General features: G+C 38.9%; 8 protein-coding genes across 16 annotated transcripts; 5 read left to right on the forward strand and 3 right to left on the reverse strand.

Moving 5' to 3' along the window:
• Positions 1 to 40,387: 40,387 nt before the first annotated feature.
• Positions 40,388 to 42,538, reverse strand: LOC149921936 (zinc finger MYM-type protein 1-like). The gene has a single exon (XM_090162191.1). The coding sequence runs from the start codon at positions 42,536 to 42,538 to the stop codon at positions 40,388 to 40,390; it is 2,151 nt and encodes a 716-aa protein (XP_090018317.1).
• Positions 42,539 to 57,976: 15,438 nt separating this feature from the next.
• Positions 57,977 to 166,023, forward strand: LOC149921937 (ras-specific guanine nucleotide-releasing factor 2-like). 4 transcript variants are annotated; one of them, XM_090164067.1, is made up of 30 exons: positions 57,977 to 58,306; positions 59,383 to 59,648; positions 122,681 to 122,787; positions 124,929 to 125,076; positions 125,170 to 125,256; positions 128,309 to 128,562; positions 130,271 to 130,350; positions 132,718 to 132,911; positions 133,763 to 133,873; positions 137,525 to 137,642; positions 141,366 to 141,526; positions 141,747 to 141,852; positions 141,970 to 142,178; positions 144,275 to 144,357; positions 144,431 to 144,506; positions 145,793 to 145,992; positions 147,208 to 147,452; positions 148,087 to 148,504; positions 149,920 to 150,146; positions 151,543 to 151,726; positions 153,570 to 153,685; positions 154,011 to 154,129; positions 154,198 to 154,374; positions 154,445 to 154,542; positions 154,610 to 154,694; positions 155,605 to 155,802; positions 157,946 to 158,025; positions 158,191 to 158,308; positions 159,167 to 159,235; positions 161,296 to 166,023. In XM_090164067.1, exons 2-30 carry the CDS (start codon positions 59,385 to 59,387, stop codon positions 161,443 to 161,445), a joined length of 4,482 nt encoding a protein of 1,493 aa, XP_090020193.1. In that variant the 5' UTR covers positions 57,977 to 58,306; positions 59,383 to 59,384; the 3' UTR covers positions 161,446 to 166,023. The 4 variants fall into 4 exon arrangements, with proteins under 4 accessions (XP_090020193.1, XP_090020195.1, XP_090020194.1 ...); XM_090164069.1 differs by having other exon boundaries at positions 141,771 to 141,852; XM_090164068.1 differs by having other exon boundaries at positions 132,721 to 132,911.
• A 48,195-nt stretch (positions 166,024 to 214,218) lies between these two features.
• Positions 214,219 to 215,343, forward strand: LOC149921938 (uncharacterized). The gene has a single exon (XM_090162192.1). The coding sequence runs from the start codon at positions 214,219 to 214,221 to the stop codon at positions 215,341 to 215,343; it is 1,125 nt and encodes a 374-aa protein (XP_090018318.1).
• A 5,518-nt stretch (positions 215,344 to 220,861) lies between these two features.
• Positions 220,862 to 225,167, forward strand: LOC149921939 (uncharacterized). Of its 3 annotated transcripts, none has more exons than XM_090162602.1 (5): positions 220,862 to 220,963; positions 221,638 to 221,806; positions 221,870 to 222,109; positions 222,218 to 222,349; positions 222,432 to 225,167. In XM_090162602.1, exons 2-5 carry the CDS (start codon positions 221,695 to 221,697, stop codon positions 224,423 to 224,425), a joined length of 2,478 nt encoding a protein of 825 aa, XP_090018728.1. In that variant the 5' UTR covers positions 220,862 to 220,963; positions 221,638 to 221,694; the 3' UTR covers positions 224,426 to 225,167. The 3 variants fall into 3 exon arrangements, with proteins under 3 accessions (XP_090018728.1, XP_090018730.1, XP_090018729.1); XM_090162604.1 differs by having other exon boundaries at positions 222,444 to 225,167; XM_090162603.1 differs by having other exon boundaries at positions 222,221 to 222,349.
• Positions 225,100 to 230,621, reverse strand: LOC149921940 (calpain-A-like). Its single transcript, XM_090162605.1, has 13 exons — positions 230,590 to 230,621; positions 228,866 to 229,156; positions 228,663 to 228,803; positions 227,508 to 227,639; positions 227,259 to 227,452; positions 227,035 to 227,203; positions 226,896 to 226,976; positions 226,713 to 226,804; positions 226,574 to 226,654; positions 226,287 to 226,513; positions 226,109 to 226,230; positions 225,839 to 226,047; positions 225,100 to 225,600 (listed from the first exon to the last, which is right to left on the reverse strand). The coding sequence occupies exons 2-13, from the start codon at positions 229,109 to 229,111 to the stop codon at positions 225,588 to 225,590; spliced, it is 1,707 nt and encodes a 568-aa protein (XP_090018731.1). The 5' UTR covers positions 229,112 to 229,156; positions 230,590 to 230,621; the 3' UTR covers positions 225,100 to 225,587.
• A 9,537-nt stretch (positions 230,622 to 240,158) lies between these two features.
• LOC149921941 (INO80 complex subunit B) lies at positions 240,159 to 242,152 on the reverse strand. The gene is made up of 9 exons (XM_090162960.1): positions 242,039 to 242,152; positions 241,812 to 241,905; positions 241,569 to 241,749; positions 241,468 to 241,517; positions 241,286 to 241,407; positions 241,171 to 241,228; positions 240,687 to 240,793; positions 240,463 to 240,635; positions 240,159 to 240,403 (listed from the first exon to the last, which is right to left on the reverse strand). Exons 2-9 carry the CDS (start codon positions 241,888 to 241,890, stop codon positions 240,256 to 240,258), a joined length of 918 nt encoding a protein of 305 aa, XP_090019086.1. The 5' UTR covers positions 241,891 to 241,905; positions 242,039 to 242,152; the 3' UTR covers positions 240,159 to 240,255.
• Positions 242,153 to 263,610: 21,458 nt separating this feature from the next.
• LOC149921942 (uncharacterized) lies at positions 263,611 to 269,093 on the forward strand. 4 transcript variants are annotated; one of them, XM_090163812.1, is made up of 8 exons: positions 263,611 to 264,002; positions 265,951 to 266,039; positions 266,591 to 266,783; positions 267,029 to 267,269; positions 267,378 to 267,647; positions 267,713 to 268,237; positions 268,361 to 268,819; positions 268,928 to 269,093. In XM_090163812.1, the coding sequence occupies exons 1-8, from the start codon at positions 263,826 to 263,828 to the stop codon at positions 268,975 to 268,977; spliced, it is 2,004 nt and encodes a 667-aa protein (XP_090019938.1). In that variant the 5' UTR covers positions 263,611 to 263,825; the 3' UTR covers positions 268,978 to 269,093. The 4 variants fall into 4 exon arrangements, with proteins under 4 accessions (XP_090019938.1, XP_090019940.1, XP_090019939.1 ...); XM_090163813.1 differs by having other exon boundaries at positions 263,934 to 264,002; positions 265,938 to 266,039; XM_090163814.1 differs by lacking the exon at positions 265,951 to 266,039 and having other exon boundaries at positions 263,913 to 264,002.
• Positions 269,094 to 270,242: 1,149 nt separating this feature from the next.
• Positions 270,243 to 274,868, forward strand: LOC149921943 (uncharacterized). The gene is made up of 8 exons (XM_090162927.1): positions 270,243 to 270,268; positions 270,339 to 270,443; positions 270,997 to 271,075; positions 272,521 to 272,725; positions 272,881 to 273,079; positions 273,288 to 273,548; positions 274,069 to 274,403; positions 274,469 to 274,868. Exons 4-8 carry the CDS (start codon positions 272,534 to 272,536, stop codon positions 274,622 to 274,624), a joined length of 1,143 nt encoding a protein of 380 aa, XP_090019053.1. The 5' UTR covers positions 270,243 to 270,268; positions 270,339 to 270,443; positions 270,997 to 271,075; positions 272,521 to 272,533; the 3' UTR covers positions 274,625 to 274,868.
• Positions 274,869 to 288,358: the final 13,490 nt, after the last annotated feature.

Raw genomic sequence — 288,358 nt, forward strand, 5'->3', positions numbered from 1 at the left:
AGCAAGGGCTTAACAAAACTCCTTCCCTTTGCCAGGGTAACCCGAATCAGGGCAACGCGATATTTGCTTCTCCGCGTATTAAGGCCCTAAGGGTTCGTTCTCGGCATTTGTCAGAATATTAGCTGGATATTTCTAATGAGGAACCAAGGAAGCCGCAGAGGGACTACTCATAAAATTTGATCGCGTGTTTGTACGGAAACAACGTAGACCACGGGATATTTTAGTTACTTTCGTTCCAACTTGGTGTCGTGGCTGTCGTCCCCATTACATCAAAACAGTGGTAAATGCTTCTAGCTTCTAATTTTATGCTATGTCGACCGCGTCAAAATAACGATATTTTGTCCCTTTAAGACTAGATTCGTCCATTATTCGATAGAAATCAACGAAATTTAATTATCTTTGTAACAGTAGAGTGTTCTTTGTGAAAAAAGTTAAGGAATTTTCTCCATTAAGTAGCGAATAGCAATTAACACTTTTGTGGGATGGACGCGTTTTTAAATGAAACCAATATCGAAAAGACAATTACTACTGACCACGGATCGTTTTGTTTTCTATGCATTAAGCGAAAAATAAGAATTTCACGCTTCAATTATGGGGAAACAATTTAAGGCAGTCGGGAGCGCCGCCCAGCGGGAATAATAGGCGGGCCTGGGTATAATGGAAGCCCCCACCCTCTCGCGTGTTAAAAATTTAATTTAACCGGAGGGGTAAAACGCAAACTTTTAAGCCTTGGCACGAAACGAGGCTTAGAGTGGCCACAAATGAAATTTTCAATCCGCTTTCCAAAAAGACGCAACCTCAAACCATGCCAAGGGATAATGAGTGATACACCCGCCGGTTTTGCCAAGACACTATCATCTCGTTAAACAGAGTGTTGACTGCCACGTAAGTACCTAGAAAAAGTAGGGTTATACAGAAAATATTCAGCTGTCTTTTTCACGGGTTGTCGAGAGGTTACAAGGAGACATCCCGATGTGTATCTCCAAGATTTTGTTCAAATTCGGGGGGTTAAGTAGACCTTCATGTACCTTGAAAGCTTCTAAAGGGAAAAGTTTCAATGGCTATTCGTTTTGCCATGGCAACCAAAAATGTTTTCACATCTTAGGTTTAAACTTTCTATACGTAAAATAGGGTAAAATTGATAAAATTGAGTAAAATCGATAAAAATGGGTAAAATCAATAAAATTTCTGTAAAATCGCAAGGGTCTACAATCCGTGATTTTTCTATGCTATTTTACGTAGAAAAAGTTTAAATTTGAGTTGTGAAAAACATTTTTGGTTGCCATGGCAAAACGAATGGCCATTGAATTTTTTCATTTTAGGAACTTTCAAGGTACATGAAGGTCTACTTAACAACCAAGTTGGGAAAAAAATCGGGGAGAAACACCTCGGGATGTCTCCTTGTTAGTTTAATATCTGTAGCGTATAAATAAAAATACTGAATATTACAAGTTTCAACAAATCGAGAGGTAATTATGGCAGGTTGTTCCTGGTCTTGCAACGTGCGATTTAGCAACCGCAAATACCGGTTTAAGCATTGATAATATACGCTTTGTCGGTTTCAAACGAAAATGACACGCGGCGCCTCTCGTGGTGAGATCACGCGTAACTTGGTTAAAAGTTTTTACCCGCCCCCATTGAAATTAATGTAAAGTTGGTGATAATTAAACGTTAATTAACCTACCAAATGGTATATGAAATATTCCACTGACAATTTTTTCCGTTTATATGAACTTAAATGTAATATAAAATCGTCTTGAAAAATCGTTTATCGCTTTATAACGTTCAAAAATAATATTTTTAAAGCGCCATGTAGATAATCGAACATCTTCTCGTTTAGGTAAAGTTTGCGTTGTCAACGCGAGTATTAGAAAGCAAATGAGATTTTAGAAAGTAGGTTGTAATTCGGAACGATATTAATACTTTTCGCGAATTTTGTCATCAGTGAATTATAAATATGACTTGAAATAAGTTTCCAGGTTTATTTAAAAGCTAGTTTCATAACTTTTCATCCATTGGTTCGTTCACAATGTATCTTTAAAGTAAACGAAAATTTTAAGGCGGTGACTCTTGCCCAGCCTTAAGCCTCGGTTTAATCTACCGCGTATTTTGAAACTCAAAAACCCGAGTACTATCTTTAAATGATGGCGAACGCTAATTGTAATACGAAACAAATAACGAAAAACGCGGGATTTTTGGCGTTTAATGGACTTAGAACGTATTTCGTTATTTATTTGTTATTACAAGGAGCGTTTGGGTTTTTCCGTTTGAAAATACGCGGCAGATTAAACCATGGGCCAAATAATGATAAATCCAGGACATGACTCTATGCGAAAAACCCGTCCGACAGCGCTAACACCCGATCACTATTGCCCCCTATTGGGAAAAACGCGCGATCGCGGACCTACGTCATTTTGGGGGCAAATTTTTTAGGGACAGTTTTCAAAAATAATACACGTGGTCGTCGTAGTAAATATCCTGGAATATTTATTCACAGTTATCATATATAGTGTGGTTATTAAAGTAAGTACTTATTTTTATACGTACTAAGTTCATAATTAGTATAATATATATAATTATTTAATATTAAACATATACTTTCCTAGAACCGTTAAAATTTTTCAAAAAATGAGGGGCCAAATATGGCAAGATTTTCGAATTACAACCGCCACTTATTTCCGAATTCCGACTCAGTCATCACTAGATGGCGTTCGGGAAACCGGAAACTTGCTTGATTTTGCCCCCAATTTTTTTTTATTTTTCCTCCTTTTCCCCCATACTAAAATGGCCGCCTGTGTCTTTTAGTGGACGGCCGATTTAGTACGCGGGAAGGTACCAGAGTCATGTCCTGGATTTATCATTATTTGGCCCATGATTAAACCGAGGCTTAGTACTGGGCAAGAATCACTGCCTTTCATTTGCTTTCTAATACGCGGGTTGACCACGCAAACTTTACCTAGACGAGCAGATGTTCGATTATCTACATGATGCGGGAAAAATAATATTTTTGAATGTTATAAAGACGATTTTATATTACATTTAGGTTCATATTAACGGGAAAAATTGTCAGTGGAATATTTCTGATATCATTTGTTAGGTTAATTAACGTTTAATTATCGCCAACTTTACATTAATTTCAATGGGGGCGGAGAAAAACTTTTAACCAAGTTACGCGCGAGCTCGTCACGAGAGGCGCTGCAAGTCAATCGCTCGCTCCCTATAGTCGAAATCGGATAAACATTTACAGTAAAGTAGGATACACGAAAACAAATGTTTGCGTTCAGGCAAGGCTCACAGCCATACATAAGGCGCGTTTTTAGTATGGGTTAAACGCGTTTCTATTTTCGACATTTACCCGGGTTAGCTAATATTTCTAAATGTGTTAAAATTCTATCGTAACTGTAAATGTTTTCTATAAAAGATACTCCGGACGTTGTCATACAAACTTCTAGAACCAATGAAATTCAGTAGCACAGTCTTAAACTTGAAGGCCTACCAGCCGAAGTACCTCGTATCGCTTTTAATTAGATAAAAATATATTATAGTTTATCTAAACGTTGCTGGTCTCTTTTACCTCTTCGGTGTTGTTGAATGTTATCTTTACATATAGACATAGGTGGTTCTCGTTTTTCTTGCAGATACCTGATAGGTAGCTGCAATTTAAAAGAAATCTAGCTGCAATTTAAATGAAACCTAGCTGCAATTTAAAAGAAATCTAGCTGCAATTTAAATGAAACCTAGCTGCAATTTAAAAGAAATCTAGCTGCAATTTAAAAGAAATCTAGCTGCAATTTAAATGAAACCTAGCTGCAATTTAAAAGAAATCTAGCTGCAATTTAAAAGAAATCTAGCTGCAATTTAAAAAAAATCTAGCTGCAATTTAAAAGAAACCTAGCTGCAATTTAAATGAAACCTAGCTGCAATTTAAAATAAATCTATCTGCAATTTAAAAGAAATCTAGCTGCAATTTAAAAGAAACCTAACTGCAATTTAAAAGAAACCTAGCTGCAATTTAAAAGAAATCTAGCTGCAATTTAAAAGAAATCTAGCTGCAATTTAAAAGAAATCTAGCTGCAATTTAAAAGAAATCTAGCTACACTTTAAAAAAAGCTAGTTACATTTACAAAAAATATATAGCTGCATTTAAAACAAATATAGCTGTATTATTTAAAAGGTGATAATTTTTCTCTTGAATTTTATGGACTTCAGGATTTTCTTTCTGCGGATTTGGCACAACGACAGGTTTTTAAGCGTAACTAGCGCCACTTGCCCCTCCTGGTGGCTGAAATGTGAAATTAGCTGATCCACCTCCTCACATTGAACTTCGCATTCCCATTTAATGAAAAGTCGAAGTTTTATTAAAATGATCTTTGAATCTTTCCACTAGGTGGCAGTACGTCAGTTTTTTTATAGGCTCTTCAATAAGACCATCCACGTTTGCCTGGCGCCTAGGAGCTACAAACACGGCACCCCACACAAGGAGAACGCTACCTGTCACAAGTCGTGCATTTTCTTGAGTACAGTTTTCATTGGTTAGACGGTTTAGCGCCTGCTGCCGTCGGATGGGGTAAGTTCGGAAATTGTCTTCCCCCATGCCCGTAAAACGTGCAGCGTAAAGGTTCGTTCAATGAAATTTGTACACAACAGTGCGTTAGCGTGTTTAAAGGCTAGCTGCATTCTCCTTGTGTTTGTTGCTCCTAGCTGGCACCACCCAAACAAGAAAATACTGCCAAATTCGGCAGTCAAAAGACAAACTGGTTGTAGCACAAACTCTATTTTCGACTTTGAAGAGTCTATTACTCGTAAGTAAGTCCTTTGCTCACGCATTTGAATAATTTGTCTAGAACTTAAAATAATTACGCAAGGAAATATTTTTATACACAGCAGAAAAATCGAGATTAGTCACAATTAGAGACTTTTGTTTCTGATCAACATTTAGAAATTTGGCCATTCTGGATTTTGGCCTCGATACTATAGCCGGTTCCATTTAGAAAATGTTAATTAAGGTTTTGTGTTGCCGTATATTCAAACGTTTGGCTCTGTTCCTCCTAGGAGCCACAAACACAAGGAGAACGCAGCTAGCCTTTAAACACGCTAACGCAGTGTTGTGTACCAATTTCATTGGATGAGCCTTTACGCTGAGCGTTTTACGGAAAGGGGGAAGACAATTTCAGTATTTTCCCCTTCCGACGGCAGCAGGCGATAAAGCGCCTAACCAATGAAAGCTGTACGCAAGAAAATCCACGACCTTTGACGGGCTGCGTTCTCCTTGTGTGTTTGTTGCTCCTAGGTATTCGTCATAGATCGATTCCTAAAGTCAGTGAGTTAAAAAAAAATTTCCCCCATCTTGTGAAGATTTACCTCCCCTACGTCATAACGTCGTCTGGTTCTTCGTCGAAGAGTCACGAATTTCACGTTTTTGCCACTAGGAACGCTGTTAATTGACCACCCTCATACGCATTGTAACCCGGCCACCTGAATTAATGGCTTCAAAAGTCGTTTGATGACTTAGGCCTAAGGTGGTGCCTTGGGTATTAGCCTAGCTGATTAAAAAAAATGCCCGTAGGAGCTTTATTTCTACAGCCTTAGGTAAAATTCGCGGGCTAAAACGACTAACAGTACAAACTTAGCGGGAAAACTCCTATCTTAGAGTACCCGAAATGCAGATTTGGTTGACTGTGAAATGGGCATTTGAAATTAAGTCACTATACACCGTTACTTCTCGCAACTTTCAATATTTTCAATGCTTTATACTCCCTTTAATTTGCGACGGAAGGCTATCGCTACGTTCTCTTTTGGCTGCCGTCGCAAACTAAATAGGTAGCGTATCCTCTTTTTGGTGACCAGGTAGGATATGGATTTACACGTATTAATAGATAGATGAATTAGAGGTTTTAAGAGTTAATATTTGCATTTTATGATCATTTGACACTGTTTCCCAAATGGTAACACGGAGCAGTTATGGCGCTCATATTTAGGAAATTTTCTTTATTTTGACAATAGCAGACGCTGCATCATAGGCGCTAATTCGGAAGAGGCACAGCGCCACCTAGACTCGTGTCGTTCAAATGAAACGTAACGATAATCGAAAGATGGTTGTTAGGTACAAAATGCAACGCGCGGTAATTAGAAAATTTCCTGCTTTTTGGGGGATGTAAGAGTTCGATTTTCCGAAGGGTAGATACATGTAGAGTGAGAGAAAAACATCTCCTTTGAAGGTTATTAGGTAAACTGTGGAAATCGCAACCGTGGCAGATAAGTCGCTTCGTCGTAAGATGTTATTCCTTCGCTTAGCCTTGACGCATCCACCCTTCCCAAAGGTTTTAATTAAAGTATTTGGAGATTCTCTTATCTACGTTCCATTCTACTGATTAGGCAACTTAGAATCCGGTTTTATAAAGTTCAAATCTCAGAAATTAAATTAGGAGTTTTACCCATTTGCGTAAGTAAATCAGATTCTACCGTAAGTATGGCCTTTCTAATTTTAAACATTTTACTGAGAGCCAGTGCCGGTGCTAGGATTTTTGAGCCCCTGGTAAGCGTTCTAAAGCCCTGACCCCCCCCAATTTATTTACTACAAAATTTGATTTTTTGGGAAAAGTCAGAAAAATTTTAGTTAAGTACCCGGGCCGGTGGGTTCCATTCGGTGACCCGGGCCCGGGGTACTTTGCCCCCCCCCCCTAACGCTGGCTCTGCTGAGAGTTATTCGCAACACATACTCTACAGCCGATTTCGTCGCCGTTTTCAGTTCCCTAGTGCTTCTAACGTCCAACTGCGCGTTTTATTTATATTATTATTATTTATTTTATATTCCCCACTCAGAAATCTGATCACAAATTCAAAATTCCTAATAACCGATCTGAACTGTTCTGCTCAGGGCCATTTTATTCAATGGACGCGATGGGCACTTTTCCCAGGGGCTATACGAAGGTTCGAAGGGGCCTACAAAAGCTTACGAGCCAGGGTCGGACATTCAAAGAAATCCCGTACACTTTTGAAGTAATCCCAAGTCCAGCCTGGATTTCTTCAAAATAAATCAAGGCATCGGACGGGAAATCGAGAAATTGCAAAATCGTTAAATCCCACGAGAAATCCCGAAATCTGTCGTGAAATGTTTAAATCCAGCGACAAAGTTAGAAATCCAGCGAAAAATATCTAAATCCGGAAATTTAACGAGAATTCGAGAAATTCGGGACGAAAGTTAAGAAATCCGAAATCCAACGAGAAATCTTTAAATCCAGAGTTAAATCCCGGGGAATAGTTTTTAACAAGCTTTTTGAAAAATCAGCGGGAGCCGGCGATGGTACAACTTTCAAGCGAATACCATTAACAGTACATGCAGATGGATACTTAGATATCTTTCTGTTATACATTAGCAGTACGAAAATTACGCTTAGCTATGAAATAAATGTATTCTTCGAATGTCCCCGGCAGAAATAAGAAAAGAGTCCCAGAACGAAACGACGTCTTCGCGGACTGGTATCTCTGGCGTCGCATCAAGACTCAATGGATTATTAATAATCCCGTTTTGTCGGCTCATATTTTATGGATTTAGCGAAGCGAGGCGCACGATGCCCCCTGGGGAAGAAACAGAGCGCCTTCTTCAGTTCCCGAACACCGCCGCCGAAAAACTCTCGGATTCGAGTCAAAAGCAATTAGCGGCTTTCGCCATTAGGCACACTGTTTGACTATCCCTCCCCACGACCAGGGTACTTTTTGAAGCTTCTCGGCGTTGCCGCTTGGAGTCGCCTCGATTTGTACAGAGTAGTAGGTGAATGAATTCGTGGGACGCTTTTCGAGAGGGTGTACGCGAAGAATGGCTTCGACTAATTCTCGATAAGCCGTATTAATCCGCTTTAAAAAAAACCCCGTTTTCATTCGGAGAGTTTTTCACATCCATTGAAAAGATTCAGCGACTTGGTAAGAATGTACTCCCGTATCACAACGTATCTAAAATAGAAATGTTTTTTTTTCATTTATACTTATCGTCTGACAAATGGGGAGAGAAACTACAATAGGGTGTATCCAGCCTTTGACGCGCGTAAACATTGTCGTAGCGCTACCTGGTTGTCGAAGTGTAATTTAAAGGTTGAGCATTGAACTAGAGCTGGAAACAAACAATTAGCCCCCGGATGGATGTAGTAAGCAAGGTCAAATAAGGATATGAAATCCTTTTATTTCGCTCAATAGCATACTGCATACTCATTGATGTTTTCCTGAGGATATTTGAAGTGTATGAGCCCACGAGAAGAGCAAATAAAAACCACGTAACGACGCAACTGGATTTTGAAGTATTAACTTATTAAGCAGTGTTGATTTAAGGCGAGTGGGAATGTGGCCGTGTTGCCGAAAAATCTTTAATTTATTAAAAATACCGGGTACGTTCAGTAACGCTCATCAGAAACATCGGTGAGTAACCCATGTCAACATTACATTTTAAACCAGCGCCCAAAATCGTGTAGGGGAAACTTTTAGAAGTGCCCAGCCTGCACCTTCTACAAATGCCCAGTCTGCACCTCCTACAAGTGCCCAACCCGCACCTCCTACAAATGCTCAACATGCACCTCCTACAAGTGTCCAATCCGCACCTCCTACAAATGCCCAACACGCACCTCCTACAAGTGTCCAACACGCACCTCCTACAAGTGTCCAACCCGCACCTCCTACAAGTGTCCAACCCGCACCTCCTACAAGTGCCCAACCCGCACCTCCTACAAATGCCCAACATGCACCTCCTACAAATGCCCAACAAGCACCTCCTACAATATTTAGACCAAATACAATATTTTTGCTTCGATGCAAAAATCCCCATTAGACCAAATACAATATTTTTGCTTTGATGCCAAAATCCCCATTAGACCAAATACAATATTTTTGCTTCGATGCCAAAATCGCCATTAGACCAAATACAATATTTTTGCGTCGATGCCAAAATCGCCATTAGACCAAATACAATATTTTTGCTTTGATGCCAAAATCCCCATTAGACCAAATACAATATTTTTGCTTTGATGCCAAAATCCCCATTAGACCAAATACAATATTTTTGCTTCGATGCCAAAATCCCCATTAGACCAAATACAATATTTTTGCTTCGATGCCAAAATTCCCATTAGACCAAATACAATATTTTTGCTTCGATGCCAAAATCCCCATTAGACCAAATACAATATTTTTGCTTCGATGCCAAAATCCCCATTAGACCAAATACAATATTTTGGCTTTGATGCCAAAATCCCCATTAGACCAAATACAATATTTTTGCTTCGATGCCAAAATCCCCATTAGACCAAATACAATATTTTGGCTTTGATGCCAAAATCCCCATTAGACCAAATACAATATTTTTGCTTCGATGCCAAAATCCCCATTAGACCAAATACAATATTTTTGCTTCGATGCCAAAATCCCCATTAGAACAAATACAATATTTTTGCTTTGATGCCAAAATCCCCATTAGACCAAATACAATATTTTTGCTTTGATGCCAAAATCCCCATTAGACCAAATACAATATTTTTGCTTTGATGCCAAAATCCCCATTAGACCAAATACAATATTTTTGCTTTGATGCCAAAATCCCCATTAGACCAAATACAATATTTTTGCTTTGATGCCAAAATCCCCATTAGACCAAATACAATATTTTTGCTTTGATGCCAAAATCCCCATTAGACCAAATACAATATTTTTGCTTCGATGCCCAAATCCCCATTAGACCAAATACAATATTTTTGCTTTGATGCCAAAATCCCCATTAGACCAAATACAATATTTTTGCTTTGATGCCAAAATCCCCATTAGACCAAATACAATATTTTTGCTTCGATGCCCAAATCCCCATTACACCAAATACAATATTTTTGCTTCGATGCCAAAATCCCCATTAGACCAAATACAATATTTTTGCTTTGATGCCAAAATCCCCATTAGACCAAATACAATATTTTGGCTTTGATGCCAAAATCCCCATTAGACCAAATACAATATTTTTGCTTCGATGCCAAAATCCCCATTAGACCAAATACAATATTTTTGCTTTGATGCCAAAATCCCCATTAGACCAAATACAATATTTTTGCTTCGATGCCAAAATCCCCATTAGACCAAATACAATATTTTTGCTTCGATGCCAAAATCCCCATTAGACCAAATACAATATTTTTGCTTCGATGCCAAAATCCCCATTAGACCAAATACAATATTTTTGCTTCGATGCCAAAATCCCCATTAGACCAAATACAATATTTTTGCTTTGATGCCAAAATCCCCATTAGACCAAATACAATATTTTTGCTTCGATGCCAAAATCCCCATTAGACCAAATACAATATTTTGGCTTTGATGCCAAAATCCCCATTAGACCAAATACAATATTTTTGCTTCGATGCCAAAATCCCCATTAGACCAAATACAATATTTTTGCTTCGATGCCAAAATCCCCATTAGAACAAATACAATATTTTTGCTTTGATGCCAAAATCCCCATTAGACCAAATACAATATTTTTGCTTTGATGCCAAAATCCCCATTAGACCAAATACAATATTTTTGCTTTGATGCCAAAATCCCCATTAGACCAAATACAATATTTTTGCTTCGATGCCAAAATCCCCATTAGACCAAATACAATATTTTTGCTTTGATGCCAAAATCCCCATTAGACCAAATACAATATTTTTGCTTTGATGCCAAAATCCCCATTAGACCAAATACAATATTTTTGCTTCGATGCCCAAATCCCCATTAGACCAAATACAATATTTTTGATTCGATGCCAAAATCCCCATTAGACCAAATACAATATTTTTGCTTTGATGCCAAAATCCCCATTAGACCAAATACAATATTTTGGCTTTGATGCCAAAATCCCCATTAGACCAAATATAATATTTTTGCTTCGATGCCAAAATCCCCATTAGACCAAATACAATATTTTTGCTTTGATGCCAAAATCCCCATTAGACCAAATACAATATTTTTGCTTCGATGCCAAAATCCCCATTAGACCAAATACAATATTTTTGCTTCGATGCCAAAATCCCCATTAGACCAAATACAATATTTTTGCTTCGATGCCAAAATCCCCATTAGACCAAATACAACATTTTTGCTTTGATGCCAAAATCCCCATTAGACCAAATACAATATTTTGGCTTTGATGCCAAAATCCCCATTAGACCAAATACAATATTTTTGCTTCGATGCCAAAATCCCCATTAGACCAAATACAATATTTTTGCTTCGATGCCAAAATCCCCATTAGACCAAATACAATATTTTTGCTTTGATGCCAAAATCCCCATTAGACCAAATACAATATTTTTGCTTTGATGCCAAAATCCCCATTAGACCAAATACAATATTTTTGCTTTGATGCCAAAATCCCCATTAGACCAACTACAATATTTTTGCTTTGATGCCAAAATCCCCATTAGACCAAATACAATATTTTTGCTTTGATGCCAAAATCCCCATTAGACCAAATACAATATTTTTGCTTTGATGCCAAAATCCCCATTAGACCAAATACAATATTTTTGCTTCGATGCCAAAATCCCCATTAGACCAAATACAATATTTTTGCTTTGATGCCAAAATCCCCATTAGACCAAATACAATATTTTTGCTTTGATGCCAAAATCCCCATTAGACCAAATACAATATTTTTGATTCGATGCCAAAATCCCCATTAGACCAAATACAATATTTTTGCTTTGATGCCAAAATCCCCATTAGACCAAATACAATATTTTGGCTTTGATGCCAAAATCCCCATTAGACCAAATACAATATTTTTGCTTCGATGCCAAAATCCCCATTAGACCAAATACAATATTTTTGCTTTGATGCCAAAATCCCCATTAGACCAAATACAATATTTTTGCTTCGATGCCAAAATCCCCATTAGACCAAATACAATATTTTTGCTTCGATGCCAAAATCCCCATTAGACCAAATACAATATTTTTGCTTCGATGCCAAAATCCCCATTAGACCAAATACAATATTTTTGCTTTGATGCCAAAATCCCCATTAGACCAAATACAATATTTTTGCTTTGATGCCAAAATCCCCATTAGACCAAATACAATATTTTTGCTTCGATGCCAAAATCCCCATTAGACCAAATACAATATTTTTGCTTCGATGCCAAAATCCCCATTAGACCAAATACAATATTTTTGCTTTGATGCCAAAATCCCCATTAGACCAAATACAATATTTTTGCTTCGATGCCCAAATCCCCATTTGACCAAATACAATATTTTTGCTTCGATGCCAAAATCCCCATTAGACCAAATACAATATTTTTGCTTTGATGCCAAAATCCCCATTAGACCAAATACAATATTTTTGCTTTGATGCCAAAATCCCCATTAGACCAAATACAATATTTTTGCTTCGATGCCAAAATCCCCATTAGACCAAATACAATATTTTTGCTTTGATGCCAAAATCCCCATTAGACCAAATACAATATTTTTGCTTTGATGCCAAAATCCCCATTAGACCAAATACAATATTTTTGCTTTGATGCCAAAATCCCCATTAGACCAAATACAATATTTTTGCTTTGATGCCAAAATCCCCATTAGACCAAATACAATATTTTTGCTTTGATGCCAAAATCCCCATTAGACCAAATACAATATTTTTGCTTCGATGCCAAAATCCCCATTAGACCAAATACAATATTTTTGCTTTGATGCCAAAATCCCCATTAGACCAAATACAATATTTTTGCTTTGATGCCAAAATCCCCATTAGACCAAATACAATATTTTTGCTTTGATGCCAAAATCCCCATTAGACCAAATACAATATTTTTGCTTTGATGCCAAAATCCCCATTAGACCAAATACAATATTTTTGCTTCGATGCCAAAATCCCCATTAGACCAAATACAATATTTTTGCTTTGATGCCAAAATCCCCATTAGACCAAATACAATATTTTTGCTTTGATGCCAAAATCCCCATTAGACCAAATACAATATTTTTGCTTTGATGCCAAAATCCCCATTAGACCAAATACAATATTTTTGCTTTGATGCCAAAATCCCCATTAGACCAAATACCATATTTTTGCTTTGATGCCAAAATCCCCATTAGACCAAATACAATATTTTTGCTTCGATGCCCAAATCCCCATTTGACCAAATACAATATTTTTGCTTCGATGCCAAAATCCCCATTAGACCAAATACAATATTTTTGCTTCGATGCCAAAATCCCCATTAGACCAAATACAATATTTTTGCTTTGATGCCAAAAACCCCATTAGACCAAATACAATATTTTTGCTTCGATGCCAAAATCCCCATTAGACCAAATACAATATTTTTGCTTTGATGCCAAAATCCCCATTAGACCAAATACAATATTTTTGCTTCGATGCCAAAATCGCCATTAGACCAAATACAATATTTTTGCGTCGTCTAGTTTTTGCAAAAGTGAAAACCAGCCTTAATCCTTAGTTTAAATTTTGAAAGCGTTTTAAATATCGCTATTCCTAGACCCCAAAGCCATTTGGATGGATTGGTCGTGGGCGTCATCTACATAGGAAAATTTTTTAATTATGCTTTGGTTAAAGTAGAAGCTACACTGTAGGTGAATTTAAAACGTTCAATAACAATTCCATCGCATGCTCAGGGATTGCGTGTAAAACGCAATTTGAAAGCGGAGCTATCAAAAAGCCATTGTTTCGGTGAGAGGCGACGGAGGGCATCGATCGAGGGATCCGCCTCTCAGCGCCGAAGTCGAAAACGCAAATATTTATACCACTTTGGGGATATATTTACAATGCCGTATTTTGGCAGAAGGAATAACATTCCATTCGTCCAATTCGCGACCAATCTCGACTACTTTCGCTATAGCCTTTCTAAAGCCAGTAACCTTGTTACGTATTTCCAGGTGACGGTGTAATCGAGGCTTCAATAACAAGTTTGCCGAATGGCTAAATATAATACGGCGCTTGAAATCGGGCTTGTGGTAATTACGTAATACTATAATATTATTAAATGAGTATTCTCTACGTGCAAATATTTTACTCAGACCTGTTCATAATACAGACTAAAACGGGCTTCTCCGGCGTTTTGTATCCTATCGCTAGAGGGCGATTTTGTTTCTGTGATGACGTCACCCCGCGGATTGCTCCTAAGTAAAATTTTCAAATATATTATAGGTTGATGGTTAATTATAATTAAGTATCGGGTTTAAAGACCCGTGACTAAACAAAGAAACGATTCCTAATTTTAATTTATCAAAATTCACTCGCCACTCACAATAACGACGAAATTTTTAAATACGATTATGCTGAAGATGGCGCTACACGACACAAGGTGGATTTCCCGTTTCTATTTAATATTAGCGCACTTCGCACTCTCGGTAGCACGTTTCAATTAACACGTGACACCGAGCGTTCATAGTCCCTTTAAGGGTCGTACTAGAAACCGATGCGACTTTTGTCCCTCGTTTGACTGTCTTTCTCTACTCCTCAATCAGCTATTGTGAAATTTAGAAGTATAATGGGTAGACTGAGCTCGAATAATACTTACGTCAGCGAAGTCAGGTACGCATTGAAATCGTCCTATGATCAAACTCCGCTTAGATGGCGTCGGACTTTCAAATCAACACTTGCATTTGCGCTTTCCATAATATACAGGGTGTTTCAAAAGGTTATGCAAAAATTTTAAGGAGTTGTAGGGGGTGAGTTGAGAGGTATGGCTGTTTCTTTCCCATTTTCCTAGGATGAGTTAAAAGAGCGCCAGAGAGCTTCAAAGTGTGGCCTACTAGCCCCTGGAATTAGGGTGCAACCAGAGCAAAACCACGCAGCAGGGAAATGCGAACATTAAGGTTTGGGTTCGTGTGAAAGGTAAAAAAGGACTTTATAAACAAATCGAGGTAACCAGCGTTAAAAGGTAATTTAAACAGTATTTAAAGTCCCTGCTGCTTGGTTTTGCGCTTGCTGCAGCCTACTTCCAGGGGCTAGTAAGCCACACTTTGAAGCTCTCTGGCGCTCTTTTAACTCATCGTAGGAAAATGGGACAAAACAGGCATACTTCTCCCTAAAAATTTTTGCATAACCTTTTGAAACACCCTGTATATTATTGACAAATACTATACTTTTTTCTGGGCGTTTTAGTAAAATAAAAACACGTGCTCCTACAAGTCCCGTGTAGTATTTATTTCTATTTGAGGATAATAACAATGTTGAGAGGATTTTCGACGTTGCTTCCAATCCCTCCAGCCGAAAGCCCCTGAAAAATCAAATCAGCCCGGATTCTCATTGCTTCTCTAAAACGGACGCCATTGAAGCGAACGACTTGTTTCTTTTGCTTCTGATTTTCGAAAGATGGCTCTCTGATCCGATAAAGGACTTTAGAAATGTTAGGCTTAACCTTTTCTATTGGGACAAAACACCAATTTATTTTAAAACCATTTAAATATATGAAATATGTCCTTGTCAAGATTTCATTTTCTTAAATTCTGGAAATTACAACGCCATATTATTTTGTGAATCTTGGCTATAGAAAGTTAAAACCTTTCGGTTGCCTAGACAACGGGATCCAGATACGAGAGACCCTAGTGGCTCAAATTATCGAACTAATGAAATAAATTGGTTAAATTTCCCGGGCCCCTGTAATAATTGTCCCATCTCTCGTATGACCGAGGTTTAGCTTCAAATTTCATTTCGTAAATTGTTATAAACATAAAAATAATAAATTCCGCACCTTTCTTGCGAAAATCAATATTTTTGTTGTTCTTTAAAGGGGAACGGTCAAGCTTTTCCAATTATCGCCTTATTTGCATAACAAAATAGTTTTTGGCCTAAAAAGTTGAAACGCAAAATAACGCCAAGTATTTGGGTTTTAATTTTCGACGCTATCTTAAGGTGTATCGTCAGCGCCAGCAGCACCTTAGTGAGAGATTTGCGAACTATCCTAACTTTGAAAATCGCGCCATTTAGGCTTAGGCCTCGGATAACTGGAACGCGCCGCGTCTTCAGCAGCGCGCGCTTTTATGTTGTTTTACTGTCTCACCGATTTCTCACCAAGTGTCGTAGCGGACGCGCCCTTTTCAATTTCCTGAAATTTCTTTATTTTATTAAAAATGAACCACTTAATATTTTTAATGTGGTTTTCGCCATAAATTTTAGTTTTTAACGGGCTATAGGACTATCTAACTGGTTAAAGCTTGACCGTTCCCCTTTAAACATCTTTAAAGACAATATCATTTCCAAAAGCTCTATGACAGAAATGTCGAAACCCAATTTACGGTTATTACATTAAATTTTTAGGTTGTTAGCATTTTGTGTCAGCGCTATAACCTGCAGAGAGACTTTACTTTAAAATTTAAACCACGCAAAAACAACAATTTCCGGATAAATAAAATCTTAATGGTCAAACCTCGACAAATAGTAATAGCATAAGATACATATTAGTAATAAGTATGGCACTAAAGGACTTACGTCAGTCGTAACCGAAAACTACCTACAGAGCAGCCAATTTCATGTTCAAATTTATCAATTCATAATTACAATCAGGGCCTCGCAGATACATTTCGGACCAACTGGGAAAATTACGTCGTCGAGCGCCGGGCCTCTAAAAAGCACGCTTTCGGGCCCGGGGATTTGGCACCCTGCCCACCTCTGCACGGCCCTGATTACATTTCCAAAGTCATTTTCCTTTTAAAGGCAGTGGGCAGTTCCAAAGACTGGTAACAAGCCGAGGATAATTATCCTTAGTCAGTCACGGTATGATTTATGTTGTTATTTGCGAAACAGACTCTCTTTAAAAAACAAATATTTAGAAGAATGGGAAGTGTCATACTTACTCGTATCAAGTAACTTACGGTAATAGCAGGTAAGCCTGGCGAAGCGCTGCTAGAAGTTTGAGAAACGGTGTGGTTGTATTTCAGCGCTTTAGCGATGGATTGCTTCGGCTTTGGTGCGGAAATGGAGATAAGGAGTCAAAGGCGCTTCAGCGGGAATAAATCGACCCTTTAAAAGACGCTTGGTGCCCCGCAGCTTTGACCCGCGTTCAAGCCTCTGTTCGAGCCACCAGTTAAGCCTCGGTTTGGCGTTTAAATTAGGCCCGAAATTGATCCCGCATCCTTTCTAAGTCGCGGATTGCCTTTCAAATCGATTCGCGACTTTGGGTAAAACGTAATATCAGATAGGTTTCCAATTACTACCTGACGTAAAAATCGACATTTCGACATAAATTAGATAGGTTAAGTCGTACAGATACGGGTATCATTCGGCGCTTTTTCACAACACCGTTTCGTCATAGACGTGTCATGCATGACTTATTCGCACCAGCGGGAAACCTTAAGTTGGCCAGCTGAGTGAGGACGTTTAAAACAACAGTTAGGGGAGAGTTAAATAGGCCTACTTCACCCCCAATAATTTCTTGTTGAAGTGTATTTGTAAAATTCTGCTACATTTGTTGATTGTGTGTATTTCGTCCATTTTTAAAATTTGGCCCACGAGGCATTTGGACGCATTTTTAAAATTTGGCCAATGAGGCATTTGGACAAATTTTTAAAATTTGGCCCATGAGGAATTTGGGCGCATTTTGAAAATTTGGACTGTGGCGCATTTGAACGCATTTTTTAAAATTTGGACTGTGGCTAATTTGGACGCATTTTGCAAATTTGTGCTGTGGCGCATTTGGACGCATTTTTAAAATTTGTGCTGTGGCGCATTTGGACGTATTTTGAAAATTTGTGCTGTTTCGCATTTAGACGCATTTTTAAAATTTGAACTGTGGCGCATTAGGACGCATTTTGAAAATTTGGACTGTGGCGCATTTGGACGCATTTTTAAAATTTGTACTGTGGCACATTTGGACGCATTTTGAAAATTTGGACTGTGGCGCATTTGAACCCATTTTTAAAATTTGGACTGTGGCTAATTTGGACGCATTTTTAAAATTTGTGCTGTGGCGCATTTGGACGCATTTTAAAAATTTGTGCTGTGGCGCATTTGGACGTATTTTGAAAATTTGTGCTGTGGCGCATTTGGATGCATTTTGAAAATTTGTACTGTGGCACATTTGGACGCATTTTGAAAATTTGGACTGTGGCGCATTTGAACGCATTTTTTAAAATTTGGACTGTGGCTAATTTGGACGCATTTTGCAAATTTGTGCTGTGGCGCATTTGGACGCATTTTTAAAATTTGTGCTGTGGCGCATTTGGATGCATTTTGAAAATTTGTACTGTGGCACATTTGGACGCATTTTGAAAATTTGGACTGTAGCGCATTTGGACGCATTTTGAAAATTTGGACTGTGGCGCATTTGGATGCATTTTTAAAATTTGTACTGTGGCACATTTGGACGCATTTTGCAAATTTGTGCTGTGGCGCATTTGGACGCATTTTTAAAATTTGTGCTGTGGCGCATTTGGACGTATTTTTAAAATTTGTGCTGTTTCGCATTTGGACGCATTTTTTAAATTTGAACTGTGGCGCATTTGGACGCATTTTGAAAATTTGGACTGTGGCGCATTTGGATGCATTTTTAAAATTTGTACTGTGGCACATTTGGACGCATTTTGAAAATTTGGACTGTGGCGCATTTGAACGCATTTTTAAAATTTGGACTGTGGCTAATTTGGACGCATTTTTAAAATTTGTGCTGTGGCGCATTTGGACGCATTTTTAAAATTTGTGCTGTGGCGCATTTGGACGTATTTTGAAAATTTGTGCTGTGGCGCATTTGGATGCATTTTGAAAATTTGTACTGTGGCACATTTGGACGCATTTTGAAAATTTGGACTGTGGCGCATTTGAACGCATTTTTTAAAATTTGGACTGTGGCTAATTTGGACGCATTTTGCAAATTTGTGCTGTGGCGCATTTGGACGCATTTTTAAAATTTGTGCTGTGGCGCATTTGGACGTATTTGGAAAATTTGGACTGTGGCTAATTTGGACGCATTTTGCAAATTTGTGCTGTGGCGCATTTGGACGCATTTTGAAAATTTGTACTGTGGCACATTTGGACGCATTTTGAAAATTTGGACTGTGGCGCATTTGAACGCATTTTTTAAAATTTGGACTGTGGCTAATTTGGACGCATTTTGCAAATTTGTGCTGTGGCGCATTTGGACGCATTTTTAAAATTTGTGCTGTGGCGCATTTGGACGTATTTTGAAAATTTGTGCTGTTTCGCATTTGGACGCATTTTTAAAATTTGAACTGTGGCTAATTTGGACGCATTTTTAAAATTTGTGCTGTGGCGCATTTGGACGCATTTTTAAAATTTGTGCTGTGGCGCATTTGGACGTATTTTGAAAATTTGTGCTGTGGCGCATTTGGATGCATTTTGAAAATTTGTACTGTGGCACATTTGGACGCATTTTGAAAATTTGGACTGTGGCGCATTTGAACGCATTTTTTAAAATTTGGACTGTGGCTAATTTGGACGCATTTTGCAAATTTGTGCTGTGGCGCATTTGGACGCATTTTTAAAATTTGTGCTGTGGCGCATTTGGACGTATTTGGAAAATTTGGACTGTGGCTAATTTGGACGCATTTTGCAAATTTGTGCTGTGGCGCATTTGGACGCATTTTGAAAATTTGTACTGTGGCACATTTGGACGCATTTTGAAAATTTGGACTGTGGCGCATTTGAACGCATTTTTTAAAATTTGGACTGTGGCTAATTTGGACGCATTTTGCAAATTTGTGCTGTGGCGCATTTGGACGCATTTTTAAAATTTGTGCTGTGGCGCATTTGGACGTATTTTGAAAATTTGTGCTGTTTCGCATTTGGACGCATTTTTAAAATTTGAACTGTGGCGCATTTGAACGCATTTTGAAAATTTGGACTGTGGCTAATTTGGACGCATTTTTAATATTTGTGCTGTGGCGCATTTGGACGCATTTTTAAAATTTGTGCTGTGGCGCATTTGGACGCATTTTTAAAATATGTGCTGTGGCGCATTTGGACGTATTTTGAAAATTTGGACTGTGGCTAATTTGGACGCATTTTGCAAATTTGTGCTGTGGCGCATTTGGACGTATTTTTAAAATTTGAACTGTGGCGCATTTGGACGCATTTTTAAAATTTGTGCTGTGGCGCATTTGGATGCATTTTGAAAATTTGTACTGTGGCACATTTGGACGCATTTTGAAAATTTGGACTGTGGCGCATTTGAACGCATTTTTTTAAATTTGGACTGTGGCTAATTTGGACGCAATTTGCAAATTTGGACTGTGGCGCATTTGGCAAATTTGGTCCATGAAGCATTTGGGCGAATGTTGAAAATTTGGTCCATGAAGCATCGGATGCATTCGGAGAATTTGCCGCGTGAGACATTTGGATGCATTAAGCAAATTTCGTCTATGACACATTTTTTTATCTGACGTATAATGCACTTTTTTCAACGAGGCATTTGAATGCATTTTTACCGTATTGATCTTGTTGCCAAGAACTTTGGGCAAAAATGTTGGCTACTACGAGCTAGAATGAAAAGGTTCAGAAAGATCTAGGAAAGCTTTAACGATGGTCTTCTTCAATATTAATACAGAATGGCACCGGAAATTAAAGTTCGTTTCAGTCGCTATTTTCCATAAGCGCGAACCTACGACGAAGGGCTTTACAACGTATTTTCTCATTGCCAAAAAAGTAGTGCTACGTAAAACGCGTCTGAAAAAGAGGATAATAGTAACAAGGTTTCGCTTTTACGATACGACAAGAAAATTCTCAATTCAATTAGGCTTCCTATTTGAAATAGCGCCATCTAGCAGCCTACCTAGTAATTCAATAGAGACAGATGACGTAACAGATTAAATATACATCGGTTTTCCGTCCGTCACGAAAGCCTTTTCTTTAAAGTGTTGGTTGCACGAAAAGTCGATAGTAATAAAATCGAACAATTGTGGGCTTGTTTTGAAGCCCTGGAAGTTCTCTTTCCAAAAATGTCACTGCCGAAACAAATTTCCAAGCCTAAGTGTACTAATTTTCGGTCCGAAACTGACCTTTTTCGCTCCCCAAAATCCATAAATTTTGCGCTAACTTTTCTCCTACGTAGCACGAGCAAATCGAAGCTGTAGTTTTATTAATAAAGTAGAAGGAACTGAATCGAAGTGATTCTGTTTACGAGCGTAACGAGCCTTTACGATGAACGTTTTACGGGCGGGAAGACAATTTCCGAATTTTCCCCTTCCGACGGCAGCAGGCGCTAAAGCGTTTAACCAATGAAAACTGTACGCAAGAAATTGCACGACTTTTGACGGGTAGCGTTCTCCTTGTGTGGGGTGCTCCTAGGTTTACTTGTAGAAGTTTTCAAACCTGAGAATCATAATTTTAGGCTTATTATCGAATTCAAAAATATTTTTTTTTACCTGGGTGTTAAATCAAGCTGCTTTTAATCCCAGATGTAAAGAAATGTATTACAGACAATTAGCCAATGATACGCTTCACATTTTCTGACGTCACGGGTGCCGAAACTAATTTTAGAAGTCTGGAAATTCGTCGAAAAACTAGATTTCCACCATTTTGACTTCTTTTTATAACAATTCAAAGACCACTTAACCGATTTTGATGAAATTTTCTGTACGTGCTATAAAATGTTTGATCTTTCTAATGAATTATTAATTATCCATAACTAAAATTTCATGCAACCAACACTTTAAGTTACTTGCAGCTCAGCGACGGAAATCGCGTCATCAACTTTATTGATTGGAAACGGAAGTTAGGGAAGAGTTCTCTATAGTTAAGCTCGTGCCTCGGGATCACGTGATTTCGTTTCAATGGTAGCCTTTTCAATAGCGCCAGAATTGTAAGAATTTTGGTATTTTTAGGTCCTCCTATAGGCTTCGAGCTTAGAAAATATAGCGCCATCTGCCTTATATCAACTAAATATGTGAAGAAATAGCAGACAACCGTTGAATTTTGGTTGAACTTTCAGCTGTTGCGCAGAGAGAATTTGGAACGAGCAGACAGCTTTCATATTTTCAATTTAAAAAAAAAATACTTATGAACAGAATTTAAACTACGCACGAAGCCTATTGTAGGTTCCGCGTGATTCAAGGTCTCATGGAAATGTTTTCTATGGAAGAGTTATACTCATGGTCGTCGCGAGGCGTTTTTCCACCCGAGGCAAAATATTTATTATTTGATTTCGCATCGTGATCACCACGATGAAGAAAGTTCTCGGAGAATAGTAAGTGCCCTGAGCACACATTATACACAGACCATGTTAAGGCTTTTTGCCCCCCATCATATTTAAAAACTAATGTTAGGTTTCAGGTGAGGGTTTGAACCTTAACACCCCTTAGGTAAAATAAAATAAAATAAAATAAAATAATAATAATTTCGATAAAATAATAATATGAATAATATTTTTTATAAATTAATCGATTGTAAAGTTTAATTTTAGCAGTCGACATATTATTATAAATATAACTCACATTAGGCCCAAAACGTTCAAGTTTCGAACTGACAGAATTAAAAGATAAAATTCGACGGTAGCGCCGCCAAGTGGCGCGCTCGAGGGAGAGAAGGGATAAAAAATGAAATTAGCTGATGTCTGCCTTGTATCACATTCCGTTATCGTATCTGGCTAGTAATTAGGAAGAAACCACTCAGGTCCATGATCTCGATGGATACGATTTTCTCTAAATTAATTCGTTATAGTGGCTCTGGGAAATAATTGAAGCGAAGTAAACTTACAACTTAAAAATTCGTATTAACAGAAGTATATAGTACACCTCTTAAGAGATAAGTAGTCTTTGATTTTTCAAAAAACCATTACGGTTGAATATAAGGTTTATAAATAAGTATTTATGAGTTTTATTTTTAGTCTGGAGCATCATAGAATTATACTTCGATTAAGGGATAAATTTCATAAATTTAATTTTGGTTGACACCATTGAGTTGGGAATAAATAGAGGTACAACCAAATCTGGCTGGCGCGGGACCAATTTCGTCCCATAAGGAGACTTTATATACTTTATCGTTCTACCGGGGCGGCATCTGTCTTTACTGGTGGCAACTATATGGCAATTGAATTTTTTCGCGAAATTGAAATGTATGATTTCTCGTAACAAACAAACCTTTGAAGTTGTTTAAAAATAATTTTATTCTGTCAAAACGATCCTTTTTAACTCAAGTTACGGTGAGTTAGCTCATAATTATTTATTTTTAGCCATATAAATTTACAAAATATAGATGGCGCTACCACCTAATTATAAAGATGAATTTCGCACAGTCTTATCAGAACAGGTCCCGCGTAACCATGGCAACCGATATCGTAATTGTAATTCTAGCAGTATTATTCCCAATTCAATGGTTGACACCATTGCCAAAGGTAGAACGGTCCTTGGATATCTGCCAACTGACTCCCACGCTGTCTGTTCCAGGAATATGGAGCGCCATCTTGTTATCTCGTGTTGAAAATAATTTTAATAAAGCACTTCTTATGAAATAGGCTACCTTGGCTCTCCAATTCTTTCCTCCACTGGTAAAACATTTGGTAAATTTTTCAGCCGCGCTGCGGTGCATACAGTGATGGGCACAGCTCAGCTCGTTTTAGCCTTTTTTCCCCATCTTGAGTGAAAATTGATCGGTAAGCTATCGTTATAAAAAAGAGCGAATCGTAATTGCAAGGCGCCCGGATTTCGCAGCTCAAAAATGAGCGAAAAGAGAGGAACCCCAATGGATCCGCTCAAAAAACGGCCCAAAAGAGAAAAATCTGTGTTTGGCCACTCAAAACAAAGCCCAAAGGAGAACAGCCCCAATTTATCGTCTCAAAACAACGGCCGAAATGAGAAAAATCTGTGTTTGGCCACTCAAAACAGAGCCCAAAGGAAAACAGCCCCAATTTATCGTCTCAAAACAACGGCCGAAATGAGAAAAATCTGTGTTTGGCCACTCAAAACAGAGCCCAAAAGAGAACAGCCCTGATTTCGCGTCTCAGCGTGAGCTGAGTGGCTTTTATGCAAAGTGAACATCACCGGATGTATGCTTCTTCACTTTGTCCAGAAAATCGCGTCAAATGGACATTGCCTCAGTTTAGAGTCCTAGAAGAATCTCAGAAGCTTCTGGTATAAAGAACGAAGGGAATATTTTCCAAAGATGAGACTAGTGCAGTAAATAGCAAAGACACCTCATTGGGAAATCGGCCGCGACGTTTGGCAATTTTGAAACGGGAACCAATTGTATTTATCGATTGGAATGAAGGTTTAATAACGCTCTGCAATAGTAGGCGCGAAATCAAACGACACCCACCTCCCCTTAATGAATTTGATCAATTGCTAATGAATCGAATTTGTTTTCACTACTCGCAACCGCAAGCGCCACTGCAGAATAAACAGACATTGTTAACGGGCTTGGGCCGAGGCTTAGCACAGGCGTCGTCCAAACCAGTATCGAGATTGATTTTGAGTTCGAGGCGGCTTAATTAACACCTTGAAAACGAACCGGCTCCGTTACCAGCGTGTCAGGTTTCGGGAAGTGCTAAATTTATCCGCCAGAGGTTGATGCCGAAATGAAACGAGCTCCGGATTAAGTTGTCATAAAAGGGTCGCTGGGTTCACTGAGATGTCCGCGTACGTAACGGCGAATGCGAGGGTGCTCTAACAAAGGCTTATTGGATGGTTCGTTACTAATAGAGCAATATCGATAATTAACATTTGTCGCCTCATTTGGTGCTTCGTTCCAATGATGCACGCGAAATTGGACACCGTGTTTTCGACTAATACATCATTTATTTCACGGCAGAAACTTTAACGCCTTGGATGGATGCTTTTCTCGTAATGGATTTATTACGAAGGTCTGTTAATATTAGAAGGATCAAAGGTATCTATTAAGACAGATGTATCCATCAGGGTCTCTTAAATACGGACACGGAGCGGAAGTAAATGGAAAGCAAAACGCCGGTGCCAAGGTTTTCAGTGGCGCTCCTTCATCAAACACAGTTCATCAAGACGAGAAAACTCTTATAATTAAATTTCGCGTAAGTGTATCATTTCTCTGGTTTTCATGTATAATGTTTCACCAAAAGTGACATAATTACCAAAAGTGTGACAATCCCTGTACTTTCGTATTCTAAAGATTTAATGAATGCACGACTCGAGATCGACTACATAAAAGACTATTTATTGTCGCCTTTCTGGATCTTTTTTTAGTCTATGGTATTAAATCGTAGGTAGATGGCGATAGAATCTCCACAGAACGACGAAAAATCAAAAAATACACTACCTTTGACCAGTGCTACTTAGTTCCTCCGTTCCTTACAACGAGGCGTTATTTGTTGGTTTTAACTTCCTTCCCTCCCCAAGGCATACTTTCCCTTCTCCCCTCCCAACTTGTATTTCGCTCGTAACATTCATTCAGAAATAGGTCAGATTGACACACTTTTGGTAATTATGCACTTTTGGTTTTACTGAGAGCCATTTCTAGAAATGACCACATTCTCTTTGAGTCATAGCGAGCCCGTAAGGAAAACCTTATCGATGGGTAGAACCCGGTGTGTGATAATTGGTTTTTAAGTGACGTGTTTTTCCTTGCTAGAGGCGCTGATCTTTCTGCGTATGATTCCAATTTTACCTCATTACACACTAATAAATTAACACTTTATAGAACTTCATTATCGACTTATGGTAAACGACCAGCGGCAATTCTGGGTTCGTGAAATGACCTTCGAATCTTCTGATCCACCGCTTAAGAGTGGTGCATTCTTTTAAAGATACCCTATTCCTCAAGACGCGGTGAATACAGGAGAGGGACTGTTAGGGCTGGGTGGATTGTTGCCTATCTGGAAATTTATCCCGGGTGTTTCAAAAGGTTATGCAAAAATTTGAAGTAGTTGTAGGGGGTGAGTTGAGAATTATTCCTATTTTTTCCCATTTTCTTACGATGAGTGAAAAGAGCGCCACAGAGCTTCAAAGTGTGGCCTACTAGCCCCTGGAAGTAGGCTGTAACAAGCGCAAAACTAAGCAGCAGGGAAACGCGAACATTAAGATTTGGGTTCGTGTGATAGTTAAAAAAGGACTTAGTAAATAAATCGAGGTAACCAGCGTTAAAAGGTAACTTAAACAGTATTTAAAGTCCCTTCTGCTTGGCGCTCTTTTAACTCATCGTAGGAAAATGGGAAAAAACAGGCATACTTCTTAACTCACAACCTACAACTCCTTGGAATTTTTGCATAACCTTCGAAACACCCTGTATAATAGAGGCCAATATTGTTAAGTTAATTTCGACCCCACTCCGTAGAATTTCAATTTATCTTAATACCAATCCCGGTCTCAATTTAAAAAGTCAGTTCATTTTGGAGAAAGGGTTATTGTTATTAAAGTGAGTGGAAACTGAATCAAAATTTCGTCTGTTAACGTCACTAATTCGAATCACTCACCTGGTAGAGACAATGTTCATAATAATATCAAGAGTGTATTTATTTATACTCAGGGAGAATGATTATGTCGAGACTATCGACGGACACGTTGAGGCCCTAACCCCGTCACGCTAAAGGGGGGGGGGGGGAGGATAAAAGGAGGCGGTCTTTTTTTTGCGTCCTCGCACCAGCGTTAATCGCGTTGAAAAACGTAATTTTTATTAACCAATGAGATCGCAGTATTATTTGCTTTTATTAAAGCGGAGGAGCATACCGGGGCCCCCAACGGGTGGAATTGGAGAAACGCTAAAAATAATCTCGACATATTCATTCTCCCTGAGTATAAATAAATACATTCTTAATAATATTTATAATATTACCATATTATATTCGATTCATATTCCAATCTATCGTACCAAACTGATGGTTAAATAATAAATCGTTATAAAAATTTTAATAAATTAATCAAGCCCCTTGACCTCGGCAGGAATCCATACCTCTACTTGGAATGCTTATCCTGGCGTATCGCGTATGGTAAGATCACGCTGACGGCTTTGGCCCCGCCTACGAGAGAAAAAATCTCCTTTGCGCGCGCTCCCCTCTCACGTTGTTGTTTGTTAAGTTAAAATGGTGACGTCAATAAAACCGTCAGCCTCATCGAGCTGGAAAATCTGCCGTGATAAGCATTCCAAGTAGAGGTATGGATTCCTGACCTCGGTTATAATCTCTTTTTTTAAAGGTGCGTCGGGGGCTAAATTTGAATTTGAGAGAGCCTAACGACGTCATAGGAAAAGCAGAAAAATTTCTTGAAAACTACAGTGGCGTAGCTAGGATAATTGGGCCCCAATGCAGGATAAGAAAATGGGCCCCTGTGACATGTCAATATTTGTGCGTTCCAATGTACGCGATTGGGTGCTAATGGCATCACGGTAATACTCTCTATAAAAATATACGTGTATTTCGTGAGACAGCCGATGGAGCAGTCGATTAAGTAAAAGTTTATGGGTCCCAATGCACCGCATTGGCTGCATTGGCGTATTTACGCCATTGCAACTTTACTTAGATATTCTAACCCAGTTGCTGAACCTTTTCTGAGGATGCAAAAAAAGACTCCGAATGAAATCAGGGTGTCTTTTAAGCGGATTAAACAGGCTTATCGAGAATTAGTTGAAGTCATTCTTCGCTTACTCCCTCTCAAGAATCGAAGCTTCCAACTCCTTCCGCGGGAAAGCATACGTCGCTGTACAAATTGCGGCGCCACCGAGAGGCAACGAAGATAAACATCAACTCATAGTCGAGAATTTTCCTTAGCAGATAACGTCTATAAAAGCGGAGAATTTATTTATTTTCCAACAACAACCTCGTAATTAACGTACTGTTCATTCACGCTCGGGAACACAAAATCACTATGCTAATTTTTATGGAAAAGTGAACCGTCTTAAGTCCAGTTTCCAGAGTCTGTTGCAGTTGAAGAACAAAACTGGTCATATAAATTCTACAGTCTATCAGGGAGCACTAACTTCCCAATCGTTGACGGTTTTATCGTCATCAAAACTAGTTCTGGCGGGGATTGAAGGAAGTTAAAACCAGTTTTACTCGACGTTAGTCCGTATTTTCTTTGGTGGCTGTGAAACAAGGTCTCATTTAAATTTTTAATACAGAGATGTTAAACAGGGGCACACTTATAATAATTATGTTACATATGATTTTTCTAAGTAATTTAAAATGAGCTAGTGATGTGTACGTGGAGGTGTAGTTGTGACGTCACGTTATTTCCAAATATTTCACGGAGTTGCCAATATAAGATATACTTTCTTTTTTTTCAGGTCCGTTTACGTCCTTCTAACCGAGGTTCGTAGAGATATATTTTAAACCGGTTGTGCTATTTCGAGAATTTTAAAAGCGTTAGTATCTTAAAAATACCTTGTTTTGTAAAAAAAAATCTAGGATTACGTTTAAGCTGGGTTTCCAAAGAGGCTTAAAATAGCAAAAAAAAGCTGAGCTGCTGTAGAGAATCTCGAACGCGCAGCCTCTTAGTGCGAAGGTTATATAGGTTGGGTGAGACAATTCCAGACATGTCTAAAGGTCACCCCAAAGGGGATCTGCTAACCAAGTCGTTAGACGCTTTAGCGCTTGCTGCCGACGGAAGGGGAAAATTTGGAAATAGGCGAAACTATAAAATAAATTTGGTCTTAACCAACTTGCTAAAATGGGAAAACAAAATCAAGTGACTACCATATCACAGCCAACTTCGATTCGGTAACTCGTCTTCCTAAAATTGGCCGTGCGACGGTAAATAAAAAATTATTCCTTCCATATGCTGCAGACAGCTAATTAACTTCCACTTTTCTATAACAAAATGTTCTAAACAATAATAATAATTAGATAATTTAGATGAATCGATCAAAATTTAAACCGCAAAATAAAATAAATAATAGTTCGTAATTCGTAGGATAGATGGCGTTTCCGTTCTCCACAAAGTCACGTGACTACCATCTTTTCAGCCCCCCTGGACTTTATAGTTTCGCCTATTGTCTTCCCCACACCCGTAAAACGTTCAGCGTAAAAGTTCGTCCAATGAAATTTGTACACAACACTGCGTTAGCGTGTTTAAAGGCTAGCTGCGTTTTCCTCGTGTTTATTGCTCCTAGGTGTTATTGACACGGGGGTGGGGGATGAAAAGTAAACAAATACAAATTAATATAAAATTTAGAAATTTCACATACATTTCATATTTTTCCTACATCAATAAACTTAGAGGATCCGGGTTCGACCCTAAAGGTCTATTCACACGAGCCAACTTTTTGATCCAACTAGATGAGTCAACTTTGAGTTGAGTAAACTAGTTGGTTCGTGTGAATAAAAGTTCGATGAGTTGATCCACCAAAAAAGTACGCGAGAAAAAAATGGATCACTGATCCATTTTTGCTGACTCAGCATTTTGATTTGAAAAGTTGGCTCGTGTGAAAAGGTCTTTACTTGTGGAACTTGGTGATAAACTCGGAACTACTACTTCTACGTTGAGTTTGTAAGTTATCTCCCGACTGGTATGAAGGGCTTGCCACCACCCTCCTACACATTGTAACCCGGCCACCTGTTTAAAGGCATTATAAGTCGCTTGATGACATGGGCCTAAGGTGGTGCCTTGGGTATTAGCCTAGATGATTATAATTAACAGTTTCATGAGATTACATCGTATGGATAATAATGAACAGCAAATATTTTCATTTATATTTGGAAATTTTCAATACAACGTTCTCGTTTAAATCGGGTGTCCTGATGACCTCCCTTTTGAAAGATGTATTTGAGCGTCCCGGGAGTTCAATGACACCCCTATACAGGGCCGGCGGATAATGTGGGTATGGTGGGTAGCAGTACCCACCCGGAATTGATGTCATCAAAGTTGGTACTGTGGGGATAGAGCCACAGCCATTGTCACAGAATAGCGAGGTTTCCACTCTCCTCGAAAAGGTTTTACAACGAATAATAGAGCCATGCCGCCTACAAAATAATTTGCACAATTTTCCCGGGACTACGTGTTTTTCCTATCCCCTCCTTGATGAAGTTAGTTCATAAACGGGATCGTATTTAATGATCTTCGTTGTACCGGCCACAATTAAAAATTCGTCACTGAGAGAAAAACCACTTTCCCGGTTTTTCTCCACCTTCTTCGCCCGATTGTAGGAGTGAATCCGAGTAACGCGTTGTGCAGTGAAAATTCAGTTCCTGGTAAGTGGTAACTTGTAAGTGGTAAGTGACACTTTTCAGTATAAAAACTGCAGAAGTAAATTTGTAAAATAGTTTATTAAATATTAGTTTTTAATTTTAATGAATAATAAAAGGCAGTCTTCGCAAAAGGGCAAATCACAACTGCAACATAGACCTTTGACAAGTTTTTTTATTTCCTTCGCGTCAATCCCCTTTCTATTTCTGAAAATACGGTAAAGACGGTCAGACGCAAGGTTCCAAGAAATTAATTTACGCTAAGGGTCAGACGGAATTATATTGGGAAGTGATGCGGAAGTTAAATACAACACCATCTTTATCTCATGCTTTAAATATCGGTGCTGTTGAAAACTATGCTTAAAGTAAATCATCAAAATCAAAATTTAAAAATACATAAAATGATGAAAGCATAATTTTCATAGGTGTATTTAAACGTTAATGCTTAACGATTTTTTGCGTTTCCGGTTTTGACGTCAAGTTGCTCAGCGTAGTGATCGGCTGTAAGAGCAGGATATTACGTTGCTCAACTGTCACGTGACGTCACACAAACGTGACATTAATTTAATTGTCGTTTAACATAATTGATTGATAAATATTTTGGTTTATGTATAAAAAATGTAAAATAATAAAAGTCCCCTAGGAGGGGTTATACAACCAGCGTGTCCGTCTGTGGGTGTGTGTGTGTGGCCTGCGAACGCGTTCGCATTTTCGGGGTAAAGGGTAATCACTGCGTACGCAGTCGAACAACCGTTTCAGCAGTTTAAAGGCTGGCAAAACCACCGTGTGACGGTAAGCGTTAACGGATAAATTTGCGATTGCGTTGATTTTTTTTTCGTTAACGCGCACCGTCGCTACGTTTGTTATAGGTACGTATTCTACAACTCCCTCTTATTGACTTTTGGGACAAATCGAGTGCTGAGTGTTAAGGCAACCTGTAAACTTCCGATGGCAGGGTTTCCACCAATTGTTTACGGCAATCGTCTTAGTTTCAATTTGCGATAGCATCGGGCGGGATTCGAACCCGAGCCCTCCTGCATGGCAGGCGAGTGTTCTACCACAGAACCACCGATACATGTTACAGTTCACAGAAAATTATAAGCTCAGCTTAAGTGGAAGCGTTTATTACAAATTAAGAGAGTATTAAATTTCGGTTTTTATTAAAATAGAACGAAATTTCGTGTTCCATTTAAATTATTGTATCGAAGATATTCTAATGTAGCGTCTTCTCTGTTGATTAAAAAGAATGTGCCGCCCAGGTTTTGAGACCGAGCCCGTCTACACGGCAGGAGAATGTTCTACCACAGAACCACCGATACATGTAACATTTATTTGAAAATTATAAACTCAGCTTAGCGGAAGAGTATATTAACGGTTTTTAAAGTCTACATTTTTTACGTATGAAATTTTAAAGGTCAAATCTTGTTTTAGCGCAGTCAGCAGATATAAGAGGGTTAAAGGGTAGAACCTGTGGGTTTTTTGTTAGTTATTTACGAGTTTTATTATTATCTTTAAAAAAGTTGTAATAATGCAAAAGCGTTTATTTAGCGTGTATTGATGTAAGAGCGGTCGTTTCGTCAAGTGGCTCTCTGTGCATTGTTGATGGTAAGGTTTTTGCTTCTTGTTAATACATTTTGTGTGGAAATTTGGATATCTACGATTCCTAATGCTGTCATGGATTTCCTGGGTGAGAAAAATAGAAATAGCTATTTCTATTTTTCTCACCCAGGAAATCCATCCTCTGTAGATATTTCTTTCATTAAAATTTGCTTCGTATTATATTTAACTGATAAACTTGTTCTGTAAATAGGGTTAAATTCAATTGTGCATTGTTTTAGTACGTCTAACTCGCTGTTGTAACTACTTAATTTATATTATTCTGAATAAATTAAACTCGGTTGTTTCGTCTCAATTATTTAAATTAAAATTAAAATTTTATACCGGGCGGGATTGAACCGGGATTACGTTTTTAGTAAATAACTCTGAATTGCGGATATACCTTTAAGGGTCATCTCGAGAGATTAATACCACTAGGGACAATTCTTCCGAGGAGAGGTATATTTTGGCTTGCCAACTTGTTAGAAAATACACCACTTTCAGGGCTACACAATAGGATCCTTTTTTTTAGTAGTCAGCCTGACTAGTGAGCCTCCTATCTTAATTTATTTAAGTAGTCACTGACTAGTGGGGGTAAAATTTAGGGTATAAAAACAATAAGGGCAGCAAACATTTTGCTTTACCCTCCGAATTAAAACATGAATTAATTATCATTTGAGTTACATGACTTTTTACGATCACAATTTTCGATTGATGAATGATGAATTTATGATACGCCATATTCGCCATTATTTATGAATTTTTAGGTAAATTTTTCACTAGTCGATTAATTTTAGTGGTCAGAGCATTTATTTTAGTAGTCAATTGCCGTGACTAGTGACTTATGTCCAACCCTGACCACTTTAATAATATGGTGTAAACAATGACAGTGACTGAGACGCCATCAAGTAACAGAAAATAAAAGTGCCTAGTAAGTAATTTCGTTTTCACCTGTTACTACCAAAATAAAATATTATCTGCTTTCGGAAAACATCAGTAGATGGCCAAACAACAAATACCGATGTGGCGTATTTGGAAGGGTCGCCAGTGTTACGACCCCTCTCAGTCACCTTCATTCCAGATGCCTCCTCACGGCAGATTATTTGTGCAAGGGGGGACCCTGGAGGAAGGTGACTGGAAGGCGGGAACAGGAGAAGATGGCGGCCCCTGCTCGGAGAGCCCGGGAAAGATCTATCGCGGATTCCTTGAAAGTTGGAAACGGCGTGTTATCTCGTCTCCTACAACAACTAAACTGTCTAGGGTCATCCGCCATTCAAATACATTTGAATAAATAAAACGGGCGAAAACTCCTCGTTTTGCCACCGCCCGGCCCCCCTGGTCTCGGTTAGGTAGGTGGGTGCGCGTGAGGGAGATTGAAAGCTTGATCGATATGTAGTCGAAAACGAGCGAGTCAATTTAACTGCAGTCGGTATCCGTTCGCTTCTGTTGCTGACCCGCGCGAGGAGCGACTATTTCGGGAAGAGATAGAGAACAATCGATTGTTTTTCAAATTAGGAGCGCCGTTATAGGACCCTCGCCCCACCCCACCTACCTTTTCCCGGAGTTTGAAACCCCTTCTATCCCCTCTATTATGGATTATCCGTGGAGCCACCTTTAAGTATTTTGGGAAACTACTACACTCGACCCTTCTTTTTCGTAAATACGATCAGGGTTCTTCAACTTTAGGAGCTTCGATTTCGATAGATTTTGGATGGCGCCCATAAGTCAGACTTTCTAGGTTGATTATGTTAAGTAAATTTTAATTAATTTAATTTTAAATAAATATTTCCCGAATACATTTATTATCTAAGTTATAAAAGTAAATAAATTTTATTAAATTATTTTCATAAATAATAGACTGTACCATTGTTTACTTATTTTTTAACTTCTACTTAACTACAATATAGGGCGTTGTCGGTGAGTCAATATAATAATATGTCTAACAGTGGGGTATAGCATCGTAATCCAATCTTCCAAAGGTTGAGATTATCCCTAAAAATCTACAGCCAAAAAGTCATCCGCTAACTACTTAAACAGTCCCGCAAATAATGATATTTTTGCGGGTCTTCCAGACAACACTCCCCCATGTACGTATTATTTGTTAGAGGGGGGGAAATACCATTGGGTGCGTCGTTGGCATACGTCATAAATAAGCCGCCACACCATTAATTTAACGTCACAGATCACGACGCAAAACGCCACACGTTCCTGCCTTGGCCGTCGTAACGACATGGCCGACCTATACGCATTACCATGGCTACGAACACAAGCCACATCCACGAGCAAGCTACGAATATTACGTCTATATTGCGAGAAGTTCTTTTCTTGCCCAGTGACGTTCTTATTTCCGATTTCGACTCAACGATATTTAGAAAGAGAAAAGTCTATTTTGACCTTCGTTTTTTAAGACGCTCCAATTTGCCAATGACTACTGGCCCGGGGGGGGGGGGGGGATAGCGTGCTAGCGTCAAATCTCGGTGTGTTTCCATGGAAATTCGACGTCACGTGAATGAGATAGGAAATGGACTATCGCTTTCTGCGAGACAAAATGCTTCTCAGTTGCCAGCAGATTTTTTTCGTGTAAGCTTCCGGAAATCTGGTGTTTTATTTTCCGTGTAGTCCAGTTGGTCCAGTTGCGTAGGAACCCCAGAGGGCAAGGGGAATTGCCCATCCCAAAAAATTGTATTGGGACCTAGATAACTTAAATTGATTAGTTGAAAGTTATTAAAGGATTAATGAAGCACAACATTATCCACAAACGAGGAAAGTGAACAGTTCCTGTAATTGGTAATCTGAATAACACTCAGGTTCTATATTATTTTGTGTTCATTAACACCTCAAATGCAGCAAAACCTTTCCACAGGAAAAAAATTGATAAACGTGGTTGTTCGAACTTGTTTCTGTTTTTCACAACAAATGTTTCCATTGGTACAGTACTGTTACTATTTCATCCGGGTAATACGCGGGGCATTAGTCACGTTTGCCGTACAGGTGTATTTTTACGAGCTAAATCTAGCATAGTCACTGAAGCGAACCTAACAAACTTCTAAATTGCTTTTTAAAATCATTAAATCAAGTTCCATGCTTGTAAATTGAGTTTGTTATGGCGCTCACGGTTCAAATACATCACAAAAGCGCCGTTTACCCCTCGCGTGTTGCTCTTAATAGAGCGTTCTTCTACCTTTGATTATGGCCATTGCACCCCCTCCCCCTTGCAATGTACTACCACTTTTATTCGTTCCCTTCGAGGGGTAAGACACTCTGCGAACTCGGTGTACACTGCCGAACCTTTGACACTGCTAAATGGAACTCGCGAACTCTTGAAAATATGTACCTTTAACAGTGCTAAATGCACAAACTCGATGTACAGATTATCTGAGACTGTCTTACCCCTCGGCTCTCTTTTGTGGCCAGAGTTTTAGTATTTTCCTTAAAACTTCCCTCGCTTCTCTTTCTAGGAATTGTAGCTCCGTTCTTCATTTTAAGTGAGTAACTCGGTTTTGTTTTGTTTATTTTTGGTAATTAGATCATTTTCGTTAAATTTAAAAGTAATAGTTACATTGATTTTGTTAGATAGTTGGCCTTTGAGTCAAATTAGATGTTCATATTTGAATATTGAGTAGATATTCACATTTTGTCATCGAGTCTAAATAAGCGATACAAGTTTGACATTGAGTCAAATTAGATATTAACATATTGCCATTGAGTCAAATTAGATATTAACATATTGCCATTCAGTCAAATTTGATATTAACATTTTGCCATTCAGTCAAATTAGATTTTAACATTTTGCCATTCAGTCAAATTACATATTCACATTTTGTCATTCAGTCAAATTAGATATTAACAATTTGCCATTCAGTCAAATTAGATATTAACATTTGGCCATTCAGACAAATTAGATATTAACATTTTGCCATTAAGTCAAATTAGATATTAACATTTTGCCATTCAGTCAAATTAGATATTAACATTTTGCCATTCAGTCAAATTAGATATTAACATTTTGCCATTCAGACAAATTAGATATTAATATTTTGCCATTCAGTCAAATTATATATTAACATTTTTCCATTCAGTCAAATTAGATATTAACATTTTTCCATTCAGACAAATTAGATTTTAACATTTTTCCATTCAGACAAATTATATATTAACATTTTTCCATTCAGTCAAATTAGATATTAACATTTTTCCATTCAGACAAATTAGATTTTAACATTTTTCCATTCAGACAAATTAGATATTAACATTTGGCTTTTGAGTTACATCATAAACTAAGAAATGTTTCTCTTGGCAATCCGCTCACTGCTTTTCCCTGTATAATAATAATAATAAAAATCAGCTAGGCTAATACCATAAGCCTATCATCCTTATGATAGGCTTATGGTATTAGCCTAGCTGATAAACAAAGGTCTACCATAGGGGTCCATGTTAACGGCGTTGTCCTGGAGATAAGAAAATTAACGTACGATGATAGGGCAGTAGCGGCATCTTCGTTTGCAAAATTTCTACATCTAAAATATTCTCTTGGTAGAGCTGCCCGAGGGGCTAACCAGTAGCGGCGCTAAGGGTGGGCTGAAGTGGGCTTTAGCCCCTCTGCATTTCTGAGAGGGGCCACATATTTATATTAAAAGGGCCACATATTTGAATTTATGAATTTTCTTTATCTCTAGAAATTTGTTTTATTGCCAAGAAAAATTTTTCTGGAAAAAGATAGTAGACCATAAACAGATAGATTCGGGAGGAAGGGAGCGGAAATTGAGATAAATTTGAATGGACAATAGAAAGAAAAGAAAGGGAATTTAGGGATACAAGGTCATAGGGGGTCCAGTAAACGCCACGAGCGACGCACCAAGAAAACAACCTTGCTCTTCTCGCTTCCTGGAAAAATTATAAGGGGTCACTAAATTTGTAAAATGGAGTGTAGCTACACTCCACGGTTGTTAGGGCCACAAAATTCTTAGGGGCCACAAAATAATTAGCCCACCTATGAAAAAACCTTAGCGCCGCTACTGGGGCTAACCACTTCCCTTAATCGGTGTACACCCTAACTGTAATGATTACGTCATCTTCCGTAATCTTTTGTACTCATTCGTAATCCCATAATTATTTGTAATCTTCGTACTCATCTGTAATCACCCGTAATCATTATGAAATCATGTGTACTCATCGTAATCATGTGTACTCATCGTAACGTAATCATGCGTACTCATCGTAATCATCTGTACTCATTGCGTAATCATGTGTACTCACCGTAATCATCTGTACTCATTGCGTAATCATGTGTACTCATCGTAATCATCTGTACTCATTGCGTAATCATGTGTACTCATCTGTACTCATTAATGATTACGTAATCGGTGTAAAGGCAAATTCTTACTGGTTAGCCCCTCGGAGCAGCCACGCTTGGGTTGATTAATGCCACAAAAAAACGCGTCTAAATATCGAATTTGAAAAATAAATACCTTCAGAAACAAGTTCTCTTATTTCTAAAAAACCAGTTTAAGGTTCTGATGAATCATTTGCAATGATAAGTGTTCATTTCAAGTTTGAAAGCGATAAAATTGCGAATTAAGCCCGAGGGGCTAACCACTCTTAGAAAATCTGTACACCGGATTACGCTTAGATTTGCACTGCCAAAGGCAGGGACTTCAAAGATTACACGTAATCCCATTAGTACAGTCAAAGGTACGGCTCTGTACACCGATTACGCAGAGTGATCAGCCCCCCGATTAAGCCTTGGCTACGGAGCTAAGGGCGGGCGGCGGAGATTTCTCCCGCGTGGTTCTAAGTTTAAAAACGTTCGCGTACGCCTTCTGCGCATTCATCATGCAAGTTGCTACGCCTAGTTGAGAACATAACCACTAGGAGGTGCAGATTTTGAACACCTACCTCTTAATAACGGGTATGTGATGGTAAAAAATTTGGCCTAGACCTTGCTTATGAGGACCTTATGATAGGCTTATGCTAATACCCATCTAGCGACTTTTAAAGTTAAAGTTCGTCCGCAGAGAACGCTTAGACAAAACCTCTACTTGGAATGCTTATCCAGCCGTATCGCGTATGGTTAAAATAACTCTTGACGGCTTTGGCCCCGCCTACGAGAGAAAAAGCGCAAACGAAGCACCAGGGAAATACGAACATTAAGGTTTGGGTTCGTGTGATAGGTAAAAAAGGACTTTGTAAACAAATCGAGGTAACCATCTTAAAAAAGGAATCTTAACAGTATTTAAATGTCCCAGCGCTTATTGCAGCCTACTTCCAGGGGTTAGTAGACCACATTTAGAAGCTCTCTGGCGCACTTTTAACTCATCGTAGGAAAGAAACAGGCATACTTCTCAATTCAGCCCCTACTCCTTAAAATTTTCGCACAAACTTTTGAAACACCCTGAATAGTAGCCGATAATTAACGAATAATAATCTTAGAAAACAGAAGATGTGGAATATTATTTTAGACCGAGCACATCCTACGCATTCCGCTAGAGGTCTCTATCGCATCGCGGACTGGTCTATTAGAAAGCGTTTGTGTACATTTGGCGTATTTGCGGGAACGTTGGAGAACGGAAAAGCAACAAGCTGGAATCGAAAATCTCTTTCAACGGATTTTTTTTCTATGAAAAGGACGAGCTTGGGGGCCCTCAACGCCGGTACGAGCGCCCCCCCCCCCCTTCCCCGCTCGCGGAACAACTCTCTCTCTTGATCCTTTAGATCCAATCTCTCATCTCCCTATAGCCTCCCCCTCCCCTTGTCGCCGGGAGAGCCCTGGCGGAGGCTCGGGGAGACTCGACGCTGAAAGGAGGAAGCGTTGAGGAGCCGAGGCACTTTTCGACACCGTTCCTGGGAACCACGGCCTGGGAGGAGGAATTTGGGGAACGTGGGGGAACGGAAGCCCTCCCTTCCCTCCTCAGTCAAGGGTTAACAGGGGGGGGGGGGGGCGCCAAGGTGACTGCAATAACCGAGTAATTGAGATTTTTCACATTTACAGCTCTTAATGGGAAATAAATAATGTCACTGCTTTAGGGTGGCTAGCAGCGTTGCCAATTCCTGAAACTCAAATTATCGTATCAGAGCCAAAAAAGTATCGATTTCGGAAATAAATTATCGTACGTCTGAAAAGTGGAGATCAATTTGAATTTTGTGTGAAATACTGACGTTAAATTGTTAAATCAAAATTAGAAAAATAAACTTAAAGTTCGACCATTTGAAAACTTATGTTTTAAAGTCACAATCATAGATAAAATAACTTCGTAAATAGATAGGAAACTTCAATGGGGCCAACTGACTTTCACGAGATTGCCCTGACATCTAGTGACTGCGCCAGTTGGCTGTGTTCTCAAGAGCGTAAAACGTATTGAGAAATTTGAGGTCGGAGTTTGGGGAATAAACGTATTTTGCAAGGTAACTGTCTTCAAATATACCAGAAATAGCGTTTAAAACAAACTTGAAATCTTTACTGAATGCTATTTCTTTAGTGCTATTTTTTAAATTTGCTCTCAGTTCAAAAAAAACTACTTTTAATACATATAGCTCGCTTAAGCCTTTGCAATTGGGATTGCGTAACACCAAGGTTCTAGTACGTACTTCGAGTAGTGCTAACTTCACCAAATAATATTATTCGGGTGCCGCCACCAGATGTCGGCCGAAATTCTGGCGTCACTTCTACAACATGAAGTTTCCTATCTATATACGAAGTTATTTTACCTATGGTCACAATATTAACTGGTAAGCTGAATTATCGAAAAATGCGTACTAAACTTACAGGAGACATCCCGAAGTGTAACCCATCGATTTTGTTCAAACTCGGGGGATTGGTAGACGTTCATGTATGATGAAAAATTCTAAAGGGAATTTATTCAAAAACATTTTTCGTTGCCATGGCAAAACGGTTGCCCATTGAATAAATTCCCTTTAGGATTTTTCAGGATACATGAAGGTCTACCAATCCCCCGAGTTTGAACAAAATCGGTGGGTTACACTTCGGGATGTCTCCTTGTTAGTGAACATTTAGTCAGTGGCGGCCCCAGCAAGTTTTTCTGGTGGTGCGAGATCTCATTGTGGCGCCCCCCCCCCCCCATATGCGGTCGTATATTCGTAATTTAGCTGTAGATAGAGACTGAAGATAGATAACATATATTAATAAATCAAACCTCGACAAAATTAGTATAGTTGTAGTATGGATAAGGAACAATAAGTTTAACACTGAAATGGAACAATATTTGTTTATTTAAACGACTATGCCGCAGACAACGCTCTCGTCACGCATACGTTAAATTCACATCGTAAATTCATTTAAATCCGAAAAAATAAAAATATAAAATTTAAAGAAAAGGCCTAGATAATCTAGGCCTTTTCTTTAAATTTTTATATTTTTATTATTTGCAACTTAGCGCCAGATTGCCACCTTTCTCGCTTTTGCGCTTGAAATTTTTTTAATTAAGTCAGAATAACACAAGTCCTGGGCAATACCATTTTCTATGGACAAAATTGCAAGATCTGACAGTCTATCCTGACACATGGTTGAACGTAAATAAGTTTTGATTAGTTTTATTTTACTGAAACTTCTTTCTCCTTTAGCGACAGTTACGGGAATTGTGAGCAAAATTCGAATTGCTGTCCACACATTCGGAAATATATCTTGCCAACCATTTTGCTTAATAAGTTGAAGAACGTTTTTTGGTGCTGCTGAGTCAAGCTCTTTTAACCATGGATTCAGGCTTAAAAGTTCATTAACCAATTCACAACCAATTCTAAATCCGCGCAGGATTTTACCAATTTGGACTTTTCTGGAAGGGTTTTGATGTTATATAAAAAGGACCATGTATCATTAAATTTGGATAGTTGTGTGAATCGAGTAACCAATGCATTCTCAATCATATCGATCATAGGGTAAAATACGTTCATCTTAAACAGTTCTTCTGGATCTGTTGGTGTCTCATCTACGGTCTCGTACTCAAATAATCTCTTCTTTCTTCGGGATCGGACTAGCTTAAAAATAGGATCTATCCCAGCTTGAGAAGCAATTTCCCTAGCTGTTACCAGAGCAGGCTGATAAACCCGGTACTCTTTCACAAATTCCGAGCAGTTCTTCAGCAATTGTGAAGCGTTTGTTAAATCCATATTTTCAGACTGCATAGCCTTACTTACAACGTTTACTTGAAATAATACATCATACCAAGCCACCATTGTAACTATGAATTCAAATTGCTCCATGTTCTGAATCAGGGACAAGGCCTCTGATGCTGCAACTGAGTCGTTCGTTTCTTCATGAAGATCCAGAAGGGCGTCACGAACTGAAGAGTAGTGATAACGAACTACGGCGAGGCTAGAAACTCTACTCTCCCAACGAGTTTCACAAACCTTTTTCAGCGATAGACCTTCTACGTGCTTGGATATCACTTCCCATCGCTTTGTTGAGCCAGAGAATATAACAAACAGTCTTTGAAGAAATCCGAACAAAGAAACCGATTTAACTGATGTTTTGGTGGCATCTGCTATTACCAAATTCAAGCTATGACACCCACCGGGATTAAAAAATGCTCTAGGATATTGGTTCAGAATTCTGCTTTGGACATCTTTGTTTACTCCTACCATATTGGATCCATTGTCATATCCTTGGCCTCGACAATCATTCATATCTAAATCAAACGCTTGCACAATTTCATCAAGAAAGAGGCCAGTGAGACCAGCTCCCGAAGAGTCACTTACCGGCTTGTAAGCAACAAAATACTCACGCACTTGGACTTCATCTTCATTAGTGTCAACAAAACGCAATGTTAAAGATAGTTGTTCGATGTGACTGACATCAGGGGTGCAATCTAGTATTATGGAGAAGTACTTAGATGACTTTAACATAGTCAAAATCTTATTTCGAACTTCACTTCCAAGCAAACCGATTAACTCGTTTTGAATGCGTTTGCCAAAATTGTGGACATTGGTCTCTTTATTAACAATACGGCGAAGGTGCTCCAACATTACAGGGTCAAATTTTCCTAGCAGTTGCACTAAACCCAAGAAGTTACCATTATTAGGAGTATATAGTTTTTCAGATCCAGAGCTTCCTCTGAACGACAAATTATTGCCGGCTAAAAATAATGCTATGGACATCATTCGTTCGAGGATGGCAACCCATCGTGATTTTTCGTCTTCAATTTGTTTTTGCAAATGCTGGTCTATTCCACTGAAGTTCTTCAATCGAATCGACGCTTCTATCCAACTCTGTAGGGCGCGCTGGTGATCTGAGGAAGTTTCGTGAGTTTTGAGACGCACTGATAAGTGTCTCCAGTCGTCAAATCCTTCTTTACCCAAATTAGAGTGGGAATTTCTTATGAATAAACAGCAGCAAAAACAATATACTTTATCAGCAGATATAGAGTAAACAAGCCATCTTCTTTTATAAGTTTCTCCATTTGGCATTACTCTTTGAAAATGCGCATTTGAAAAATGACGTCCATCATTTTTTTTTGGATATTTGTCGTTGGTTATTTCGTTACTTACAGGTCCACGAATAATTATTTCGTCTCTAGTTCCAGAGTCAACAACCGACCATTTTGAAATATCATCATAATTGGCATTTTGAAAAAGCGACGGTGATGGTATGTCTGGTATACCCTCTTTTTGAACTGCAGATGACATTCCAGAAATAACGAAACCTTCTTGGGCATGCAGCTCTTCTTGTACATCATGGGCTTCATCTGAAAATAGACCTCCCGTCGAGTGTTGAACTAATTCTGATGATGACGATTCAGATGACTTCTCAACTCTCAAAAAGGTTGCAAGCAATTTTGCAGACTTCTCAGTTTCGCCTTCATTTTTTCGTTTTCTTTTTAAGTTTTGTGTGCCAGAAGGTTTTTTTGGAGGTAGCGACATGTTTTATCTGTTAAGTACACCGTACGCGTACTTTGTAAATACGATACCAACATACTATTCAAAATGTATTGAAAAGCTTCACATTTTCTACTAAACGTTAGGAACTGTGTCAGTAATAGTCCAGTTCACTTTTTTTATAAACAGGATTACAGGACTATTACTAACATTGTTCCTAACTTTTACCGTTTGTTATATAATTAAACTTATATTTTGGCAAAACTAACGTGAAAAGTTTAGTATTCATTTCATTACTAATTACTAATAAGTTAGATACATCATACTGACACATAATACCTGCAATTGTGTTCTGCTGAATTCTTGACTGCTTCCAGAGATAATTTAGATAGGGAGCGGCAGCTCCTACCTTTAACAGTACAAAAAGGGATGCCGCCCAAACACACGGTCGCGTCGAGATTATCTGGCCAGGTTAACTTCCTGTCACGTGTCAACTCCGTTTTCTCCTAGATTCTTATTGGTTGCTTTTCCTTTGATTTTACGCGTATAACTGCAGCGCCATCTGGCAGCGGTATAGAGAACGTTTGATCATTTTCATCATTCTGCAATCTATCGTGCGAGCGAATTTAAATTTTCTCTGAAATATATTCAGATTTGCTTACGATTTGGAAGGTTTATTTTCTAAAGGTAAATATTCATTGCGTTTAAATATATCAACTTTTTCCAATTTTAATAACATTATTAAATGGTTGTATCTTATAGGCGAGTCAAATATTTATTAAACTATCCAAGGCTTAAATAAAGCCTCAGCGAAATGAGCGAATTGTCTGCAAATATGGGTCTTGTAGTTCCAAACAAAACTCGACTAATAGACAGAGACCTTGGAGTCTTTTTCATATAGTTTCCATCAGCAAAAAGGGAGACCGAAAAATGTCAACGGTGGGTTCAGGCAATGTGGTTGAGAAGACTACTTTATCCGATGTTTCTCTATGAAAATGAAAACAATGAACGTTTGAACTTGAAGGGAAATGAAACCATTTTTTGGATGCTTCAAGAAAATAAATGTCATTCTTTAATTTTAGTGGCTAGAAAAAGACTTCATGAAATATTTAGAAGATTGGGAGAAAGATGTTACCAATTGGCCTGTAGATTTTGCCAACAGCGAAAGGAACAAAATGTTTTTAAGCGCAGCAACAATTGAGGGTCTATGAATGATTGGTACAGCTATAATAAACATTTATTATTTTAGTTATAGTAAGATTCTTTTTTTCTCAATTTCAGCCGTTAAATTCCTTTTTAGTAAAGGTGCAAAATAAGTTTTGATGCAGCACTTATATCAAGATCCTCTTGAGCAATACTTTGGGAGGCAGCAATGCTCGTGTGGTCGAAACAGTAATCCTTTCATTGGGTTGTTTGAAGCCAGCATGGATAAACTTAAAGCCTTATCTTGACTAGTCATAGAAGCGGTTAATGGCAATTCCAGAATTTTCAAAAAAAATGGTTACATAATTTTATTTCAATTCAACTTGAAACATCTCAGTTTTGAAAAATAAAAAAATATAATATTGATCTTTTGTGAAACAAAATAATGCGTTCTTTTTCAGGTCGTTTTACAATACAAATTTGATTATGTAAACAAAATTAGCCTAAATTAATCTATACATAACACAAATTGAAAAAAATTTATATCACTAGAAATATTACTTAATCTTTCCGTTGTAACACTATTCTGATTCTTCACTCATTATGAATAGGAAAATTTATTAGGAATACATATTGTAGTGGGAAATTTCATGATGAACGTAAAAATTGTTGTAAAGTTCCAAATCTGGGTCTCCATTTAAAAAATTATACATTGAATTATCGTCAATTTAAATTGTGCTTTGAGATGAGCTTAAGCTGATATTTGTTTTAATTTCTGGAATGTGAATGGTGGGAATTTCATCCTTAGTTGGAGTCTTTGGAGATCCTTTACTTATTTTGTTTTTCTTCAGAGGAGATTCTAGCTTTTCCTTCTGCGATTTTTCTTTCCAATATTTTCCACAACAGGCTTTTTCTTTAGAGAGATTAGTTTCGTAGACTCTTTGGACTTTTACATGAAACCCTTTCGTAATGCTTAATTAGCTTTGAGGGCTTCTTTGGTTTCATACTGATATGTCCCGGACTAAACATTTTCCTCTAGTATTTACAAATGCATCCATAAATAATTTTGGTTCATTTAGCTTCTTGAAAGTATACTGTAGACAATGGTATACAACACCTAAATAAATAATATTATAAAAATGTATTACGAAATATTTTAAATTAAGAAACAAAATAATTACCTTTTAAGATGAAACACATGTCTGTTCAAGTTTGCTTAGGCCAGAGAGCCGAATTTCAAATTTGGTGCTTCTATCGTCGTACGTTTAACTCCGCCTCTTTAGGGAGGTTACAAAAGCATCATACCGGAAACCGACCTGGCCTGTTATTTCGATCACGTGGTTTTAAGAGCGACAATTCAACCCCCACTTTCCGCTCCCTATCTAAATTCTCTCTGCTGCTTCTGTGAAAGTTCGTTACACAACTAGAAACTTTCATAAGGGCCCTTCTCGTCTAAGCTACGGTCGAAATTGACAATTTTATCTAATTTCACAACAAATACGCAGGGGCGGCGCCAGGAATTTTCGCGAGGGTAGGCACACCAAATAAATGGGCCCCGACCCGGGACCCCCCTTTTCTCAACGAAATGCTTCAATAAAATAAAGCATTGATGTACAGTCTGTTTAAAAAGTCTTCGACAGGTGAAATTTTTGCCCTCTTTTTAATTCTGCTAGAAAACTATTAGATAGATCGATGAAACCAATTGCAACTATTATTTATTTTCCAATATCTTTCGTTATTTATCGGTTTCGTCCACCAAAATTTAATAGTTTTGGCAGCTACCGTCAAAACTCATTTTTGACAACTTTTTAAATATTGGTTCTACGGCACTGACTCGCGCGTTTTTGAATTCACAATGGTCGATTCATATTTAGAAAGTGGAAAAACTTTCCCTCTACAACCAACGGTTGAGAAGTTATCGTGTTTACAAACTTTCGTCGAAATTGGGAAACACCTAAAATGCATCAAGCGATTATTAATAACGCAACTTCAACAGCGATTCAATAACATTGAAAATATATTTAATTAAAGGCCGGTTTAAAAAAAAAACAAATCCCAAGAACAACTTGGCAAGTGGTTTTAGGAATATCCTTTTTTATACGCTAAAGCTTTTAAAAAGCTATTTGCTTTAGAAACTTCGACAGCGATCCAACAACATGTTTAATTAAAGGCTGGTTTAATATTGTGGTAACCATTATTATAAACAATTTCTAACGCAAATATCTTTTTAAAAGCTTTAGCGTATAAAAAAGGATATTCCTAAAACCACTTGCCAAGTTGTTCTTGGGATTTGTTTTTTTTTAAACCGGCCTTTAATTAAATATATTTTCAATGTTATTGAATCGCTGTTGAAGTTGCGTTATTAATAATCGCTTGATGCATTTTAGGTGTTTCCCAATTTCAACGAAAGTTTGTAAACGCGATAACTTCTCAACCGTTGGTTGTAGAGGGAAAGTTTTTCCACTTTCTAAATATGAATCGACCATTGTGAATTCAAAAACGCGCGAGTCAGTGCCGTAGAACCAATATTTAAAAAGTTGTCAAAAATTAGTTTTGACGGTAGCTGCCAAAACTATTAAATTTTGGTGGACGAAACCGATAAATAACAAAAGATATTGGAAAATAAATAATAGTTGCAATTGGTTTCATCGATCTATCTATTATAGTTTTCTAGCAGAATTAAAAAGAGGGCAAACATTTCACCAGTCGAAGACTTTTTAAACAGAGTGTACATGACGAACAAAAAAGTTCTAACAACAGTAAAACGAGTCCAAATATAACAGAACTGGTTTTATTTACTAGAAGATACCTCAACAATTTCTAAATACATTATCGACAATTGTTTCATTGTTATTTATAAATAATTTTATCTCTTGGGACAATTTTGAGACCTTTTCTAGATCAATTTGGGGCCTCTTATAGGGTGATTTTTGGGCGCCTCTAAATTTTAAGGTAGGCAGTGGCCTACCTGGCCTACCCCCTAGCGCCGCCACTGCAAATACGTTGCTTCAAAAACCACGATCTCCGGTCTGTTCTTCTTTACCACGTCGTTGGTTCTGTTCCATCGAGAATTTGATATTATATTCCGATTAATTTCCCAACGTGGAACGTGGAAGGGAACTAATATAGTAAAGCCAAATACACGAATAGAAATAATATAGTTTGTATAGTTGGGCGCGACTAAATTTAATATGTTAATAGCATATATTTTATTTTTTTAGGGTGCACAATGATATTTTTAGGCGGCAGCGCGAGGTCAGGCGTTTCGGTCTTGCGGTCAAAAGTTATTGGTCCCGTCGTCCCGATCCCGTTTCGGCGCCCCCACCTATGACGGCGCACTGTTCGCACCGCCCTAGGGCCGGCGCTGCATTTAGTGTTTGACCAATTAACTTAATACCTTCATCGCATTAAGTTTTTCTCTCCATCTCAGCTAAGGCTTTCTTTCAAGGCGTTCGTGCCTTACTAACTTACTACAGGCCACTAATATTTGGTCTAAATGGATGGATGTTGATATCATTTACTTAGATTTTTCTAAAGCCTTCGATTCCATCCCCCACCCTTATATTCTGGATGCTCAACGCATTGCAGGTATTGACGGTGATGCCTTTAAATGGATTGAAAATTACTTGAAAGATCGCAAACAAATGGTCGGTCTTCAGGGCGAGGCGTCTCCCTCGAGCTCTATAGATAAAGGGGTCCCGCGAGGCTCTGTTCTGGGTCCATTACTCTTTAATGCGCTTCTTAATTCCCTCCCAGTGTTGTCGTTGTTGCTCTTATTTTGCTTTTTGCTAATGATTCGAAGCTTTCCTTTAAAATGAGATCGCGTTCTGATTCCGTCTTGTTGCAGAATGAGTTAGACCAGAAGAAAATAGGGGGAAGTACGCTTCTAGTCAGCTTTGGAAAGGCGTCACTTTTCACGAATTTTCGCGCCAAAACGGTTTGGCGGGAAATCGCGGATGAATACATCGTTTAAAAAGTCATTTTTCTTAAATTGAACAATTGTAACATATTTCCCTTCTCATTCTCTGCTATTTGAGCTAAGGCGTATTTGCTTTCGTCGATTATAGCCGTGTTGAATCAAAACAAAAGTAGGACTACTTTTTCAGTTTGGTTTATTATGCGTAAAAAGGCGTTTTCGTGGGTCACACGACGACTTCTACGGCTCAAAGCTACAGATACGTACTTCCCCTATTTTCTTCTGGTTAGACGCGGTGGTTAGCTGGGCTGTTTGTCACGGACTCGACTCTCCTTCAACACCAATAAATGCTCTGTTCTTCATTTGGGCCGCAATAATCCTACGTTTGTTTACAATATCAATGGTACTCCTATTGTTTCCACGCTCTCCGAGTGCGATCTAGGGGTCATTGTTGACCCTCACCTTAAATTATCGGCTCGCACCAATCAGGTTACAAAACGGGTTCGTTCGTTGGCGGGACTGATTCGTCGTAATTTGAATTTTCGGAACCCCAAACTTAATAAACAGCTTTACAATTATCTCGCTCTCCCCATCATCGATTATTGTTCCCCTGTTTGAACTCCACATTTATCCACTGATCTCTTGAATTTGCAAAAAGCGCAGAATCATTTTACTAAATTGGTTACAAAATTGGAAAAGCTCCCTGCTCCCTCGCGACTAAAAGCTCTCGATATTCATTCTATTCCTATTCGTCACAAAATTAACAATTTAAGTTTTTATACAATAATTTAGAAATACATTTTTCTGGTTATTTTTCTTTAAGTGATGAGTCCAGGACCCGTGGACACTTGCTCAAACTTCGTCAGCCCAAATCTAAAACTTCGGTCCGTTTTAATTTCTTTTCGAGCACTGTCATTAGCGACTGGAATTCGCTTCCTAATGAGATCGTCACTGAAAAAAGTTTATTCCGTTCAAAATTAATGGCCTTCTTGGGGTTAGAGAGTTGATTTTCTTTTTATTTCTTTATAATTTTTCGCTTTGTTTCTCTATGTATTCATATTTTATTATAATCTATCATATTTTACTTTTGAATTCTGTTTTTCTGCGCACCAGTCAGCTTCTTGGATTTGCAGATATTGTTTTTTCAAATAAATAAATAAAAATAAATAAATATAGTACGCCATTAAAAATTTCGTACGTCCCAAAAATAGCTCGGAAATTATTGGCGTGTACGATAATTATCGTACGTCTGGCAGAAATACTAGCCTTTAGAAGGGTACCTCGTTTGTCCCACGGCCAACTTTGATCACACGCTGTTCGCGCTATAGCAGCAAAGTCATTCGCCCAGTGGCGTAGGCAAGGGGGGGGGGGGTTTCCGGGTCCAGACCCCCCCCTGGGGCCTACCTTTGACTGTACAAAATTTCCACCCTCTCTTCGACCCCCTCTTAACATTCACATACTTCGACCCCCCCCCTTGACGAATTTCTTGCTACGCTTCTGCATTCGCCTATTTCTTGGGACCAAAGATTTTCTCGCCAGGGGAATTTTTTTGCTGAATTTATAACATTTTTACATTGGCGGCAATATAAAAAGTATGAAAGTAGAAAAGCTAACACACGTGAGTACATTCCTTGAGTATGTTTTATGAAGGGAAATTCACGTTCATTGAAGGTAGCAATTGTCGAGATGACCAACACAAATTGACGACTGGGCTAGTGAAGGTTTCCTCTGTCTAAATCCTTGATTAAGTCAAGAAGAGGAGAACTACTCAGAATATATCCAGCCACGTAAGCCACACTGGCTAACTTCGAAGTAGAGCGTTGGTTTTCGGGGTAAAATAAAAGGACGTCAAAAATTTCCAGGCAGTCTTCCGAAATCTGTTCGTTGGAGGTATAAAATGGACCTCTGTCAATTCTCGAATACACGCACACATCTCTGCAGGCTTCAATTGCGTCAAAACTGTCATCTGGTACATTTGATGCCTTGACTAATGACATGATGGTTCCCTTTTTAACAATCTTGACCTCTGACATTCGTTGCAAAATACTAAAAAAAAACCTCTCAACATGGTCGCTAGTTATCCTAGTTAACACAAATTCGAACCCAGGCTTCAATAAATATTTTGTGCAGGCTACTGTGGACTGGGTCGTAAGAGCAATTGCTTGGTAGGTTTAATTTTTAATATTTGTTGCTGGTCTTTGCATAAAGCCTTTCACAATCGAGGGAGAAAAATGATTTTTATTGGGATTCCTGGATTGAATACCATAATGCCTATTGCAAACGTTGTGGATGTCGAACCATTTTTGAATTGTTTCCATGCACTCAGTGGTAGGCCCGGCTTTTTTGAAAATACTTGCTTTCGGATGACTAAAATTTTGTTTCTCTAAATACATTAGAGCCGCAATGACTTCTGGCGCCAAAATTACAATCTCTTCTCAAAATTGGTTGGCTCTATGCATTTCCTGGTCAAATTCCTCGCGATTTATGTTCTCATGTTTCTGTCATGAAGTTCGTTTCCTATAAATGTCTTCCGATTCTGTATCTATTAATTTGTTTCTGCAGTTTTTGACTATATGGCTGGCATCAAAGCTGAGGAACAGTGTGCGTTGCTTGTCCACCGGATGGAGAATTTCTAGTTTTAGATCCTTCAATCCATAACTACATTTGAAATGTGATTGTCTATGACAATTCTGATGATATAAAAGCCACAATCTTCTACTTCTTTAATCACGTAAAGAGTTATCAATCCAAGGTTAATTGCTTTGAAAAGAAGAACCTTGCTGGAATAGAGAAAGATGAGAAAGAGAAACTGGTTCTTTTTGCTGCTCAGTTTCAACTTCACCAGAGTTTTCGAAAGTCAAGTTGTCTTCTATGTTTTTTTTTGTGTCCTTTAATCCAAATGTTTGGTCCAATTTTTTATCGTATATAATTTGAGGCTTGCTTGCTTCAGATACTAGCCTTTCTTTTATTGTTTAGTGAAACCAGTTTGACCATCAATTTTACCGACATATCTTTGTAATGTTGATTTAGAAGGTATTTCAGAAATCCAAGTTTTCTAGGCGTTTTATCACCTTTCGGAGACCCGAAGTTCCAAACAGCGCGTAATCTCACGGTAGTGGTATTCCACGAAGGGCGTTTGATTTTTTAGATCTAATAAAACTAACGCTTGATCTTCCTCAGACTGCTCCGCATCTTTAGTTATGTCCGATAATTTCTGGTAGGGCTTAGTTTCGATTTTTCTTATTTCCTCTCTTAAAGGGGAACGGCCAAGCTTTTCCAAATATAGCCTTATTTCCGTATCAAAAGATTAACAAGACGTTCAATATACTAACACGTACCTTTTTTTTTGTCTTGAAAAAATACCTTTTGGCCCCAAAAATTGAAACGAAAAATAACGCCAGGTGTTTGGGTTTGAATTTTCGCCGCCATCTTAGGGGCTGCCGCCAGCGCCCCTAACCCCGTATGAGCGATTGGCGAACTATCCTAATTTTTAAAATCGCGCAATTTAGCCCGCCGCGCGTGAAAAACATATTTTTTGTGTCTTCAGCAGCGCGCGCGTTTACGTTGTTTTTCTGTCTCACCGACTTCTCAGCAGGTGTCGCGGCGGACGCGCGCTTTTCGATTTCCCGAAATTTCTTTATTTTATTAAAAATTAACCACTCAATATTTTTTATGCGGTTTTCGCGCCATAAATTTTAGTTTTTAATGGGCTATACGACTATCTAACTGGTTAAAGCTTGACCGTTCCCCTTTAAGGTGTCAATCTGATCTGGTTGGTCTTGCAATTTTCGTTCTGTGCCATACTTTTGTTTGCAGAGTGTGGATTGTGCGTTTCAGTTTTTGAAGTTGTGAAACTTCCTCGTCCTCTAAATTTGGATCACCCACATTTGGTGAAATGTCAGAATGTAATGATTGGTACTAAGACGACTCTCAGGAGGACCATTATGTTATAAAATAAAACACTAAAGATGATAAAATACTTAATACTTTAATATAGACAAAATATAATATACACTTAAAAATATCAAAACTATAGACAAAAAACAGGCGAGTGAGTTAGACTACTCGGATAGGCATCCTCGATCGAACTGGGGAGAAAAGGTAGAGTAGAATAACAAAAACAAAACAAAATATAAAAGGTTTCCCCGGGACATACTATGACTCAGAGTCCGCGGTGGGGTCGGTAAAATATAATACCGAAATAAGCAATTAGCGGGTTCGTGTGAAAGGAGAGACAAAGACGGTGGACGAGCTTTCAAAGAAGAAAATATATACAAATAAGCTGTTACGGGTTCAAGTCGCGTTCTTTTTAACCGTTACAAGAAGAACTTGGCACTGAGGATACTAAGGTAGGGATTTTTACGTGGGGTTGTTTTATTGTTATTGGGTCTAAGCCTCGATCAATATGTTATCTCTTCTTTGTAATCTTAGGCGTGATATAAGTGGGATATCACGAAAAAATACTTGAAACGCTCTTTTTTATTTCAGTCTCCGTGAAGCAAATTTAAAGCTGTACAATAAAATTTATTATTTCTAAATGGCAGACTATTCGACTATAGATCAACGAACCTTCGCAGTAGTGAGACGGCAAGAAATGCAAGCTGCATACCACATCCGATGCAATTTTATCATTTACTTGAGTCTTTGCTTGAAATGTTCTTTAGCCATAAATTGCGTAGATTTTAATTTGATAGAATATCGTTAATGCTCAATTTTTGCTGTTTCGCGTATTAGATGTGCAATTTGGCACGCAACAAGAATGCATTGTCACTGATTAGTTTCTAAATTTGCAAAAAAGGCACTAAAATTAAACTTACCTAATAAAATTATATTGCGTAAAACCATGGTTTCCACTGTTATAAAATACGTTATTAAAAACCGGAGAATCAATTAAACCACGCGTCGTCCAGAAACATGGTTTGAAAATTCCACCTAGAACTTAGCCTGAAGACCATATCCAACCTAACCCACTTTTAAACAGGGTTGGCAAGAACCAGCCAGAGTGGCTTAAACCACTGTCACGCGCAAAAACATAATTTTGAAATCGGTCAATTTGAGCATTTTTGAAGTAATGAGGGCTAGATATAAGCAATTTGAGCATTTTTTATTAGTGGTTTTTACTAGTTTAAACCACTGGTTACAACTCGATTTAACTATACTGGATTTCTTTTAAAAAGCCGTTTTTTCCCCAACCCTGCTTCTAAATGCGTCTTTCTGCCGTAATTTAAAATATACGACAACCTTTGCATCGAAATTTCAGTTAAATATGTTAATTTAATAATATTTACATTTTACTGTATAGTAGTTTCATATAAATGGAAAAAACAGTTTTTATAAGAATAAGTTTGAATTCCCCGCCTTTAATTTGTGTATGAGTTGAGCGTCCCTAGCGGGATTTCTTAGTCACACTAGTTTACATAGCAGCTTATCAAAATGACGTGGCCGCTGTAGATCAAAGTTGGCCTTGCTTGTCCAAACCCGGGGACATACAGGCTGCAAACTCTCCAAAGGCCCCAGTGTCTCCCCCCTCTATTTTGTCAGGCCTGTGCTCGAGTTTCTTGACGCGATTTAATTTAGTGAGCTTATAATTTGTGGAAAATGAGCTTTTGGAAAAGAAAATATCGCGGTTATGTTCGATTTCAGGCTAACAGCGGGATTTATTCAACGAGACCCGATATCTACTTTAAAAAATCAATGCAAATCAATAATTTATAGGGCCTCACTGTTGATAGAAATGCGAGGATAAATTATAATTTATAGAGTCGCAATCTCCGTTTTAAACGTTTCTTCTCCATTTGTTTCTACGGCTCGTGTCTTAATGGACCGAATTACTTGGCCTTTCTTCAAAACGAGGTAGCGGACGCATTGGATGACCTTTCCCAGGCTCCCAGCACGATTTCATGCGTCTATGGTTTCAGCACGACGGAGCGCCAGCTCACCAGCACCGTGATGTCGTGGAGTGCCTCAACAACGAATTCCCAAATCAATGGATGATAAGGAATGGACCCGTTTGTTGGCCTCCTAGATCCGCGGACAGTTCTGGATTTTTCCTTGGGGCTTAATAAAAGGCCACGTATACCCTTACGCGAGAGAATTGTAGAAGCATGTCGTCTTGTTACTCCAGAAATTATCGAAAACTATTTTCGAAATCTTTTTTTACCGTGCCCAGATGTGTATCGCAGCTGACGGTGGTATATTTGAAGCACATTTGTAAACTAATTTTGTTTTTGGAAATTCCAACATAGAAACATTTTTGCCAATTTTCGATTAAAATAAATGGGAGTAAAAAGCTATTGCCTCCTACGACCAACTCGTTTTATTTCAGCGAAAAATAGGCGGATTTTAAACCAACCAAGTTTATTCTAACCTTTCCGAGTCTGCTATTTGTTTATTTCACTTTATCACTGGAACTTTTGTCTGCGATCTACCGGTTAAAAATAATATCGAATAATATTTTTCCAAAAACATGAAAAATGCCCCGGTTTTCGCACTTTTGGATTAATGCTCTAGTTATAAATTCTACCTCATTGGTTGTAACGGTCACCAAGCCACGCTCACACTAGAGCTTAAAACCCAGTTTAGGACGGTTTGAATGCCAGTTTTGACCACCGACGATAATTCTTGGTTCACACGTGCGAAATCGCTTCACCCCGGTTCGCTTAGAGCCAAGGCTTAACGTCTTATTATGACCACAATTTTGAAAATACTAAAATATTTCCCAAAACAATTAGTTAATCATGTTTACTATACATACAGTAACATTATTTGACATTATTTAGAATTTTATTCCCATTATTTTTGAAAATATGTGCAATTTTACTTCCCCGGTTTGTCGTTTTGAACCAACACGAAGCGATTTCTCACGCTGGTTTTGAAAACTATAGTTATCTAAAACGAAGCTATTTTAGGGGTAAGTGTGAACCTCACTCAAGTGGACTAAAATGTTTCAATACTGGATTCAAAACTAGCTTTTATTCACTCGAGCCTCAGAAAACAACTTTGGTTCTTCAAGATGGCCTTCTAGTATTTTATTGTTACAGCAGTCATTTACAGTTCAGTTATTATTGCAGAGCTTCATAGATTGTGAATGAATTATATTCTGACAATGGGACAAAATTCCATTGTCAAAGGTAGAGTGGCATTTGGAAATCTGCCAATTGGCTTTCAGGGTATTGAGGACGGAGCGAGACTGTATTGGCGAGTGTCAAAGTTGGCCGTGGTCCAACTCAATTCGTGCTGCTTCATGAACCTATTTTGAATGATCCCTGGATTACAGAATTCGGTTACGAACTATGCTAGTTAACTAGTCAACATTTTTCACAAAAAAATATTGAAAAAACCAAGATGCTCCGTGTTATCGGAGAAAACATTTCCATAACGTGTACTCGTGTAGGCTACACGAACGCTTTTAGTTGGCCAAGTTTTGTTGACCGAGGCTCAGGTACAAATATTTATAATTAATAATTTTCGTACGTATCCTTTTGATTATACAAAACTAAAGCATAATATTGATAAAAAATAGCTTTAATATTGTAAATTGACATATTTTTACAGAAATGTTAGCAATATTTTTAAAATTACTAGTAATTTCCTGCGCCGTTTCACACAATAAACCTCAACGATGTTTTTGGAGTGTATGAACAAAATTTTATATTCCGATTTTGACAAAGTTAGCGTCATTTTTAACTTCAAGAGTATTTCCATTTCCTTAGGCCTTTAACGACAAGGGGGGAAAACGGGGGGGAAACGTAGTTTTCCGTTGCCTGCAGGTTATACAGCGAGAAGTTCGATGGTGACGAAATGTTTGACAATTTAATAAGTTCGCGCGTGCCCCAAATACTTCTGGGAAATTTCGAGACCAGGGTTCGTTTCCCGCGAACAAAAGGTGAAAACCCCGCGGAATCTAAAGCAAGACCGCTCATTTCATTTTTCTCAGGGTTGGCAAGAACCAACCAGACCGGTTTTAACCACCAAAAAATTTCCTGGTTAAAACTACTTTTTTTTTTATTAAAAAACAATATTGAGAAATGAATTAGAAGTATTGAAAATTTAAATACTATTTATTTCAAATAAAAATGCAGAATATAATATTCTGCATTTTTTATTCCAAAACGAAACTAAAACTTAAAGGCCTAGGTTTTTTTCTGCCTGTCCCCCTTTAAATTAACTTAGTGGAGCACAAATACCCGGGTGGTAGGCCAACCGCTGAACATGTTGGCCTAATTTAAAGGGGGACAAGCAGAAGAAAAACTAGACCTTTAACCTTTACTTTTGGTCGTCTACTACGTCGTCTCACGAAGTAATGAGGGCTAGATATAAGCAATTGGGGGTCTTAAAATTCATTTTGCACGTGGAAATACGCCACCATGTTAGGGTAAAAAAGCAGGTAAATAACCCTCAATGTAAAGGTACTGTCATGCGCAAAAACGTAATTTTTAAATCGGTCAATTTAAGCATGAGGGCTAGATATAAGCAATTTGAGCATTTAACCGGTATAAACCACCAGTTACAACCGGTTTTAACCATACTGGGTTGTTTAATTTTTAAAAAAGCCGTTATTTCGCCTACCCTGATTTTTCTACTGATTCTACAAGGAAACTCGGAAGTCGGCTTTTGGTTTTTAATTATTAATAGTTAGGATTTATAATACCATTGCAAAAATTTATAAAACCCGCAGCCCGCGGGTGAGCATTTTTATCCCGCAAAGTTGGCAACTGTTCGAGGCACGACCTGATTTACGCACTGCAGTGTTTTGCTTTGGTGTTATGCCCCGCCCCATTTCAGGCTCCATCTTGATTTTAGGTGTATATCGCCATCTCTTGAACGAAACATGAAACATTTTTCATAAGTATTAATATTTGAATTTATTATTATCATAAGCCGATCATAAGATCCCCATAAGCAAAGGTCTACCATAGGGGCCCGTGATTACGGCATTGTCCTGGAGATAAGAAAATTACGTACGACGATAGGGCAGTAGCGCCATCTTCGTTTTCCAAATTTATACATCTAAAATATGCGATGCTCGGGTTGATAAATGCCACACAAAACGCGCCTAAATCTCAAATTTGAAAAACTAATACCTTCAGAAACACAACTCTTATTTCTAAAAGCCAGTTTTAGGTTCTGATGAATCATTTTGCAACGATAAATGTTAATTTTAAGTTTGAAAGTAATACAATTGCGATTTGCGAATAAGCCTTGGTTACGGTGCTAAGGGCTCGCGGCGGAGTTTCTCCCGCATGGTTCTAAGTTTAAAAACGTTCGCGCACGCCTTCTGCGCATTCATAATGCAACGAGCGAAATTAATTTGGGGAAATGCCTAGTTGATAATATAACCACTAGGAGGTGCAGATTTTGAATACCTACCTCTTAATAACGGGTATGTGATCGTCAAAAATTTGGCCTGGACCTTTGCTTATGGTGACCCAGTGGCGTGTCCAACCCCCCCCTCCTGGGTCTACCTTTGACTGTACTAAATTTTGACCCCCTCTTAACATTCACATACTTCGACCTCCCCTTGATAAATTTCTGGCTAGGCCACTGTGGTGACCTTATGTTAGGCTTATGTTATTATAAATATCATATTTTTTATACGTTATATTTTTAATATTAATAAGTCGTATATAAATAAAATTTCATTCCTATTTTATAGTTTTTTTAACTTTTCGCTTGGGGCCAAGACCTATTGGAAATTAAATCTTTTCAAGATAACGCTTACTTTGTCGAAATAATTATAGAATTGGACCATTAAATTTAGAGTAGTTATTTTCGAATTTGCGCTCACATTTCTTTCCATCAACTTACTCTGAAAGAAATGGACTACCAACTTTCACTCAGTAGCGGACGCAGCCTCGTTAAAAAATGGACCAATAAAAAAATTCACCTATTACTCACGAAATCGTTCATGGGCCCATAGTTTAAGGGCCACACCGGCGTTTGAAAAATTCTGAAAACTAGCGCGTGAAACAGATCAAATTCAAACGCCGGTGTAGCCCTTTTAGTATGGTCTATTTCTAAACTTTGACCTCAAACACGTAATGGTAGACCACAAGAATGGTAGACTACAAAGAACCATAATTATTCTATTAAATACCGGTTTTTTCCATAAAAGCGAAATGTGACTTGATGCTTTCTTGCAAGTTCGGGCTTGTTCTGGAACGTCTGGGGAGGGGGGGGGGAGAGGCGGGGGGGTGGCGGTGAAAACGGCCGACGGAGAATCTCCGGAAGACGTCAGCATCAGGTAGTCGTCGGAAACGGGGAAACCGGGCGTTCGCTTCCCCCACCACGGGGCGCCACAGGTAGATCGAGGGGCTTACGGCAAGGGGACTGGAAGGGTGAGGTGGGGGGGGAGAAAGTCGAGGGGCTCTGGCGTTGCGGCGAAGACGTCGTTCGGTAGCTGTCCCGCACAAAGTCGACGGGAGCGCGCATCGTTGGGCCACCGACGAAATGCGGCCCTTCTTCCCGGGAGATACCGCGGCCCACAACCGTGCTTTCTCGGCCGACGACTCACTGCCAGTCGCGAGAACAACCTCGGCGCTCGCAGCCGGCCACCGTCGACGACCATTCGAACCAATAGCTTAGAAACTATATATATATTATATTATTATATAATAATATCTTTGGAAAAGTTTGTTTCTCATCTAGATCATCTCTAACCCACGACGCGTTTTTACGCGATTAATTTTGAATCATCTCTCGGCTCATAATCTTATTCGAAATTGAACTCTTTTAAAAATCTTCTCTCTAGACCGGTATTTCATTTTCACTCTCTATTTCATTTGTATGTTTCATTTGTAATTTAACTGGTGGAAATCGTTCGCTTTAGACACTTTTTGTAAAACAGGGTACGCGACGACAAAACTTTGTTTTTTGGACAATACTACTGAAAGAAATAACCTAACGTAAAAAATATCAGTAGTGTTGTCCAACAAACATACTTGGTCGTCGTATACCCTGCTTTACACGGGGATTGATGTAAAGAGCTGCTTGGCTATTTCTTTTCTTTCTTGCGCTATTTTTTTACGGCATTAAAAATGCCCAATCTAATGTTTTTGTTTTAGAAATTTGCGGAATCATCTAAAAATAGCGCAATGAAAATAGATTAATTAAGTTCGGATGCTAAATAATTTTGCGTCGAGAGCTTTTGTGAAGGATTCAAGGATTATTCCGCGATTTCCACCAATTAGTTTAAAACGTACAAATGGTTGTTGTAATTTAGGTGCATGTGCAGTTTTCCTGTTCAATTAATTAAAATTGTTTAATGGTAAATATTTAATAGTTTTGAAATACTCGAGCGTGTTATAAATGTAAAATGACCGCAACTAAAGTAACTTGGTGATGGCTACTAAAAACGTAATCCGGAGTGACCGGTTTCACGATCAGTCGCTTCAGTGGTCACTCTCATCTACACTGACCAAACACTAAAATGTCACACAGGATTACAAATGAAAAAGCGCCACCCGTGAGATGTTTCTGAATTTCTCGAGGAAACAGAAATCTTTCAGCTAGAAAGTAGGGACTCTAAAATCATCCTGCTATCAAACTTGGCACCAGTTATTTAATGGTTTTTAAAAAAAAAATTCAACTATGGTGGTCACTAGTACCATGGTTTAATTATAATTATCTGGTCCGAGCAATTTCTCAACTGGTAAACCAGTTGACCAGTTCAATCTTGTCCAAAAAGCTGTTGCAATCTGGTCCAAGAGTGATAAAATTTACAGTAAAACAATCTTGACCACTAGAAGCAGCCGCGCGAAATTAAAGCGTTGTTAATTAATTTAATTTTAGTGTTGTTTGAATGAATGATGAACATTCCTTTGTCCCGCAGACATGCAGCGAAGTATTCGACTTCAAGAGGGTCAGTTGTTGTTCTTGGCCGAGAAGGCCATGAACGATACTGGCCTGCGTGGCTACTTGTGCAAAAGGACATCGGACAACAGTAAATGGCAACTGCGCTGGTTCCTGCTCTACCAGAACCTGCTTTTCTACTACGAGAACGACTCGATGCCCAAGCCAACCGGGGTCATCTTTCTGGAAGGCTGCTACTGCGAACGAAACATCACACCCAGCACCGGGAAATGCAACCAGTCTCAAGTAAGTACTTCGTGTTTTCCTCTTTTTCACAGTAGAATCGAAATCTTTTGCTTGTCTGTTTTGTCGTGACGCGGTAACTAACGCCAGATTTTTTCGAAAAGCTTAGAATTTTAGCAACACATCAAATTAATACCTCTCATTGCTGTACAGTATTTGGTGTAATTCTCTAACATAGTTTTTGAGATAGGCATCTCTATAGGGCTGTGGGAGTACTCGAACATCAGCGAGTACCCGACCACGAATAAGTAATTGGAGAATAGTCGACGATTACCGAGTACCAAAAAATTGCATATTTGGGGACCCGATTACTCGAATAAGCTGCTCTTTAAACTCGTCGAGTATTTGTTTTTTTTTTATCCTCGTAGCTTCAAAGTTAAAATGGAGGTTTTTACAACTTTTTGGGGGCAATAAATTGTACCAAAAAAGTTGTGGAAACTGTGGTTCATTTAAATTAAAGGAATATTTTTCAGCATTTATACTCCTTTTAAATTTAATTTCATAATTACTTGAATAAAACCAGCTCCTAATCAAGTACTCGATAACCCGACTCGTTAAAAATATTACGCGAGGTTTTTTTTAGTTACTCGATTCGAATAAGATAAAATTTCCCTTTAATCAAGTACTCGATTACTCGACTCGATACTCGATGAAAAAAAAATTGGAACTCGATAACTAACTCGATTGCCTAAAACCACCACTCGTACAGCCCTGCATCTCTAAAATATTTGGTTTTCTACAAAATAGATGATTTCTCATAAGTTATATATTTTTTAAATTTAATAATAAGCTTCTTCGCCGTTTGACTAAGATCGAAATGTAGTAACAGAATGTCCACCATTAAAATTGTGATCGTTACGTACTCGCTCGAACCAATTGTAGGATCTATGTAAAGGTTAAAAACCATAGAAATACCAGGGTTGAAAAAAACGCTTTTTCTTTGGTTTAAATCAGGTTTTTTAAACAATGCTTTATTTTACTTTTAATCTATTTTTCGTTTTTGTTTAACCGTGCATTACTAATCAACTAAAAATTAATATTAGTAATAAAAATATCCCTAGAATTAAAGGAAAATATGGGAAAAACCATAAGCAAAAATAGGGATTCTTATCGAAAAACAGTAGATACAATAAAGTGAAATATAGGATGAAGAAGGGTACACGACGACGTAATGTTTTCGGGTTATACTACATGAGAAAACCCAAGGAATTTATAGGAAGGTATTGATAATGTGGTCACATTGTAAATGTTTTAGAAATGTAATCATTTCGGTAAGAAAAGGTACAAACATTTTTGAGTAATTTTTAGTTAATTAAATAAAAACAAATTATTGATTTTTTTTTAAGTTAAAAGGAACCACCTATGGACTGCATTGTAAAGGATGGTAAAATTGGCGAATAAGTAGATAAGTCCATAATGAAAAGGGATAATTTAGGGTTTAGCTTTATTATCCCTTTTCATTATGGACTTATCTACTTATTCGCCAATTTTATCATTGTTTTTTTTTAAATCACTTGGTTTAATCCATGATATAAACCATTGTTTAAACCAGTGTGGTTAAACCAGCCAACCCTGAGAAATATTTGAAACTTAAGATGGGATTGGGCAATACTAACTCAAATTTGAGCTACCTAGCTAAATCAACATACGTAGAAACATAAGTGCATAATTATTGTTCAATGTTAAATTCTTACTGATAGCCATTTCTAGAAATATAAGAACTTGTTTGCGAAGAAAGACCCGTGAATAAATGCAATAAAAATATGTGTTAAAATATTTTATTTAGTTCACGTGTGTTTAGATTTTTTTTCAGCTATTCGGCAAATTCAGCCCACGTTAGAAAACGCGTACGGGGAACGTGAAAGAGTGTAGACAATGCTTTATCGCGCGTAGATTGAATAACCTACACGTTTTGCCTGCACATTTTCTAGCGCTTGCAGTCTATTTTAATTAACCTGTATTAACGTTATCCTTTTCTACAACTTTAATTAATTTCGCTAGTTTCACCATAAGTCTCTAATATAAATATAGCACTTCCTATTCTTCGTACGTAGACTCTCTAAAAGGCTTCGTAGCCGTGGCGCATCCGCTCGCTCTCGCGTCTCACGAATCCTTGGGCATTGTTTCCTGTGATGACGTAAGTAATATATTCCGCAATAAGACCTAAGTGTGGTACCATATCATAAACTTATGGATTTAGCTACGAAAATGTGAACGCAATTTGTTCTGAGTGAGAGAGCTAATTTAGCTGTAATTAATTTAGAAAATTTAGCGAAAAGGCATTACGAAAAGAGGAGCTAGTATTAATAACGTGAGGCCCACATTAGAGAGATTAAAGAACGAATGGCGTTGTGACGATTATTTCGTCGATGTGAGCTAATGTCATATTTCAAATGTCGAGAGATTAGGAACACGTACATGCACCTCGTTTACTCATTTTGAATTTAGGAACCCCATAATAAAACTTCTCGATTGTCAACCATTTGATCCCTGCGTCGAACGCCCTTATCACGAAATCTCATTCAAAGCTTTCAAATGTGAAGCCCGACCAACATTTTAGCCAAGGCTTATTGAAAATTCATAATCTTTTAAGTGTGAAGTCTGACCAAAATTTTAACCGTGTCGATATTTACCACTTTTTGTGACATTATTTGACACCTGACCTTTACCACTTCGGAACACTGAACCTAGTACCGATAATAATTCCGCTATTAGTCTATAAAATTGTTCCACTCTCAAAACGTAAACCGAAAGCTACACGCAACACAAACCCAATAAAGTGCTTCGTGTCGTTTAATGCCCGCTCTTCCTCTCTAAGATGAGATTTTCTGTATCTAATGACGTCACTCCGTCAATAGCTCTCATTAAAATATTTACCAAAGGTACGTACTTACGGAAGAATAAATGATATACTCATAACTGAAGTATAGTACGAAGCCCTTTTAAAATCTGGAAAAATATCCGAGAGGAATATTTGAGCTCTTTATTTAAAATAACTCGCGAGTGCCTCTCGAGCTGATCGTGGATTTGTCGGAAATGCCCATCGCCGTATAACTATGGCTGCGATTGAGCATCTTCGCTATCGCGCTCTCCGGAATCCATTAAGTACAAAATGTCTCCATAGTGGGCGAGTATGGCGGAGACCTTCTTTGCGGGGGCTGCGTCTGGAAGATCTCTGTCACAATGGGCCGGCGGTATAACGATCTTGGACGACAATGAGCGCCGAATAAGGCCAAGATGGGATGGACGCGGGTTCTCGGACAGACCCCCCCTTCTTGGTCGATAAGGCTTAATTAAGCGGAGCCTGCCCTGATTGAGAACGACGCGCTAATGATAATAATGGCGACAGAAATCGCCTTTAATCCCGTTCCTAACTGCTCATAGAGTCAAGACGCTCATTGCTGTCTTGAACCCTCCTCCCTACTACGCTTATAGTTACTAATATTTTGGGGCCCGGGATTATGGTTTTACCGGGGCCCGCCTTTGAACCCTTCTCCAAAGGGCTCCAAGAACAGTTATAGTTACTAATATTAGGTAATATCAGCCATTTTTGGGCCCGGAATTATGGTTTTACCGGGGTCCGGGTTTGAACCCTTCTCCCAAGGGCTCCAAGAATTCTTAAAGTTACTAATCTTTGGACCTTTCTGTCAAATTCCTTCGTGAAACCGTATAGTTATTGTTAGTAATACAGACTTTTACGTCGCCCGTGCCGCGTTTGGGGGGGCCCAGGTTTTGAACCCTCTCCCAAGTTTCTCCGAGAAAACGTATAGTTATCTTTAGTAATACCGACTATTAATTATACTACACCCAATGACAAAAAGAGGTCGCTTTTGGAAAAATTAATCGAATGCCGAGCACTAGTAAGGAGTGACGTTGAAACGACGTCATACCCCAAAAAGGTAAGCGACACTAGAGATAAAAAAAAACCTAAATATTTAACACGGGAAATAATATAAATTATATCAAGCTCCTCCCCTTGAGAGCCAATTAAATTCGACCATGATGCCTGCGGAATTCAGCGTTGCCAGACGTACCATAATTATTGTACAATTCAAGAACAGGAATCCATACCTCTACTTGGAATGCTTATCCTGGCGTATCGCGTATGGTAAGATCACTCTGACGGCTTTGGCCCCGCCTACGATAAAAAAAACTCCTTTGCGCGCGATTCCCTCTCACGTAGTTGTTTGTTAAGTTCACATAGTGACGTCAAAAAAACCGTCAGTCGCATCGAGACGAAAATCTGCCGCGATGAGCATTCCAAGTACAGGTCAACAATTATAGCTACGAATTTTGGTCCTATCATAATTTTAACAGACCATACTATATTATTAATAATTATGATAGGACACAGCTTATTTTCAATAATTTGTGAACACACTAACATTTTGCTCGTATTCAGTCCCAAAAGGTTATTAGTGGCCTTTGTTTTAAAATAAATCTTGACGTCGACTACGGCAATTTTTGGTTATTTGATCTTTAATATTAACTTATATTACTCGCTAAATTCTCGAAACAAGTCTACATAATGCTAGTGAAATAATTTAGCGAAAAATGCAATAATTTTTTTATTTCGTATACCCTTATTTCCATTTTTACATCTGGCAACGCTGCCTCGGATCGTCTCAATATAGTCATTATCTCTAAACATAAATATTTTTCGTCATACTCTCGCTCCTTATAATGTTATAAATGTTATTACAAATTTGCATAAGTAATTCAATCAATGTATTAATAAAAAAGCCAATTACGTTGCTTGTGTATCAAAATCCATAGTAGAAATAATACGATATCTCTTTTAACCTGACATTAAATTTTCTCTTCGCTATTGTCGTTGCTCCGACGTAGTATTTTCCTACAATCAAACGGTAGTTAAATACCACGCGTAAGTTGATTAATTCCGTGGCAATTGCTTCCCTAATCGTTATAATAACTTTCAACGGCGACTGTCCCTTCCGCGTTTAACCAGGAGTATCGCGTAAACTGTAGCAAATTGGGGGGATAGAACAGGAACAGTCCCGATAGAGCGAATAAACGCGTCACTCCGAATAAATGCTAAGCCTTTGTCGGTGTCCCGGCGCGCCACGCCATTCTGGCCGGCGCAATCAAGCCCTCGTTCTCGGCGCTGCGTCTTCAATCGTCGGGTTTGACGGCATTCGTCGTTAATTAAGGCCGCCAGGGGAAGAATCGGCGCTGTGTAGTGTAAATAACCGCGACGTCCGGTGTATTTGTCCGGGTGGGCCCCGTTTATTGGCTCCCATTTCGGATAGCCTTATTCAAACATTATGCTAAATACGCCATTGTTCAGTGAGGGCATTTAACCCTTGTCCAATATTTTCAGGGCGCCACTTAATGACGATTTACTTTCTCGCGAATTAGGCCTTAATTGCTGGGTTCCACATTTTTCACCGGTTGAGATATCTTTTAATTGTAATTAGAGATTGTTTGTGCTGGACAGTTTGTTAATTGATTTTTTAAATTAGCCCTCTTTGCATACTATTGGCTATTCATTGACTGTATTTCGCGTCAAAATGTGAACGCAACCATTGCCGCCATTTTACAGTGATTGTGCAGATTAGTACGATTACTCAATTTACTCCTACATTTTAACTGCCGGCTTCTACTACAATGCTTTCCACCTTTTCAGTATGTAAGGAGCGAAGGTTTTTCCATATCTTAATTATGTAGATATGAGTGCGAAACACTATTCTTTAAAGAGGTTAAGCAAAGCGCTCTTGAAGTATGAAAAATTCTTGAGAATTGGCCAACGCATTTGAGATATTTCGACAAATCAGGGTACAAAACCAGGGCCGTCTTTACATGATTGGGGGCCCCTGGGCAAAGCGGTGCGCGGGGGCCCCTAATAAGCCCAACTTCTCGACGTTTTTAATTTTTCTAAATTTGTTAGGGTTTAGCTTCCCCCCCTCCCCTACATACGTAAATGGATTTTTCTACCATTTTTAGTTATTTTTACCAAAAGTCAGTCCATCGGTGGTTCATATTCACTTGTTCTAACCTCCAGTGCGAAGTCTATCGTCAACGAACAGTCTTTGCTTTATATTTACCCTGGTTAGAGAAGGGACTTAATTTAATAACGTAATGGTACAATTTAAATAGAGTCACCTTGTAATGTAACTTTTGAAAGTACATTTTTATTTTACATCAACGTGACATCTGCGAAATTTCTTAGTATAGAATGGCTGTATAATAGGATTAAAGTCAATAGATTTTAAAATTCCACTTTCCATACAAATTAGAGCAAGCCAGTTCAAACGCTGTTGGCCCATAGTAGTTCTTAGCGGAGTCTTCATAAGTTTTAATCTTGAAAACGAGCGTTCCCCAGAACAGTTAGTCTGAGGGCAATTTCAACATTCGGAAAACCTAATTGTAAGTCGTCGAATATTTTTTTCGGTACAAATCACTAATAGTCTTACAATTTTCGTCCGTGTAGTGCTTCAAATGATTGCACTCACTTAAAAGGTCTTTATACTCAATGTCTTCATGATAAACATTAGCCAAATGTTTACACTTTTCCATCAGTTCATTAGAAGTTATAGTTTTCAATTGGCTAAAGAACGAAAACAGATTTCCAATCGTTGAATAAGCTACAGCTCGTTTTTCCAGGTCAGACTTCAGAGAATCCAGAACAGGGACGAAACTTTCCACCTTAAACTTTTCACTTTTGTGTAGAACGGTCTCTTTTTCTGGTCCATCATACGCGGTTATACGTACATTTCGTTTTGGTTCCCTTCGGTTCACGTCACTGTAATCCAAATCTGGCCTTCAGTTCATATTCAATAAATTTATCTCTATTTTATTGAAGATATGATTTCAGAGACTCAAGAAGTTTTGTAGCGGTAAGTATATTCATATCTTCCGACTGCAAGATCTTACTTGTTTTCTTTACTTTTTCGAGAATATCGTTCCAAAGAATTGTCAGAAATATCGTTTCCAAGTTATTCATTTTTTTCTGTAATCCTACGGCTTCTCTCCTCGCGTTTACATCTTGGTCCAGGTCACCTGATAAAGCACCCAATGCGTGTATAATTTTCTCGTAACCTTGAAGCGAGCCATGTACAGCATCAAAGTGAGCGGACCACCTAGTGTCCGACAGACGTTTGACCACAAGATTATTTCCTAAAGATGATACTAGAGTATTCCATCGATGTGTAGATGCCGAGAAAAATGAATATAAACGTTGAACAAAGTCAAAGAACTTTACAGATTGTTGACGACACTCTGCTGCTTTTATTCGTACTAAGTTTAAGCAAGGAACATAGATGGCGTACTCATTTAACTGACGTATTCGTGCTTGTAAACCAGTATATCGCCCAGCCATATTTGGGGCGTTGTCATAGGATTGACCACGGCAGTTAGATAACGGTATATCGTTCTCGACTAAGAAATCCACAACCGTATCTGCTAGATCCTATGATTTATGGGAAAATATAGGTATAAACTTGAGAAAACGCTCCACAGTTGCACTTCCTCGGGTGTACCGAACGATAAAACAAAGTTGATCAATATGGGTTATATCCGGAGTTGAATCTACACTTATAGAATAGTACTTCGATTTTTTTAATTCATCTAGAATAGCACTAAGAACGTTTTGCCCCATAATTTCTAGAAATTCTTCGCAAATATTAGCTGAAAGATATGACGTGTGAGCCTTTCCTGGATTTCCGTAGAATTTTAAATGCTCGTTTAAAAAAGGGTCAAAAGATCTAGAATACCTAAAAAGTTACCATTTTTGGTTGATCCAATTGTTTGGTTATCACAACGAAACGGTAAACCCCTTGAGGCTAGAAAGCGAATGACAGAAACCACACGTGTTAACACTTTATACCAGTATTCTTGTTCTGAAAGATGATGTTTAGTTAATATGGAATCCACAGTTCCGATTTCTTTATGTATTATCAAATAAGCTGTCATGCAGTTGCGATGTTCTTCTGAATTTTCATTTGCCTCTATATAAATGCAGTGTTTCCAGTCATTAAATCTAGATGTTGCAAATGGAGATTCTTTCTTGGACAAAAGACGACACACAAAGCAGTACACACGACCTTGAAAAGGTGAATAAAGTAGCCATTCCCTTTTAACCATCTCGCCATTTCGTAATTCACGATTGAAAACCTTCTGAGATAAATAGCGTGACATAGTTTTCTGTCCTCCGACTTCGACACATAGTCTGCATGAGTTAGAAAAGTCGGAATCAATGTTCTGACATAAAGTTGGTCCTTGATGAATCCAGTATTCCAAGGTGTCGTTATCCTTAATAGACCATAAACCAGGATCTGTGACGTAATTTTTCAAATCCGTCTTCGTTGCCGTTAAAGGATTAGGTGTCGGAAAATCCATTTCCCTTGAATCTGCAGAAACAGGTATATCTGTGACGAGACTCTCTAAGCCTTTTGTATTAAACGACACGTCTATTTCTTGTTGTAGAACTCGTGTTAGTTCCCCAGTATCTGCAGGAACGGGTAAGTCTGGTTCCTTACAATTATCTACAACTGGAGTAAATTCTTGATATTAAGCAGAATCGGATGTACATGGCGATGCTGCGTTTTCAGAAGTACTGGTACTGGTAACTGTCATTATATCTGATTTGAGCCAAGATGTTAGCTTGGGAATTTTGCTCATTTTCTTCTCCTCCGCTGCGGTTTTTTTCCTTTTTTAATATCCACTCATATAAGTCCACTTCATTTTATTTATCCACAAAAAGGTATCTACTATATAAAAATTAATCTTGAAACCCAAAATAAATTGATTAATTTTGGTCATGAGTACTATTTTGTTGGTTTTCAAGTAGTTTCGTCTATAAATAAACGACTTTCTTCGCGACGTCTACTGTACTTAGATTAAGAAGGTTTAAAAAGTTTAGGACTTTCGGACAATAACGTAAATTACGTAATGATGATTCAGATCATTCAGTAATTTAAATTAAAAATAAAAATAATGCTTAATATGATCCAAGCTCGGCAGAATTATGGCGCCGTCTTCAAAATTCCTAAAATTTTGATTTTGTGAATTCTAAATGACATAGAAAAATCTACAGACCGCGGCGACTGACCGTCGGTCATTGGAACATCTAGACAGAGCGTTAAACGTTCTTAAAATCACAGTAATTGCTTAAAGGAAAAGTCCAGGTTCGGTAAAACTTAGGTCTATTTGAAAGATCATGTTTAAATATACTTAAAAATATCAGTCGCAAAATTGTATCTTTTTTTAATGACGAGAAATTAATTTTTAAATGACTGAAATCTACCCGCCAAGCGAGCTGCCATTTTCATCCGTTTTCCCTCAGACAGACCGCACGCGGAGCAAGCGCACGCAGAGAACAGAGCGCTGTTATAGCGCGAACAGCGCGTGATTAAAGTCCTAAAACGTCACCGTGAAAAAAAAATGGCAGATCGCTTGGCGGGTAAATTTGGCTCGTTTAAAAATTAATTTCGTCATTAAAAAAAGATACAATTCTACGACTGATATTTTTGAGTATATTTAAACATGATCTTTCAAATAGACCCAAGTTTTACCCAACCTGGACTTTTTAATTTTAACTGCCTTCTACCATGCTATAGTTCATAAAGTATGTGAAAAATCGTAGGACTTTTCGTCGCGGGACAGTTCGGCCCAGGTCATTTTGTCCCCGGACATTTTGTCTCTTAGAATATTTCGTCCCCGGACTATTTGTCTCTTAGGATATTTCGTCCCCGGACTATTTGTCTCTTAGGATATTTCGTCCCCGGAATAGTTTCGTGCCCATTGAAAAAAAAAACTGAAACGATGAAATAACTTTAAACACTTTATTAAAACTCAAATTCAAGCAATCTTTGTCTTTGTATTTAAAATTTGTACAAGTAGGGGAGACTAATTTCCAAAATTCTAACGGATGTTTTTGTCATAATTTAAAACGGCATTGCGAAGTCTCTCATTTAAATCAATATATTTCGGTTTTTTCGAGAGTTGTTTTCCCCCACGGCTCTTTGTATTATTTTTAATTCGGTAAGTCCCTGTTCTCGTACAATGGAGTTCAAAAGTTTCCAAAGTGTAGGGTGACAACTTTCTACGTTGGATTGAAAGCCACGGTGAAGTCTGGCCTTACATAGTGGTCGATCACGACAAATCCGAATAATTTTACCAGTCAATGCGTTTCTTTTATTTACAGCAGCGGTTCCCAAAAGGTGTTCCGCGGAACCCTAGGGTTCCGTGGAAGGATCACAGGGGTTCCGAGAATTCGCAGCGCGGCCATCTTTGTTTGTGTCAAGAGTCTTTTAAGATAAGTAAAAAAATTAGTTAGGGTTCCACCAGAATTAGGTGGATAATTTAGGGTTCCATAGAAAAATAAAATTGGGAACCGCTGATTTACAATATATGTAAAACCGTCTTTTGAAAAAACGTCGCCACCTCGCTTAGTTACTTTAGAAAGTACGTTACCCGATTAAATGTTATATGCGTTATGCAAGAATGTCTCATTATATACTTGTACCATAGTATTTTTTAAACTATGCTTGTACCGATTTGTATGTCTCATTATATACTTGTACCATAGTATTTTTAAAAGACTATGCTTGTACCGATTTGTAGGTCTCATTATATACTTGTACCATAGTCTTTTTAAAAAGACTATGCTTGTACCGATTTGTATGTCTCATTATATACTTGTACCATAGTATTTTTTAAACTATGCTTGTACCGATTTGTATGTCTCATTATATACTTGTACCGATTCGTTTGTGCAAACATGACCGACCACACTGATATTATGGATATTTACGAGTAGTCATCGTAAATGGTACATTATGAAAAGTACCATTTAGTTTGTCATTTTCTAAATATCTAGCTAGAAGGTCGATATAATAGACTTACCAGAAAATGAATTTCCATGTGTCTAATTTTTAAAATTAAAATATTTAATTTCCTCTTTCGACTAAATAAAATCGTACCGCATAGATGAGTCGAACGTAAACCTTTTATACGATTTCTCCAATTACTAGAATACTACACGGGCCTTTAATACGGTCGTGAAAGGCTGAACAAAAAATGACAGTGCTATAACCTATCAAAGGCTTAGAAAGAAAACTCCGCTTTAATATTGTATTTTGACGACGAGCCCTGTTATCCAATCGGCCATAAAAAGCTAAACACTCAATAAATCGGATCACATTCTCGCACATAAAATATTGGGCTTCTAAAGAATCTTACAGACTGTCAAATACACATATAGACTCGGGAAAAAAACTATCAATCTTGGCCGTTAAAAAGAAACATATACCTTTGCCGGCTCGACGCTGATTCCGTTGGCCGCGAATTTCACGACCAATGGCGGAGGTAACCAGCGTACAAAAGTAAACTTAACAGTATTTAAAGTCCCTCCTGCTTGGTTTTGAGCTTGTTGCAGCCTACTTCCAGGGGCTAGTAGGCCACACTTTGAAGCTCTCTGGCACTCTTTTAATTCATCGTAATAAAATGGGGGAAAACAGGCCAACTTCTCAACTCAGCCCCTACAACTCCTTCAAATTTATACATAACCTTTTGAAACACCTTGTATATTACATACTTATGTTGCGATTAACTCACTTATTTCAATAACAATTAGGATTAAAGGAATTTTTCTCTATAATTATTAAAAAATAATTTGGAAATCTTTAAAATGAATTTAAATCTTGGGTAGTTATTGTGAAATTTCAAATTCCCTTTTCAGACTCGCTCAAATCTACATTTCGGTTTAGAGCTATAGGAATTTTCACCTTATTTTCACGCATTGGGTAATTTAGTAGAATCTTCTAAACTTTCCCGCGGGATAGGCGCATTTTCGAATTTAGAATAAAGACCTATTTACATATTACTTAGCGGAAAATTTTAAGAATCAGTTTAAAACAGATCGAAGGAAGAAAACGAAATTTCTTGAAGCGGATGTGGATTTTTAGTATTTGTTCCCGCTACTAGCGGTCTTGAAAATGGGAGTATGAACTTCCATGTCTATGCTGGATCAACGAATTTCACCTTTCCGGCACTTGGGGTAATTAGCGCTTATTACGTTAAAAACTAGTCGTGGCTTGTGTTAGTAGAAAATGTTTCGCTTTAGTTCAAACTCCCTTTAAGGCGGTAGGAATAGAGGCTACTACGGACTTTTCAACCTAACGTTAATTAACATAAACCACAGCACACGAACTCCATCTAGCGATGTAAAATGTTAAAAGTACCTTAGTAGGAATAATTATTTTCGCAGGGTTTTTACTTTTGTTCCCCTTCCTCCGTCATTGCTTAAAACCTACAGTGAAAGTTGAGGCAAGACCACTAGGGGGTAGAAACGGAACTCTGAGTGAAAGTTGAGGCAAGACCCCTAGGGGGTAGCAGCGGCACCCTGAGTGAAAGTTGGGGCAAGACCACTAGAGGTAGCAGCGGTACAATTTAAGCCGTGATGCAGTGCGAAAATAGCTTCCACTGAAAACCGCTTCGAACTTGCGAATATACATGTTTCATTTTTACATCGTGCATGGGAAATATATATATATATATATACCTAACACCCGATGATATACACTTCTGCTACAATTTAGTTTAGTTTTAGCCATAGACATACTAAAACTCCCCAGAAATATCTTTCCGTGTGACACGCGATAGCGGCTCGCGCTTTATGACGCGAAACAAAATAGCGAAACGGCGGCCAATACTTTTACAACTTTTGAGGAAAATAGTTTCTGATTTCCCGCGGCCGATACGAAAAACCAAATTTTCGGTCGGTTTTCTGTGGGAAAAAGCTTATCAGAATTTTATCTTCTTGTTCAAATGGGAGTAAAGGTTGAATGCTTTTTCCGGGGCTCGAAAGCCGATCCCGTCCAAATAAGAAGCGCCCTCTGGTTTCTCTTCGCAGAATTATCGTAGCTGACATCAAAATCGATAAATGAGGGCTTATGGCCGCCACCGCCAGAATGGAAGAGACGCTTTTTTTGGTTCTTTCAAAATTCGCCTCATCCGCTTAATGGCTTGGAAAGTCAAGCCCGTATTTCGGCGGCCCAAACTATCAGCTTCTAATTAAATTTTCCTCATTTACAGGCGCGATTGTAGTCATCGTTTTTAATTGAATCAGGAATTTGAACGTGTAAAAAATTTAAAGACCAAGCGAATTGATGGCGTTTAAAAACTCATATCTGAAAATAACGAACCATTAAGAGAGATATGTTTATTTCGCCTTCGGGAGACGCAATTATGACATTTTTTCTATCTGGTTTACACTATAAGCAATTTGAGAAAGTCTTAACTCAGATGTAACGTTTTTAACCCAACTTCTGCTTGCAAATTTCGTTAACGTTTGACTTTGACCAGGGCTATTTAAATTTTAAGAGGTTTATTACGGCGTTATGTCAGTAATAGAATCACGTATCTCACAATAAGTCAGACTTTCTTTCCCCCATCCGAGTAAAGGATGGTGATTTTATGTTGGTTTGTGAACAGCGTCCTCTATTGCCGATAAATTGCAACTCGTTAAAAATAATTGTGGGGTCGATTAATTATGAAAATAAAACAATTATTTAAAATAAATATTTTGGGGAAAATCTTAATTCAGTGTAATTAACAATGTTTATAAATTTTACCTAAATCTTTTTATTTTGATTTTCGTGGTAAACCAGGGCACACGAAAAATAATAAGGTGGTTGGACTATACTACAACTCTGGTAAAAAGAAAGTAATTTATGCTTACTACTTCGTTGTTGTGTGTCCTAATAAGAAATTGTGTAATTTTCCATGTTTTTCATTTATGTGGGATAAATGGAAATTTATGTGAAAATGATAGTATTTAAACACATTTTGCTCGAAAACAACAAAAGGGGCGCTTTGGGAATTTTATTTCTAGGTCGTCCCAATTATATGAATAGAGGTCCTTAAAACCGATTTCACTAGCAAACAGAGTTATCAAACTGTATAGAAAATAACGATAGGAATTAAATTTGAAAAAAAAAATTATTTTCCAAAATCCAGAAATTATAGTTTGGGCGGGGTGTGGGAATTCCTTGGCAACACTGTAAACTAACGTTGAAACCGTTTCCAATTGATTCGATTTAGACTGTCGTGTGACCGTAGCTATTGTGACGGGTGTCTAATAAATTGCGAATAGCGACGCCATCTAACAATATAGTAAACATCCGTAATTTACGTTGGCAGAGCGAAGGAAGTTTCGCTTTAGGAAATACAGATCCCGTAAAAATACGAAGCTAAATAGGTTTATCAAATCTGATCAGCCAATCGCGAGTCCCGACTAAAGTTCTTTCAGTAGAACCATCAGCGCCCCGAGTGACAGTCTTCATCGACCTAGCCATCACGGTGCAGTCGATACTGTAGACAGGCGCGACTAAATTCGCCTTAAGGCTCGGACTAAAACCCGTGAAAGGAGAGATTGAGAAGAATCGGGCTTTGGAAAGTTCTGGAAGCCATATTAGTCGCGGGCCTCGGCTCTTTAGCGATTCCGGTCCCTCAGCGGCGGATTCAGTCGCGCCAATCAACCCCTAACTCTTCCCTAATCCGAAATGTCCTATGCAAATTAAACGAAGGATCTCTCTCTACTTGTTGCATTGTTACGCCATGTCATTTTAAGATCATCCCCATTTGGCCGTCTTGACGAAGATATCGATTCACGGTTTTAGGAACGGGAATTTAGGCTGCAAGAATGATTAATTATCGCCAAAGGAAGTGTGGCACTATGATATCTTTATTTTAATACTGCGACTTCAATAAATATCGCCAGCAGGACTGCTTGCCTTTTTCCATTTGAGGCCCAGGAAATTATAAAGTTGTTTCAAAATGGAATTTATAACGTTTACTGTAGAAAAATTATTATGAATTATTGAATCGGGACATAAAATTGATTACTTAAAAGGTATAATATATATATATTACGCAAAAATTTTAAGGAGTTGTAGGGGGTGAGTTGAGAAGTATGCCTGTTATTTTTTCCCATTTTACTACGTTTGGCCCGATTTTCCATGAACCAGGGAGGCTCAAAAAGTATTCTCTGGCAAATCTGCCAACCTAGTTGTCTGGATAAATAGTGGAGATTTGATCAAACTCCTACTCATTTAACGGTTATAGTTTTATGAAAACCATTATAAATAGTTAATTAACTATATCTCATTGATTTTGTAAATAGTTCAGTTATGGACTTACTATATTTTGAAATATACTATCTTCACGTAGGCTACCTTAGCTTTATTAAAGTTTATTTTAAAAATCAACTTAATGGGTGACGCTTCAGAAAATACTATTCAAATAGAAAGAAGCGTAAGCAGGATTTTAAAACCAAAGAATAAATAAACTTGCAAGTCCTACTGAAGTAGCGCTATGTTGTCTTTGTGAAAGTGTTTGGCCTGTTTAGCTAGGAATTTATAGAAAGGTCTATTAACTATTGAATTTAAAATTATCAATTCTCTTTTAAGAAAGTGATCTAATCATACGTTTAATTTAGTAGTTTTATTGGTAGAAAATAAAATCGATGTGAACTTCTAAACGTTTGAAAAAACTCGTTTCACCAGCGACACAGTATGAGCCGTAGAATCTATAAAAACGGGGAATAGAGCTCCGCGAGTAAAGAGGGACTCGCGACGTCGATACGGGAGGTTAACTACTCGGGCTAGATTGAAGGAGCGAGTCTTGTACCGCTATCTTTTAGCATAGTGGGTCAAGCCATAGACACGTTGCTAAAATCGTTACCTCTTTCTAAGTTGGTTAGGCTCCCTGCCAACCTTCATTGTTACTTCCCCCTCCCACTAGGTGGCGCTTTCTTTGTTTCGGTACACTCCGCGCCGTGACGCCCTCTTGTACGGACGAGCAGCGGCGACCCGAACCTTTTGATCAAGTGACTCCTCCGCAGTGGCATTGTTTGGACAAAATTGACAAATAGCTTTTCAACGCACTCTCGTCGTTCGCGCGGCCAAGGCCTACTTGATGATAGCCGAGGCTTAAGTGATTTTTCCCTTTTCCTTTGAATAAGAGCGCTTGATGTCCCTTTTACTCGCGGCCAAGTCGCGTTTTTGCTTCATTAAAGTATATTCAGGTTTGCCAGGCAACCCCACTCGCTCTGTCGCTAACCTTCACTTAACAACCGCCCAATTAAAATTAAAGAAATTATTATTTCTTAAATTTGATGGAGCATTGAAAAAGCCTTGAAGTTTTTGAACCTTAAAAAATATTATTTATCTTGTACGTTAAAAAATATTATTTATCTTGTACGTTAAAAAATATTATTTATCTTGTACGTTAAAAAATATTATTTATCTTGTACGTTAAAAAATATTATTTATCTTGTACGTTAAAAAATATTATTTATCTTGTACGTTAAAAATATTATTTATCTTGTACGTTAAAAAATATTATTTATCTTGTACGTTAAAAAATATTATTTATCTTGTACGTTAAAAAATATTATTTATCTTGTACGTTAAAAATATTATTTATTTTGTACGTTAAAAAATATTAGTATTCTTGTACGTTAAAAAGTCTCATGTCTCTTTTACGTTAAAAAATCTCATTTCTGTTGTACGTTAAAAAATCTCATGTCTCTTTTACGTTAAAAAATCTCATTTCTGTTGTACGTTAAAAATCTCATGTCTCTTTTAATTTTAAAAAATATCATTTCTGTTGTACGTTAAAAATCTCATTTCTGTTGTACGTTAAAAAATCTCATATCTCTTTTTCGTTAAAAATCTCATGTCTCTTTTACGTTAAAAAATTTCATTTCTGTTGTACGTTAAAAAATCTCATTTCTGCTGTACTTCAAAAAATCTCATTTATGTTGTACGTTAAAAAATCTCATATTTCTTTTACGTTAAAAAATATCATATCTCTTTTACGTTAAAAATCTCATGTCTCTTTTACGTTAAAAAATCTCATTTCTGTTGTACGTTAAAAATCTCATGTCTCTTTTAATTTAAAAAAATATCATTTCTGTTGTACGTTAAAAATCTCATTTCTGTTGTACGTTAAAAAATCTCATATCTCTTTTTCGTTAAAAATCTCATGTCTCTTTTACGTTAAAAAATTTCATTTCTGTTGTACGTTAAAAAATCTCATTTCTGCTGTACTTCAAAAAATCTCATTTATGTTGTACGTTAAAAAATCTCATATTTCTTTTACGTTAAAAAATATCATATCTCTTTTACGTTAAAAATCTCATGTCTCTTTTACGTTAAAAAATCTCATTTCTGTTGTACGTTAAAAAATCTCATTTCTGCTGTACTTTACAAAATATCATTTATGTTGTACGTTAAAAAATCTCATATTTCTTTTACGTTAAAAAATCTCATATCTCTTTTACGTTAAAAAATATTATTTCTGTTGTAAGTTAAAAAAAATCATGTTTCACTTGTATGTTGAAAAGTTGGATTTTCTAGACTTTTGAAAATTTTTGGGTGTTCAGATCACAGAAAAGCCATATTACTAGATCGTTGAATAGTATGATTTTCTAGATTTTCCAAATATTTTATTTTCTAGAGCGTTAAAAAGCCTGATTTCTAGTAAATTATCGTATCGCATCTAAACGTTAGAAGCTTCGTAGTTAATTATATCCGCCAAGCAGCCCAATTTGGCGTTGAAATCGGCTAGCTGGCAGCCCCGTGACGAAACTGTCTCGCGCTCGTGGTCGCACTTTCTGGGAATGAGGGTTTTGTCTGGGGCGACGAGACTCCCCCTGTCGGTAAGGGGTTCTTTTTGACGACTTCTCGCCGTTTGAGGTCGCTTTGTCCGAGCTTATTCCGCCCATTCCGCTAATGACATTAATTCCCTTGTTTCGGGCTTTCGCCGAGTCACGGACGCTCTTTCGCGCCTGCAAACGCGCCTACTTAGTCTCCGTCCTCCCCGCCCCTATTAAGAGCTACCGACCAAGGCTTAATGGCTAGAGTTTCTGACGAAACCCTCAACTTTCCCTGCAGACTTCGTAAGCCTTGGCCTTTCATAGGTATTTTACTAAAAACCCATTTCCATCCATCCCGAACACCCATTTTCCATTTTAATCTCGCGCTATGTTTTCGATATCAGCGGAGTAAGGATTTGCTTGGACGTTCACTTTATTAAAGGAAGTATACAGTGTTTTAAAAATTGGGGATCAAATTTTTGTTTAGAAGAATCTTCGTTCGTTATATCAGAAGTATACAATAAATATCTTACGAGATAAGTATCGATTTGCCTATGCTGCTAATTTTATTCGCTTGAAACGTGTATTTTCGCGGGACGTATACATTGGAAAGCGCTTGGAGCCTGCGATGGTACATGTTGTGACACTTTTTGAAATAAATGGGAAGTTAATATTAAATTGAAGTTACGATACGTTGTCTAGGGGAATTAAAGAAGATATTAAGGTTATAGTTAACTGTCAGCAATAATAATGAAATAGTGCGACAGTTAAATTCAGTACGATGTTATTTAAAGGAAAAGTAAAATTGTATCTTTTTTTAATGACGAGAAATTAATTTTTAAACGAGCGAAATTTACCCGCCAAGCGAGCTGCCATTTTCTTTCGCCTTCGCTCCGCAGACCGCACGCGGAGCAAGCGCGCGCACAGAACAGAGCGCTTGATTAAAGCTTCACCGCGAAACAAAATTTCAGATCGCTTGGCGGGTAAATTTGGATCGTTTAAAAATTAATTTATCGTCATTAAAAAAATATACAATTTTATGACTGATATTTTTGAGTTTATTTAAACATGATCTTTCAAATAAATCCAAATCTTACCCAACCTGAACTTTTCCTTTAATAAATGAGAACTAAGGTTTACGAAATATCAAAACAAAACACATATGGCTGGTCAGGCCACAAACTACACATATCTATAAAACAATCGAAGAGTGTCAACAAAAGTCCTAGTCAGGTATAATGATAATAATAATTCTTAAATAGTTACAACAACGGTTTCCATCTGGAAAAGCACTTGGTCCGTTAGCGTCCGGCAACTACACGAAGGGCATTTTGCCCATGCCAACAGGGCGCGCACAAAACACGACGATCACATCTTTACGGTCTCACAGTGAACTCAATTCTTTTCGCTAGTCTCGCGCGCGAAAAGGTTTTAACCCTATCGGGTACAATGGGTCACCACGTGACTATTAAGCGCGCGAAAGTGTCCGCTCTCTCACTTTCGATTGCACCATTGGTAGCAACTCGATGGAAAGTTTTAGGAGCGTCACTAGTAATGCCCTATATATTGACCATTGTTCACATATTTAGAAGGAAACGAAGTATTTTTAAATATTGGGGAGCGAACATAGAGAATATTTACAAAATACGTTACAATTTTTATTTTAATGACCTAATTGGGTACTTCTCTCTCACGAAATATATAATATACTTTTGGTTACATAAATTTACGCTCGTATCCTAAAACTTAGCATTCATATCAAATTATTCACAGTAGACGGGAAATATTTGGTTACGCTGACGTTTAGCAGATTTTCCGAAGAGATTGTCGAAGATGACGTCAGAATTTAACCAAAAGCATTCTTAAATTATATAATCTATAAAGTGGATTAAGTGCATTGACGTTACAAAATTGAGAAAATTGCTTATTTTGGTATTTGAGATGATCTGACCTAATTTCGATCTGCTGGCGCCTGTAGAAGTGTTTCAACCGCAGTACAACAGTGTTCAGGGAGAAGAATACGCAACACTGTTCCGTCTTTTTAACCGAAAAAGTTAGAAATCTTAATAATTAACATAAACGGTGTCAGATTCATCCATTTTTCGTTTTATATGAATCTACAGTTTCTAAATTAAGGAAGTGTTAGCCAAAGAATCTCGAAATTTTAGTTCAATCGATAAAGTTTGCTAAATACAAATTCTTTAAATTTAATATTTTTTTATCCTGGTTACATTTTCTTAAAACATAGAATCCAATTAGAAATCAACAGATTTTGAATGAAAAACGATCATTGGTTGTAATATATTGTGACATCAAGATTCAGGGCAGGTGTTAGGGGGAAGAGGTAAGTGGGGCGAAAGTACCACGGGCCCGAGCTCGGTTGCCCAACTAAATATAAATAAACCGCAACTACTGAGAGTAGCTCAGCCGGCCAAAAAAAAGATTTACGCGGGGCCCGAAATTCCTAGCGCCGGTCCTGTCAAGATTAAATGGAAAAAGATAAAAATATATGTGACGACTCAGAAGAAAGATGTAATTTTAAGCCAATCGTGACCACTAGCGCGTGATAGCCAAAAACGTGGCTCCATCCCTCGATTCATCGCTAAAAATAATAATTCAACAACGAATCTAGAGATGGAGGTAGTGTCATTATTTCGTTTTAAATTTACAACAGGCATAGAATATCCAGTACATTTTTTACCAAACTAGGCAGTGAAATCGCCTTATTATCGTAAACGTTTTTAATATTTGTATGGAAAATCGTAAACGTTTGAAAATGCGTTGATGAAAATTCGGCAATTTCATATCGAAAACGGGGCTTTAGGAGGTGAAGTACGTTAGAAAAAAACTCTTTCTTTTGAAGTAGAATCTCCAATCGATAAATCGAGTATGAAAAATCACCGGGATCTTTTCTTGTAAACCAGCCCGTTAAGCCTCGGCTCGTAGATTTCAATCGAGTGCCGATAAATTTCGGACGAATGATTTCGGGAACGATCGTAATTCCGAAGATTAAAAATGTTTCGACTCTAAAACACACCCAGGTCCCCCCCCCCCCGGCCCTGCGAAAGTACAAAAGGTCCCACTCCAGCGCTCTCCTTCATTTGGGCATTCTGCGAAGCTCCATTTCTGGCGTCACGATCAATCTTAGTTCCTCATCTTTGGCCATTGTGGCGTAGTACTAGGTGGCATCGGGGCACCTTCAATTTGGAGGGAGCGGAGAGGCAACGGGATGGCGGGAAATATCGTCCAATCTGTGGCGGAAAGCGCATCAACCCAGTAACCCGGTTTCGACTCCCCCATTTTGCCCCCCCCCCCCGAGCGTGACGTATCCGACTCGTACTTGTTCGACCAATGCGACTTTCATTTTGAGCGTATCCTGCCCCTGTTCCGGAGAGTTTTTTCGGGAACGACGCTATTAAAAGAACGCGTTTTTTTCCCTCTCTTCCATTCTACGTACTTCGTCCAAATTTTTCCGCCATAAAAGTCGCCATTTCAATGGGATTGACGTCACCCCCCCCCCCCTGAAGGCAATCAAACGCGACTTTAACTAGCGACCTCTGGTGGACTTATGTCGTATTGAGTTTGGCGAGTTTTGTTCGGGATTTTACCCGTTCTTTTCGCTTGTTGTTCTCGTGTTAGTTTGGTTTTTTTACTACTTACCGGAAATCCTGACTCTTTTGGTTTGATATGCATTACCATAAGTGTATAATATTGTTCCATAAGTGTGACACTTCCTATTCTTCACATGCAAAAGTTTTTTTTAGAGATAACGCGTCACACGTAGCCTTTGACAGCGCCACGCTAGGGGGAGATTTTCTTCTTTTGATGACGTCACTCCACTGCTAGCTCTCAGTAAAATAATCCCCAAAGTGACAAACTTAATGGTACTCAGATTTTATTTAAACTTCGTTTGATTAACCACCTTGTACAGGCTTTGCCTCTGTGGTTGCTGCAAACTTTGTGTTGCGAAATAAATATTATTATTGTTATTATTATTATTAAGTCTAATACCATAAATAACATAATAGCGTAATTATTTAGAAAAAATAACACCGAACTAATTTTCAGAGTTATTGCGCAATCAAGGTTTAGTTCACAGAACAGAGCCCCCTACTGTCTAAAAATGCTCTAGGCGAAGCATACTACTACAAAGTACGTTGATGTACTACTACCAAGGAGACTACCCGAGGTGTAACTCACCGATTTTGTTTAAACTCGGGAGTTAAGTAGACTTTCATGTAACGTAAAAAAACCTAAAAGGAAATGTTGCTACGGGCTTTAGTTTTGTCATGGCAACCGAAAAGGTTTTGACAACTGAAATAGAAAATTTCTCTATTTAAATTAACATGAAATATTTGAACTACTTTTCATATAAAAAAAAACAAAAAGTGGTAAAATTTGGGTATGTATAATTAATTTGGGTAAGTTTATGTAAAATTGCTAAAGAATAAATGTGAAAAATTCGCGAAATTTTAAGAAAGTGACGAAATGAATGTGAATTGCTTACATTCCGGATAAAATTGGGCAAATTTACTTGAAATCTCTAACATTGGTAAATTTATATTAAACGTCTAAATTTGGGTACAATTACAGAAAATAAAGGCCAAAAAATTTGGGAAAGCTATATAATCTTATAAAATATTTGAAAAAATTATAGAGATTTGTGGAAAATGTTTAAATTTATGTGAATTTTGTTAAAATTGGATAAATTGTGGAAATTTTTGAAAATTCGATAAATTGTGGAAATTTTTGAAAATTCGATAAATTCGTGTAATTTTGTTCAAACTAGTAAATTTGGTAAATTAATGTAAATTTGATACAATCGTGTAATTTGTCCATTCTTAATATAATTAGCGCTGTCGTGAGTCCCACGTCACATTCTTAATATAATTAGCGCCATCGTGAGTCCCGTGTCACATTCTTAATATAATTAGTGCCATCGTGAGTCCGGCCTCACATTCTTAATATAATTAGCGCTATCGTGAGTCCGGCGTCACATTCTTAATATAATTAGCACCATCGTGAGTCCCGCGTCACATTCTTAATATAATTAGCGCTATCGTGAGTCCCGCGTTACATACTTTTGTCCAATAGCTATACCTCAATCATAGCACTCTTTCTGCTGATTTCGGAAATTCAAGTTAGATGTTAATCCAGTTAACGTGACTCAATGTTTGAAATAAATAGTAGAACACGTTGAAGATAAATATTGAAAAAATTTATGCTTATTAACTAATATGTCGTTATTTTGCCGATGTTAGCCTTAATATTTGACATTTGAATAACGTGAACAAACTGACGTCCAATGACGCGACTGAAGCGCATGCCGGCGACAATTTCCCTTCCCCCCTCCTCTCGTGCCGGGGGGAAACTAGACCCTGATGCTCGAAAATCATCTAAACATGATCCCTAACAAGGAGACTACCCGAGGTGGTTATCACCGATTTTGTTGAAACTCGGGGGTTAGGTAGTATGAAAATTGCCAAAGGGAAAAGTTGCAATGGGCTTTAGTTTTCCCATGGCAACCGAAAATGTTTTGACCTCTCCATTTAAAAAAAAACATGGGATTTTCTCGGTTACCCAAATTTTGTTAAAATTTAACCAAAATTGATCAATCTTACCCAAAATCTTTGATCAATTTTACCCAAAATAGGTCAAATGCATCTTTTTGGGTAAGTTTTGAAAATTTAATTTTTTCAAATTATTTAAGTAATTAAGTACCCTGTGAAACCGAGAAAATCCCATGCTTTTTTAAATGGAGATTTTTTGGTTTTGAGAGATCAAAAACATTTTCGGTTACCATGGGAAAACTAAAGCCCATTGCAACTTTTCCCTTTTCCGAATTCATACTACCATAAGGTAATACCTATAACCCCTGAGTTTCAACAAAATCGGTGATAACCACCTCGGGTAGTCTCCTTGTAAGTATAAATAAATACGTGTTTGGTTAAACTTCTATCGCGTTGTATTTTGACTGTTTTCCCGTCATGCTTAGCGCTGAGTGATGGGAGGGGGTGGAAAGGGGGTCGAACAAAGGTAAATGCATTTCCATTGGTGTTTTCTTTGTTTACTTAAACTGTTGCTTGGATGTTTTTATTATAAATTGTTGCGATTCGTGAGTTCCACTTCATTTTCATTTCGTGTTTAAAAATAAAATAAAGAAGATCAGATATTTATATAAAAGAACATGAACATTTATCGAAACAAGTCGTCGCGTTTGGACCGCGCCCGAAAATTATTTTCTTTTCGATACATTTAGAATTTCCCTTATCAATCGATTCTGGTAGATAGAGAATTTGTACGTTATTGAACGCTGCAGTAATCAATTATTTAGGAATTCACAAGGATTTCCTCGTTACTTAAAGCGAATTTTAATGTGTTCTTACGATTAATCGATTGCAAACTTTTTGCTTTATAAATTATCATACCTTTCTCTAAACATATTGTTTCATTGTTAATTATATTTATAGAATTATCGTTTTTTATATTACATTCAATGTCGTCTGCCCACTGCATTAGCGAAACTCTAGGAGGTATTCTCGTGATGTCATCGAAGGTAAGGTGTAAAGCTCATGTCATTCCCTTTTCCCCTTAATATCTGACCTTCGAGTGATGGCCGCCATCTTGTCTAAATATTTCGTATATACAACATATGGGACACGAGCATAGAATATAAAACGCCATATGTATTCGAAAATTCAGACTGTAGTATTTGCATTCGCAGGGTTGGAGAAAAAAAAACGTTTTTTTTTTAAATAAAAACCCAAAACACCGTTTTTGTTTGTTTAAACCAGGTTTTTTTAACACTGCTTTATTTTACCTTTAATCTATTTTTCGCTTTTGTTTAACCATTCATACATATTACCAATCAAATAAAAATTAATATGAGTAATGAAAAATATTCCTAGATTAAACCATGCACAATTTAATTTTGTATAAATGCAGGTTTACCAGGAAAATGCCTCGAAAAATTTATAGAAAGAATGGGAAATTTTCAAAGGAATTAAAGGAAAAAAATCGGAAAACCATAAGCAAAAATAAGGATTCTTATCGAAAACAGTATATAAAATAAAGTTAAATATAGGATGAAAAAGGGTACAGGACGACGGAATGTTTTCGGGTTATACTACATGAGAAAACCCAAGGAATTTATAGGAAGGTATTGATAATGTGGTCACATTGTAAATGTTTTAGAAATGTAATCATTTTTGTAAGAAAATGTACAAACATTTTAGAATAATTTTTAGTTAATTAAAAAAACCAAATTATTAAAAAAACCATTGGTTTTAACTATGATTTAAACCATGGTTTAAACCAGTGTATATTTTTTGTAGTTCATATTTTTGGTAGTCAATGTACGGACTACAAAAAATAAAACATAGTATTTTTATTTGTTGTAAATTTTTATAGTTAAAATTTTTGTATTCAATGTATGGACTACAAAAAAAATCTAGTATTTTTATGTGTAGTATATTTTTATAGTTAAAATTTAAAAATAAAACCTAGTATTTTTATTTGTTGTATATTTTTGTTAGTCAATGTATGGACTACAAAAAATAAAACCTAGTATTTTTATTTGTAGTATATTTTTGGTAGTCAATGTATGGACTACAAAAAATTAAACCTAGTATTTTTATTTGTAGTATATTTTTTGTAGTTCATATTTTTAGTAGTCAATGTATGGTATGGACTACAAAAAATTAAACCTAGTATTTTTATTTGTAGTATATTTTTTGTAGTTCATATTTTTGGTAGTCAATGTATGGACTACAAAAAATAAAACCTAGTATTTTTATTTGTAGTATATTTTTTGTAGTTAATTTTTTTGGTAGTCAATGTATGCACTACAAAAAATAAAACCTAGTATTTTTATTTGTAGCATATTTTTTGTAGTTCATATTTTTGGTAGTCAATGTATGTACTACAGAAAATAAAACCTAGTATTTTTATTTGAGTATATTTTTTGTAGTTCATATTTTTGGTAGTCAATGTATGTACTACAAAAAATAAAACCTAGTATTTTTATTTGTAGTCTATTTTTTGTAGTTCATATTTTTGGTAGTCAATGTATGGAATACTTGAAAAATAAAACCTAGTATTTTTATTTGTAGTATATTTATGGTAGTCAATGTATGGACTACAAAAAATAAAACCTAGTATTTTTATTTGTAGTATTGTAGTATATTTTTGGTAGTCAATGTACGGACTACAAAAAATTAAACCTAGTACTTTTATTTGTAGTATATTTTTTGTAGTTCATATTTTTGGTAGTCAATGTATGGTATGGACTACAAAAAATTAAACCTAGTATTTTTATTTGTAGTATATTTTTTGTAGTTCATATTTTTGGTAGTCAATGTATGGAATACTTGAAAAATAAAACCTAGTATTTTTATTTGTAGTATATTTATGGTAGTCAATGTATGCACTACAAAAAATAAAACCTAGTATTTTTATTTGAGTATATTTTTGTAGTTCATATTTTTGGTAGTCAATGTATGTACTACAAAAAATAAAACCTAGTATTTTTATTTGTAGTCTATTTTTTGTAGTTCATATTTTTGGTAGTCAATGTATGGAATACTTGAAAAATAGCACACCTAGGGTTTTTATTTGTAGTCACTCGTAAGACCTCGATCGTAGACAAAGGCTCGGAACTCGGCCATTAAACGCAATAATATTGCCATTAGTAAATTGAAGGGGAAAACTGTGCGCAAAGTGGGGTAACAGCTGGGGACAACGTGCGGGCCATCAAGACGAGGCCCCGGGAGAGGCAGACTCGGGTTCCCGCCGCGTCCATTAGACGCAAAAAGTGCCTCGAGACTGGCATAATAAGTTGCCCTTCACCGACAGAGCCCCCGAAGAGAAGACTTTTCAAATCATTTTTGGGGAGTCATGTTTTCTTCAGCAACCTATAAAGCGTATCGCTCTATACCCAGTGCCCAGCTATTGAGCGGCAGATTGCCATATCACTCTCACAGGAGTCATCATCATCGTCCTGTAAAGCTGAACTTATAGTGCAAATACGAATAGTTCTGTGAAGCTAAATTCCTTTATAGTGTCCACGCGAATAGCTCTGTGAAGCTAAATTGCTTTATAGTGTCCACACGAATAGAACTGTGAAGCTAAATTGCTTTATAGTGTCCACACGAATAGAACTGTGAAGCTAAATTGCTTTAGAGTGTCCACATGAATAGAACTGTAAAGCTGAATTGCTTTATAGTGCCCACATAAATAGAACTGTAAAGCTGAATTGCTTTATAGTGTCCACACGAATAGAACTGTAAAGCTGAATTGCTTTATAGTGCCCACATGAATAGAACTGTAAAGCTGAATTGCTTTATAGTGTCCACACGAATAGAACTGTAAAGCTGAATTGCTTTATAGTGCCCAAATGAATAGAACTCTAAAGCCGAATTACTTTATAGTGCGTATAGATTCGCCCTGTAATGCTGAATTGCATTATATTGCCCATTCGGATCACCCCGTAAATCTGAATGGCTTTATACTACCCACACTAATAACCCCGTGAATCTGAATTCCTTTATAGTGCCCACATGAATAGAACTGTAAAACTGAATTGTAGTGCCCATAGAATCGCCCTGTAAATCTGGATTGAATTGTAGTGCCCATAGAATCGCCCTGTAAATCTGTATTGAATTGTAGTGCCCATAGAATCGCCCTGTAAATCTGGATTGAATTTTAATGCCCATAGAATCGCCCTGTAAAGCTTGGTAGCTTTATAATAATCATATAATTAACCAGGAAGTACAAAGACACGAATTATTGTGTAAGTATAAAAAAATTTATTAACATAATATTAAAAACGACCAGTTTCGGCAGTGTTAGTGCCATCATCGTTATTCCTGATGATGGCACTAGCACTGCCGAAACTGGTCGTTTTTAATATTATGTTAATCAAAAATTATATACTTACGCAATAATTCGTGTCTTTGTAATTCCTGGTTATTTAACAGCGTAAGGCTGGAACCACACCAAACGTTAATTTTAATCATATAATGATTCAAACATGTGGATATGTTTTATAAGTGCTTTAAGTTTCGTACCGGGTATTTTAACTTATAATTTTCAATATTATTTTCTTATTTTTAAAACCTAGACTAGCACACAGACGCACAAACAGACAAGCGTGCGATATAATTATCTTCGCGGGGTCGTAGGCTGTCAGCGGGGTCTGATAAAAATTCCGCACGAAGAGCCGCAGCGCCATTCATCAACATAATGGTCTTTGCTCGTGGAACCGAGTTACCCCGCTGTATCTAGTACAGTCCACCCATAACCTACTTATCCATTCAATGCACCCGCGGTCCCGCGTTATCAATAACTTCAGCACCTTCAAGAAAAATATATCGCTGGGGATAAAGCCCTATTTAGGTCTATCCGCTTAGACTCGCTTTCGTCTTGTAGCCGAAAAGCCGCGAAGTATATTTATTGATAGAATAGCCGAAAGTTGCCATTGTTTTGGTTTTTTGGTCGTTTAGGCTTAGCCAAGATGTTGCCTTATACACGGAAAGGTTTATATCCGTAGTGGCTCCATCTAGTTTGATGTATGGCTGTGGGTTTTAATATTTTTAAATCAATAGATTATAATGTGTATAACTATAGTAGTTACTTACTTCTGCTGTGGGATACACGACGACGCAAATTTTGTCTGGACAATACTACATTCCAATTCTAGCTAGTCACGGTGGAAATTGTGATATAGTACTTAATGAAATGGTATATTACATTTCAATGTAGTATTGTCCAGACCATACTAGAATGGCGATGCAATTTCTATAATAAATCTAAGATGGCGTTAAAGTTTTACAGTTAACTTATGTTTATGTTGTATGAGATTAAAATAATTTTATATATAAATTGTAACTCGACACATTTATGGTATAATTCTATTATGGGTAACCGTAACGAATACTGTTAGAAGCACAAAATAAAATAACTCGGTTAAATAGTTTCCAAAAAGCCACACTATCAGTGGTGTATCCAGGATTTTCCAAAATTAAAAAAAACGTAATAATATGTATTTATTAATAATAATAATTGTACATATAACGATACATTTGGGGCTACATGCCCTTGTCTCTCGTGACTACGCCTATGCACACTGGTACATTATTTTAGACATATGGTAATTTTCTAAGTAATTCCGTTAATTTGAATTATGGCTTGTTAAATATATGGGTTAATCGAACCCACCAAAAAATGACTCGAGCTACAGCCGGACTGGCGACGCGTTAGGGCCTTTAACGCTTCGTAGACGAAATAAACTTAAGTTTCAGCCGAGGTTTTCGGGGAATCTGAGATATCTTTTTCATCTCTTTTCTAATGGATGTTTACCTCCCTAAATTTAATTCCTGCCTGAAAAGGGAGGACCCTAGAAGCGTCTAAAGTTCCTTTCAGAGCCTCTTCTCCGAGAAAGAGGGGGCTTTTCAGGCGATCTTTTTTGAAAAGACGAAAAACCACCCGAAGATTTCTTCTAGAGCTCTTTTAAGACACTATATATCAAATGTAATCCCTGGCGCCCTCTACATTCGGGTGGAGAAAGTTGTTTGAAGAGAAGAGCCAATTTCCAAAGGCTTAAGGGGTGGGGTTCCGAACGCGTTTTGGGTGTGTTTTAATTTTACCAATTTCGACCGTTATAATTTTACATTGTTTTAACTCAATACGTTTTGGGAGTGGCATGGGTGGTACTGTTTTTAACATTCTGCAGTTTTAAAGTACCTGTACGGGGATTTTCGGTAACGCCAAAACGCTGGGACGACGCAAAAACATTGCATTAGGCCTAACAAAATTTCTTATTTTCCTCGTAACATATTTTTGATGGGCTGAACATTTTGAACGATTCACAAAGTATTTCCAGGAACCCGACCATTTAGAGCGAAGCTGAAGACGTCTGATTTTACTGCTTTTAATTTAAACATTTTGGGAGGAAATAAGTAATTTCTGTTTTATTGTGAAAACAACATCTAACTTTATTTTAAAGAATGTTTATCTAGGAAAAATTCGGCTGAAAACGAAAATAATTAATATTTTTCACGGTTTTTACACACAATCCTTAGGGATTTGTGTGTATTACGATCACCTACTGTGTAGCCGCCGCCGCCGCCGCCGCCGCCGCTGCCGTTCACACGATTGCTCGCGGTACGTTAGTGGTACAAAGGCGATTGATATCTCAATCGGTAGGCACTATTATAGCCTCGACGGGATTTTCGTAATTTTTGGGATCGGAGCCCGAGAAGTGGGGCATTTGCCACAAGGTAACTCGAAAAACTTGGTTTTTTTAAAATTAATTTACATTAAAGTGTTCGCGTTTCACCACCTTATTTTCAAAACCAGGTAACACGAATAACTCTTTTCCGATAACATTCCTCTTGGGTTTATTAAGTTAATACATCAGTGGGATTGTGTGTACTTAAATGTCCGTGACATCTTGTTTTAAATAAGACTCCCTTGAGAAATGTGTATTGGTATTTTTGTAGAAGCAGCTGAACCCTTTGAAAGTACGTGTTTCAAACAAATATATTATTGATACTTCCGATGACACACTAAAAAATATATACAAATTTTAACCAATCCATAATTCAGGAAGTATAGTAGTCTAATATTGTTTTTCTTTGCGCTGCTCCGATTGCATTCGGAGCTCTCCGAAAATCGTTTCATCTCCCAATCGCGTTTTACATTTTGGGCAGTTGCTCCGTGAGATGGTAACCAATTTCTCGTTCCTTGTTGCTCCGAGCGATGAAATTTGGAGCAAGTTTAAAAAAAAATGTTTTCGAGAGAAAATGCAGGAAGTTTAGTAAGAACAGTTGCAAATTATTTATGTTATTTTAGGCGTAGAATAATTATCGCTGTTCTGACTGTCCTATACGATATTTTAACCGTCACAATTAGCCTTTTAAGAAGCTCATGAACCCAGGGCTAAGCAGTCGATTTGCTGCTTAGAAGGCGCAAGTCCAGCAGTTGGCGAGTTTCCCTCGTTGACCGCTAAGTGACCTTTATGTAAACTGGAAAGGCTAATTGAAATCTGTTGTATTAATTAATCAATTAACTATCTCACTTACGTTAAATTAGGTTATAGTAGACGCAATGGCGGCGCAAAGCGATAGACAAGATATGCTTGAAATAAGAGAAAACACTTCTAATTGGCTTCTTCAAAATTCTTAATTCTTAATTATTAGTGTAATCATATTTTTCAAATTGCGTTTAAAATTTAATTATTTTCATAATTGTTTGTATTTTCCTGGTAATCACCATGTATAAGAAATAAATATTGTTAGGATATACAATAGGAGCCTTAAATCCTAATTAAGGCCTACCTAACGCAAAGATCCAATGAGCAGATGCCCGTGAATCATCAACAGAAATTCCAACGATAGACCCTTTTCATTATGGACTAATCTACTTATTCGCTAATCATCCTTTGCAATGCAGTCCATAGGTGGTTCTTATATTAACTTTAAATAAAAGATAACTCGTAGCCGATTATAGAGTTTCTGCTGCTGCGACTGGACATATAACGGGTTCTTCTATGGTTTCTTTTTATACTTCCAAAGCTGAGAATTTTCCATGCATAGATCTGGCAGCATTTTTCAACAGGGGGGGCAACACAGTCAGACAGGGGTTTATTGAAGCGCCTATTGTTTATATGTAGTTCATACTTTACGCAACTGGTACACGGGTAAGTAATCTCCGCAAATGGCTGGAAATAATGAAAGGGGGTAAAAATGCCCCCCCCCCTTTAGCTTAAATGGGGCGCGTTCGATCCCATCTTTTCCGACCAACAAGTTATTTTTTCGCGCCTTTTTTCCCCTGCCTCAATCCGTCTTTTGGTCCATGACCCATTTTTCCCGCCAGGGGGAGAAAACGTAATGCGAAGAATGAGAAAAAAAACCCTGGATTTCTTTTAAAAGAACTATAACCTTTTTTGGGAATTTGTGGAGAAAGTTCTTAACAACGCGAAAGAGGAAAGAATGTAATAGAAGTTTTTGGGAGGATGTGTAGGATTTTTCTTCCTCGCATATTTCTACTACATTCGGATGGAAAAATCCTAACAAGAACATTCCTTTCCCTAATACACGAAGCTTATTTAAAAATGTTTCTTTCAACTCTTATTATCCCAGGTGTCCAATTCCGACTTGAAACAAAAACTACAGCTAAAATATGTTCGATGACAGACGAATTCACATTGTTAGAATACAAATTGGGAAGGCCTAACGCTGTGATGGGCATTTTGTTGAATTTTTATTCTCAGCGCACAAAGCTGCTCGTGTTCTCAAAAGGAGTTTTAATGGTCGTAAATAATTTGAGTGACAATTTCAATTGTAGAACAACGAAAATAATGTAATAATATAAAAAATACAGTAACAGTATAAGTAAGTAAGTCTAACTTATTGTTATTTAAAATCATCCCCATTTAGATTCAGCTTTTTTCCCATTCCCATTTCCCATTTGGAAGTCAAAATTTCCCTAGATGAGGGAAATTTCGCCTCGATCTGGCATCACCGCGTCAACATCGTTATGACTGGAGTGGCTCGATCTAGGCGACGCCTAAACTCGCAGTTCGCGTGCGTCCGTTAACCCGCGCGAAAATCGAGTTAAAGGGAATATAACCTCAGGTATTTGGTGTGGAACACCAACGCTTGCAGCTTTGGCCGCTCTTGCCTTTGGCATTAGAAATGTTTGGCGCCACTGTGCAGGGAAATTTGGAATATTGAAGGGGTCTTTCATAAAGATGGCTTTGCAGGTTATATTCCCTTTAACTACCGCTTTAACCGGATAATTTTTACTCGTTTGTGCCTTACACGCCATTGATGTATCTCAACTCCACCCACTTCACCCCAAATGAATAAAATGTAATATAGTGTTAGTATAGCAAACCAAATTATATTTTAACTTTACAAGAAGTATATAAAATAAATTTTTCTAGGGAAGTAATAATCAACTAGGCCAAGGCACCACCTTAGGCCCAAGTCATCGAGCGACTTTTAATGCAATTAATTCAGATGTCCGGGTGCAAGTGCGTGGTAAGCCCTTCATGTCACGCCAGCCAACAGATCCCTACGTCCCTAACTATTGCCGTTAACCTCGACAAGTCTTAATAAAAGGCTTTAAAAGTAGTATTAACCTTAGCAGGGAAGGTAAATTTTCCGTCAATACTACCTAGTGGCGCTACAGTCTAGCTCGTGTATGAATTTCCATGTTTATGGTGAATCGAAGAATTTCACATTCCGACCACCAGGTCTAACAGAAACAAGGGATGATTGGCGTTAGTTTCGTTACGTGTTAGCAGACGATTTTTTTTCATTTTGTTCATACTCCCTTTAAACAAGTGGCGTTTGTCGAATGGATTCAAAAATAATTTTACCTAAAATGCTGGTAAACAAAATTTTCAGATTGTTCAATTACATAGACATTGGCGAAATCTCAATTTTTTTAATCTTTAATTTACAATAATCTTACGGTATCTTAACAACTTAAAGTCCTTTTTAAAACGTAAATTATGTCAAAATCATGCCAGTCTTGCAAGATAGTAATCATAATAATAATCGGTTCAACTCACAGGTTCAACTAGTGACTTGTGAAGTGAATTACCGGTATATTATTTAATATTTAAAAAATTTCTTCATCTACTTAATAACTAATACTTATATTACATATAATTTATACTTCTGGTAAAATTTCAAACAATTATTGATTTTTTTTAATATCGGAGGTTTTATAGTGATATGAATTTATTTTTTGAATTATTAGATTTAAATATTTTGAGCTAAGCCTAGGTTATAATTGTCCAACAAAAGCATTATTGTTGGCAACGCGTTGAGCGAAAATGTCCTCTCGTATGAATACCCCTTAAGTTAATTTAAAAAATAAAGGCTTAGCTAAGTATGATGTGGCTTAATTGTTCTCACCGTCAATCGCACAAGTCTTACAAGTATTCTCGAAACGGTTTTTTTAAAGCGAAAAACTAGGAAGATTTGGAATTTTTTGGCCCATTTCATTTACAAGGAGACATCCCGAAGTGTAACCCACCGATTTTGTTCAAACTCGGGGGATTGGTAGACCTTCATGTATCTTGAAAAATGCTAAAGGGAATTTATTCAATGGGCAACCGTTTTGCCATGGCAATGAAAAATGTTATTGACAACAACAAATGGTAATTTTCCCATTGAAAATAACATGGGATTCTGACCGATTCCTAGGACCCCCCTGTGAAAAATTTGAACAAATTTCAAAATTTCAAAAATGCCAAAAATAGAAAAAATAGATAAAAATTGACCAAAAAAAAACCATCAAAATTGATCAACTTTTGATCAATTTGAGGTCAAAATCCCATGTTATTTTCAATGGGAAAATTTAATATTTTGTGTTGTCAAAAACATTTTTCGTTGCCATTTCAAAACGGTTGCCCATTGAATAAATTATCTTTAAGATTTTTCATGATACATGAAGGTCTACCAATCCCCCGAGTTTGAACAAAATCGGTGGGTTACACTTCGGGATGTCTCCTTGTTAGTAACAGAAGTAAATGAACCGAAGTTATCTAAATAGCGCTCAGAATCGGAGGGCGTTTTCCTTATGAAAATGATGAGAAAATCGAGTCAAATGAAAGCTAATTTCCATCCCCGTATTTTTACGCGATAAATTGCACTTGGGAATTGTCGGTTTAGCTATTTCTATGTATAAAAAAATGGTTTCATAAAAGCAAAAAGTTGTTTTTTTGGCCTAGGAGCGCGCAAAATTTCAAATTCGAGGTCAAAATGTAACTTCATAAGGAAAACGCTTCCAACATGGGATGTATAGCAAGTCTGGTAACTGCGGTTCATTTACTTTTGGTAATAGTAGTTCAGAATTGTTTATTGTTTTAATATTTATCTTAATTTTCATTGCCAGCCACAAGTTTTCCCGCTCGTATTTAGTTTTACCGTTCTTCCAACATTTCCCATTCCATTTGGTTTAGTGTAGTCCGTCTCTTAAGGCTAGGCGCCCACTGGCTCTCTGTTTCGTATCCGTCCTGCCTTCCACAAGGCATTGTCTCCGTTACGAAGCAATGGCTTCTGAAAGGTAGGACGGAGACGTTACGAAGAGCAGTGAGCGCCTGGCCTAAGTCTCCATCTACATTTGGCGATAAAAGCAGTTATAATATTTTAATATACATTTAATTTAATGAATTAATGTTAATTATATTCTAAATTTAATTTTTATTAATTAAATTCTTAAACCACGCTTTTAAGTTTAACCCGCACCCCACAAAATAGAGGGCTCCATATTCGTAGAGCAGACAACGACGGAGCTAGTTCTCGGAATTGTTTATTCATTATCCACAAATTTTCCGATTTATTTAAAAAAAGTTGTTAAAAACATTATCATTTTAACTTATTTAAATATGTTTTTTACGCAACCAAGCATTTATTTGAATAAAAGTGGCATTTATTTAAATAATTGTTTGTTTTATTTAAATAATAGGTTTATTCACTTTCGATTATTTAAACATTTTACAATTTTTATTCAACTATTGGTTATTTAAATAAATATTATTTAAATATCGCCGAGCTTATTTTATTCATGGATAAAAATTAATCGAGTGCCGAACACTAGACGGAGCGAAAAGCCTTAAGCCCTAGAAATCAATTTGCAAACGTTCTAGGGTCGCTTCTACTTTAGCCAATGGTGTCAACCAAAACGAAATTTTGGAAATGTATCTCTATCAGAGTTTAATTAACTAAAAACAGTTTCTATATGGTGAAACCAACATTATGAACTTGAAACCAGCTTGTTTTTCTATTTATGAAATATTTTAGCGTCAAGTTTTTTTTATAAAATCCTGCCATTGCCGCCAGGGGTCTTCGTTGTCCATTAATTTTGTCGGAAGACAGTGTAAAAATGTGTTCAGTCTTTTCTTCCGTAATAATCTCCGAAGCCACGGCGACATTTTTTTGGAAATACACGACATATTTCAATTAAATTTCTAACAGGAGTCCGTTGCTGCAGCCACACGGAACTCGCACTTCTTCTTAATTTGATTTTTGCTAGTCAACATCGTGGCCTTTTCTAAATTGCTTTTTCTCCTTTTTCAGACAGATCCAAATAAAGGGAAATTAATTTGACCTTTTTATAAAAAGGGTTTATTTTTTTGGTTTGAGGTTTTATTTAATTGAAGTTGAATACCCATTTGTGGTTTCCCCTAAAACTACATTTAATTCCCTAATTAGTTGAGGATTAACTAATTAATTTAACGATTTTGTTAGCAAATTATTTTAAAACAAATTCGATAGTGTTTAGGAAAATATATATCAAATATTCTAGGTGTGATTGCGTTTTGGTCGATTTTTCTTTATAGTGGATCAACTAATTTCATATTTTTGTCGCCAGGGTTTAACTGGCGCTAGTTACGTTAAAAAAAAGTTGTAGCGCGTGTTTAGCATGTTGTCAGAATTTATAGCCCGGTGTACCGGTAAAGAGAACCACACCACCGGAGGCCTATCATCAGAATGCCCTACGCCAGCGTCCACAAGCCCGGACAGGTGACAAAACCAGCATAGGTAGCAGAACCCCACTACTGATGGTCGCACCCTCGACGCAAGCCGCTCAACCCAGCAGAAGGTGCAACAATGGGACGACCAGCCCGCCACTTCGCACACAGCAGTGGGATAGAGAACGGATGCTCTAGCAACTCCGGCCGACACCCCACCTACAAAGGCAGGGAGCCAAGCCCTTTGGAGAGAGCTCCTAAAGGGGAACGGCGGGCACACAGCAGCCCGCATAACCCGGCACAGCTGGCACCGGAGATCCCGGTGGGAGCCCAAAAGGCCGGGAGATGGGTCCGCCGTGCCCTCATACGGAGGCCCGCAGCCCCACAGCAGGCTACTCAATCCGCCGAGGCGGCCAGTTTGCCCGGCCCCTCTCCATTAGCCTGGGCCGAAGCCCAGTATCCAGCCCACACCTGACCGAAGTCGGAGGTCGGAGATAGGACCCTTTGGACGGAGCTAACATCTCCCAGTGCGCCACCGCCCTTACGGGTTACAAGAGCCGGACCCCGACTCCCCGGTAAAGCCACCAGTTATTGCACACTCCGACCCCTTGAGGGCCGCGCGTGTTTAGCAGACGATTTTTTTTATTCTGAATATGATAGCGTTGTAAGAAAATTTTCCGTATTTTTCTAATTCCATGATTACACTAATATAGTTCGCCAATTTAAATTTCGCGACATTTTCGGCTCATTTTGACCTCTAGACTAGTCTAGAATAAAAATCATTAAAAAGTTATTTATGTTTAAATTTTTTATTTTTCCAATTTGTGGAAAATTTTCCGAAAATTTTTCCGCATTTAATTTTTTCGAAAATTGAACAACTCTAGAATATACTCTCTTTCAAAGGCGTATTCACCAGTGCCAACATTGTTGGTGAACAAATTTGTTTGTTGAATTTTCGAAAAGTTGTTGAAGGAACTTACTGATAATTCTCAAAAAACTACCACTATTACAACATTAACAATGGTAATATAAAGATGTAAGAAAATTATGAGATTTTAAGTTTTTAAGTTAAGCCTCGGTCTCAAAAACCGACCATTCTTTAAAACTTGTCTAACAAATGCGTTTGTTGTGGAAATATTTCTACATCCGCAAGGAGGAACCAACAAGGTTTTTCGAAAATGATGCCTAGAATATTTAGGGTGCCAAATAATATTGCAGTGAAGATGGCCTAATTAAAACTCTTTAACCTTCAACATTTTAAATATTTTGTATTACGGAAAGACATCTTACGCTTTTTATTAATTAAACCCAATGGCAACATATTATGACAACATAATATTGTTGGCCAAGACTTAATTTTCAACGCTATTATGACAACATAATATTGTTGGCCAAGACTTAATTTTCAACGCTATTATGACAACATAATATTGTTGGCCAAGACTTAATTTTCAACGCTATTATGACAACATAATATTGTTGGTCAAGACTTAATTTTCAACGCTAATATGACAACATAATATTGTTGGCCAAGACTTAATTTTCAACGCTATTATGACAACATAATATTGTTGGTCAAGGCTTAATTTCAACGCTATTCCCGTTTTAAGTACTTTGTAAATAATGCTCTTAGAAAACTTCGTTGAAAAATTATCGACCTGATTATGAAGATCGCGCGCACGCCGCCAGCGAAATTGGCGCTGTGTTCCTAACTTCCGGGTAGCAATGGCGAGGAATCTTCGTCGGCGGCTAATTTTAGCTTGGGGCCAAGGCCTACCGAAAATTAAAACACTTAGAAAAGTAAAAATAAAACTTACACATAATCAGAATACGAAATTGACTATCATAAATACACGCCAGGTTTCTGAAGGTACTTTATTTGAAATTTAAATCGCGTTTTCCACCATCAACCAAAAATGAATTATTATTCGCGGTTATAAAACGATATAATATGCAAAAAATAAGTTTATTTTCGGATAATTTTATGTTATGCATAAAAACCAATAATACGGATATTTCATATCTAAACCAATAATTTATTTATAAATGTTTCACAGCTGATAAGCAAAAATACTACTTTGATCATAACTAAAAGACTAATAAAATTTAAAAGTTGTTTTATTCGATGTTTTTTCATTTAAATTGTTCATTTATTTATTTTGTACAGAAATATTTATCTCTTTAATTATTAACATAAATAACATAATTACAATAAGTATGACACAAGTTTTCCTAAAGTTTTAAAGTGAATTTTCTTATCGAACCTTTTATCGACAGTGACACTCTCGGCCTAGCTCCGAATCGAACTCGCCACCGAACTGCCCTTGGTAGTAGTATATTTTAACACTAGGGGGCTCTGTGCTGATAACAAAACATTGATTTTCCAATAACTCTGAAAATCAGTTTGGTGATAATTTTTGCTAATTTTCATACTTATCGTTATTGCGTTACTTATGGTATAAATAAATACATTCTTGACGTCACCCGGTAATCGTTCCTCCTTCACTACTAGCGGAATTATATTTTTGGTTTTACATAGACGAACTTCAAAGCCCCATCTAAGTCTTCGCTGTAAAATAAAAAATTTACTTTTCAAAACAAAATCTTTCTCGCGGTGATAAAAATCTTCGCTCTTAAGCCTTGGCTTTAAAAGAGTCGTTTTGACTTTTCTAACGGCGTAACTATGGAAACGTCATTACGTAACTACCGTCCGCCACTGCTTCCCAAATTTCCGCCTCCGAGAATTAAGAACAGTTGTTAAACGTAAATGTCCATTTGATAGAAAATCCTTATTTATGGGCAACGAGTATTGGTTCTCTTTCTTGAAATAAGTCGCAAGACTCGAACCAGGGAGTACAGAACGGGAGATGAAAAGAGGGGGGTTTTTTGGTTCTGCTGCAATGAGCTACACTTCAGCCGGCGCCTCTGCAAAATACGGGACACCTCGACTATTTAACGCCATCTATTATCAGCGGCCATGCGGTTTTTGTTGAGAAATTAAAATTTAACACACGTGGTGAAAATAAGCATGGACCATTGTTACATAAATCGACTTTCAAAAGTTAAAAGAAAAAACATTGTAATTATTTTAACAGACCTTATAATTATTTTATATCATTTTATACAATTTATTTTTCTATTTTAGGGAATGTGTTTAAAAAGGCCATGTTAAAGGCAAAAATGGGAAATATATTAGCCAATCATTGCAAAGGCTTAAGGTTTGAAATATGATACAAAATTATATTTACATTGATTTAATACTATGATTTCAGTTGTATTAAAAATGATACGCTTCACTCAAGAAACTTAAGATAATTTAAATATTTACAATTAGGATCTACGTTATCTAATGAAAGACGGCAGCATGCACTTCCTCCATAAACAGCAAAGCCACAAAAATTAGGTAGATGGCGCAAAAAGCCGTATCTTGTCCCGTATTTTGCCAACCTTTCCACCCCCTTTCAACCCACCCCACCTCGATTCTCTGGCGTCTTGGTTGAGAACCCTAAAAGATCTGGCAAAACGACTCCCGTTCTGTACTCCCTGCTCGAACGGCCATTGTCGTTTGCCAGAAAGGAAGCGGGAAGAGTTCTTAAGTCCGGACGAATCCTATCTTTATTTAGAGTAAATCGTAAATGATGACTTGGAAAAAAAAACAAGAAGAGAATCGGAGGCAAAAGTTAGGAAAGAAAACTGTGTCTAAATTGGCACTCTTTGCGAGTTCAGCGGCAGCCAGAACCGTTGCGAAAATAGTCGTCACCAGGCAGTCTGCGTCCGCGGAGGCCGGCAGCCGGGTTTCCGGGGCCGCGGGGGGTCACTGCGAACGCGTTACTAGGAATCGATACGAGATACTACCTTCGTTGCCACGGTTACCAACAGAAATAGCGTAAGGTAAAGGATGGAGAAGATGGAGATGATGTTGCTATAGGGATGTCAGCGACAGAAAACAAAATGCGCGCGTCGCTCCCCCCGGCCGCTGCGGGGCGCTGGCCGCGGTATGAAGAAAGGGTGTAATGCTTGCTTTTGCGCCCCCCCGTACCCTCCCCTAAATCGGGGGGGGGGGGGTCCGACTTTCCCCCGCCGTCGGCACCCGCGAGGGGGGGGGGGCAACAGGTACACAATGGGGGTTTTGTACAAATTGTCAATGTTGTCTGAATACATTTTTCCATTTCCGGAGATAAATTTGCGTTTCTGAATTGGATTTCGGGCCTTGCTTTATGATTCTGTTCTCTTTTATTATCTAAGACCTACGGTTGTCGGACGAACTTATATAAACACTATTTAAAGGGACTCGCAGATTTAACTCAAGAAAGCATGCCTCAGAGTTCCCAGACGTACGATAATTATCGTAAACGTCGATAATATCTAACAAAATTTTTGGCTCTACGACAATGTACGATTATTTTCTAATTTGCCGAAATACTTTTTAAAAATATAACTTTTAATATTATTTTATTTGTTTTTTTTTTCGTAATTTTTAGATAGGTCCAACTTGATTTAAAGATTATTAACATTTTTAATTTATCATAAATATATTCCTTCGACAAACAGTAAGTTTAAGGCCATAATAATTTTCGGAAATCGAAAATTTGTTACCCTTGGAACGACAATTTGACATTCAGGACCTGGTAACGTAGGAACTCAACGTAGGGGGGCTTCAGTCGAGTATGATAGCGTTTTTCCCAAACGCAGCTATGACATCTAATCGTTTTAAACTTAAACAATACTGACAAATCAGTAGAAGAATTGGAAATTTAATAGTCTTTGTGGTTTTCTTTTTTGTTAACCATCGATAAATATTTCGCGTAACTACTGTTTTAGGGAGATGTGGCAATTGTCGTTGTAATAATTTGTGTAATTGGCTGAGCCAATTTGGCTCCGCGAAATTGCCCCAAGGAAGGTTTAATTTGGCTGTAGTCTTTTTTTGGGTGGTTTTTTTTTACATTTAGGCCCAAGAAATATAAACACATTTTAACTTTTTGTTATTAGAGTAGTATCACCTCGTAGCTTTGGCCATGGCCGCCATTTTAGTCGCGTTTTTTTCTCTTTAGGAAAAAGCATGGGTGACGTTGCTTCATGTAGCACTGACACTACTCTATAATTTAGCTTGTCGTAGTTTTGGCTAAGATCATAGTGTAGTACCAACAGGTTTTCTTGACGTATTATCATCGCTGTTGTTATCGATAAGGCAATTTCCGTTTCAAATTAGCTCGCGGTTTGAATTGTAGTGGACAGCTTGCTATAATCAATAATTATCTCAATCAGGCTACTAAGCAACGCTTGGATTTTCAATTAAGCTAAGAACATAAGTAATATAATTAACTATAAGTACGCCACAGTGGCTTTTGGATTACAAGATAATTCACAAAACCCACACCCGGATTAGGGATGTATTTATGATATAAATAATAGTATGTTACATAAAATATATAAAAAAAAACTTTTTACTAGGCTGCTAATAGGCGTTAATAGAAAGGATGTATAAATGATAATTGAAGTATATAATGTGTTCTAACAAGGAGACGACCCGAGGTGTTACACACCGATTTTGTTCAAACTCGGGGGATTGGTAGACCTTCATGTAACTTGAAAAATCCTAAAGGGAATTTATTCAATGGGCAACGGTTTTACTATGGCAACGAAAAATGTTTTTGTCAACATAAAATTAAAATTTTCCCATTGAAAATAACATGGGATTTGGACCGATTCCTGTGAAACATTTTACAAAATTTAAAAAAATTAAAATACCAAAATTATAAAAAAAAATTTAAAATTGACGAAAAAAATCAAAATTGATCACATTTAGTTCAATTTGAACCAAATGGGTGAAAATGAACCGATATGGCTTAAATAGGAAAAATTTCAATTTTATGTTGTCAAAAACATTTTTCGTTGCCATGGCAAAACCGTTGCCCATTGAATAAATTCCCTTTAGGATTTTTCAAGTTACATGAAGGTCTACCAATCCCCGGAGTTTGAACGAAATCGGTGTGTAACACCTCTGGTCGTCTCCTTTGTAAGTGTAATACAAAATGTACTTCAGTCAGTTCTTCATAAGTGACATATCCGTACTATCATGAACTGATTTCCAAGGAATTCTCAAAAGCGGTATTGTTTACTGTAAGTACACATTTATTTTCTAGAATGTTTATTTTTTTTTAAAAAGCAGAATACTTGAAGACAACTGCATCCTTTAAACTTACAAAACTATTTATACACACAAACTTTAACTAACTCAACCTAATTAAACCTTCAAAGCTAACTAAACATACAAACCTTAAGTAACGAACTAATTAACTTACAAAATCTACCCTAATTAGTTCTAAAACCTAATTTAATTAAAACTGCGAACCCAACCTAATTAATCGTGCAAACCTACCTAACCCAACCTAATTAAATCTTCAAAACTATATTAACTCAACCTAATAAAACCTCAAAATTTAACTAACTCAATCTAGTTAAACTTTCAAACTTGCCTAACACAACCTAGTTAAACCTTCTAACTTACCTAACCCCACCTAGTTAAATCATCAAACGTACCTAACCACACCTAGTTAAACCATTAAACGTACCTAACCACACCTAGTTAAACCGTCAAACTAACCTTACCCACCTAGTTAAACCCTCAAACTAACCTAACCCACCTAGTTAAACCCTCAAACTTACCTAACTCAACCTAATTAAACATTCAAACTTACCTAACTCAACCTAGTTAATCCTCCAAACTTACCTAACCAAACCTAATAAAACCATCGAACGTACGTAACCCCACCTAGTTAAACCATTAAACGTACCAAACCACACCTAGTTAAACCATCAAACGTACCTAACCCCACCTAGTTAAATCATCAAACGTACCTAACCCCACCTAGTTAAACCATCGAACGTACCTAACCCCACCTAGTTAAACCATTAAACGTACCAAACCACACCTAGTTAAACCATTAAACGTACCAAACCACACCTAGTTAAACCGTCAAACTAACCTAACCCACCTAGTTAAACCCTCAAACTAACCTAACCCACCTAGTTAAACCCTCAAACTTACCTAACTCAACCTAATTAAACATTCAAACTTACCTAACTCAACCTAGTTAATCCTCCAAACTTACCTAACTCAACCTAGTTAATCCTCCAAACTTACCTAACCAAACCTAATAAAACCTCAAAGTTTACCTAACTTCACCTAGTTAAACCTTCAAACTTTAAAAAACCCAACCTAGTTAAACCTTCAAACTTACCTAACGCAACTTAATAAACCTTCACACCTTATCTAATAAAACTAATGAAACACACAAACTACTTTACAATACATAATTAATCCCTCAAATCTAATCTGCTTAAATCTAAAACCCCTACCAAACCTAACCTAACTAAGCCTAAAAGATTAATTAAACCTAAAAACCTAAAAATTAAACATGCATGTATGATATCTAATAATTTACATATTTCAATAGACATCGAGCGCATTATTCAATTTAAAAGAAAACCAGGTTGTTTCGCGGTTGATGAACTCGCTAATTGCAGCCAAGCGATGGACCGAACTGATATTTAGGCCTAATTCCTGAAACGTATCAGTTGCCTTCCAATTATGCTAATTCTAATAATCGAATTTGGGATTAAAAGCAATTATTAAGGCTTAAATATTACGTAACCCATAAATTAACGTTAGTTTAAGCTTGGAATAACAAACACCAGGAGAACGCAGCTAGCCTTTAAACACGCTAACGCAGTGTTGTGTACAAATTTCATTGGACGAGCCTTTACGCTGAACGTTTTACGGGCGGGGGGGAAGACAATTTCCGAATTTTCTCCTTCCAACGGCAGCAGGCGCTATAGCGTCTAACCAATGAAAAATGTACGCAAGAAAATGCACGACTTTTGACGGGTTGCGCTCTCCTTGTGTGGGGTGCTGTATTTGTTGCTCCTAGGTTTAAGCAAGATTAAGTTAAACTTCGTTTTTTAATTAAGCTGTTACAAGATTTGTAAATATTTTAAAAAGAACGGCTACTTCATGGAGTTTTTAAAAATATAATTTATTTAAAATTTGGGAGCTTTCGGACCGCGGTCCTTCGTCAGCCAAGCGTCGAATAATACTAATTTACAATAAGAACATCGTTGTTGAAATATTACACATTTTTTTACCCCTATTATTTTTTAGGTTTATCATTATATTATTACTTTTTTAATTTAAAACCCCCCATCCCATTAGGTTTACGGTCCCTGTATCCAAATTCAATTCCCCCTATCTTTTATATAGGTAGCTTCCTTAAAACAGCGTCTCGTGGGAGTCGTGGCAGACTACTTTTGTTGAATTCCAATCGATCATGTGTTTTTCTTCAGTTTTTACATGTACTGCTAAGCCATTGTTTACGTCATTTTTCTTTACATAATTTTTATGTTCGTTTTCTCGTTTTTTTAATTGTCTTTTACAAGGTTACCTTAAACTAATTTCTTTATCAATCATTTTTGAGCAATCCTAAATAGTATTTTTTTAAATGTTATTTAAGCCTTCTACAAACGTGGATTTTGTTCGATCTAAATAAATATTTAAATACTGATTTCCCACTCCAGCTCGTCAGCAAAAATAATAATTTTAATTTAAAAAGAAAAATCATACGTTTTCCGTCCAATTCTATTGAATAAGAGGATTTCCAATATGCATTCTACATCCTAAATAGATAAAAACACTTTATATATGAACAATTCGAACCAGCCTTAATATAAATTAAATTTTATGCTACTTCCCCCGGCATGTCGAAAACACTAAACTCAATTTCTTATATCTCCAGGGCCGTGCAGAGGGGGGGGGGAATCTACGGGCCCCCGGCGAAAAGGGCCCACGAGGAGGGCCCGTAGCCGTAGGGCCCATCAAAGAAGCTCAAGGGGGGGGGAAGGGGGTGCAAATCAAGATAACTTGGGAAAAGTTTTCAGGGCTCAAGTAAGTTTGACCCCGGGCCCCAGGATACCTCTGCACGGCCCTGTATATCTCCAAGATGAACCAGGTATCGCGTAAACAAAAATAAATAAGGGCCGTTAGCTCTGTGCCTCGCAATAAGAGAGGCCCGGGTTCGAATTCTGGCGCTGCCGTAGTTGGATCCCAATCTAACGTACCTTCAGCACTTCAGCAATTGGATTTGCGCAAACGCAGTGACTGACGCGCCATCTACTATCAGAAATGAGAAATGCTTAGTATGTAATTTATCCTAATGGCGTTTATAAAAATTTATAATAGCATACTATATCTAGTATGTAATTATGTTCGTTTAGTGTATCCGTTAGTTGGAAAATTTCTGACGTCATACCCTAACAAGTACACGCCTCTAGCGAGAAAAATATGCAATTTAAGAACAATTCTAGAAATGGTTCTCCGTAAAAATTGACCACGCGTAAGATAAGTAAAATCAGAAGTGTATAATATCTCTTACGAAGTTTTAACCCAGTGGCGTAGACCAGGGGGGGGGGGTTTCCGGGACCAGACTCCCTCCTTGGGCCTACCTTTGACTGTTCTAAATTTCCACCCCCTTCTTGGCCCCCTCTTAACTTTCACATACTTCGACCCCCCCTTGACGAATTATGGTTACTTCTCTGGCTACTATAAACTTCTGATGATACTTTTCAATAATAACTTTAAAGACTATTCAGTTTTTAGACGATATAGTTTTGTGGTAAGATATCTATTAAAAACATCTGGTGAGACGTAATTAGAAACTTCTGGTGAAACGTAATTAGAAACTTCTGGTGGGATGTAATTATAAACTTCTGGTGGAACGTAATTTGAAAGTTCTTGTGAAACGTAATTAGAAACTTCTGGTTGGATGTAATTATAAACTTCTGGTGGAACGTAATTAGAAAGTTCTGGTGGGACGTAATTAGAAACTTTTGGTATGACGTAATTATAAACTTCTGGTGTTATGTAATTATAAACATCTGGTGAGACGTAATTAGAAACTTCTAGTGAAATGTAATTAGAAACCTCTGGTGGGATGTAATTATAAACTTCTGGTGGAACGTAATTAGAAAGTTCTTGTGAAACGTAATTAGAAACTTCTGGTGGAACGTAATTAGAAAGTTCTGGTGGAACGTAATTAGAAACTTTTGGTATGACGTAATTATAATCTTCTGGTGGGATGTAATTAGAAACTTCTGGTGGGATGTAATTATAAACTTCTGGTGGAACGTAATTAGAAAGTTCTGGTGGGACGTAATTAGAAACTTTTGGTATGACGTAATTATAAACTTCTGGTGTTATGTAATTATAAACATCTGGTGAGACGTAATTAGAAACTTCTAGTGAAATGTAATTAGAAACCTCTGGTGGGATGTAATTATAAACTTCTGGTGGAACGTAATTAGAAAGTTCTTGTGAAACGTAATTAGAAACTTCTGGTTGGATGTAATTATAAACTTCTGGTGGAACGTAATTAGAAAGTTCTGGTGGAACGTAATTAGAAACTTTTGGTATGACGTAATTATAATCTTCTGGTGGGATGTAATTAGAAACTTCTGGTGGGATGTAATTATAAACTTCTGATCTGGTGAGACGTAATTAGAAACTTCTGGTGAGACGTAATTAGAAACTTCTGGTGGGATGTAATTATAATCTTCTGGTGAAACGTAATTAGAAACATCTGGTGAGACGTAATTTTAAACTTTGGGTGAGACGTAATTTTAAACTTTGGGTGAGACGTTTTTATAAACTTCTGGTGGGTTGTAATTATAAACTTCTGGTGAGACGTAATATGTGATTAAATAAATCATTCTCCCAGGAAATCGCCAAGAAGTAATATTTCCGAGAACCAGGACCCGAAAGTTATTGTTTGTATAGTGCTTGTTGAAATAATGGAAACTTTTCACCTGTAAACAGAACGTTGTGTTTTTGCTTTGCCTTAATGCGTCAAAAAAGCTACCGGGTTAAAAGGGAACGCTTGTTGCTGCTGTAAATGTGAAAAATTTCCATTATTTTAAAAAACACTATATTAACAGTGACTTGCAGGTCCAGACTCTCGAAAATATTACTTCTCGGCGATTTCCTGGGAGAATGATTTATTGAAGCGTCTATTAGAAACTTCGTGTTTATGTCGTGAACTGACGAACGAAATGAATTTATTTCGCACGTTCTCAGTGGCGCGAATGAGTTCTTGACCCAACGCGGGGATGATGAATTGGAAAAGGCGCTCACGAAACGAAACAACATAAAGCCATTATTTCCGTTTTTATGAGCGTCGTAATTCACCTCGAAAAGTCAGCCTAGCTTTTTTGCAATTCAAACCGCGTCGTATCTTGGGCTGAAACATAGCCAGAAATTTACGGTTTCCAGATCTATCAGGGGCTATAAAGAATGTTAAAATTGGCGCATTGCGGTAGGGGTGAGCCCGGCTGGCAGGGAAATTAGCTTTCCTCCCATCCCCCCCCCCCCTTTTTTTCCAAAACTGCTCCCCAATTGTTGCGCTCAATTGTCTAGAACCTTCTTCTTTCTGGTCTGAGGCGTAATTCGCCTCTTAGCTTACCTCGTAATTAACTTCTAATAGATACGGATCAACTTTTTACGTTCGAATTTAGCGCTCGGTTCGGCTCCGGTCAATAAACGCGCCGATTTCGATTGATCTTCGTATCGAGATCACACGCGAAGTTTTTTCGTTCCAATGCGCTCGGACCGATCGGAGCAATATGATTCGAGTGTTGATTTTAAGATTGGGAATCAATCGTTCAAATCTTCCAAACATGTTCTGATTCTTTGTCCATCAGAGTAGGAATAATTACGAATTTCGTCGAGTCAAATGAAAAACGCTACGAATTAATGTTGCTCTTAACATATTATATTCAGGGAAATATTACATTCAGGGAAATATTGCATTCAAGGAAATATTATATTCAGGGAAATATTGCATTCAAGGAAATATTATATTCAGTGAAATATTATATTCAGGGAAATATTGCATTCAAGGAAATATTATATTCAGGGAAATATTGCATTCAAGGAAATATTATATTCAGTGAAATATTATATTCGGGGAATTAGTACATTCAGGGAAATATTGCATTTAAGGAAATATTATATTCAGGGAAATATTGCATTCAAGGAAATATTACATTCAGGGAAATATTATATTTAGGGAATTATTACATTCAGGGAAATATTACATTCAGGAAAATATTATATTCAGGGAAATATTGCATTCAAGGAAATATTACATTCAGGGAAATATTATATTTAGGGAAATATTACATTCAGGGAAATTTAACATTCCCGAAATTTTGTGTTCCAGGGAAATTATACGTTCTGGAAAATGGAACATTTCTAAAATTCTATATTTATAGCGACATTCATAGACATTTTACATTCGAAGATATTTTCAGCAAGGGTATGTCGCTAAATTAGTTAATGTTTACGTGTTCTCCCTGGGTATTTTATTGTACGCGCCTTAATCTCCGAATGAATATTGGAGCCATTCCTCGACAACAGAGAGCGGGAGGGGGCTCTACTGGCGCTCATCAAAATCCTCCGAGACTTCTTAATAATCTCAGAATTAAGACCGCGAAACAACTATGGTCTCGCGTGAAATTGAGAAGACGCGAAATCACTCTTGCTAAGAGACAATTGGCGAAAGCAGGCCTGGACAGAAATCGATAATTTAAGCGTCCTCGCTGAGAAGGGAGAGCCAGAGATCGCGCTAAGCCTAATTTGTTATACGGCCGAGAACTTCTCATCCTCGCCGCTCATCGTCGATGGCGCTACGTGATGGATGCTTTAAAATCGTATATAATCGGGGAAGCCTATGAGATGAATTGATGATGGCTGACTTGTCTTCAATACCTTCCCTTTTGTAATCTGCCCGGTTTACCAGCTCGTCAATGGCGATTTAATTAGAGATTGAGCAAACCGCGGCCACTCGTGGAGTGTCACTCGTGACGAGGACGTCTTGTTTGGGTGAACTATTAACGTTGGGACATCTCGTATTTCCTTGTAGTACCAAGAACGTACTTTTACGCCCGTTAACACGATGTCATACCTAAACCCCTCCCTCAAAATATTGTACCAATCTTATCGCGCCATCTATAGTATCATAAGCCTATCATAAGGTCCCCATAAGCAAAGGTCTAAGCCAAATTTTTGACGATTACATACCCGTTATTTAGAGGTAGGTATTCAAAATCGGCACCTCCTAGTGGCTACATCCTCAACTATTCATTTCTTAAATAAATTTCGCGAAATGCTTTATGAATGCGCGCAAGCCGTGCACGAACGTTTTTAAACCTAGAACCACTGGGAGCCCTTAGCCTAGACTTCAGAATCTAGACCATACCTTTTTTTTGACAGGGGGTTACGAGTGTAAACGAATAAAAAACAACGACATTCGATTGGTAATAGAAAATATGTATCACGTAAAATGAAAATATGTATCACGTAAAATGAAAATATGTATCACGTAAAATGAAAATAGACATTCGGATATGCTCTTGTAAACTTTTTTCATTAAAAATAAGAATAAAATGGTATGGCAGTGTACTGAACCGTCTTTTACAATGATTTTATCATATACACTACTGTTATGATAGATAACTTTGTTAATATCGGCTGATATATCGTCCGCAGTGGCGTAAATAGCGCCCCCGCAGCCCCGAGAACTAGGGGGCCCCCAAACGTTTATGATTAAAATCGGTGCTATTTAAAAGGGCTCCGAGTCGTTTTTCGCGGGGGGGGGGGGGGCTTGGAGTTCCTAGTTACGTCACTGATCTCCGACATTACCACCGATATTATCGGCCACGAATATCCGCGGGACCCATATCGATGCGTCCCTAATTATCATTCACTCGCTCATCTCAGGCTGTCGAGAGTTTAAGAGTGCATCAGTCAGCGCCACTCTTCGCTCGGCCAATTTAGTACTCGGTGAAGCGCTCCCCTTCAGACACTCCTCTCTTCCGCTCATGGAAGCAAACGAATACTTGGATATTCGATCATGTCGCTCATTCATCGCTGATTATTTGCAAACTTCGCGTTCATTCTGACTCCACACGCTAAATATGAGTTGAGGGCAGGGTTGCCACAATTTTGCCAAGGCTGGTAAAAACTAGATTTTTCCGCGGTTTTTTCCACCTATTGTGTTCTTGTTAAAAACCGTGTAGAAAATCGAACATCCATGTTTTTTCCACCTATAGTGGCAAAATTCAATAAAAAATAAATAATAAAAGCAGTATATTCTTCTATTCTATTCATTCTTTTTTTCATGTTTCCTATTTGCAATGACCAAATTAGTCACTTAATAGATATATCAATGATTAACTTAGCATGAAAAGAGTTTTTTCCATTTTTTTCGGTTTTGACCAGTTTTTCCCACATGTCCCGGTTGAGGGCGCCCTCCACTGCTCAGCGGAAGACAAAAACTAAACTTATTTATATTAATACCAAAAGTAAATAGGGGGAGAAAGTCTATCACTGTCTTCAGATTTTACCTTCCACCATGCTTGACACCCTTTTTGAAGAGCTAGTGATCACGTGATATTTCTAACCAATAAGGATAGCGCATTACGCGCGAAGTAGTGCATTTGTGGTACTCCGGTCCGCGCTCAAGATGAAAATTTTGAATTTTATTCCCTGGTAACCATGTCACCGCCTCGCGATTTCAAATAGTCTCTCTGTCAAATGCTGACCATTATTTCCTTCGATAACGGTTGATTTTAATTAATAATTACTATATCAATTGTAAAATAAACAAAAAAGCTCGTAGCTATAGCTATCATTTCAGTTAAACTTGCAAATTGTTAGGCCTTAACATCGTACATTTACCAATTAGTCCCGATCTCTGCTCTTAGATGGCGCCACGCTCTCCACGAATTAAGTGGGCGTTATTCTAGCAAAGAGTATAAAAACTACGTAACCTAGAGATATAATGACGGTCGAAAGCAGTAAAGGAAGTTGTAGCAACCGGGGGGGGAAGGCACTCAGTGAATTTGCACTTCAAATTTCGGTACCGCAGCGCCACTACGGCAGTATTTAGTACAATAAATAATAAAACAGGAGAAAAATGGCAGTTACGGTGTTGCGGAGGTGCTAAATTTGGCATTTTGGATATTTAATTGTCTAATATCTGTCAATTCAAAAAAGTGACAGTAATTAGTTACTGTTTCGTGATTTTTTAGTTAGAATTTGTGGATTCGTTGTTTCGGTGTTTATTTTCAAAAAGTGAAGAATAAGGCGTTTGTTCTCTAACGTTGCCAAGTCCTAAAGGTAACCAATTCCTTAAGGAATTTTCAAGAATGTTGAACTAAATCAAAATGATTGCCACTTAAAACTGCCGTAGTGGCGCTGCGGTACCGAAATTTGAAGTGCAAATTCACTGAGTGACTTCCCCCCCGGTTGCTACAACTTCCTTTACTGCTTTCGACCGTCATTATATCTCTAGGTTACGTAGTTTTTATACTCTTTGATTCTAGTTACGGTTTATTACTTTTCAAAAGTCGTGTTATTATTTTTAAAATGTCGCATTTTAGTTTCTATTATATATCTACTTTATTTAGGAACTTAATTAACCAAATTATCGAAAGCAAAAGTTTTATATTCACGTATTTTATAGAGAACTATTTTTCATCGTGGCGGAGTACAACCGATACCTTTGTGTCCCTGTAAAGAGGCGAGGGGGAAGTCATTTCCGAAGCCCAAAAATTTTACCCCTCAAATAAGACGTCGTGCGGTTGGACCCAAGTGCCAGACTTTCTCCCCTTTATTACTTTTGTTAATACTTATATTCACACTGCTGTCGTAAGCGGCCCGTGGTTACGTACGATATTCGAAGGACGCTTTGTCAATATTCGTCAAAATCCCAGAGAAGGGCACTGCTTTAACCAAGCTTTAAAAGTTCATTACGAAACAAACGCTTGATATTTATTCAGGCGATTTCTCTGTAAAATTTAGTTTTTCATCGTTTATATAAAGTTCCAATTTCACATTTCTGTCACCAGGTTTAAGATAAACTTGGGCTGCGTTTCGTAAGTCTCAAAGGAGGAGAAAACGTTTAATGTTTCCGTTGAGACCGTTGCGCAACGTTACGTAGTATCGTGCGGAATGTGTTTTTGGCCATTGCCAATTTGGTAAAATTTAAATTTTTTTCGTAAATACTTCGCATTTTTACACGCCAAACAATACAATTTTCAATCCATCGATTATTATTAAAGATTTAATTTAATATTCGCGTCATTTTCGAAATCAGTACAGTAAGAAACCGTAATCGAACCCTCTTAAAAACATTCCCGCGGTGCAATGTGAATCATCCCATCGCGACTTGCCTAACTTGTTTTTTCGATTAATTACTCGAAGCGAGGATCGTGATTCTGCATAAATCAAGTCTTAATTAGCTCCTTAAACAGATAAGAAAATTACAACGACGGAAATTTGCCTATTAACCCCTTACAAGTCGCCGAACCAGATAAGAAATCGCGAAAAAATAATTGCAAAAACTAATTAGTTAAGCCTTTCACTTTCGCTTAAACCCATTTTACGAAAGAAACATTCCAATCAGAAAGAAAGTTTTCCCTCAGCCCGATGCGCGCTTTTTGGGAGCAAAATCCGCCTCCAGCCATTTCCTCTACCTGCAAGATAAACATTTCTGATTTGAAGTTTACGTAGTCTAGGCAAAAATCTCACCTCTTACAACAACCGCGGGCTTTTCAATCTTTATCTTATTTTCAAAGTTTTCGCAAAAACGTCGTTTTCGTTCGCTTTGACATGATGTAGCTCTGCCGCGAGGTTGTCAAAGTCGGTTTGAGTTTGATCTTTTACGTTCAGAGTCTTACCGCGTCGCGAGTGCCGCTTTACAAAGAGGATACGTGAAAGCGAGTTGACGCGAAACGGCGAAAAAGCGCTTGTCGACGGTAGTTTTCGGTGAAACTTTTGCGTGTGAAGAATAGGATGCGTCATACATATGGAACAGTATTACAGACTTATAAAATATTTAAACGCTTTATGTACTAAAAGGCGAAATTGTATTTATTGTAGCGTGTATATAAATAGCCCATTTGCATCTTAACAGCGTCCAAATTTCAATCTACCCAAATTCGAACGCTATTTCTACCCCAAAAAGTTAAACAAATATTTATATAGTATTTTGTAACGTTATAATTTAATGTTATTGCTTAATGCATCCGGAATATATCTTTGTCCGACCAAAAAGAATAACAGTGGCTAAATCAACATCGAAAGATTTCGGAATAACATAGGTGAAGCGTTATAATATTAGGTTAGCCCTAGGCGCGCCAAATCTTTGCCGAAGACGCGTTTTCATCCGGGGATATTCAAATACGTTGAGTCCAGTCGATTGGACGCGCGTTTTTCTGGCTTTTGCTTCGAGAACTTTCCGGAGGTGGTTTCGCTTTTTTTTTTTGTTGATTTTGCTTTCGTTTGTTCTCTAGTTAGGTCCTTTTGTTTGACGAGAAAAAAAGACAGTACCTTTTTGTCAGCCTGCACTTGTTACGGTTTAATTACACTTTTGTTTAGTTATCGAGATTGATTTCAGCGCAAGAACTACCTGGAGATTATTGAGAACGTACGAGGGGCCATTCACAAATTACGTAATACCAGAAGCGTGTAATATATAACTTACGAAGTATTATTCTACCTATATTGTTAATGTTATTCGCTTGAAACATGTTTCTATGTAGACTTCCGCTGATTTTTCAAAATTCGAATGGGAAGAAAAAATAGTGGCGGAATCCGCGAAAGTACGTGTTTCATTTTAGTGGCCCAGATTTATACTTTTATTTTAAGAGATATATTATAAACTTCTGGTAATTTGGAAACCTAATTTTAAAATTATTTAAGTGACCGTTGAAATGTAATGGATAATTTTTACTTTTTAAAATTATTATTCTTAAGGTTAAACGATTATTATTCTTAAGGTTAATCGATTATTATTCTTAAGGTTAAACGATTATTATTCTTAAGGTTAAACGATTATTATTCTTAAGGTGAAACGATTATTATTCTTAAGGTTAAAGAATTATTAAATAGACTTAATATTATCTGTAATTTCATCATAGTAAGGAATTGAATCATGGTTAAAGAAATTAAGGAAAAGTTGGGCTGTACAATTGCTTTTATTTGTTCGCGTGCGGTAATTTGTGTCGAAAATGTTACCAAATGGTCAAAATATTTGAAAATAGTGGAAATATGGGTAAATATGCAAAAATAGTGGAAATATGGGGACATATGGAAAAATAGTGGATAATACGAAAAAACGGGAAATATTCAAAAATAGTAGAAAATATGAAAAAATAGTGGATAATACGAAAAAATAGCGGGAAATATGGAAAAATAGTAGGAAATATGAAAAAATAGTGGATAATACGGAAAAAACGCGGGAAATACGGAAAAATAGTGGGAAATATGGAAAAATAGTGGATAATACGGAAAAATCGCGGGAAATACGAAAAAAATAGTGGGACATATGGAAAAGTAATAGGAAATATGAAATAATAGTGGATAATACGGAAAAATCGCGGGAAATACGGAAAAATAGTAGGAAATATGGAAAAATAGTGGATAATACGGAAAAATAGTGGATAATACGGAAAAATCGCGGGAAATACGGAAAAATAGTGGATAATATGGAAAAATCGCGGGAAATACGGAAAAATAGTAGGAAATATGGAAAAATAGTGGATAATACGAAAAAATCGCGGGAAATACGGAAAAATAGTGGGAAATATGGAAAAATAGTGGATAATACGGAAAAATCGCGGGAAATACGGAAAAATAGTAGGAAATATGGAAAAATAGTGGATAATACGGAAAAATAGTGGATAATACGGAAAAATAGTGGATAATATGGAAAAATCGCGGGAAATACGGAAAAATAGTGGATAATATGGAAAAATCGCGGGAAATACGGAAAAATAGTAGAAAATATGGAAAAATAGTGGATAATACGAAAAAATCGCGGGAAATACGGAAAAATAGTGGGAAATATGGAAAAATAGTGGATAATACGGAAAAATCACGGGAAATACGGAAAAATAGTGGTAAATATGGAAAAGTAGCGGGAAATACGGAAAAATAGTAGGAAATATGGAAAAGTAGTGGATAATACGGAAAAATCGCGGGAAATACGGAAAAATAGTGGGAAATATGGAAAAATAGTGGTAAATACGGAAAAATAGTGGTAAATATGGAAAAGTAGCGGGAAATACGGAAAAATAGTAAGAAATATGGAAAATTAGTGGATAATACGGAAAAATCGCGGGAAATACGGAAAAATAGTGGGAAATATGGAAAAATAGTGGGTAATACGGAAAAATCACGGGAAATACGGGAAAATAGTGGTAAATATGGAAAAGTCGCGGGAAATACGGGAAGATAGTGGTAAATATGGAAAAGTCGCGGGAAATACGGAAAAATAGTAGGAAATATGGAAAAGTAGTGGATAATACGGAAAAATCACGGGAAATACGGAAAAATAGTGGTAAATATGGAAAAGTAGCGGGAAATACGGAAAAATAGTAGGAAATATGGAAAAGTAGTGGATAATACGGAAAAATCGCGGGAAATACGGAAAAATAGTGGGAAATATGGAAAATAGTGGATAATACGGAAAAATCACGGGAAATACGGAAAAATAGTGGTAAATATGGAAAAGTCGCGGGAAATACGGGAAGATAGTGGGAAATATGGAAAAGTAGTGGATAATACGAAAAAATCGCGGGAAATACGGAAAAATCGCGGGAAATACGGAAAAATAGTGGGAAATATGGAAAAATAGTGGATAATACGGAAAAATCGCGGGAAATACAAAATAATAGTGGGGCATATGGAAAAGTATTGGATAATACGGAAAAATCGCGGGAAATACGGAAAAATAGTGGGAAATATGGAAAAATAGTGGATAATACGGAAAAATTGCGGGAAATACGGAAACATAGTGGGAAATATGGAAAAATAGCGGATAATACGGAAAAGTAGTGGAAAATAAGGAAAAGTCTTGAAAGTCATGACATTAATTGCACGTCACAGATCACGAGGAAAACGCCACACGATCCTGCGAAATAATCACGTGATCGCCGTAGGCTTCTTAATTTCATTCGCGTTACCATGGCAACGAACCCAAGCCACACCCAGAACAAGCTACGAATAAAAACAATATTGCGTGTGCTCGCTAAAAACAAATTGTTTGATTGAAATTTGAAAACTGCTTATTTTCGATTAGTACCATTACACTTAAATTTTGCCATAATTCAATAAAAAATTGTCAAAAAAAGTACAAGTTGAAATGCAATGTCTTTAAACCGAACCAGTGTATCTAATCGTAGCCTACGCTATAATACAGCCTCGTGCACGCCTTCGTAGAAGAAGGGATGACTTGTCTCTTTGCTTCTCAAGTTCTCATTCACGAAAGATGGCGCTCTGATCTGGACCTAATAAGGGATTTTCCAAAAAAATGGGCTTTTCTTTTTCCATTGAGATTATTTTAAAACCATTTAAATTCTGACTATTTATTTTCTTCAATTCTGGGAATTAAACTTCTCTAAAGAAGCTAAATAATGTAAATTACATCTCAAATTTGTTGCATCTCCAAACAGTTTGCTCTTCGAAACGCCATATTGTTTTATGGGTCTTGAACTCTTGAATGTTGAAACCTTGCTGTTGTCTAGGTAACGGGATGCAGATACGAGAGAACCTAGTGGCCAAAATTGTTGATCTAAAATACCAGTAATTTGATGAAATTTCCAGGTGCATGGAACTTTATAAAATATAATTTTTACGATTTCAATAAAATATAAGGTCCACTATTTTCCACACTGACCATTAAACTCCTGAAAAATCCACTATTTTACATATTATTTTCCATTTCGTAACGCTGATCTGGACGGAGATTGTATTTGAGACAGTCTCGCCATCTGTCGGCGAATATTAGAATCGCATTTTAAAACTTTAAAGTTATAAAAATGCCTAATTCAGTTATTCTGTAGACGTTTCAGCATGGACTATTACGGTCGTACTCATAAGTCCGTTAAATTCGAAGTATTTTCTTTACCCGTATCCTTGATTAAGTTTAAAACTTTTAATAATGTTGTCTAACCAAGCCAAAGCTCGCTATCCAAACGATCTTATTTCTGGGAAATCTTATTATTCTTATGTTCAAATAAGCGGGAAAAATAGCCTCCCTAAAGCACTAACGTGCTTATTGAAAAGAAGACGCCTTTATAGTACGGCGCAACTTAGATGGCGCCATTGTTATACTCCGATAAAGGGAAAAATTTCATAAATTTCGTTTTAGTTGACACCATTGGCAAAGGTGGTAGAGCGGTCATTGGATATCTGCAAACCCCTCTTCAAACTGATTACCGGGGTATAGTGGGGTATAGTAAAGAGGGAGAGTATGTAGAGGGCTTCGTCGCTGTCTATTCTAGCAGGAATCCATAACGCTACTTGGAATTAATATCTCCACATATCCCCGGTAGTATTTTGTGGCGGATCATTATGGGTTTGGCCGCCTTAAATGACGTAAAATTCGGTGACGTGAAAGCTCTCGCGTTTGATACGTTATTAAAAATAAACAGGTTATTTGTTAGTCGACTGCTAGTTTTCATCATCGGGAAAAAATGGAATAGTCTATTTACATGTTTTTCCGGTATTAGAATCCGCGATAGATGAGTCTTTAAAACCAATTCATGATTTAGAAAAAATAGTGGTTTGTAACCAAGCTTCAAAGAAAAAGGCGATAATAATGGTCCGTAAAGATGAAGTCTATTTTCCTCCAAACCTGAACAAAGGCCTAACAGCTCAGATTTAGAAGCGTGGAGTGAAGCAAATTTTTATCAAAATACTGTGAGAGTCATCATAACATCCAACAAATTAAAGGCAATCCTATCATGATAGGATTTCAAACATGTATTCCATAGTGTTCGGCACAAACTGTTTAAACCATTTGGTCTTTTCCTTGCATGAACCATGGACTAATTAATTAGTCCATGCATGAACTCAATACAGTCTTTAAACGGGCGCGGAGGGAATATTAAAAATTCCGTTCTCTAAAAATATGTTCATTCCCGAAACCACTGCTTTGTGCTTTCAACCGTTTTTAAGTTATTTTATAACTTTATAACATTATAATCCACTCCACCAAAGACCTTGATTATTATTATTATTATTATCTAATTAGCAAACAGACGACTGAGCAAACGACACATTAGTCACGTGGTTTTATGAGAGGAGGAGCTAACACTCTCGGCTTATAAGCTCCGCCTACTATGTTCCGTCACAATGGCGGGGAAACAAAGCCGTTATTCATTCCAAGTAGCGTTATGGATTCCTGATTCTAGGAATATGGAGCCTCAGTCTCTCTAGTGGGGCTGGAGGTTAAATATAAAAGTCATTCAATTAATGTTAAATTTTAAGTTAGAATTTAATTAATGTTAAAGTTTAAGTAATAATTAAATTAATGTAAAATTTTAATTAAGAATTAAATTAGTGTAAAATTTTATTTATGAATTAAATTAACGTAAAATTTTAATTAATAACTAAATAAACGTTAAATTTTAATTAATAATTAAATTAACGTTAAATTTTAATTAATAATTTAATTAATGATAAATTTTAATTACGAATTAAAATAATGTTAAATTTTAATTATGAATTAAATAAATGTTAAATATTAATAACGAATAAAATTAATGTTAAATTTTAATAACGAATTAAATTAATGTTAAATTTAATTAAGAATTAATTTATTATTAAATTCAAATTAAGAAATAATTTAATATTAACTTCAAATTAAAAAATAATTTAATATTAACTTCAAATTAAAAAAAATAATATTAAATTTAAATTTAAATTAAAAATAATTTAATATTAAATTTAAATTAAGAAATAATTAAATATTAAATTCAAATTAAGAAATAATTAAATATTAAATTCAAATTAAGAACTAAATTAACATATAAATATTATCCTCCCCAAATGGTCGTTTTCACGAAAGTAGGTGGCGACTTAAGCGCGGGACTGTATTTTTCATCTTTAGCAACTTGTTTCGGCTCATGGAATAATTCCGTCACGTTGCGCGACTCATCGATTTATTTCTCGGGCGAAGGTTCTTCTATTTACTAAACAGGACCAAGTTTCTTTTTCGATTTCTCTCTTTCCAGCCTCAACATATTCCTCGCAACTTCCCTTTCGCGTTCTACCAAACTTAGTTTCGTTATAGCTTTCGAGTTGTCTCACTAACGCTTAAAGGGAATATGCACTTCCGTTGATCGATGAATTTCACATTTCTGCCGCCAGGTTTTACAGAAATTGGACGTCAGGGCCGCTATACCGAGAAGGCAATATAAGGTTAGGGCACGCACTTTTGAAGGGACCGGATTCTAGGGAATCTGCTAGTGCGGCCCTACTAGTAGTGTTCGGCACTCGATTAATTTTTATCCATGAATCAAATAAGCTCGGCGATATTTAAATAATATTTATTTAAATAACCAATAGTTGAATAAAAATTGGAAAATGTTTACATAATCGAAAGGGAACAAGCCTATTATTTAAATAAAACAAACAATTATTTAAATAAATGCCACTTTTATTCAAATAAATGCTTGGTTGCGTAAAAAACATAATTAAATAAGTTAAAATGATATTGTTTTTAACAACTTTTTTAAAATAAATCGGAAAATTTGTGGATAATGAATAAACAATTCCGAGCACTAGAGGGGATTGGCGCTAGTTACGTTAAAAGCCAGTAGTAGCGCGTGTTAGCGAACCATTTTTTCATTTAGTTTCTACTAGGTTTAAGTTACGTCGAAGTTGGTTCTTTTTGGCAGTGCACGGCCAACTCGCGCAATAGCGGCCAACCCAATCGCCGGAATTCCGTGAACAAGGATTTTCCCGCTATAAACCATGCTATAAACTATTAGCGTTCAGTGCCACGCTCATTTTTATATTGGCTTCAATGCAAAAACTATACTAAATATAATTTTCCGCGAGGGGCGCCCAGGTTAACGTAGAAACTACAACGAAAGGGTTGGAAGCTATTTAAATAAGAAATTTAAAGTAAAATCAGGCTGGTATCTCATAGGTTCCTTTAAACGGACGTTTTTGTATAAATGTCTATGTTAGTAGTATAAATAAATACATTCTTGCTAGTACTAATAATATAAGTAACATAATATCCCTAATATATTTTTAAACATTTTCAAATTGTCGGTTAGTCCTAATAAAGTTTTTCGCCTTGAAGTACCGCTGAAGTACCGCATATTTTTCCCCAATAAAGCTTAGTTTTCTCCCCCACTTCTTGGTCTCTTTACTTGTTCGCGTTTTTACTCCTCACTCTCTAGACCATTGGTGGTTCTCGTGTTTTTGCTCTAGCTCTTAATATCCCTAAGTATGACACTTGAAGCCTCATGCATTTTTCTTACTACATCCTGTTTTCAACAAAAATTAATCAGTTAAACGACTAGCAACTCTGCAACTAATGTAACCCGGAATTTTAACACTCTTTGTGATTGGTATTTTTTTATTGGTCAATGGTCATCCAAAAGGAGTCAGAGTTCAAATTCAGCCAATCATATAGTACTCCAAAAACATTTCGTCTGTTGCGTAACCATATTGCGGCTAAATACACATTAAGCCAAAAAATGGCGGTATTCAAAATCGCGCGCGAAATTCTCGGAATAACAAGTTACCGGAAGTTGGGTTAGAGTAGTTAAAGGCGCCGCTACCGAGTTTTTTATTGTTATTGTCATTGTGAAGAAAGGATGTAGTAAAAATTTTTCCCAATGTCATACTTAGGGATGTTACGTTAATTATGATAATAATTTATATGTGAATGTTTCACAGCTGATGCGAAAGATACTACACTTTGATCTTAGCCAAATGAAGAATCATAAAATATATTTAAAAAGTTGTTTTATAGAATGTTTTATTTTTTTAAATATTGATATTGTACAAAACCAAAATTTTAATTGGTGCCTATCTAAAGTATTTACAGATAAATAACTTAATTAAGTTTTTCAAAATGAGTGCTGCAGAATTATACCAAATTCTATACAGCGAAGAAGGTATAGTATTGTTTTGCTAAAATTTGATCCTATTCAATCACCAGCAGTCGTCGGTCACCTGAGCTATTAATATAATGAAAGGATGATCTGCTGTTTCAGTTGTATCTACAGATTCAGACGCCATGATCAAATCTACCAATTTGACGTAGACTTTCGCGTTTTTAAATTTTCATGAATTGCTATAATAGTCTATTAAATCCGAAGCCTTCAACCAGAATTATCTATAGAATGCTGATCTCGTGTTTTAAAATGTACAAATAGTAACAAAGGGAATCTCCGAGACTCAGTGAAAATGTTTCGCCGGCGTTGCATTTTGAGTTAACGCTATAGCTAGCTAGATGATCGCGATATCTGATTTCTAGGATTGAACATTAATTTTCGTACTCGGTCAGCGAACTCGATAAGATTGAAATCGAAACACACTTTGCAGCTCTTACCCCTATATTTTGTAATCTGCCAACCTGTCTTTTAAGGTCGAAAACCCATAACCAAGAACGGATTTATTTATACTTTAAGGTGGTTTCAATGCGCGTGTTCTGGTGGGGTGGCGGAGTGGTTAGCACTTTCGCCTCGCAGCAAGAAGAGCCGGGTTCGATCCCAGCTTGTGGCACTCGAAACCACTCCTTCCGCGTTGAGTTCGCGAGTTCTCTCATCACTGATTAAAGGGGTTTTCCCCTGAGTTCTTCGGTTGGCCCTTCCCATAAAATCTTGTAGAGGTTAATAGTGAGTGTAGGGAGCTGTTGGCTCGCGTGGAATGAAATGCTTTCCACCACCCTCCTACAAATTGTAACCGGGTGACCTGAATTAAAGGCATTGGAAGTTGCTCGATGACTTGGGCCTTGGGTATTAGCCTAGCTGATTATTATAAATTATTACTATTGTTATTATTTCGGAGGAGGGTAATGACGTCATTTTACTACGATTCTGAGGTGGCGAATAGTTCGAGTCCCAAAATGGCTGCGGATAAATTCTGGCTAGCAGACGGCAGCCTCCGATTTACTCTCTTTACACTTCCTTTTCGGAAGGAGTAAAAAGAGTAGCCCTAAAGTCCTCAGCCCTGGAACAGGCGAATATTTCGTTTTAGGGTTAAAAGAGTACACCTTTAGTCCGAGAACAAGCTAAAAGAAACCACCATCATGTCTGAAGACGTAAGACGTAGGCTTTAGGGAACCAATGAGGTAACGGGCTCATTTGATTGGCTCATAGTCATTGTTACCAAGTAGATATAATAACATATTATTATTTTTCCCTTATATAAATTTGGCTATCCTAATTTTAACAATTTGTGGTAGAACGCTCACCGGTCGTGCATTAGGGCTCGGGTTCGAATCCCACCCGATACTAAAGCAAATTGAAAAAATTTATATAAAGAGGGCTTTTTTGGAAAAAGTTTTTTCCCTAATTCCAAGAAACTGTGAACGCAGTGATTACACTTTGCCCCGAAAATGCGTACGCGTTCGTAGCCCAGACAGACAGACAGACAGACAGACCTACTGATCCGCAGACAGACAGACAGACAGATCCACAGATAGACAGACGGACACGGTGATTGTAAAAAGTAAAAAGTTTGAGTTAGCGTTGGGGCTGGTTTTCACTTGGGCAAAAACGCCACAGCGGTGAACGTCGACGCAAAAATCTCCGTTAGGCCTAAATTAATTTTTTTCGCGTCGAAGCTCGCCGTCGTGAAAACCAGCCTTAAAGCCGCATTTTCACGCTCGTTATTATTTTTACCCGCTCCTAGCGAGCGAGAAAATGTGGAGTGTAGATTATAGAAAGTGTGATGAAATGAAGTTTTGGTAGTGTATGTTTTTTTGGTGGTACGTGCGTTGAATGTGGTCTTCTTCGGTCGTAGTGAAAGATCGATGAAGGTTGGTTGTCTCTTTGCAGTACACTTTCGCCGTGACGTACCGCAAGGAAAGTATCCGCCAGTACGAGCTCAAGGCGGAGACTGAAGTGGAGTGTTGCAACTGGGTTCAGGCAATCGATACGGCCAGGTACGAAACGACATCTGCCGACAGAATTCTTAACTAAGCGCGTCTCATTTAATCACGATTTAATTTCACCCAATTGAGTATTCAATATATATATACGGAAATTTATCTTTTAATTTTAACGGGTACGTTTAGTTGTTTTAATTTAAATTTGTGGTATCGATTAGGTTATGTGAAACTATGATGCCCTATAAGGGGTTCATACAGACCTGGAATATCTCAAAAACCTGGAAATATCCGGGTATTAGATTGACGACAGAAGTTTCAGGAAAATTCCCAGTTTTTAGTAAAAATCCGGGAAATCGGATAAATTTATTGGGGTCCGGAAGAGTACAAATTTACATCAATCATTTTTTCTTAGTTAAGATTTGCCTTAAATATAGTAATATGGAGCCAATAGGTGTTTCTATAAAATAAATCAATAAAAAAATAAAATGTATGAAATGTTTTTCCCCGCGTCACGAGGTTAAGCTTTTTAGTGCTTTATTGGCACGCGCGTATCGCACGTCGACTTCAAATACCAAAATCTTTATCGACTCAAGCGCACGCTCTCTATCTTCAATAACTATAGCTAGTGACGCAGAAAAAAACATTTACACGTGACCTCCCGTATTTTATAGAAACACCTATTTAGTTGAAATGTCAGTCGTGAATTTAGTAACCCTATCCGTATTAGCTAAATGATTGGTTAAGTTAGCAATGTTATGGAGATAAAACCTTACTTTTTAATTGAGATTATCTTGAAACATTGGGTGCTCTTGTACCTGGAAAAATCAGGGACATATTAGTGGAAAAACCTTGGAAGTATCAGGGAAATCGGTCGGCCAATAAGTGTATGAACCCTGCATAAGTTTATAATTATTCTTCTTGTCATTCTTACAATTCTTATTTCCGGTTTCGAAATGATTCCAGTTGAATAAGAAATCTCGGTATGACAAGGGATATTATCCTTTAACAGGGGTAACGCGAATAAAGAGTGATTTTTAAATGCACCAAGTCTTACCAGATGGCGCCAACAGTCTGAAACTAATATGAACTATTTTCGCGTTCCTATTTATGTTTAATTTTTTCTCAACCAGTGAAAATGATTAAATGGGCGCCATCTAGTGTAAATAGAAGCGTTAAAATCGAACCTAAAATGGCTTCGTTCTCACTGTTGGTTTCCCTGTAAGCCCAACTAACACAATAATAACCAGTATGACAATTAGCCAATATTACCAGTGACCTGATTTACAGATTTAGTTCAGTAAAAAGCCCCCTATTGTCTAAATATGCCCAAGGTCAAAGGTACATAATTACCAAAAGTGTGTCAATCGGACCTATTTTTTAATGAATTTTACGAGCGAAATACAAGTTGGGAGGGGAGAATGGAAATTATGCCATGGGGAGGGAAGGAAGTTAAAACCCACAAATAACGCCTCGTAGTGAGGAACGGGGGAACTAAGTAGCAGTGGTATTTTTTTATTTTTCGTCATTCTGTGGAGATGCTATCGCCATCTACCTACGATATAATACCATAGACTAAAAAAAGATCCAGAAAGGCGACAATAAATAGTCTTTTTTGTGGTCGATCTCGAGTCGAGCATTCATTAAACCTTTAGCATACGAAAGTACAGGGATTGTCACACTTTTGGTAATTATGTCACTTTTGCCAAGGTTAAATCGACTGCTACCAATTAGGGCCACGCTAGCACTTTTCCGGGCCCTAGGCAAAGACTTCTAACCGGGTTCCAATGTAGCAGTTTTTCCGCCCTTAAATAACTGAAAGGAAATCTACCTTTAGAATGCGGGCCCTAGGCAATTGCCTATATTGCCTAATCAGTAACGCCTATAATAAGCGTGCTTGTGACCCTTTGCCCTTGTCCATAGGACCCCGGGGATTCTGCCCCCGCTGCACGGCCCTGATGAAGTGTCATACTTTTTGTTTATTACGTCAGCAATTCTTGATAAGGCCTATTCTCGCCAGAATCGTGATCAACTTGACGCGTGTAGGCGTAAGGCCAAGCGCTCACTGCTCTTCGTAACGTCTACGTACTAGCTTCCACAAGCCTTTGCTTCGTAACGGAGACAATGCCTTGTGGAAGGCAGGACGGATACGAAACGGAGAGCCAGTGGGCGCCTAGCCTAACGCGTTCTCGTTTTAGTTTCAGCAAAACGTTGCTACAGAAGGAAGAACTCGAGCAGCGGCATTTGCACCTGGTTCAGATCGTCGAGAGCGAGAAGACCGCCAGGTGGCAGTACACTCAACAGTGCGAAGAGCTGACCATGGAAATCAAGAAGCTAAGGGCAGAGGTACGTCCAACACTTTATCTCCCGTTTGCGCCTCCGTCGCCAGTTCTACTTCACCGGTCAATTTAACGTCTCATTTTTGTGTCCCAATGCCAGTTGTGTGCCTTAAAACGAGAATGGAGACTCACGCCAAACCGCAGCATCGACGAAGAGGAAAGCGACGAAATTAAGAAGATTAAAAAAGTTTGTGTCACCCAGAACGTATTCGGGTACCTAAGCCCGGGTAAAGGGCCATATTTCACTGGGTGGGGGTGGTTAACACTTTTACCATATGTAACATAAGTATGCCTCTGTATAACATTTTCATTGAAAAAAATTCAATGAGACCTTGTTTCACGCGGAACATACATTAAGCGGACCCAAAAATGCAAAAATGCTTATAATCCTTGAGCGATTGAAAAGGTTACCAAGGAAACAAAATCTCGTGATCACGAGACACGAGCTAAACTTGACATGGGCAAAGCCAGAAACGCGCGAGGAATTCTCACTATCTTCCGTTTCCAATCAGTAAAGTTGATGACGTGAATTTCGTCACGGAATTGTAAGTGACGTAATTTACGTCATATCCCGTGAACAAGGTTTCATTAACGAAAATACTTTTATGGCATACTTATGAGTGATTATGTTACATATGCTTTTACCCATTGAATTGGGAATAGTACCGCTAGAATGGCAATTTCAATCTGCCTTCCGCTAAACAAATTTTTCAAAATTGAGAACCCTATCATTTGTCGGTGGCGCCATCCGCTGTTAGCGGCGCGAACTATATCCTATGAAAATGTCATTTTCCAATATTCTACCTTGAAATTTATAGATGGCGCCACCCGAATAATGATAGAGTTGACGGCTGAGTGCGCCGACTCGAAATTTCAGAATTTGTTTCGCGAGAAGAGCCGGGTTTGATCCTAGCTTGGGTGATAACTTGGAACAACTCCTTCTGCGTAGAGTTTGCAAGTTCTCTCCCCGCTGGTTTAAGGGGTTTTCGCTCGAATTCTTCGTTTTCTCCATTTGCATAAAATCTTGTAAATGATAACGGTAATAGTTGTAACAAATTGTTACAATGTTACGATTCGTAGCCTATCTTGAGTGTACAAAAATTAGCTGTAAAACCACGTTGTAATGCAAGCTCTTAAGCTAAAGATTTTCCTATTTGCACATTTGACTAAACGTAGCAACGGTTCCCATTTGTCATAGGTTCAAGTAATTTTTCAGGCGAAACCTTACCTTAAACTTTAAATTAAACTAACCAAATTATCGAAAACTGGGGGAAAATTAAAATAGTGAATTTCAGAGATTAGCGTTGCTACGTTTCGTCGCGTCTGTCTTCGATATATGTATACATGGTCAGGAATCCATACCTCTACTTGGAATGCTTATCGCGGCAGATTTTCGATGTGGCTGACGGTTTTATTGACGTCACTATGTTAACTTAACAAACAACAACGTGAGAGGGGAGCGCGCGCAGAGGGGACTTTTTCTCTCGTAGGCGGGGCCAAAGCCGTCAGAGTGATCTTACCATACGCGATACGGCCTTTTTTTTTGGTACCTAAATACGTTTTTAGTTTTATTTATTGTATTTCAATTTCAAGCTCACACTGTTGCACTAGTACCAGAAGTATATAATATCTCGTGCGAAAGAAGTATTCACAGTGGCGTATTTAGACGTTTGGCGCCCATAGGTCCCTTTAAACCAATAAAATTACAAAAATGTACCGGTATTAGGCATTGGTGAAATGTATCCGTGTTTGTCACCAATCACTGTAAGGTCATTAACCTAATTAGAAACAAAAATTGACTTAGCTGCGGCCTACACCGCTTTTTTAAAATGAATCATTCTATTAGGCGATCGTGGCGTTCGAGATTTCACCTTCTGCATTTACCCTGGACGTACGCGTACAAAGCTCCACATCAGAAAGAAGGATTGCACCATAAACCAAACTAGTAGCGCCTTTACTGGTGTCTATGTACAACATTATTTTTTAGTCGCGGAAAGAGATGCAAAACGTTACGTTTGTTGAGCCGAAAAATATCGCTTTCTGGCCTAATGTTTTATGACCTTCTCATAATCAGGGCCTCTCGTACTCTTTATATTGAAATGCAAAGCGCCTACTTCGCCTAACAGCTAAATACGCCCCTGAGTATCCATGTAGTATATTTCATTGGGTACGATTTTCCCAACAAACTGGGGAACCACGTACTGCAAACGCGTCTCAAACGTAACCTGCTAATATTTCTCCACATGATAGTCTTAGAAAAATAGTGTGATGTTATTCCCACACATTATTGTTCTTCCAAAACGAATCATTGAGCTTGTTTCATTTAATAGCATTAACAGTATTGGGAGTTGGATATTTATCTCGTAAGATATATATTTATATACTTCTGCTACTAGGTATTCGTTTTTGGTTTAAACGTTTATCCACATTTACCTCGATAGATGGCTCGCTTATTCCGTGATAAATCCTATTATCTAAACCAAGGATGGATTAATTAGCTTCGCTAAACGATGCACCTCAAACAGGTCTCTACAATGAGTTCGCATTTGTTTAACGTTTTTCCTTCCATCCCCATGGTAACACTGTACCTAAAGAAAATAGATTTCGAGCGGTAACCATGGCGATTGTTTTGGTTGGGCCCAGAAAACAACTTATTCCGCTAACAAGGAGACAACCCGAAGTGTAACCCACCGATTTTGTTCAAACTGGGGGGATTGGTAGACCTTCGTGTAACTTGAAAAATCCTAAAGGGATTTTATTCAATGGGCAACCGATTTGCCATGGCAACGAAAAATGTTTATACGTCTATAATATTTTATCATAAGTTTTTCACTTTGGGGGATATTTTACTGAGAGCTAGAAGCGGAGTGACGTCGTCACAAGAAGGAAATCTCCCCCTAGCGAGGCGCTGTCAAAGGTTACCTGTGACGCGTTAGCAAGCGGACGCAAAACGGCGTCGAAGCCCGTAATGCAGTCTGTCTCGCGAATAACTCTCAGTAAAACCTTTGCATGTGAAGAATAATAAGTGTCACACTTACGTAAAATTATTATACACTTATGGTAACACACATCAAACAGTTTTTATGTTGTGGTGCATCCTTTAGTTACTTAATATATGTCTTAACTATCTGGAAAAGTGGATATGTAGGTTATGGATAATGATTGCCCAATAATGAAGAATAATAATAATTTGTTTCGGACGACGGGAATTTAACTGTTTTTGCGTCGTTTCTGCGAAGGTTCAAAGTTTTTTTCGGGGTTGGTTATGTCGGCGAAGATGGAAGCAGATCGTAGCCGAGTACATCAGTTCGCCTCACGCGGAAAACATGAGGAAGCGAAATAGCCTGGTTTTCCGGATGGTCGAAGCGGAAGAAGAATACGTGGAGCAACTCCAGCTCCTAGTCTCTTGTTTCCTGCGCCCATTCAAGATGTCCGCCAGCTCACAGAAACCGCCTTGCACGCACGACGACGTCAACTCCATCTTTCTCAATAGGTACGCTCCGTGTCAACGCTTTTTCTCACTTCACACCTATTTAGCGAAGTCACGAAATGCAATTGCCGACAAGTAGCCTTTTCAGATATCATAGAACCACATAGACAGAGATCCTGCGCTGATAGAGATATGAAACTCACGAAAACGCGTCAAGAAAAATTCAAGCATCAGCGCCGCCGCTCGGCCGGGAGAAAACCCATTTTTTGGTTATGGCATCGCGATAGATTTCTCCCAGAGGTCGAAGGGCACCACCGTCGCCAAAAAATAGAGGGTCCCTTTGGGATATTGGGAGTTTCACATCTCTATAAGCGCAGCGACTAGCAGGATCTCTGCACTTAACTTTAAAACTGCTGAATAAGCGGATAAAACGGGTCAAAGGATGCAATCACTGATGGATATAAGGTCGTCAGGTCCAGCACTCGTAACCCATAAGGCCGGTGGCGCCTGGGGGATGTTACCGTTGATCAAGTGGTTGGAAGCTTAGGTGGCTCGTGTCAAAGTAGCGACTGGAAGTAGTAGGGTTATCTCGCTGCCCATGGCTGTTTCGTCATCCGCCCGGGCTGTGGATGCTTGCTCGGGTCATTATTATGAGATATAGGATGGTATTATTGCTGTACCGGTTTATAAATTCTGACCCAATGCTTAACAGACGAAACTCCAGCAGCTAAGACAGCATTTAAGCCTGGTTCACACGGGCAGTGTTTTCTATATTTTCTAGTTTTACCGCCTTTTAACGTGGTTCTGGCGCACAGGAGCACGACTGTACACACGGACAAAATTTTATCACAGCGAGCGCTGCCGGGGAACGAGGAAACGGCTTACCTTTTTTTGAGGGGCGTTGGGCTCGACCAGTCAGCGAGCGTTATGCCGTCACGTGGTAGACGCAAAAATTCTTGAGCCTACTTTTAAAGACTTTCAAAATCTCTCCTTATATCACGTGACAGCGAAACGCTCGCTGATTAGTCGAACTCAAAGAGCTTCAAAAACCGGGAAAATAAAATAGAGATATTTCAACATTTTTTTCTCCGTTTTCTCGTTTACCGGCAGCGCTGACGGCGGAAAAATCAGTTTAATTTTGTCCGTGTGTACAGTCGTTTTCCCGTGCGCCAGAACAACAGGAAAAGCTGGTAAAACGAGAAAATAGAGAAAATCAGGAAAACACTGCCCATGTGAACCAGCCTTTAGCGTTGGCCGCTTGATGGTTAACTGAAAAGGCTAATTACTCCGTTGGAAACCAATTGTTTTTGCTTTATAATGACGTTCCACAAAACGTGTCAGTTTGTCAAAATAATTACCGATAGTTACGCGTGGAGTGAGTTAAGCAAGTTGCCGAAAATCTGTAAGGGGAAACTTGTAGAAATTAACTCCGACTCTTGAGTGTACAGTCTGCACCTCCTTAAAGTTCCCAAAACAGGTTTTCGGTTCGTTTTGCGGTGCTGGCTTAATCTCTCTAATGACTTAGTACGAAGTCCTCCAAAAATGTGTGGTTATTCAAGAAATTACTCTCGGTAAAAATTCTACATAGCGGAAGATATTCCTAAACTTATGGTTTTATACCTTACTTAGAATGATAACTTTAGCTTTCTTTGTGTTTTCCTTTAACTGTTACACTAAATCCCTTTATTTTCTTATATATCGTAGGCATATGGGTGTAATTTGTCAAATCCTATTTCTAGTTTCTAATGATAAGCTTGTTTCATTAACGCAGCGAAACAGTGATGTTTCTGCACCAGATCTTCCTGAAGGGCTTGACGGCCAGGATGGAGAGCTGGCCGACCCTCGTGCTCGGTAGGCGCTTCGATTCCAAACTAATCCGTCTCGACACATGCCCTGTTCCTACGCCCTATCACATGCCTTGTTTCCTAAGCCTTATAGCATTCCCTGTTTCCTACGCCCTATCACATGCCCTTTTTCATACGCCCTATAACATGCCCTGTTTCCTACGCCCTATCACATGCTCTTAAACCAGAAGTAAATATCACTCTAGTATTAACGATAGCCTATCATCGCGCTGCTATTCCATATTGTCTTAAAGCTGCGGTGGCGTTTCTATAGTGAACCGGGCATTGGTTTATCCCGTGTTTGTCCTGTATTTCCGGCTTAGAATAAGGTGGCGATCAGAATGGGTATTTAATCTTTCCTCCAGCTCGCGTAACATCCGTTATGTTTATTTAAAGGTAGTATAACCCTATCAGGGAAGGTCAAGCTTTCGTCACTACTCACTGGTGGCGCAACAGTCTAGAACGTCGTTAGCAGATGCCGTTGCGAGCTTATATGATATTTCTTTACACCTCGCACCATGATTGGAAATCAGTAGTGCTGGAACTATAACCTTTCGCGCTTGGGTTGAACCATTGAATTGGGAATAATACTGCTAGAATTACAATTACGATTTCGGTTGCCATGGTTACTCGGGACCTGTTCTGATAAGACTGTACGAAATTCATCTTTATAATTAGGCGCCAACTATATTTTGTAAAGTTATATGGCTTAAATAAATAATTATTAGCTAACTCACCGTAACTTGAGTTAAAAAGGATCGTGTTGACAGAATAAAATTACTTTTAAACAATTTCAAAGGTTTGTTTGTTACGAGTAATCATACATTTCAATTTCTTTCTTGCAAGGTCGTTTGTACCACGTGATCTTAAAATTTCAAAATGGCAATCGAATGCGGTTGATTATGTTACGTAATTTTGGTTTTTTAATTCTATAAAAACTATCAACTGATCTTTAGTATATCATATTTAAGCTATAACAAGTTGGCAAGCTTGCCAAAATATACCTCTCCTAGGAAGAGTTTTTAATTTTCAGTGAAGCGTAACTGTATCCATGGTTCTGCGGTAGAATGCTCACCTGACGTGCAGGAGGGCTCGGGTTCGAATCCCGCCCGTTACTAACGCAAATTAAAAATATTTATACTACACCCAATGACAACAAAAAACGGGACCTTTTGGAAAAACCTTCAAATCAAATTCTAAGAAACTGCGTACGCAGCGGTTACCCTTTGCCCCGAAAATGCAAACGCGTTCGCAGGCCTGACAGACAGACCCACAGACAGACACGGTGGTTGTATAACCCCTCCTAGGGTACGAAGTCCCCTCGGAGAGGTAAAAACGTGAAAAAATACCTTTTGGCGTAAAAATGTTCTTCGTGTTTATCTTTTTTCTTTTTTAGAACAGTATCGTCCACTCTTAGCGATACTTAGCGACGACTCCCTTAGAGTGATTGGTTTACGGGTGCTAAAAACCAGGCTTTTTACCGATCCTCTAAAATCTACTATCCATGGTTTAACCGTGCATACATATTAACAATCTACTAAAAATTAATATGATAAATATTAAAAGTCTCACGTGACCAGAAAAAAGTTTTTAAGTTTTGGTTTCGCTTTTTACAAATCTCACCAGAACGAAGTTTTTAGTTTCATTTTTGATTTGGTATAAATGCAGGGTGAACAGGAAAATGCCTCGAAAATTTTATAGAAAAAATTGGAAAACCATAAGCAAAAATAAGGATTCTTATCGAAAAACAGTAGACAAAATAAAGTGAAATATAGGATGAAGAAGGGTACACGACGGCGGAATTTTTTCGGGTTATAAACTACAATAGAAAACCTAAGGGATTTATATGAAGGTATTGAAAATACTGAAAATGTGGTCCCCTTGTAAATGTTTTAGAAATGTAATCATTTCGGTCAGAAAATGTACAAACATTTTGAAATAATTTTTAGTTAGTTTAAAATTCAAATTATTAAAAAACCATTGGTTTTTTTTAATCATTTGGCTTAAACCAGTGTGGTTCATTTACTTCTGGTTTAACCATACTAAACTGCCCAGTGAGATAAAAACCGCGCGTAAGTTAAAGAATAATAGTAACGATAAAGGATGATAAACCATTTTCCGTAACGAAACGTATTCCATTGATATCGTTGCTCAACCAGAATTAGGCTACCTTTGAACCGTTTTTGACCCTGGTCAATTTTATACCGTAACGCCTATTACGTTGAGCAACGTAAAATCATTGTGACGTCAGAACCGGAAACGGGATTCAGCTTTTGCCGTTACTGGAGCGAATGGGGGAAAGTGGGCCCTAGCACCCAGTGGGTTCGTTGGTTGATGGATTCAACAGGAGAGCCGTTCTTGTGTTTTGGCCCAGGAGATCTCTTCGATATGTTGCTGCCCATGTTGTCCATCTATCAGGAATACGTACGCAATCATCACTACAGCCTGCAAGTGCTGGCCGAGTGCAAGCAGCGGGAGAAGTTCGCTTGCATGCTCAGACGACTCGAAGAAAAATCCCTCCTCCAAGGAAGAACCCTCGAAACCTTCCTCACTTATCCTATGCATCAGGTCAGACATCTCACTGTATCTCTTGATGTTCTCCGCTTCCGTATATCCATCCTTTGTAAAAACGTCTGAGAAAGGATGAAGTCCTTTCACGGGGGTAACGCCATTGAAGCAAATGTCGGCTCGACGTAAAGTATATCTTTTTTCAACAGATGTCACTATCGTCGTAATCAAAACAAGGTAGTTAAGCTACATTTTGACCCAAAAGGCGGGTACCCCTCGCGTGGATTGTATCGTTTGTAAATTGGCCAATAACATACATTTCAGAAATTTTTAAACAATTTTCTTCCATGTGATATATAATTTTGGTTAAATTACACTAAATAGAGTATACGTCTAAATATAATACTCTGCAATGGCTCTCTGACGACGTTATCATTTGGCTATTTTGAATTTTAACTTCATTTGCCATAAATAGATGGCACCACGCTCTCCACTTAGGCCGCTATTTTTCGAAGGATCAGATAGATTCACGGCCATCTCTAATAACAGGGGCCTTTTCATAATACAGGTGGAAATGATAGAGCCGACAGTTGCTTTAAAGGTTCTATTTTAACTAGCGAAGTCCTACTAGACGTCGCCACCAATGCGAAACTTTTCCGGCTGGTTTTATCTCGGACTTTATAGTTTTACATAAATTCCCGTTCAAAATAGTTCTTTTAAAGAAATGAGTAATGATACATTAATTTCCCGCCATACCGTTTAAATTGGCGCCATCTAGTAGAAATAAAAGCATTAAATTCGAACCTCTTATGGATTCCCTCTTAATGTTTGTTTCCCTGTAAGCAAATTGCGAATCGGTAACATGTAGATACGAGAATGATTTAATGTAATTTATGTTCGTCGCTTCGCAGGTTCCACGTTACATCATCACCCTTCACGAGTTACTAGCTCACACGCCTCACAATCATGTAGAACGCAGGAGTTTGGACAACGCCAAAGCCAAACTGGAGGAGCTTTCCCGTGTAAATATACATTTTGTTTGATCACGTAAAGAACGTTTTTAAAGTATAGAACTTATAAGCTATTCATTTCCATAATCCGGAAACTGTCTATTCAAAATGGCGAAACTTCCGGTCATATTGGGACGTGGATAAAGATGAAATAAATATTTTCTGTTCGATTAAACGTTAATTTCCAACTATAATTTTTTATCTTCGCTCAAAGTCAGTTTGCCTCGTCGTCATCGTGAACGCGAGCTAGTTTCCCACGTGAGTTCCACAAATAGGTCTGAAGTTCCACAAATTTTTCAAATGCCATTGCGACCTCTAGTGTTTCGGCCTGCCCAAAGGGTTCCCTTTTATAGTTTTGGACATTTTGGGCCTAGCTTTTTGGTTTGTTACGAAGGTAATCCTTAGAATTCTTGGGGTCTTGCTTGAAGAACGCGTTGAAAGCTGCTTCGTTTTAAGCTGCAACAGCTTATCTCCACCTTGCACTAATGAATGCAGGGACGTTTTGGTGTAACAGAATTTCTTCTGCAAGCGCAAAAACGCATCTTGAAGTGCCTCTATCTGGAAAAATAAACGTAACAGCCACTGCGCAAGTGCGAAGGTATCACAAGGCCTTAGACGTTAATTCTAATAATCGAGTTTCCATAACCGCACCGCCATCTATCGGCTTTAAAAATAACTATTAGAATGGAACAATCCTCGTCGGCTTCTTTGCCTAACTGCGTACTCGTCAGATATGATTGAAACTCGCTTATTTTCGAACATGATCCCTCATGGTGATACCTTCGCACATGCGAAGAGTGAGTTACGCATATTGAGAAGAATTGTGTTTTACGTTTTAAGGGAGCCGAAACGTCCAGGTATTCAGTAGTCTAAGGGCCCGTTGCAAAAGTCTGCTATGCTAGAATCGCACATGTTTAATTCTATGGGCTAGCACTTTAGCTAGGGCTTTTGCAACAGGCCCTAAGCCTCCACACATAACTATCAGCAAGAACGCATTCGGGTTATCGGAAAATATGTGACCGCAATTCTCTTTTCACGATTCCTGGAAGGTAATCTCCGCCTACACAAAGAGATAAAGTCTAAGATCTACCGGAGTGTCTTCCCCGCCTTACCGGCAAAAAGGTGGAAAGATGAGTCGAGAAAAGGACGAAGGGGCGTGGTTTTTCCCCGGGGAATCACGATACGAGCAGAGGGCTGCAAAAATATTCTCCGTTTACCGAATTACATTCTTGCTATCAGTTTCACCGAACTGCCGCTAGTGCTTCCAACGGCCAACTGATCCGTTTATTCAGATATCTGAAGGAAATCAGTCAGTCAGATCAGGTTAATCTTCTATATTCTCCTCACCCAGCAATCTGATCTCAAACTGTATCTGATTCATTATTTCTAGTAACCAATCTGAATGGATTTGTTATAATTTATATAACCAGATTCAGTTAGCTGAACAGTTATGTCTTATATACAGGGTGTCCACTAAAAAATGAACCAGGGCGAATATCTCAAAATCTGTTTTAGGTACGATTTGGAAATTTTCAAGTCGTATACAAGATGTAGGGGGAAACCTACTGCGTAAATGTCGATGACCTTGAACCAGGTCTTCAAGGTCATCCAAAAACTAACTCAAGAACCTAAAGTGTTAGATAGTTGGTTCCAATTAGACACGTGTTCCAAGTGACTTTATAAGTACAAATAGCTTTGACCTGATCGGATTTGACCAATAGGAAGCCAAGAAATGCTAGATGAAAAACAATAAGGTCGTTAAGTTGATACCGTGTCGAAAGCGAGGTTCGGGAGCTGATAACTCTAAAGATACTCGTGTTAGATTACTGAAATTTGCTACACATCCTCATCAGGATTAAGGGTCTTTGGTTTAAAAATTTCAATGACCTTGAACTATGTCTTCAAGGTCATCCTACAACTAACGCGAGAACCGTAAGGGTTAGAAAAATTGCCGCTGCTAAGTGCGCATTTCTCCCATTTTCGTAAAATAAGCGAACCATTTCAAACTTTTCTCGAATAGTATACATAACTTTATTATTTCTAAAGAAAAAACTAACTTTGTGCTTACAAAAATAAACGTCGAATGAATATTAGGCTTAGCGTAAAATAAAATGTCATTTGAAAATATTTTTAAATGTTGTTGTCATGGCGACCACCATAATGAGTTTGTCTAGCAAATTTCGATGTAACACGAATTGGTTTCGAATTATGTGCGTTTTCTTTCAAATTTCATTTTAACGACCTTTGTGATTTTGAAAAACAGGTCCTCTACTTCCTATTGGTCAAATTCGATCTAATCAAAGCTAATTAGACCTACAATGTGACGTGGAACACTTTTCTAATTGGATCCAACTTTCTAACACTTACGGCTCTCGCGTTAGGTTTTGGATGACCTTGAAGACATGGTTCAGGGTCATTGAAATTTTTAAACTAAGGACCCTCAATCCTGATGAGGATGTGTAGCAAATTTCAGTACTCTAACACGAGTATCTTTAGAGTTATCAGCTCCTGAACCTCGCTTTCGACACGTTATCAACTTAGCGACCTTATTGTTTTCATCTAGCATTTCTGGGCTTCCTATTGGTCAAATCTGATCAGGTCAAAGCTATTTGTACTTATAAAGTCAATTGGAACACTTTTCTAATTGGAACCAACTTTCTAACACTTTCGGTTCTCGAGGTAGTTTTTGGATGACCTTGAAGACATGGTTCAAGGTCATCAAAATTTTCACAGTAGGTTCCCCCCTAAATCTTGTATTCGACTTGAAAATTTCCAAATCGTAACTAAAACAGATTTTGAAATATTCGCCCAGATTCATTTTTTAGTGGACACCCTGTATATCCTAAGTTTCTGTCTGTCGATTGGCATTTTGACCCGTATCAACTGATCTGATAATATCTGAACGTAATTGCAGTCAATCTAATATCTGATAATATCTGAACGTAATTGCAGTCAATCTGATATCTGATAACATCTGAACGTAATTGCAGTCAATCTGATATCTGATAATATCTGAACGTAATTGCAGTCAATCTGATATCTGATAACATCTGAACGTAATTGCAGTCAATCTGATATCTGATAATATCTGAACGTAATTGCAGTCAATCTGATATCTGATAACATCTGAACGTAATTGCAGTCAATCTGATATCTGATAACATCTGAACGTAATTGCAGTCAATCTGATATCTGATAACATCTGAACGTAATTGCAGTCAATCTGATATCTGATAATATTTGAACATAATTGCAGCCAATCTGAAATCTGATATATCGCGATTATTTCCTCCTGTCAGATAACGCAACTGTAATCTGAGAATTGATAGGAAGCACTAACTGCCAGCTAGGAGCAACAAACACAAGGAGAACGCAGCTGCCTTGAAATACGCTAACGTCGGGCTGTGTACAAATTTCATTGGACGAATCTTTAAGCTGAACGTTTTGCGGAAAGGGGGAAGACAATTTTCGAATTTTCCCCTTCCGACGGCAGCAGGCGCTAAAGCGTCTAACCAATGAAAAAATGTACGCAAGAAAATGCACTTCTGACTGGTTGCGTTCTCCTTGTGTGGGGTGCTGTGTTTGTTGCTCCTAACTGGCACACAAGTTACGAAACAGAAATATGAACAGAATGTTAATGAATGGCGCTTTGTCTGTTGGCAGCAAATGCACGACGAAGTGAGCGAAACGGAGAACATTCGCAAGAACCTGGCGACGGAGCGCATGATCATCGGAGGCTGCGACATTCTGCTCGACGTCAATCAAGTTTTCATTAGACAAGGTACTGAGGACTCTTCACTCTAAACCACCCCAACAGCGCTGTTAGTGAGGCCCACACGATAGCGAGCTAGGCTCGAGTAGTTTATAAGTAGTGTCTGTATGCCGTGTCTACAGAAATAAATATAGCCTTCGTTTTCACGTGATTAATCTGGCCTCATTTTCATCACCACACCTATACCGTTCTCGGACGCAAAGTTTAAAAGGCAGAAGATAGTCCTATAGCGGAAATAAGTTGGCTACACATTGATCTCCCTAAAATTCAAAGCAGTCTATAATTAAAGAAATTTTGGGTAAAGCGGGTAACACGAAACCCCCAAAAAGAATAAATAATTGAACAAAGGAATATAATAGACTTAAGTTATCGTGTGATAAAATACGCGAATAAGTAGATTAGTCCATAATTAAAAGGGATAAAATAGCTAAACCCTAAAGAAATTTGAAGGTATTTAAAAACTTACAAATAACTCGTACCAATAGGTCTTAATGTTTAGGCTTAGTTTCTCTTTTCGATATAGCAGTCGCCAGCCAGATTTCCGCACGGTACTGATGAGTTCCAAATAGAACGAAACCGGTCTACCGTTGGAATTTCTAGCTATTTTATTTAGTTTTTATGTAGTTTTTTACTCGAAGATCTATTTGATCCGAGATTCGCGTCTTTTTGTTTGCTCGAAGACCTATTGGTAGGAGTTATTTGTAAGTTTTTAAATATCTTCAAATTTCTTTAGGGTTTAGCTATTTTATCCCTTTTAATTATGGACTAATCTACTTATTCGCGTATTTTATCATCCTTTGCACAGTCCATAGGTGGTTTCTTCTAACTTTAGTTATCGTGTGCTCACGGAATAACTGTTTTGGGCAAAGTTAACAAATAGATTTTAGTATTTCTTTTAATTTTAAAGTAGTTAGTGCCCTTCGTAAGCGTAGTTAGTTAGCGCCAAAAATAAAAATTTAAAAACGTCCAAGTTAGCCTTCTGGATGGCGTGAACTCAAACAGAGTTTAAACGGGTTTTGAACTTGATAATTGCGATACAAAACTCTTGTTTTATTTCACGCCTAAAAGAATTAATATAATATTATTCCATAAGTAGGTGTTGTAAAACTGCTTCTAAAGCCGTTACAGAGCCGGGGTACGTTTTAATAAATACAGAAGTGGCGTATGGGTGAAGGTTGGTTTTTACAGTAATGGGAGTGTTATACTTATGCAATAATAGTACCATAGTCTTGCAAATACTTGAAGGCCTTACATCAACTTTGATGCACAGGCATTAATTTAAACAGAACATCCAATTAGTAAGTATTGGACTGGACACTTTAGCTCGTGGTTTTTCCAATAACTTCATATAATTTAAAACTAAAAATGATGCGTTATGAGTTCAAAGTCAAGCAGATATTAAATAATTTGCTTTTATATAACCTTATTTAGTTCATTCGTGTAACCAGAAGTATATAATATATTTCTGAGGTAGAAGTATCCATCTCTTTGCGTTGCTAATGATATTCGCTTTACGCACACACGTTTTCATCAGTGTCTTCTGATTTTTTATTTATCGTTTGAAAATCGCGTCCATTGAAAACTACCTCGAGCCTGCTAAGGGACATGTTTCAATTTTAAGAATTAGATGGATGAATACTTTCGTAGGAAATATTTTATAATCTTCTGGTGAAATTGAACTTCCCTCGAGTACTGACTAAATAACCCTATGTAGAGCGTAGAAAATAACCCTATCTAGAACTTATAAAATTACCCTATCTAGAATTTACCAAATAACCCTATCTAGAATTTACCAAATAACCCTATCTAGAATTTACCAAATAACCTTATCTAGAATTTACCAAATTACCCTATCTAGAATTTACCAAATAACCCTATCTAGAATTTACCAAATAACCCTATCTAGAATTTACCAAATAACCCTATCTAGAATTTACCAAAAAACCCTATCTATATTTGAAAAATAGCCCTATGTAGAGCGTACAAAATAACCATATCTAGAGCGTACACAATAATCCTATCTAGAGCTTAAAAATAACCCTATCTAGAGCTTATTAAAAAAAACCCTATCTAGGTCTTATAAAATAGCCCTATCTAGAATTAAACAATAACCCTATCAAGAATTATCCCAATAACACTATCTAGAATTTACCAAATAACCCTATCTAGACCTTACAAAATAGCCTTATCTAGAATTTATAAAATAGCCCTATGTAGAGCGTACACAATAAACCTATCTATAGCGATTTGGGTACATTTGATCGAATTTCATCGTCCGAACGGTGGTACAAATGTCCGAATGATCATTTTCCGAATGCCGGAAAACAGGATCGTATGTCCGAAAACGTATTTCATTTGCCCGAAATATTTATCACAACTTTTGTTGGTGATTTAGTCGTTCAATTTATGTTAACTTTACTGACGAATTTCATTTGTTCGAATAATCGTTTGTCTGTTTTCGAACATTAGGAATTGGTTGTTTTTTTTTTAAAATATTGTTAATATAAGAAAATAGTAACATTAACGTGAACCTAACCTAACCTAACCTAACATAACCTAACCTAACCTAAAATATCCACAACATTGATCGATATTAATACGAATATGGAGTAAAATATACAAAATATAGATATAGCAGCAATTAAGAAAAAACAACTTGAACAAACAACGATATTTACAATGTAGTTTTTTATTTTTTATTCTTGTACAGAAAAAAAATCCGGATCCAATAAAAACATCAATAAGAAATACTAATTTAGCGACAGAATTCGGACAAGTGATGCTACCGATTCGGACGAATGAAACAAACAAGTTATGCAATTCAAACAATTGAAAAATTTGTTATTTCGGCGGTTCGGACGAATGAAATTCGAACATTTGTTCCACCGTCCGGACGATTGAAATTCGAACAAATGTACCTTCCCCTCTATAGCTTAAAAATAACCCTATCTCGAGCTTATAAAATAACCATATCTAGAATTTACCAAATAACCTTAACTAGAGCTTAAAAATAACCCTATCTAGTTCTTATATAAAAACCCCTATCCAAAGCTTATAAAATAGCCCTATCTATAATTACCAAAAAAAACCCATATAGAATCTACCAAATAACCCTATATTTAATTTACCAAATAACCATATCTAGAATTTACCAAATAACCCTATCTAGAATTTAAAAAATAACCCTGTCTAGACCTTACAAAATAGCCCTATATAGAGCGTACAAAACAAGCATACTTGGCAAGAATGAAGCGAGGGTCCATTAGGCCGAATATTAAAACACAGTTGTATTTGGGAGCATTATGAATTGGCAAATACACGTAGCCCCGAGTGGGAAACGTATTTCAACCCACAACCAGAGGGTTATTTTTAGTCAGCTATTATCTGCGCAGACTGCCGACAACCACTTTTTAATTTCCCCTCGAACGTTGCGTAAGAAAACGGAAATTATCAAAGCCCACCAGTCACCGCTCCTTTTTATACATTTTAGTTCTCTCCATCTCTCCCTCTATCAAAAGCGCGCGACCTCCGTTGACGTCATCGCGAATAGATGACGTCATCGAGGTTAATAAATCGAGCCAGAGCGAAAAGGATTAAACGAAAACACCCCAAATTAGCTTATACAGACATCCTTCTCCGCGAGTCCCCCCCCCCCCCTGGCCAATCCTAATCGCAAATTAATGAGCGCCATCTTTGTTTGCTTTTGACTGCGCGTGGCTGTGATGACGGAAGGCAACGTGATTCAAGTTATCGGCGGAGACAAATCCAAATCATCACGAACCCGCATCGGGAACATGAAGAGTGATAAGGAGTTAGTACGTCAGTGTTTCCTCTTCACCAATCACATGCTGTTATGCACGCGCACATCGGCCGGGAAGCTCCATCTGGTGGAGGTTTGTTGACTCCTTTTTTCGGCACCATTTCTTCGCGGGCTTATGCGGTTTTAATCCTCGTCTACAGCCCGATCGTAGACGAGGTTTGAATCCCCTTTTCAATTCCACGATCACATCCTCGAATATTACCGATTTAAACATTACATTTAATTAAAATTTTCGATTTCAATCTAATTGCTTGTTTTCCGTAAATTTCTCTTTCTATTCGTTTGATGCGAAGCTGAAAATATCTCAAACTTTCCAGGGCACTGGCAAAATCCCTCTGAGCGAGGCGACGCTCATAGAAGACCCAAACGATCAATTTCAGTTCACGGTAGACGACGGAGGTATTTTCTTTTTATTTCAAATTTCCCGTCATTTCTAATTTTATTAAATAAACCCTAAACGTTAATTTCTAAATTTAAAATTACAATCTGAATTTTGTTTTGTTTTCGTAACAATAGAGGGCTCTGTGAGTTCGGTATCGAGCCAATCAAGCGGATTTAGCGAAACGACGAGCGTCGCGACATCTAGCGGCAGCGGTACGCAAAAAGACTATGGTGGTTTAGACTTCAAAATCATTGTGGATTCTAAAAGTGGTCCTCCCGCGATTATTCATTTGGTGGCGCCCACCATGCAAGAAAAAGCCGCTTGGACCAGTGACATTAGTCAGGTTAGAGCTCATTTTCTCTCCCTCGCCTCGAAATAACGAGGTCTCGCCTTCAACGGCGACATCCTCATCCCAAATACAGATCCCCCCATCTCCGAAACGTCATGGACGTGTTTAAAACTCCACAACGGTAAAACGCGTTCGTACACTACGAACACGCTTACCGCCAACGTTTCAGAGTTAATATAAACGTGGTATCCTTTAATTTCCATAAATACGATATGTCGTTTTAAAATAGTTTTAAAGTAATTAATCCGTCGCGCATTTATCCCCTCCTCTATGAAAACAAAATAAAAGCATGTCGCTTATTTATTCGCGCTATCGCAAACAACGAGTTATTGACAGTCGCAGGAAATATTTTCCACAAATAGGCCTTTAATAACGATTCCGTAAAGGTGGTCGCGGTTGGTTAGAGATTGCTATTTTTCTAGACCGCGCGCGTGTTGGGGGGTAGGGAGCTTCTCCTGGAAGCATCTGTTCCGGGCCCGCGAAGCCCAAAAATATTGATTTGTCGGTCCTTGCCAAAGAATACGATCGGAGCGCGGGAGACGACAATGATATTTCACCCCAAAAGTTTATTCCTCGATCACCCCATTTCTCCGTATTTTTATTGATATTTGGCTATTTAGGGATCCGTCGGGTGTCCTTTGCGCTCACGAAACGTCCCCCCCCCCCGTATTTTTGCTATATTTAGATACCTTCGATTATTTTTGGTTATCGTTTAGAGTTTTTTAGCGACCTTACGCTTATGGCAACTCGTGAACTCTACGTGGTAAGCCTCGTACGCGATTGACAATACGCGTTTCGGAGTTGTTCCACGTTTAGCGTCATAACTACGTGTTGCATTTTTAGCTAGGGTTGTAATTTTGACCCTGGAATGGTTCTAATGTTAGGGGTCATTATCGATATTGTTGTTTTACCATAGGTTGGAAAAGGTCGGTGTTACTTTAAGTTTATAACATATCTCTTACGAGAGATCTAGGCCATTAAAATTAAAATTAAAATTAAAATGATACAGATTCTAAAGATGTGAAATGTAAAAATTATATAGGGATATTCACCTATTTATAAACTAGATTTTCCCCATGAAATAGTATTCGAAAATCAATCAAATCAAACGAAATTTCAAAATAAACGTTTCAATCAAATTAGCTAGATTAATACTTATCTCGTAAGAGGTATATTACGTACTTTTGGTTTTTCATAAAAATTCCGGCTAGTGGGAAAAGTGGTAAATAATGGGGTATCTTAAATATTTCTTGTAAAAAGCAAAAAACAAGTAATTTGTTTGAAATTATCAAACTATTTTTTTGACAGTAGTAAAGTAATACTTTAATAATACAAAAAATAGTACAAAAAGTAAAAGTTGGAAAGCAATGCCTTTAATCTGAATGTTAAATATATAGTCCACCATTTTCGACAAAATTAGGATGTACCAGTTCCTGTAGAAGTGCTGTTACCGCAGCACACCGGTGTTCAGGGAGAAGTAGAACAACCATTATAGCTTAAATCTCGACCTCGAATGTTTTACTATAATTGTACATACACTATATCTAAATCTGACCTATTTTTGGTCAACCAGCGCCTGTAGAAGTGCTCTAACCGCAGCACACCGGTGTTCAGGGAGAAGTAGAACAACCATGATAGCTTAAATTTCGACCCCGAATGTTTTACTATAATTGTACATACACTATATCTAAATCTGACCTATTTGTGATCAACCAGCGTTAACGGGGTACGGTACGAGTGGGCTAATTTACGGTAGTTAAGTTTTCCAGCTAACAGCTCGTTTATGGATAAAAACTAACGCGCTAAGCCTAATTCGGTACTTACAGCTACCTATAAAAGAATCCGCCGACTCTACCGAGAAACGTAAGGCTCTATTTGACTCGTCTAGAGATACGGCGGATAAAATAGTGGGCATACGCGGAGATAACGCATATTTTATCAAGATAAATAAGGGGAGGAAAGCTCGGAGGATGGCCTTGAAGGCGACCTTTGACCTTTTAACACATCTTGGGCGGGGGGGGGGGGGCGTTCGCTGAATCTCTCTCTCTCTCTCTCTCTCTCTCTCTCTGTTTCCGTTCTGCGGAGAGTAGTGTATCGACAATGTTCATTTCAACGACCTCTTCCACGGCACGATGAGTGATTCGTCTTCCGTCACCATGCCGCAGTCAATTAGGTATTTAGCGCCTTCACTCGCGACTCTGTTAATTGCCGTTCATGTATCGTTTCTTTTTTACGCTGTCTTCTAGGAACGACCCTCGTCTCTTCAAAGACGACGTGGATATTCGATTTAGCAGAACTCTCAATTCTTGTAAACTTCCACAGGTGATCATTTTTTTTTACTTTGGTCATAAGGTATAGGGAAACCCGATATCGAGTTATTATAAACTCCGATATCAAGGTTTTATAAACTCGATATCAAGGTTTTTTTAACGCTGATATCAAGGTTTTTTTTCAACTCTGATATCAAGGATTTTAAACTCTGATATCAAGGATTTTAGTCTCTGATATCAAGGTTTTTTTAAACTCTGATATCAAGGTTTTTTCCACTCTGATATCAAGGATTTTAAACTTTGATATCAAGGATTTTAAACTTTGATATCAAGGATTTTAAACTCTGATATCAAGTTTTTTTTAAACTCAATATCAAGGTTTTTTAAACTCAATATTAAGGTTTTTTAAATTCAATATCAAGGTTTCTTAAACTCGATATCAATTTTTTATCAACTCGATATCAATTTTTTATAAACTCTGATATCAAGGTTTTATAAAGGTTTTGAAACTCGATATAAAGGTTTGTTTAACTCGATATCAAGGTTTTTTAAACTAAATATAAATACCAAAATTATTCATGAAGCTGAATCTACAAAAGGTTAATATTTGCATCTTAGTATAATTTTAGGCTTTTGTTATTTTATGATAACCGCAGACTCTAGACCAAATTAACGTATATCATAGATTGCGGCTTAGACCACGTGTTTTGATTATCGTACCCATAGCTTCTTTGACATGGTAGGCGTGGTCTAAATCGGAAGTTCTTCTGAGGTATCAGAGGCGTTTGAAGCGTTATTTTTGAAATTGATAATTTGCACCAAAATAACGCTCGTTGCAGCCTACTTCCAGGGGCTAGTAGGCCACACTTTGAATATCTCTGGCGCTCTTTTAATTCATCGTAGGAAAGAAACAGGCATACTTCTCAACTCATCCCTTACAACTCCTTAAAATTTTTGCATAACCTTTTGAAACACCCTGTATAGAAAAATTGCGTATTTTCACCATTGAATTGGGAAAAGTACCGAAACAAATTCTGAAATTTAGAGTCGGCGCACTCAGCCGTCAACTCTATCATTATACGGGTGGCGCCATCTATCACTTTCAAAGTACATTAGTACTATTAATTCAATTGTATAGTATATAGTTCCCGCCACTAACAGCGGATGGCGCCACCGACAAATGATAGAGTTCTCAATTTTGAAATATTTGTTTCGCGGAAGGCAGATTGAAATTGTCATTCTAGCGGTACTATTCCCAATTCAATGATTTTCACGCTAGGATTAGTGTTGGATGTTTGTAGGGTAAGTGTGATGTAGAATATTTTAATATCGCTTTAGATACGTTACGCCAGTCCCGAACGTTTGTTCGAACGCTTGACCGATTTGCGATTCTTAAGTATCGACTTCTTGAACACATTCCTCTTAACGTACCGCGTATTCACTGATGGGGTGACTGTCCTCGAAGCCCTGAAGAAGGTGCACTACAACCCCGAGCTGCAAGTCAACGCTATGGGATCGGCCCTGCACGACTCGACGGGGTGAGTGCCTCCATTCTCTTAACCTTAAACCCTCAGCGGGGCTATAATCCGCCTAGGGTGTTATTTTTAAGGGTGCAGCGCCTAATTAGAATTTTCGATGAAAATGATTGTAGGAGCGAGATCTCACCGTATTTTGCGAGGTACCCAAAACTGCATTTTATGAAATTATTTTAAAAAAAATTTACTTTATGGTAGCAATAGAATGATTCAATTTTTTTTGAAGTATTTCTAATAATATTAGAATATTTAAGATCCAATAGATGGCGCATTGCAGTGTACAGCCTTTACTCACAAGGAGACGACCCGAGGTGATAATCACCGATTTTGTTCAAAGTCGGGTATAATGTACTCCTCCATGTAACTTGAAAAACCTGCAAAGGAAAAGTTGCGACGGGCTTTCGTTTTGCCATAGCAACCGAAAATGTTTTTGACAACATGATTTGAAATTATTTCCATTGAAAATAACATGGGAATCTGAAGGATTTTAATTGACCAAATTGCATTTAAACTTGATTAAATATAATTTGTAAAATCAATTTAAATGTATTTTTAACGTTTTTGAAATTTTAAAATTTTTTCATTTTGTAAAAGGTTTCACAGGGGACCCTTTAAATCCTTCAGATTCCCATGTTATTTTCAATGGAAAAATCCCAAATCCTGTTGTCAAAAATGTTTTCGGTTGCCATGGCAAAACGAAAGCCCGTCGCAACTTTTCCCTTGCAGGTTTTTTAAAGTACATGTGGTTTTTACTATACCCGAGTTTGAACAAAATCGGTGATTATCACCTCGGGTCGTCTCCTTGTCAGTCTAGTATAATTTTCGGGCTAAAATTCATAGTTAGATACAAAATAGTGTTTTTCCCTCCCGGGAGCGTGCCGATTTCTCCGTAAAGAGCTCCAAGCTTACGAGATATTTTTCCTACCGCCGTTTTCAAAATTTCAACGAGCCAACGTTCATCCGAACTCACTAGGCAATTTCAACAACCCTTGAAAATTTACAAACGCGAACCTCTGCAAGTGGCTGCGTGGAACGTCATACTGACAGAAAATATTTATGGTCATCGTTTTCTGCTAATCTTTTAATTCGATCGCCCTGATTAATTTGGGCAGTTTAGCTAAAGCAGCTTAAAGACTTTTCTACTAACCAAAGCGGAGTGTAATTTTGAACGGGTGTTGAAATTCGTTCTTCGAATGAGTCGGCGGTCTTTGTTTCCAGTTCATTGGACGAAATATCGGGAGAAGCGCCTCGCGTGGGCGAATTGGGTCTTTTGGTGGCCGATTACGACTACGGGCGTCGCATCAGCGCCAGCAGCATGATGTCGGACATCAGCGACGGGCACCGGGACTCCGTCGTGTCCACGCAGAGCGGCTCCACCGAATCGTGGACTCTGCAACACTTCCAACAGAGCCAACTGATGCAGAACAGTAGGAACCAACATTGGAGACTCAGTTATCGCAAATGTAAGCCTAACCACCATCCTCCGTTCAGATTTCTTTCAAATTTCGAAGGACGCGTTTTACTCTCATTATTTACAGACGATTTCCAAATAGAAATCGTCTTCCGTCTCGACCCTTTCGCGGCTACCTTCGAATTCGATGCGCACTCGTTTCTTACCTCGGTTCGTTTCCAATAAATTTGCTTAGGGCGAAGCTAACTTTGGGTAGGGCTTAGTCGAAGATAACGCTCTTAAGCAGCCCTCGTTTTTAGCAGGAGCTTTGGAACGTGAAACGGACGAAACGCGCGGATTGACGAAGTGCCTTGAACGGAGCCCGATCTTTATTTAGAAATCGTTCCCTTTGCGGCCTTTTTTCGAAACCTTTTTGAAACGAACAGTCAAAGGCTTGATAACGCATGGCCTTTAAACCTTTCTCTCTGATGAAAAATTTAACTTTCTTTTTATATTCAACCTTTTTTTAGTAAGAAATTTGTGACAATTTTGATCTTTTCATGATACATCTCTATATATTTTTGTAATCCAATTGGGTTTGGGTGATATCGCTCTAACTCTGTTTCCAATACGAGCTCTATTTACTGTATTACTTTTCTAACCACGATGGTAAATCCTCCTTGGGTGGGCCACAAATGTATTTGCAGTCGAGGACGAGCAGCAGGCGTTGAGTTCGAAGCGTGTCCGAGCTCCCTCCTGCCCCAGCCCCGAACCCCTGGCCATCCCCGTCCCGCCTCCGCCGACCCCGGAGCCTCCCAGCGCCGCCCACGGCCCCGCCACCATCCCCGAAGAGATCCTGCTGCCCAGCACTCCGACCACTCTGCGACAAGACTCCACGTCTTCGTACGCGTCCTCGACCGGCGCCAGTTCTTCGGGCGCCGAGGACAACAACGGCTCCCGGCTGGAGGTGCCCGCCGACAAGGTCCGGTCCTCGCATTCCTCGGACACCTTGATGGCCGAAGCCAGCGGACCCAGCACCCCGACCAATCTCAGCACCACCGCCAGCACCGTCACCCTAGTGGGAAGCGTGGGCAGCTCCGATTCGCCTAAGCACAGCCCCAGCAGGTACGCTTTCTAGCCGCCAAAGGCCAAAGTAAATGAACCGCGCTAATCCTTCTCATCACCCACGCGTTTCGCGTCCTCTTTACACGCGCTCGTTTCTCGGTGGCATCCGTTCTTCGCCGCTGAGTGTCGTTTCCCATGAATCTCTTCGAATCTCGCTACTTGGAAAAGTATACGTGGAAATTATTCGCTTCACCGCTCATTTAAGCCACCAGTTCTCATGGCTAGTTTATCTCAATTTTTTTGAGGTCTAGTGTAACCGTAGCTATATTGTAAATACATTTTTCTGGGTAACTTAAGAGTGTAACGTTAATGCTCTGTGGAAAAATTATCTATTTTTTAAATTGTATTAGCCAAGCTAATTTGATGCAACTGGTGATTATAATCCTACGCCGTAAAAGGCATTTCAAAGAAATCATACACGACTGTCTTAACAGTACATAGAGAAAACATAAGCATAGAGAAATTGGTCATGTTCAGTGGTATTAGCGCAAAATCTGTATTTGACGTTTCATGGATATTATCGAGGTGCCTATTTACACTGATTGCTCATACTTTCCATCAAAGAGAGTAACTGCAAATGCTCTAAATACACCGATGCAGCAGGGGCGTAGGAACCGGGAGGGGCAGCGGAGGCAATGCCCCTCCCTAGAATTATGATGGGAGGGGCAACTAATGTTATTGCCCCCTCCAATATTTTGGTCAGTTGAAATTTCCAAAAGGCTCAAATTATAATATTAAAAGCATATACAGTTTATAGAACCTCAACTGTGTTTAAATTTCAGTCTTTTCCCGCCAATTTACATAGTAGTAAACAGTACACATGCATTCGGAGAAGCTACACCCCATTAAAAATTCAAAACCATTCTCCAGACTACTTTTCGTTTATCTTTGCCCCCTCCAACTTCTAGAACGTTCCTTCGCCCCTGCGATGCAGTGTACAGTGCCACCACCCTTGTCTCTTGATGACTTAGGCCTAAAGTGGTGACATGGGTATTAGTCCAGCTGATTATTGTTATTTATTTATTTTTAAACCTAGGATGTAAATCGTGTATACTCAAGCGAACAATTTCCACTTGATAAGATGGTTTCGTGATAATTGGATTACCGCGTTCATTTACTAGAGAGTATATTGATTTAATTTGGTACCTACGTAATTTGGAAATAAAAAGCTTAGCTTCAATTGAACCTCCATCCCGCGAAATGAAGATCCCAATTGAAATTGACTGAATTAAGCTTTTCCACGACGGCTATTTCGTCGAGTGGCCAAAGCTCTCGAGCTCAAATTCCAATTGACTTCTTCCTCTCCCAGCTTGCTTCGAAAATCGTTCTAGTTCGCGTCAGCCTGATCAATATTAAGAGTAGAATTGTTTGTAAGACGGCGACCCGACCGTAATTTTCTGCCTGGCAATTTTCAGGAAAACTGCTCCGCAGTGCCTTCCGAGCGAACATCCGGCTGAGCCGCTGGCGTCGTCCGAAACTCCGCCCCCGACTCCTCCCTTACCCAACTCACCGCCTTCCACCTTTATGGGCACGCCTCCTTCGGCGATTCGGGCGCTGGCCGAAAAAAGGTCGGTGCTTCCGGCACCAATGCACCCGAGCCAGTCGGCGCCAAACGTCATGTGCTACCTGCGAGTCAGGGGAGGTCAGTGCAACCATTGTGCCTTTCACATAAGATGGTGTGTCCAGTATTCGCTGTATCAAAAGCTGCCTGTCTCTATCATATATCGGTATGGTGTTTCGGAATCGTGCCACTAGTTGCCGATAGATGGCGTTGCGCGCCTTTTACCTTCAATGGCGGATCGGAGCCGTTTTGTTTTTATACTCACTCACCGTTTATTTTTACGCTCGTTTCTATTGATGTGTATCTCTCTCTTTGCATCCGTTTCTCTGACATTTATTCTAGTTCGAATAGTAGCTCTTGTATTTTCGTTACATATTTTCTCTATTGCGTGTTTATGGCGTGTTATTTTTCAAAGCACGTGTTTCTTTTACGCACACTGTATTTTATTCACTTGATGACGAGAGTCTCGTAAACACACCGACAGAGTATTAAATTTGCCAGGTCTGTCACGTTATTAAAAGAAGTGTTTCGCGGATTTCTAACGCGTAAAATGTGTTCATTATTTTGCAAAGTTCTTCGATGGTAACTTATTTCGTGTTCATATTTCGTTGTTTATTATCATAATTATTTTACACGTAGTGAAGATTATAATTTTTCTTTTGCCTGAATTTGCTACTGGAAGTAATCTACGACAAAATATACCCACCAGGGGTCGTGTTCACTTCCATTTTATCAAGCCTATTTATTTAGAGAGGTTAAGCGATTTAGTACCGATACGGCTACGACGAGTCTTAGAACGTGCACTTAATTTCTGAACCTCTCTATTTATGTTGTTAAAGTTACTTGTCTTTAATAAGGGATATAATGTGAAAAACGACCACAACACCCCGTAAGTGGAGCGGACGACATGCCTTACTCGTGGCTGTCATGTTAAACCCTAAATACTTGGTTGTCTAAAGCCCTGGAGACCAGGAGATCCGTTATAGAACAATTTGAAAGCGTCAACGGGATGGCAGTGATGGAGTCGGGGTTAACACGGAAGGGGGTAGACATTCTCCAACTGTTGTTCTCACCCCTTTGTCCGACCCCATTCACAGGCTGGAATCACCGTAAACGCTTTTCCCACGCTTAGGCGTAGTTGACACCATTTTATGAGGAATTGAATATCTTTTTATGTCCCTTATTCGGTCCACGGACCTTTTTGGTGAAAACAAGAACGCATTCAGGTACCTTCGAGAATGCGGAAGCAAACCCCAGCGTGGTATACTTTGTAGCGAAAGTAATGATTTTGTCCCATATTCTTAGGTTCCCGAATGCATTCTTGGTGAAAGTGTATTCTTGACAAGTTCACTTTAAAATATCTGTTGGAGTGTTTAATAACGATACAGTGTCAATGTCGTGATTATACTTGGCGTGTCTCTGCTCCATTAATGGCTCCTGGTTCAGATTCAATGGAGATTCCGTGTGATATTTTTAGCGGGAGGTAAGCGTGGTAGTAGCGACACGGAATGCACCAGTCAATCCACGACTCCCAGGAGCAGTTTCCAAACCGAATCGACCATCCTCTCCACTCCGCGAAGCAGTTTCCAGTACCCAGACTCGCCTCAACACAGTAGCAAAGCCGGCGTTGTCGTTACCTCTTCCAGGGCTTCCACCAGGAGGTAGGCTGGAGACAACGCGCGTTATGACCAAGGCCCGTGCGTACTCTGACCAAAGGCTGCGAATAGTCTTAGTCGATAGCTACGCCGCAAAATTTTTGTTTTGAAAACGAAAACATTTGAGAGAGTTGGCCGTTTTCGGTCTATCAAAATCTGGCAGCCTTGCCTGCCTTCCGGCCTGTATCTCCATACCGAACATGGCCGACGATTTCGCCGCCGAGAATATTTTACTAAACTGATCGGCGGCGTTTTGACCGTGATTTTGAATTATCGACTAGGACTATTAAGTTTAGGCGCCACTCCTTGTCCTCGAAATGGGATTAACCAGAACTCTCACGGACAATTTCAGCAACTCGTGAATTTTGTTAAGAATTTTTTTCTCACTTTTTAACCAGTGGCGAAGTGAAATACCACGTTATTTCATCCTTATAGACCTAGACGCTACTACGCCATTCTCTGTATTTAGCGATAATTTAGAACAATTTTCAGCTATTTTTTGTCGTCTGAGAAACGTTTGCCAGCAATGTTTCTCCAAATTGACGGGTATCCTTGGAACCCCCGACTGCTCGTGTCAATTTTTCACGAGGGTCACTGACGCGTTGGCGACTGAAAATTAAATAAATATACAGAAACGACAGGAAGAGCAAATAGTTTATGACATATTTGGACATTTTCTAAAACGTTTTCATTTAAATTGGAGGTCCTGGTGACCCTCGACCCCTCTTGGAATTATTAATTTATGACCCCCGGACTGCCTCTAATTGCAAGTCGAAAATGTATTCTAAGTTGGACGCCTTTTTGAATCTGTTATTTTGCATTGACAAAGAATATCATGTCTGTACAAGGCTCATAAAATTCAAATCATAATCATTCGTTAAAATGTTTTAAATTATGTTATTTGACATGGTTACGATATCTTTAGGATCCAGTAGATATCAAACGCAGGATATTCAATATCCGGAGGATGTTATAGGGACATACTAGAGTTATTAAAAATAGCCTTTTCATAAACAGTTTAATTTTAAAAATGTATGTCCTAAACGTTTATGTATGACCTTAAAATATCTTCCGGATATTTAATATTCTGCGTTTCGATATCTACTGGATCTCCATTCCTATGATATCTGGATATCTAGTGAATATCTAATTTACATCAAACCTGGATATATGAATATCCTAAAGGTATCATATCAATTTTGTTTTCTGGGCATTTCTTTCAATCATGTAACTTCACTAAGCCTTTGCCTTTTTCGTCTGCTTTTACCAAAGCCAGAATCCCGAGGTCCCAATGTTCCTAACGTCAAAGAAAATTTTCAAATGTAGCGTGGACATAAGCGTTAACGCATTTTCATGAGTTGCTGAAACTGTTCAATACTAGAGCGATTTTCGAAGGTTCTGATTTGAAATGTTTTAACAGAAGAAATATTTAAATGTATAGTCTATGCTTTTTCATAACTTTCAAATCGAGGTAAAACGAACTAAGTTAAAATTTCTAAAAGGCTATATTTTTTTGGGGTATCTAGAACTACCCACATATTTTTTTTATATAAAAGTGTAAAAATCCACGGTCATTTTGAGCAGTTCAAAAACAATACTTAAAACTTGCTCTGTATTCTATGAGAACTATTTTCTCCTGTTGTCGAAGAAAAATATATTTCCAAGTACTTTTTTGGAGCTCTGCTCATTTTCGTCTGAAGTGAGAGACAGACAAGCTTACCGACGACATTGTTGCTGCTAACAGGGTTACCAAACCATGAACATTTAGACTGAAATGAAAAAGCACGGGTCTTCGTGAAATTATAAAGTCTGTACTTGTTATAACTTGTTGAGCAATTCTTACCCTTAGATCGAGCACTACATCGGCGGCGGCGGCCTTCGCTGCTGCAACGGCTGGTTCCAGCAATCCTCTGGAACCTCAGTCTCAACCGCAGTCTAGAGCTGGCAGTCGTTTACCTAGTGCTGGTAGGTTAATATAGATTAGGTGCCTCAATTTTAGAAAAAAACATGAAGAAGCAGCGAATGGGTGCGAAGTTCTATGTCACCAGTGATCAACTAAAAGATTGGTTCAAAAGCTTTGGCGCCATCACTTTGCGATAAACGCAACTATTGCAAAATAAGTATTTACTTGTCTCCACCACGTAGAGATGGCGTCGAGTTAGATTGAACCCCTCTTTTGGGTTGGGACTTCAGAAAAGCTGATGTGACAGAACTACCCATCGGTTCGCAACTTCCGCGTACTTTATTTCTCCAAGCCTCAATTTTGACTACTTCCGCGTAAACTTATCAGTGGGAGCCGATCTAAAAATCCCCAACGCAGCCAAAGCCAAACGAGAATCCATGATCAGTACGGCGGCGACCATGCGGGTTTTAAATGTCCTCAGACACTGGGTTTCCAAACATTCTCAAGTAAGGGACCAACAACAACCATACTTTTACCTTACGACGTTTGTCGAGATTCTATTTCAACCATGCAGGACTTTGAAAGCGACACCAAGCTATTCCACCTAACTAACGAGTTCTTAGAGGATTTGGTCCACAACACCAGCCTCTTACCGGCGGAGCACAAAGCGGCAGCACAGCTACTGCAGATGATAGGCAAGCAAGATCAAGACAAAAAGGTGGATCTGGACACCCTCTTAGCGCAACCCATGGTACATTTCCCCACTTTTAACCGAATCACTTCCAATCAATTAATTGCGTTCACTTTCTGACATCCCGCAGAAACCCAGTATCGAAACTATAGAGACGCTATCAGCTCTGGAAATTGCCGAGGGTATGACGTACTTGGATCACAAAATCTTCATTTGCATTCGTAGCGAGTAAGTTTTGCCATCTATCGACAATTCAAGGTTCAGGATTGTTAACTTAACTTTGACCATCTTAAAGAGAGTTTCTGGGACAAGCTTGGATGAAGCCGGAAAAGGCGACGAAAGCGCCTCACATACTGTTGATGACCAGACGATTCAATGACGTACGTTGCTTATTTCATTTACCATAGCATATGTAACATAATCACTCATAAGTATGCCATAAAAGTATTTTCGTTAATGAAACCTTGTTCACGGGATATAACGTAAATTACGTCACTTACAATTCCGTGACGAAATTCACGTCATCAACTTTACTGATTGGAAACGGAAGTTAATGAGAATTCCTCGCGCGTTTCTGGCTTTGCCCATGTCAAGTTTAGCTCGTGTCTCGCGATCACGAGATTTTTTTCCTGGGTAACCTTTTCAATAGCGCAAGGATTATAAGCATTTTTGCATTTTTGGGTCCGCTTAATGTATGTTCCGCGTGAAATTGAATTTTTTTCAATGGAAATGTTATACAGAGGCATACTTATGAGTAATTATGTTACATATGACCATAGACATCCGAGGAATTATAAGTTTTTTTTAATTAAATATTCCCTGATGTAATGGATATAGCTGGACTATTCAACTTTAGCAGGCTGGATTACGGTAGCTTTCGTATGGCGCCTAAGACTTGTTTTCCCCAAATTCCCCCCTTTTTATCGTCATTGCGCGGGAGCGCCATCTAGGTTAATTACATTGAGTAACGACAGCCATAATTTCCAATAAATATTTTCTGAAAATAAATATTTAGTTATAAATATAAATAAATTTTATTAAATTATTTTCATAATTGTTTACCTATTTTTACGAGCTACGGTTTATCTGCCATAGAGGGCGTTGTTGACAACATAGAAAGTGTGACTTATTTTGGAACGCGAGTTTTGATAACTGTATAGTGTCGTAATCCAACCTCCTAAAAATTGAATAACCCTGGCTATAGCAAATCATGATATATGAGAGATATTCTTTATAATTCTCCGATGATCTTACGTCGGTAAATTGAATTGGTTTTTTTCGTGGTGGCAGGTGAGTCGTTTGGTGGTTTCCGAGATAATGCGGGCGACCGAAATGTCTAAACGCGTGGCCATTATCGAGAAGTGGGCCGCTGTAGCTGACATCTGTCGGTGCTTGCACAACTTCAACGGTGTCTTGCAAATCTGCGCTGCCTTCATGAACAGCTCCGTCTTCAGACTGAAGAGGACTTGGGAAAAAGTCTCCAAAACGGTACGCTATCGCCTTAATAATCATGATTAAATTTGTAAACACTTAATCATTTCAATCACCATTTAATCATACAAATCTCGATTTAATCATTCAAATCAGGATTTTATCATATAAATTTCCATTGAATCATTTTAGTCAGGATTTTTTCATACAAATTTCGATTAAAAATTTTATTCAAGATTTAATCATTTAATCAAGATTTAATCATTTAATCAAGATTTAATCATTTAATCAAGATTTAATCATTTAATCAAGATTTAATCATTTAATCAAGATTTAATCATTTAATCAAGATTTAATCAAGATTTAATCATTTAATCAAGATTTAATCAAGATTTAATCATTTAATCAAGATTTAATCATTTAATCAAGATTTAATCATTTAATCATGATTTAATCATTTAATCATGATTTAATCATTTAATCATGATTTAATCATTTAATCATTTAATCATGATTTAATCATTTAATCGTGATTTAATCATTTAATCATGATTTAATCATTTAATCATGATTTAATCATTTAATCATGATTTAATCATTTAATCATGATTTAATCATTTAATCATTTAATCATGATTTAATCATTTAATCATGATTTAATCATTTAATCATGATTGAATCCATTTAATCATGATTGAATCCATTTATTCATTTTAGTCATGATTTAATCCATTTAATCATTTTATTCATAATTTAATTATTTTTGTCATCATTTAAAATGTCTTTTTTGAAACGCGACGATATATATTTTAGTGCTGACGACTATTAGTGTAAAATTGAAAAATTGAGAGAGCAGACGAAAAACACCTAGGGACAACTCAGCGTTGCCAGTTCCTGAAACTCAAATTATTGTACCAGAGCCCAAAAATTATCGATTTAAAAAATACATTATCGTATGCTTGAAAACTGGCGGTAAATTTGAATTTTCTGTGAAATCAAATTTTTAATAACACTTAAAGTTCGACGCATTGAAAACTAGGGTTTGAAATTCTCATTTCTTTAGCCAATTTAAAAATTAAAGTACATTATCGTACGCACAAGCTTAATTATCGAAAAATGCATACTATATAGAACGCCATTGAAAATATCGAACGTCTTAAAAATGAGCTCGAAATTATCGACGTGTTCGATAGTTATCGTACGTCTGGCAACGCTGCGACAACTCGGTATTTTGCGATAAAATAATTCTAGCATTGCTACTAGCCACTTTTGCAGAAATTGCCTGATTTGGCTTTCCTTATCTTTATCTAGTTGTAAGACTAACTAGATAGAGGTGAGTAATATAGGAGTCGCAGGGCGTAAGTCGGGTTACCCAGTCTTGAAACTAAGGTAACGAATTATCTCTATCACAGACGCATTTGGGCCATTGAAATTGCTTAGACCAACTAGTTTTAAAATTCTAATTGAAATGCTTTGACAATATTCCTGCGTTACTTTAAGGGCCACAGAATCATTATCATTCAAATTGCAAAAGTTTCCCGTTTGAGTTTCCGGAAATATGGTCAAAATATTCCAATTGTGTCAGGCGTGCTCCGTGACGGACTATCCAATTGGGCCTCGTGGTCTCAAGAGACCTTAAACATTACGTAGCAAAAAATAAAGGGCCTCGTAACTGAAATCGCGCTTAGGGCCTCGTAACTGAAATCGCGCTTAGGGCCTCGTAACTGAGATCGCGCTTAGGGCCTCGTAACTGAGATCGCGCTTAGGGCCTCGTAACTGAGATCGCGCTTAGGGCCTCGTAACTGAAATCGCGCTTAGGGCCTCGTAACAGAAATCGTGCCTAGGGCCTCGTAACAGAAATTACGCAAAGGGCCTCGTAACAGAAATCGTGCCTAGGGCCTCGTAACAGAAATTACGCATAGGGCCTCGTAACTGAAATCGCGCTTACGGTCTCGTAACTGAAATTACGCATAGGGCCTCGTAACTGAAATCGTGCTTAGGGCATCGTAACTGAAATTGCGCCTATAAGGCCTGAAAGGAACATAATCCGCCACTGCCTCATGCTATAGCCGTTTTATAGTTACCCCTAGTCTCTGTTAGCTATGTTAAATTGGGTGATCCACAATTAAAAAAAAATATTTTAACGTAGACATTATTTTTACAAAAATTTTAATAATTAACATCCTACGTTATTCCACAGACAAAACAAACAGCGGACAAGTTACAGTCATTAGTCTCGGCCGATGGCCGTTTCAGAAATATGAGAGACGCGCTACATAGGTAAGTTTTACACAGAAACTAGCTAGAAACTTTAACTTAAGCTTAGAGCCACGTAACGGTCAACTATACTAGTAGTAGGGATCTGATATTTCGGTTTATTTAATTTTGAGAGGACGCCATCCACCAGAGACGATTGTTTAAATGATTGGTGTGTTTTTTGTGTAGATGCGATCCTCCTTGCATTCCTTATCTCGGCCTTTATTTGACCGATCTTTCCTTTATCGAAGAAGGGACACCTAACTTTACCGATGAAGGCCTGCTCAATTTCTCCAAAATGAGAATGGTTTGTGCAATCACCAAAACTTTTTTATACGAGCCACAGGGAACCTACAGTTGTCACATAAGACTATAATAGTTAATACTATTCCATAAGTGTGTTCTTCACTTAGAACTACTCCATAGAAAACGTAATAGACAATAGAAAAATACCGTAGATAGAACATAAACTAAGTAACTCTCAGGGACACAAGACTGTCAGTTTCCTTAGTCTTAGCAAAAGTAGCATAAGACCCAAAAGTGTGTCAGCTGTACCTTCGCGCCTTTTAAAATTTCTAGAGAGACCTAGTCACACTATAGACTACATAACCTATTAGTTGGAATAGTACTAGCAACATTATATTTTGTCTATAGTCTGGCGCGATTTTCTCGCTTCGATTTACTCGCCCGTTGACATACGTTCTAAAACGCCTCACTCGGTGGCGCTGGAGTACCTCAATTTTGATGACGTATATCCCCCCGATTCGTTTCCCTTTTTTACTTTGCGACAAACTCTCATTAACTACTATACCGTTCTGACACACTTGGGTATTATGCTACTAGAAATAATACCGAATCGCCCCTCCTACTTGTGATTAAAATCCAGAAGTTTAATTCGCCATCTACCGTGAACCTTAAGCACTAGTTAACCTTCTGACGAAAACCCTAGAAGTTAATCTCCCTCTTAATTAAACCAATTTATTTTAGTTCGCCGGCTATTTATCGTTCAGAAACGTAAGGTAATTAGTCCAATGGTAGAGCGGAAATTATATGATCTAAGCCATAGTTTGCTATTTTGAACTGTGGGGTTAGGACTTAGCAACTGTAATTTCGCTATTTTTTAAATCTTGACATCTGATTTGAAATAGAGTTTTTTGGATTGTAGATTGCTCATGTGATTCGGGAAATACGTCATTTTCAGCAGACACCTTATAAAATTGAAATGAACGCCAAGGTAAGACATAAAATTATTACTTATTGCAAGTTGGTACACTTGGGAGGTGTGACTTATTTAAAAATAAAATTTATTTATCTATAAGCCCCGTGCACCACAGTGAATGCACGATATTCCCATGTTATCTTGTTTAGTATGTCTTCACAGAGTTCCAATGGACGATAACTTCACTGCAAAATATAAAAATTCAACTGCTCACATATTTTCCCTCCACGCTCGCCGTCACAACGTTTTTGCACTAGTGAAAACGTGCCTTTAGGCCTGATACCAGCGTTGACCCAAACAAATTGTATTAGCTTGGGCGAATAATTACTGGACCCGAAACCAAATGGCGCGCTTGGTGCTTATACGGCAGCGCCGCTTGTAGCGCCGTAGTGTCAAGTATTGGAAATATTTCTATCCAAATACTAAACACGTGCCTTATATGAGTGGACGAGGTTAGGCCTAGCGTGTTTAGCTTACACCTTTATTTCCATTTTGGCTAGGCATTTTTAAATTTATAATCTAATTAAACTTTCACACAAACTATATATGCAAAAACATTAAAGCGAACTTCCTATTTAAATTAATTAAATCATTACCCTTTAATTTTTATACCAATACAATTTTTACTGAATAATCTAAAGCCTATTAAAATTCCAAAAGCCTCACTTCTATTTAAAACCCCAGAGCAGACGACGGAATGCAAAAAATGTCATCTGACATTTTTACGCACCTTTTTTGTATTTGGATAGAAATATTTCGTGATTCTCTCGGTAGGATCGCTGACGGGCGATGCAGTTTGTGGAACCGGGGATTTTGCTTAGGTTTCGAGTCCAGTAATTATTCGTCCTATGTATTAGCCATGGTTTCCACTAGCGCGCGTCAAAATGTATTTTTGTTTAAGCGCCTGAAAACGTTTATACGTCCCAAAGTTGATAACGCGTGCGAGTGGAAACAAAGGCTTAAGGCCCATTTTCACAGAGGTGGGCAAACATTGTGAGCGTTCATTTTTGAAAATCCTCTCGAAACGAGTGAGCACTTCAAATACGAAGGTCGGTTGGTCTTGTTAAGCGAGAAAGAGAAATTGAGCCCGCTCAGGGTGATCGCCGATTAGTTCGCTCAGTCAGTGATTTTTCACGGCGCGGTGAGCGAGATCGGACGATCGACGCGCTATTTTTTTACGGCGGGATAAATCGTTCACTAGAAAGCGCTGACGGCGGGCTGAGTGAGATCGCGCCGAGAGAAGCGCTAGTTTTTTAACATTGGAATTTCTCATCCCACTGAACGACGGGGTTGACTGTTTTCCGGAATTCGCTCAAAGCGCTGTGAGAAAAACGTTTCATTTCTTATAAATTATTTCATAAAAAAGTGCATTGAATAAAAAAATCGACAATAAAATATTATTTGTATAATTTTTTCTCACCGCGCTGTGAGCGAATTCCGGAAAGAAGACTATCCCGTCGCTCAGTGCGATGAGAAATTCCAATGTTAAAAAACTACCGCTTCTCTCGGCGCGATCTCACTCAGCCCACCGTCAGCGCTTTCTAGTGAACGAATTATCCCGCCGCTGGAGGACGTGGCGCTTCAAATTGAGCAGGCTAGCGTGTCGATCAGCCGATTTCGCTCAACGCACCGTGAACGATCAGTGACTGAGATAATTTCATGGCGCTCGGCCTGAGCTGGTTCAGTTTAAAAGAGATAAAATAGCATCACCAGTATTGAGCACTAGCTTATTTGATCACTCAAATTAAAAATGTCTGAGCGTTCATTTCAGAATTCGCTCACAATCCTTCATGCTCGCTGGTAGCGGATAAAAATTGTCAAAATTCGCATCCGCCACTCGCAAGCGTGAAAATAAAGCTAAAATATCTGTTTGAAGCAGATCGACGCGGAAAGTGAAAAAGTGTGTAGCGGAAGCGGATTTTGTCGATTTTTACCCTGCCATTTATTGTCCCTCGCCTCATATCCTTCTAACATATAGGATCCTTGGCGCTATCACCATTTTTACTATCTTTCTTATCCTAGACTAAAGATTAATGGTTTTCCCTTTAACTCGTTTTCTTTTGGCGCTAACCAAGGTGACCAATTACTTGCTGGACCCGTCGCGCTTGTCAACCGACGAGATCCTGTACCAGCTTTCTCTGTGTCTAGAACCCCGACTCTCAAGGCTTAGCTCAAAAGTGCCCACTCCTGGCTCCTACATGGGTTCTTCACCTACTAATACGTGAAACCAAATATACATATATAAATATATATACCTCCAATGTCTTTCTTTTGTATCATATATTTATCAAGGAAAAAATAATTAGAAAAAAACTTGAAAATATCGCGGAAAGAGAAGTGGTAAGCAATGTTTGTAAAAATATAGCTAATTGTATCCTGGAAATAAGATGCCGTGAATATCAGCCATTACTCGTAAGAAAAAATCCTATATGGTTATTTTTACCCCTGGGGCGCAAACCCCCGGCTGACTTGATAACATTTTTGCAAAACAAAAATACCGAAAAATCGTACACATATCATGATTTTCTACTCCCGCCAGTTTGAGAACGGCAACCCTGCGTCATACTGTGACGTCAAAGACCCTCCTTTTTTACCTTTTCCCTTAGGCGTAAGGATGTATATTTTTACCATTTGATGGTGACCTAAGATAATATTTAATATGGACTGTTTAATTTTTATCTATTCAGTTTTATTTTACTGTTGGTGATTGATATATTATTCTCACGTTGAAAATTATCGGGAATAATGTGCGAGATACCGCGGTAAATTGGGCGTTATCAGGGTGAAGTTCATCCCTGAAACCTTCGCCGTTGAAACTTGTTACTAGCATCATGTTAAACGGGGTGAAATTTAACCCTTGGTGTTTTTACAAAGAGTATAACAATTCCCGTAGATTTATCTTCCTCGTAGAGTTTAGTTTTCACATTCTTTTTCTTAAAGCAAGTGGCGACTCCAGAGATAACCCCTTGGATGCTTTTCCGTATTACACCAACAAGACCCTGTAAATTATCGCCCCCTATCGTAGCTGCAGCGTAAAATATTTTAATTTTATCACTCGATGAACCGGCGAAGGAAATTATTCGTAACTCTTTAAAAATTATTTAGGTGTGTACATATTTTAAATTATTTTGGTTCAATCAAAAAGATGTTTATTATAATTTACGATTAAAATTTGGCGTTAAGCCTCGGTCATAAGACGGTGAACGACAGACTAGATGCCGTATGCCCAGTTGCAAATATACGGCAGTTATTTAGTCCTCGTTATCAACCAATCAGACCTAATACACAAGGTTGGAGGAGCTGCCGAAAACGACATCTATCGTACCATCCAGGTACTACACTAGAGCCGCCACTTGCTTGAAATTTGAAATTCTAAATCATTTAATACTACGCAGTATTTGGATTTTGCAATCTATATTTTTCTATCTAATTCGTATGTTTGGCTCGGTTGTAAATTAACGAACGCTGATGACTTCATGAACCGCGTTCTACCAGATCGAAAAAACTAGAATTTCCAGAAACCATAATTATTCAATACAAAAATTTCTTTAAAAATAATTAGACTTAGCGGAGACGAAAACGTTTAAATTGTAAAATTGTTAAACTGAAAGTTAATGTAATTATTAAGAGTTTTTAAATTGAAATTGTTTAATAAGTAGTAGAGCTATAATTGATTATGACGTAGGATTTACAGATACCCACTCTTAGCTATAAATATTAGCTAGAAATTAATACAAGTATTAGTTTTTTGTGTGGATAATTTTTATCTATGCCGTTTGCGCTGAATACGAATCTTCAAGCCAGGTTCCAGAATTGCAAAATCCATTTACTGAATTATATCACTCGAATAACCAGTCTAAATCACGGACGAAGAAAACTCTAACGAGACTCATTACCTTAACTCAAAAAACACAATGGGGAAGGTAAGATCGAGACTGGACTCAACGCAAACACGGTGGTGTTACGTTTGAGTGCGTTAAAAAAAGTATCGTTCGAGTCCTCTTAAAGCGTTCTTGGTCCACGAGATTTATTGCGAAAGTTCGTCTACTAGGTTGTCTACACCAAAAGCCAGTAACAAAATTAAATCTGGACGAGCTACAGCGCTTTTAAGTCGTCTCAATTTGATAAACGTAGTTGTTTTCATTACGAACCAAGGCTAAGTTTTGATTTTTCCCACACCAAAATTAAGTTAAAATGTAATTTCGCTCAGTGCAATTTCTCGACTCACTGACAATCCTCTAATGGGCAGTTGAACGTGAGCGTCATCAAGTTGTAATTGGCGAAATAGCTGTGTTCACTTGTTAATTTAACTTTGAAACTGTTTCGAACAAATAAACAAAAAAAACTTGAAAAAGAAACAAAAACAGAGCAAATTAAAGTACAAATTCTGGCTAGCTTAACAAGTTTATGTAGATTTCGTGTGTAAAAGCTTAAACAATACAAAAACATTTAATTTCACTATCTATCGTGACTTCAAATTAACAATTGACCGATCTCAAAATGACGTTTTCCGCGTGTGACTACTTGTACATGTGTGGGTCTAACGGACTAATTAGCCTTTTTAGTTTTCATAGAGGCACGTGGTGACTAACGTGGGAAGTTCTCAAACCGCTGGATTTATCGTCTGCTTAGCAAATTAAAATCCCGTTGTTCGGCCTTTATGTAAACTGAAAGGCTAATTTATCCGCTTTTTAGACCCTAACGTGTGGTGCTATTTTCACGAGCAAAATAATTTTTGAAATCGTTCTATTATAGGCTTTTATTGTAAATTTCAGTTGAATTAAATTTCTATATACGTAATTTTATGTGGTATATTTTAAGTACGATACAGCGTTTTGTCCCCTTACATTTAACGCCATCTACATTTTTACCAAAAGAAACTCGTGTCTGTGATTTAAGAAAATATTTATCGATATTGTTAAAAAAAGTAAACACGCGCGGTCATCGTTGTTCTATTATTGAAAATTTGTTGAAAATACAAACAAAGAAAAACAAACAGGTCACCGAAAAAAATGGAAAAAGTGTACATTGTAATGTTACTTAATCTTAGCTATTTTTATATTTTATTGTAAAATTTGTTAACACGTCCCATTGCGTTTGTATCGTATAACCCATAATTCAATATCAGTCATATTAACGGGTCCCCAACTTGATGTGTTCCAAATAAAGATAGGACTACATGAACTTGAGATAAAACGACCGCGTCATTTTTGTTAATGACGTCGTCGTCACAGGGGGGTAGCACGTCGTTTTTGTTAATGACATGGTCGTCACAGGGGGTAGAACGTCGTTTTTGTTAATGACATGGTCGTCACAGGGGGGATAGCACTCCGAAATTGGAGAACCTTAATAAAACAGAACCGCAGCGCCACTTCGGGAAACTTGGGTAATAATATAGCAATTATACAATCTTTTGGGTGTCAGTTTTGGCAATATGAAATTACTCACTGTTCTACCTTTACTATATTGTCTCAATAACTATGGAAATTCAGATCGTCTCCCAATATTCCCGTAGTGGCGCTGCGGTACTGCTTTTTGAGGGGTTCTCATTTTCGGTGTGCTATTCCCCATGTGGCTCTTATATCAGGACCGAACCGCACCCATTCGTCGTTTTATCTTTAGTTCACGTAAACTTGTATAGTCTTTGGTGCGTTGCGGTTAAAATTCCTGCAGGCGTTTCGGTAAAACAAAATTGTTGAAATTTGTTATTTGTTAATTATAAATTATTTAAATAGCTAAGATTACTATTGATGTATTCCTTAGAAACTCTGGAGCATTTTATTTCTTTTAATCTTAAAATGTTCGATTTCCGTGCCAAAATATTTTTCTCTTAATGAGGTGGGAAATAAATTAATAAAAATGTATAAAATGGAATCACAATTATAAGCAATTCGTTACGAAGAATTTAAAGGAAAATTAAATAAACCGAATGTTGTGCACTTTAAATATTTAACAAACCTTTTCACGTCCAAAAATTTAAATGGGACGCTAATTCCCGTGGCAAAGGCTTATTTCTTAGCCTTGTCCAATTCTTTGTTGTCTTAACTGGAACCTAGATGGCGGTTTAGGCGGTAAATGGGGGTTGACTTTCTATTTAAAACTTGAATAATATCTAACAGCGCGTGTTATTATCCCAAATGTTGAGCTAATGCACACTGAATTATTATTAGTTTAGATTAAAATATATATTGAAAATTAAAACAACACACCGAAATTGTTACATTGGATATTTCAAAAATATTTTTTCTGTGCCTTGGATAGATGGATTTAGCTAATTATATTAAAATAAAAATAAAAATAAAATAAAAATATTGTAAAGTATTTTAAAAAAAAATATTTGAAAGGAGAATATTACGTCTAAAATGGAAATACCAGGATCTAAAGTTTAAAAAAATCACGTAAAAAAAACAAGTAAAAATTTAAATAAAGTTGGAACGCTTCTATAAATATTATAACCCAGTACCTGAAATATTGAGTATATTACATGTTTGAACGTCAAATAATAATTAATAACAATTATTAAGGCATGTCAAAGTATTTAAAAAGTAATAATAAACCGTTTTTCAGAATACAAATAATGTCCGCGTAATGTCAGCGGACAAGCAAAAAATCTCTAGCTTCGTGTAACGTCATATTTATCTTTGGGTCAAACAAAAATTCATCATTGTTGATGTTGTTCCCTTGATTTGTTTTTATTTGTATTTTTCCTCTGTACTGTCACCGCACAATGTTTCATTTTGTTTCAATTATATAACGGCTATTTTGATAAAAAAAAAAAGTGGCACTTTTGAGAAAAATGATATAACGTCAATGTATAAAAATTAAATGTACGTTTCTGATATAAGAACTTTATCGTTAATATTTCCTTCACGCAGGAATCCATATCTCTACTTGGAATGCTTATCCTGGCGTATCGAAAAAATCCCCTCTGCGCGTGATCCCCTCTCACGTTGTTGTTTGTTAAGTTAACATAGTGACGTCAAAAAAACCATCAGCCACATCGAGACGAAAATCTGCCGCGATAAGCATTCCAAGTAGAGGTATGGATTCCTGCTTCACGTTATTTACTTAGCTTCCATTTTAAATCATATTTTATTTTAATTATCTTTCATCCTGGTTCAGTCTGGCACTCTAAAGCCATTTTCAATCCGAACTTTTCGAGCCTGACATTTTGAAGTCGTTCTATCGTCCGAGCTTAAAATGATCCGTCTACGCCGCGCGAAAAGTTAGCTTTATACTGTCGGAGTTTACTCTAAAACTGAAATTAAAACCATTTTTTTTATTAGTGTTGAGAAAACTAGACCATAGTCACTTTGAATTGGGTCGAAGAAATATATGAAAAGATTGTTTTTGTTCGCATAGCCCGCGTAAAAGATGTGGAGGATCACAGAAAATATAGAGATCGGAATGATACTCTTGATTTTGCTAACAAGGCTCGCAATTGCCCAAGTTCTTTAAGAACTCGTCTGCAAAAGCTTCACATCGATCCTATTAATATTCGTCATCGCCTCAATAATCTTTGTCTACTTCATGACTTCTTTTACAATGATTTACCTCTTAACTTTTATTAATTAATTAATTAAACAAACCGCGTGTTCTCACTTTCCACCGTCTCAACTATTTTGCCTGTGATGTTATCCACTACTGGAATTTGTTTCCCCCGGATCTAGTAACATTTTCTAATAAAAATACTTTTCGCCATAAAGTTGTATCATACCCGAGGTGTTTATTGCCGATTTTGTTCAAAGTCGGGCGTAATGTAGACCTAAATGAGGTATGAAAATTCCCAAAAAGAGACGTTGCACTACCCATTCGATTTGTCATGACAACCGAAAATGTTTCGACCACTTAAAACAAACACCTACGAAATTTTTATAAAATTTTAAAATGGGTTGGACCACACATAAAATAATTCATCAAGTTTGGATAAATTGGAACATTTTTGGGGTAAAATTGTAACAATTTTTGGGTAAAATAAGGAAAAAATCATATTTTTGTTTTAAGTGGTCAAAAACATTTTCGGTTGCCATGACAAATCGAATGGGTAGTGCAACGTCTCCTTTTGGGAAATTTCATATCTCATATAGGTCTATATTACGGCCGACTTTGAATAAAATAGGCAATAAACACCTCGGGTACTCTCCTTGTTAGGTTGTTGGGTAAATGGCGTTTGTGACGTCGAACTTTTGATTGTCTGCGAAAAGAAGCACATTTCGTTCAGCCAACAACCACAAAATTAAAACTGAAAATGATCACGCCAAATAAGGTATTTAAATGACGTTTGAATCGCAAAATCTACCGGATTCCAGATCAACACGATTAGAAGTTAAATTAAGTAAACACTGGGATATCTCATAGACGCAAAAACGCATAAACGGCTGCCCTATCACCTTGGATTAATAATAGAAGCTAACGCTTCCTGGATATAGCACTTTAGCCTTTAGCAAGGCATTCCGCTTCGGCCACGATTTATGTCAGAAAAATTGGGGAAATGAAATTTTAACCCTCCTCCCAATCGGAGATGACGTAGAAATTGAGGCAAACGTGATTCACGATACGCTGATAGGCCAAATATGGTTGGGGTAAATATATTTATTTATAACTGAAGAAGGAGGAAGAGTTCATCCTAAACGTTGTATGTTATAAATAAATATATTCTGAATTTAAAACCGTTTAAGTATCTTTTAATTTAAGGAATAACAAAACTTTTCATGCTAAATAAATAATTGTGGAAGTAGTTTACAAACTTTACATCCGCCCCAATACTAGTTTTGGGTGACGTAGGGTAAGCGGCGATTGTATTAATAGTTGTAGACTAAACTACGGCTTGTTTCATTATAAAACAGGGTTTTTAAATACGGAGCAGCTACCAAAGAGCGAGAAATGGCTTGTTGCAATAGAAAACAGTGTAATTAAATACGGAATAGCTACAAAAGAAACAGAAATTTTTTATTTCAATGAAAAACAGGGAATGTGCATTCGGAGAAGCTACAAAGAGCCAAAGATGGCTGGTTTCAATGGAAAACAAGGTAATTAATTACGAATCAGCTACAAAAGAACCAGAAATTGCTAACCTAACCTAACCTTAACCTAACCTAACCTTAACCTAACCTAACCTAACCTAACCTAATGGTAGAATAAAAACAAATACTGGAGAAAAAACAAAAATGACAAATAGAAAACATTTTATAAGATAATAAGAAACTAAAATCTTAGTTTAGTCTACAACTATTAATACAATCGTCGCGTACCCTACGTCACCCAAAACTAGTATTGGGGCAGATGTAAACTACAGTCATAATTGTACTTACACAATTCACTTTTATCAAGGAGGATAGGAAGGGAGGCGAAGTAGGAGGGATGAACGCGCCAGCATCCTTGTAAGAAGTTTAGCGCGAGCTCGGCGGGAAAATTTCGGAAAAATGGCGGCAACACGTAGCGTAGTGACCGCAATCTTGCCAAACGATGATTAAAAAAGCTTACAAGGTTTTATTTTTGCTGTTTATTTTATTCACAGATAGAATGCGCGTATAGTTTATATCATAAGCCACATCCTCAACTATCGATTTCCCCAAATGGATTTCGCGCGTTGCTTGATGAATGCGCAGAAGGCGTGCGCGAAAATTTTTAAACTTAGAACCACGCGGGATAAATGATAAATCTCCGCCGCGAGCCCTTAGCACCGTAGCCAAGGCTTAATCACAATTTAATCACACTTGTTTCTGAAGGTATTTATTTTTCAAATTCGAGATTTAGACGCGTTTTGCGTGGCATTTATCAACCCGAGCGTGGCTGCTCTACCAAGTAAGAGGATATTTTAGATGTAGAAATTTTGAAAAAGAAGATGTCGCTACTGCCCTATCGTCGTACGTTAATTTTCTTCTCTCCGGGACAACGCCGTTAACATGGGCCCCTATGGTAGACCTTTGCTTATGGGGACCTTATGATAGGCTTATGTTTATATTTAGCAGCCTAGGTTAGGAACGAATTATTTATCTTTTGTATTTTCTTTATATTTATCATCATCGGTAATCTGGCACTTCTCTAGTTTTTAATGTTTTATTAATTATATTTTATTTGGATTATTATACGTCTTCATTTTTGAAAATCAGCGTGCGACTCATGAAAGTAAAATAAAGCGCTTTAAAAAAATAAATAGCAGTTATTATCGAAACTCGGGATTGTAAAGACGGGAATGAAATTCCGTTGACTTCATTTATTAAACATATCCAATTTATTTAGCCAAAAAAAGATAATTTTATTACCATGGTAATACAAATAAAGAACATTCCTTTCTGCCGGCAAAGATATACAAAACTACTATATATAGATCACTAATTGAGGTATGTTTTATGGTCTTTATGTAATTAAATTTTCAAGTTCCTTTAAATAATCATTTTTTTTCGCGCTTACACGTATTTTGCTTTTCAATTTTCAAGTATTCGGAAAATCGTGTGAAATATTTTAAGATTTCTACTCCTAGTTGTGACCTTAGAAATCGGAGAAATAACTAGAACGTTCATTCGAATTTCGGGAGGCTCGCTGATTAGAAGCTGTAGCTTTGACCGTGCTTTTGTTTTGGCGGATGACGAAAGTATCGCCATCTCTGTCATACCGTGGAAGATCATTTTCTTAAATGATCAGGCCTTCTTTATATATAATGTAGGCACCCGTATAAATAATTATGGAAAAGTGTTATTGATTCATCGGGGTCTTTTTCATTTCCCCTCACATCAGATTTCAGCGAATTTTAGCTCGCATTACCAAGAACGTATTGAAGTTACTCAGAATATTGGACTACAGGATTCTGATTCCCATCCTCGCAACCTTTGTAGCTTAAATTCGTCTGCTTTCCCATTCAAGTTTGCTATATGGTATGACCTTGAATGCGCTTTAAATGCAGACGAACTTTCTCCACAAAAGCTGTGAGGATGGTACCAGGGGTTAATGCTATGCTGAAATATTCTTAGTAACTTCAATTCATTCTTCGCATTACAAAACAAGTAACTACTTATTTCTAGAGCTGTCAATTTAAGGATCGACGTTTCAAAAGGTAAATAAACCATTTATTTATAACGTTCGTAGTACTTTATAGGGTGATATATTTTCTTCTAAATACTTTTTTTTATTGTTTCATCATTATTTAAATAAGTGAGTTTGTGGTATTTTTGGCTCAACCGGTCAGCATCCATAAAGTTGGGAAGATTTAGGCTTCTAAAATACTTTTTGTGGCCTCTGGCTTACCCCCTTTGAAATCTCTAATGTTATGCAAGGAAATATAAATTACCTAGCTAGTGCATTTCATAAAATAAGTTGTTTAAACCACGTACTATGTAACTTACATTTCGTTTTCAATATTTCGTAGTAGTTCAGCTCGCCTCTGAAAATATTAGGTATATTTTTGCTTATGATATGTAGATTTTTTAATTAATAAAGGATTAAAAGTTATTTATCATGTATTTTGGACAATTACAACTTTATAAGAATTATACGGTTAACCCAACTATTTATGGCTCGGACAGGTTTTCCCAGCTATTAAAGATATATTTAATTACTGATGTAATGCTAAAAGAGAGCAAATAATTAATATTTGACCTAGTTTTGTGTAAATATGGGTTTCTTGGCGTGTTATAAACATATATAACTTGTTTTAGAACAATTGGTTGGTTTTTGAGCAGTATTCCTGAGTCAACAAGAATGATGCGTATGGAATAATTGAATTAGCGTTTATAATAAAAGTTTGTCTGTTTTTTATATAGATATGATTGCATAGAGATAGAAAATAAGTAGAGGCCCAGACAGGGGAAAAAAAGAGCTGCTTTCTGTTATGGAAATTTCATCCCCCCCCCCCCCCGTGGCATGCGTTATAGGGAAGAAGCACGTAGCGCCACCACACCGTTCTGGAGGAACTAGAAATCGTCGCCTGAAAGGAAAATCCACGTAACTATATACACAAGTCTTAAGAAGTTACGTGGATTTTGCTTTCAGGAAACGAAATAGGCGTGAGAAACTAACTACAGCTTTTGAAAGCCAAACTTTTTAGGCTCTAAAGAAGTTTTAACTTGTAATAGGCTTTATTATCATAAATAAAGTAAATTTTATTGAAGTTTGAAATATTACTTGTTTTACATACAATTTTGAATGAATTATAATAATTTAATTAGAGTACTTATGTAAATTTAAATAAATCTGAAAATAGTTGAAGCTTGTGAAGTTCCAAATTGTATTTTCCCTTGAGATTCAACAAAACTGGGATAAAAGTATACAATTTTAAGGGTTTAATAATATTAGTGATATCGGCAAGAATGTATTTATTTATACTCAGGGAGAATGAATATGTCGAGATTATTTTTAGCGTTTTTCCAATTCCACCCGTTGGGCCCCCCAGTATGCTGCTCCGCTTTAATAAAATCAAATAATACTGCAATCTCATTGGTTCTTAAAAATAACGTTTTTCGACGCGATTAACGCAAAAAATAAGACCGCCTCCTTTCCCCCCCCCCCCCTTAGCGTGACGGGGTTAGGGGCTCAACGTGTCCGTCGATAGTCTCGACATATTCGTTCTCCCTGAGTATAAATAAATACATTCTTGATATCGGTATATACAAAAACAACTTTATAGCGGACTTACAGCTAACATAATGATTTGGTCAGTTCGGAGACACTGGAGATTAGTAATAATATACATCTAGCATCTAGCACCTACTGTTGCACGGAAGCATTGAAACTCCCAAAAAGTCTTCGGATATCCAATATGAAACATTCTATGGTCTCGACACTCCAGAGTTAGAAGTGTCATCCTCAGATAAAGAATATACAGAAGAAAATAGTTGCCCTAATAATTAATATTCCGTGATTTACCTTATTTACAATTTGTAGTCAGTATGGATGGATTTTGAATCTACTGAAATGGACGAGATTGAAGATGATTCATCTTTAAAAAACTCTTCATGAAATGAGAAAACGAAAGCTTTTATTGAAATTAGACGAAAGATTTGATCCAACTTCAATAGAACTGGGTTGAAGAATAAAAAATCAGCAATACCCTCGGTTACTCCGAAGCTTTGCCATGACAGTTCATTTTTATTCTCCGAAAGCATACGATTTCTTGAGAAAACACCTTCGTTTACCACATCAAAACCCTCTACAAGAATGGATAAACTACATTAAAAATGTGAGTGACAAATCAGATCATTAACTTTTATTAGCATTATCTATTGATGAAACGTCAATCAAGAAACATACTGAATGGACAGGAAATGAATTTTCCGGATTCGTAAACTCAAGCCGCATCAGCCCTTGTATTTATGGCTGTGGCTATCAAAGGCCATTGGAAATTCCCCATAGGATACTTGTAAATATAAGATTAAGAAAAATCAGCAGATACACAATGATATAGTCAAAAGAAGCAGTTCGAAGAAAACGTACCACTTCCAAGGACAATTTTGTATGCAATGCCAGTCTATCAGAAATATATTATTTGAATTGATAATTGTATTTAATCAAGGATTCTGTATTTTAAAATACAGTATCCTGGTTTTTTCTCTCGAAGTATCGACGTTGTTTACATTCTGCAATGACGTCGTAGAGCCCAGCTGGTTGCCACAAAGGGAGTTTAGTTTCTTAGATGGCCGTTTGTGGCGCCACGTATTTCTTCCCTATAACGCATAGCTCGTGAAGGGGGATAGCAGCGCGGAACAAACCCTCAGATTTCAATGGGCCTCTACTTTTTTTCTATCTCTATGTATGATTGTTGTCATTAAAATTGAAAAGACTAATTTTTGCAAAATAGTAATAAAGATGAGCTTAAGCTATCTAACCATATTCTTAAGGGGAAGCATTTTGAACTATTAGTAGCAAAATAAATCAGCAGATGGCGCTGACCGTTGCACTTTTCGCAGGTACTTCCAATCTTACAGCGCCATCTACAAAATAATTATATTGAAGCTAGCAAAATGTAGAAAAAAATTATAGAATTCATGAATTCTTCGTGAGATTCGTATTTATAAAATATATTAACTTAATAATAAGATAATTATTTCGTTTTATTATTGCAATATTTTTAAACGTTTAGTAGCATTTTATATAGCGAAATAGAATGGTTGTGCGAACCGTTTTCCCCCTAAAAAAATTCTATGGGGTGAGGTCTTGTTGCTGCTCACCTGGTAAGGCGTGAAAAGGTGTAAGGAAGAAGATTGTACGACGTATCGAACGTTACCTAGAATATCGCTTCAAGGTGACCCGTTGCCAGACTGAATCGGACGAACTTTATTGTTTGGCCCGTGGCGGAGGATAGCGTGGTAGGGGGGGGGGGGGTATTGGCTCCATGGGAGATCTCCATTCCGGTCAATTTTCACCGTCAATAGACGAGTAATTCTTCGAAAAAGGGTTGGCACCGCTTTCTTTACATTTTGTGGGTAGTAAGAGGTTTTATACAGGTATAGGACGTTTTTGGTTCAACTATATTTTTCTCTATTTTGGGACCGGTATAAGCAACAAATAACTTCAAAATTTGGATATGAATTAAATTGTCACCGCTATATTAAATTATTTGGTCCGGAATTTTTGGTGACTGTTAATATATACAAACAAGAATGTAACTATATTATAAGGGAGAGATTTTCCTTCGTTCGTAGTCTTCATTGGACGAACGTTTTTCGTCATTTTCGATTCGTCGCGTTGGACATTGGAGACTTGATATAGTAGATTTGATTTTGGTATATCAAATTACGATACCCGTTCTCCAACTTAGCCGTCTCAAATTTTAAATGACCCTTTTAGTTATTTAATTAAAAAAAATCGTAAACGTGTCAGTTCAAACATGGACTAATTAATGTATACATTAATTAGTCCATGGTTCAAATTCGGTTTTTGCGAGAAATATCCTTTTCAAAAACGGGGGGGGGGGCTACACTCGAAAAGAGGAGAAAAATTCCCCTCCAGATTATCTCCCCCCCCCTTGCGTGGCCTGCATGGATTGTAACCCCCCTCTCAACGCGTTGATTCTCTAGCCTTTCGCTATACGTCTTTTTGCTCTGCACTATCAGTACGGTCTGTATACCGTTGACCCTCAAGTTTCATTTTACTTTTGTAGAAGGCCCCGTGTTTTTTTTTTCGGGGTAATTTCCCCGTTCAAGATGATGCCTCTAACTGTTACCCTCCCGCTGAAAGTCCAAGGGACGTTTTGGTCACTCTAGAATGACATTGTGCTCTTATATTTTTTGAAGAAATAAATCATTTTAGGTACCGATTTGGCCCCGCGATCGCCATGTTGGCTGGAAAATCTTTATCTATAGGTTTTAGCATAGGTGACGTTGGCCTACGCATGGGCAAACTACCCCATGGCCTACGTTACACTGTTAGCTCCCTATTATGGAGAAAATATTTTGACAGTGTTTCTCAGAGTGGTACACAGTTAATTTTTAACATACCAGTGATTATAGGGAGCTAACAGTGCGACATGTTGTGACGTCATCCATGCTTTTCCATATTGAAAAAAAAATTCCAACCTAGATGGCCGCCATGGCTAATGCTAGGACTGCCCACCGGGACTGTTATATCCCTATTTCTAAGCCAGAATAAAATTAATTTATTAAATTGTGCCATTTCGATCCCGCAGATCGTTGTCAGCACTGCGCGATACTGTGAAGTAACTTTGCCGCGATCAGAGCCGTCAGCATTACGATAATTATCGTCGTATCATAGATGATAAAATATGTGGATATACAAAATCTTTAATATATCAATGATGAAATCTAAACAAAAAAAACCGCTTATTTATTTAACCCTACAAACCGTTGTCAGGAAACTATTTAATCCATATCTCACTCATTAATTATTTTAAGGTTCAGTATCTAATCACGTTTATTATGGGGCCGGGGGTGCAACAGTCAGTCTTGCCATCCGTAGGATAGTTATCGTCGTAGAGATACAAAATCTTTACTCTTTAATATATCAGTAAATGATTTTACGAATTATACAGTATACGATCAATTCAACTAGCTCGAAATACTAGACATTCTCCCTAGGTATAAATAAATACATTCTTGATATAAATATTCGGAAAAATCTAAGCATAAAAACAAGTATTGAAAACTGAACCCTCCTCTTGCTTACGCCACTGAAGCCCGTGAGAAAAGAGGTTTCGTGATACCTTCGGAACCACGAGACCGCCATTGAAATTATACAGGTGAATGTAAGAAAACGGACGTTCCGTCCTAATGCAGAGAGGCCAGCTAAAAATGTGAATTTACGTCCCCCCCCCTCAATTATGCTCTAAATCCTATTGAGGACTAACACGATTTTCACTCGTATTTATAACCACCAAGCTAACCTGGCAGTTTAAAACATGAAATTACTTTATATTTCCAGATATTTCAGTAATAATTTGATTAAATCGGTAAATCGGTAACTTAAGCTAATATTAAATTTAATGAATTAGGTATTTTTTTTTCGATTTCGAATAAATTTTTATTTCCCTTTCTACAGTGTGTCAGAATTTACAGCCCGGTGTACCTAGTAACAGAGACCATACTACCGGAGGCCTATCATCACAGTGTCCTACGCCAGCGTCCCCCTAGCCCGGACAGGTGACAAATCCAGCAAAAAGTAATACGGCAATTTCAATAATTTGAAAAAAATGGCTTGAATAAATGAAAAAAACATTCAGAGCGAGATAAACTTTACAGCCACTTTATTTCGGGAAAAAAACGAGGGCGGGGGGCGCTTTTTAGCAACCAGTGCTTCAAGGGGTATAATCTAACCAGCGGGGGCGGTCGGGCCGTGCCCACCCTGAACCGTATGGTTGTATGTACAATTTTTTATTTTTTTTTATTTGTTTCCATTGCGTACCCCCCAGATATCAAATCCTGGTTACGGTTGCCGCCTACAAGACACGACTCTTGTTGGCACAGAGGTTTTCACATCTAAATGGCGTCGCCAATGGCGGCTTAAAAATAATGGCCTACTACTTTATGCACACTCATATCTGTTCGGACCCCTTCCAAAACTTTCCATTCCTCCCCGTAAAGCGTTTGAATCGGAATGTTCTGAATCGGTGCAGGGGGCTAGCACACGAGATAAATCGGAGAATACACCTGCCCAGTCGACAGCTTTAATTGACGGTGAAACCACTCCAAAAAGACCTAAGCGGAATATTTCGAAAGTTAAAAAATAAATATATATATATATATTTATTTATTTATTTAGTTGTCCGATAAACTCCGTCATATATGTATTTAAACTTTTATTTACCCATTTATATCCTATTTACGTAATTATTTATTTAATACGGCATTTATTCGACTTCTTCGTGATTATCTACTGTATGTATACACCAGCGTTTCAAAGCTCTCAAATATTCAAATTTCTTCATAATGTTAAGCATGGCCGTATCTAGACAGGTACGAGTGGGGTATCCGCTCCGGGCGTCACTGGCCTGAGTAACCATTAGGAGCACCAAAATATCGGTTTCAATACTTTTTTTGCTTTTTTTAGGGGGCGCCAAATTTTAACCCCCGGGGGCAATTTTTGCTGGCTACGACCCTGAGCAAAGCGTCATCCGCTACTCCACGGCCCCTTTTTTCTTATGGGGCTGGCTATCAACCTTTCTATAAAATACCGTGGTCTTCTCGAGGGCCTTCTTAATTGAAACATTTGAAAGTATCTCTTACGTTACTTTTAACTTGGAGGAGGGAAGTATTCTGGAGTGGAAAATCCCATAGCGGTAATAAGAACGTCCTTTCCCGCCTATTGCTGTTAGAATTACCCAGACTACCTCGGTTAAACCGGTTTTTGGTTGGACGTCAGCTTTATCTGCCATCATTCTGGCTTGATGACGTCCGACCAAAAAGAGCATGATGGGAATTTTACAAAGCCGCAGGTGGCGCCCGACTTTTCCACTCCAGAATACTTCTCTCCTCCAAGCTTTTAACCTCTCTTACTTTTTACGACAGGGACCGCAAGATGTTACAATGTTAAATATTAAGTAACTAAAAAATTCCAAACGTAACAACACGCTCCCAGACAATAGTTCTCACTAAGAACTATTGTCTGGGAGCCTGTGAACTTCTTAGAAATATTTATTAATACTAGAATTAACATTCCAAATTATATCGTCGAATTAAACAATTTATTCAACTTCTATAGGGTTAAATATCGAAATATTCGATTAAAAGTTTAAGAGTCTTAGGCCGCGTTCACACTAGAGACTTTGGAAACGCTTTGAAACGGTTTCAAAAAGTCCAATTGTAAAATTTCGGTATCAGCTGGATTAACAAGCAAACAATAAATTCTCTTGACATAAAGTTTTTAAAAATTTAGCTTTTGAAACCTTTCCAAAACTTTTCCAAAGTATCTAGTGTGAACGCGGCTACAGTATACTCTAATACTTTCAAAAATGGGAAACCGGGTGAAATAAGGACGCTTTGAGAGAGTAGCGCGAACGCTTTAGAGCTCCCTGAAAACGACTGAAACTGGTAGAGAGCCCCAATATGAAATAACGCAAATGAAGAAAGGCTAAGCGGAGGGGAGAGTAGATTTGATGGACAAGCGTAGCTAATCGCGGTCCGCCAAAGAAGGGGTCATAGTTTTCAGGGGGAGGAAAGAAGTGTGTCCGTTTTTCTACTCTACTACCTTTACTACCAAAAACATCCGTGAGGCTTCTATAGTAGTACCATTCACAATTTAGAAAAAAAAATCCCTCTTCGAAAACCTTCATGCTGCCATCTACACATTTTTTTTTCTTTATTTCTCGTTAGTTTGGAAAACAACATCTAGGTAGCCCCCGCGTGCAGATCCGAGTATAGGAAAACTTATCAAATTCTAATATTTTTAGATAATGTGTTTAGTTACCAAAATATAATAGTTTTTTTTTGAATTTTTTTTCTATTCAATAAAGTAAGGTTAAATTTACGAAGCGTATGAAGCTAAAAGATTTTCGTCGTACTGAAGTATATTAAAAATGATGACGAAATATGTTAAATATTGCTTAATTTTGTCATCATATAAAAAATTTACCAAGTCTTCGATTAAAATTCGCCTCGAACAAATTTAAAATCGAAACTTCCAGATGAACTTAAAACCTTTCCCAAAGCTCTAGTCTGAACGGTTTTCTAGAATACCAGGCGCGAAGTTGATAGGTATCAGCATTATTGTTCAAGTTTAATGCTCATTATTTAAATATCTATTTAAGATAATTGAATAATTATTTTTACACATGAAAGAATACATGTTTCGTAAAATGTACTATAAATTTGAGAGTAATATCGACTTTCAAAGTATTTAAACAATTCAGCCAAATATATTTAATTTTAGGTACTTTTTCAAGTTAAATTAATAATTAACTAAACGATGGAATCCAATTGCCTTCGAACAATTTATAGTTTGAACTTTGCTGATCACGATACAAAAGATCTCGTGAAGTTATATTTGGCCATTTACGAGATAAACGGTGTTTTGTGAGAGCTTGTAAGCGCATTTCATCCACATTTAAGTACAATTATTTAAATAACCATTAGCGATATCCAAATTCGGTTCGAAGGTTTTTTAGAACCAGACCTCGTGATTACAAAACCGAAGAGTTCTTAGTAATCCGAGCTATAGAACTCTAGATTAACAAGCGCAAACACGTCACGTTTTTTAAACTTTCACAATGCTTCCCCTTAATTGAAACATTTGAAAGTATCTCTTACGTTACTTTTAACTTGGAGGAGGGAAGTATTCTGGAGTGGAAAATCCCATAGCGGTAATAAGAACGTCCTTTCCCGCCTATTGCTGTTAGAATTACCCAGACTACCTCGGTTAAACCGGTTTTTGGTTGGACGTCAGCTTTATCTGCCATCATTCTGGCTTGATGACGTCCGACCAAAAAGAGCATGATGGGAATTTTACAAAGCCGCAGGTGGCGCCCGACTTTTCCACTCCAGAATACTTCTCTCCTCCAAGCTTTTAACCTCTCTTACTTTTTACGACAGGGACCGCAAGATGTTACAATGTTAAATATTAAGTAACTAAAAAATTCCAAACGTAACAACACGCTCCCAGACAATAGTTCTCACTAAGAACTATTGTCTGGGAGCCTGTGAACTTCTTAGAAATATTTATTAATACTAGAATTAACATTCCAAATTATATCGTCGAATTAAACAATTTATTCAACTTCTATAGGGTTAAATATCGAAATATTCGATTAAAAGTTTAAGAGTCTTAGGCCGCGTTCACACTAGAGACTTTGGAAACGCTTTGAAACGGTTTCAAAAAGTCCAATTGTAAAATTTCGGTATCAGCTGGATTAACAAGCAAACAATAAATTCTCTTGACATAAAGTTTTTAAAAATTTAGCTTTTGAAACCTTTCCAAAACTTTTCCAAAGTATCTAGTGTGAACGCGGCTACAGTATACTCTAATACTTTCAAAAATGGGAAACCGGGTGAAATAAGGACGCTTTGAGAGAGTAGCGCGAACGCTTTAGAGCTCCCTGAAAACGACTGAAACTGGTAGAGAGCCCCAATATGAAATAACGCAAATGAAGAAAGGCTAAGCGGAGGGGAGAGTAGATTTGATGGACAAGCGTAGCTAATCGCGGTCCGCCAAAGAAGGGGTCATAGTTTTCAGGGGGAGGAAAGAAGTGTGTCCGTTTTTCTACTCTACTACCTTTACTACCAAAAACATCCGTGAGGCTTCTATAGTAGTACCATTCACAATTTAGAAAAAAAATCCCTCTTCGAAAACCTTCATGCTGCCATCTACACATTTTTTTTTCTTTATTTCTCGTTAGTTTGGAAAACAACCTCTAGGTAGCCCCCGCGTGCAGATCCGAGTATAGGAAAACTTATCAAATTCTAATATTTTTAGATAATGTGTTTAGTTACCAAAATATAATAGTTTTTTTTTGAATTTTTTTTCTATTCAATAAAGTAAGGTTAAATTTACGAAGCGTATGAAGCTAAAAGATTTTCGTCGTACTGAAGTATATTAAAAATGATGACGAAATATGTTAAATATTGCTTAATTTTGTCATCATATAAAAAATTTACCAAGTCTTCGATTAAAATTCGCCTCGAACAAATTTAAAATCGAAACTTCCAGATGAACTTAAAACCTTTCCCAAAGCTCTAGTCTGAACGGTTTTCTAGAATACCAGGCGCGAAGTTGATAGGTATCAGCATTATTGTTCAAGTTTAATGCTCATTATTTAAATATCTATTTAAGATAATTGAATAATTATTTTTACACATGAAAGAATACATGTTTCGTAAAATGTACTATAAATTTGAGAGTAATATCGACTTTCAAAGTATTTAAACAATTCAGCCAAATATATTTAATTTTAGGTACTTTTTCAAGTTAAATTAATAATTAACTAAACGATGGAATCCAATTGCCTTCGAACAATTTATAGTTTGAACTTTGCTGATCACGATACAAAAGATCTCGTGAAGTTATATTTGGCCATTTACGAGATAAACGGTGTTTTGTGAGAGCTTGTAAGCGCATTTCATCCACATTTAAGTACAATTATTTAAATAACCATTAGCGATATCCAAATTCGGTTCGAAGGTTTTTTAGAACCAGACCTCGTGATTACAAAACCGAAGAGTTCTTAGTAATCCGAGCTATAGAACTCTAGATTAACAAGCGCAAACACGTCACGTTTTTTAAACTTTCACAATGCTTCCCCTTAATAAATTTATTATATCAAATGTATAAAGTATAAAAGTATTTCGTTTACTTAACTAGTCGTAAAAGAGAGGATTTAAATATTTAAAATAACGAAAAAAATTGCACGGTTTCGATGACGTTTAAAGCAAGTGTCGGCTCGACTCCAAGTATCTCTTTTTTTCAACAGATGTCACTATCGTCGTAATCAAAACAAGGTAGTTAAGCTACATTTTGATCCAAAAGGGGGGCACTTATAGGTACCCCTCTCGTTGATTGGATCGTTTGTAAATTGGCCGATAACATACATTTCAAAAAATTTAAACAATTTTATTGCATGTGATATATTTTTGGTTAAACTCCGCTAAAAAGAGTATAGTTGTCTAAATATAATACTCTACAATGGTTCTCTGACGACGTTAATTTTGGCACCACACTCTTCAATAAAGTCGCTATTTTTCGAAGGATCAGATAGATTCACAGCCATATCTAATAACAGGGGCCTTTTCATAATACAGGTGGTAATGATACAGCCGACAGTTGCTTTAAAAAATGATGTTTATAGCCTTGTGTACTATGGCTTAACATTTCATTGTCAACGGTCAACCTTAGTAGTGTATCAGGTAAAGATTGTTGTTTATCATAAAATACTAGCTAATAAATATCAATGCTTTCACAGAGTTGATATGAGTATTGCAATAATAATTCATTTAATTAGTATCGAAAATAAATTAAAAACAATTTGAACTCCGAAGTCACTAACAAAAGCCCAACCCGAGCTCCGTGTAAAATGTACAGCCAACTTTTTGTTTAGTTTTAGCGAAATTGATGGTGGCCCTGGTGGGTGCCGTAGAACGGTAGAAATATTTTATGGAAAGGCCTATTTAACCCGCGGCACTTAAGCAGCTAGCCGTCACCGTCGCTGTATCAGCTATTGGGCACTCCGGGGTGCCAAAATAGGGGTGATTGCGTGGTTAATGATAGGTCTCGATATCCTTAGCCCACTGGATTGTGTATACTTGATTATCCGTGACAACGTAAGAAAGACTAGAAAGTGAAAACGTTATGGGAAGGTATTTCTTAAAGCTTTTAATTTGTTTAAATAAACCATTCTATATTCAATTTTTTTAAAAAGTCCGGCCCAACCCGACCCGATTTAAAATTGAGCCTGACCCGACCCAGTCCCGTTTCTTTCAACAAAAAAAGTCCGCCCAACCCGACCCGATTTAAAATTGAGTCTGACCAAACCCAGTCCCGATTTATTTCAACAAAAAAAGCCTGGCCCAACCCGACCCGATTTTAAATTGAGACCGACCCGACCCAGTCCCGATTTCTTTCAACGGCAAATAAGCCTAGACCAACCCAACCCTATTTATAATTGAGTCTGCCCCGACCCAGTCCCGATTTCTTTCAACGAAAAAAAAACCCGGCCGGACCCGACCCGACCCAGTCTCGATTTCTTTCCACAAAAAAAAGCCTGGCCCAACACGACCCGACCCAGTCCCGATTTCTTTCAAAGGCAAAAAAGCCTAGCCCAACCCAACTCGATTTAAAGTTGAGCCTGACCCGACCCAGTCCCGATTTCTTTCCACAAAAAAAAGCCTGGCCCAACCCGACCCGATTTAAAATTAAGCCCGACCCGATCCGGTCCCTATTTCTTTCAACGGAGAAAAAGCCTGGCCCAACACGATCCGATTTAAAATTGAGCCCGACCCGACCCAGTCCCGATTTCTTTCAAAGGCCAAAAAGCCTAGCTCAACCCGACTCGATTTAAAATTGAGCCTGACCCGACCCAGTCCCGATTTCTTTCCACAAAAAAAGCCTGGCCCAACCCGACCCGATTTAAAATTTAGCCCGACCCGACCCAGTCCCGATTTCTTTCAAAGGCAAAAAAGCCTAGCCCAACCCGATTTATAATTGAGTCTGACCCGACCCACTCCCGATTTCTCTCAACGAAAAAAAACCTGGCCCGACCCGACCCGACCCAGTCCCGATTTCTTTCCACAAAAAAAGCCTGGCCCAACCCGACCCGATTTAAAATTAAGCCCGACCCGATCCGGTCCCGATTTCTTTCAACGGAGAAAAAGCCTGGCCCAACACGACCCGATTTAAAATTGAGCCCGACCCGACCCAGTCCCGATTTCTTTCAACAACAAAAAAGCCAGGCCCAACACGATCCGATTTAAAATTGAGCCCGACCCGACCCAGTCCCGATTTCTTTCAAAGGCCAAAAAGCCTAGCTCAACCCGACTCGATTTAAAATTGAGCCTGACCCGACCCAGTCCCGATTTCTTTCCACAAAAAAAGCCTGGCCCAACCCGACCCGATTTAAAATTTAGCCCGACCCGACCCAGTCCCGATTTCTTTCAAAGGCAAAAAAGCCTAGCCCAACCCGATTTATAATTGAGTCTGACCCGACCCACTCCCGATTTCTCTCAACGAAAAAAAACCTGGCCCGACCCGACCCGACCCAGTCCCGATTTCTTTCCACAAAAAAAGCCTGGCCCAACCCGACCCGATTTAAAATTAAGCCCGACCCGATCCGGTCCCGATTTCTTTCAACGGAGAAAAAGCCTGGCCCAACACGACCCGATTTAAAATTGAGCCCGACCCGACCCAGTCCCGATTTCTTTCAACAACAAAAAAGCCCGGCCCAACACGACCCGATTTAAAATTGAGCCCGACCTGACCCAGTCCCGATTTCTTTCAAAGGCAAAAAAGCCTAGCCCAACCCGATTTAAAATTGAGCCTGCCCGACCCAGTCCCGATTTCTTTCCACGAAAAAAAAACCGGCCCAACCCGACCCGATTTAAAATTGAGCCTGACCCGACCCAGTCCCGATTTCTTTCAACAAAAAAGCCCGGCCCCAACCCAACCCTATTTCAAATTGAGCCTGACCCGACACAGTCCCGATTTCTTTCAACAAAAAAGACCGGCCCCAACCCAACCCTATTTAAAATTGAGCCTGACCCGACCCAGTCCCGATTTCTTTCCACGAAAAAAAAGCCCGGCCCAACCGGACCCGATTTAAAATTGAGCCTGACCCGACCCAATCCCAATTTCTGTCAACAAAAAAAGCCAGGCCCAACCCGACCCGATTTAAAATTGAGGCTGACCCGACCCAGTCCCGATTTCTTTCAAAAAAAAAGCTAGGCTCAACCCAACCCGATTTAAAATTGAGTCTGACCCGACCCAGTCCCGATTTCTTTCAACAAAAAAGCCCGGCCCAACCCGAACCGATTTAAAATTTAGCCCGACCCGATCCGGTCCCGATTTCTTTCAACGGAGAAAAAGCCTGGCCCAACACGACCCGATTTAAAATTGAGCCCGACCCGACCCAGTCCCGATTTCTTTCAACAACAAAAAAGCCCGGCCCAACACGACCCGATTTAAAATTGAGCCCGACCTGACCCAGTCCCGATTTCTTTCAAAGGCAAAAAAGTCTAGCCCAACCCGATTTAAAATTGAGCCTGCCCGACCCAGTCCCGATTTCTTTCCACGAAAAAAAAGCCCGGCCCAACCGGACCCGATTTAAAATTGAGCCTGACCCGACCCAATCCCAATTTCTGTCAACAAAAAAAGCCAGGCCCAACCCGACCCGATTTAAAATTGAGGCTGACCCGACCCAGTCCCGATTTCTTTCAAAAAAAAGCTAGGCTCAACCCAACCCGATTTAAAATTGAGTCTGACCCGACCCAGTCCCGATTTCTTTCAACAAAAAAGCCCGGCCCAACCCGAACCGATTTAAAATTGAGTCTGACCCGACCCAGTCCCAATTTCTGTCAACGAAAAAAAGCCCGGCCCAACCCGACCCGATTTAAAATTGATCCTGCCCAACCCAGTCCCGATTTCTTTCAACGGCAAAAAAGCCTAGCCCAACGCAACCCGATTTATAATTGAGTCTGACCCGACCCAGTCCCAATTTCTTTCAACGAAAAAAAAACCTTGCCCGACCCGACCCGACCCAGTCCCGATTTCTTTCCACAAAAAAAAGCCTGGCCTAACCCGACCCGATTTAAAATTGAGCCCGAGCCGATCCGGTCCCGATTTCTTTCAACGGAGAAAAAGCCTGGCCCAACACGACCCGATTTAAAATTGAGCCCAACCCAACCCAGTCCCGATTTCTTTCAAAGGCAAAAAAGCCTAGCCCAACCCGACTCGATTTAAAATTGAGCCTGACCCGACCCAGTCCCAATTTCTGTCAACAAAAAAAGCCAGGCCCAACCCGACCCGATTTAAAATTAAGTCTGCCCAACCCAGTCCCGATTTATTTCAACGGCAAAAAAGGCTAGCCCAACCCAACCCGATTTATAATTGAGTCTGACCCGACCCAGTCCCAATTTCTTTCAACGAAAAAAAACCTGGCCCGACCCGACCCGACCCAGTCCCGATTTCTTTCCACAAAAAAAGCCTGGCCCAACCCGACCCGATTTAAAATTAAGCCCGACCCGATCCGGCCCCTATTTCTTTCAACGGAGAAAAAGCCTGGCCCAACACGATCCGATTTAAAATTGAGCCCGACCCGACCCAGTCCCGATTTCTTTCAAAGGCCAAAAAGCCTAGCTCAACCCGACTCGATTTAAAATTGAGCCTGACCCGACCCAGTCCCGATTTCTTTCCACAAAAAAAGCCTGGCCCAACCCGACCCGATTTAAAATTTAGCCCGACCCGACCCAGTCCCGATTTCTTTCAAAGGCAAAAAAGCCTAGCCCAACCCGATTTATAATTTAGTCTGACCCGACCCACTCCCGATTTCTCTCAACGAAAAAAAACCTGGCCCGACCCGACCCGACCCAGTCCCGATTTCTTTCCACAAAAAAAGCCTGGCCCAACCCGACCCGATTTAAAATTAAGCCCGACCCGATCCGGTCCCGATTTCTTTCAACGGAGAAAAAGCCTGGCCCAACACGACCCGATTTAAAATTGAGCCCGACCCGACCCAGTCCCGATTTCTTTCAACAACAAAAAAGCCCGGCCCAACACGACCCGATTTAAAATTGAGCCCGACCTGACCCAGTCCCGATTTCTTTCAAAGGCAAAAAAGCCTAGCCCAACCCGATTTAAAATTGAGCCTGCCCGACCCAGTCCCGATTTCTTTCCACGAAAAAAAAACCGGCCCAACCCGACCCGATTTAAAATTGAGCCTGACCCGACCCAGTCCCGATTTCTTTCAACAAAAAAGCCCGGCCCCAACCCAACCCTATTTCAAATTGAGCCTGACCCGACACAGTCCCGATTTCTTTCAACAAAAAAGACCGGCCCCAACCCAACCCTATTTAAAATTGAGCCTGACCCGACCCAGTCCCGATTTCTTTCCACGAAAAAAAAAGCCCGGCCCAACCGGACCCGATTTAAAATTGAGCCTGACCCGACCCAATCCCAATTTCTGTCAACAAAAAAAGCCAGGCCCAACCCGACCCGATTTAAAATTGAGGCTGACCCGACCCAGTCCCGATTTCTTTCAAAAAAAAAGCTAGGCTCAACCCAACCCGATTTAAAATTAAGTCTGCCCAACCCAGTCCCGATTTATTTCAACGGCAAAAAAGGCTAGCCCAACCCAACCCGATTTATAATTGAGTCTGACCCGACCCAGTCCCAATTTCTTTCAACGAAAAAAAACCTGGCCCGACCCGACCCGACCCAGTCCCGATTTCTTTCCACAAAAAAAAGCCTGGCCCAACCCGACCCGATTTAAAATTAAGCCCGACCCGATCCGGTCCCTATTTCTTTCAACGGAGAAAAAGCCTGGCCCAACACGATCCGATTTAAAATTGAGCCCGACCCGACCCAGTCCCGATTTCTTTCAAAGGCCAAAAAGCCTAGCTCAACCCGACTCGATTTAAAATTGAGCCTGACCCGACCCAGTCCCGATTTCTTTCCACAAAAAAAGCCTGGCCCAACCCGACCCGATTTAAAATTTAGCCCGACCCGACCCAGTCCCGATTTCTTTCAAAGGCAAAAAAGCCTAGCTCAACCCGACTCGATTTAAAATTGAGCCTGACCCGACCCAGTCCCGATTTCTTTCCACAAAAAAAGCCTGGCCCAACCCGACCCGATTTAAAATTTAGCCCGACCCGACCCAGTCCCGATTTCTTTCAAAGGCAAAAAAGCCTAGCCCAACCCGATTTATAATTGAGTCTGACCCGACACACTCCCGATTTCTCTCAACGAAAAAAAACCTGGCCCGACCCGACCCGACCCAGTCCCGATTTCTTTCCACAAAAAAAGCCTGGCCCAACCCGACCCGATTTAAAATTAAGCCCGACCCGATCCGGTCCCGATTTCTTTGAACGGAGAAAAAGCCTGGCCCAACACGACCCGATTTAAAATTGAGCCCGACCCGACCCAGTCCCGATTTCTTTCAACAACAAAAAAGCCCGGCCCAACACGACCCGATTTAAAATTGAGCCCGACCTGACCCAGTCCCGATTTCTTTCAAAGGCAAAAAAGCCTAGCCCAACCCGATTTAAAATTGAGCCTGCCCGACCCAGTCCCGATTTCTTTCCACGAAAAAAAAACCGGCCCAACCCGACCCGATTTAAAATTGAGCCTGACCCGACCCAGTCCCGATTTCTTTCAACAAAAAAGCCCGGCCCCAACCCAACCCTATTTCAAATTGAGCCTGACCCGACACAGTCCCGATTTCTTTCAACAAAAAAGACCGGCCCCAACCCAACCCTATTTAAAATTGAGCCTGACCCGACCCAGTCCCGATTTCTTTCCACGAAAAAAAAGCCCGGCCCAACCGGACCCGATTTAAAATTGAGGCTGACCCGACCCAGTCCCGATTTCTTTAAAAAAAAAAGCTAGGCTCAACCCAACCCGATTTAAAATTGAGTCTGACCCGACCCAGTCCCGATTTCTTTCAACAAAAAAGCCCGGCCTAACCCGAACCGATTTAAAATTTAGCCCGACCCGATCCGGTCCCGATTTCTTTCAACAAAAAAGCCCGGCCCAACCCGAACCGATTTAAAATTGAGTCTGACCCGACCCAGTCCCAATTTCTGTCAACGAAAAAAAGCCCGGCCCAACCCGACCCGATTTAAAATTGATCCTGCCCAACCCAGTCCCGATTTCTTTCAACGGCAAAAAAGCCTAGCCCAACGCAACCCGATTTATAATTGAGTCTGACCCGACCCAGTCCCAATTTCTTTCAACGAAAAAAAAACCTTGCCCGATGATCCGACCCAGTCCCGATTTCTTTCCACAAAAAAAAGCCTGGCCTAACCCGACCCGATTTAAAATTGAGCCCGAGCCGATCCGGTCCCGATTTCTTTCAACGGAGAAAAAGCCTGGCCCAACACGACCCGATTTAAAATTGAGCCCAACCCAACCCAGTCCCGATTTCTTTCAAAGGCAAAAAAGCCTAGCCCAACCCGACTCGATTTAAAATTGAGCCTGACCCGACCCAGTCCCAATTTCTGTCAACAAAAAAAGCCAGGCCCAACCCGACCCGATTTAAAATTAAGTCTGCCCAACCCAGTCCCGATTTATTTCAACGGCAAAAAAGGCTAGCGCAACCCAACCCGATTTATAATTGAGTCTGACCCGACCCAGTCCCAATTTCTTTCAACGAAAAAAAACCTGGCCCGACCCGACCCGACCCAGTCCCGATTTCTTTCCACAAAAAAAAGCCTGGCACAACCCGACCCGATTTAAAATTAAGCCCGACCCGATCCGGTCCCTATTTCTTTCAACGGAGAAAAAGCCTGGCCCAACACGACCCGATTTAAAATTGAGCCCAACCCAACCCAGTCCCGATTTCTTTCAAAGGCAAAAAAGCCTAGCCCAACCCGACTCGATTTAAAATTGAGCCTGACCCGACCCAGTCCCAATTTCTGTCAACAAAAAAAGCCAGGGCCAACCCGACCCGATTTAAAATTAAGTCTGCCCAACCCTGTCCCGATTTATTTCAACGGCAAAAAAGGCTAGCCCAACCCAACCCGATTTATAATTGAGTCTGACCCGACCCAGTCCCAATTTCTTTCAACGAAAAAAAACCTGGCCCGACCCGACCCGACCCAGTCCCGATTTCTTTCCACAAAAAAAAGCCTGGCCCAACCCGACCCGATTTAAAATTAAGCCCGACCCGATCCGGTCCCTATTTCTTTCAACGGAGAAAAAGCCTGGCCCAACACGATCCGATTTAAAATTGAGCCCGACCCGACCCAGTCCCGATTTCTTTCAAAGGCCAAAAAGCCTAGCTCAACCCGACTCGATTTAAAATTGAGCCTGACCCGACCCAGTCCCGATTTCTTTCCACAAAAAAGCCTGGCCCAACCCGACCCGATTTAAAATTTAGCCCGACCCGACCCAGTCCCGATTTCTTTCAAAGGCAAAAAAGCCTAGCCCAACCCGACTCGATTTAAAATTGAGCCTGACCCGACCCAGTCCCGATTTCTCTCAACAAAAAAAGCCAGGCCCAAACCGACCCGATTTAAAATTAAGTCTGCCCAACCCAGTCCCGATTTATTTCAACGGCAAAAAAGGCTAGCCCAACCCAACCCGATTTATAATTGAGTCTGACCCGACCCAGTCCCAATTTCTTTCAACGAAAAAAAACCTGGCCCGACCCGACCCGACCCAGTCCCGATTTCTTTCCACAAAAAAAAGCCTGGCCCAACCCGACCCGATTTAAAATTAAGCCCGACCCGATCCGGTCCCTATTTCTTTCAACGGAGAAAAAGCCTGGCCCAACACGATCCGATTTAAAATTGAGCCCGACCCGACCCAGTCCCGATTTCTTTCAAAGGCCAAAAAGCCTAGCTCAACCCGACTCGATTTAAAATTGAGCCTGACCCGACCCAGTCCCGATTTCTTTCCACAAAAAAAGCCTGGCCCAACCCGACCCGATTTAAAATTTAGCCCGACCCGACCCAGTCCCGATTTCTTTCAAAGGCAAAAAAGCCTAGCCCAACCCGACTCGATTTAAAATTGAGCCTGACCCGACCCAGTCCCGATTTCTCTCAACAAAAAAAGCCAGGCCCAAACCGACCCGATTTAAAATTAAGTCTGCCCAACCCAGTCCCGATTTATTTCAACGGCAAAAAAGGCTAGCCCAACCCAACCCGATTTATAATTGAGTCTGACCCGACCCAGTCCCAATTTCTTTCAACGAAAAAAAACCTGGCCCGACCCGACCCGACCCAGTCCCCATTTCTTTCCACAAAAAAAAGCCTGGCCCAACCCGACCCGATTTAAAATTAAGCCCGACCCGATCCGGTCCCTATTTCTTTCAACGGAGAAAAAGCCTGGCCCAACACGACCCGATTTAAAATTGAGCCCAACCCAACCCAGTCCCGATTTCTTTCAAAGGCAAAAAAAAACCTGGCCCGACCCGACCCGACCCAGTCCCGATTTCTTTCCACAAAAAAAAGCCTGGCCCAACCTGACCCGATTTAAAATTGAGCCCGACCCGATCCGGTCCCTATTTCTTTCAACGGAGAAAAAGCCTGGCCCAACACGACCCGATTTAAAGTTGAGCCCGACCCGACCCAGTCCCGATTTCTTTCAACAACAAAAAAGCCCGGCCAAACACGACCCGATTTTAAATTGAGCCCGACCCGACCCAGTCCCGATGTCTTTCAAAAGCCAAAAAGCCTAGCTCAACCCGATTTAAAATTGAGCCTGCCCGACCCAGTCCCGATTTCTTTCCACGAAAAAAAACCCGGCCCAACCCGACCCGATTTAAAATTGAGCCTGACCCGACCCAGTCCCGATTTCTTTCAACAAAAAAGCCCGGCCCCAACCCAACCCTATTTACAATTGAGCCTGACCCGACCCAGTCCCGATTTCTTTAAAAAAAAAAAGCTAGGCTCAACCCAACCCGATTTAAAATTGAGACTGACCAGACCCAGTCCCGATTTCTTTTCACAAAAAAAGCCCGGCCCAACCCGAACCGATTTAAAATTGAGTCTGACCTGAGCCAGTCCCAATTTCTGTCAACGAAAAAAACCCCGGCCCAACCCGAGCTGATTTAAAATTGATTCTGACCTGGCCCAGTCCAGATTTCTTTCAACGAAAAAAACCTGGCCCGACCCGACCCAGTCCCGATTTCTTTCCACAAAAAAAGCCTGGCCCAACCCGACCCGATTTAAAATTGAGCCCGACCCGATCCGGTCCCTATTTCTTTCAACGGAGAAAAAGCCTGGCCCAACACGACCTGATTTAAAATTGAGCCCGACCCGACCCAGTCCCGATTTCTTTCAACAACAAAAAATCCCGGCCAAACACGACCCGATTTAAAATTGAGCCCGACCCGACCCAGTCCCGATGTCTTTCAAAAGCCAAAAAGCCTAGCTCAACCCGATTTAAAATTGAGCCTGCCCGACCCAGTCCCGATTTCTTTCCACGAAAAAAAACCCGGCCCAACCCGACCCGATTTAAAATTGATTCTGACCCGACCCAGTCCCGATTTCTTTCAACAAAAAAGCCCGGCCCCAACCCAACCCTATTTACAATTGAGCCTGACCCGACCCAGTCCCGATTTCTTTCAACAAAAAAGACCGGCCCCAACCCAACCCTATTTAAAATTGAGCCTGACCCGACCCAGTCCCGATTTCTTTAAACGAAAAAAAAGCCCGGCCCAACCGGACCCGATTTAAAATTGAGCCTGACCCGACCCAATCCCAATTTCTGTCAACAAAAAAAGCCAGGCCCAACCCGACCCGATTTAAAATTGAGGCTGACCCGACCCAGTCCCGATTTCTTTCAACAAAAAAGCCCGGCCCAGCCCGAACCGATTTAAAATTGAGTCTGACCCGACCCAGTCCCGATTTCTTTCAACGGCAAAAAAGCCTAGCCCAACCCAACCCTATTTAAAATTGAGCCTGACCCGACCCAGTCCCGATTTCTTTCCACGAAAAAAAAGCCTGGCCCAACCCGACCCGATTTAAAATTGAGCCACAGCCGATCCGGTCCCGATTTCTTTCAACGGATAAAAAGCCTGGCCCAACACGACCCGATTTAAATTGAGCCCGACCCAACCCAGTCCCGATTTCTTTCAAAGGCAAAAAAGCCTAGCCCAACCCGACTCGATATAAAATTGAGCATGAGCCTACCCAGTCCAGATTTCTTTCAACGAAAAAAAAACCTGGCCCGACCCGAACCGATTTAAAATTGAGTCTGACCCGAGCCAGTCCCAATTTCTGTCAACGAAAAAAAGCCCGGCCCAACCCGAGCTGATTTAAAATTGATTCTGACCTGGCCCAGTCCAGATTTCTTTCAACGAAAAAAACCTTGCCCGACCCGACCCGACCCAGTGCCGATTTCTTTCCACAAAAAAAGCCTGGCCCAACCCGACCCGATTTAAAATTGAGCCCGACCCGATCCGGTCCCTATTTCTTTCAACGGAGAAAAAGCCTGGCCCAACACGACCCGATTTAAAATTGAGTCCGACCCGACCCAGTCCCGATTTCTTTCAACAACAAAAAAGCCCGGCCAAACACGACCCGATTTAAAATTGAGCCCGACCCGACCCAGTCCCGATGTCTTTCAAAGGCCAAAAAGCCTAGCTCAACCCGATTTAAAATTGAGCCTGCCCGACCCAGTCCCGATTTCTTTCCACGAAAAAAAACCCGGCCCAACCCGACCCGATTTAAAATTGAGCCTGACCCGACCCAGTCCCGATTTCTTTCAACAAAAAAGCCCGGCCCCAACCCAACCCTATTTACAATTGAGCCTGACCCGACCCAGTCCCGATTTCTTTCAACAAAAAAGACCGGCCCCAACCCAACCCTATTTAAAATTGAGCCTGACCCGACCCAGTCCCGATTTCTTTCAACAAAAAAGCCCGGCCCAACCCGAACCGATTTAAAATTGAGTCTGACCCGACCCAGGCCCGATTTCTTTCAACAAAAAAGCCCGGCCCAACCCGAACCGATTTAAAATTGAGTCTGACCCGACCCAGTCCCGATATCTTTTAACGGCAAAAAAGCCTAGCCCAACCCAACCCTATTTAAAATTGAGCCTGACCCGACCCAGTCCCGATTTCTTTCAACAAAAAAGCCCGGCCCCAACCCAACCCTATTTACAATTGAGCCTGACCCGACCCAGTCCCGATTTCTTTCAACAAAAAAGACCGGCCCCAACCCAACCCTATTTAAAATTGAGCCTGACCCGACCCAGTCCCGATTTCTTTCAACAAAAAAGCCCGGCCCAACCCGAACCGATTTAAAATTGAGTCTGACCCGACCCAGGCCCGATTTCTTTCAACAAAAAAGCCCGGCCCAACCCGAACCGATTTAAAATTGAGTCTGACCCGACCCAGTCCCGATATCTTTTAACGGCAAAAAAGCCTAGCCCAACCCAACCCTATTTAAAATTGAGCCTGGCCCAACCCGACCCGATTTAAAATTGAGCCCGACCCGATCCGGTCCCTATTTCTTTCAACGGAGAAAAAGCCTGTCCCAACACGACCCGATTTAAAATTGAGCCCAACCCAACCCAGTCCCGATTTCTTTCAAAGGCAAAAAAGCCTAGCCCAACCCGACTCGATTTAAAATTGAGTCTGACCTGACCCAGTCCCGATTTCTTTCAAAATAAAAAGCTAGGCTCAACCCAACCTGATTTAAAATTGAGACTGACCCGACCCAGTCCCGATTTCTTTCAACAAAAAAAGCCCGGCCCAACCCGAACTGATATAAAATTGAGTCTGACCCGAGCCAGTCCCAATTTCTGTCAACGGAGAAAAAGCCCGGCCCAACCCGAACCGATTTAAAATTGAGTCTGACCCGAGCCAGTCCCAATTTCTGTCAACGAAAAAAAGCCCGGCCCAACCCGACTCAATTTAAAATTGAGTCTCACCTGACCCAGTCCCGATTTCTTTCAAAATAAAAAGCCTGGCCCAACCCAACCTGATTTAAAATTGAGACTGACCCGACCCAGTCCAGATTTCTTTCAACGGAGAAAAAGCCCGGCCCAACCCGAACCGATTTAAAATTGAGTCTGACCCGAGCCAGTCCCAATTTCTGTCAACGAAAAAAAGCCCGGCCCAACCCGAGCTGATTTAAAATTGATTCTGACCTGGCCCAGTCCAAATTTCTTTCAACGAAAAAAACCTGGCCCGACCCGACCCGACCCAGTCCCGATTTCTTTCCACAAAAAAAAGCCTGGCCCAACCCGACCCGATTTAAAATTGAGCCCGACCCGATCCGGTCCCTATTTCTTTCAACGGAGAAAAAGCCTGGCCCAACACGACCCGATTTAAAATTGAGCCCGACCCGTCCCAGTCCCGATTTCTTTCAAAGGCCAAAAAGCCTAGCCCAACCCGACTCGATTTAAAATTGAGTCTGACCCGAGCCAGTCCCAATTTCTGTCAACGAAAAAAAGCCCGGCCCAACCCGAGCTGATTTAAAATTGATTCTGACCTGACCCAGTCCCGATTTCTTTCAAAATAAAAAGCTAGGCTCAACCCAACCTGATTTAAAATTGAGACTGACCCGACCCAGTCCCGATTTCTTTCAACAAAAAAAGCCCGGCCCAACCCGAACCGATTTAAAATTGAGTCTGACCCGAGCCAGTCCCAATTTCTGTCAACGAAAAAAAGCCCGGCCCAACCCGAGCTGATTTAAAATTGATTCTGACCTGGCCCAGTCCAGATTTCTTTCAACGAAAAAAACCTGGCCCGACCCGACCCGACCCAGTCCCGATTTCTTTCCACAAAAAAATGCCTGGCCCAACCCGACCCGATTTAAAATTGAGCCCGACCCGATCCGGTCCCTATTTCTTTCAACGGAGAAAAAGCCTGGCCCAACACGACCCGATTTAAAATTGAGCCCGACCCGACCCAGTCCCGATTTCTTTCAAAGGCCAAAAAGCCTAGCCCAACCCGACTCGATTTAAAATTGCGTCTGACCCGACCCAGTCCCAATTTCTTTTAACGAAAAAAAAACCTGGCCCGAACCGACCCGACCCAGTCCCGATTTCTTTCCACAAAAAAAAGCCTGTCCCAACCCGTCCCAATTTAAAATTGAGCCCGAGCCGATCCGGTCCCGATTTCTTTCAACGGAGAAAAAGCCTGGCCCAACACGACCCGATTTTAAATTGAGCCCGACCCGACCCAGTCCCGATTTCTTTCAAAGGCCAAAAAGCCTAGCCCAACCCGACTCGATTTAAAATTGAGCCTGACCCGACCCAGTCCCGATTTCTTTCCACAAAAAAAGCCAGGCCCAACCCGACCCGATTTAAAATTTAGCCCGACCCGACCCAGTCCCGATTTCTTTCAAAGGCAAAAAAGCCTAGCCCAACCCGATTTATAATTGAGTCTGACCCGACCCACTCCCGATTTCTCTCAACGAAAAAAAAAATGGCCCGACCCGACCCGACCCAGTCCCGATTTCTTTCCACAACAAAAAAGCCCGGCCAAACACGACCCGATTTAAAATTGAGCCCGACCCGACCCAGTCCCGATGTCTTTCAAAGGCCAAAAAGCCTAGCTCAACCCGATTTCAAATTGAGCCTGCCCGACCCAGTCCCGATTTCTTTCCACGAAAAAAAACCCGGCCCAACCCGACCCGATTTAAAATTGAGCCTGACCCGACCCAGTCCCGATTTCTTTCAACAAAAAAGCCCGGCCCCAACCCAACCCTATTTACAATTGAGCCTGACCCGACCCAGTCCCGATTTCTTTCAACAAAAAAGACCGGCCCCAACCCAACCCTATTTAAAATTGAGCCTGACCCGACCCAGTCCCGATTTCTTTCAACAAAAAAGCCCGGCCCAACCCGACCCGATTTAAAATTGAGCCCGACCCGATCCGGTCCCTATTTCTTTCAACGGAGAAAAAGCCTGGCCCAACACGACCCGATTTAAAATTGAGCCCGACCCGTCCCAGTCCCGATTTCTTTCAAAGGCCAAAAAGCCTAGCCCAACCCGACTCGATTTAAAATTGAGTCTGACCCGAGCCAGTCCCAATTTCTGTCAACGAAAAAAAGCCCGGCCCAACCCGAGCTGATTTAAAATTGATTCTGACCTGACCCAGTCCCGATTTCTTTCAAAATAAAAAGCTAGGCTCAACCCAACCTGATTTAAAATTGAGACTGACCCGACCCAGTCCCGATTTCTTTCAACAAAAAAAGCCCGGCCCAACCCGAACCGATTTAAAATTGAGTCTGACCCGAGCCAGTCCCAATTTCTGTCAACGAAAAAAAGCCCGGCCCAACCCGAGCTGATTTAAAATTGATTCTGACCTGGCCCAGTCCAGATTTCTTTCAACGAAAAAAACCTGGCCCGACCCGACCCGACCCAGTCCCGATTTCTTTCCACAAAAAAATGCCTGGCCCAACCCGACCCGATTTAAAATTGAGCCCGACCCGATCCGGTCCCTATTTCTTTCAACGGAGAAAAAGCCTGGCCCAACACGACCCGATTTAAAATTGAGCCCGACCCGACCCAGTCCCGATTTCTTTCAAAGGCCAAAAAGCCTAGCCCAACCCGACTCGATTTAAAATTGCGTCTGACCCGACCCAGTCCCAATTTCTTTTAACGAAAAAAAAACCTGGCCCGAACCGACCCGACCCAGTCCCGATTTCTTTCCACAAAAAAAAGCCTGTCCCAACCCGTCCCAATTTAAAATTAAGCCCGAGCCGATCCGGTCCCGATTTCTTTCAACGGAGAAAAAGCCTGGCCCAACACGACCCGATTTTAAATTGAGCCCGACCCGACCCAGTCCCGATTTCTTTCAAAGGCCAAAAAGCCTAGCCCAACCCGACTCGATTTAAAATTGAGCCTGACCCGACCCAGTCCCGATTTCTTTCCACAAAAAAAGCCAGGCCCAACCCGACCCGATTTAAAATTTAGCCCGACCCGACCCAGTCCCGATTTCTTTCAAAGGCAAAAAAGCCTAGCCCAACCCGATTTATAATTGAGTCTGACCCGACCCACTCCCGATTTCTCTCAACGAAAAAAAAAAATGGCCCGACCCGACCCGACCCAGTCCCGATTTCTTTCCACAACAAAAAAGCCCGGCCAAACACGACCCGATTTAAAATTGAGCCCGACCCGACCCAGTCCCGATGTCTTTCAAAGGCCAAAAAGCCTAGCTCAACCCGATTTAAAATTGAGCCTGCCCGACCCAGTCCCGATTTCTTTCCACGAAAAAAAACCCGGCCCAACCCGACCCGATTTAAAATTGATCCTGACCCGACCCAGTCCAGATTTCTTTCAACGAAAAAAACCTTGCCCGACCCGACCCGACCCAGTCCCGATTTCTTTCCACAAAAAAGCCTGGCCCAACCCGACCCGATTTAAAATTAAGCATGAGCCGACCCAGTCCAGATTTCTTTCAACGAAAAAAAAACCTGGCCCGACCCGACCCGACCCGGTCCCGATAACTTTCCACAAAAAAAAAGCCTGGCCCAACCCGACCCGATTTAAAATTGAGCCCGACCCGATCCGGTCCCGATTTATTTCAACGGAGAAAAAGCCTGGCCCAACACGACCCGATTTAAAAGTGAGCCTGCCCAACCCAGTCCCGATTTCTTTCAATGGCAAAAAAGCCTAGCCCAACCCAACCCGATTTATAATTGAGCCTGACCTAACCCAGTCCCGATTTCTTTCAACGAAAAAAAAACCTGGTCCAACCCAACCCGATTTATGATTGAGTCTGACCCGACCCAGTCCCGATTTCTTTAAAAAAAAGCTAGGCTCAACCCAACCCGATTTAAAATTGAGACTGACCCGACCCAGTCCCGATTTCTTTCAACAAAAAAAGCCCGGCCCAACCCGAACCGATTTAAAATTGAGTCTGACCCGAGCCAGTCCCAATTTCTGTCAACGAAAAAAAGCCCGGCCCAACCCGAGCTGATTTAAAATTGATTCTGACCTGGCCCAGTCCAGATTTCTTTCAACGAAAAAAACCTTGCCCGACCCGACCCGACCCGACCCAGTGCCGATTTCTTTCCACAAAAAAAGCCTGGCCCAACCCGAACCGATTTAAAATTGAGTCTGACCCGACCCAGGCCCGATTTCTTTCAACAAAAAAGCCCGGCCCAACCCGAACCGATTTAAAATTGAGTCTGACCCGACCCAGTCCCGATATCTTTTAACGGCAAAAAAGCCTAGCCCAACCCAACCCTATTTAAAATTGAGCCTGACCCTACCCAGTCCCGATTTCTTTCCACGAAAATAAAGCCCGGCCCAACCGGACCCGATTTAAAATTGAGCCTGACCCGACCCAATCCCAATTTCTGTCAACAAAAAAAGCCAGGCCCAACCCGACCCGATTTAAAATTGAGGCTGACCCGATCCGGTCCCTATTTCTTTCAACGGAGAAAAAGCCTGGCCCAACACGACCCGATTTAAAATTGAGTCCGACCCGACCCAGTCCCGATTTCTTTCAACAACAAAAAAGCCCGGCCAAACACGACCCGATTTAAAATTGAGCCCGACCCGACCCAGTCCCGATGTCTTTCAAAGGCCAAAAAGCCTAGCTCAACCCGATTTAAAATTGAGCCTGCCCGACCCAGTCCCGATTTCTTTCCACGAAAAAAAACCCGGCCCAACCCGACCCGATTTAAAATTGAGCCTGACCCGACCCAGTCCCGATTTCTTTCAACAAAAAAGCCCGGCCCCAACCCAACCCTATTTACAATTGAGCCTGACCCGACCCAGTCCCGATTTCTTTCAACAAAAAAGACCGGCCCCAACCCAACCCTATTTAAAATTGAGCCTGACCCGACCCAGTCCCGATTTCTTTCAACAAAAAAGCCCGGCCCAACCCGACCCGATTTAAAATTGAGCCCGACCCGATCCGGTCCCTATTTCTTTCAACGGAGAAAAAGCCTGGCCCAACACGACCCGATTTAAAATTGAGCCCGACCCGTCCCAGTCCCGATTTCTTTCAAAGGCCAAAAAGCCTAGCCCAACCCGACTCGATTTAAAATTGAGTCTGACCCGAGCCAGTCCCAATTTCTGTCAACGAAAAAAAGCCCGGCCCAACCCGAGCTGATTTAAAATTGATTCTGACCTGACCCAGTCCCGATTTCTTTCAAAATAAAAAGCTAGGCTCAACCCAACCTGATTTAAAATTGAGACTGACCCGACCCAGTCCCGATTTCTTTCAACAAAAAAAGCCCGGCCCAACCCGAACCGATTTAAAATTGAGTCTGACCCGAGCCAGTCCCAATTTCTGTCAACGAAAAAAAGCCCGGCCCAACCCGAGCTGATTTAAAATTGATTCTGACCTGGCCCAGTCCAGATTTCTTTCAACGAAAAAAACCTGGCCCGACCCGACCCGACCCAGTCCCGATTTCTTTCCACAAAAAAATGCCTGGCCCAACCCGACCCGATTTAAAATTGAGCCCGACCCGATCCGGTCCCTATTTCTTTCAACGGAGAAAAAGCCTGGCCCAACACGACCCGATTTAAAATTGAGCCCGACCCGACCCAGTCCCGATTTCTTTCAAAGGCCAAAAAGCCTAGCCCAACCCGACTCGATTTAAAATTGCGTCTGACCCGACCCAGTCCCAATTTCTTTTAACGAAAAAAAAACCTGGCCCGAACCGACCCGACCCAGTCCCGATTTCTTTCCACAAAAAAAAGCCTGTCCCAACCCGTCCCAATTTAAAATTAAGCCCGAGCCGATCCGGTCCCGATTTCTTTCAACGGAGAAAAAGCCTGGCCCAACACGACCCGATTTTAAATTGAGCCCGACCCGACCCAGTCCCGATTTCTTTCAAAGGCCAAAAAGCCTAGCCCAACCCGACTCGATTTAAAATTGAGCCTGACCCGACCCAGTCCCGATTTCTTTCCACAAAAAAAGCCAGGCCCAACCCGACCCGATTTAAAATTTAGCCCGACCCGACCCAGTCCCGATTTCTTTCAAAGGCAAAAAAGCCTAGCCCAACCCGATTTATAATTGAGTCTGACCCGACCCACTCCCGATTTCTCTCAACGAAAAAAAAAAATGGCCCGACCCGACCCGACCCAGTCCCGATTTCTTTCCACAACAAAAAAGCCCGGCCAAACACGACCCGATTTAAAATTGAGCCCGACCCGACCCAGTCCCGATGTCTTTCAAAGGCCAAAAAGCCTAGCTCAACCCGATTTAAAATTGAGCCTGCCCGACCCAGTCCCGATTTCTTTCCACGAAAAAAAACCCGGCCCAACCCGACCCGATTTAAAATTGATCCTGACCCGACCCAGTCCAGATTTCTTTCAACGAAAAAAACCTTGCCCGACCCGACCCGACCCAGTCCCGATTTCTTTCCACAAAAAAGCCTGGCCCAACCCGACCCGATTTAAAATTAAGCATGAGCCGACCCAGTCCAGATTTCTTTCAACGAAAAAAAAACCTGGCCCGACCCGACCCGACCCGGTCCCGATAACTTTCCACAAAAAAAAAGCCTGGCCCAACCCGACCCGATTTAAAATTGAGCCCGACCCGATCCGGTCCCGATTTATTTCAACGGAGAAAAAGCCTGGCCCAACACGACCCGATTTAAAAGTGAGCCTGCCCAACCCAGTCCCGATTTCTTTCAATGGCAAAAAAGCCTAGCCCAACCCAACCCGATTTATAATTGAGCCTGACCTAACCCAGTCCCGATTTCTTTCAACGAAAAAAAAACCTGGTCCAACCCAACCCGATTTATGATTGAGTCTGACCCGACCCAGTCCCGATTTCTTTAAAAAAAAGCTAGGCTCAACCCAACCCGATTTAAAATTGAGACTGACCCGACCCAGTCCCGATTTCTTTCAACAAAAAAAGCCCGGCCCAACCCGAACCGATTTAAAATTGAGTCTGACCCGAGCCAGTCCCAATTTCTGTCAACGAAAAAAAGCCCGGCCCAACCCGAGCTGATTTAAAATTGATTCTGACCTGGCCCAGTCCAGATTTCTTTCAACGAAAAAAACCTTGCCCGACCCGACCCGACCCAGTGCCGATTTCTTTCCACAAAAAAAGCCTGGCCCAACCCGACCCGATTTAAAATTGAGCCCGACCCGATCCGGTCCCTATTTCTTTCAACGGAGAAAAAGCCTGGCCCAACACGACCCGATTTAAAATTGAGTCCGACCCGACCCAGTCCCGATTTCTTTCAACAACAAAAAAGCCCGGCCAAACACGACCCGATTTAAAATTGAGCCCGACCCGACCCAGTCCCGATGTCTTTCAAAGGCCAAAAAGCCTAGCTCAACCCGATTTAAAATTGAGCCTGCCCGACCCAGTCCCGATTTCTTTCCACGAAAAAAAACCCGGCCCAACCCGACCCGATTTAAAATTGAGCCTGACCCGACCCAGTCCCGATTTCTTTCAACAAAAAAGCCCGGCCCCAACCCAACCCTATTTACAATTGAGCCTGACCCGACCCAGTCCCGATTTCTTTCAACAAAAAAGACCGGCCCCAACCCAACCCTATTTAAAATTGAGCCTGACCCGACCCAGTCCCGATTTCTTTCAACAAAAAAGCCCGGCCCAACCCGAACCGATTTAAAATTGAGTCTGACCCGACCCAGGCCCGATTTCTTTCAACAAAAAAGCCCGGCCCAACCCGAACCGATTTAAAATTGAGTCTGACCCGACCCAGTCCCGATATCTTTTAACGGCAAAAAAGCCTAGCCCAACCCAACCCTATTTAAAATTGAGCCTGACCCGACCCAGTCCCGATTTCTTTCAACAAAAAAGCCCGGCCCCAACCCAACCCTATTTACAATTGAGCCTGACCCGACCCAGTCCCGATTTCTTTCAACAAAAAAGACCGGCCCCAACCCAACCCTATTTAAAATTGAGCCTGACCCGACCCAGTCCCGATTTCTTTCAACAAAAAAGCCCGGCCCAACCCGAACCGATTTAAAATTGAGTCTGACCCGACCCAGGCCCGATTTCTTTCAACAAAAAAGCCCGGCCCAACCCGAACCGATTTAAAATTGAGTCTGACCCGACCCAGTCCCGATATCTTTTAACGGCAAAAAAGCCTAGCCCAACCCAACCCTATTTAAAATTGAGCCTGGCCCAACCCGACCCGATTTAAAATTGAGCCCGACCCGATCCGGTCCCTATTTCTTTCAACGGAGAAAAAGCCTGTCCCAACACGACCCGATTTAAAATTGAGCCCAACCCAACCCAGTCCCGATTTCTTTCAAAGGCAAAAAAGCCTAGCCCAACCCGACTCGATTTAAAATTGAGTCTGACCTGACCCAGTCCCGATTTCTTTCAAAATAAAAAGCTAGGCTCAACCCAACCTGATTTAAAATTGAGACTGACCCGACCCAGTCCCGATTTCTTTCAACAAAAAAAGCCCGGCCCAACCCGAACTGATATAAAATTGAGTCTGACCCGAGCCAGTCCCAATTTCTGTCAACGGAGAAAAAGCCCGGCCCAACCCGAACCGATTTAAAATTGAGTCTGACCCGAGCCAGTCCCAATTTCTGTCAACGAAAAAAAGCCCGGCCCAACCCGAGCTGATTTAAAATTGATTCTGACCTGGCCCAGTCCAGATTTCTTTCAACGAAAAAAACCTTGCCCGACCCGACCCGACCCGACCCAGTGCCGATTTCTTTCCACAAAAAAAGCCTGGCCCAACCCGAACCGATTTAAAATTGAGTCTGACCCGACCCAGGCCCGATTTCTTTCAACAAAAAAGCCCGGCCCAACCCGAACCGATTTAAAATTGAGTCTGACCCGACCCAGTCCCGATATCTTTTAACGGCAAAAAAGCCTAGCCCAACCCAACCCTATTTAAAATTGAGCCTGACCCGACCCAGTCCCGATTTCTTTCCACGAAAATAAAGCCCGGCCCAACCGGACCCGATTTAAAATTGAGCCTGACCCGACCCAATCCCAATTTCTGTCAACAAAAAAAGCCAGGCCCAACCCGACCCGATTTAAAATTGAGGCTGACCCGATCCGGTCCCTATTTCTTTCAACGGAGAAAAAGCCTGGCCCAACACGACCCGATTTAAAATTGAGTCCGACCCGACCCAGTCCCGATTTCTTTCAACAACAAAAAAGCCCGGCCAAACACGACCCGATTTAAAATTGAGCCCGACCCGACCCAGTCCCGATGTCTTTCAAAGGCCAAAAAGCCTAGCTCAACCCGATTTAAAATTGAGCCTGCCCGACCCAGTCCCGATTTCTTTCCACGAAAAAAAACCCGGCCCAACCCGACCCGATTTAAAATTGAGCCTGACCCGACCCAGTCCCGATTTCTTTCAACAAAAAAGCCCGGCCCCAACCCAACCCTATTTACAATTGAGCCTGACCCGACCCAGTCCCGATTTCTTTCAACAAAAAAGACCGGCCCCAACCCAACCCTATTTAAAATTGAGCCTGACCCGACCCAGTCCCGATTTCTTTCAACAAAAAAGCCCGGCCCAACCCGAACCGATTTAAAATTGAGTCTGACCCGACCCAGGCCCGATTTCTTTCAACAAAAAAGCCCGGCCCAACCCGAACCGATTTAAAATTGAGTCTGACCCGACCCAGTCCCGATATCTTTTAACGGCAAAAAAGCCTAGCCCAACCCAACCCTATTTAAAATTGAGCCTGACCCGACCCAGTCCCGATTTCTTTCAACAAAAAAGCCCGGCCCCAACCCAACCCTATTTACAATTGAGCCTGACCCGACCCAGTCCCGATTTCTTTCAACAAAAAAGACCGGCCCCAACCCAACCCTATTTAAAATTGAGCCTGACCCGACCCAGTCCCGATTTCTTTCAACAAAAAAGCCCGGCCCAACCCGAACCGATTTAAAATTGAGTCTGACCCGACCCAGGCCCGATTTCTTTCAACAAAAAAGCCCGGCCCAACCCGAACCGATTTAAAATTGAGTCTGACCCGACCCAGTCCCGATATCTTTTAACGGCAAAAAAGCCTAGCCCAACCCAACCCTATTTAAAATTGAGCCTGACCCGACCCAGTCCCGATTTCTTTCCACGAAAATAAAGCCCGGCCCAACCGGACCCGATTTAAAATTGAGCCTGACCCGACCCAATCCCAATTTCTGTCAACAAAAAAAGCCAGGCCCAACCCGACCCGATTTAAAATTGAGGCTGACCCGACCCAGTCCCGATTTCTTTCAACAAAAAAGCCCGGCCCAACCCGACCCGATTTATAATTGAGTCTGACCCGACCCAGTCCCAATTTCTTTCAACGAAAAAAAACCTGGCCCGACCTGACCCGACCCAGTCCCGATTTCTTTCCACAAAAAAAAGCCTGGCCCAACCCGACCCGATTTAAAATTGAGCCCGAGCCGATCCGGTCCCGATTTCTTTCAACGGAGAAAAAGCCTGTCCCAACACGACCCGATTTAAAATTGAGCCCAACCCAACCCAGTCCCGATTTCTTTCAAAGGCAAAAAAGCCTAGCCCAACCCGACTCAATTTAAAATTGAGTCTGACCTGACCCAGTCCCGATTTCTTTCAAAATAAAAAGCTAGGCTCAACCCAACCTGATTTAAAATTGAGACTGACCCGACCCAGTCCCGATTTCTTTCAACAAAAAAAGCCCGGCCCAACCCGAACTGATATAAAATTGAGTCTGACCCGAGCCAGTCCCAATTTCTGTCAACGGAGAAAAAGCCCGGCCCAACCCGAACCGATTTAAAATTGAGTCTGACCCGAGTCAGTCCCAATTTCTGTCAACGAAAAAAAGCCCGGCCCAACCCGACTCAATTTAAAATTGAGTCTCACCTGACCCAGTCCCGATTTCTTTCAAAATAAAAAGCCTGGCCCAACCCAACCTGATTTAAAATTGAGACTGACCCGACCCAGTCCCGATTTCTTTCAACGGAGAAAAAGCCCGGCCCAACCCGAACCGATTTAAAATTGAGTCTGACCCGAGCCAGTCCCAATTTCTGTCAACGAAAAAAAGCCCGGCCCAACCCGAGCTGATTTAAAATTGATTCTGACCTGGCCCAGTCCAAATTTCTTTCAACGAAAAAAACCTGGCCCGACCCGACCCGACCCAGTCCCGATTTCTTTCCACAAAAAAAAGCCTGGCCCAACCCGACCCGATTTAAAATTGAGCCCGACCCGATCCGGTCCCTATTTCTTTCAACGGAGAAAAAGCCTGGCCCAACACGACCCGATTTAAAATTGAGCCCGACCCGTCCCAGTCCCGATTTCTTTCAAAGGCCAAAAAGCCTAGCCCAACCCGACTCGATTTAAAATTGAGTCTGACCCGAGCCAGTCCCAATTTCTGTCAACGAAAAAAAGCCCGGCCCAACCCGAGCTGATTTAAAATTGATTCTGACCTGACCCAGTCCCGATTTCTTTCAAAATAAAAAGCTAGGCTCAACCCAACCTGATTTAAAATTGAGACTGACCCGACCCAGTCCCGATTTCTTTCAACAAAAAAAGCCCGGCCCAACCCGAACCGATTTAAAATTGAGTCTGACCCGAGCCAGTCCCAATTTCTGTCAACGAAAAAAAGCCCGGCCCAACCCGAGCTGATTTAAAATTGATTCTGACCTGGCCCAGTCCAGATTTCTTTCAACGAAAAAAACCTGGCCCGACCCGACCCGACCCAGTCCCGATTTCTTTCCACAAAAAAATGCCTGGCCCAACCCGACCCGATTTAAAATTGAGCCCGACCCGATCCGGTCCCTATTTCTTTCAACGGAGAAAAAGCCTGGCCCAACACGACCCGATTTAAAATTGAGCCCGACCCGACCCAGTCCCGATTTCTTTCAAAGGCCAAAAAGCCTAGCCCAACCCGACTCGATTTAAAATTGCGTCTGACCCGACCCAGTCCCAATTTCTTTCAACGAAAAAAAAACCTGGCCCGAACCGACCCGACCCAGTCCCGATTTCTTTCCACAAAAAAAAGCCTGTCCCAACCCGACCCAATTTAAAATTGAGCCCGAGCCGATCCGGTCCCGATTTATTTCAACGGAGAAAAAGCCTGGCCCAACCCGAGCTGATTTAAAATTGATTCTGACCTGGCCCAGTCCAGATTTCTTTCAACGAAAAAAACCTGGCCCGACCCGACCCGACCCAGTCCCGATTTCTTTCCACAAAAAAATGCCTGGCCCAACCCGACCCGATTTAAAATTGAGCCCGACCCGATCCGGTCCCTATTTCTTTCAACGGAGAAAAAGCCTGGCCCAACACGACCCGATTTAAAATTGAGCCCGACCCGACCCAGTCCCGATTTCTTTCAAAGGCCAAAAAGCCTAGCCCAACCCGACTCGATTTAAAATTGCGTCTGACCCGACCCAGTCCCAATTTCTTTCAACGAAAAAAAAACCTGGCCCGAACCGACCCGACCCAGTCCCGATTTCTTTCCACAAAAAAAAGCCTGTCCCAACCCGACCCAATTTAAAATTGAGCCCGAGCCGATCCGGTCCCGATTTATTTCAACGGAGAAAAAGCCTGGCCCAACACGACCCGATTTAAAAGTGAGCCTGCCCAACCCAGTCCCGATTTTTTTCAATGGCAAAAAAGCCTAGCCCAACCCAACCCGATTTATAATTGAGCCTGACCTAACCCAGTCCCGATTTCTTTCAACGAAAAAAAAACCTGGTCCAACCCAACCCGATTTATGATTGAGTCTGACCCGACCCAGTCCCGATTTCTTTAAAAAAAAGCTAGGCTCAACCCAACCCGATTTAAAATTGAGACTGACCCGACCCAGTCCCGATTTCTTTCAACAAAAAAAGCCCGGCCCAACCCGAACCGATTTAAAATTGAGTCTGACCCGAGCCAGTCCCAATTTCTGTCAACGAAAAAAAGCCCGGCCCAACCCGAGCTGATTTAAAATTGATTCTGACCTGGCCCAGTCCAGATTTCTTTCAACGAAAAAAACCTTGCCCGACCCGACCCGACCCAGTGCCGATTTCTTTCCACAAAAAAAGCCTGGCCCAACCCGACCCGATTTAAAATTGAGCCCGACCCGATCCGGTCCCTATTTCTTTCAACGGAGAAAAAGCCTGGCCCAACACGACCCGATTTAAAATTGAGTCCGACCCGACCCAGTCCCGATTTCTTTCAACAACAAAAAAGCCCGGCCAAACACGACCCGATTTAAAATTGAGCCCGACCCGACCCAGTCCCGATGTCTTTCAAAGGCCAAAAAGCCTAGCTCAACCCGATTTAAAATTGAGCCTGCCCGACCCAGTCCCGATTTCTTTCCACGAAAAAAAACCCGGCCCAACCCGACCCGATTTAAAATTGAGCCTGACCCGACCCAGTCCCGATTTCTTTCAACAAAAAAGCCCGGCCCCAACCCAACCCTATTTACAATTGAGCCTGACCCGACCCAGTCCCGATTTCTTTCAACAAAAAAGACCGGCCCCAACCCAACCCTATTTAAAATTGAGCCTGACCCGACCCAGTCCCGATTTCTTTCAACAAAAAAGCCCGGCCCAACCCGAACCGATTTAAAATTGAGTCTGACCCGACCCAGGCCCGATTTCTTTCAACAAAAAAGCCCGGCCCAACCCGAACCGATTTAAAATTGAGTCTGACCCGACCCAGTCCCGATATCTTTTAACGGCAAAAAAGCCTAGCCCAACCCAACCCTATTTAAAATTGAGCCTGACCCGACCCAGTCCCGATTTCTTTCCACGAAAATAAAGCCCGGCCCAACCGGACCCGATTTAAAATTGAGCCTGACCCGACCCAATCCCAATTTCTGTCAACAAAAAAAGCCAGGCCCAACCCGACCCGATTTAAAATTGAGGCTGACCCGACCCAGTCCCGATTTCTTTCAACAAAAAAGCCCGGCCCAACCCGACCCGATTTATAATTGAGTCTGACCCGACCCAGTCCCAATTTCTTTCAACGAAAAAAAACCTGGCCCGACCTGACCCGACCCAGTCCCGATTTCTTTCCACAAAAAAAAGCCTGGCCCAACCCGACCCGATTTAAAATTGAGCCCGAGCCGATCCGGTCCCGATTTCTTTCAACGGAGAAAAAGCCTGTCCCAACACGACCCGATTTAAAATTGAGCCCAACCCAACCCAGTCCCGATTTCTTTCAAAGGCAAAAAAGCCTAGCCCAACCCGACTCGATTTAAAATTGAGTCTGACCTGACCCAGTCCCGATTTCTTTCAAAATAAAAAGCTAGGCTCAACCCAACCTGATTTAAAATTGAGACTGACCCGACCCAGTCCCGATTTCTTTCAACAAAAAAAGCCCGGCCCAACCCGAACTGATATAAAATTGAGTCTGACCCGAGCCAGTCCCAATTTCTGTCAACGGAGAAAAAGCCCGGCCCAACCCGAACCGATTTAAAATTGAGTCTGACCCGAGCCAGTCCCAATTTCTGTCAACGAAAAAAAGCCCGGCCCAACCCGACTCAATTTAAAATTGAGTCTCACCTGACCCAGTCCCGATTTCTTTCAAAATAAAAAGCCTGGCCCAACCCAACCTGATTTAAAATTGAGACTGACCCGACCCAGTCCCGATTTCTTTCAACGGAGAAAAAGCCCGGCCCAACCCGAACCGATTTAAAATTGAGTCTGACCCGAGCCAGTCCCAATTTCTGTCAACGAAAAAAAGCCCGGCCCAACCCGAGCTGATTTAAAATTGATTCTGACCTGGCCCAGTCCAAATTTCTTTCAACGAAAAAAACCTGGCCCGACCCGACCCGACCCAGTCCCGATTTCTTTCCACAAAAAAAAGCCTGGCCCAACCCGACCCGATTTAAAATTGAGCCCGACCCGATCCGGTCCCTATTTCTTTCAACGGAGAAAAAGCCTGGCCCAACACGACCCGATTTAAAATTGAGCCCGACCCGTCCCAGTCCCGATTTCTTTCAAAGGCCAAAAAGCCTAGCCCAACCCGACTCGATTTAAAATTGAGTCTGACCCGAGCCAGTCCCAATTTCTGTCAACGAAAAAAAGCCCGGCCCAACCCGTGCTGATTTAAAATTGATTCTGACCTGACCCAGTCCCGATTTCTTTCAAAATAAAAAGCTAGGCTCAACCCAACCTGATTTAAAATTGAGACTGACCCGACCCAGTCCCGATTTCTTTCAACAAAAAAAGCCCGGCCCAACCCGAACCGATTTAAAATTGAGTCTGACCCGAGCCAGTCCCAATTTCTGTCAACGAAAAAAAGCCCGGCCCAACCCGAGCTGATTTAAAATTGATTCTGACCTGGCCCAGTCCAGATTTCTTTCAACGAAAAAAACCTGGCCCGACCCGACCCGACCCAGTCCCGATTTCTTTCCACAAAAAAATGCCTGGCCCAACCCGACCCGATTTAAAATTGAGCCCGACCCGATCCGGTCCCTATTTCTTTCAACGGAGAAAAAGCCTGGCCCAACACGACCCGATTTAAAATTGAGCCCGACCCGACCCAGTCCCGATTTCTTTCAAAGGCCAAAAAGCCTAGCCCAACCCGACTCGATTTAAAATTGAGTCTGACCCGACCCAGTCCCAATTTCTTTCAACGAAAAAAAAACCTGGCCCGAACCGACCCGACCCAGTCCCGATTTCTTTCCACAAAAAAAAGCCTGTCCCAACCCGACCCAATTTAAAATTGAGCCCGAGCCGATCCGGTCCCGATTTCTTTCAACGGAGAAAAAGCCTGGCCCAACACGACCCGATTTTAAATTGAGCCCGACCCGACCCAGTCCCGATTTGTTTCAAAGGCCAAAAAGCCTAGCCCAACCCGACTCGATTTAAAATTGAGCCTGACCCGACCCAGTCCCGATTTCTTTCCACAAAAAAAGCCAGGCCCAACCCGACCCGATTTAAAATTTAGCCCGACCCGACCCAGTCCCGATTTCTTTCAAAGGCAAAAAAGCCTAGCCCAACCCGATTTATAATTGAGTCTGACCCGACCCACTCCCGATTTCTCTCAACGAAAAAAAACCTGGCCCGACCCGACCCGACCCAGTCCCGATTTCTTTCCACAACAAAAAAGCCCGGCCAAACACGACCCGATTTAAAATTGAGCCCGACCCGACCCAGTCCCGATGTCTTTCAAAGGCCAAAAAGCCTAGCTCAACCCGATTTCAAATTGAGCCTGCCCGACCCAGTCCCGATTTCTTTCCACGAAAAAAAACCCGGCCCAACCCGACCCGATTTAAAATTGAGCCTGACCCGACCCAGTCCCGATTTCTTTCAACAAAAAAGCCCGGCCCCAACCCAACCCTATTTAAAATTGAGCCTGACCCGACCCAGTCCCGATTTCTTTCAACAAAAAAGACCGGCCCCAACCCAACCCGATTTAAATTTGAGCCTGACCCGACCCAATCCCAATTTCTGTCAACAAAAAAAGCCAGGCCCAACCCGACCCGATTTAAAATTGAGCCTGACCCGACCCAGTCCCAATTTCTTTCAACAAAAAAAGCCCGGCCCAACCCAACCCGATTTAAACTGAGTCTGACCCGACCCAGTTCCAATTTATTTCAACAAAAAAAGCCCGGCCCAACCCAACCCGATTTAAAATTGAGCCCGACCCGACCCACTCCCGATTTCTCTCAACGAAAAAAAACCTGGCCCGACCCGACCCGACCCAGTCCCGATTTCTTTCCACAAAAAACGCCCAGCCCAACCCGACCCGATTTAAAATTGAGTCTGACCCGACCCAGTCCCGATTTCTTTCAACAAAAAAAAGCCAGGCCCAACCCAACCCGATTTAAAATTGAGCCTGACCCGACCCAGTCCCAATTTCTTTCAACAAAATAAAAAGCCTGACCCAACCGGACCTGATTTAAAATTTAGCCTGACCCGACCCAGTCCCGATTTCTTTCAACGAAAAAATGCCCGGCCCAACCCGACCCGATTTAAAATTGAGTCTGACCCGACCCAGTCCCGATTTCTTTACACGAAAAAAAAAGGCACGGCCCTACCCGACACGCTGGAAACGGGTTCGGATCCGGTTGGTCCCAAAAAGCCCAACAAAATCGGGTGCCCGACTCGTCTCTACTGGGACCTATGAACACAAACATGGTGCTGAACGTCAATAGGCGCTTAAATAAAACATCTTCCCAGAAATTGCCAAGAAGTAATATTTTCGACAGCCAGGACTCATAAGTTACTATTTATATAGTGCTTGTTAAAATATTAGAAAGCTGGAAAGTTTTCTCGAACATAATATCGGTTTTTTGCTAAGCCTTAACATGCCAAAAAAGGTTATCTGGTTAAAAGGAAACACTTATTGCCTACCGTACTGCAAAGGTAATTTGTTTAGTTCTAAAGGAAAAAGTTTACATATTTTTCCGAAAGATAATTTTATACGAAATAATTAACTCTGCCTCCATGAGAAGCCTTAAAATTGCCCGGTAATATAAAAATATTCCGTATAATTTTGATTATTTATACCATAAGAGGATGATAATAATAATAATATTATTTAGTAACATTATATATTTTACCTTAAAATATATTATCGAAAATTAACATTAGTATGTTCCTTATTTACGTGAGCCGACGCAGTTCTTATCTGACGCAAAATTCTCATGAGGGCAAAAACGCGTCTCCAAATGGCTGAAATTTGGAGAGGGGAGTAAAAACCATTGAGTTGGGAATAATACTATCTAGAGCCAAAGTTGAAATTTTCCCCATAGGCTTTAACACAGCATTAGTGAAGATAGGAACGAAAATCATGGGAAGGTTATCAACTACGACAAAAGCCACCTATGAGCGAAAAATACAACTATTTAAATGAAAATTCTTCGGTGGCCCCTGCCGCCACCTATTAGCGACTTTGTGAACTAATATAATTTTAACTTTTGAATTGAAGAGGGAAAGCGACGCGTTTTTAAGATAAAATTTGAAAACGCGTTTTTTTAAATTAAAGTCATGTTTATCTGAAAACTCTTTATTAACACAATAAAAGTTTCTTTTGTGAGTTCTTTACTATTTTGTAATAGATTTTGAGTGAAATTTTAAGCATAATGGCTAGGAAATGCGCAGTTTCGTCTTGCGAAAATACTTGAAGAAACAAAAAAATTTCTTGGCATAAGTAGGAGCAGCACTAATATTCCAAAAAAATAGGAGACATTTTAATTCTAAATTATTCAAAATTACAATAAAGTTTCCAGTCAAAGTAAATCCCTTGTTGCAAAAATGGCTCAACTTGTTGCAAAAATGGCTCAAAGCCAATAGCCATTGGAAGGTCAGACTGGGTTCCAAACGCAACAGATGCAGTTTGCGGTGATCATTTTACAGAGGAAGACTTCAGGAAAAACACCACTTTTAAAATGCTTACAAACACCGCAACACCTTCACTTTTCTTAAATACAAATTTTAGAGCTGGCATGGTACTATTTAAGAAGAAAATAAATTATTAGACCATTACTTAGATAACTTTTTACAGAAAACGTATAGTAGAAAGTGGGGTGGCCTAGCAGCAAGAGGACCTGGGTTCGATCCCAGCTAGTGGCACTGGGTGTAAATCCGGAACCACTCCTTCTGTGTAAAGTTTGTGAGTTCTCTTCCCACTGGTTAAAGGGGTTTTCCACCGAGATATTCGGTTTCCCAATCGCATTTAAACTTGCTGAGGTTGACGGTAATAGTTTATATTCTTTATTATTTATATTCATTATTTATTTATTTATTTATTTATATTCATTATTTATTTATTTATTTATATGCATTATTTATTTATTTATTTATATTCATTATTTATTTATTTATTTATATTCATTATTTATTTATTTATTTATTTATTTATTTATTTATATTCATTATTTATTTATTTATATTCATTATTAATTTATTTATAATCAATATTTATTTATTTATATTCATTATTTATTTCTTTATATTCATTATTTATTTCTTTAAATTCATTATTTATTTATTTATAATCATTTTTTATTTATTTATATTCATTATTATTTATTTGTATTCATTTTTTACATTCTTTATTTTGTTTTAGTGCAATTTAATCTTTTAAAATTCTCTAAATTATTTCAAAATGAAATATGATTTACCAAGAAACTTCGTTGGTTTGTTTTTTAGCTTTAAATTATAATAGTTCACAAAGTCGCTAATAGGTGGCGACAGGGGCCATCGAAGAATTTTTCATTTAAATATTTGCATTTTTCGCTCATAGGTGGCTTTTGTCGAAGTTGATAACCCTCCCATGATTTTCGTTCCTATCTTAACTAATGCTGTGTAACCCCTGTGTTAAAGCCTATGGGGAAAATTTGAACTGGGGCTCTAGATAGTATTATTCCCAACTCAATGGTAAAAACCGAGTATCTTTTATTGAAGCGTCCATTCCGTTAAATTATAACTTTATAAAAACATTATGCGGTAAGTGAAAAATATAGCACATAAATAAAATGCTTTGTAATAAGGAAGCATGTATGAAAACTTCAAGACCTTTTTGTAATAGGAAAATTATTTTAAAATAACTATTTCACATTCTCTAATTTTAAGTGAAGTGGTTTTATTTAGAATTTCTAAAACTAACACGTGAAAAGATATATTTCGGTTACTCTACAAGATTTAATAACACAGTTTTTAACCATTGCTCAACTTCAAAATTAAAAAAAACGCCTTCTCGGGTTATAATAAAAAGCGTCTAGAGACGATCTTGAGACCGCCATTTTATTTTGGTAATTTGGGAGAGATAGTTTTTAGTTACGCGGTGGAGATGGCGTTACTGTCGTACGCTTGCCAACGAAAAGCACCGGCTAAAGTTACGGTCCTAATCGGCGCACACCGAAATAATATTAAAAATCTTTCTAGTCATTTCTCTGATATGGTTGTGAGTTGTGACCATAGATATAGGAAATGTATATAAAGGTCTAGATAAAATATTTCAAAGGGAGTGAATACGGAGGTGACAGCTAGCAGAAACGCGTAATTTCTGCAGGCTATCCTTATAAGACGTTATATATCGGTAAGAAAGCTCGGGCTATCGTCGCGAGAGCCATTGTCTCCGGCTTAAAAACTATACTAAAAGTCACCAACAGATGGTGTCTAAAGACTACGGCCTGCGGAAAGGTCAAGCACTTAGTACTAAAATGCTAAGAGAGCTCGCGCTCTTGGTCACGTGCCTTCCTCGGTGTCTGCTAGGTGTCAATTCCGTATTTTATGTTAGGCTTAGACGCCTCGAAATTTATCTAGACCTTTATATACATTTCTTATTGTTATGTTTTGTTTTGCTAATCTAGTTTTTTATATATGCTTTGTTTTAACAAAACCTAAAAGAGGTCTATTTTATTTGTATATAAACTCATTCGCTTGGTTCTAATAAAACACATTCAAGTTGCATCTAAACCTTGGTGTTACTCTCTCTCCTTCTTATATTGTGGTACACTAAGCCAGGACATAACATGGTGTCAGATTTATGAAGAACGTCGCGCCTAATAGAATTTTTGCCTAGAAGAGGTTATGCTTAAGTCAAAGTTTTAGCTTAGTTCAGGAATCTTCCAGTATGGCGAGTAATATTCCGACGATTAAGCCGTTTCACGCAGGAAACAACCCAGCCGATGCATGGAGATTTTGGCGACAGGATTTCACGGACTACATCTCAGCCTTGAAATACGATACGGAGGAAGAGTCGACAAAGACAGCGCTGTTCAGACACGTTTGTGGGGACGAATTGAAGCAGCAATATCGTTCGTTTCAATTACAACCTTTGTCTCCAGACACAGACGTCACGTGACGTTGGTTCAAATCCTTGACGAATTCAACAAACAGTATGATGCATATACTAATGAGATTTCGGCGTCGTTTTTTGCCTTGGGTATCAAGCAGAAGCAAGGTGAACCTTTTCCTGAATTTTACTCTAGACTGCGACTGGCCATTGAAGAATGCAACTACGGCACGGCCATGGAGAGGATGTTGCGAGATAAGCTGGTTCATGGGCTGCAAGACAAAGCTTTACAAGAACGACTTCTCAGGGAAGCCGGTCGGAAAAAGAAGACGCTAGCTGATGTTATCAGCGACTGTAAAGCGGCAGAGTTATCAAAAGCACAGGCAATCGCTATGAACGATCCAAAGAGCGAAGTCCACATCGTAACACGGAAAAAGAAGGTCGTAGCAGGTCGCAGCAAGGCAAGTTCCCGAGAAATTAAAAATTGTGGATATTGTGGTTTAAGTCACGCTTCAAGCAACTGTCCGGCATATGGTAAGATTTGCCACAACTGTGGGATTAAAAACCATTTCAGCTCCAAGTGCCGCAAGAACGCTAAAGAGAGCAAACCACATGCGCCAAAAGATAAGAGAGTTGATGTAGTTTCTCAATCCATGGATGACGTTGTCTACATCGGTTCAGTCGACGTATGTAACCAAGGGTGCGGAGCATCAGTACATGTGATAAGCGATTCTCAAGATCAAAGTGACGTTTGGTATGAAGAAATATCTGTCAATGGGTACAAAGTCAATTTCAAGCTAGACACGGGTGCTCAGGTAAATGTAATTACAAAATCTGAGCTGTTGAAGATGTCAAATTGTCCAGTTGTCCGAAAGACCAATCAGAGAGTCCTGGACTTTAGCGGAAATGAAGTTCCTGTGCTTGGGGACTGTCGTTTAGCCTGCTCCACCACGGCCAACTTAGATCTGTTCTCGCTGTACTCGCACAAGAAGGCCCGCCAGCTTGAAACGACTCAATGTTAACGAGCGTATGAGAAATTCACGTTTTACTCGAAAATATTCCGCTTGGGGCGCCAAAATACGGGAGTACCTTCCTAATGCTTTCCTATGGGAAAATATTTTGTAAAGTGGATCACTTTTCCGAACCTTTTTCGTAACTTTACCGATTTACGTCAGTGCCGAGTTTCTTATATGATTTCAGGTAAGTTTCATTAATAAATTCAAGCCTAATATCGTAATTTTCCATCATTTGGTTCGCTCACAATCTATTTTTGAAATCACCGATATTTTTAAGGCGAGGAAGCGTCTCCGCATTGGGAATCCGCAATCCGCATCGGATTTTAAGCCTTGGAGTCGTATCGCGCGCGTGAGATTTGAAAATGTAAAACTGAGAACAGTAAATAAAATAGTAAATAACACAGTTTTGCCTCTTTTTTTAACTTCAATTATTATGTTTCAATAAAAAACCCGTAATAAACATCATTTAAAATGGTAATAGTTTGTTGTTTACCGTTCTGTAAATCTACAGATAAAAATAAAACCGCTGGGTTGTCTTTCCTTGAGATTCCTAATGATCCTATCTTATGTAATGAATGGCTTAAAGCCATTGCAAGGACAATAGTTTACCAAAGAAAAAATAAAATAAATTGGATTTGAGTCGAAAAGTATGTCTAGAAAAAGTGAGGGGAAAAAAGTCTCAAGATCACATCTACTTGGATAACTGATAACAAGAACACAATTAAAACCTTAGAGAGATCTGATTTATCTCTATTTATATCCGAAAACAGTGAAAAAACTATGATCAATTCAAAAGTTTCTATCATTGAAAACCCAGAAGCGCACTCAATCTAAGTATTAAATAAAACCATAGAATATTTATTTATTTATGACAAAAATAATTACTCAATAAGAATCAGATGGGCTTTTAAAGAAAACTGTAAATAAACTCAATTCTACAATTTGGAGACTAAACAAGAAAATTGACCAACATAATAATGAGTAACAAATTCAAGAAGAAGCGGAAAAATTAAACCATCACGAGAAAGTGGTATCAATCGCAAATGATGAGATGTCGTTGAATAGCCAACTTCTATATATAAAAGATAACCCAGTTTTTGGATGAAAATTTGGCAAGACACACTCCTGAAACTGCAGAAGAGTTCCAAAATTAACCAACACACCGAAATATTGGCTAGAAATATTGTAAATCAGTTAGTTCCCCCTCTTTTGGACAATTTGATGCACAACATCTCTAAATAATTTGAAAAGTCTTGAAATTTTAAATATAATATATATTAGGTGAAATTAAGGATATTTAGTATTTAACGGTTTTTAACCCAATAAGGAGATTTAGTATTTAACACAACAAGGAGATTTAGTATTTAACCCAACAAAGAGATTTAGTATTTAACACAACAAGTATATTTAATATTTAACCCAATAAGGAGATTTAATATACAACATAACTAGGAGATTTAATGTAATATAAAAGTTATGAAATTTTATTTTAAAGTTTAAATTACTTGGTTGAATTAATTACAAAGTTCCAGCTGGGCGGCACCGTAGAGGACCTTCGATACGCGCGAGACGACTCCAAGGCTTAAAATCCGATGCGGATTGCGGATTCCCAATGCGGAGACGCTTCCTCGCCTTAAAAATATCGGTGATTTCAAAAATAGATTGTGAGCGAACCAAATGATGGAAAATTACGATATTAGGCTTGAATTTATTAATGAAACTTACCTGAAATCATATAAGAAACTCGGCACTGACGTAAATCGGTAAAGTTACGAAAAAGGTTCGGAAAAGTGATCCACTTTACAAAATATTTTCCCATAGGAAAGCATTAGGAAGGTACTCCCGTATTTTGGCGCCCCAAGCGGAATATTTTCGAGTAAAACGTGAATTTCTCATACGCTCGTTAACATTGAGTCGTTTCAAGCTGGCGGGCCTTCTTGTGCGAGTACAGCGAGAACAGATCTAAGTTGGCCGTGGCTCCACAGACTCTATGAAGAGAGATGGTACATTCCGTTTCATCGTGACAGACCTGATGGCCACACCCGTTCTGAGCGCTAATACCTGCGTTCAGCTGGGTTTGGTTGAAAGAGTCAGAAAGTCAGCATCCGTTTGCCAAGCTGAAGTCGACACGCCAGAAAGGGTCCTTGCTGATTTTTCCGATGTCTTCACAGGTATGGGCCGTCTGAAGCGAGTGGTGACCATCCACATGAAGAAAGACGCCAACCCTCACGTTTCTGCGCCAAGAAAAATTCCGCTGGCTCAACAAGAAAAAATAAAGCGCGAGCTGCAACGAATGGAAGAGTTGGAAGTTATTACAAGAGTCGACAAGCCGACAGAATGGGTCAACAACATGGTGGTGATCGAGAAGCCGAATAAAATACGGATCTGTTTAGATCCAAGGCAGTTGAATGAAGGGATAATGCGTCCGCATTATCCCATACCAGAACCAGATAAACTGTTTGCAGGACTTCAAGGCTGCAGTATCTTTACGTCGCTTGATGCAAAGGATGGCTTCTGGCAGCTGCCGTTGGATGAAAAGTCGTCATATCTTACGACATTTGCAACACCATGGGGGAGATATCGCTTTCTGGTCTTACCATTTGGACTAAACAATGCGCGAGAGGAATTCCAAAAGGCCATGGATGACATATTCGAGAAGGAGCCAAGAATCAACCCCTATTTTAATGATATCGCCATTGGTTCCAAAGACGTGGCTGAGCATTGTACATTGCTGCGTAGGACTCAACCCACAGAAGATTCAGTTGGCCAAGACGAAATTGAAATATATTGGTCATGTCGTTTCCAAAGAAGGTCTAGAGCCAGATCCAGGGAAAATTGAAGCGGTCGTAAAGTATACCCAGCCAACGAGTAGAGAAGATCTGCGAAGATTTTTGGGTATGATAACATATCTCACCAAATTCACCCCAAACCTGTCGACGCTGACCCACTCTTTACGTCAACTGTTGAAGCAGTCGTCAGAATGGTGCTGGGACGCAAATGTCCAGAGCGATTTCAACGCAATCAAGGGTGCTTTGTCTGAAGCGCCATGTCTGAAGTTCTTCAATCCTGGTCAACCAGTCCTGCTATCAGTGGATGCCAGTCAATATGGGCTAGGAGCCGTTCTGCTTCAAGATGATGGTCCAGTGGGCTATGGTTCAGCATCTTTATCGGAAACTCAGCAGAAATACGCCCAAATTGAAAAGGAGTTGCTGGCAGTAATATTTGGGCTACAACATTTCCATTATTACACGTATGGGGTGCCCGTTGAAGTCCAGACTGATCATAAGCCGCTTTTGGGGTTAAGTCTGAAGCCGTATGATACGATTTCTCCGAGACTTCAGAGACTATTGTTGAAGTTAAATCGATATAATGTACATTTGACGTATGTTCCAGGGAAGCAACTCCTCGTTGCTGACGCATTGTCCCGAGCCCAACTGATCGATAACCATTTTATGGAAGAGTCCATTCCAGTGCCAGTTCTGGTCTGTCTGTTGGTAACAGCGTCTAATACCAGATGGAACGAGTTGAAGACCTTGACAGATCGCAGCTTGGCACTTCAGGACGTAATTTTTCATGTCTCTAATGGATGGCCAGATGCTAAGACAAGTGCTCGGGTCAGAGCGAGGCCGTACTTTCACTGTCGAGATGAACTCTACTTGTCCTCGAATGGACTTCTTTGCAGAGGTCAGCGCTTGGTTGTTCCTGAAGAAGCTCGCCAAAACATTCTGGATGTCATTCATTCCGCTCACAGAGGGATCGTAGCAGGAAAGGCCAAAGCCAGGGAATACTTCTATTGGCCTACCATGAACCAGGACGTTGAGGATTCCGTCAGTCAATGCCAAATCTGTCAAGCGTATCAGAACAGTAATCAGCATGAGCCCCTATTGAGTCGTGAGCTGCCTAGTCGACCTTGGGAGAAAGTTGGTTGCGATTTCTTTGAGATCAGAGGGAGACACTATCTACTCGTCGTTGATTATTTTTCGAAATTTGTTGAGGTCCAGCTTCTGCACAGCACCACCGCTCCAGCAGTAATTATGGCCATGAAGACCATCTACGCACGATTTGGTATACCCGAAGAAGTCGTCAGCGATGGCGGTCCACCTTATGACTCTGTGGCTATGAAGGAATTTCACGCTCAATGGGGTATTCATCACAACATCACGTCTCCGTATTATCCCCGTTCCAATGGGCAAGTAGAGCGGTCCGTTCAAACGCTTAAGAAGAGTCTACTTAAAGCCGTAGAGGATGGTAAAGATTTGCACCTTGTGCTTCTAGATTACAGGATTACACCGACGCATGGCCTGGCCTCACCTGCCGAACTGTTAATGGGACGAAGACTCCGGTCTCTGTTGCCGTCACATCCCGGAAAGTTGACTCCACATTACGATGTCACAGAAGCAACCAAGGAACTGGAAACCCGTCAGCTTAATCAGAGAACTCAGGGTGATCAGAAGTCCAAGCCGCTGAGTCAGCTCAACGAAGGCGACCGAGTATGGTTTCGAAAACGTCTAAATGAAGGTTGGAAGCAAGGAATCATTATCCGGGTTGGTCCGCAAAAGCGATCGTACGGAATACAGTCTACCGAAGGAACAATTTACACCCGGAATCGCTTTTACGTCCGCCCTGATCGTTCTGCTGTTGAAAACTACCATTCGGTTGATCATACTACTGGTTCAGTCACCGGTCCAGAATCACCAACCGGTCTTGCGAAAGCTTCAAAGACACCTCCAGCACCCGTTTCTGAACCAATCCACCACGCAGCTCCAGTTCCTGAGTTACGACGCTCTCAACGTCTCCGTAAATCACCGGTTTGGGCTAAAGATTATGTCGGCTAAGTATTTACCGGCATATCCTCGTTTTACGAAAATTAAAAAAAAAAAAATCACACTCACAAAAGGGCGTGTTATGTTTTGTTTTGCTAATCTAGTTTTTTATATATGCTTTGTTTTAACAAAACCTAAAAGAGGTCTATTTTATTTGTATATAAATTCATTCGCTTGGTTCTAATAAAACACATTCAAGTTGCATCTAAACCTTGGTGTTACTCTCTCTCCTTCTTATATTGTGGTACACTAAGCCAGGACATAACACTTATATCTATGGTTGTGACGGACAGATTGTAGTTTTACAATCGTTGGATTGTTGTCAGCGTTGCCAGACGTACGATAGTTATCATACACGTCGATAATTTAGAGATAATTTTTGGGACGTACGATATTTTCAATGATGTTCTACAAAGTACGCATTTTTCTATAATTCAGCTCACGCGTACGATAATATTTTTTATTGGCTGAAATCTAGTTAAAACTGCGATTTTTAAACATTATCTTTCAATCGGTCGAACTTTAAGTGTTATATTAAAATTTTGATTTCACAAGTTTAACAACACTATTTCACACACAATTATTTAAATATACCATAAGTTTTTAGGCATACGATAATTTTTTCTGAGATCGATAAATTTTGGGCTGTGGTACGATAATTTGAGTTTCAGGAACTGGCAACACTGATTGTTGTGTGAAATTATCCTTCAGGTTGTGCAAGAATGGATGGTAACAGACTGACAGTATGTTTCGTTGTGGAATCTGTGATGGATTTCCATTTATAAATTCGAGATGATAATCAGGTTAGTTTATAAAATGATTAGCAAGTTTATGTCGATAAATAAGTCTAAATTATTTATTGAGCAAATTAATATCGTATAATCAAACATGGTCATCATACACTGTTTTTTGGTTGTTTGCAAATTTAGTGGCAAGGCTTAAATTGTGTTTGTTTGTCAGATTCAATTTAAGTGTCAACAAGCTGGTTATAATAATAGCATTTTCCACTTTGTGATCTCGACTGCACTCGGAGCGCTGGGTATGAGTTTTCACACTCCACTGGCAATCTCAGTGCAGCTCCTGATGAGATTTGATTGCTCGATTGATAAGGGGCAGCTGAAAGTTATATGAAAAATTAAGACTGTTTAGACAGATCAACAGAGGGTATTAAGTTTTTAACATTGCTCTTTGGCAATATCCACTGGCAAACTTGATCTTGGGCAGTTTTTTGGTGCTCGCAAAATGTTATCATGTTTCTTTTGGAAACTCACTCGGTTTGGTTTTTTTTGGAACTCTCTCTGAGAGCTAAGCAATTCCTGAGCACTCAGAGCTGCATCGTTGTGGAAATCACTATTAGTCTAGTGTTAGAATATTTTGGTTGATTTATTATATATAATAATAGCTAAATATTTAAATATAGTTGGAGATTTTTAAATTATTACATGAGTTTGTGAATTAAATTAAATTTTCATTCTAGCTGAAATCTATCCCAATGACAAAAGTTGAAACTCATCATGCGCCTTAAGTTTGTAGGATGGTCTTAGCTATGTCTTGCAGCTTAATATCAAAGTCTTTTGGGTGTTCCCTAAATTTGAAACCCTTTATGATGAGGGCTCTTGCAATATCAGTGGTTGCTTGTTGTTTAGGTACTAATTAAATAAATGCTTTCGTGATAAAATTTTAACTTTTGACTCGTACACCTAAATTAGGTGTTGCTTGGACAGAGCGCATGTGTACTGATCATAAAGGACGAAATGTTTCACATGGAGATCTATATTTTCCTTTGGAAAGTGATCTTTGTACCCGATGCACCTGCAATGATGGAACTCATGAAACTTGTAACGCTGTTTCTTGTTCTCCACCTGAAAAGTGCAAAGAGTTTCGCAAACTAGAAGAGAAGTGTTGTGAATTTGTGTGTTTGGAGCCAGAAGTGAACAATACAAAGAACAGTAAGTCCATTTTCAATTGTACTTTAATATGATCGTATTTGGGATACAAGGTAAAGCTAAAAGCACTTATTTTCTTTTGTTTCCATTTTGCGTATGTTCCTTGTATAGCAGATTCGTTAACACCAACTAATCTAGGGCTAAGATTAGTAGCAAGTGCCGTTACGTCTTTCCTTATTCTTGCCTTATTACTCTTTATGATTCACCGCTTACGACAGCGTCGACTGCTTCTTGTCATTAGACGTAAGGGTTTTCGTTATTTGCTTAACATGCTTGCCGTTATTGGTGTTGGTTTACGGTTACAAATATTTTTGGTATAATTCAGAACAAATTGCAGGTCTAAATGCTCATAGACTTGATTCAGTATCTCAAGGAGATCAACACTTTCCTAATGATGATGACGGGAATGTGGGCTATTTTGTGGGTCATGATCGATTGGAATATTTTTCCTACGATGAACCTCCACCTCCATATAGCTTTTGGAAACCATCCGAAACTTACATACCAACAGGGGAAGCCCCCCCACCGTACGAGGTCACCATTCGTTATCCCCCACCTGCAATATCAGTGTCTCCAAGTAATGGAGGGATTCAACAACAGGGTCGTCTTTTCCCTCGTCCTGATCATGCTACTGATTCCCGTTCACCATCTACTGGAATTGGCACACAGGTTTTTCTTGGTCTATCTTTACCCGACGATAGGAGGTCCAGCTTTGATGGCAGGGCTTCCTGTAGATCCAGCCAAATTTCTCCTGGAGTTTTCAGCATGAATGACCAAGGGGAGAGTACGTGTAGCAGTGATGTAAATGTTGGTAGAGGTGCTATATTGGAATCAGATGCGCGCTACGAAGATATTCCATTTCCCAGAAATAATGTTACTGTCCTACATTTGGATGGACCATCTCATTCCACACCATATAATCTATGTGAAGATGATATTGTAAATGGTAATGTCGTTGTCAACACCCCAGGAGTAGAAAGCTCATCTGGATCTAGTTCATTGGGAAGAACTGGTCGGAGTGGAAGTTCAAAATCTCAGGATTCACGCACTGGAAATAGATGCCATTCTTATTGCGAGGGCTTAGGGCAGTGGAGAGCCGAACAGACAAACCAGAAACAGACCCATGTTGCTGGTTCAAACAATAATGTAGTTCAGGATCCAACTGCTTGGGTTGGTGATACAACAGACACTTCAACCAGCACAAGTCCTAGCTCTGAACAACAAACTGTCAGCCCATCTAGTAGTGACACATCTGGAGATGGAGAATATTTGCAAAGTCATTCCAGCTGTCTACAGAATTCTTATCCCATGAAACTTAGCGAGCAGTCCAAACAGAAACTTATAAATTTACCATCATCTAGTACTTCCGGTGGTGAATCATCTAAAAATAACAATAGTGTTAAAAAGAAGACTGCTTATAATTCAAAAGATAAAAGAAATTCTTTAGAAAGGACTTTGAAGCAGCTACGAAGATTGTCATTACCAACTAAGAAGAAACTTCAAGAGCCTTCAACCTCCAGTAAACAAATTCCATCCTTAGCCGGAACATCTCGCCTTCCGCCAATGGGGAAGGAAGACAGAGTGGGTAATTGCAATAGCGCTGCTTCCATATCGGAAAGCTCTTGTTCGAGTAGTGCCAGTCCGGAAGCCTTGGATGAAAACCGAACTAAATTAATACCGGAAGAATCAACCGGTAAATTTCATCAGGGAAAATGCAAGCATGTATGGCATCGTCCAGCCAGTTTAAATCTCAATTCTTATTATGTTTCTAACTCCCGAAGTAATGCAAATATTAGATCTGCTCGTAATAGTAGCGATCCTAGTCCTAAATGTTCAACAGATTCATCGGCTGATTCTGTCCCTCCTAATGGTATACTGGCCTTGTCTTCTTTAAACAACCATCGATCTTTAACACCTAGAGATCACTTTCCATTTTCACCCCCTTTGCACGGAGTTGATTCTGGTTCATTTAGACCGATGCTTAATTTGCACTTGATGGAAAACCGACCTCGTATCATAACCCCTGATACTAATATATCTCCTGAAAGCGCTTCACTTCAACAGCAGTGTCAGAGGCGAGCAGCTATTGCTAGGTCAAGTTCTATTTGCTCTGAAACTGGTGAAAGAAATCCTAGACGCTTGAGTTTGAACACTGTTCATGCCCACGGCAGACACGGCTCTGATTCAACCCCCGAAAATGGTGTGAACTCAAATTCTTCCTCAGCAGGGGGTGATCAGAATCGATTAGATAATTTAAGATTGCCTCCTTATAGGTTTGGTCGTAGTGTTAGCTCTGAGAGTAACAATTCAAGCGCCTAGCTTTGTTTACATTGTTACTAATAATATTTTTGCGCCAACCTTATTTTGAAGCCGTGGAAAACATTCCTGTATGTATAATATTGTAATAGTAGATTCTAAGATGCCTATTTAAGAAAAAAATAATGTAACGTGCTAATTAATTAGTTACGTCGAGTTACGTAAATATTTAAAAATCTAATGCGGAAAATTTATTAATCTACAAATTATAGCCACATTAACTATGTGAAATATGAATCTTAATTAATTCGGCAACTTAAATTCTGAAATTAATTTAATATGAAAAAACAAGGAAAGGTAAATTTAAATCTCACTTCTAAAATAACCTATGCATAAATTTTCCCAATTCGCACATTGAAAACAAAAATGATTCTGTAGCTATATCCTCTATTAGGAGTGACAGTACAAAATATTGAAAGTTATTTTTCTTGGAAAACATATCTTTTAAAAGAAATCAAAGCTTTTTATTATTTTTATATTTAAAAAAAAATTATTTATATGTGTGGATTACTTAAAAAGGCAACCCAGTATTTTAAGTATCTAATTATAGTATGGAGTATTAACATGACTCTTCAGCCTACTTGTATTTATTTTAAATTGATATCGATCTGTAAATTGCCTAAAATTTTGTCGTTTTTACATGTAATTTAATGTGAAAAAACATTTCTGACAAACCCTTTTTTTTTTTTCAAAATGAAAATTTTCTTTAATTTTTTCTTGATAACATGCGTGTGACGTTTGGTAATTGTATGTGTAAATATATGTTCTGGTGACCGTTATCACAGTTTTTATAAAAGATCTTTAATTGTCTTTTAAAGAGAACAATTGTCCCGGGTTGATTGCGAGTGTTTCCATAGGGCATCGTCCATGGTTCATGGTAAATCGCAATATTTTTGCGAAGCGGTGGAACGTTTTAGCATTTGTTTGCAAATTTAACAACATTCCACATTTGCATTATAACTAAAATTACAATTTTTCTGTACAAATGTGGCTTTTGATAAAACCATTAAAAAGCCCGTTTCAACAACCCAAAAATATCTACTTTTGTTATTTACAAATATATTTTGGCACTCTGGTGAAACATTTATCTTTCGAAATTTTTAAATTTAAAAATACTGTTTCTTTTGTTTGACTTGGCGTTGTTTTCCTAATTTCTTCAATTTTGTCATCTAAGTTCCCTGAAACAATTATTACCGTGAAACGTATAATAAGGCGATTTGAACTTTGTGATGTTCCCGGAAGCACCCCTTTTGCTCGACCCTACTCCCCCCCCCCCACCCCAAAGGGACGTCCCTGCCCCCTTCGCTTTTTCAATTATGAAACCTTCCCGTCACCGACCCTGTCTTTGGCTGGAGTGCCTAAAAAGGGGCACTTATCTACGCTACTGAGTACAGCTGCGAAATGAATAAGACGTACTTGAGGTCTATTGCAGTTTCGGAATACACTCGGATCATGAACTCTCCCGGATATCCCGGTTCGAACGTGGCTGGTACGATGACGTAATTTCCCGGGTAAAATTCGTATCTTCCAAACACTTCCCTATAGTTTATGTAAGGACCAGAGTTGCCCTCGTCAAAATTGTTGTAGAAGCACTGCTTACTCAATCTATTGTTACAGTCGTCTGTCTGAAAATGAAGCTCAAGGAGAAAATTAATCCAACCGAGGTGGAAGACGACATCAACTTACTTTGTAAATAACGAATCCTATCTGCATCATCTTCACTCCCAGGTGTCTCGGAGCGTTCCGGTGTACTTGCATCAGGGAGATGACCACGCAACACTTCCTGTCCATCGCCGCTTTTATTGGTCCTATCACGAGGAGGTAATTGAACTTACGTCAAGGATTCAAATGGTGGTTAACTTACCAATTGACGAGAACCTTCCGAAGCTGTAGATCGTCAACAAGTACTGAGGATTCGTAGCGAACAACTCGACATTGTTTCTGGAACCACCGCATGACCTGTCCTCTGTCCAGTGACCCCGAATGGCTTTAACCTGGCCGGCCTGTTCCGCGATTCCATCACCGTTGAAATCCGGACCCAAGGTGCATATGGAAACCTCTTCGAATTCTTTTCGAAAGTCGTCGAAGCACCTGTATACGTTAAATTTATTACCTGGCAATCGAATATCTGTCAAACTAAAGGATAGCTACATCCAAAACTCTCCGTCGCCTCGTTGCTTCCAATCTAGCTGCCTTTTAGTTCGACTATCCACCAAGGTCCAAACGGAATCGCTGCGATTGTAAAGTGACATTATTTAAGGATCTTACTTCAATTTTCCACGGACTTTACTTGTCATTCCATGGTCCAGTCCACTCGATACAATTTCCCCAAGGATTCCTCACTCTTACAAGATTAACTTCATCCCCCGAACTTAATGTTACCTAAAATATTTCGATTTTACATTTTTAACTGAGAAAACTGTTTGGAGTTATACAGATGGTTTTTTTCAAAAGTGTATAACTATTGTCTTACGTTTGCCACCCCTGTCACTGTATAAGCGTGCCCTGATACCAGTCCGTTGGCATCCGCGGTAGTAGCCATTCTCCAATCGCCCTAGGGACCAATTCAGTTAATGGGATTCCATCTACTTGACGCTGCTAAGGACTCCTACCTTTCTGGAACAAGTTATGAAGGCACCGTGGGATGATGCTTGTAAAAGGAATAGAAAAAGGTGCGGTGGAACTTCCTCCAAGTCGTACCGCTCCGCCAGTCCGCTGGTCAAGTCAACGAGAGCGTCCATAGCCTGTCCACCTTCTAGCGCTTCGTACGAGCCGTGAAGCCTGAAAGCGTCATCTTTGAGTAAAATGTCTGGCTAGTTAGAACTGTGAACTGTACTTCGCGTAAGCTTTTTCCAAAAGCGCGGGCCAATACTCTGTTTTCTCCGACGAACGGGAGTAGATCAGTTCGCCATTTCTGGTCGGAAGAAGGTCATCCACGTAGATGGTTACCCATCGACCGAATCGCCACAACCGGAACTTAGCCACTCCCTTGTATCCCTCGCCGTGCAGTAATTGGTTAGTCGGGATAACCTAAGTTCCGAACGTTACTTACATGGTATTGCTATGACCAAGTATTATTGATTACCCTTCTCATCAAGTCCGGTCTTTGCGCTACGGCCGCGCATGAGGAAAGGAACCAGCAGTCTCCCAGGATACCCTGAACGATGTCGTGCCTACTTACACCGTTCACCAAGAGTTCGGGCTTCTGCACCAACTCCTAATAGAAGCAGTAGCTATTATAAAATTGACTATTCGATCTATTCCTATGAAGTTGTTCATCTCAGTTGCACAAAATTACGTTTCTAATTAAAATCTTAGAGCGCTTACTTTTCTTGGTGAAACCTGTACCAAAAGTATTGATCTCTCTGTACAGCTAATGTAATTAGCTTTAAACATGTACCTGCGCAAGCTCCCCTTGATTTCTTAAAATACGTTTCGGAAGGAAAACTAGTGTGGGGCAAAATACATCCTATAGTACTTTCTGAAACTGATAAATGATTAATAAATAACTCAATATTCCTACGCAGCGCGCAGTGCAATTTTACATGGTTAGGCAGATAAGGTCTAGCTTCCCTGCTAAGTTTATATTATCTTCAAGCTCTGTATTATCCGCAAATTGAGCGAGAAACTGGCACCCATTGAAAATTGCGTCTAGGCTTCGAATTTTTAACATCTCTATCTTGTAAGAGATGTATACTTTTTCTTGTACTTATGTTGTTAACCAAGTTTTTCTGGTGAAGATTAGTTAAAGGAAAAGTCCAGCTTTGGTAAAACTTGGGTCTATTTGAAAGATCATGTTTAAATAAACTCAAAAATATCAGTCGTAAAATTGTATCTTTTTTTAATGACGAGAAATACATTTTCAAAAGAGCGAAATTTACCGCCAAGCCATCTGCCATTTTTTGTTTCGGGGTGACGTTTTAGGACTTTAATCACGTGCTGTTCGCGGAATAACAGGCTTTAACAGCGCTCTGTTCCCCGCGCGCGCTTGCTCCGCGTGCGGTCTGCGGAGGGAAGACGAAAGAAAATGGCAGCTCGCTTGGCGGTAAATTTCGCTCGTTCAAAAATTAATTTCTCGTCATTAAAAAAAGATACAATTTTGCGACTGATATATTTTAGTATATTTAAACATGATCTTTCAAATAGACCCAAGTTTTACCCAACCTGGACTTTTCCTTTAAGTGCAATTAAGTGGGCAATTAGATGGACACCTTGGGGAAAACATGAAAGTCAACTGTACGTGAGGTCTCATCCAAACAATATTCCCTTCGACAGGTCTTCGGTTGAAATATATGGAAGAATCTTGAGGAGGAAAATACTGGTCGACAAATACTTTACCGAACGACAACGACGAAATGGTTCTCTTCATGGTTTCATCCTCCTGACAAGTCCATAAACGCATTTTAAGTATTTCGGAAATCATTTGAAATTTTCCATACGCACCACAACATCGAGTTGGTCCTCGGGAGCCTCCACATCCGGGATATCGAAGCCGAAATTCCATTCCGAGTCTTCTGTTGTGTTTCCCCTGAGTGGCGCTTGGTCGTACGATAACGCAACGTCTTGAGGTGGTATTTCCTTGCGATCATTGGCGAAATTGGCCCATCGTTTAGGCCAGATGGTAGTCGAAGCTCGAGGATTCTCGACTTTTCGTATGGGGCAAGAGGCTATACTAGAGCCACAACCCATCAATTGGACGACATCTGAACATAACGCACCACAAACGGCTGTTTTCTGCGGGAAATAACACACACCCTTTTTAACCCCTTCTGGAACGTGCCTAATCTACGCTCTTCAAAAAAGGGGAAATCGTCGGTGACGCGAACTGAACAATTGATTTTTTGCTAAGCGAAGTACGAACGGACCGTGGATTTGTTATTACGAGCGAGGATGAAACTGTCTTTTTCCTTAGCGACATTGACGCGATCTGGGACACGGGAATATTGGCCTTCGAAACAGGGTCAAGTACTAAAGACCATTAATACTGAAAGATACGTAAATGCGTCCTTGTCTTTGAATATCTTTTACGATATATTTTGCGTCCTCTTTGCGACAGGGCGCACTTTCCTCTTTCTATTCGGTCCTTTATTTTCAAGATTTTAATATAATTTCAACGAAAGTTAACCGACTGGGGCTCATATCTGGACTAGTCTATAATAAATTTACAATTTGAGTCTAGAGCTTGTAGAAATCGTAAATGTGATGTCACGCCAGATATATTTTTGAATGAGCCAATTTAAAGCTTGTTGAACAAAAATGAGATATGTCGACCCTGTCGTGTTCTTTGCATAGATCTGCATATCCTTTACACTTTTTTGAAATAAGCCTAATTGTTTTCATTAGCCCAATTAAACCCGCAATTAAGCTAATTGAAAAGACTAGACACTCACCCGACTTTCTTAACTTTCCATGCTTGCGAGTCGACTCTTCATAACCCAATTTGGCTACATCGCGCTACTAATTCCATTCTAAGTGGGGATAAGCTTACGTTGACTAGTGGACGAATTATCTCGAACTTTCTGCGGGTTTTAATCTAAACTACTGAGGTAAATCTATAGCCGCGACGGGTCCCCAATGCCGTAGCCGCTGTATTACCTCTCGCAATATTTTTAAAATCCAGCCTCGCAGAACTCGCTCCAATGTCGCTGTTGTTGCTGTGTTTGGTTTCCAAGGTAATTCCAAAGAAGGATCGATACTTATCGCGTGCTAACCAAACCCCCAACGGACAGGGTAACAGTCCCTACTTAACCTCAAAGCGGCTGGACAAGTTAAAACTTTATTGGTTTTTCGTTCCGCTGAGTTTGTTTGATTGAGAGTTTTACTATCCGCTTCGAACATGCCTTGACTTACCGGCCTTAGTTGAGTTTGCCGAGGTTGGTTATTATATGACTTAGAAAAGAAACCACGAAGAATAGTCTGGTATATGCACCTCCAATGTATTTTTATTTTCAAGGATATAGAGGGTACGCCATTAGCGTTCGTTGTTTATTGGACTGGAAAGGTTTCCCCTTCAAGGCGATATATCTCCTTTTATCGATTACGGATTAGTGGAAGACTGTTTCTTTTATTATATTAATATTATAGCGCGCTTAATGCACGCGTAGAATATAAACTATTTTAAGTACAATGCATTGTTGTTTTATTTGATAAACCAGCGTTGAACCCACCTCAAGTCCGAAGAGGTGAGTGAGGACTGTGTCCCTGGGGAATTAATGCGGCGGAATGTACAGCTAGCTAAGGCCTTAGATCATACATACTATTTTATCTATCAACGACCTAGAAAATATCTGTAGTGATTCGTGAACCCTGTTTACTGATATTTTGAAGGAGACTTTATAAAATTTCATTTTTAGGTTTTGGTGGTAACCCAACTGTGTTGAAGTAGTGCCAATTCTTTAGACAAAGCTATAGGTCTACTTTGCCGATAAAAAAATATTTAATTTTACACCCGCTACTTTATTCCTATATCCATATAAATGCAATGATCTTTCAACTATACGAATTTGATTTGTGTCAAATTAGGTAAGAAGAGTTATAAGAAAGGTTAAATTATTTTGGTTATCTATTAGAAAAATAAGACTTCAGAAAAGTGAAAAGATGTCTCTACCATGTTGTAGTTTAACTTAAGTACTAGTTTAGATGCTATAGAAGAAATGGGGCCAAATTGGCATATCAGCCGCTAGGATCGCTATCATAATTTAATCTGACATGCCAATTTGGCGCCTTTTTTATTAGCCAAAATTATTTTAATGAAAGCGGAGATGGGCAGAATTTGCAAGGCCATCTATCCTTCCTTTGTTTACATCAAATGACAGTTGATTTTCAAAAAGGCATAATGTATTTCATTTCACCGCGCGTCGATGGCGCCACGTAATCTGCCCAACTCATGGCTTCCTACATTGGCGAAAAGGGGGTCGGCACTCTCGATCAACTTCGCCAGATACAATAGTGCAAGCTCCATTTCTTTTCTAGCTCTTTATTTCAAACCAAATTAATAATAAGTATTTTTATCTATTAAAGTTTTATTATTTTGACAAATACATTTTTTAAATTATTCAATAATCAGTAAAGCACAGATAATATAACCATGGACTAATTAGTGATGTAAGTCGGGTAAATACCCAGTGGGTAGGGTATTTTTAAATAGGTATTTACCCGGGTATTTACCCCATGGACGGGTAAATACCCAAAACTAGGGTTTTTATGATTAGGGCGTTAGTTAGTATCGGGTCGAGTGGAGCTATCTGTTATCCTCCTTGTCTACATCTTTTGCTTGGTTTGGGCTTATTAGGTAGGGAAATTTGGGCAAACTACATTTTTAAAAGCAGTTTTATATTAGTCAATTTTATTTCTAGCCTGGGAGTTATTCAAAGATAAAAATAAAGGTGTTGCTTTCATATATATTGCTGTAAGGAATACAAACATTCTAATGTCAACAAAATGACAAAGTATATCAGGAAATGTTTTAATGGCCCACATGAAATGAATAAAATCCTTAATTGCTCATGTTACTGTTAGTGTTAAGCCTGGTAATTAAATAGTGATGATGAGGAGTCTGAGGAGAGCCAGGGGCAGCAGAGACTGAACTTTCAAGTGATCATTCAGATAATGAATAAATAATATTTAATAGTTATCTCATATGTAATGTTACTATGTAAAATTTGCAAAAAAAGTAAAAAAACAATAATTAATATTTAATATGATAATAACTTGATGTGTTTGTGGGTTTTTCAATTACCATATTCTTAATTGAATAAATTAAAAAATATTTAACAAAGAAATTAAAGGTGTTTATAAACACCTGGGTATTTATGTATTTTGGGTATTTATCCGGGTAAGTACCCAAGGTATTTACCCTGCGTTATAAATACCCGGGTATTTTACATCACTAGGACTAATTAATGTATACATTAATTAAGTCCATCATATAACTACGTACCCTAGATTCGAAATCAAGCTCCTTGAACGTAAACGCAGGCTCTTACTGAGTTCCCGACAGAAGTCGGAAAAAACTGCCTCCATAGAGCCGCTGCAGGCAGGGCTACTGACATCTAGTTAAAAAGTTTTAGTGAAAATTGCGCCGTGGTTTTTGACTTGCGGTTTTCAAGATACCAGATATTTTTGTGTTATATTGTTTTAAAACAATAATGGATCATGCCTGTACAGGGGCGGCGCCAGGAATTTTCGCGAGGGTAGGCACACCAAATAAATGGGTCCCCGACCCGGGACCCCCCTTTTCTCAACGAAATGCTTCAATAAAATAAAGCATTGATGTACAGTCTGTTTAAAAAGTCTTCGACAGGTGAAATTTTTGCCCTCTTTTTAATTCTGCTAGAAAACTATTAGATAGATCGATGAAACCAATTGCAACTATTATTTATTTTCCAATATCTTTCGTTATTTATCGGTTTCGTCCACCAAAATTTAATAGTTTTGGCAGCTACCGTCAAAACTCATTTTTGACAACTTTTTAAATATTGGTTCTACGGCACTGACTCGCGCGTTTTTGAATTCACAATGGTCGATTCATATTTAGAAAGTGGAAAAACTTTCCCTCTACAACCAACGGTTGAGAAGTTATCGTGTTTACAAACTTTCGTCGAAATTGGGAAACACCTAAAATGCATCAAGCGATTATTAATAACGCAACTTCAACAGCGATTCAATAACATTGAAAATATATTTAATTAAAGGCCGGTTTAAAAAAAAACAAATCCCAAGAACAACTTGGCAAGTGGTTTTAGGAATATCCTTTTTTATACGCTAAAGCTTTTAAAAAGCTATTTGCTTTAGAAACTTCGACAGCGATCCAACAACATGTTTAATTAAAGGCTGGTTTAATATTGTGGTAACCATTATTATAAACAATTTCTAACGCAAATATCTTTTTAAAAGCTTTAGCGTATAAAAAAGGATATTCCTAAAACCACTTGCCAAGTTGTTCTTGGGATTTGTTTTTTTTTAAACCGGCCTTTAATTAAATATATTTTCAATGTTATTGAATCGCTGTTGAAGTTGCGTTATTAATAATCGCTTGATGCATTTTAGGTGTTTCCCAATTTCAACGAAAGTTTGTAAACGCGATAACTTCTCAACCGTTGGTTGTAGAGGGAAAGTTTTTCCACTTTCTAAATATGAATCGACCATTGTGAATTCAAAAACGCGCGAGTCAGTGCCGTAGAACCAATATTTAAAAAGTTGTCAAAAATTAGTTTTGACGGTAGCTGCCAAAACTATTAAATTTTGGTGGACGAAACCGATAAATAACAAAAGATATTGGAAAATAAATAATAGTTGCAATTGGTTTCATCGATCTATCTATTATAGTTTTCTAGCAGAATTAAAAAGAGGGCAAACATTTCACCAGTCGAAGACTTTTTAAACAGAGTGTACATGACGAACAAAAAAGTTCTAACAACAGTAAAACGAGTCCAAATATAACAGAACTGGTTTTATTTACTAGAAGATACCTCAACAATTTCTAAATACATTATCGACAATTGTTTCATTGTTATTTATAAATAATTTTATCTCTTGGGACAATTTTGAGACCTTTTCTAGATCAATTTGGGGCCTCTTATAGGGTGATTTTTGGGCCCCTCTAAATTTTAAGGTAGGCAGTGGCCTACCTGGCCTACCCCCTAGCGCCGCCACTGATTTAAGCGCCATCTACACAACTAAATATTTGAAATGGCAGAAGGTTGAGAGCAGTGAGGATAGATGGCGCTTAAATCGTACTTGTCCCGGAATGGATCCCCATTCGTACGGGGTCAAAATTAAGTCGGGGTTAAGCTATCCCCGAAAAAAATAGTTTAGATTAGGTAAGGCCACTGCTGAAAAAAATAATACTGGCTTATTTATAACTAAAAGAACCAAGTAATTTCGTGGAAAAAGGTTTATAGTAAATAAAATTACAAAATATTTAATTTATTATATAGTATTTATTACACACTTACAAGTTACAGTACTAATTTCAAACTTCAAACATTCCCGAAATTTTCCCTGAAACATGATACCCCCGACTTTATTTTTTATCTTCGGTACCGGGGTCGGGGGAAAATGTCGGGGGTGGTCGGGGTCGGGGTCCCCGTACGAACAAAAGTAAATATTGAGATTTAAATTTACTTTTGGTACGAACACCAAAGCTAACGTCAGCGTCCACTCTTTGTGATGACAAGTAAAAACGAATTCAGAGCAAAAAATAAAAAACCCACGAATCACCGACAGCATCAACTTAAAGGGAATATAACATTCAAAGCAATCTTTATGGAAGACCCTTCAATGTTTCAAATAACCCTGTACAGTGGCTCCAAACATTTCTAAAGCCAAAGGCAAGAGTGGCCGGAGCTGTAAACGTTGGTGTTCCACACCAAATACCCGAGGTTACATTCCCTTTAAAGAAATGTCTTGTCAGTGTCCGAAGGGCTTAAAGAAATTACAGAGGATGTGTCAAAGCAAAGCTAATAATAATAAAAAAAAACACTAGTTTTGATAAATTAGAATTAAATAAGGAGTAAAAACGCGAACAAATAAAGAGACCAAGAAGTGGGGTAGAAAATGTAATGTTATGCGGTGGGCATAAGAACTACACTCAGATTAAAACCAGAACAGGGTTTATTAACATAACATTAAGATTTCAATGAGATAACTGATTATCAAAGTTATTACAACAGCTATTTATACTAAAATTATTTACACAAAAAACAACATTGATAAGAATATATTCTTTTTTACATTATCACAAGCGTGATTACACATCCTTTCCCAAGCTTAGCGACCCATCGTTAAAGATTCAAACGAACTGGAGGATTGACTACTCTTCCGGACCTTGTTGTCATCGGTGTTGACGTAGACGGTCGACTGGCTGGTTGAACTGATTTAAACCCAGAAGTTACCGGGCTGGGTAGTGGACTGAGAGGAGACCCCGAGATCGGATCACCACCAGGTAGTGGTTTTGGTAACGGTACCAGATGGAACCGATTGCGTTGTAGTTCCCCGTTATTAGTAGCCACTACATACGACCTTGGACGCTTGGCATGGCTAACGACCCGATCGTCGATACGTTTGTCGACAATCCAAACTCTGTCCCCCTCTACGAGATCAGGTAAGAGTGACTAGTGTTGTTAATTTTCCGGAAAAATAAAATGCGGAAAATTTTCCAGAAACGTTTCCGGAAAATTTTCCGAATTGCGGCAAATTTTCCGCAAATCGGAAAAATAAAAATTTTAAACATAGATTACCTTTTAAGGGTTTTTAATGTTTTTAACTTTTTAACGATATAAAATGTCTAATATCAGTAACCATACTACAACACATTAATAGCGTTACATTGTTAATCAGTTTAAACTAGTCTAGAGGTTTAGTTTTACTTTCAGATTCGAAAAAATGAGGTGAAAATACCGCTTTATTTCAATTTGCAAACAATATATTAGACTAATCACGGAATGAAAACTTTTTTTATTTTTTTCGGAAAAATACGGAAAATTTTCCGGAAAAAAGGCCTCGGTCATTTTCCGGAAAATTTTCCGAGCGGGAAATTTTCCGACTTACAACCCTAGGTAAGACTCTTACGCCATGACGTCGGTCATAGTTGGACTTCTGATCGTTTTTGGAACGCTGCTCTCTTTCAACCAACACTTCTCGTGGTGGAACCAACGACCGTAGAGATGAAGATAACACCGGAACAGTGGTGCGAAGACGGCGATTCATTAGAAGCTCTGCCGGACTAAAGCGCGTTGAGTTTGCAAGTTCTCTCCCCACTCGTTTAAGGGGTTTTCCCCCGTGCTCTTCGGTTTCCCCTTCCATAAAAACTTGTTGAGGTTAACGGTAATAGTTAGTGTAGGGAGCTGTTGGCTCAATCGCGTGGCATGCAGGGCTTGCCACCACCCTCCTACGCATTGTAACCCGGCCACCTGATTTAAAGGCTTTAAAAGTCGCTTGATGACTTAGGCCTAAGGTGGTGCATTGGGTATTAGCCTAGCTGATTATTATTATTATTATTATTAGCTATTCGCCAATGGAGTTGACGGATACGCCAACAACCCAAGGTAGACATCATCGGACTTCTTGATACGGCTTTTAACAATCTTGACCGCCGACTCTATGAAACCATTGCTTTGGGAAACTTTAGGACTGCTGGTGGTGGACTGGAAGCCGTAGTCCTTAGAGAATCGTTCAAAAGCCTCTGACCTGGTGGCAGTCAACTGTGAGCCATTTTCCGTGCGAACAACCTCCGGGATTCCAAATCTAGCGAATACTGACTTCGCAGCTTCAATAATCGTGACCGTTGACTGATCTCGAAGCGGAATTAGCTTGAAGTAACGAGAATAGTAATCGGAAATTAGTAAGTACCATTTGGACTCACAGTGGAAAATGTCCATCGCTATGATCTGCCAAGGTCAATCCGGGAAGACAGTCGGTAACAACGGCTGGTGGCGATTTGATCCTTCTTTAAGGCATTTCTCACAGTGTCTCTTACTTCTTTAGAAACGCCCGGCCACCATACAGATTGCTTTACTCGTTCACGACATTTTACAATGCCCAGATGACCTTGATGTATATTTTGCATGATCTCCTTTCACCTCGAAGCTGGTTATACATCAAGAAGCCGTCCTGGACCGTCAACTCGTTTCTTGCAGGATAGTATACCTGGCAACTCGGTGGAACTTTCCTCTTATCAGGAGGCCACCCGTCATTAACGTACGATATTAGCTTGGAACAGGCTTCGTCTTCGAGCTGGCTTTTGAGGATATCTGCCAACTTCCGATCAGTGACTGGTAATTTTTGCATGACCACCTGGACATGTGTTGTGACCTCATCTTGTAACTCGTGATCAACTTCCTCAAGTGGACTCCTTGACAAGGCATCGGCTGCGACCAACAACTTTCCAGGTACATAGCGGACTTGATACGAATACCGCATCAAACGTATGCGAAGTCTCTGTAGCCTTGGGGACAAATCATCCAAGTGTTTCTTCTGTAGAATGGACAGCAAAGGCTTGTGGTCCGTTTCCAACCAAAGTTCCATCCCGGTGACGTAATCTTTAAATCTTTCACACGCCCATGTTAGTGCCAACGCTTCTTTTTCAATCTGCGCGTATCGTTTCTCCGCTTCAGTCAGGGTCTTCTATAAACTGGAACGCTTCTTGTTGCTTGGAGCCCCACGTCCACGAATTCTTCTTGGATAGAAGACTGTTTAAAGGTTCAAGATTCTGCGCCATATTCGGAATAAACTTCGCAAGGTAGTTTATTATCCCAAGAAGTCTTCTGACATCCGCGACATTGTACGGAGTTTTCATGTCTCTAATCGCTCTGATATTATCTTCGTCCGGACGGATTCCAGTTGCGCTAATGACGCGGCCCAGGAATTTGGCAGACTCCTTTTTGAATTGACATTTCTTCTCATTGAGAGTGATGCTACTCTTCTTCAAGGCGGACAGCATCTTCCTCAGGTTTTCGTCATGGTCACCCGGACCCGTACCAAAGACCAGAATGTCATCTTGTAAATTAGCGGCCTTCCCGATCCCTTCAATACAGGTACTTATCCGTCTTTGAAAGTGTTCCGCCGAACGGTGTCATGAACGTGGTTAGCTTCATCGAGTCCTCATGAAGCGGTATCTGCCAGTAGCCAGAATTACAGTCTAACTGGCTGAATACTGTGGCCCCGGCTAACGGACCCAGTAGATAATCGACTGCTGGCATCTGTGTCCGCTCTCGTTCAATTTGTCCATTCAGCTGAGTCAGATCAACGCAAACTCTAACATCTCCCGATGGTTTCTTTACAACCACCATTGGCGCACACCAGTCTGTTGGCTCTTCAACTGGTCTGATTACGCCTTGTCGGACCATATCTCTCAGCTGCACCTTTAGTTTTCCCATTAGTGGAATGGCCACTCCTCTGGGGGTCGATAATGCATAAGGTACTGCTCCAGGCTTTAGTTTGATCTTGTACTCTTGAGAAATCCTCCCCAGACCACTGAATAGCTCGCCATACTCTCGCTTAGTGTCAACCGTAGATAGACTGTTGACCTCCTGGCAGGAGTCAGTTGGAATTATTTTCAACATTCTACCGGCTCGACGACCCAAAAGGGGTTCTTGTTGTCGCTCCATCACGTAGATCTTGTCCTCAACCTCAGACCCTCCATGTACCAAAGTGACCGTGAAGTAACCCAGATATTGTAAACGGACTTGACCCGGACCAATGAGACCTCTATCGGACGGAAGCAACTTGGCTTTAAATCTCTTGGCCAACGTATCCGACATCACATTTACATCCGCCCCAGTGTCAACCTTGAACTGAACTGCTTGGCCATTGACTCGAATCTCTTTTACCCAAGGTGAATCACCATGACCTCCATCCAAGGTTCCCAGGAATGCATCAAATTCCGTCTCTTTTACTTCCTGTAGGTTGGTAACCTTCGTTCTACACTGGCTCTTGAAATGACCCTTCTCGTTGCATTTATGGCAAGTGGCATTTATCGCTAGACATTGACTCCTGCTATGGCTCTCATTCCGTCCACACCTTGTACACGTTCCCAGCTGACGTTTCTGAGTGCTAGGGTCTTTTTCTCTTGATTTCCGTTGCCCTTTCACTTTCTCACGTGGTCGTGACCCTGAAATCGCCTGTACCTTATCTATGGAGGATGTCGCTGAACTGGGTTTCTCCGTTCCCAACTCGCTCTGCTGCCGTTTGACTGACTCTACCTGTTGGGCTTTATGGACTGCTTTTTCCAATGTGAGCTCCGTCTCAAGTTGTAACCTCTGGGACAAGGCTTTATCAGACATTCCGACAATAAACCGGTCTCGGATTAGGTCATCGTGTAACTACCCGAACTCACAGTACTTCGCCAGTGCGTGTAGCGCCGTCATAAACTTTTCAACACCTTCACCATCTACTTGAATACGCGAGTTAAACCTGGCCCGCTCATACGGAATGTTCCTCTTCCCAATGAAATGTCTGTCAAACTGTTCGACGACTGTGGTGTAATCCTTCCGTTTGTCGTCATCCAACTTGAAGGCTTCAAAGATATCCTCCGACTTCTCCCCCATGACATATAACAGTGCTCCTCCAGTCAATTCTTTTGCACGGAACCTTTCAAACTTTCTCCTCCCTTTACTCCACCCTGACGGATTGCTGAAGTCGAACTCTTCTGGAATTGAAACTAGGGAGGCTGCCTGTGGCACCTTCTTAATAGTCATTTTCGTCGTCCTTGGAAGTACAACCGACCCTTGTCGATTTCTTTAGACCCTTTTGGCCTTTACGTTGACGATAGACCTCAGATACCACGGATAAATTTGACACCAGGAACCCAGGAACACAAGACCAGTAGCTTTTCACCATCTCGCGAAACCAGGAACTTCTGACACCATGTAATGTTATGTGGTGGGCATAAGAACTACACTCAGATTAAAACCAGAACAGGGTTTATTAACATAACATTAAGATTTCAATGAGATCAAAGTTATTACAACAGCTATTTATACTAAAATTATTTACACAAAATAACATTGATAAGAATATATTCTTTTTTACATTATCACAAGCATGATTACACAGAAAACTAAACTTTATTTGGGAAAAATATGCGGTACTTCGGCCGATAGGCCTTCAAGGCGAAAAACTTTATTAAATAAGGGTAGTAATAGTAACGTATTTCATTGCATTTCCTAAATCATGGACAACTTGCATTAATAGTTTTGTGGAAAGTTGTATGAAATTATTTACTCATGATGGAAAATTAATTTAAAATAAGTTGATTTTATTTTACACAATATATACAAAATGATTTGTATATTAAAAATGGAAACAGGGAAATCTTTTTAAAAAATTGCATGTTACAATGGTTGTAATGGCATATTTGCCAAAAGTTGCAAATTTCTTTTGTAACATGCTAAACTGCATAAAGGAATTCCTGTTCGTGAGCAAGAGTATTTTTTCATGTTTGTACATCCTTCAGCACCACACTGAATTGGCTCGGGAATTCTAAAAAGAAATAAAAGGTGAATCGAAAATTGATGGAACGAAGATAATAAGAGGCATACATAGGTTTAGGTTGATTGACCAATGGGTATTCGTACCCAGGCGGTAGACAAACCATGGCTGTATTTTGATTCGTAATGTAAGTAATTTTAGGTTGTGAAACTTTCTTTGTGAGTTTCTTCGTTCCTTTAACTTTTGCATCAGTTTTTTTTAATAGACGTTCGATAGTTTGTTTCTTAAGAAAATATATCAGTTGTGGCTTAATTAGGGAAATTACAATATTTACTTTATCCTTTTCTCGTTTTTCATCCGCTTGTTCTTTCCTTTTCTTTGCTCGAATTAATCTCCTCTGTATCATTTCTTCCGTCATTTCATTTTGGGGGTAATGAGGTACTAAAATTTAATTTTCAGAGATAAATACAAGTTAATTTAATTAGGAATGCGAGCGTTATTTTTTTGGTTTCGAGTAAAGTCCAGAGTCCTTGAAAATTGGGTTCATTTAAATTTAAGAGTTCTAAGCCATAAAGACAATCTGTCTAGTTTTTTAATTTATACTAAAATTAATGTTAATACAAACAACCTATTTGTTAGGGTTTTGCTTTTATTGTGGACTTTTTTACCTTTTCACATATTTGATTAATTTAATGATCTTGGTGAATGACTCTGTACTTGTTCAAGTCCTTGAAATTGTATTCTTGGTTTCAATTCCAAGTATTTGAACTCACTCCCCAACACCCATTGCACACATATAATTTCCATTTAAATATTACGTGGTGCTGGTATAAGTTCTTCTTTCTCCTTTTGACTTTTACTTTCCAGTAATGCCCTCTGTTGATTATAATATTGTTATTTTCAATAATAACATTTATTTCGATCATGTTGTACTTGTCTGGCTGTCATTAAGTTAGGATCCTTCATTTTCTTTAATTCTTCATCTACTTCTTCGAGTCGTCCTGATTCAAGAGCTACTAACCAGGCTTCTTCGTCGCTTTCATTAGAGTTATCATCTATTATGTATAAAATTCATTACTGTGATAGGTATATACTTTCTAAAAGTTTAACCATACCTTTTGTTGAATCATCACTGTTAGCTTCGGGTATTTCAGTTTTAATGACGCTATAATTGACATTATTACAAATGGGTTCGTTTACCAATTAAATATAATACCTTTTCTCCCCAAGTGTTTGACTTCCTATTCGAATCTTAAGTTTAAGAGCTGGTTTTGTTCCCTCTGAGGATGTACCAGGACTACCACATCCCGATTCATCTTCATCCTGATCAGTCCCCTTCTTTCTTTTATGTTTTTTGTGCTTGTGCTTTTTGTGTTTCTTATGAGTTCCACTAATTTCTATATACAAAAAGTAGGTAATTTTTAATGTCTAAAATGTTTAATATAGGCTGAAATGTTACCATTTTCTTGTCCATGACTACAAGTGGCCAATGGATCATCCTGCGAGGTTCCTTGAACTTGATCCTTTTTTTTTGTCATTTCAATGATTTTTAACTACATTAAATATAATTTAATTCTATTACATCTACTATTCAGTACATCATGATTTCATTACTAATATGAAATTAAAAGAAAATAAATTTCGTTTTCATTAATCCGATAAGTATTCAAAAATTAAATTACGTACCTAATATCTTTAGTTAACACTGATCTGGTAATAACTAATTTACAAAAATAGATCCTTGGAAAACTTGGTTTTCCGTTTGGCGCACTCTACATTCCTGGCACAATCACGATATGCTTTCTCTCTTCTTCCCCTCCATTTTTTGGTATTTTTGAAAATAATTATATTTACGAGTGAGCAATTTGAAAATTTACACTATTTAAAATACTTCATTTCAAAATCCAAAAAAATATCAATTACGTTTTTGCCAAACTGATACTATTATGAAAAATAAAGAGTATTTTCCTTTTAACAAAGTTTATTTATTTTCGTAAAAATTGCCGCTCTCAGTTCTCGCAAATAAATTTAAAGCGTGATAACATCACCCATGATCACCGTTCATTTAGAGCGCTGTCGAGAGCAATTATGAGTAGTGTTGTAAAATAATTTCGGTGTGGACAAGGCCAGAGATAATTAATTAATTATTTATCTCTGACAAGGCCATGTTTGAAGATGATTACTGAGCTCACTTATGTAGAGCCACCCTGTTTTAAAAGGTTGTTTTTTGACGGCAAAAATAAAACCATATGTAACATAATTACTCATAAGTATGCCACTAGCTCTATCTCTTCACTAACGGTTTGTTTCACAGATATTGCGTCATCCGTACCCTACGTAATATTTGACGTCATATTTGATGTAATATTTGACGTCATCGAATCTCAAATGCCGATAATGCCGTTGCCCAATTAGCTCTACGTCTGAAAAACCGACGGCCATTATTTTGAACAACCAAGGCTTAGGAGCTAAAATGAACTACAATAGTGTCAAGTTCTGTTAATGTAATTAATTTGCCAATTAATGAAGTTCTCGGAGACACACGTTCGGAAATAAATTTGCATTGTCAAATAAAATAAGCAGGTTTATTGGAAAAAATAGTTGAAATTCAGGTTGAGCTTTTCTGGCGCATCTACAAGGTTGGAGTCTTTGCAGATTCTTTTGAGCCTAGGCCTAACTCTTCTAGGCTTGATATGGGTTTTAATAACGCTTTAATCCCACTTCGACGACTTGTTCCATTTTCGGAAAGTGATCACTTATTGGTCATTTTCCTCAACCTTTTATTTTTCTAAATTTCTCATAATTTAACTTCATCCGCACAAACCGAGCGAGTTTATAAATTTCAATAGAGTGTTGTCGTCTGATACGATTTTGAAAACTTGTTACGTCACAGCTGTAGTGTTAATAGTGGCCGCCATGACAGTTACCGTTTTTTATCAATAGGCAAATTACAATGGTGACGTCGCAGGGTTTCAGACGACAACACTCTATAAAGCTACATTGGGCTAACTAAAATTCCGACCTAAAAAATTCCTTCTCAATTTAGAGGTTTTCCATTGGTTTAAATAAATGTTACTAGCCAATTACTATCAAAATTACTGGGATGAATAAAAAGGTTAAAATCTAACGTAGTCCACCTTTTTACTGGTTCGTGGTGAAACAAACCGTTAGTGAAGATTTTTGAATGGAATAAAGGTACAGTGACATACTTATGAGTAATTATGTTACATATGATAAAACCTTAGAGCGCCAACTGGTGACTTCTTCACCTACCGGTGACGTTACGTGACTGTCCGTTCTTTTGATATATCATAAACCTATCATAAGTTGATTTTTATACGAATTTAGGTTGTATTAATTTTGTACTTTAATTGCCCTCACAACATTTTAGATTTCAGTTGAAAACATCTGAAATTTGGCCATTTCAGCAAATTTTACCCTTAATTAAGAGCAACGCAAGTGGCCATGCAGGGGGTAAATTATCTTATAGATAAAAAGAACGACTGCGCATGTGCTATCTGCCATAGCCTTTGCCTCTGTAAAAAAGTAGAACCTTATATTTGCCGAATTTATTTTGTATAAATGCGCCTCTCGCAGTTTTTATGCAAAATTCATGCATTCTTTAGTTGCGAAAATGGCCGAGGAAAGTGAAGTTTCCTAGCTTACCGACAAATCGGATCCTTTATATAAAATAAATTTAATAAAACAAAGATAAATATTCTGTTGGGGTATAATGATTGGGAAATCGTTAAAGGGGCTCCAAAGTTCGGTGGCAAAAAAAAAGAAAATTGAGCATGCTTTTCTTCCCCCCAACCCTTCACTCGGCCTTGGCAAAGGCGGGCAGAGTCAACCGTAAATTTCGCACTTTACTGACTTTACACACATTTGCCAACGAACTTTGGAGCCCCTTTAAGGGAGACGAGATATAGGACCAAGTGTGTGAGGCTAGCGGCAGAGATTTACCGCGTCCAAGGCCTAATGTTTCAACCTTCATAATTGAAAATATTAAACTGGCAAATAAATTTATTCGAAAACGTTGTTAAATCGAAAATATCAACGTCAAACTCTCTGAAACTAACTCAGTTCTTTTTTCGATAATAAATAAATTAAGTTAAGCCTAAAATCCTCGGTTCGTTGGCGGTGAGATAAGAAAATCGAAAAATTCGCGAATGAGAGCGAAATTGCGCCAAGGAGAATAAGAATTCGCGCTGTATAAAATCCTCCTTGGAAAACCAACTTACGACTTGTAAAAGAAAACATAGAACTAAACCAAGCGCCCCCATACATGGCCACTTCCACTTGCGTTGCCCTTTAAATAGCTCAGCTAAAATTTGCATTGAAATATTCTTGGATAATTGGTCAGTACATTTCGAAAGTTTCTGCTCGGTATTTTGTGGAAGTTTCAAAAAAATAATTTATAAAGTGGCAAATAAAGACAAGTACGTTAAAATCACGGCGGTCGCATCACGTAATTTTTCTTAAATTAAGCGTCGGAAATAGACTTCTCCCGGAATTATCGATCTTCTGCTAGTTGTCGATCCCTCATCTTTCCGTCTAGCCTATCACAGCGTTAATTATATATATACCAGTCCCCTGTAGCACATGAAGTCGTTTTAGGGTCGGGGTACGGTCGAAAAGTCGCTTTATTGTCGACGACCAAATGCCGACCTATAAACGTCCGAACGGTTTTCGACATTAAAACCGTAAATACTTTTTTGGGACTATTTATGGTCGGTATGCCGACCATTATCCGACTTAAAATAGACCTTACATTTAATTATTACCCCTGTGGCACAAAGAGTCGATTTAAGGTCGCGCTTTGCCAATTAATCGCTCAAAACTGTGAAACTTTGGCGATTTAATAAAACAAATTGAAATATTTTTAAAATAACTTAATTTCTGTATTATATTTTTTCGAAAAAGATTATATATTCAATCTGAGAATGTTTCCTTATTAAAAATCTCTCAGCTCAAGTAGGTTACATTCGTATAGCTAAATATATTAGGCTAAGATATTATTAATGGAGATTTAATCGTCACTTTTACTAAGCCCCAAGAAACTATAGAACTCTGTACTCAAGAGCCTTCCGATTGACGGATATACACTCATTGTTTAACTCCCGTTCATGGGCCTACATACATGTATATAGCTATATTTACGGTTTTATTTGGTCATTTTCAGTCACTTAAAATATCAAAAAGTAAGTCGTTTCGACGTAATGATATAGTATATTCTAAGTCGGGATGACGTCGTATCGGAGTCGGTTCTTAGGTCTATTAAAAGGCGGTAAAGAGTCGACGTTTTGTAGGCGGCCGACGGTCGGCCGACGCGTACGCGACGGTTGTAGTGCCAAAAATAGGCCTAACGACAAAGAGAGCTTTCTTCAATTTTAAAATATACCCAAACATCTATGGTAGGCCTATATTCGTTAACAAGACTTCGGGTTATGGGCTCCAGATGTTCGATCCGAAGGCGCGGGTCGCCAAGTGAAAGTTTATGGGCTTTGGTTCAGCGGTGAGTCTTTGGCCAAGATTCTCCCTGGACCCCCGAGGTCGAAGTTTGTAGGGCGACCACTGCCAAGAGATAGCGAAGCTTCGCTCTCTTCTTTTATTGAAATATTTTTGGAGTAATTGTAACCCCGTTTAGCCACCCCCGTTTTATGACCTAGAGTGCCAAGCGAGAACCATTACCAGTTTTATTTTATTTTATTTTATTTTATTTTATTTTAAGCGTTGTTTTATTGTTGTGTCCCCTCTTCGGCGAGTGTTTGTGTTCCCCATCTGTGATGTTTTTGTGCGGTATTAACGTTAGATCTTTGGACGTCCAAGAGCGCACCATGGATCCAACAGAGACCAAATAGTGCCACTATACATAGAGTTGCTACTACGGACTCGTAAGCTTGAGTTGAGATGCGGACTATGTCCGTTATAATTTAAAAAGATGCGTGGTCGAGTCGTCACATGACGATTGCGAAGAGAAAAAGGACCAAAGTTGGCGCAAAAGAAAAAAAGGTCTTGGCGCAACGAGAGAGTGGAGACGCCTGAACTCTGCCTCTCAGACTGAGGACCCATGTGAGCGCCCTAAAAGTGAGACGCTAACCGGAGTCGCGCAAAGTAACTGCGTGTACCGTGGTACGGTCCAAGTGCAGTGCAGGTGTGCCGAAAATGCCACCCTTTCCTTAAAAGGACATAACATCTTCGCATCAACCGGAACCCAAGAAGTGGCCACCAGCCCAATTAGCAAACTGGACAAAGGACTAATGGCCACCAGCCCAATTAGCAAACTGGACAAAGGACTAATGTTGTAAATATAATGTGAATAATCCCTAATGTTCAATTCCCCGCATGTTATATATATTGCATGATTAATAGTGTATTTATGTCGCGAAGGGAAGTACTTCCAATTATGTTTGCTTTAGTAACGTTCAATTTTAATTTTACTTTTAATTATAATATTAAATCTATTGGTACTCTCAAAGTCTCGTTTTCCAATAGTGGTTTTCCTGTGGTTGTTACGCGAATGGAAACCCGGGATAAAATCTAAACAATGTGTAACCCTTTTTGTAGATGGTATTTAGTGTCGGCTCGAAAGAGAATCCCCGTATGTTTGTTTGGTTGGGACACTCTCGCAGTCTGTAAGGTAGGAGTCGGGAACTAAAATCGTCACACCCTTTTACCCCTAGGACATTTCGACCCTAAATCCAAAGGTTGGCCGACCGTCGGCCGACTTTAGTGTTTAGTACCCTTTGCCGACGTCGGCCCGACTCTAATTTGCTACAGGGGGTGGCGTAGCCAGGGGGAGGGGGGGGGGGCTCGCCATTGAAAAAAAAATGTAAAAAAAGCGACCTTACCATCATGGGCAGAGATTAGCTAGCAGACCAGAGCCGGGTAGCCGGTCCCAAGAGACTGAACCCATGAACCAGAACCCTCTTCCTCTGAATAACGCTTCAAAAAATGGCAATTGTATCCTGTCCTCGGGGGGACAGGAATCGCGGCAATAATGCAATTCCCCGAACCTATGCCTTTTGATATAGTTTCAGGAAAGGTCCCTGACACTTGTATATATGTAAATAAACATTTTGATACTGTAAATTCGTTTGTACAAACTAGAACACATAAACATCACACAAGACGTAGCCGTTCTAATCGTAAGAAACCAACAAACCTCCTCCAGTTTGGATTTGGGAATGTACAATTTGCCCGATCTGAAGCTAAATATATAGAAATTGCCCAAATAATGAAGAAAAAAGGTTTATAATTCTAAGGCATGATAGAAACTCATTTGAGAGGTGGGGAGACCCCAGATATACCCAGGGGATGTAGCTGGATTGGTGATAACCGCACTGGTAAAGAGAAAAATGGAGGAGGAATAGGGGGTTATACTCCAAAAACCAACCAATCTCAGTCATCCGACGATGTTGAGAACACCTGTGGTTCAAGGTAGATGGTATGAACAATTTTTGTCTTTGCCTTGGTATACTTCGCCTCTGGAGAAACGCAACAAGCTAAAGCCCTCAATAAAATAATTTACTCCTGCCTGGAAAAAGATTCAATTGAGTTGACAGAAGCGGGCAATAGTATTGTCTTAATGGGTGATTTTGATGGCCACATTTCTGAACTGGGGGAGGAAAATGAAAATGGAAAACGCTTAAAACAGTTCACAGACGCTTTTAATCTTTCAATTGGTAACTTGGCTCTGGTCTGCGAGGGCAGACATACTAGAAAGGGTAATAAATCCCTGACCACGGTTGACTATGTACTTCATAGTGACGGTCTTATTTATGTGGTGACCCAGATTCAGATTGACGAGCTCGGATCCAACAGCGTTGCCAGTGACCATTGTAGCATTTTTATCACAATGTTTTTGTCCCCCTCAGCGAGAACCCAATCTTCAGAAACTACCCTAGAGAAGGAAAACCCGAAGGTCTGTTTTGACTTTAGCGATGAAGAAGGCTTGAAGAAATTCTCGGAAGCTATGGAACACAACGTACACTCTTAAAAAAACGGGTGCTTCATCACACCTTTTTCTTCGCCACAAATACTTAAAGTACACACTTTCGGGATACAAATTACACCTTTTGAGACGAAAATACTCCTGTTAGCAAAAGAAACTACACCTTTAAATGTATGCAATTATACCCTTGGCGGCAGAAACTACACCTTTAAAATAATAGAATTATACCTTTTGGCGGCAGAAAATACACCTTTAAAGAGTTTTTTTCACCTTTAAGCAATAAATCACACCTTTAAATCTGTTTAAATACCCTTTGTTGGTTTGAAAAACACACTTGAAAGATTGTTGAAGGAATTTTGTTTCTAATAAATACTATTTTACCTATAGAAACAGTGAAGACACAAAAAACTAGTGTAGTTGAATACAAATTGATATTTATTTTTAAATTAATATATATTTTTTCATTTCACATGGTTTCAATTAAACTAATTCGAAGAAGTTGTTTTTCAATGAAGAAAGTGTTAAAGTTTAGCGCACTTGCCGCGATCGAGACGATTTTTAAAAATTTCAGTATTTTTAAAGCAACACAATAACGCACCGACTACACCTAAGACGTTAATAAAACTACGACAAAGAACAATAATACCAGGGTGTTTTATACCGAAAACCAAACGAGTAGAAAAAGTATTCTTATCTGTTAAAAACCGAATGACGGAGAAATAAAATATGTATAAAAAACTTATTGATAGCTTAAGCACGAAAAAATATCTTTATCGTATTTTATTTAACTAATCACCCTCGATGAAGATATTACTTGAGGCGTAATGGCTGATCATCTCGGACCAGCTCTGTTACATAGAATCAAAGATAATTTAAACTCGTACCCTAGATTCGAAATCACTCTCTCGCGCGTTGCCGATAGCGTTTACCCACTTCCCGCCGGAACTCAGAAAAAATTCGCTCCATGGTTTGCGCCTTACCGCAACCACGGCCAACTTCGATCACGCGCTGCAGCGCTATATAGGCAGCGCGTGATCGAAGTTGGCCGTGCCGCAACCAATGGAGCCCAATTTTTCTGAGGTCACGTGCCGGAAAAGGGTAAACGCTTCGTAACAAAACCGTCAATGGGAAAGCTCTCAGTATTCGAATCTAGGGTACGAGTTTAAATTATCTTTGATAGAATTCACGGATGTTGATACGCTTTGCGCAATGGGGAAATTTGAGGTTGTGGATCAATTCATTGGCCCAGGCGTTGTAGATTTTCAAAACAAGAACTCAAAAATTGACACTTAAGCCCAGGCTGGACTGAAACTTTCGACTTAACGTGATAATAGATGTCCCTATCAGTCAAAAACATTATGTTTATTGGTCATTATTTCTTCTTTAATTCGCATTTTATAGAAATTTTAACATTTCTTGCTTAATCCAATAAGTAAATTAAACAATAAGATAAATGGAAATTCCAATAACATTTAAAAACAGATAATTATTCACAAATATTTACAAAATATATATATTTAAATAAAATACATATTTTAAACACGCAATTAAACATTTTGGCACGGTATGCGTTAATGAACATTATAAAACTAGATAGTTATATGTGCAGTTATTCAATTTTTGGTTGTCATTTAATCAATTTTTTACAGAAACCTTATCTTTCTATTAAAACCCTTATTGAGATTAACTACACCTAATCGTGTAAAATTTTTAAACAATTACACCATGTTTTAGTTAATAAAGAAATATGAAAAATCCCTAGTAAACGATGTGCTTAAACGTGTAGTATTAAATTGTTGATTTAACTCTACAAATGGGCGTATTAACACGTTTAAAGGTGTGATTTAATTCTTAAAAAGGGTGTATTAACACTTTTAAAATCGACATAACTAAAAAGTACCATATTTTTAAACGATACCTCAAGGCTATACTAAATAAAGAAGATACCTAAAATTATATAAACAATAAACCCGTATCACATAAGCCATAAATTTTAGGTATACTCATTCTTATATGGTTTCTTGGATTTTGGTTTAACTCATTTCTTATGTAAATGTTTTAATTTTGGTAATTTTTAACTGTTATATTATTACACTGTATTTTTCTTATATATTTTTTGTTTATTTACTATGTTTTTATTTTTAAATTTATTCCGCTCTAACTGTTAATTTATTCAAACTGTTATCAAAGTTATTGTTAATAATTATGAATTCGAAAGCAATGATAAATAACACGCAAAAGGGCTCACAAGTCAACCAAAAGACTTAGCCCAACAACCATTGTAAAATGCAAGTTGAAATATCAAATAAACTTGAACTTGAACTTATTTAACTCTTAAAAAGGGCTTATTAACACTTTTAAAGATGTGTTTTAACGTCGGTTTTAACTCTTAAAAAGGGCGTATTAACACCTTTAAAGATGCTCTTTAACTCTTGAAAAGGGCATATTAACACCTTTAAAGATGCTCTTTAACTCTTGAAAAGGGCGTATTAACACTTTCAAAGGTGTTATTTAACTCTAACAAAAGGGTCTATTAACACCTTAAAAGGTGCTATTTAACTCTTGAAAAAAAGGCGTATTAACACATTTAAACGTGTGATTTTACTCTAACAAAAGGGCTTATTTACACTCTTAAAGGTGTGATTTAACTCTTAAAAAGGCGTATTAACACTTTTGCAAATCCGAGGGGTCGGACACTTGCCATTATTTTGTACGGGATTTCGGGATTTCGTCGAGATGTTGGCGATTTTATCAGTACTTTTTGAAGTGATTTTGGGATTTCCATGTTAATTTACCATAGAGAGAGTTAAACGATTTTGCAATTCTCGACCAAGTGTACGGGATTTTGGTAAATGTCCGACCCCTCGTGCAAATCGGTGTAAATTTTGATATCGAGAGGTGTTAATTCAGATCTTAAAAGGTGTTAATTAGAACATAAATGGTGTAATCTAATCATTTATGGGTGTCACTTCGATCTTAAAAGGATGTTTTTAACAGTATAAAAAGAGAAACTACACCTTCCTAAAAGGTGCTTTTAATACCATTTATGTTTCAATATTCGTAGTATAGGGTGTAGAGGTAATCCTTTACAAGGACGCTTTTAAAGGTGTCCCTAAACACCTTTTTTGTAAGATAAAACATCTTTATTATATTATCTTTTAACACCTTACTTTTGCCCTAAAGGGTGTAGTGTAACTCCCACAAAAGGTGTAATAATGGTGTTTAAACCTATCTCACTCCTTTATAAAACCCTTTGGAGACTTTTTTCATTCCCTAACAAGAGGCTATACACCATTTTCACACCCCTTTCAAACCATTATAACACCCTTAAACACCTTTATAACGCCTTTATTTTTAAGAGTCTATAGACTCTGGAATTGTCTACTATACTGACTTTGTTACACGGTTACTTATACCCTATTCAGACGAGGCTAATAAAACTGGGTTCAGTAAACCAAAGTTAAATTTTTATAGCACATTTCAGTATAGCTAAATAAGCTCTGGTTTCAAAAATGGGATCTAAACCCGGGTTTATAAGCCTCGTCTGTAAAGAGTATAACCTGCCTGCAAGAGAACTTGAAAACTAAACGTATAGGAGTAAAGTTAAATTATTTAAATAAATGACACTTTTTTCCAAATAAATGCTTGGTTGCGTAAAAAACATAATTAAATAAGTCAAAATGATATCCTTTTTACCAACGTTTGTTAAATAAATCGGAAAATTTGTGAATAATGAATAAACAATTCCGAGCACTAAGTAGCGCAGAGCATTAAACAGATAAAATTAGCTAATAAGGAACACAGAAGAGCCGTTAAGCAAAATCTAGAGGCAGCTGCAACCCGTGAATAATGGGACACATATCAGAAAGCACGTAAAGCCTCAAAGCTGTTAATTGAAGAGAAAATAGCCTCCCATAAAAAGAAATTGGAAAAGGACATTGAAACCGCTGATAAGGGGAGAAAATTTTGGAAATTCATGAAAAAATTGTGAGGCCAACATAAAGGAGAGACTCGCCAATCCCATGGCTTGAAAGCTCGAGATGGCTCAACTCTTCTACGTAAAAAGGAAATTGCAGATCGGGTAATAGATGACTTCAGAGACATGGAAAATACAATCCTGTCTAATCCTATCAAGCAAAGCTTAGATGACACTGAAACAATTAAAATTACTAGTCCCAAAGGAAGTAAGGAGTCAGACTATTTCACAGCACAAGAACTGTACAGTGGTATTACTATTAGTAGATTAAAAACTGGGAAAGCAGCCGGTAGTGATCACATCTATGCAGAATGCCTTCGCGCTCTGGGCTCAAAAGCTAAAGAATGCCTCAGGTTATTACTGAATAATGTTATTGACTTTGGAGAAGTGCCGGAAGCCTGGGTGGAGGCTAGAGTCAAGATGGTTTTCAAAGGGAAGGACAAGGATGTAGATGACGTTGAAGCTTATCGCCCTATCGCAGTCACTTCCGTAATATATAAGCTGTACACAATAATGTTGAAAGAACGACTCTCAAAGTTCCTGGAAGACAATATGATACTCAGTGATGTACAGAATGGTTTCCGCAAAACCGTAGAATGGCTGACCATCGGTTTGTGATAACCCAGCTCATTGAACTGTCCTTGGCCCAACATAGAGAACTGCAAATTGCATTCCTCGACATCAAAAAAGCATACGATAGCGTAAACAGGAAGCTACTCTGGGATTGCATGAGACGCAAAGGAATCCCACCGGAACTTATAAAGGCCATATCAGCTCTATATAAAACTTGCGAGTACAAATTCTCCATCGACCAAGTCACCACCCCTGCAGTTGCCAGCTTAGTCGGACTTAGACAAGGATGTCCACTTTCCCCTGTGTTATTTGTCATTTTCCTTGATTACCTGGTTAAAAACCTTCTGACCATAAACACAGGAGCGCTTATTGGCAATGTAGACCACAGCATATTGGTCACATGCCTGCTATATGCAGATTATATTGCTATTTTTGCTAACAATAGCAAGGACATGCAAAAACTACTGCACATTTGTACAAAATTTGCTGGAGAAACGGGGCTATCCTTCCACTCGAGAGGGCCTGTTTGTAAGCTTTCCACGGACAATAGTCAGGTATTACACCTTTTTTCTTTAGCGCCATACAACGTTATAAAGGACTTGAAAATTCTGAAAATGTACAGATGAGTAATTGAATTAATTGTATGTTCTGGAAGATGACTTTGATTCGAATTTACGAGTGTTAAATAGAAAAAAACCACATTAATTTGAAATAATTTTATTCTTTTTATACTACAATAATAGTAAAGCGGTGAAGTAACTATAAAATTTAAACAAATTAATCACAATGAAGCTATTTAACTAGTAATTTAAAAAAGCTTGTATTTTATTATGATAAAATGAAAAACACAAAGGATATAAACTCCGATTTCTCAGTGAACTTGGCTTGCTTGGGTCTTAAAAATAGCACGCTTTTTTCGATAATTTCACTTGTAACAACGTACAGGGAACATTCTCCGTTAGGGTTCCAAACAGTTTTAACCATTTCTTTTTCTATATTGAAGTATAACGTGTATAAAGTTTAGAAAGGAATCTAGATTGGAATAAATCATGACATTGAATCTTAGCAAATCATTTAAAATTGATGAAACTGGAGGATGCGTTATCCGGGCTCAGTTGAGACGTACACGGCGTAGTTGGCAGAAAATCGATGTCTCAACTGAACCTGGCATGACCTTTGAATTTTAGTCATGTCAACGTCAGTTGAGACATCGCGATTGAAGACACTTTGTTGCGGAGTAAGAAAGTGGCGTTCTGCCAGGCTCAAACGTCGGAATGGTCGCAGTGGGTTTCTCCTGTTCCAAGATCATCTGAGGGAATAATTATAAAGGGAGCGGAGGTCAGAGAACTACTCAGGGGTCAGTAGGGACTTATGGTCGAAACCCTCCTGGAACCTGACACTTACACCTTTGACTTCCGCGTCCAAGAGTAGGAGCAAGGACAACGCTATCGCTACTCACTTACAGACCAGGTCCCTGGTCTGAGACTCATTTCAGTAACCGGAAGTTTTAACTCTACGTTTAAATTTTAATGAGGACGCTATATAGGATGTCCGAATCGTCTTTGTACATATCGTAGCCATTTCCAAAGTGTCTTTGGCTCGTCGCTTCAGTAGCCGTGGCGTGATCGAGTCGCCGTAAGGCCTTCCCTCCAAAGTCCCACCGTCGAAGTGTCTCGGGAAGTTTCTTGGCAATTCATTCCTGTTGGGAAACGTACAATGATTCCGGATTACAACGGAGACTGTGTGTCAGAATTTATAGCCCGGTGTACCTAGTAACAGAGACCATACCACCGGAGGTCTATCATCATAGTGCCCTACGCCAGCGTCCACAAGCCCGGACAGGTGATAAATCCAGCATGGGTAGTAGAACCCTACTACTGATGATCGCACCTTCGACGCAAGCCACTCAACCCAGCAGAAGGTGCAGCAACAATCCCCACTTCGCACACAGCAGTGGGATTAAGAATGGACGCTATAGCAACTCCAGCCGATACCCTACCTACGTAGGTAAAGAGTCATACCCTTTGGAAAGAGCTCCTACAGGGGAACTTGCTGTGGGGCGGCGGGTCTCCGTATGACCGAGGTGGGGTGGCGGAGTGGTTAGCACTTTCGCCTCGCAGCAAGAGGAGCCGGGTTCGATCCCAGCTTGTGGCACTGGGTGAAAACTCGGAACAACTCCTTCTGCATAGAGTTTGCAAGTTCTCTCCTCACTGGTTTAAGGGGTTTTCCCCCCGAGATCTTCGGTTTCCCCTTCTATAAAAACGTGTTAAGGTTAACGGTAATAGTTAGTGTAGGGAGCTGTTGGCTCGAACATGTGGCATGCAGGGTTTGCCACCACCCTCCTACGCATTATAACCCGGCCACCTGATTTAATGGCTTCAAAAGTCGCTTGATGACTTAGGCCTAAGGTGGTGTCTTGGGTATTAGCCTAGCTGATTATTATTATGATTATGATTACAACGAGGACTGTGTTCTAATTAATTTGGAAATTGGAGTTTGGAAATGATACACGCTGGGTGGCGCTAGTCTCGGTTGAGAGACACGCTATGAGAAATGTTTCGAATTTTCAAATCTCAAATCACTTCATGAGCTATAATAGATCTCTTAAATTTTTCGCAAATACGTTGAGATACTGCCTGAAAAATAGTTTGAGATAAGACTCGCATGCGGCGACAGCGTCTCTGCAAACGTTCGTTCTGTCGCGCGTGTAATAGAGGAAGATAAACGACCTTCAGCCGGAGCGTTAGAAAACTACGTATATTACACTTCGACGACTATAATGATTCAGACTTTGAAAAAATTAACTTTTATTGCCTCAGTGCGAAATTGTGGTATATCCATAGAAATCGGATAACAAACTAGAACGCTTAATCGAATGGCTGACAAGGTACCGATTAGATTCTTGGCTAAAACGACAGTAGCGCCATCTGCGTTGCCTAAAGAGGCGCGCTCGCGCGTAACTTGATTAAAAGTTTTCCCCCACCCCATTGAAATTAATGTAAAGTTGGCGATACTTAAACGTTAATTAACCTACCAAATAATATAAGAAATATTCCACTGACAATTTTTTCCCGTTTATATGAACTTAAATGTAATATAAAATCGTCTTGAAAAATCGTTTATCGCTTTATAACATTCAAGGTTTATTTAAAGCTAGTTTCATAACTTTTCATCCATTGGTTCGTTCAGAATGTATCTTTAAAGTAGACGAAAATTTTAAGGCGCGGAATCTTACCCAGTCTTAAGCCTCGGTTTAATCTACTGCATATTTTGAAACGGAAAAACCCGATTACTATCGTTAAATCTTGGTTAAATGATGGCGAACGCTCCTTGTAATAAGAAACAAATAACGAAATACGTTCTAAGCTTATTTAACGCCAAAATTCCACGTATTTCGTTATTTGTTTCGTATTAAAAATATCATATTATTAATCCAAGATTTAACAATAGTAATCGGGTTTTTCCATTTCAAAATACGCGCGTTGACAACGCAAACTTATTATATATTAATGTTAATAATTTTAATATTATTTTTGAATGTTATAAAGCAATAAACGGTTTTTCAAGACGATTTTATATTACATTTAAGTTCATTTAAATGGGAAAATTTGAATATTTCTTATATCGTTTGGTAGGTTGATTCGCTCGCGTTCTACATGTCGAACAGTCTCATCGGTGTCGAGTTTTCTTTTCAAAGCATTGATACTGGTCTTTTGGATTTATTCCTTACGGCAGTCAATATGAACTTAAATTGAAGTGACCCATTATTCCGACTTTCCCATCATTTTGTCTCCCACAACCTTCACAATAGCTTCATTTTCAAGCGATTTATTGCAAAAATAACAAGAGTTAGCTGGGTGGTAAATTTTAAACACGGTTACACGAAGAGCGGCGGACGCGTTTTAAGTCAACGAAGGGGCAAAATTGTAAGACGCGTTTCAGGTACAACGTTAAAACCGCGATTACGACACAACGATTGCTCGTATGTAAAATGTTCATAGAACATTTTTTGTAGGAAATAGCCGGACCCTAATGTATATACTTGGGTTTATAGCCGTACATATAATACTAACGTAGATATTCGCGATAAACCATTACTGTGCACCGGTTTTCCCCATAACCATTGCTCGTAAAACAACTATTTCTAACAGTAACCTGTGAAAAGATATGTTTTTGTTTGAGTAATTACTCCTTAAATATTTAATTACGGAATTTTGAACCATTCTTCATTTTTTATTTAAAAAACTATCTTTCTATGATTTGAAAGAAACGCGTTTTCTAGTGCGTTCTTAGCGATAGGAAATTTTGGTAAAAGAAAACTATTTATAACACTAACCTGTGAAAAGATATGTTTTCTTTTGAGTATGTACTCTTACACGATTTGATTACTTTAATTAAACATAAGTTACTTTAAAGATGTAAAAGAAACCGCGTTAGCGTCGAGCTAAAGTCGGCCATTTAATTTTAGGCGAAATAGTGTTAGTTCACCATATTTTGGCAGCGATGGCGTAACTTTCGTTGCCAGCCAAACGAAAAGCATGGGCCAAAGGCAGGGTTTTTTAAAAGTTCTAATCGGAACCCACGTCAAAATTTCAAAAATCGTTCTAGTTTGTTATCCGATTTCTATGGGTATATCAAGCATTTATAATCTTTATGTAAACGCTGGTTGATATGATGGACTTAATTAATTTTGTTCCATTAGTATTATTACTTCACATTATGCCTAAATTAAAATACCACCAATTCAAAAATTTAATTGAAATGGATTGAGCTACAAGTACGTGAAAATGACCAAATTGGGAACCTTTCAGTTAGCCACTGGTTAACCATTCACCCAAAATTAGTTAAAATCCTCCAATCTCATTATCCCAGACGGCACGTTTGAAAATTATAAAGGCAATCGAAATCTTCTAGACCAAATTAGTTGACCAGTTGTACGAATAGTCATTATTAATTTATTCTCTAAAATGCAATAAACATATTTACCTGGTATATGTATTATATTTCTTCTTTGAATACTAATACAAACGCTCGAATGAAAATCATTTTTAACGTGGACTGCAATGTTTTTGTCGGGGTAAACGCTTTTCATAGGCAGCATTCTGACGTCACTACAGATTTAAACTTAAAGTGGAACCTGAGAGCCAATGGGATTTCGTTCCGTCATCGGCCGGCCGAGGGGGGGCGGGAAGTTCTAAGCGTCTGGTTGATTAAGCGTCATAATAGAGAAGTTCAGCTCGTTCAGCGGGACGTGTACTTGAGAACTGCTGAAGAGCAGCACTTTTCTAGTTCTGTGCGAGTAGTGGTTTTAGCGGATTGCATTGGGTATCGAGTGTCCAAGATATTTTCGTCGGGTCAGTCATATTTTCGTCAGGTCGGGTCATATTTTCGTTCAGTTGGGTCATATTTTTGTTGAGTTGGGTCAAATTTCTGTCGAGTTGGGTTATATTTTTGTCGAGTTGGGGGTCATATTTTCGTCGGGTCGGGTCATAGTTTCGTCGAGTTGGGTCATAGTTTCGTCGGGTCGCGTCATATTTTTTACTAAATGCAGGGTGACGTTACACTTTTCGTTTAAGTAACCATAACGTTTTTAATAATGCTTTGCGGGGAATAACTTTTGCACCATTGGAATCTCCTTAAAAAGTACTTTAAGGGGGGTCGGGAAAGGGGAGGAAACGGAATGGCGGGGCTATTGTTCCAATTTACCGACATTTGATATCGATAAAAAGTTAAAAAAATTAAAAACTCATAAAAAGTTATTTATGTTTCAATTTTTTATTTTTTCGATTTGCGGAAAATGTTTCGCAATTCGGAAACTGTTTACGTATTTAATTAACGGAAAATTAACAACTCTAAATTATACTAATGTCATAAATTAATTAAAGCCCATTTAATTCCGGTTGCGTTCCGGCTTTCTATTGGCTGATCGAGAACGGAAAATAATTTCAGTTTCTACACTCTCATGGCTGATTAAAATTCTTATTTTTTAATCATTGAGCCGGGAATCAGGATTTCGCGGGATGTTGATGAGAGCATTTACATTAATTTAAATTTTATTAGATATTTTTCATATTTTATAAGAAATGGTGCCTCAAGAAATTTTATTAATATCCAATATAAACAGAAAACACATTTATCAAATCTTAAAGTTTAGGTCTTAGCGTTTGACGCAAAAACTTATGTACCTTTTCTAGTCTCCATTGCATCCTTTTTTTATACATTTAATTGGTTGCAATCAACGATAAATTAACTATAGTCGATTGTAACAAATTTAAGTATAATATTAATCGAAAATTTCCACCAAAAATCAAATTATTGGGCTTTAGAATTTTATTAACCGAGCTTTAGATCTATGCGAAGTTGTAGAAAACAACAGAAGAAATGACCGTGTTACGTCACACACTTTAACCAGACGAGAGTAGGCCTAATATTCTACTTGAAGGCGGAAATGTACTGTGAATATCTTCTTTCGATATATTTTTTTTTCAAAAATAAGAAAGACTTTATTGGTGTATATGGCAGCAGAGGCCTTCACACCATGTACATCATACAGAATGATACAACAAATTTAAAGTATATACAAACAGCGATAGAAGAGAAATAAACAAACCAAAAACAAAACTATTGCACTCGGTAAAGTTAACGAATGCCAAAGGCGCGGAGCAGATTACACACGTCCGAAATAATCGGTAGTACCAGAGATACTGACAATATAGAGATATGAAACTCCCTATACATCGCTGCGACCCCTTTTTTTTTCGTTAACGTCGGCGCCATCTATCAGCCGGGAGAAATCTTTTTCTTCCCGTATTTATTTGTAGTAGGTTTACGTTTTGAATGAAATTCAATGAATCATATGTGCAGCTTTAATAAAGAAATACGATTGCTTAGAGGATTTTCAATATAATTTATTAAGATAAGATTAAAAGTAAGTTTTTAATTAATTATATTTAATTATTTTAAGAAAGTTCATGAATTAACTATTTTTTATGTTATTTTAGACCTTTGTTACTTGAATCATGGCCAGAGGTTAAATTAATGATCATTAATCCAAGGGTATTTCTGGTATCCAAGATTAATCCAAGTATATGTTTTCGAAATAGTTAACGGCTAAAATTTTTGGTAAGTATTTGTTAATGTTGAACCTTAAGTAATTTGCGATCTAGATGTTTCGGGGTTTTGTCATACTTGTGGTTTAAATTATGTTTTTCCAATGTACTACGAATGGAAAGTTGTACAAAAAAATTGATTATTTCTTTCAAGTAATCAACACATGGAACATGCTGATGCATCTCATCTTTTGAAATAAACCAAGATTGATCGATTGTTCTTGAAATAATTCTGATAATCCTCTCTTTGACTTTATTCATTTGTATTACCATTGGGAAAAGTTTATCAAACTTGTCCTTGATCTCAGATACGTAGCTCTGGAATCTTTCAGTTGGTATTGTCAAGCCACTGAATGTTGATGTATCACGAGACTTAAATTATGCTAATATATTTGACTGGTTGAGTGTTTGTTTTTCATCTACAAGTTTGGTTTTGCATGATTCACAATTGTGGTTTTTATTACAACGAGATAAGACATATCCTGAAATGTAAGATAGTGTGTTTTGTTTTTCAGGCCCTTGGCTTTCAAGTGAATTTTTACAAATTTGAAAGTCTTCCTCCGAACATGCCCAGGGATAATAATTATTTGCTGATTGAAGACTTTCATCATAATCATCTGGAATTATTATATGGGTCTTATATAAGTCAATGTTAAGAAGGAATTGGTCTCGATATTAGGTTTAGTAGCCTGCTGAATTTCAATTGTAGAAATTTCCACAGATAAAGAAAATCATGTTAAAATTTAATAGAGTTGTTTTGAATGAAACTGTTAACAATCCTGTTCTGTAAATAAAGTTTCGCTGGAACTTGCTGCAACTGAAACACAGGTCCTTTTTGTAGGTCTATTGTTGCGCTCTTCAGGGGCGTAGGAACGTTCTAGAAGTTGGAGGGGGCAAAGTGAAACCAAAAGGGGTCTGGAGAAGGGTTTTGAATTTTTAATGGAGTGTAGCTTTTCCAAATGCATTTGTACATTTTTCTACTATATACATTGGCGGGAAAAGACTGAAATTTAAACACAGTTGAGGTTCTATAAGCTTTATATGCTTTTAAAATGATAATTTGAGCCTTGCGAAGATTTCAACTGACAAAAATGTTGGAGGGGGCAATAACATTAGTTGCCACTCCCAGTAAAATTCTAGGGAGGGGCATTGCCTCCCTTGCCCCCCCCCCCCCCCTGGTTCCTACGCTCTTCCACCATTTCTACAGACCGTTTACTAGATTCTATTTGAAAATTGAGTTTTAACTTATGACCCCGTTACCAATGTATAAATTTCATTGTACCAGTTGTTTTATGATAGTCCTTGATATCATTTTCTACTAAGTTCTCCGGAACTTTTACGTTTGAGCAACTAGCTAAATTATCATTCCCTTGGGAAATATGTTTCATTTAAATTAACTTATAAATAAACAATACTTAAAACTCAATCTTTACTTGTTGGCTTAAATTCATTTGAAAATATTGTTGGAATAGCGTTTGATGTCAATCTGTTTTTGGTTTTTACTATTCCTAAAACAAGAATCCTCAAAATGTAGGGCGCATATTTTATTATGATGTAAATGTATCGCATCTTTCAAATAAAGATAGCTCTGAGAAATGGCTGATAATGTCGGAAGAAGCTAAGTTTCTTGAAAAACCACATATTAAAGATAGGCCTAACAAAAGCTATTAATTAATTTTTCCCACCGTTCTTGCTCTTTTGGAAACTTAAACAAGGAGATCCTTTGCTTTTCTTGGGAACTGTTACAAAATTTTACAGAACAAATACTTCCAGGCATATTTCTTTATTGATACAAACCCTCAAGATGATAATTTCTAAGACAAAACGCGTATATAAATTTTTGCGTCTGAAATCCGCTGTTTGGGATTTCGAAAAATACGCTTTCTCCCGGCCGTTAGGCGTCGCTCCGCTCAGGATTTTTTTAAAATTCCGGGGGTCGCTTTTCAGGCGGAGTTTCATATCTCTATATTGTCAGTATCTCTGGTAGTACACCTCGAGAAAAGGCCATACGGAGACCCGATACAGAATGGAGAAAGTCACCTGCAGCAAGCGACGCCAAAAACGAATGGCGGGGACCTCTTTCGATATTCACGTCATCACCTACTAGTCGCTAGACGGCGTTAGGGGAGCTATAAAGCCGCGAAACTTGTAATCGTCGGTTAACGGGAGATCCCATTTGGAAAATCAAGCTAACCCTCTTGTCACACACCCCCCCTCTTAGTCTAATACAAGCCTTCATCCTTAAATATCCTCGTTACATCCTAAAATAGGACTGCTTTTCCGGTAAGGATTAACCTGTGACGCCGCATTTTTAAACCGAATTCGAGACTCATTTCTATATTATTTTAAAGTTTTACTTTTTCTAAAATAATTTTATTACTTTCTTAAATTAATATTTCTTTACACTTGATCTAAACGGAACTGTTGCTTAAATATCAGCCTAATTTTAGAGCTAATTTATTTTATTATTGTTATTAATATTTATTTAATTAAGTGAAAAAAGCTGTATTGCTAATCTTATTTTTAAACTATTTTGAGGTTAAAATGAGATTATTTTCCACTGCATTTTTTTAAATTTAATCTAGGTTAGTTATGCTACATGTTTTCGAATTCTAGTCGTTTTTGTATCTTAACTTTAAAGATGTATTTTATCCTAAAGTATTCCTATTATAATTTATACTTATACTAATCTTATTTTATACTTGATCTAAATGGAAATAGAGTTGTCATTGTTATAAAATAATCCAATTGTCAAATTTATTTCTGAAAAATATGGCTATTTTAAGACAAATAAAACTAATTCAATTTATATTTAAATATGACCAAAACCTTAGCTTGAAATTTTAATTTTAGACTAAAATATTAATTAATCCTATTTGATCCTTATTACATTTAGGGCGACTAAGTCGTTTTTTATATTAAGCGGCTTCGCTTGTATTTATGAACTGTAATCCAGATATTTTAGAATCTCAAATATATGTTTAATCTCTATTTTTTAACTAAGAAGAATTAATTTAACTAAAACTTTATTTAACTAAGAATTTTTTTCACTAAGAATTTTTCTAACTAAAAACATTTAGGATTTTTTTTAATAAGGATTTTTCAACTAAGAATTTTTTTAACTTGCAGGTATTATTATCGAAAAACACTTCAGGATTTAATTTTAAACCATGCTAAAGAATTTTTCATATCTTCGATAAGATTTTCATCATATGTTCCCTTTATTTCAGTTAATTTTAAATCTTATTTAGGACTTAATATAAATCGAAATGTAACGTTTTTACACGCACAGTTAAGGATATTAGCAGACGTTCGGGTAAACGCCTAGAAATGGGTTTGCTGAAACTCTCTAATAAGGCTTCTGTGGCTGAAAATATGATACACGCGTGAGATTTGGATTAGTCTTAAATGGTTCAGTGGTAGTGGAAACTAAGCGTAATTGGCGCACGGTAGTGGAAATTGTAAGCGTAATTTCCACACAGATAAATTATTTTCATCTCTGTTTCTCCGCCTGACGTGAGACTAATTCGAATTTGCCCTCATCTTTCTGAGTGGCTGACGCTGTTGAACTTTGGTTCTGTCTGGCGTGGCTTCCCCCCACGTTTTCTTCCCAAAACGCGTTTATCTACCATTCTACCCGAGCCCGTCTCAGACTGAGTCTCTCAGTTGTCGAGTCCAATCCAGAGAGTGAGGATACGCGAGAAAGCTCTTACCCCGCAGTGGCGGCTTAAGAAGGCTGGGTCCCCGGGGCGGCTGCAGTGTTTTGTGACACCCCACAGGACCGTGCAGAAGTTTTCACGGGTCCGTCTTCTTAAAGTTTAATCGTTCTGATTTGCACCCCCCCCCCCTCGAGCTTCTCTGATGGCACCCCCTGCTGCCCTGGTACCCGGGGCGGACCGCCCCCCGCCCCCCCCTCCCTTAGGCCGCCACTGCCCGCCAGACTATAATGAATATCATCGCTACGCTAAACTCAAAACGCAGTGTAGATACGTCAAATCTACTCCCTTCGTCAGGACACGGACGAAGACACTGATTCAGGTGAGGGTCCAGTTCTTTCTCAAAAGCGCCGATTGCTTCTTGGGCCCTTATATTTCTTCGCCAGAATATTAGAATAAAATAGGGCGATTGTTGTTTAGAAAATTCTCGGGTGGGTAGCGAGGCCCAGTGCAAAGCGCTACAAATTACCGGGGCCCGTGCAGCTTGGGGGCCCTAGTATGGACCTTTATTCAAAGTTTCTTCTGGAAAACGCATAGGTATTTTCAGTTACAAAGGCAACTCTTAGGGCACGAAATAATTAGTTTACCGGGCCCGCTTTCGGCAGTCCAAGGGCCTCAATGCCGGTGAAGATATTGAAAGTCTGAAACTGTCCGATATAAGCAGAAATACATGAACCGAAATTATCAGCGAACAAATTTTTCTCGGGCGGCAATTTCCCCGTGCGACAGGGGAGGGTTAAATAGGGAGGCCTTGTTAATTTTCCGCCTCCCGCGACTCCAGAGACAATTTCGAATGCACCACGGGTAACTAGACCGCCATCTAGTGAGGCTAAGAGAAATTATTTCATCGAAGAAAATCGTGAGCAACGTGGTCTGCAAACCTAGGCTTAGCCGTGTTTTGTTTTTGATAGAGGTCAGTGGAACTGTGGAACGCGGCAGCTGCAGCTAAAAGTAAATAAATTTAAACCTTTTTAACTATTCTTACCAGACCATTTATGTATGAAAGAACAGAGAAATACTTAATTTTTATTAGAATTAGAAAATATACAAATTACTTAATGGAGCTACTTAAGATATATGAAACCCAGATAAAAATATTTAGGCCTGCAGTAGTAAAGAATATGGGAAGACCAAAGAAACAGAAGGCTACGGAAGAAGAAGAAACTGAAATAAACCACGAGAAAAGAGCTAGTAGAAATAAGAAATAAAAATGATGATTTCGTTTACGAGTAAGGCTACATTTACGTTGCTATTCAGTTTTATATTTCAAATAAAACAAGTACAATTATTTTAACAAAATAATACAAATATTTATTGTTTATAATTCTTAAAGTCAAGTTAGTCTAGTTTTTATTAGTCGTTAACTAGGCTTCGTTAATTAATAACAACTGATTACGATGATATTTGTTTGAGCTATTCTTTCCTTGGACGTTGCTTCTAATGGTGACAGCCTTTCTTCCACTGACACATGATGCACTTACAATTTTTCCCCAGCAGCATATTTCATTTATTCGTTTTTCGAGAAAGTTTCGCTCGGCCGTCGCCAGGTAGCGTATTCAAACCTTCGCCGCGGAGGTGGGGAGGTTCTCTTTTCGAGGAGGGGAAGGTAGCACGCGGCCACTAAGGTGGGGGAAAACGGGGAACTTGCCTCTCGTGCTAGAGGAATAGGAAGCTGATAATTTCGGTTCATGTATTTCTGATATAAGTACTATATTTTGTTTGAAATTGAAAACGGCACAGCAAGAATGCTAGGAATTGAGAGCAGTTTTCTGACTCACTGCGCTAAAAGTTATTTCAGTCGCGCAGGAGGAAACGCGGTGCCCACTGTCGCCATCTGGCGGCTCACTCTCAAAACATTCTTCCTGCTCCTAATAAACATTTCCTACTAACAATTTAAAATGTCCCAATAAACATCTAAGAAAATGTTTTGGAAAATCAATTTAAGAATTAATTGCGCTATTTTGCTCTTCTGATTAGTCTTTGTACAATCAGCGGAAGCCCGCGAATAACCTACTAATCTCCAAATGATATTTCATATATCTCTATTATTGTCGAAAATGTTTGTCGATTAACTTGCTATTTTAACTCATTTGGTGGATTTCCTATAAGCTATTTACAAACGCTTTATCTTAAAACGGATAAAACGTTATAGCAGCTGCGCTGTTGGTAAAACAAATCCCTTATCAACGGTTTACTGGTACTTTGCGTAATCTGTAAGCCCGCAACACCCACCCGAATAAATTCTATTGGACGTCAGCTTTTACTTTCAGATTGAATTTGTTGTGGCGTCACACAAACGAACTTGGCTGTGCTTCCCTCAAAAATATCATTCGGTTGTCAAAACTAAACGCAAAAGCAGGTGCGTTTCCTCTCTTTTTCTAATGAATATGACGGGCCTAATCGTGAATGACCGAATGCTGTAGCTCACCTAGCAGTTGCAATTGCCAAAGCTATATTTAGCACTAGAGGAAAGGGTCAGCGGGAAAATAGTTTCGGGTCAGTGGGAACAGAAACGCCATTTTGGGAACGATAGAGTGTCCTTCCTGTAATGAATTCACAGAGTGGTTTTCTGATCCGCCTTAAAATGGTTACGTCCACTTAATTATCTATTTATTAACAGGGCCATCTTTACCTTTCAGGTGCCCCTGGGCTAATAATATCAGGCACTCTTTTTCATATCACCGCGTCTTTATTGAATACTTTACAATTAAATAATAAAAAATATGAAGGGCCGGACGGTGCCCCTTCAGAGCGCGGCGCCCTAAGGCTTAGCCCTTCCTAGCCCAATGGTAGAGATGGGCCTGTTTATTAATAGCAATTGGAATTGTACAGTCATCCAGAATAAAATGCGCTAAATTAGGGTCCACGGTGCGCAGTAGCTAATCCATCATTTTTATTTCTATCACACAGAATGAAATCCCCAAATAAGAAATTATTGAGGCATTTCCTGGACGAGGCCTTGAAGCGAAGAAAATACGGGGAGAGGTGTTACGTAGTCCAAAAAACTGAAGATGGACTGGGTTACGTCATAGCCATCAAAGCGACGCACCAAAGTCAATTCGAAAATGACGACGATTTGGAAAGAGAGTGGAAGTTACTCATCGTACGTTTTCAAAGATTTTCTGATTTTTAGTGCGAGCCGCGTAGCAAAAAGATAAACGTAACGACAAATTTAGATCATAGCTCTTGGAAAAAGGAGATTTATCTCTTATTTTTCATCGGACGTTCAATTAAATCTTGATTGTTTGAAACTTTTAGAACTCTAAACCACAATTATTCGGGTTACCACATTTTTGCACCGAGGCAGCGAATTAAACTATAGTTAAAATAAATACTATCTTCCCACAGGATTACAATGTTTTCAAGGGAAGGAAAAAACCTGAAGTCTTGACCAGGTACCGAACCAACTTCTTCTCGGCGTTGGTTCCCAGCGAGCCCAAGCGCCACCTATTGCCAAAAGAAAGTGTCCCACCTAAATCCATTCGCCGAGTATTTCCAAATGGCAATGTCCAGCGTCTAAAGAAAGATGGCGCTTTTAGTGAATATGGCATTCATCCCGAGAAACATTACCGCTACTTCCTAATTTCATGTGAGCGCCATCTTAAGTATATAAATGAAAGTTTTCAAACGTGTTCTCGATTAGCCTTGCACTTCAATTTCGATTTGAAGTTGAAATACATTTCGTCTTTTGTTGCAGGGGACAATCCTCAGTTTAGACCAAGATGGCCGATTGGACCTGAGGATGTCGGCGAGAGTGCGCTAACAGCATTGTCCGATCCAAATCACGGAGTGACTACACTTCCAATCTTGATCTTAATACCGGAGTTTGGACACCTCACTTTACACTATGATTTACAAACAAGCCTACCAGAAGTGGCTAATTCAACTGGAACCACATTGGAAAATTGTAGCGAATCTTTGGGCTCGAAAATGGCAGTTTCCGAACAACTGCTACCTGAACACAAAGGTCATTCACGCGTCCCTACGCGATATTTCTGGTAACATCGTGTACATTTTTAAATCTTCCCTCAGGTGGAGACGAATCCGCTAATTCAACTACACCGTCTGAAATCGACGATGTTTTTGGGACAGTAGCGACTTCTTCGCAACCTCCTCCCACAGTGGACAATGAACTATTATGGGGACCAAATCCCGAGGTCTCGACTGATCGTAGCAAGTTCCAGTATCTAGGCCATTCCTCGCCTAATGAGGAATCCGCCGATACAACTACATCATCCGAAACGGACCATAATACTTTGACAGAAATGGTCAATTTTCAACGTTTTCTCGCGAGGGGAAGTGTTCCAAAATTGGGCCAAACTTCCAATGTATCCAAAGCTTCAGCCTGTCCTGGCACGACAGACACTGCGCCACGAAGTTTCACGAGCTGCCCTGCCGCACAGCAGGATTCCCCCGATAAGAATCGTGTCCAATCCGCGTTAGACTCGTTTACGCTCGAGTGTGACGACTTAGACATTGATTCGAACGAAGAGTTCGACGTTATGGATGATTTGATGTCATTAATGGACGATGTTGAAACGCTCCACAAATTCAAAAGTAAGTACCTTTTGTTTTCTTCTTTCCTAGAAACGGGAACCATTTGTTTAAAAGATCCTTCTAATTTCAATTACTGTACCGACGTAGTTCCCAAAAAAACTAATTGACCAAATAATGAAACAGGTGAAATGGATGTTGATCCCGGAACCGAGTTTCGCCGCTCTCCCGCGATGGAGAGCGAATCGAAATCGGGACTAAATTTTATTGTCTCATCTCAACCTGGCATGACGCAATTTGAAGATTTTCGTTCGCGCGACGAACACTCAACTTCATCATCCCAAATGGATGTTGATCCCGAGACGGATGGATTCGGTTTCCAACATTCTCCCGCGATGGAAAATGAAACCAAATTTAAACGAAATTGCGACGTCTCAACCGAATTTGGCGTGGCATCCATTAAGTCACGTCAACGCTCCAGTTGTTGCAGAGCAGGCTCCCCCGAGAAACAGATCCGTGCGGATCCCGCACTAGCTCTTTCTCGCCTCCCGTTTGTGGATCAAGACATTGACCCGAACTCGGAGTTCATGGCTTTTGTGGATATGATCTTAAATGAAAAAGTGGAAGAATTTAGGAAAATACCAAGTAAGCGACTTATCTTCTAGAAACGATAGCTTTTCAAACGTTGGTTTAGTTCTAAATTAATCCACTAGATGGTGCATATCGTAACATCAAATTTTTGTAATTTTACAGCATATGATGAAGATTCCCGAAAGTTAATCGCTGAATTGTTTTCAAAATAATGAAACCATTCACCCGATTTGGCTGCAGTATTTGTGACAACACTGCGATCTCATGAATTATGTCGGGAAAACGGGCTTAATTAAATTACGTACCCAATAAAGGTTAAAGAATCAAATTGTCTTGAAATTAAATTTTGTTGTTCGCCTAGAAATTGACTCCAGTGTTGTCATTAAAATAGGTGAAAATGTATCTTTCGAATCTTTTTAAAGGTATTAAACTCGATTAAGTCATTTAAAGAAACATTTTTAAGTTTAATATATTGAAACTGAACTATTGAGAGGCGCTTAACTTTTTACAACTATTAATTCTTAATTAATAAATTTAATTAATTTTCATCGAAATTAACAAATTATATTAACTATCAGTTTTAGTAAAGGTTAGGTTAAATATTAATTATAATTACGTAAAAATTGGGCCAAGTTAATAAAATTAAACTCTAATGCCATAAATATTTCGTTAAGGGGGCAGTTATTTTTTTGTGTGGGGGCACATTGTTTTCGTTACCTAATTTCGAAAATTACCACAAGTGGCGCCGTGAAATGTTTTTGGTGTGCAACAAAAAAAAACCTTGGTTTCCGAAGCAGACCAGTCTACAACTTGTATTTTATTGAGAAATAGTTACCTATAAATAACGATCTACACCTTAGACAAAAACAAGTGATCCAAATTCCAAAAGGAAAATTTCAACGAAAATACCTCAATAAAGATGAAGGGGCAGACAATATTCTTTGAGGTTGAATAGACGCCAAAAGAAATTATTCGCTCCAAAATAAAAACCGTCAAAAGGAAGGGTTTTTAAATTAAAAACGCGTGAATCTCGATGATATCGCCCATTTTTTCGTCGCACGTGTAATTATTTATTCTGATAATAAAATAGAATCACGTGGGCTTAGCAATATTTATCTGCATTTGTCTTAGCCAATAAGATTATCCCTTCCGAGCAAGTACGCGCCAATTTACACAATGAACCGATGAAGATTTTCAAATCAATTTCTTTTAAGATCTATTGATTAATTTGAGGGAGCAACATTTATTTTTGAAATTTAGGTTATCGATCCTCTCGCTCATAAATATCTAAATATACGGCAGCTTCGCTCTTCTCTGCATTATTTGAAAGTTAGCGCTCATTCCGACTCAAAACGCTCTGATCATCTCTTAAATGACCGAAGCGCAACCATCACTGCTCGTGGATGTGTCTCCCGTACCCGTTTTATGGAACAGACTTAATTGAAGTTAACTCTCTATAATGACGCACCGCAGACTGTCAGTCTCTTAATCAGTCGGACGACGGTAATCCTTCGCCACCCTCCTCCCGTACGGCTGATGACGAAACGTTATTTCATTGGCTCTCAAGTTTTAGTTTTAGAATGCTCACATTTCAGTGCTAAACTTGGTCTGTACACGTCTGAAGCGATTTTCATTCACGCGTTTGTATTAACTTCCAAAGGAAAAATATTAATATCAGGTGAATCAATTATATTTATCTTAGAGTACAAATTAGCCCGGTGCACAAATATAGTCAAATGTTTATAAAATTAGACTCGAAGATTTTGATTGGTATAGCAAAATTCCACAGGGCAATCGAGGCCCAGTCAGGAATTTGAGGATTATAACTAATATCGGCTAAAGCCTAAATGATTAACCAATGGCGCAGCCCCAAAAATAAATAAAGAGGCTGTACGCGCCGCTGTGGCTAACCACGGCCATGGGCTAACTAAATGCTTTCTAATTGCTAATTTGGTCACTTTCAAGCCCTACCATAACTGAAACCCAGGAAATTAAATTTTCAGTTTATGGTACTTTTAATACCATTCTTGGTAACTCAAATTATCGTGAAAAAGGTTACTTAGTGAGAAGTAATAATGGTACTATTTAATTACTGTAAATCTTATAATGAATTTTCTAAAATAATTACATTTTATCAATTAGCAGAGTTTATATCATGTTTCTAAATACTTCAGATACACTTTTATTGCCTTAGTCCAAAATTATTGTATCTCTATTGCTTTGAATTACAGAGAAAGGATTTATCCACTATAGCTGCAAAATTCCTATTGAAGTCCGAATTATCACAGTTATAAGTCGTCTAAGTAAAAAGTAAGTAATATTTTAACGCTCCTGCTGAAGATCGTTTCTTTTCCTTAGCGACTAAGCGGGTAGATGCGCACGAATTCGTGGTTTAATGAGACGCTTGCGCCATCTGCGACTTTTATCTTAAACTATTTACGCATATTTCTTAAAATTTTAGAGAGCTTTTATAGCTCACTAAAAAACTGATATAAAAATCATAGAAAACCACCAAAATCCTTTGGTTATTCTTAAGAAAAACAGGTGTATTTTTCCTGTATTGTCGTTTTTAAGCGAACTGCTATCTTGCTATCTTGCAGTTTAAATAGATACACTTTTGATCTTATTTGCAGGTAAAAATATACGAATTAACAGAGTGTTTAGGGAAGATAATTGTCAAAATTGAAGCTATTCAGAACATTTGTAAATGTTTTCTAGTGATTTCGCTGTAGCCAATTCATTTTTTAATTTATTTTCCGAAATTGCGTTGCAATTATAAAGCCAAGGCTTCGCGTTAATTTTGCTCTAATTTCATTTTGAAAAACTGCAAGTAGCAAAAATTATGAGCTCGAATAAAAGGTAACCAATTTATTCAACCTTATTAATACGAAAATAGTTGAAACCTTTAGTTTAAATGTGTGAAAAATGTGAACTAACTTTTGAAGCGGCGAAAAGACCCGACTATTTGCGTCGGAGAAACGCGTCGGCTGTATTCATCCGCTCTTAACGAGTAAGTACAGGCCAGTGCAACCCTGGTTTTGCATTATTTCAAGTGTAGGTATTTTTGCCTAAATATATACATAGAAAAATAAGTGTGCCGTTAGTGCAGCCAATATATTCCAGTTGGGAACATTCTAGAATAACTGTACATCGTAATCTGAAGCAACACGGACAATTCTTATTTGTTAGTCATCACCCTTTGCAGCCTCCAAGTTGAGACCCCCCGCACCCGTTTATTTATCCCGTGATTACAGAGCTCATTTTTAGTTTGCATTTATTGTCAGAGATGTAACGGAGACATAGATATAAGAAATGTATATAAAGGTCTAGATAAATTTCGGGGCATCTAAGCCTAACATAAAATACGGAATTGACACCTAGCAGACACCGAGGAAGGCACGTGACCAAGAGCGCGAGCTCTCTTAGCATTTTAGTACTAAGGGCTTGACCTTTCCGCAGGCCGTAGTCTTTAGACACCATCTGTTGGTGACTTTTAGTATAATTTTTAAGCAGGAGACAATGGCTCTCGCGACGATAGCACGAGCTTTCTTACCGATAGATAGCGCCTTATAAGGATAGCCTGCAGAAATTACGCGTTTCTGCTAGCTGTCACCTCCGTATTCACTCCCTTTGAAATATTTTATCTAGACCTTTATATACATTTCTTATATCTATGAACGGAGAGCGCTTCCAACAACAAGAACATTTTAGGCAGAAAACCTAAAATCCCAATCAGAAATCTGAAATATTTCTAGGTTGTTAAACAGGATGAAATCACCGAAAAAGAACTTATTGAGACATTTCATGGGCGAGGCGTTGAAGCGGAGAAAGTACGGAGAGAGGGGTTACGTGGTCCAAGAAACTGAAGATGGACTGGGTTACGTCATAGCCATCAAAGCGATGGACCAAAGACACTTTGAAAATGATGACGACTTCGAAAGAGAGTGGAAATTACTCATTGTACGGTTTAAAAATAGTTTTTTCGTAGATAAATATTGCAAATCTAAGTTGGCGCGTTCTTACATGGAAGGTTCTCCGAACTCTCGTTTTTGGGTTGCAATATTTTAGCATTAGGGTGGCGAGCGGCAGTAAATTATTATTATTATTCCATACAGGATTACAATTTTTTCAAGGGTAGGCCCAAACCCAAAACATTGACAACGTACCGAACCAATTTCTTCTCAGCGTTGGTTCCCAGCGACCACAAGCGCCGAGTATTCCCAAACGGGAATGTCCAGCGGATAGGCCACGATGGACCTTTGAGTGAATACGACATTCATCTGGAAAAGCATTACCGCTACTTCTTAGTCTCATGTAAGTTCCTCCCAAGTGTATAAATGGAAGTGGACAAGCGATTTCTGCAACGTACGAAGTAGCCAAAAGCCTGTCAAAAGAATTTGGCTCATTCTCAAAATTCGACTCTTCCCACTTAACGGTTTAAAATGAAAGCTACGGGTTAAGAAACACGCACCCTGACCAATTGACGCCGTGTGAAATATTTGATCTTCTTTCCGCGTTGCAGGGGATGATCCTAAATTCAAACCGAAATGGCCGATTGGAAAAGAGGGCGATGGGAACGGAACACCGGTGCCATCTTTGGATAGAAATCTCGGCATTGCTAAACAGACTGTTTGCATAAACTTTAATGTACATTATTGTTTCGATGTGCTACAAATGGCGGCAGAATCAATTGGAATACCTTTTGATACCTGTATGAGAAATATCAGCGAATATTTGCAATCAGAAATGGGAACTGCTCAATTGTTACAACTCGCGCAAAATGGTAATTATTCTTTCTGTTCCGCATTTGACGCAAAGCCGGGGTGCAAAGGTGTCCATTTCAACAAGCAATTAGTACAGATATAGTATCCTTAACTATTTTGGTTTATCTTCGGTTACTACAGCGCTTCCTTTTAAGCCACGCCAAAAATAAATACAATTGATACTTTTTCTAAGGATTTCTTATCCATGGTCTCCTGTTTAAACTATCTATTATTATTAATAATAATAACCAGCACCTGAGGCCCAAGTTATCTAGCGAAGTAGCGATAATGACTTTACATCCGGTGGCCGGGTTTCAACGCGTACGAGGGTGGTGGCAAGACCTTCACGCCACGCGATCCAACAGCTCCCTACACTCACTATTACCGTTAACCTTTACAAGTTTTTATGAAAGGGGAAATTCATGATATTTTTCGCAGTGTTTTTATAAATTAATATTAGATTATAAAAAATCCTGCTGACTTGCAGATCAGATAAGAAATCACCGAGTCATCTATTCTCTTATGTTGTTATTTATTCAGGTGACGAGAGATCTGTTGATCTAGTGAAACCAACCGAATTGGATGGGACAGAAGGAACTTACCTTCAACATGATCCCGCGATGGAAGATGGAGTACATTTGGGATTGCACTCCACCGATGGTTCGAATGAACCTGGCATGACACAAATTATAAATTTACCCTCGGTTGAGGAGGGACCAGAAGAAACCGATTTGGAACATTCTCCGGCAATGGAATATGAAACCGAATCGGGGCCCGCTGAGGGTTCGAATGAACCTAGCATGACACGATTAAGCGATTTACCCTGGGTTAACCAGGATGAGAAACCCGAAATGGATGTTTATAGGGGAAGGCAGGTAAGCGATTTCGAATGTTTTCCAATAATGGGAAATTTAATAATAACAATTGGTCTGCTTCCGAGGTGTCAACTGAACCTGGCATGTCGCCATTTCTAAACTTCGACGGAGAGTTTGATCCAACTCTAACCTTCGACGCTACTGCACCCGAAGATGAAACACTCGATCAACTTTTCCCCGAATTACGGGGAGTCTTGGGGACTATGAATGCTGATGTCTGAAATGAGCATTCACATTCACCGCATGTCTTCCGTGTTTGCCTTCTCATCTTTTTTCTAAAATTGCGCATCGTAGTTAGTTTAATTCCCAGTTTAATGTATTATCGATTTAATACGGTTACTATTTAGAACCTTTTTATCTGCAATGCGTGATCCTTTGGGTCCTTTTTGTGACCTTTCCGGTGTATAATCACGGATATGCGTATTTCTGTATAGTGTTAAGAATAAATACTTAAAATTTGTCAAAGTGTTTGTTTACATGTGATGTCTAAATTTCGCGTATCTGAATTAGGGTTGCTTAAAAATTCATAGACATGGTTAAACACAAAAAGTAAGAGTTATTTTTATTACACATTACTTTTGAAATTACCCTAAATAACTTTAAGATCATTAAGTGATATAATTCTGATTGCCGATAAATTATCTTTCCTTTAGATCACTTTGCCGCCGTGTTCCACATAACTCTTCAAGGTTTAGAAGGGCTGGTACATATTAATCGAAAGGAAATAGCATGCCCTCGGTAGCCCGTTATGCATTTTGGAGAACGGGGGCCCACAAGCTGGTCTACCAATGTCCTAAACGTTGCAGACATTTGCGTAAACGCGATAAAAATTGGTTTGCTGAAGGTGTTCGCGTTTCGTGGTATATTCCCATTCGACCGAATTCAATATGTTTCCGAAATATAGCTCAAAATACGGATTCGGTTCATTGGGACCTTTGGTTTTGTTTTTTACTTCTGCCCCGAGATATAGCAGGGTACGCAAAAAACGTTATACCTAAACAAAATTGCTACAGGTGTACTAACGGTAAGGTTAGGTTAGGTTAGGTTAGTCTCTCACTTCCCTAGGGTGGCGCGCTTTTATAAATATATTTACGCTTTGAACTTTTTATTTATATCAAGAATACAGTAATTCGAACAATTTCATTTTTTAATGTGAATGGTTAAGTTTGTAGCAATTGCGTCGAGTAAGGCTAACGCGACTTCTTCATTGGATTTTTTTGTTCTTCGTGATAGTTTTTAATTGCAAATCCGTATCTTTCGTTGAATTGCAAATATATATTTGCAAGTGGTTTTGGGGGTTTACCGTCGTAAGTTACCATTGTTACTTTACAAGTCGCGTTTCTACACGAATAATAACTAGATTTATTTACCGTTTTGTTTAAGCGAAACAAATAATCATTCTTAATGTACAAAAACCCTCCTTTGTGAGCTATTTTCTCCAATAAGACTCTCAACACTTATTTATATAAGAAGTAAACCTATTTAAAAAACGTCTCATAAAAAATAAATTTATGTACTATAAAAAATAATATAAACGTGCAAAATTGGGCTGTAAACCGCACAATTGGGGTATTTTCGATCGATTGGGACTCAATGTTAAATCGTTTTCGAACGAATGGGATTTCGGTCGAATGGGACCAAAGCCGTTTCGTTGCCTTATTTCCCAAACCAGGTAATTCTAAAAATTCGGTTTGTTTATAAATTAATTTCAATTAAGGTGCTCGCGTTTCGCTACCTTATTTCCAAAAATTCATATTTCGGTATAATTCCTGTTGGGTTTCAATACTGCGCTTAAAAAACGTAAAACTGAAGAAAATAGTGAAGAATCAAAGCCAGGATTATCATTTCATAAATTCCCAAGTTGTAAGAAACTTTTAAATGTATGGTTAACAAAGATAAAGTCGGGGAAAAGGCCTAGTAAGTGGGCTCAGATTTGTAGCGCCCATTTTACAGATGATGACTTCTTGGAAAGAAATGGCGAGATGCAAATATTTTAAATTAATTTTAAAATAAATTAATCGGAAAACTCATCAATAGATGGAAGATCTGTAAGAAGACGTTTGAAATGTAACGCCATTCCCTCCCAAAAATTGCCATGAAAGCCAATTAAAGAATCAACTCTTAAAACGCGCGTCCCCAATCGACCGCCCTTACCTTAAAGTCTACGGGGAGGGTGATGAAAAAACGGGTTTTTGGGGGATGAAATTTCTGCGGTAGAGCACTGGCTCGTCGGTTGCCTGTACGATAATGGCGGCGTCCAGTAAACGTTTCTAAGAAGAGTGTATACATTGGCCTCTGACACCCCCTCTAGCGCCCCCCTACCATCCCCCTCCACTTATCTACAAAACGTTTCCGTACAACTCGCTCCTATCCCCGTCTAGCGCCCCCTACCCTCTCGGTCTCTATCTCTTTCGCAACCCGTGGCTCATACCATTCCTCTTTCTCTTGCCCCCCCCCCCCTCCTTTGAAACTTACTAACGGACGGACGGACAAAACTTTCTCATAGAACTCGCTGCTAAGAGAGCTACGCTCGCTCCGCTCAATAATTGAATAAAACTGTTCTGGGAAATATATCTTTGTATTTTAAGATTAAACTAGGGCGTCACAAAACCCCAACGGGTATTTTTGACAAAAACCTGAGCGGAACGAGCTAGCGACAATATAAATAATTCAAATATTGAACACACATTTAAAGAAATTAAGGTAATAACTTTTATTTTTATGACATTCATATCATAGTAGTTTCAGCCTCTCCAGTTCTTTTTTTTGAAAGCTAGCCCGGTCTTACTATCAGGGCCGTCTTAAGGCATGGGCTAAGTGGGCTACAGCCCAGGGCCTCCAGCCAGTTGGGGGGCCCCGTAAAGGCCATCCATACTCTAGCGATAAGGGATTAGTTAATTAAATATTATTTATACTCATTTAATATTATGTATCTTTTAGTTACGTCTAAAGTAATTTGACTCATCGCCACATCGCGTATCATATGGTACCAACAATTTCTAAAACCTAACAGCGAGTCACTGTCAGTAAAAACCTTATTTTCAGTAGGACTATGTTTTACTTTTGAAATTAAAAGCTTTGGTTTGATTATTGTGTAGTTTAATTTAGACAACGGACATACAAAGGCTGACCGTTGGGGATCGCAAAGGTCTTAAGAAATAACTTAGCCCAGGGCCCCAAAAGGTCTTAAGACGGCCATGCTTACTATTGACTTGCAAAAGTCGTTCTACGTTAAATCTGGGATCGAAAATTCGTCCAATGTTTTTACGAGCGAAACGACAACGTATGCCATGCCGAGAGCGAATTCGTTGGGTCCGAGATCAACAACTGCTTGCTCAAGTGTTAAGCCCTGGGAACGATGAATGCTGATTGTGTAAGCAAGTTGCAGTGGGAATTGCTTACGAGTACAAGTGGCAGCCCCCTTTTTAAACGAAACGGTGTCTGGTGGGATCGGTATCAGATTGTTGTATAACGACGGACCTGATTATGTATGTTGGAAAATTAACAAGCACACAAAGTGGCAACTCGTTTAAATACTCGCGAGTATCGGTGGAAATATAGATAATATCAATGACTTTGCCTATAGTACCATTGCCAGTTTCCCTATCTCTCAATAAAAAAACCCTCGAAGGGATTCCCCTCATCAATTACTGTTTTCGAGATATTGCGAAATTTCTGCGAATTATCAGAGCCCCCACCCCCCTCCACTTCTCTACAAAACGTTCCCGTACAACTCGCTCCTATCCCCGCTGAGCGCCCCCCTCTACCGTCTCGCTCTCTCTCTCTCTCTCTCTCGCAACCCGTGGCTCATACAATTCCTCTTTCTCTTCCGCCCCCCTCCTTTGAAACATAATAACGGACGACATTTTCTATCCCCGTCTAGCACCCCCCTCTCGCTTTCTCTCTCTCTCGCAACCCGTGGCTCATACCATGCCTCTTTATCTTGCGCCCCCCCCCCTCCTTTGAAACTTACTAACGGACGAACGGACAAAACTTTCCCATTGAACTCGCTGCTAAGAGAGCTACGCTCGCTCCGCTCAATAAGCAGAACTGGCTAATTTTTTGCAAATTTGTTTAACATGTTCATTCCAATTAAGGTGGTTATCAAACCAGACTCCTAGATATTTGTAATTGTAAACTCTTGTAATGACGTCACCCATTATTTTAATAGTGCACATATAATCTGGTATAATTTTACCGCTGTTAGAGAAAATAATATATTTAGTTTTCTTTCTGTTTAACTTTAGACCATTGTTCAGGAGCCACGCGTTTATTGAATACAAAATTTTATTACCGGCATTAATTAAAGAGTCTAGCTCATAGCCCTCTAGTAGGAAGAATGCATACGAGGTCATTAATATATAAATTAAACAATAATGGTGATAGTACAGAGCCTTGGGGAACTCCAATTTTTTTATGGGCTGTTGGTCGGATAGTATATTTCTAATTTTTGTAACACAGTGCCTCTGGTTCAAATAACTCCTGATGCAACTTAGCGCCGTGCCTCTTATACCCAGACATTCTAGTTTGCGAAGGAGTCTGTCATGGGAGAGACAGTCAAAAGCCTTCTCTAGGTCAAGAAAAATGCCAAGGCAGTACTTGGAATAATCGATTGCGTTGAGAATGAATTTATAAACAGTAGCTATTGTTGATTCGGTATTACGTCCTGTCCTAAAACCAAATTGGCGGTCTGAAAGTATTTTATTCTTCTCGCAAAACGCGTTTAACCTTAATAAATAGCATTTGTCTAAAACCTTGGCGAAAAAGAAAGTACGGAGATAGGGCGGTAATTATTGGCAACATTTCAGTCTCCCTGCTTTAATATTGGAGTGACCACAGTATTTTTTAATCTGACAGGATAAATGCCCAAAGTGAATGATAAATTTATTATAAAGACCAAGGGAGCGAGAATGAGAGGGCCAATAAATTTCATGGGTTTTGGGTGTAACCCGTCAATACCCGGGGCACTATCGGGAGGTAGAGAACTCAATATTTCAGCAACTTCTTTTTCATCGGTTAAAATAGGGCACACGTTAACGAATTATTTTCTAAAGGCAATCTACAATCTCTGAGATTTATTTCGCTAACTATTGTGGTAAAGTGGACATTCAAGTCGTTAGGGCTAAGTGAATTTGGAATTGAGTTGGTAATTTTCTCTTTACCTAGTACCATATGTAACATAATTACTTATAAGTATGCCACTGTACCTTTATTCCATTTAAAAATCTTCACTAACGGTTTGTTTCACCACGAATCAGTAAAAAGATGGACTGCGTTAGATTTTAACCTTTTTATTCATCCTAGTAATTTTGGGAGTCACACTATTTGCTACTAACATATTTATTTAAGCCAATGGAAAACCTCTAAATTGAGAAGGAATTTTTTTGCGTCGGAATTTTAGTCAGTCCAATGTAGCTTTATTTAAATTTATAAACTCGCTTGGTTTGTGCGGATGAAGTTAAATAATGAGTAATTTAGACAAATAAAAGGTTGGGGAAAATGAAAAATAAGTGATCGCTTTCCGAAAAGGGAACAAGTCGTCGAAGTGGGATATTCCACCAGCGTTATTAAAACCCATATCAAGCCTAGAAGAGTTAGGCCTAGGCTCACAAGAATCTGCAAAGACTCCAACCTTGTAGATGCGCCAGAAAAGCTCAACCTGAATTTCAACTATTTTTTCCAATAAACTTGCTTCTTTTATTTGACAATGCTAATTTATTGTAGAACGTGAGTCTCCGAGAATTTCATTAATTTGCAAATTAATTACATTAACAGAACTTGACACTATATTGTAGTTCATTTTAGCTCCTAAGCCTTGGTTGTTCAAACCGGTTTTTTACTAAAATAATGGCCGTCGGTTTATCAGACGTAGAGCTAATTATACGACGGCATTATCGGCATTTGAGATTCGATGACGTCAAATATGACATCAAATATGACGTCAAATATTACGTAGGGTACGGATGACGCAAATCTGTGAAACAAACCGTTAGTGAAGAAATAGAGCTAGTGGCATACTTATGAGTAATTATGTTACATATGATAGTACCTTATTGATCACACGCCACTTCTCCCTTATCGAGTTAGCTGATTCTAATTTATTCCTTATAAAATTTGACCTGGCATTTCTTATTATATTGTTAGAATGGTTCCGAAGGGTTGTATAATACAATCTGTTACTCTCTAAAGGATGGCGCTTGTAGCGTTTGTATGCTTTACGTTTATTTAACAACTTCCAGAATGTTGCCCGTAATCCAAGATTCGCGAGATAACTTAATTTTTTGATGGGGAACCTTTGATCGTAAGCCTGCTGTAGTGTATCACTGAAATAGTTGTAGGCTTCATTGACATTATTCATTTTAAACAATTTATCCCAATTAATTTTAGAGACAAGATTAGAAAATTATATAATTCTTTTGTGTGAAAGGTCTTTAGTCGATATTATAGGGGTCTCATCAATAATAGAGTAGTAAGAAAAAATAATCGGCGTGTGATCAGAAACTTGAAGTTTGGTAGTGGTTGCTGTGACATTGGAGAAAATATTATTAATGCATTTTCCGGACGCCGGCCTAGTAGGGACAAACACTTTTCTAGGAAGGCCATAACTTTTAAATAGATTAATGATTGATAGCGAATATAGCGAATCAAAGTTAAAATCGCCTGTAATAATATTTTTACGTTATCATTCCGCAGTTTACTAACTAAGGTCTCACATTTAGCTAGAAATTCCTGAAATTTTGAAGAGTGGGGACGGTAGATCACAAGAATAACATCATTAGACGGTTCAAGGGTAACGCAGTGGCTTTCTATGTCTGAGTCAAAGAGGCACAGTTCATTTTTAACGTTAAATAATAAATTGTTTTTTTAAGTAAAAGCCAACTCCCCCTCCCCGCCTATTACCAGAAACAGAGGAAGTATAATTTTGCACATAATGCTGATAATCATTGGTGAACCAAGACTCATTTATCGCAAAGATATCAATATTTTCTGTACATGAGTTTGCAATTAAATTATCCAAATTAGCGTGGGCGCTCCCAATATTTGAAAAAAGGATTTTCATTAGATCAAAAGTTTTTATTCAGTTTATAGGATTATCTTATTAATTTAAAAAAAAAGGTAGATGGTCAGTTATTTCTTAGGAACTACACAGTTCTGACTTCGATCGAAAAGATAGGTTTGGAAGTCCTTTAGCACAGAAAATTGAGTATTAAATTTACCACCCTCTTGTTTAATAAACTGCCTTAACTGGTATCTAATAAATTCTTGGCTAATGGTGCGAGATAAAAATATTTGACCCCTTAAGTTTATACGCGTGTTTTAGGATGTCAAGTTTGTTATTTGCGTCATTCAGTTTTACAATTACGCGTCTTTTTTCGCCTCGTCGAAAAATTTGATGCGGGCTTATCCTGATATCTATACCAAGTAATTCTTGTTAGAAGAAACCACCATTGAAAATAACATGGGATTTGGACCGATTAAAAGGGTCCCCCCTGTGAAAGATTTTAAAGTTTTAAAATACCAAAATTATAAAAAAAAAATTAAAAATTGACGAAAAAAATCAAAATTGATCACATTTTGATCAATTTGAACCAAATGGGTGAAAATTAACCGACATGGCTTAAATAGGAAAAATTTCAATTTTATGTTGTCAAAAACAATTTTCGTTGCCATGGCAAAACTGTTGCCCATTGAATAAATTCCCTTTAGGAATTTTCAAGTTACATGAAGGTCTACCAATCCCCCGAGTTTGAACAAAATTGGTGTGTAACACCTCGGGTCGTCTCCTTGTAAGATTAAGGCAATATTCATGTCTGAGGTCATTGTAAGAGTAGGCTTAGTTAGATAAACAAAAAGAGTTCATATAGTTCAAATTGTTCGAAGAGCGCCAGCTTACACAAAATATTTTATATAAAAAAATTTATTGGTTTACCTGTAATATTGAAAAACAAAAGTTCAGTTCACTTCCATAAATAGCTGGCACTCTGAGTAAGGTATGAAGTGACGATTCTTTATATAGCCGATAAGTTGGAATAATGCCCAATCAGGGATGATATAGTTAGAGAAGTGTTGTCCCGCGCACTGAAGTAGCGATGTTAACGGACAACTTGAGAACTTGGAAATGGTTATTGAGTGCGATGGGGACACAGCGCTCCTTCGCTCTTTTACGAAGAGAGAAAGATGCAAACGGTAGCCTCGCGTGAGCGTTGCTGGTTGTTTGAGGAATTCTAAAGTATGCACGCCGGAATGAGGATTTTCTGTAGCGAATTCAAGAAACAGGAACTCGATGTGGTTGAGGTGTTAGCAGCGAGTGTTCTGTAATATTGAAAAACAAAAGTTCAGTTCACTTCCATAAATAGCTGGCGCTCTAAATCACGTGACTACCATATCACAGCTAACTTCGATTCGGTAACTCGTGTTCATAGTTGGCCAATTACTGCAGACAGCTAATTAACTTACACTTTTCTATTACAAGATGCTTTAAATAATAATAATAAATAGATAATCGAACAAAATATAAACCACCATTAACAAAATAAAATGAATAATAGTTCGTATTTCTTAGGATAGATGGCGCTGCAGTTCTCCACTAAGTCACGTGACTACCATTTTTTCAGCCCCCCCGGACTTTATAGTTTCGTCTATTGGAGGTAGACGATTTCATAATAGCCTATTTTATCAGAAAAGAACTGCCAAGATTTTTTAAGGTTGACTATAACTTCTCGATAGCAGGAATTTTTCTGAAGTTTGCCTCTATTGCTCTTACTTTATTGAGTTTCGTACGAGCCTGGCTTTTTTCGCAAATAGTAATTTTTTTGTAGATTTACAGTTTCTAGACTCGGTTCTGTGTCATATTCTCTTCGACAGATTAATTTTAATCATGTTAATTTGCAACTAAAACTTAACCAAAAACATTTCAAAATATTGGAACTGGCTATACATTTAGTTTAAATTATGCCTATAAGAAGCCGTATATGAGTTCTTGAAACTCAGCCTTTTATATAGGCTAGTAAACAATAACAAAATTATTTAGTTCACAAATTGAGGACAAAATTAGAAGGGGCTCAATATCCAGCCCTCTCAGTAGCAAGTGCTTAAATGGCAAAATAAAATTGTCATTTTATTCCTGGAGCGTGACGATAGGGTCGTCATTTTATTCCTGCACTTCTGGTTTGGAGCATGCCGATAGGGTCGACATTTTATTCCTGCACTTCTGGTTTGGAGCATGCCGATAGGGTCGACATTTTATTCCTGCACTTCTGGTTTGGAGCATGCCGATAGGGTCGACATTTTATTCCTGAAATTCTGCTTTGGAGCGTGACGATACGGTCGAGATTTTATTCCTGCACTTCTGGTTTGGAGCGTGACGATACAGTCGACATTTTATTCCTGAAGCAAATTTATTGTTAAAATATTTTAACCATTAAAATAATTCAACTAAAAAAGGCGCGACATGTTTTAGCTTGTGGCGAGTACGCCGCCGTTTTCAAACGCAGTTACAAATCTACATTAGATTTGTAACTGCGTTTGTAACCTTTCCACGGACAATAGCAAGGGATTACACAACGTTATAAAGGACTTGAAAATTCTGAAAATGTACAGACGAATAATTGAATTAATTATATGTTCTGGAAGATGACTTTGATTCGAATTTACGAGTGTTAAATAGAAAAAAACACATTAATTGGAAATAATTTTATTCTTTTTATACTACAATAATAGTAAAGCGGTGAAGTAACTATAAAATTAAACAAATTAATCACAATGAAGCTATTGAACTAGTAATTTCCAAAAAGCTTGTATTTTATTATGATAAAATGAAAAACACAAAGGATATAAACTCCGATTTCTCAGTGAACTTGGCTTGCTTTGGTCCTAAAAATTACACGCTTTTTTCGATAATTTCACTTGTAACAACGTACAGGGAACATTCTCCGTTAGGGTTTCAAACAGTTTTTAATCATTTCTTTATTCATTTCTTTTTCTATATTGAAGTATAACGTGTATAAAGTTTAGAAATGAATCTTGATTGGAATAAATCATGACATTGAATCTTAGCAAATCATTTAAAATTGATGAAACTTTGTCGTGGAGGACGCGCTATACCGCTATCGATGTCTCAACTGAACCTGGCATGCCCTTTGAATTTTAGTCATGTCAACGTCAGTTGAGACATCGCGATTGAAGACACTTTGTTGCGGAGTAAGAAAGTTGCGTCCTGCCAGGCTCAAACGTCGGAATGGTCGCAGTGGGTTTCTCCTGTTCCAAGATCATTTGAGGGAGTAATTGTAAAGAGAACGGAGGTCAGAGAACTACTCAGTGGCAAGGGGAGACTTATGGTCGAAACTATCTTGGAACCTGACTCTTACACCTTTGACTTCCGCGTCCAAGAGTAGGAGCAAGGACAACGCTATCGCTACTCACTTACAGACCAGGTCCCTGGTCTGCGACTTATTTCAGTAACCGGAAGTTTTAACCCTACGTTTAAATTTCAATGAGGACGCTATATAGGATGTCCGTCTTTGTACATATCGTAGCCATTTCCAAAGTGTCTTTGGCTCGTCGCTTCAGTAGCCGTGGCGTGATCGAGTCGTTTTAAGGCCTTCCCTCCAAAGTCCCACCGTCGAAGTGTCTCGGGAAGTTTCTTGGCAATTCCTTCCTGTTGTAAAACGTACAATGATTCCGAATTACAACGGAGACTGTGTGTCAGAATTTATAGCCCGGTGTACCTAGTTACAGAGACCATACCACCGGAGGTCTATCATCATAGTGCCCTACGCCAGCGTCAACAAGCCCGGACAGGTGACAAATCAAGCATGGGTAGTAGAACCCTACTACTGATGGTCGCACCTTCGACGCAAGACACTCAACCCAGCAGAAGGTGCAGCAACGGGACGACCAATCCCCACTTCGCACACACCAGTGGGATTAAGAGCGGACGCTATAGCAACTCTAGCCGATACCCTACCTACGTAGAGACGAGTCGGGCCCACTTTTTTTCCGGCCCGACCCGTCCCGATCCGAAAAACGTAAGAATAAATTTTGCCCGACCCGACCCGACCCGTAAAAAATGAAAATAATTTTTGCCCGACCCGATAAATTAAGACATCTCCCCACGAGACTTCGACATCTCCCCACGAGACTAAGACATCTCACCACGAGACTAAGACATCTCCCCACGAGACTTCGACATCTCCCCACGAGACTAAGACATCTCCCCACGAGACTTCGACATCTCCCCACGAGACTTCGACATCTCCCCACGAGACTAAGACATCTCCCTACGAGACTTCGACATCTCCCCACGAGACTAAGTCATTTCCCCGCGAGACTAAGACACCCCCCCACGAGACTAAGACATCTCCCCACGAGACTAAGTCATCTCCCCACGAGAGAAAAGCATCTCCCCACCAGACGGTTTATAATTTTGTCCCGTTTGGCGTGCCATACTGCTTTTCGGGTATGGAACGCCAAATGTGTCACAATTTTCCCAAATTATGCGCGTTGGAAAATTCGGCGAGCAAAATCGCGTTCTCCAATCCGGGCACAGAAAACAAGTTTTTAACCAATCAAATGCGAAAAATTTGGCGTGCAAAAATATTTTGATGCGTGTCAAAATATTTCGGAGGGTTATTTAAAAATACCGAGTCTTTTAACTTTACATATCAAAATTTAAATTCAACCAATTAGGTTTGAATTGAACGTAAAGGCGGAGTTTAGCGATAGTAGAAAACATTTCCGCACGCCAAAACTTTTAGCGCGCAAAATTGGTTTCTTGCGGGTTAATTTCTTCAATGTCATTTGCACTTTCCCATTGGTTGATATTTGTAAACGAGCACGCTATTGGCTTATTTAGGACACGGACAATTTTTGAAATTAAAATTTTGGCAGGTGCCCAAGATTTTAACGCCCTAAATTTTCACCCGTTAATAATATTTTTAGCGAGTGCAAAATCTTACATATTGCATTTCATAACGCGACAAAAGCAAAATTTAACGCGTTATATTTCGTTTCGACGCCCAAAAAAATCGCGGTCATCAAAATATTTCGACGCGCTGAAAAAAAACAACGCGCCAATTCAAAACTCGCTTCCGGCGCGCAAGAAACTCTCTTCCGGTTCGCAAGAAAATCGCTTCCGGCACGTAGTAAAATGTGGAATTTATTTTAGAGATTCGAAAAATAAAGCGCGAAAATAAAGATTATCTTTAGTAGTTGTTTAGATAGTTATATAAAAGATGTCGCTTATTTTTCATTTAACCTAATAACTTAAAAAACAGTGTCTGATAATTAAGATATATTTCAAACTTTCAATAAAAATCATTATGAAACCATAAAAATACTAAAAGTGCGGAAAAACTTGTACTTAATTCGTGAATGATCTTTAAAAGCTGAAGGGGATCGTACGAAGCACTAAATGTGGTAAGGGCCTTTCGCTAATAAAAAAAGCTCAATATCAAATTTCATGGGAATATTACCTCCTGTCAATTTTGAGGGAAAAGCTAACCAAAAGTTAACTAATATAAAACAAAAATATTGCGAACAAAATAATCATATTTTTGAGATTATAAAATTATTACAAATGAAAAACACATGGTAATATTTTTAAAGGGACTACCTCACGACCATTATTATAGAAAAATAATTTTTAGAGACTCGATTTTAACGCTTAAAAAGTGGGTAGATGTCACTTCTTTAAAACCAAAATACACAAGAACAAATTTGAATACAATAAAAGCCCACATCAAGTACTGTATTTTGAGACCAAAAAATATTTTTTTTAAAAATAAGGTATTTTGGGTATCGGCAATCAAACTTTTTTAAAATTTAATTTCCATGGAATACCTCGCCAAAACTTCACGATGGACCTACTTTATCTCCATGTCAAAACCAACGCGTTCTGCTAAACCCAGATTTGGTCGAAGTTTAAATCTAAATTTAATTTTAGTTTAAGAAATTTTATATGATAGAATTTAAAACATAAAGTTGTTAACTGATTTCATACTTTGGCCAATTACAACTGGTTGGCGTTTTAAGGCGTGATATTTTATAGCAATTAAAAGCGCCATCAAGAGGTCAGCAACGTTTTCATATTACACGCGCCGTTGTAAACAAAACCCACATTTATTCAATAGATCTTTCTACAATGCAATTTTAACAAATACATTTATGAAATTCTTAAGTTTTCGGAGGACGGGCTGACGGTTTACCTAAAATTTCAATCTACACTAGTTCGCGCAATTTTACTGAAAGTTGAAATCGTATGCGCGCGTTCTATTTATGTGGAAAGTTCAATAAAACAGATTTACAGAATCGATAAAAATGGTATGCTTAGTTTTTTATTTTACTATAGTGTAAGCTTATCTCAGTAGCAAGTCTAATTGTTTATTTTATTCAAAATTTTACATTATTTTCACACTAGGATTCAATCATAATTCGCTACGCAAATTATGCGAATTTGTTTAATTTTGAAAGTTTTTGAAAGAATACATCGAGGGGCAGCTCACTCCAATGATTATAGGACACCCTCGTATGATTAAATCATGATTAAAATTAAATCTGTAGCTTTGGCAGTACAAAGATTAAAAATGATTAAATCATGATTAAATTTTTAATTATGATTATTAGGACACCTGGTAAAAAAAGTGATCTGCCCTTCGGAATACATCAACCTTTATTTATACTAAAACATATTTAAAATGGCTCCAGATATAATTAGAAAATAATTGTTGTTTTACCCCTATTGAAATATTTTTATTTTTTTATCTGAAATATTTTGAGATAGGGTCAATGGAGGTATGTGTGATCAAAATATTTTTTTTGGGAGTTTACTTGAAATTATTCCTAAACTCAAAATAGCATACTCTTAAGAATTGGCACCATTAATATGGGCACTTTATCCTACACAACTACGCAAAAAAATTAATATCGAGTAAATAGTTATTTAAATATTAATTATT

The sequence above is a fragment of the Leiobunum rupestre genome, chromosome 11 (assembly GCF_980474605.1).
Source record: "Leiobunum rupestre chromosome 11, qqLeiRupe1.1.hap1, whole genome shotgun sequence".
Taxonomy (NCBI): domain Eukaryota; kingdom Metazoa; phylum Arthropoda; class Arachnida; order Opiliones; family Sclerosomatidae; genus Leiobunum; species Leiobunum rupestre.

What these genes read in the sequence shown, in the direction of transcription:
- LOC149921943 (XM_090162927.1), top strand. Translation starts at nt 272,534, where the DNA reads ATGAAATCACCGAAAAAGAACTTATTGAGACATTTCATGGGCGAGGCG. An exon ending in CCGCTACTTCTTAGTCTCAT is followed by an intron (nt 273,080 to 273,287) that starts GTAAGTTCCTCC and finishes TCCGCGTTGCAG; the next exon opens with GGGATGATCCTAAATTCAAA. An exon ending in ATGTTTATAGGGGAAGGCAG is followed by an intron (nt 274,404 to 274,468) that starts GTAAGCGATTTC and finishes TCTGCTTCCGAG; the next exon opens with GTGTCAACTGAACCTGGCAT.
- LOC149921937 (XM_090164067.1), top strand. Translation starts at nt 59,385, where the DNA reads ATGCAGCGAAGTATTCGACTTCAAGAGGGTCAGTTGTTGTTCTTGGCC. An exon ending in GAGACTCAGTTATCGCAAAT is followed by an intron (nt 147,453 to 148,086) that starts GTAAGCCTAACC and finishes ATGTATTTGCAG; the next exon opens with TCGAGGACGAGCAGCAGGCG. An exon ending in AAATTGAAATGAACGCCAAG is followed by an intron (nt 159,236 to 161,295) that starts GTAAGACATAAA and finishes GCGCTAACCAAG; the next exon opens with GTGACCAATTACTTGCTGGA.
- LOC149921936 (XM_090162191.1), bottom strand. Translation starts at nt 42,538, where the DNA reads ATGTCGCTACCTCCAAAAAAACCTTCTGGCACACAAAACTTAAAAAGA.
- LOC149921940 (XM_090162605.1), bottom strand. Translation starts at nt 229,111, where the DNA reads ATGGGTTGTGGCTCTAGTATAGCCTCTTGCCCCATACGAAAAGTCGAG. An exon ending in AGGACCAACTCGATGTTGTG is followed by an intron (nt 228,804 to 228,865) that starts GTGCGTATGGAA and finishes TGGACTTGTCAG; the next exon opens with GAGGATGAAACCATGAAGAG. An exon ending in TAGGATTCGTTATTTACAAA is followed by an intron (nt 226,048 to 226,108) that starts GTAAGTTGATGT and finishes CTTCATTTTCAG; the next exon opens with ACAGACGACTGTAACAATAG.
- LOC149921942 (XM_090163812.1), top strand. Translation starts at nt 263,826, where the DNA reads ATGGCACCCCCTGCTGCCCTGGTACCCGGGGCGGACCGCCCCCCGCCC. An exon ending in AACGCTCCACAAATTCAAAA is followed by an intron (nt 268,238 to 268,360) that starts GTAAGTACCTTT and finishes ATAATGAAACAG; the next exon opens with GTGAAATGGATGTTGATCCC. An exon ending in AGAATTTAGGAAAATACCAA is followed by an intron (nt 268,820 to 268,927) that starts GTAAGCGACTTA and finishes GTAATTTTACAG; the next exon opens with CATATGATGAAGATTCCCGA.
- LOC149921941 (XM_090162960.1), bottom strand. Translation starts at nt 241,890, where the DNA reads ATGACAAAAAAAAAGGATCAAGTTCAAGGAACCTCGCAGGATGATCCA. An exon ending in TAGTCATGGACAAGAAAATG is followed by an intron (nt 241,750 to 241,811) that starts GTAACATTTCAG and finishes TTTTGTATATAG; the next exon opens with AAATTAGTGGAACTCATAAG. An exon ending in AGAACTTATACCAGCACCAC is followed by an intron (nt 240,794 to 241,170) that starts GTAATATTTAAA and finishes ATTAAATTTTAG; the next exon opens with TACCTCATTACCCCCAAAAT.
- LOC149921938 (XM_090162192.1), top strand. Translation starts at nt 214,219, where the DNA reads ATGGAGATTTTGGCGACAGGATTTCACGGACTACATCTCAGCCTTGAA.
- LOC149921939 (XM_090162602.1), top strand. Translation starts at nt 221,695, where the DNA reads ATGGTCTTAGCTATGTCTTGCAGCTTAATATCAAAGTCTTTTGGGTGT. An exon ending in AGTGAACAATACAAAGAACA is followed by an intron (nt 222,110 to 222,217) that starts GTAAGTCCATTT and finishes TTCCTTGTATAG; the next exon opens with CAGATTCGTTAACACCAACT. An exon ending in ACTGCTTCTTGTCATTAGAC is followed by an intron (nt 222,350 to 222,431) that starts GTAAGGGTTTTC and finishes GGTATAATTCAG; the next exon opens with AACAAATTGCAGGTCTAAAT.